The sequence below is a fragment of the Thunnus albacares genome, chromosome 9 (assembly GCF_914725855.1).
Source record: "Thunnus albacares chromosome 9, fThuAlb1.1, whole genome shotgun sequence".
Lineage (NCBI taxonomy): Eukaryota > Metazoa > Chordata > Actinopteri > Scombriformes > Scombridae > Thunnus > Thunnus albacares.
Window position 1 is genome coordinate 11,945,049 of NC_058114.1, and position 216,518 is coordinate 12,161,566.

Consider the following 216,518-nt stretch of genomic DNA (forward strand, 5'->3'; position numbering starts at 1 on the left):
GTGTAGCAACATAGAGTTACCCTTTATTTTAGTATAACAGGTTATTCTATAACAAATAAGCAACACATAAAGGCATGATGACCTGTGAGACATTTGTCCTCAGTTTCCACTGAAATGAACAGCTGTGGTTCAGCAGCAAGTGCCAGGAGGGAACTGAAGTGAACAGAAACGTGCTGTTGACAAACAGAGGAAATGGTCATCACTCCATGACTCACTAGCCATGAATACTGTTTGTGTCTTTGCTTTGCATTTGTTAGATGATTATTCCCTATTATAGGTTTTAGATTTACAATATTTCATGAAATGGTACACAAACAAGATTTTAAGGTATAATTGGTGTTTGTGCTTATTGCCTTCACAACAAGCACAAACAAAAGTTGGTCAAGTGAATGGAGGAGATTTTTCTTTGATCTGAATCACCAGACAAAATGACACATTTGGGTCCATTTGGGCTTCCTACTACCTTTTTACAAACCACAAATTGAAAAGAGAAGTCACATGGCCAGACTTGTGACTCATACATTGGACAGCGTCTGCTGACCGCTGGATTTCTCTGCAACACTGTCATATTTTTTTGGTTTGAGCTTAAATGAAAACTGTTTATTTTGCCGTAGAAGTGCAGCTTTAAGGCATTCGGAGAAATTACAGAAGGAGAGTCACTAGAAACAAAATGACACAACCTATAGGCTCTCAGCCTCAACTCATATACGTTCTTGGAGGTCTTGCTAGAACGACAGATAATGGCACTGATAGTGCTGCACTACGTGCTTGAAACTCAACATGACACCAGTATCTACTTTATCAGGAACTATTTGGTCTCTTTGTATCACTTTCACACATTTTATCAATAACATCAAACTTTTTTTCAAAATGTTTCCTCCCATCAGTTACACTCACATGCAGCTATCCTGCATTTATGATGTTCATATATGTCACTGAGAGTCTAACCATTGACTTCAAGACTTGTGGCTTGGGTTTGCATTCTGTCTCATGCTGTTAGTCACCTTTGACATTTCTATTATTCAACCATGACCACAATCTTCCATGTTTAGGTTAAAGGTTGTGGTTTTGCAATGATCGTTAACTTTCTAACTTTACCAAAGTGACTTTTCCATTTTTCATGACCCTGTGGTGAACATGGGTAGGAAGCTGCTCAGTTTTGGTGACCAATAATGATGATATCTGTTAGGACAAAATCATTTTAGCTCTGAAATGTCATTTAACCACCATTTTGGAGAGAGACAAAAAGAAAGCATGCATGTTTGGTCAAACAAGAAAGGCAGTGTTCCTATGAATAGAGAAGATAGATGAATAGAGGTGTAGAACTGAAACTTAAATTTTACTATGTAAATATGCAGTGTCATTCAGTGTAATTTGATAATTTATCAGTGAAGTGTACAGAACCATACTGCAGATTGGAGTCTGTTCAGAGACCAGCTGTCTCATGTGACTTTAGGGGTTGAACACACGTAGAGTAGATTCATGTCATATGAACCTCTGCTGTATACATAGACCAATCCCCAAATAGAACAAAGTCAAGTAAATTAGTTGTTAGTGAAGAAAGAGAATCACCGAACAAGACAAAGAGTCAACAGATACAGTGAACATACAGATGAATCTTGGGTCGGCAAGTGACGAGTACTGTAAGTGAGTTCTAGGCTGCTCATGTTTGCTCTGTTTCTGATGAGTAAATAGTTTGTTTGCTAACACGTTACCCATTAAAAATAGATAAGTTCAGATAGTATAGAGTATCAAGGCTTGTTACAGCAAGTTTGATTTATAGCCTACTATAGTCATGAATAATTTAATGTAGGTTTAATGCCACTAAATGATGTTAACAATTAGCCAGAGCTAAAACTCGATTAGTCAGTTGACAGAAAACTAATCTGCAACTATAATCAATCAACTATAATCAATTCATTGTTTGCTGGCTTTTCATATCTGAAGATTTGATGTTCTTTTTTGTCATAAATAGTAAATTGAATACTTCTGGTTTTTAGAATATTGATCAGACAAAAGATTTACAGATCCTTTCTTGACATGTTTTAAGACATAAAAAATACTCTGCTTTGAATAATAATGTGTGTCTGATATGGTTTTTCCATAAAAAAAGTTTAATAACCAGGTTAGAAATTCTGTAAATGACATTTACTCATTCTCATCAAAAATCCAGAATCTATGAATATGTAAATAGTTTTCGTTTCAGAAGTTTAATTGCTGGACACAACATGTCTCCTACTTCGTGATAAAGTCTATTTTCAGTGTTTGTACACTGGAGGCTTCAAGTTTCCACATCAACTTGCATAAGTTGCATAATGGACCAGGACTGGCTTCCAAACTAGTCTTGATGTCACAAATCATACTTGTACCTACACGCCTTACACTCAGATTTTCGGTGAGCACAGAGAAACTTTCCACTTTGAGCAGATGAATGTTAGAACATCCTTCTGGTGACTGAAGCTCAAACATCCAAGTGAAGGAACAATAAGCAGAACTCTTTTTTAAGTGGAGGAGGACTTTAACATTGGGTCATGGCAAAATATAACGTGTTTTTTTTCACTATTTTCTGACGATTAAGCGATTAATCAAGAAAATAATCCACAGATCAAAGGATACTGAAAGTAATTGTTAGTTGCAGCCCTACAGTTAACATTTCCATCACAGCGATATCTAGTTACCATACATGGTTATGTTCTACCAAACCCTAACACTCAATAACTATTCAACAGTATCAAATATTCACTGTTCACTGACACAAATGACTTACAGTGAGGTATGTAATACTGTTGTGTATGAATGGAGTATATGTATACAGATGAAATGTACTTTATCTTCACAAAACTAAAACTACAGTATGTTTCTGTTTAATAACTATGAGCAGTATCTGTTGTGAAAACCCATAAAAGCATATAACTATGATTTCAGGATACACCATGTTATACCTTTACAACATACTTTCTTTTCTTATTTAACCTTTATTAACCTAAGTTAGGCTCAGTGAGTGAGCTCCCTGTTTCACATCCATAAGAGAGAAACCTGTGAGGGAAATTAGATGATGTCTTTCCTCCCACATAACAGAACTTCCTTTGTTTGGTAAGACTTCAGGGGGAAATACTTATCTTAGCTTAGATTATGTACATTCCCAATCCTATTATTAGTGTGTGAAGAACTGAAAAGAATCAGTCTAAAAGTAACTGAAAGTTTTTGTTATCAATCAGCTAAATAAATGTCACAAGCAGAAGTAAGAAGTAAGCAGTTTTCATTGATTTCTAGCTACTATGTGATGAAAATTAACATAGATGTTGGTGTTAACAGTAAAACTATCTCTGGCCTCTATTTTAAGCTCTGGATGTTTATGTAGGAGTTGAGGAAGGGGGTGTGGTTTGGATGAGAAACTGTGTCACAGCTTCCCCAATTTCTTTTTTTCCCCTGAATTTCTAAAATCTTTGGTTATGACTCAAAAGTTTTATCTAGCTTCTTCTCTGGTCCCCTTCCCTTGTGTCCTCTCCTTTCCCCTCATAATAATTGTTAATGTCGACAGCCCCTTACAATAGCAATGAGGAGAAATGGAGGAGGGAGTCCACAGACTATTGAATTTGCTGCAGTTAGTTCCTCTGTGCAGTCACAGCTGTGACCACAGGGAGGTGAGATAAAAATGGATTGCAGGCGATGCATGTGTATGTCTGTATGTGCACTACACCCAGATGCACGCAATTTTTTCAACACTCTTTGCAGGCTGCACCTACACTTGCGTGGGTTAAGGGTTTCAAGGCACTATCATGTCTGCACTTCATCATATTCACTATCTGCCTGTTTTCTCAACAGAAGTTTTTCACATCTTAGGGTTTAGGTTTATTGACAAAACTCTAATATATTATAAAATGCAACATATCAGACTTTGTCAGCTATAGGACGATAAGGTCCTGGTCTTATTTTCATTGTTGTCCTTGATGTTTTCACAGTCCATCTTCTTAAACGTTGTTTAAAGGTGCTTTTATGGACATTACAAAGAGAGCAGATATGATGCAAGTGTATGCAAAACATCAACAAAGAATTCATTCAGTGCTGTGAATCATTTATAATACAGTATTTTGTGATCAAACCTTTCTTTAAAAAAAAATAAATTATTACATTTTAAAGTGAACATAAAAAAGAGATTAAATCTTTATTAAAGGTTCCAAAGTCTTCAGAAGATGCAGACAAGAAAAAGCTTATATTTCTCACTTCAGTCATAACTGAATTATCATTATTCTATTTGAAACTGTTTGCTTTAGATAAAGGTAGCATGAAGAAAATATGAGATATGACATTTGGGTGAAGGATGGTGAAAGTGCTGTGTGTTTGTAACACATTTAGCTATAAAAATATAAAGCTGTTTGGATCTGAGAGGCATAACATGTTAAATGTTTTGCACATGATGTATGTGGTTACTCCTCTCAGCAGCAATGTGTATATCCGGCTTTCTTTACCAATTCAAAAAATACGCAGTAACAAACATCAAGATGCACCAGCCCAGTTCAGCCTTAAGGACATGACTGCATGATAAAAACTATAGAGAGGAACTAGTATTGTCAATTCTCACTGTTAGTCAATAATAATCAAAACCATCCACTATAACGGATATAATGCATTCATAAAAACAAAAGACAACATCTACACACACACATCTTTGATTTCGGCTTCTTTCCAGATTTCATTTACAAACGAGTTAAACCAATGAGAGACATACAACTTGTATGTATCAGAAGGGTAGTAAGGAGTGTTAGAGATTATTGCCAGAACAACCTCTTTTACACTTCCCCTTTTTCCTTCCTGTCTGCACTCAGTGTCATTGCACACTGCAAAACTTGCAAGCTTTATTTATGCATCTACTGAGTGTACTGTTTACACCAAGCCATACCTCTCAGCTTCCTTTCAGAAAATACTTCAAGTTTTTAAAACTCCACATTAAACCTGTAGGCTTCATGTCGCTTTACTTAATCAACAAAGGCACCTCCAGAGTTTCACAACACGTCTGTTAGTTAAAATTCGATTGTGGCGGTGAAGCAACTGAAAACCACTGGAGGGCAGTGTGGGTTCATGTTGCAACACAGCACTTCCCCTATTCACCCAAATCTCTCTCCTCACTTGTTCTTGGGTATAGCCAAGTGGCTGAATGCATTTTATACACACACAAACATGTGTACACACACGCTCAGTGTTGCGATTTGGACTCCTTTTGGTTCCTCTCTGCCGATGACTGACAGGTTCTTAACGAGAGCAGCCTAGAGCGTTTGCCCTCCAGGCCTGTACATCAACCATCAACATACAATGCACGCACACACACACACACACACGCACATGCACATGCAACACTCACTCCCATATTTATACCCACACATATCACCCACACACATCTACTCTCTCTCTCTCTCTATCTCTCTCTCTCTCTCTGCAGACATTCTCTGTCCCATTTCCCAGGCTCAATCAGTTTGTCCATTGCTCAGGGAGTGTTTGACAGTCACTGGGAGACGGTTCGAGTTCAGCAGCATTATTATGTTTCTATGAGGCAGCCTTATCCAACACAGACGGAATGTCAGCTGCACCATTGTCCAGTAAGGCTGAATACAAGCACGTTACAGCACCACGTAATGCCACTAAGGGCTATCTGAGGATTGTGTGTTGGTGTGTAGTTATTGTGCGGGCCACAATGATGAGACCGCATAGCTGGGGAGGTAAAGATGGAAACCCAGAGCAGCATATTTTCTCCACCCCTTCATGATTCATCCCTCCTCTCACCTCTGTTCCTTCTCTTTTTCTGTGGAGAGAAAACCCAATTAAAATACTATGTGGATGGATACGATGAAGAAAGACATACCTTCTCCATGACATTCTCTCTACCCCCCGTGTAGTGACAGATCTGGTGCATTCAAACCGGGGTGAAAAAATGTGCAGGATCCCGCCTCCTGCTGCCATTAAATGTTGATGTATAATATCAAAAATATATATATACACCGCATGAAGATGAATGTATAAATCAAGCTCTACCCTGGATTCGTGCCACATACATACATAAGCTATATGTTTGATTCCCATATGCCAAACAAATACCTGATGCAGCAGGAGGTAGAGGATGCATCCATTTTTTACATTTCACACACACACACACACGCAGATGGATTCATGTCTTCCATGTATATCTTTCTCTTCTACCCCTCTTCTCTTCCTCCACTCTTGTTTTCCTCTCTTCCTGACCCAACATCCGGCCCTCCCGGGAGATCCTGCTTTCTGCTGCCAGACTGGGCCTGTATAGCACATACGCATTCACACACACTCACTCACTGGCTCTCTCTCTCTGTGGACACATGATCTGCCAGTCAATCCAGCAGCAGACCTCACTGTATCTCCGTTGTGGAGGTCAGGGGCTGGAGATAAGTGTGGGTGTGTGGAGACAAAAGGTGAAAGGGCTAGAGGAGCGTGAGGACTCGTCTATTCAGGCCTAAACTAAATACTGTCTGTATGCCGTTGATGTTTACCTGCTTCAATATTACAACAAAGCCCCTCAGGAGTGTGTGTGTGCGTGTGTACATCCCCAGCAGAAGGTGAAAAAAAAACTCCGCAGCTCGACTCTAATCTCAAGTCAACAGCGCAGGTATACAAACATCCCTATTAAACATTTCCTCCCTTGTTAGTCTGAAGACACAGTGAAGGGACTTGGTTAACTGCGGTAAACAGTGAGCCTTCGGTGAGAAAGTCCAGAGAGATGGCGGTAACACCACACACACACACACACACACACACGCACGCACACAAAAATCCATTTCTGAGCTTTGAGTGGCCATTTAGAAATCTGGACGGCAGTTCACTGACCCAGCGCTAACAAGGCAGCTAGCCCGGCCTTTGAGGAGTAGCGCCTCTTATCTAGTGACCACACAGCACTGGCTATCTCCTGACCGTGTTTGACCACTGGTTAAACTGATTAGCCTGTCGTCCAGTCAAATTTATGTTACAGTTACAGTAAGCAGAGATACCCTGATGCACATGCAATACTTTTTTTGGCTCAGGATGGAATATATTTGACTAATTGTGGAATGTGAGGTATCTTTTTGTGTATGCTTGCAGCAGGTCAAAAGTGCATGCTTGCTAGTATGATATGATAGCAGTGCAGAAATGTCATACTAGCAAAATAATAGCACAATTGCTCAAATACTATCCGTCCAGTTGAATTGGACGAATAGTCAGTGGTGGAGAGATGGCAGAGTGGACGTGTGATGGCCAAAGTGTCAGGGACAGGGGATTCACCCGTTTAATGAGAATCTATGGCCTGGTCTGATAAAGGGCCTGACTGAGAGGCTGTGACAAGTCCTAATGCTCACATGTATAAATGATGTGGGTGGGTGGAGGGGGGGAGGAGGTGGTGTCGTGGTAGGATGTGGCTGTGTGGAATCAATCCTCAAAGAGCATGGGTGGTGTTTAAGACCAGGCCAGACTGACAAATGGTCAGAGACAGAAAACCACATAATCCACTCTGAGGGAAGTGAAGAAGCTAAAAAAAAAAAAAAAAAAAATCAAAGAAAGGGTAAGAAATGTTGAAATGTAAAAAGAAACATATAATTCCACATTGAAATGAGTCAAACATTAAGTACAGAGTTGATTTCAAGGTGTAAAAATGAAGAGACAAGTGTGTAAAAATGTCATTTATAGTTTTATTTTGATTTGTGTTGATGGAAGTGGCACATTTGTTCTCCCCTGTGTGGCGGCAAAGGGCTACACATCTTGAAACAACAACCTAAAAAGTACACACATACACATACACACACACTCACACACCAGCCTTTGTTATGTTGAGAGCGTTTGTCTCTGTACGGCTCCAGCAGAGAGGGGTTAAAATCCGATTGAGTCGATATCACTGGAGAATAACACATTCAACATGCAGTCTGAGTGTGTGTGCGGCTGTGTGTGTGTGTGTGTGTGTGTGTGTGTGTGCGTGTATGCAAGCGTGTGTGTTTGTGTGTGTGAGCAACATGGAGCCTAGGGACTTCCTCCCTCTCCGTCTACAGCCCTCAGTTGAAATAGAATTGAATAGTCTGAATTCTCAATGGTAAATGTTCACAAAGTCAATACTAACTGTTAAGTCTCCCCTGCATTGGGGTTAAGGGCATTACCATTTCTGAGACTTGAGGAAAAAACACACACACACACACATGCACACATATACACATACAGTAAAGGCATACTCACCAGATGCCCCATGAGATGATAAAATATTTTTGAGTCTTTTGCAAAATGCTTACTATACATTCTGCTTAAAAATTCCCTTGTACTATAACATATTCATTGAAGGCTTATTTCCAGTTTTGTTCACTAATCTCTGAACAATGATCCTGGTAGGCATGCGGCACTTTTAAAGTGACATCAGCGCCTGAGGGGACAGTTGTTTAACTGATCAGTAGCAAATTCAGTTCAATTCAAAAATGTTTATGCACACAAAGACAGAATGGAGATGTATTAATATTAACTGCATAAAATAAATGCTCACAAAAAGGAATTAAGGTTTAATATAAAATACTGAAATCTTTCAAAAGAATAAAACATTTTAATGCATTTTGCAGAATTTTCAGGTTTTGTTAATAATGAAAGTTATGAATAGTTTGGTGAGTTACAGAACAAAATGAATGCTCTGTGACATCTGATATGATACAGTGTTTTGTACTAATAATCCACTTGGTGCTTAAAGGACAAACCTGTAATATTGTATATTTTTCTTATTGTTAACAAAGACCAAAACCTAAGTCCCAAGACAAAACCAACAGTGTTTTAGTCTCTCAATACTTTACTAATTCTGTATCCTGTCTGTGGCTCTCCGGCCCATTCATTCATACTGAAGATGTAAGTCTCCAAAATGGGTCACACATATATACCTTTGTTTTTTAAAAAAAGACCAAACAATTTCCCTAAAACTGCTAGGCACTGTCGTTTTTAGCAAACATTACTCAAATAAAATAAAATTGTATAATTGTAAGGGATTATTTTCAGTCACGGGTTTCATTCTCTTGTGAGAACTTGTCTAGTGCAGCAGGATGGTGTACAGTGAGTGGGATTTATGCAAAATTATCTACAGTGCCCATTTTCATTGTAATGAATGTATGTGTCACCCGGTGTGGTTCATTGATGTGTTCTTAATTGTTCTAGGACAACAATGGAGGTCAATGGCACAGTGGAATAAACTGTATCAGGCTTTGGCTGCATAGGCAATACTTAGGATCAATTCATTGTTGGTTTTGGTCTTTTTGTGGGATTTGTTGACCAAAAGAACAATAGAGAATATTACAGGATTTATATTGATTTAAGTGTTGCAATGAGATATGGAGTTTGGTTGACAGTCATGTACAGTAGTTGTGTTGGACAGACTTGGTAAAAAATGTATGCACACAGATTTTTTCACAGGTTTTAGCAGGCCTTTAGTTGCTCCTCAGCTCAGGTCAGGTTCAGGTTCAGATTAGTACAGTATGTGATAGTGTTCACACGGTGTTGCTGTGTAGAACCATGATAAATTAGTTTGGGCAAATTTGCTACCCAGTGTGGTAGCTAGCTTTACGAGTGGTGTGGCCTCTAATACGTCCTGCTGGTCATTAACAGTAGGGGAACCTGGAAGTTTTACCACGGTGCAGCGTCTCATTTGAACAGCAAGCCATAAAACCCCAGGCTCTGTCACTCAGTGTCATTTAAACCAGGACTGATTGGAACTATCTCTGCCCTTTGCTTTCCCACCTTCCTCCCTGCTTGCGATCTTTCCTGGACGGTCCATGAATAATGAATGAGGATATATGCAGGCTGGAGCTCAGATATTAATGGAGCTGAAAAACAGAAGGAGAACCATCCATTGTGCTGCCAGCCATTTCTTCCCTACCCCGCCGAAGCTGCCCCTGTCCAGTCACCCCCTTTTTACTTTCCCTATTCCCTCCTTATTCTTCCTTTCCTTCCTTCTGCTGCCTGTGGGCTGAGATGAGATAATGCTCAGCCTCTCTCTTTCTCTCTTGCCTAGAGATATTCACTCCTTTCCTGGTTGTCACAGCAGGGGCAAAGGGTGGACAGTGACTTTGAAATGAGAGGGACTAACTTTCAAATTTTAAAAAAGCAGCCAAAACTAGGGAAGATAAATGAAAAGCTGACTTAGCTGGATATCCAAGGTGGCTATTGTCTGCTCTCTGTCATTCAAGGGCACGGCAGTGACCTTCCTCCTTTGTTTGCCCCCTTCCTGTCTTCCTTCCAGCCCTACCATGATCTGTCGACTCTGGCCAGAGAACTCCCTGGCCAAACTGTGGCAGTCAAGGGCGAGAGGTACAGTAGGGTGGAGGGCAGCTGAGTGAACACTGGCCTCAACACACAGTCCCACCTAAATAGTTCATACTTTTAAAACTTTTTTCACATCAATTAATAAAAATTAATCTGAGAAAAAAACAAAATAATTCAATTGTATTGAATTCTATAAGACAGCTTTGTTGAGACCAACCAACAAAGGCTTGATAACACTGTACATGTGGCACGAGGGGGCTGGCAGTCAGTGAAGTCTGGCCCCGGGCTGGCAAATCGCTGCCCATCCTTGGATGACTTGCCCAACTAGGCCAGAGGGCACAGATAATGGGCAGAATCTTCTAACCCTTTACTTGTGCCAGAATGTCTCCACATTCAACATTGTTACATCCACACCTTATATGGGCAGACGGAGACAGACAATCCCTATTCTGTGGTCCAGAGAACTGTGAATTGGCTACGGATGGAGAAGTGCGGTGGACAGGCCAAGCCAGGTCGCCCTCAACCTCTGACCCAAAGCTTTATCATCTCCTATATCTCCTGTGGACCACCTCTAATCACCTTTTTATTTGAGCTTTTTAAATTATAAACTGGCTCATTGTGTTGGTCATCCGCTTCCAAATTCCAATAAACTAAATAATTTTCACGTAATATCTGCATTTTTTTTAGAAAGTGGTGCTTTGCAAAATTACTTAACAGTATAATTCAACCCTTCATGTGGCCCAAACGCTGCACAAATACAGCAGATTTGAACATTTTTTTCCTGCGAAGTCACTGAGCTTCTCTGTCGAACAAACAGTCAAAATAGCACCTAGAGCACACAATCTTAAACTGCGGTCAGTGGCTCCAATTACTCTTGTCTGTCACTCTGTTAATATTACATCAGTATTTATTCATATATTCTTACAGTCATGACTTTTTTCATGCACACACTTTGCACAATTTTAAGTTTGCACAACTTGTTAATGGGGCTTGCAAGTTGGCAGCGCTGTTTTGCTGTCCACTTACTCAAAGATTCAAATGAAATATATTTTCTACCATGAAGCAAGGTTTTGATCTTGGAAGTGAAGCAGAGTGTCAGTGAAATACCGTTAAAAAGGAGTATAGTTCAAAAAGTTTAAAATTTAACTTTTTGTGCTTGCTTGGGTGAGCGTTTCAGCTAATTACGCACAAATCCCTCACGCTCACAGCTCCAATCCACCGGCACCGCTGTCTCGGCAGAGGACAAAGAAAACAAAGGAGACTGACAAACAAACAGTGAGTGAAAAAAAATATAAAAGAGAGGAAGCTTTCTTTCCATATAGCAGCTGAGCTGAGGCGACAGTGGCGTTTAATCAGTTGGTTTTTCCAGAACCGTCAGCGTGAGCAGCCTCGGTGGTGCAGCCCTCTGATCAGTGCTGGGAGAGGAGCTCCCCGCCGAGCTGCTGCCGCCCCTGAACCACAGGTCAGTCCTTGGTGAGTAGGTTTCATTCTGCTGTCGCCTTCATAGTACCATCTCCTTCTCTCATTAAGATACAGCGTGTGTCTATGTATGTGTGTGTGTGTGTGTGTGTGTACGTGCACATTCAATATTTATGGTCTTGTGTTTGTTTCTGCATGTGTGTGGAGTAAATGCACCCCAGGACTAGCCTAAAGGGGTTGTGGATTCCTGGCCTCCGATGAGATCCGGCAGCACTACTAGGATTTCTACCAGTGGGGGGGTTGTGTGGGTGTGTGTGTATGTGTGTGCGTGTAAATGTGTGTTAGAGAGATAGATGCAAGACGCATCAAGTGACTTGGCGCCTCGGGGTCAGACACACACACATGCAGAGAAAGAGCTGGGGCTGCGGCGGGGTAAACAAGAGCAGACTGTTAGATCTCATCAGCCTCATCACACGCTTTATTATGCTGATTTGGGAGTATACTGTAAACTAATCAGGAATCCAGGAGTCACAGGGGGGCATTCGGCTTAAAGGTTATGCGTATAGAGAGAAGAAAACTTGCTCTGACTCTAAGTTCTTAACTTTTTCTCTTCTCTTATTTCCCTGTTTTTGCTTACCAAGGCCCCTCCACTGCCACAATACAGGAAGAATCGGTGGCTAAAAGGTCATAACCTTTCACCCGGGTTTGAAAGATTCATTTCATGTCTGCCTCAGTTCATTTCAGAGGTGTGGGGTGATTGACTGGCACTAGAGAACCCAGTGTGGACCAAGGATTTTGAATGGAAGTCAGGACTCTGCCTGTCTGTCGCTATATGCTAATATTGGCCTTTAAACAAATTCACCAAACACACTTCTAGCCTCATGTTTGTTCACTTGCATAAATGCATATGATTCTTATTCTGCGGGGAACATCTACTCTGCCTTAGACAACAACGCGACAGAGGAATGTTATAAAGTTCACAACGTCTATTAATTTTGAGGCATCTGAATAACATCTCTGTGTTTATTAGACCTGGCGGCACGCTTCATAAATAATGAATAAAACAGTCCCCTCTCGCTTTGTGGACGTGAGTTTTTAAACATTTGTGTTAAAAAGTCAGAGTTTCCTTTATAAAACACCACTATGTTCCACTTTTTCTAAACCAGGTTGTGGAAAGAAATGTACACAGTTTTAATTTGGCTTTCTGTCCGTTCGTGTTCTCGACTCCTCAATGACAGCACATCTAACAAGCACAGAGAACGAACACACACTCGCGCTATGCACTGCGGGTTCCCACAAAAACATGCAGATGTGGCAGATGAGCAAGTTAGAGAACAAGTAGCAAACACGCAGGCAGACTAGAGAGAAAAGACTAGTGAGAAAAAAGATACACACAGGTTTTCCAGTCATGGTGCTGGAGCAGAGACAAGGGTGTTAATAATAGTTTTGGTAAATGCATGTCATGTGGTTTACGATGCAATAGTACACAGGCATGTAAATGCACATTGCACAAAAACACATACATGGACTCCTAACTTCACCTTTGCGTCACCTCTAAATGAACTTCCTGGTCTTTTAATCACCCAGAGAGTGTTTGTGTCAACACATACAGCATGCCTTCACTCTGCTCTGCAAACTCAGTGGTGTTGCACTGATGTGGCCAGATGGAGAGAGCATCAGTTTTCATCTGCACCTGTGTGCATCAGTGTGCCTTGATATAATAAGCTTGTCTTGAATGTGTTCATGGCTGTCATCCTAAGATTGTTTGTGTGTGTGTTAAACCCAAGCAGGGCGACCAGATCCTCCTCTCCCTTCCTCTGACACAGGAGGTTCCAGCGGGGCTGTCTGTCGTTTAGGACTCGTAAACAAGGTGCATGTTGAGAGTCGAAGGGTCCTGCTGCTTTGGTGTCTCCTCTGAGCTGTCAGAGAATACGTAACTGTGCAGCGGAAAAGAGATGAAGAGAAGACTGGAAAAGATGGAAGAGGACAAGACGAGATGGAAGAAGACAAATCAAAAGAGTGAATGACAGGAACAAGGAAACAAAACAAAGTAAAAAAAAAAAAGGAAGAGGAAGACAGAGGAGGAGAAGACTGAGGAGAACGGGACAGGATGACAGAAAAGGATGGAAGAGGATACAATTGGAGAAAAGTTGACAAATCAGAAGAAGACAGGATATTTCAAATGATTTTAAATTAAATAAAAAAGGACAGAAGAGAACAGGACAAGAACAAGGAGACAAAACAGAAGGGGACAGGACAGAAGAAGACAGAAGAGGACAAAATAAGAAAAAAAGGACAGAAGAGAAAAAAATCAAATAGGACATGAAACAGAAAAGGCTAGGACGAAAGAGGACAGAATGGGACAGTTGAAGACAACAGGTGATTGGACAGGATGAGGCAAAAGAAAACAAACTGATAAAAGACAGGTGAAAACAAAACGAAAGCAGATGAGACTGGCACAAGACGACAAAAGAGGACAGAAGAAGACAGAAAAAAGACATGGCAAGAACAAAAAGACAGTGCAGAAAACTGAAAAAAGACAAATTCAAACAGTAAAGGAGAGAGAGACAGTGAGAAAGACAAAGGGAACATGACAGGAACAGGGAGACATAGAAGGACATGACAAAAGATGATAAAAGACAAATAAAATAACAAAAAATTAGGTAGAAGGTGGTAGAAGACAAAAGAAAACAAAATCAATAAAGACATGAGAGGGACAAAGAGTTGAAACAGAACAGGACAGGACAAAACCAAATACAACCAAATCCAAAAAGAACAAGACAGAAGAAAACCAAAGAGAAGTGGACAGGACAAAAGAAGACAAATTTAAAAGGCCATGATAGAGGACAACAAAACTCAAGGGGGTAAGACCAGAAAGAGGAAGACACATCACTAGAGAACAAGACAAAACCAAAAAGGAAAGAAGAGAACTAAACCAAATAAGACAAGACAGTAACAAGGAGGAAATAAGAGTGTGAGACAGTGTGACACGGAGTGAGACAGTGTGAGACAGTGTAAGACACTGTGAGACAGGATGAGACACTATGACAGTGTGAGACAGCGTTAGACTGTGTGAGACAGTGTAAGACAGTGTAAGACAGTCTGAGACAGAGTAAGACAGTGGGAGATAGTGTGAGACAGTGGAGGACAATGTGAGACAGTGGGACATAGTGGAAGACAGTGTGAGACAGAGTAAGACAGTGGGAGACAGGTTGAGATAGTGTGAGACAGTGTGAGACAATGTGAGACAGTGGGACATAGTGGAAGACAGTGTGAGACAGTGTAAAACAGTGGGAGAAAGCATAAGACAGTGTGAGACAGGGTAAGACAGTGGAAGACAGGTTGAGACCATGTAAGACAGTGTGAGACTGGGCAGCAGCACGTGTGATGACCTGCCAGCTGACAATACAACCTTATATCTCCTCGCTCTGTGATTCCTATAAAAAGTGCTTTTGTTTTTGTGAGTGTGTTTGCGAAAAACATTTGGTTAGCCTACACACACACACATTCACGCACTCACACACACACATATACTAGTCACCTGGAGGTGGTGGGTGGGAGTGGGAGGATGGGGTCTGTGTTTAGCTGTGGGCCCTGCAGACAGGGCGATCAAAGGCTCCTCAGTCTTTGTCTGCTAACGTTGAATAGACAATAGTAAAGAGGGCCCGCTTTGATTTCAGCTCACTTTTATTGATCACAGAAGAGCAGGGATTGAAATATGAGAGACAACCCTGAACTGGATTCTTCTTTAGCTATTGATTATATCCAGAACAGACGGCATTTCACGATGATCCAAGTTTTTATTTTATCCTCTTTTTTTTACCATGAAAAAGTGTGTCTGGCTCCTTGCCTGTCTTTCAGGTGCAGCTAGTGATGCACTGACTACCTTTATTTTACCAGACAATGCCTCGTCTTAAGGCTCATTTTTAAGCTGCTTCTTAAAGTTGACGTCCAAAACTTATCTTGGATATGCTGACAGCAACCCTAACTCCCCGTGTGCTCTTTCATCCATCCTCAGCAACCTTTAAAGCTGAGTTTTAGGAGAACATTTTGTTTCATAATTTCAGAGGAGGTACAGTCAGTGTACTCAGGAGACGGGGGATCGGGCACAGGGGGCGGAGGGGTTGGCTGCAGCACAGAAAGGACCGTGGGAACGAGGAAACACAGCGTGGCCAGGTACTACAACCCCCTCTTTCCCCTCTCGCAGCACACACACTCTCATACAAAGCTTTTCTCCCCTGTGTACAGGGCCTCAGCTCATCTCACGAATGTCTTGGCTCCAGCGGCAGCTGTGCTTAAATCACTCCTGAGACGCAAACTGCATGGCCTAAATTTGAGACCAGCAACCAGTTTATTGTCCCGGGGTTTACTGTTATGAGGTGAGATGCAGAACTGCCTATGAGCTCAAGTTGTGTGCAAGTGTGTGATGGTTTAAATTTAACTTGGCCGGTAATAAAAGTCCAGTCAGTTCTAGTGCCATGGTAATTAGAGAGGAACTGCAGTATTACATAATATTGCATGTGTATGATTTAACAACAATTAAAAGATGACAGATTGATTCAGAAAGTGCCTCAAACTAGTAGATTTGCTTAGCTCAAGAACAGTTTGATTTTGAAAAAAAATCCTTAAAAATATTTTTTGTTTTTACCATTAGCAGAATAAGTTTACCCATCTCAAACAGGACTTGAATGTTTCTCATGACATCTACTTTACTTTATTTCATGGCTGAGAAAAGAATTTTGTCTGACTGTCTATGTGTAGCCGGCGAGGTCCCTTCATCTTTAAAAGTGACTCTTTAGGGCCTGTTTAAGTTGAGCTGACAGATGTGGTTATTTGGGGACAGCTCATTGGCAAGTTTATGGCCAGAGTGCTTATTTTACTAGAGCCAAGCACATGTGCTTGTGACAGTGAGGGAAATCCTTTCGGAAGTCTGGCATACGGTTGAAATATAGGAGACTTAGGAGGACATAAAACCCCCTGATGTTTATCACCAAAAAGAAAAAAAAACTCTTGACAGTTTTGTTGAAAAACGCGAGATGATAAAGTTTGACTGCATTTATCTAAAAATAAAGCCCCATTTTAAGAATGCTGTCAGCAGGATCTAAATATTTGATTTGCACTTAAATGATTAGATCCAATTTGCATTGTGCAAATTAACTAACTCCCCTAGCACAGTCAGTATTAATGCATTAATTAATTTAAATATGCAATGGATTTTATTGGATTTTACTGGGAGCTGAGTGCCCTTATCAATGCAGTGATCATTTTTTAGAGAACCAAAGCTAATTTATCAATATGAAGCCACATAAAGTTGTAATTTTAAAGTAAACTGGTATTATCTTTACGGTGTTGTGAGCATGTGTGCTTACATATTTGCATACTGCATACATTAGACAGGAAATAATTATGTTCTGTTAATCTGTTAATATAAATGTTGTGAATGCAAATAAATGCTCTCAAACACTCAGTGCAGACCTGACAACTTTCTCTATTTATGGGCTGCAGTCTGGTCAACATAGTGGGGAGGAGGTGGGTGACTAAAGTCTCACATAGGAAGCAAAAACAAGTAGTGGTGTGTGTGTGTGTGTGTGTGTGTGTGTGTGTGTGTGTGTGTGTGTGTGTGTGTGTGTGTGTGTTGGGGAGGGCTGTCTACATCTGACACACCCCCAGCCACCTGTAAAGCTTCTCTCGGAGGATCACATTTCTTTTGAACACATTTAAGACGGCATTTGTTTCCAATAGTTTACAGTTTGTGAAAACGCCCGTTCCGGAAGGCTGGACCGATGCTTCCGAGTTTAGTTTTGCTGGCTGGCGTTTTATAAACCTCCTGTAGGGCTGCTGGACGGACGAGGGAGAAGCAGTGCGTGCCTTTTAAGAGCCCCTGACCGGTTTAGTGAGCCACTTGGCTTTTTATTTTGGCTCAGCTCACTGCAGGCTGCTTGTACTTTACTGTGCCCCCTCTGCGCTGGCCTGGTGGTTGCAGATTAAGGACATGCAGAGCAAGAGTCACTCATTACACCACTGTATGTGTGTGTACACATGCTTATTATGTGTGGTGTTTAGTGCATGTGTGTGTCTGCCTTCACATATGTTAGTGTGTCAGGAACAGTGCTGACGAGTGACGCCAGTTGTGGCCTGCTGGGTGTAGCTACCGACTGATAAATGACTGCAGGGACAGTCTTTCTTTACCTGAACCTCACAACATTTTCCCTGGGGAGCAGCTGCTGACAAATATTCTAACCTGAAAACCAAGCAAGCCTACAAGACAACTGTTTCATTCTAAATATGAGTTTAACCTGTTTAAAGTTACTCAAGTTCAAACAATAGCAGCTTTCAAATGATGAACAGGACTGCGCTGCTGTTCCCGGTTGTGTTTGGAGACTGTCCCTGGTGATTCTCCTCTCCCAGCAAACTAATATGTTTGAAGCTCAGGCTGCCATTGCCAAGCATGTGCCACAAGCTATTCCAAATGTGCAAAAAATATTGATATTCCAGGCTTCTAAAAACAAAACAAACAAACGAAAAAAAAATCCAAGTCAATGTCCTCTGGAACGGCCCTATTTTTCTGCCTCAGAACACTCAGAGATCACCTGGGACAAATGATGAGCTGAGAGATTATTCTGCTCTTTCTTTCACTTGCTTTCTTTAATCTACACATACACAGACGCATGCAAACCATGCTTAAAAAATACCATAAGACACAAACCCTATTTTTAAAAGGAGTGCAGGCCTTCCTCTTTTTCTGTATTCTTGTTCTAAAGCAGTGTGAGCACCCGCAAATTTACATAGACATACAGGGTATTTCTGCACTTTCTACACTTTAGTTTCACATTTGGACTTTCAAGAATATCAGTTGCTTAGATAAATTATCTGTTCACAGCCTTGAAGATGCATGTTACTATAATATTTTTTAAATAATTCTAATAATTAATATTTTAATACACTTTAATTTTTGCATTGACATATTTAATCACATGGACAAAAGGTTGGATACATTTAAAGAAAGAATAAAGTTTATCTTTTAATTTTAACTTCTTATAAAGCTAAAAGCAGTACATGTGTCTCTTTCTATAATCATATATATTAATTTCCATTTCCATTAGTTTCCTCTAAATATGCATATGCATGAGCACTAGTGGCCAAATGGTTTGAGTGTACATTTAACAAAGTCCAATCTGCTACAGAACATATTTATATATATTAAAAGAACAAAAGTGCAGTGAAGACTTTTCACCACAAGATGGACTTAGGGATGCATGGATTTGGGATGTATTGTATGACAAAAAAACAGAGAAAACTGAATGCTGCCTAACTTTTTATAAAATGTTTTTTATGATTACACCCAAAATGAAGAGCCAGTTTCTGGCAACATATAAATATCTCTATACTTTGAACCAGAGGAGTGCATGAGGGTGGGGCTATAGATGCTGGCAAGCGCCTAACAACTGGTGTATTAATTCCAGTTATTTACTTTTGTTTGTTTTCACTGTGTTCAGGGCTCCATGGGAGCAATTTTTGCTGTGATGAAATTGAAAAGCAGTCCCTGTGGAGTTCATTACAGAGAGAAAGCCAGTGCCCACCCCCACTGCTCCCTGGCCAACAGGGATTTGCAGGCCCAGAGGGATGAGTTAGTTTGGTGGGAGGAGAGGAGGGAACCTAAAGAACGGAGTGAGGGTGTGGCGGGAGGGGGGTACTCAGGGGAAACAAGGAGGAAGGAGACCATAAACACTCAGCTAATGACCTCAAACAAACTAACAACACAGCAGAAATTAATGGCACGGCAAAAATGAAGAAATTCACCTCTGGAGCAAATGGCAGAATGTTTTCTTTCTTTAGACTCAGAGAAAAAATGAGAAAAAGTTTGCGAGAGTGTAATATTTCTAATGTAAACTGAAGAAACTTGGGTTCATCAAATATGATTATGTATTAACTATTGAAGCAAAACTCAGTTAACATTTACATCCAGCATAGTGTGGTGTCTTCTTCTACTAAATCCTACTGTCTAATGAAGACAAAACAAGTGTAGCTTACAGCAAGGAACACTAGTCATTGCTGCCCTCTGGTGGTCGGAAGTATTAATAACTCCTTTACCTATATAACAAACTATGTATCTAGCAACTTCAAACTGTAAAATAGTGCTATAGTTGGCTAATAGTTGGCTTGTCAACCAAAAACATTAACGTGTTCTTTTTTTTAACAGCATAAACAAACATCAAAAAGTATTACATAAAAGTATTACAAGTGCAATACTTTTTTCCCATTTCAATGCACAAGTGTCCATGTTGATTTCAGTTTTTTTTTATATAAAGGATACAGCTCAGTTCTTTTGCTTTAAAGATTCAGCCTGTCAGGTGCTTTGACACTGCGTGTGGATCTTCTCAGCACAGGTGATGAAGGGAGTCTGCTCAGCTGGTGGTTCAGCTGATGCAGTACAGGCTGGATCTTCATTTGCCTGTTCTGCAGTCTCTTGTGTTTTCAGCAAGCTCCTTCGATTCCTCCTCAGGATTTGACCATCCTCTGCTCTGACGGTGTAGGATCTTGGACTTACTTCCCCCGGAACAGTGGCTCACTGTGTCATGTCTTGCCAGTGGCACTAAGCTTCTCAATGACATGTCATAGTTTGCTTTTTGTCTCCTTTGCCGATACTTTTGTTTCTGCTTCACCTCTTTGTGCTCCTCTTTGTGCGTGGTGTGTAACCTACGTCCTATCAGAAGCTCAGCAGGAAACGTGCCATGTTCAAGCGATAAAGCTGCTCCAGTGTGGATCCCCATAGCACAATGTCATCCACATACACATGTACTCCGCCAATGCCTTCTATGATGTACTCCATGGTCCTGTGGAACACTTCGGGAGCAGAAGACTTTCCAAAAGGCATCCTTTGGAAAGAGTAGTGGCCAAACGGTGTATTGACTGTACAGTGCTATCTTGATGCAGTTTCAGCTGCCAAAAGCCCTGGGATGCATCCAACTTGCTGAAGAACTTTGCGCTGGCAATCTCACTTGTTATTTCATCTCTGTGTTTCATCTCTATGTTCCCTCTTTATGTTGGAATTCAGATCTTTTGGATCCATGCACACGCCAGTCTGTTTCTTAACACACACCATTGAATTCACCCATTATGTGGGCTCCTCCACTTTCTTTATGACTCCCAGTGACGTAATTTGGTCGAGTTCTTGCTTCAGCTTGTCTTGTAGCAGCGCTGAAACCCATCTGGAAGCATGGACGACTGGCTGTGCATCATCTTTTAGTTGTATATTGTAGGTAAGGGTAAAACACCAAACCCTTCGAGAATGCCTGTGCATTGGTGTTGATACGGTACACCCTCTTGACTCTGCCTACATTTTGACATGCTTTGTCACGTAGCAGTGAGTCATCTCCTTCTGGAAGTACTACAAACATGAGGTAGTGTTCTTTTCCTTTAACTCTCACTTTGAATCTGAATATGCCTTTGGTATTGATGAGCTGTCCATTGTAGGTTTTGAGTGGAACAGAATTTGGATGAATGCCTTGCTTTACCTTTGTGGCTCTGATGCTGAGCCCATTCATCAAATTGGCCTTTGGTACTGTGTCCAGCTTGAGAAGAAGGACAGCTCCGTTTATATGTAATGTCCACTTGTTCTGCTCAACTCTGTTCACACTTGACTGTGACTGTGCTACCATGCCCACGAACAATGAATCACAGAGAGCAGTTTCTACCACGGTATGCACATGTTCACCTCGGTTTTGTTTCCCTTTGGACAAGCATTGCTTCACGTACTGATTCTGTCCCTTTAAAGTTGTTGCAGACTTTGCCGTAGGCTGGGCATTGTTTTGGTCCATGTCGAGTGCCACATATTTTACAATTAAAAGTTTCTGAGTCTGTATACTGTTTCACCTGCCATGCTCTCTGTTTCTGTGTCTGTCCAGACACTGTGGCTACCACTGCACTGTCACCATCCCTCGTGCCATCACTGAATGTTTTAGCATGCTGCATGGCTAATTCACTGGTGTGGCAAATCTTCACGGCTCCAGCTAAGGTAAGTTCAGTCGCTTGTAGCAACCTCTCTCCCACTTTATTGTTATTATTTCCAAACACAAGTTGATCACGGATCACTGAATCTTGCAGCATTCCAAATTGCACATTCTAGTTTTCAATTTCAAGTCTGTCAAAAAACATCAACGCTCTCAGCATGCTGCTGGGTGCGTGAGCAAAATACATACCTTTCGAACGTTTCGCTTTTCTTCGGTTAACAGTGTTCATCAAACTGTTTGACAACTGAGTCCTTATTGTCTGTGTCGGTGTACACAAACATGTTGAATACCTCCAATGCTTGAGGTCCTGCGACGGTAAGTAGTAGTCTTCCATGCAATGGGTTTGCTATCTGAGGGCTTGCAGGTACAGCATGAATTGCTGTTTGAACATCCACCATTCATGGTCAACATTTCCAGTCCAATTCAAGGAATCAGGCGGCTTAACACTTTCCATGACGTCCATGTCTGCACCACTCCTAGCACCAATATAAACTGAAGAAACTTCAGTTCATCAAATATGATTATTTATTAACTACTCACCGGAATGTGAAAGGTTAAATGAAAGAAGTCCCTTTTGTCAGTACCTATCAGAATTTTGTGCCTCCACAGTTGCTGGAAAGAAAATGCTGCTTTCAGCTCTGTGATTGGTGGTCCAGCTATAATTTTTCAGAGGGCTGAGAAACTAAAACGACAGTAAAATTGACCGATCATAACCATATCTTCCGTTTAAATCGGCAGGCTTTGTTTTCACTATTTTATGACAAGTTTAGCCCGCCGTGCGCTGTGAATGGGTCTGCACCATTACCACGCTGGTACACCAGTAGTGCACCAAGTAGGCAGAGTCTACACACTACTGGACAGTTATCATATCCGGCAGATATGCCAAATCTGCCGCCAAATTTAAGCTGCGAGAGCAATGTTTACGTCACTACGACCACATGGACCATACAAACACAAACAAGTCAAAGAAGATTGATAAGACAGAGAACTGATGAATGTCATTCAGACTTACATAAAATTGTGATACATATTGTGAACGTTACTGTCCATGCTGGCAATTATTTATCAGCTAGGAAAGCTACCATGGCTTTTGCCCTGTAGGCCGACATTGTTGTTTGTTTTGTCAGCTGACAATTAAGTGGTTGCTGCCGCTGGCTGATAGATTACACGCCATTTAAACAGTTTTCCTGGCCTTTGCCGTTACGTTTGTGCACCGGCACACTGAAAGGCAGTAGACACAATCACAAGCTAGCGGGGAAAAAAGCAGATAAACAAGCCAGGAGTAACCATGCCTAGTGGGGCATTATCCATGCCTTGTTCAAGATTAACTTTTTATTTAATTCAATGAAAAGTTGGCGTTAATCTGCAAAGGAAGACTAACACTAGGTCTAATTTGGTGCAGAAAACCAAGGCTTTTTTCAACTCCAGGATTTCATTTTCAAGTAACTTTTGTTAATCCGATCATCAAAACGGTAAGTTTTTAAAATCTAATAACGGCCACCGCACCAGCTGATATATTTCTGGCCATTGCAGCCACTGCTGTGTATGTTACTTTATTTAGAAAAATGGTCATTGATATGCATATGTCGCTAATATAGGCTGTGATGTGTGTGTGTGTGTGTGTGTGTGTGTGTGTGTAGGCTTATTAAATGTTGTTTGTTTTGTGTGGTAGGAGGGTTGGCTGTCATGCACCTTTATTCTGCTGAAGTGCACACAGCTTGTGTGATGATGTGATTATTTGTAAGGAGGATTTGCACTTGGCTCAAGAAATTATCTGTCTGTTTTGGTGATATCTCTCACTCCCTCCGTGCTGTTTGCATTGGTTAGACTAAGTTAGCCTCTTTTTGTTTCAGAGCTGGAGTCGTCATAGGTAACTTTTACAGTACTATAGGGGAGGACACAGTAAGTTGGGCTGGTAGTTTGCTTTTTTTTCGATGAGGGAAGGGGTTCAGAAGTTTTAAGAGTCATGGTTTGCTAGAACACGTAATGGTTGGAAAAGGTCAGCCTTTGCTTTTTATTTTCTCCTATACTACCTACCTTTGGTGTGAATATAATAAAATATGGTTATTTATGGTGGCGGGAGGGTCATGCATTTTCCCCCCAGTCACTCAGGGAGTCTCAATGAAAAATATTTGTAGCTCTGGGGAGGGTCAAGATAAAAAAAAAACAACAAATGAAGTCAGTGAACAGTGCAGTGAGCATGTGTCTAAAAGCCCGATAAACCAAAAGCTACATCTGAAGATGAAGGTACTTCACATTAAGGCTAGTACTGAGGAACAGACAGTGATGGACAGACTTGGTGTCGCTGCAAATGTTTATCGGTTTTTTAGTGAGGTTTTAGGTTTTCACACAGAAGAGATGAGGATGTGGTATTTTGATGAAACAACTTCTTGTTATTTAAGGAGACTTAGGGAGAAGGGAAGTATTACAAAATTTGACTTAGTTTATGTCCTATCATCCTTTAAAACAAGGAAGTATAACTTCTTTATTGACATGTGAATATCTTATCTTGGTAAAGCACCCGTAAAGCACCCAGGAAGCGCACTGGGCCCATAGATTGTGTAAACATAAAGATGTACGTAGCGTAGTGTGACGTCACCCATTGGTTTGTATTGGAGCTGGTTTGAAGCCCAGAGTTGCAGCTTAAGGTTGGCGCCACCTATTCTATTTGGAGCCAGGACCTTCCAAATAAGGAGCACGGCGTGTTTCGCGCTCTGGAAACATGCCCTGCTACATCAGAAACACAGAGCGGCAAACACTTGGGCTAACATTAGCTACTTTAGCTAAATTATGCTAACACAGTAGGTATCGTTATCAAGTAATATTAAACTTACTGAAATATTGTGACTATAGTCCGGCTCAGTGTGATTCCTGGAGCCGGGGAGAGCAGCAGGTGAGCCAACTGTCAATCAACACCCACAGGACAGACATCAAAGCTACTATACATCTTCAGATCTTATAAACGGAACAATAATTTCCAAAAGGTCCACCAGCACACTTATTAGATGGCCAGAATTTAAGGATTGAGACCATCATGACTTGTTGAAAAAAATTATTGACTTAGTATTTCAAGAGAGAGTTGACGCTTTTCGAATGGGAGTCAGCTGTATCCAGCATCTGGTGGTCCTTGGTGGCATTGCAGTTTAAGATACTTCCTCATTGGCTTCAGCGTGAAGTTGTGGTAGTTGATATTTGGCCAGGCTGTGAAGCCAATTTGACATAGCGGCCAAACCATGTAATTGCAACTTCCTGGTCCGTCACATGATGCACATTGGCCCAAAAAGCATTTTTCCCGCACACAATATAAAAGGAGTGTCTGTAAAACGTTAGATAAAATTTTTGAGTGTCTCAAACCCCCGCAAAATGACTTGTTTAACTATCAGAATTTGATTCATTATGTCCAATAACATTTGGTAAGTCTAGAAGAGCCACACAAATCATTTTTTCCCCATTCAAGTGAAAGGAGAGCCAACCGGAAGTTAGCTGGCTCAGCCAGCAGAAGTCTCAAGTGCACATGTTTTATGGACCCAACAATCAGGAAGTGTGAGCAACATCTGGGTAATTTCTGTACAGCAGGAAGCCGATTTTTGGCTTCATGCGCCACTGAGCAACTTTCATAGGACTGAGCAGGTGCCATCTAGTCCAGAATCCAGTGCTTATAATACATCCATGATCTTGAGATGCACGTGCCTGCAGCAACATGGTGGACGACAATCACAATGGTCAACCATGGTGATCAACCGTATGCAGGAAGTCATATGACAACATGTTACCGTGGTCAGCAATAAATTCAAAATAAAGTAAAGCTCAGGGTACAACGTAAACATTATTGAGAGGCTGTGTAATATGTTTGCTGTCGTTTAAGAGAAATAAAGTCTCTGTTCCTAAAACGTGTCAATGGCTCTCCTGCTATTCTTCATTGCAGAGTTCGTCTGGACTATTACAAAGCTAGTTACCAGCTACGAGCCAGGCTAGGCAGGTTTGGAGCTGCATATCTGGAAAGGTCAAAGTTCATGTTTGTTCAAAGTTGTAACATAAGTTAATGAAGAATGTGTCAAAATCTGAATACCAGTTGATTTGTGACCTAATGATGCATGGAAAAAGTGTGTGATTTAATTCCTTGTGTTTTTTAGGTGACAATCAGTGTCCTTGAGGGCTGTGAGGGTTTCAGCAGGTTCTCTGCAGAAAAGGCCATACAATTGGGTATCAGGCCATATTAAAATCTATACTTAAAAGACTTATAAATGAAATGATATGTGGACCTGAGTGACTTTTCAAAAATCTTCGGAATGAAATGGAACACCAATTGCAAGCTTAAGTTGCCTAATATCAGTGGGAGCAAATCATTGCTGTCAGGTTTCAAAATCTGATGGGAAGACTTAAACCAGAGGTGTGGAGGCTGTTATAGCAGCAGATTAATGTCCATGGTATCACAATCATTGGTCACTATCACATGTGGAGAAAATGTTTAGTTGTCCATGTACTTTTGGTCAGGCAGTGTATTCAGAGCTTCTGCCTGGTAAACAGGAGTGCTGTTACTTTAAAAGGAGTAATAAGCAATAAATTTTTTTAGGAGTTATACTGTAGGTCTATATGTTCTTGTATGGTCATTGAAATTATTGCAAATTTGACTTAATATAATGTTAATATAATTTTGTAAAATTTCTTAATTAAAAGAAAACGATGTTTAATGATTTTTTAAAGTAAATCCTAAAAAACATTTAATTTTAGCATTTAAAAGAAATGGAAAAAATGACAAGGATGCAGAAGAAGTACCCCTGGCTTTGTTTGTTCTGGTATTGAAAAGGCGACTTTGCTGTGAGAATTAACTTCCCACAGTTGTAAAGTGAATAATTTTTTTAAATAAATGTGGGAAGATTGTAGTGTCATCTTGAAAGGGGAAATGTTGTCACATGACTTCCTTTGTATAGATGACTATTGTGATTATGTGCAAGTTGCTCAACCAGGTGCTCTTGATGACCTGGGTCCCCCACTCAAACATACATTCACACACTGTAAGTCCTGGATATGGCAGGTCCCTGTAGTATCAAGATCCTGCTCCTCTGTGCTGGGATCATTGGTGTGGCTGACTGTAAGTAACCTTATTTATTATTTCAAATAAAATATAAGGTGCTGAGAGATAGGATAGATAAAGTAGTATTAGTAACAGAACACATGCCTTTTGTATTCTTCTAAGGTGTTGTAAAAGTGTCTCTAAAATTATTCATACACATTAATGCTTTTTATTTAAGTGTGTTTTCTTGTTCTCCCAAATCCACAGTATGAATACATTTTTTCAACAGAGTATCTGTTTTATCATTACATATTTACTATATATAAAGCATATTTATTTTGGTGTTTAGTAATTGGATTTCTCTCACTTTGTAAGAAATGCAATCGATGTAGACCTTGGTAACTGTTGAAGACTCACCAGCCTTTAATAAATGCACTGACCCATTAAATCAGAAGTCATGAGCCTGGACATTAGCCTACACTTAGACTTGAATTTTAAATCCCACATAAAGAAGGTGACCAAAGGAGCTTTCTTTCATTTAAGAAATATTGTAAAGGAATGGCTGTTCCTATCTCAACAAGATGCCAAAGAACTTGTTCATGAGTTTATTTCAAGTAGATTAGACTACTGTAATGCTCTTTTGACCGGTCCTCCAAAACAATCCATTGATAAACTTCAATTAAATCAGAACTCTGCTGCCGGGCTTTTAACTAGAGCAAGAAAGAGAGAACATATCACCCCAGTTTATGCTAACCTGCGCTGGTTCCCAGTGTCTTTTAGGATTGATTTTAAAATTTCTTTTACTTGTTTACAAGACTCTTAATGGTTTGGGATCGGCCTACGTTACTAATTCTTTGTTGTTTTATAATCCTTCAAGGCTTCTTAGATTCTCTGCTGCCATTTTTAAAAAAAATACAAACTATCAAACAGATAAGAAAATCCACAGCTCAGCTTTTTTTTAAACTTTGCACCAAAACTATGTAATTCCCTGCCAAAGGATATAAGAGATGCAAACTCTGTGACATTTTTTAAATGATGATTGAAAACTCCTTAATTTCCTTTGTCTTATTTCTATTGTTCACATATTCTATTGTACTAAGCATACTTGTTCTTGCTATTTGCTGCCTCTTTTGTTTGCTATTCATTTGATTGATTGCTTTTATCGCACAGTATTTACGTTTCTTTATTTTCTTGTTTCTTCACTCTATTGTAAAGCGATTTGAGCTACACCCCTGTACTGTATTATTATTATTATTATTATTATTATTATTATTATTATTATTATTATTATTATTATTATTAACATTTTGTTATTGAACATTGTTATACTTTTAAAAAACATTTTTTATGAAGGAACCAAAAATTACTGCACACTGTTGATCGCATGTTCTCACTTTACTGACAATGTATCGGCCCTCAGACCCTCATCAGGAAATGTTGATGATGGAGTTTTTGGTCACAGTTTATAATCCAATGCACCTGCCCAAAAAAAACTTTTCTCGAGTGCAAGAATTTTGTGTTACCTATAAGTTTGTTTGTTTGTTTTTTAAATCAACAGACATCAGACTAGAACTGCAAAAGTAGCTGGGTTTATGACCATGACTGAAGTCATCTAATTAAGTTGTCGGCCCTGCTTTTTATGCCCAAACTGGTTTAATAAAACATACGTAATATATTACATTTAATTGTTTTCGTGATGTTTATAATTCTACATTCTAATTACTCAATTAATTCGCTCACTTTTTGCTTTATGCTGTTTCATTGTCACAGCAACGCCAAAGCCAGTATGTACCGCAAAATGTCCCCTGTGATCGTATATACACACATAATGTTTCTGCACATTATATTTAGTTATATTGCTTCATTCTGTATTAATTCAAATGGAAAAATAGAAAAAAAACCCTACGGTATGCTTGTTTCTTTGGTGCGAACCTTATCCTCTGTCCTGTACCTCATACACCTCCACTGATATCACTGCAAAGCTACAGCAAGTTTAGATGGAAATGGATGTTTTAATAAAACAAACCCTGTTTGTGATGTGTGTATATTTATGTTATTCTGTATAGTAGTCGTATACACCCCTTCATTACAAGTGTGTAAATATCTTTCTCTTTTGTTATTCCAGGTCAAACTTCATCAGGTGAGTGACTGCAACTAAATTCTCTTAATATATAACATTCAGTTGTAATTCTAATGTTTATAATATCTTGTTCTACCATCAGCTGTGCTTTACCATGTGCCATACCTTCACCTCAGCCTCCTTTTACCTCAAGCTCACTTTTCACTGTCTCATGTCTTCATGTTCATAGTAGCACCAAAGCTATGAGGGGCCATTAGGGACATTATTCAGAATTTCCATGCATACACATGTACTTTTCCTCTCATATACACATATGAAACCAAAATCATTCACATAGTACACTGAAAACAACACACATATACAAGTGAAATGCTTTTACATACACAACTGAAACACTCTCACATAAACAACTGAAAAATTATACGCTTACATACACGACTGAAACGCTCTCATGAAAACTGTTGAAAAGCTTTCACACATACTAGTAAATGTGCTAACCACACACGCATACAAGTGAAATGCTTTAAATACACAACAGTAACACTCTCACACAAACAACTGAAAAATTACATACTTACATACACAACTGAAAAGCTCTCATAAAAACCATTGAAAAGCTTTCACAAATACTAGTAAAATGTGCTCAAATACACAACTGGAAATGTTCCTTTCACATACACATATGAAACCAAATCAATTCACATACTATACTGAAAACCTCACAGACATACAAATAAAATGTTACGTTTTGAATACAGGACTTTCACTTGAATTAAGTTGTCACACATAATGTCACAAACTGAACTGGCTGACAGTACAGTAATCCTCGCTTAACATGATGCTGATGTGTATGTGAGAGGAAAAGTACATGTATATGCATGGTAATTCTGAATAATGTCCCTATCTGCCCCTCATACAAAGCCAGCATCTTGTCCAAAACTATGTGAAATGAACACAGCCTTCAAATGGACATTATGTACCCTTTGCACAGAAAGTGGATACCCAAGTTCTGGGAAACCGTCATAGTTGCCAAAATTAAGGAAGGTTTAACACCAAAAAAACAACAAAAAACCCCCCCAAAACACGTCTAACTCCAACTACACACAAATAAACTGTAGGAGGAAAACATTACTACATGATAAACAGGTCAAAACTATGTTGAATTATTGGCATATACACTAACATGTGGTATTCACATGTATATATATGTATATATATATATATATATATATATATATATATATATATATACATACATACACTATTATATATACTATTATTGCTGATAGCCAAGCTCGTAGCCAAGCCCAACACTATTGTGCATCTTGTTTGCACCTTCATAAATATAATGAGCCTCTGATATCAGTCAAACTGGTGTCCATCTCACATCACCTATTAGGGGAGGGGACAGATGCTACTGTAGATGACAGCAAAAGCAGAAGTTCAACCAGGAGAGACCACCAGTCTTAAATATATTCATGATGCTAAATAATTTAGCCAAAAACCCAGAATAACCTTTAATACTCAAAGTGAAATGGCAGGAAATTATTAACTTCCACCTGCTAGTATTTTTTGGTTTGTTTACTGAGAGTTTGTTGCTCATATTAAACTCTATTGGTCATTATTGGTTGTTTTTTGTTTTTATTTGGGTTTGTTTTTATGCATGTTTTCAAAATACATTTATGAAATGGGTGTTCAGTCTATGGAGAAATAATATGTGTGTGTAAGAAGTTCTTGGGCTGAATTGGCCATCTTGGTTGAACTTCTGCCTAATTATTTTACTATGCAAATAGAAACTGCATTACAGGGTAGGTTTTTTTTCTTCTACATCTAATACAAAACTAAGTGGTAGTTCCACTATTCTAGCTTCATAGTCCTACTTAACTCTGTCTTACCTCCTCTGCTCCTCAAGGCTACTTTTTTTGTTCATTTCTTACCTTTTTAATTTTAAGACAAATGTGCAGTTGACATTAATGAGGAAAGTTAGACAAGAAGCAATAACAAATGAAATAGTTTAACACCATGAGAAGCAAACTGCTACATGAAACATCTTCAGTGATGTAGGAGATGTTATTGTGATATTGCAGATGTTGTTTCAACCCTCTCACCTGCACGCACTACCACAAATTTGAACTCATCTCCAGTAGTCAGCCCAACTTTCACCTCCTCAACTCCACGCACCACGGCAACTCCTGCCGTGGCTTCAGACACGCCTGCAGCTCCCAACACACCTTCACTCACCTTGTCAACTCTTCCCTCAAACACTTCAATTCAGACAACCATTCCAACTAATGCATCTGCTGGTAACGTATTCAGCCTCAGTTTACAGTTTTGTTTGCCACATTAGCGTTGCATTTGGCATGATATTTTCCTGAAATGGAAGTAAGGCATCATGTCAGGTAAGGCTGTTGCAAAATAGAGTATTTCTGCCAGAATGTGACCTCCATGATCTCCGTCCTCCAGCCATTACCAATCCTAGAAACACCTCAAATGAGACCGAACCCACAACCACTTCCACCAGCAACCAAACAGTCTCTCAGGCACTCGGCAATCTAACTCAGACCTCACCTCCAATCACCCAGTCCATCACCACAGTGACTCCTACCACCGAAGGTTGGAATTTTTTCATTTATATAGGATTGTAATAAGATTGTGTTTTGCATACACTCGCACTGTGGATAAAAGGGTTACAAATACTCTATAAGCTAAAGGCACATACTTTACCTTTAGTGTGCTTTGGGAGTATTTGGGAGTAAATTAAATTATTGTTGTTTAACTAAATGTTAATGTATTTTGTATTTTTTATTCCTTTCTAATTTCATTTGAATGTGTCCTCCACGCCCTGCACCAGCCCCGACACCTCCACAGTGTGAGTATCACTTTAAAAGATAATCCATCTAATGTTGTTTTAATGTTTGTATTTCTCTCTTACTTTACAATGAATATGTTGAAAGTGGAGTGTACAGAATGATCCTCGGCATAGACAGGAAGATTTTCAACACCTGTATGAACAAGGTTAAAATAAATGGCAGGTGGTTCATCTTACTAACAGGTTTTACTGTGTATTGTTTGTACAGGTTCTTACACTGTTACACCTATCAAGTTTGGCCTCGAGATCAACTTCATAAACTCTCCCCCTGGCAACTACACCATAAATGTTAAAGAAGAAGGCCAAAATCAGATTGGAGGCAAAGGCATTTTTCTGCACTCCAATCCAAACATAACAACACATAATATCAGACACCTGAAGCCCTGTACTGACTACGAGCATGATGTGACATTTGACCATGCTGGCACAAAAATACTCTGTGACCACAGTGATAGTAAAACTACAGTGAAGACAATGGAAATGAGTGAGTAAAAATAATTCATACTGTTGTATTGTATTTTTCTTTTAACATTAGAAAGGAGTGAAAATGGGAGAGACATTTGTGCATCATTTCTGTATTTCAGCTGAAGGTGACATTAAACTTGACAACTGCATTCCTGGATATCTTTGTTACAAGAGTGACTGGAACATCAGCTCTGTGCAAATAAATAATATTGAAGCCGTGCAATGCCCAAGTGACAATAAAACGTTCTGTATCAAACCTGGTTATCATGACATTTGCACAAATTTGACGACAACCTTCACTCAAGAAAAGTGTGTGAACTCTTCCTTTCACCACATCCAACACATCAGTGCTGGTATGTATAATACAGTCTACCTGTATTTTTAAATGCATGTCATGTAGCCCTCCTTTCATCATGTTTTATATGTGCTTTTTTCTCTTTTTCAGATGAATTTTTAAATCCAAGTGAAATAAATGTGACTCTTCCCACTAAACTTCCTGCAAAAATAGAAGCAAATTTACCTCCAAAATGCACTGATCTCACCATTGATTACATTTGTTCTGGTAAGTGGTCAGACTGAAAGTAGAGAGACTTTGTTTGTCAGCAACATTATAAATAGATTTACATGGATAAAGATGGTGATTCAAATCTGCATTTCCATTGTTTTGTACTCATAGTGTAAAATAGATGAAGATGTAAAGTGGAGTAATTTTTGCAGGAGTAGAAAAACATATTTTTCTAATAACTGTAGTGACATAAATTGTGTCTTCTGGTATGAGAGGGAGGTGGTGGTGAGGTATTGCTTTGTGAGCTCTGTGAATCAGTTTTGAATAGAATATTGATTTTTGCTTTGAATGTCTAAACTGTTTAAAACTGATCTTAAGTTCTGAGGTACAGATATTAGTTGATTGAGAAATGTTGTCACCCTTCTGTCTCCTCAGATTCTGACAATAATCCCAAGAATGTGTCTGAGCTGGAGCCTTTCACAGACTACACCTGTACTGGTCAGATCAAGGAAAATGATGTCACCATAAAAAACAAAACTGATATCCAGTTCAAGATTGACTGTGGTATGTTGTTGCAATGATAGCTTGTAATCTAAAATACTAAAGACCAGACTACTCAGTTCAGTGTTAAAGATGTGTGATGTGTTCTTACAGATCTTAATATAGCAACACAAAGGGACTCAACCAATACCTCCATTGAGTTGAGCTGGACAACAACAAGTCAGAACTGTTCAGAGGTCCCCAAACTCAAGGGGCTTTCATATGACTGCAGTTGTCATCCTGTGAATTCGATATGGGACAAGAAACGTGCAAAACGTAAGTAAAATTTTAAAAACCTTTTCCATTTTAGTTCAATGTACATTTTGGAGTTTTGCAGATTAACTTGCTGGTCAGTTTATATGACAAGTGAGATATACAATGAAGACATTTAAAACTTCCATTGGCCTCAAGTATATCATTTTTTCTTCTGTGCTCACATTTTAGTACATTGAGGGATAATAGGTGTAAATAAGTTGAGATGAAACAACAAGTCACACTTTGGTATTAAAAAAAAAATAAAATCCATTAAATATGATACAGAAACAATATTGAGATGAAAGAGTTTAATTACCTTTTTCCATAGAACAACATGATGAAAAATTGTGATCACAGATAAAATTGTTGCCCTTCATATGATTTGCTGGTTATTTATTTGAAATAGTTTTTAGAAAGTGTGATATTAGTTGATTCTCTGTCTGTCAGCCATGTAGTACATAGTGTATACAAAAGTGTTACCTTGCAGGACCAGTCAGTGATCTACAGTCACAGTGACACATTGATGATTTAGATATCAATGTTCTTGTCAGTTAATGGTAACTCAACAAATGTTTCTTCACTATAGGTTCAGTCTTTTCACATCTCTTTATATGTTCCTGTTGTTATTAAATAGTACACCAAAAGCAGCTAATGAAAACTAAACTGTTACATCTACAGTTAACAAACAGCGACCTGGAGGCACATGTCATTTTTCTGGACTGAAACCATACACCGATTACATCTGTGAAGTCCAACCCATCTACAACAACAAGAATGTTGCCAAATCAACTAAAGTTACAGAGAAAACTGACCCTGGAGGTAAGTAAACAGCAAACTGTCTTTGGAAAATATTACAGTCAACACTTAGTTATGGTTATATTTAGTTCAAAAGGGATTAAAAGGCTATTTATTGTGTAACGTTCATAGTTGAATATTAAGTTAAGATGACCACGAGCCAGTAAAAGTAACAGTTTTAACAACAGCACTGAAACTGAATATTTGGGGAGAAAACTGACATCACGTATTGAACTACAGCTACATTAAATTATGCTTAATATGGTTTCTAAATGAATCATGTCAATTTTTGGCATTGACTCAACACAAGATTTACTGTAATGAATTATTTAGTTATTATTTAAGAAAAGGATAGTAATCATAATTATAAATGCAATTTATCTTACTTTTCATCATAAAAATAATGATAATTAGGAATGATGTACTTTATATCATTACTTGTCCTGTCTCATTTCAATTAAATGGGGATAAATATTGATAATCAAACAACATCTCATTCCCTGATAGCAATACCAATAATAATAATAATAATACCAATATATAGTATACTGTATATCATATAAGAAAATGTATTTTATACATCACACACACATCCAAACCTTCCTCTTCCTCTCTCCATCTTCTCTACTTTTCCTCCGTTTTTGGCTTCTGCCCTCTGACAGGCTCGTATTAAGACTCACCTTCTTCACATTGGACAACCAGTCAGTAGGATAAATGACAACCTGTGACGGTGACAGTCTGACAACCCCACTGAGTTTCAGGCACTCTGATTAGCCAGACTCCTAACACAGCTCCGGCCAACACATAACAGCTGTGTGGGATAAATGGAATAACAAACAGTCAAATTTTGAAAGCTGTTTTAAAATAATTTTGCAAATCCATTTCAAAATTCAGTTATTAATTAATCGTTTAAAGGAAATACTGATGCCCAAGACAATCAACACAGTAACACTAATGAGCTTAATCAGTGTTAAAACTGCTGGTATTTTAAATTCAGCAATCACTTAAACTGTGAATAAGCATAAAGTGTTGCATCTAAAGGAAAATATGTTGTTGTTTTTTCACTCTCTTACAGTACCAGACGATTTTTTCAAGTTTGACATAAGTTATCCAGAGCATAATAGGATTGAAGTAATCTGTGGTGTGAAATTCTTCCATGGGCCTAAGAAGCTATACAATGCAACTCTTAGATATAATGGTGTCATTCAGAAGACGAGGCCACCAAAAACGGACTGTAATTTTTCATTCAAAGATCTAAGCTACTTAACGACCTACGACGTGGAGGTTTGTATAATCCTACTTTTCATTTAACAGTGTTGTTCAGTTTATTCCTCATACTTATATGAGTTCCATAATTCCTAAGTTAAAGGGATGATCTGTCTTTTCAGGTGGTTGCTTTCAACGGACACCTTTACAGTAAAACCAAGACAGAACGTGTTAGCACTTCCTGTATGTGTGGTCTTAATTAATGCCATAAATTGCTCAGATAAAACATTTCATTCAGACTTACCATACATGTCAATTTCTGCACATTTTAATCTTTGATATAAATGCCACCCCTTTGATATTTTTTTTGTCATAACCATCATTTTGCAGACAATGACAAAGCTCTCATTGGCTTTCTGGTCTTCCTCATCATGCTCACATCTGTGGCTGTGCTTTGGGTCATCTACAAGATCTACATGATAAAGTGCAGAAATTCCGAGTAAGGATCATTTTGCATCTTATCTCCTGCATCAGTGTGACTGTAACGTTGCCTCTGGCCAGTTTTACAGTTGTAATGAGTTGTAATTTCCTGTAGAGGAGAGTTATTGTTGTTCCAGCTGAACTCAATTCTTTAATCAAATTGATAAAGACAGAGGTGAAAAATGAAATATATGGTTTACCCATTCTGTATGTAGCAACATGAATATGCACTATATACAGCAGGATACAAAATTATATGCATTTCTCTGAAGCCAAACTTCACTATGTATCTTCTCCTCAGGGATGTGAATGAAGATGTGATGCTTGAGTCAACAGGCAGTGAGTAAACTTTAGCTGTCCTGTTCTTCCTACATCAGTCTAAGAGTAGGTAGCAAACAGCAATTACTTTCAGCAGCTGCAAATGAATGATGTTTTTTTAGCTGTTAGGTTATGGTTAGGTTTGGTTAGGTCACTTGTTAATGGTAGGAAGATCATCAGGAATTCTGTATTGTGTACAGTATTACAATAGCTTTTAATATAACTTGTAGTTTTAAAGTCACTTAGACAAAACCTTTTTATGTAGTAAGTATGAAGTGCACTGCAGTTTGAGTACCCACACTAAGTTGCAGTATTTCCTGTTTTTCTTCTTTTCTGTTGTAGTTTATGCTAATGCACCTGAATCTTAATGACATCACTGAGAAGATCGTTGATGAACGCAGGCCTAACGGAGCAGCCTACCAAACCATCATTTACTCTTACTGAGTTCTTCAGTAAGTCCAATAGTCGGCATTTTAACCTGTGAACAATGGCACTCAGTGCGCTTAGAATTGATAATGGCTTGCTTAACTCTGCTCTATTTGCTTAAACTGATTGTGTTTTTGTTAAATTTGTCTTTGTTAAATTATACAGATATTTTTTTATTGTTTTAATGTGCGTTTTGCAACAACTATAACAGTCCTATTCTCATTGACATTTTATTCCCATCAAATTTGGACAGACTAAGACTAATAAAATCATGTAACATGAAGCATTAGATCCTGACCACACTTAAAGGCATCTTCGATCATTAATGGCTTGTAACAGCTTCAATGTGCTATGCTAAAGTCAAAACTGGATCAAGCATTTGCTATTAACATTACCAGTGTGTGACTGGCAGAATATGCAAGTATTATAAAATCACACTTTTAAATCTACCTGTATAGCATGGCTTTTACATTATTTTAACTTGTACTTTATTTTCTGCTTTATTTCTGTTGTGATCATGTTGCCTGTTAATATTTCAATGAAGAGTTTTACACATGCTAATCAACGTCACCTAAAGAAAAGTAAAGTAAAAGCAGCAGCATGTAGATTTCACCTCCAGACAATTATTGTTACAGGTGGAGTTTGCAGGTGTATGTTGTGGTTTATGCTATGTCTTTTTTTTTTTAACCATGTTTTGTATGTGTGAGCTGTAACATTTTATGTTTGTATGACCCTTATGAACCAATATAATATAAATTGATGAAAATGGACCATGGTATCACACCAGCTTCTGCTGGATACTAAATGATGAAAAATAATTTAGCTTTTATCATTTGTTTCACATCTATAACCTGGGCTCAATGTGCAGTCTTCTCATGCACTTGACCACCAGACAAGTGAGGCCAAGTTTTAATTGTCTGGAGGAATACTGATTTGTTCAGAGTTTACTATTATAACAATAAACAATAAATATGTAGGTTTTCCCCCCAATGACACCCAAGAACACTGTTTATTCTTTTTAGTCATTGGTATCCCCATAATTAACAGTTACGCAGTCATTTGTTTAATGGTGCAGTCAGGCAGTCCTTATTGGCTTGTAAAGTAAGGAAATGTCAGATGACAGTATCATATTTATGAGGTATTTGTGTTCAGATGGACATCTCTGTATGTCAACGAGTGTTCTTGTTATTAGTCTGGATTACGTTCTTGGTAAAAAAAAAAAAAAAAAAGCGTGAACTGGTAGTTTACAGGTTAAGATGCATGCTAGATAACCGCCACATCTGTGGTTTGATTCTGGCAGCAGATTGATGCATGCCACCTCCCCATCTCTCCCCCCCTCATTCCCTGTCTGCTCTTGACTGTTGCTATAATAAAGGCTTAAAAATGCCCTCTAAAATATTTAAAAAGAGAAATGTGTGACAAAAAAATGGAAGTTATATACTTACCATTAAGCTGTACCAAACATTCCACCTTTGCTGAAATTCAAGTTGTGTTAAACTCATTTAACACTGGTATTTACAACTTTGCAAAGAGGCACAAACACAGCCTGGCTTACGAAAGTGGCTTGTTCTTTACAAAAGACACAACTGGTCTGAAGCTGCAGGTCTGAAACTGCTACAATGTCTGTTGTGTGTTTCTTGTGCCTCACACAAATGTTACCACGTGTGTGTTCTTTTGTATTAAAGTATTTCTTGGCAAAGCAAGTGATGCCCTGTAGGATACGTGTACAATAAAAACACGTTGTGTCTCAGATTTGTTTGAATAACTGGATGGGATGTGCATATTACCCATTAAAAGCAGGTAAGAGCTCCAAGCACATGTCAAAAAGAAATTTGAAAGCTTTATTGCATTTAGTTAGCATACAAGGCAAATGGTGATTTTACATGAAATGTTCAGAACAACCAAACTGCCAATACAATAAATACCAATTGCCTATAGTGCCTACTAATTTCACTTTTAGGAAAACCCCTGGACTCTTCAATAACAACTTCAGAGGGCCTTTGGAAAAGTAAACTGAAAGAATTAGACACAGTAGGTCAATAGTTATCAAAGTGGGGTCCAAGGACCCCCAGGGGTCCTTGAGAGGGTTCCAGGGGGTCCCCGGCAAAAAATGGGAATCATTTATTTTCAAAATAATTCCATCCATAAGTAACATAATGACAGAATATATGACTATTTTGGTCATGGGTTTCATACACTTTCTGTAATAAAACATCTAAAAGTAAAAATCTAATCAGATGGGGGTCTGTGGTCTAATTTGTGTCAGTTAAGGGATTCTTGATGTGAAAAGGTTTGAGAACCACTGCAGTAGAGCACTGTGATTTGTTGGATGAAGACAAAGAACAATCATATAAAGGAATGGCCATACTGTATTCCTTAGCAGTGTTTATGTTAAACAACCCCTTAGTGAGGAATTTAAGAACAACCTGGATCAACTACAATGTCTTTTACAATGTAAACATATCTTTAAATTCAGTACAAAAGCATCACTTGCTTTAAGTTATATATTCTTAAAAGTACATTTGAAACTTCAGAGGTTATTTGCCCCTAAACATTGGAGAATCTATTTTTGGTATTTTGCTGTTAAATACTACCAATTTCTTGAGGGACAAAAATAAAGTACCTAAAAAAGTATTAAGTTGTAATAGCTCCAAGAGAAGTCCTACGGTCGAGTTCTTGCTTCAGTTTGTTTTATAGTGGTGCTGGAACCCACCTGGGAGCATGGACGACTGGCTGTACATATTTTAGTTGTATCTTGTACGTGAATGGTAAGACCATGGATGTCTTAAGAGAACTGGATGCGGCGTTGGAGGCGGCGCCCCGTTCTTTCCTATGAAAGTTGCTACAATTTTTTCCGCATTGCTTCTGCATCTGTGGGGCCCATACAGCAAGCGGACCAGTGACTTTCGCCGACTGAACCAGCTACTTCCGCTTTAGCCCTCCAGTTAACTTGAATGGGGATAAAACAATTCATTCGTGTGGATCTTATAGGCTTTCGAAATGTTATCGGACTGAATAGATCAAATTCTGATAGTGAGACAAGTCATTTCGCAGGGGTTGTGACGCTCAAAAAAAATTATCCGCTCATTTACAGACAACTCTATCACAATGTAAGTCTATGGGAAAAAGTCTTTTTGGGCCCAATAGCATCACGTGACGTAATTACACAGTTTGGCCACTATGTCAAATTGGCTTCACATCCCGGTGCTGGATAAGACACCAAACCCTTTGAAGATGCCTGGATACTGATCCACTACTGACTCTACGCTGTTCTATGCATTGGCATTGATGCAGTACACCCTCTTGACTTGGCCTAAATTTTCACAACTTTGTCACGTAGCAGTGAGTCATCTCCCTCTGGAACTACTACAAACATGAGATAGTGTTCTTTTCCTTTTACTCTCACTTTGTGTCTGCGTATGCCTTTGGTGTTGATGAGCCGTCCATTGCAGAATTTGAGCAGAACAGAATTTGGATGAATGCGTGGCTTTACCTTCATGGCTCTGATGTCGAGCTAATTTGTCAAATTGGCCATTGCTCCTGTGTCCAGCTTGAGAAGAAGGAAAGCTCCATTTATATACAATGGAACTGTCCACTTGTCCTGCTCAACTCTGTTCACACTTGTCTTCCTGTGCTACCATGCCCAGGAAGAATAAATCACAGAGAGCAGTTTCTACCACGGTGTACACATGTTCACCTCGGCTTTGTTTCCCCTTGGACAAGCATTGCTTTGCGTACTGATTCTGTCCTTTACAGTTGTTGCAGACTTTGCCGTAGGCTGGGCATTATTTTGGTGCCTCAGAAACACCAAGGGGCGAACACTTGGGCTAACATACTTTACTACTTACTTTAGTGAAATTATGCCAACACAGCCTGTGTCGTTATCAAGTAATATTAAACTTACTGAAATATTGCGACTATAGTCTGACTCATTGCGATTCTCAGAGCTGGGGAGAGCAGCAGGTAAGCCAACTGTCAATCAACACCCACATAACAGACATCAAAGCTAGTGTACGTCTTCAAATCTTGTTAATGGCACAATCATTTCCAAAAGGACCACTAGCACACTTATTAAAGGGCCAGAATTTAGCGATTGAGACCATTAATAAGAGAAGTTGATGCTTTTTAAATGGGAACCGGCTCAGCCAGCAGAAGTCTCAAGTGCACATGCTCTATGGACTTTTTGGCTTCATGCGCCACTTAGCAACTTTCATAGGACTGAGCGGGTGCCATCTAGTCTGGAGTCCAGTGCTCATAATACATCCATGATCTTGAGAGGCACCTGCCTGCAGCAACATGGTGGACGACAATCACAATGGTCAACCATGGTGATCAACCGTATGCAGGAAGTCATATGACAACATGTTACCGTGGTCAGCAATAAAGCTCAAAATAAAGTAAAGCTCAGGGCACAGCGTAAACGTTATTGAGAGACTGTGTAATATGTTTGCTGTCATATAAGGGAAATAAAGTCTCTGTTCCTAAAACATGTCAACAGCTCTTCTGCTATTCTTCATTGCAGAGTTCGTCTGGGCTATTACAAAGCTAGTTACCAGCTACGAGCAAGGCTAGGCAGGTTTGGAGCTTCATATCTGGAAAGGTCAAAGTTCATGTTTGTTCAAAGTTGTAACATAAGTTAATGAAGAATGTGTAAAAATCTGAATATCAGTTGATTTGTGACCTAATGATGCATGGAAAAAGTGTGTGATTTAATTCCTTGTGTTTTTTAGGTGACAATCAGTGTCCTGGAGGGCTGTGAGGGTTTCAGTAGGTTCTCTGCAGAAAAGGCCATATAATTGGGTATCAGGCTGTATTAAAATCTATACTTAAAAGACTTATAAATGAAATGATATGTGGACCTGAGTGACTTTTCAAAAAGACGTACCCCTGGCTTTGTTTGTTCTGGTATTGAAAAGGCGACTTTGCTGTGAGAATTAACTTCCCACAGTTGTAAAGTGAATAATTTTTTTAAATAAATGTGGGAAGATTGTAGTGTCATCTTGAAAGTGGAAATGTTGTCACATGACTTCCTTTATATAGATGACCATTGTGGTTGTGTGCGTGTTGCTCAACCAGGTGCTCTTGATGATCTGGGTCCCCCACTCAAACATACATTCACACACTGTAAGTCCTAGATATGGCAGGTCCCTGTAGTATCAAGATCCTGCTCCTCTGTGCTGGGATCATTGGTGTGGCTGACTGTAAGTAACCTTATCTATTATTTCAAATAAAATATAAGGTGCTGAGAGATAGGATAGATAAAGTAGTATTAGTAACAGAACACATGCCTTTTGTATTCTTCTAAGGTGTTGTAAAAGTGTCTCTAAAATTATTCATACACATTAATGCTTTTTATTTAAGTGTGTTTTCTTGTTCTCCCAAATCCACAGTATGAATACATTTTTTCAACAGAGTATCTGTTTTATCATTACATATTTACTATATATAAAGCATATTTATTTTGGTGTTTAGTAATTGGATTTCTCTCACTTTGTAAGGAATGCAATCGATGTAGACCTTGGAAACTGTTGAAGACTCACCAGCCTTTAATAAATGCACTGACCCATTAAATCAGAAGTCATGAGCCTGGACATTAGCCTACACTTAGACTTGAATTTTAAATCCCACATAGCTTTCTTTCATTTAAGAGATATTATAAAGGAATGGCTGTTCCTATCTCAACAAGATGCTAAAAAACCTGTTTATTTCAAGTAGATTAGACTACTGTAATGCTCTTTTGACTGGTCATTAATCCATTGATAAACTTCAATTAAATCAGGTCTCTGCTGCCGGGCTTTTAACTAGAACAAGAAAGAGAGAACATATCACCCCAGTTTATGCTAACCTGCGCTGGTTCCCAGTGTCTTTTAGGATTGATTTTAAAGTTCTTTTACTTGTTTACAGGGCTCTTAATGGTTTGGGATCGGCCTACGTTACTAATTCTTTGTTGTTTTATAATCCTTCAAGGCTTCTTAGATTCTCTGCTGCCGTTTTTTAAAAAATACAAACGATCACACAAATAAAAAAATCCACAGCTCAGCTTTTTTTTAACTTTGCACCAAAACTATGTAATTCCCTGCCAAAGGATAAATAAATCAAGGTTAAATCAATCAGACTAGAACTGCAAAAGTAGCTGGGTTTATGACCACAACTGAAGTCATCTAATTAAGTTGTCAGTCCTGCTTTTTATGCCCAAACAGGTTTAATAAAACATAACAAATGCAATAATAATTTATACTTTTCTCTTTTGTAATTCCAGGTTAACAATGTTACTTAATATATTACATTTAATTGTTTTCGTGATGTTTATAATTCTACATTCTAATAACTCAATTGATCCGCTCACTTTTTGCTTTATACTGTTTCATTGTCACAGCAACGCCAAAGCCAGTATGTACCACAAAATGTCCCCTGTGATCGCACATACGCACATAATGTTCCTGCACATTATATTTAGTTATATTGCTTCATTCTGTATTCATTCAAATGGAAAAAATAGAAAAAAACCCTACGGTATGCTTGTTTCTTTGGTGCAAACGTTATCCTCTGTCCTGTACCTCATACACCTTCACTGATATCACTGCAAAGCTACAGCAAGTTTAGATGGAAATGGATGTTTTAATAAAACAAACCCTGTTTGTGATGTGTGTATATTTATGTTATTCTTTATAGTAGTCGTATACACCCCATTCATTACAAGTGTGTAAATATCTTTCTCTTATTCCAGGTCAAGGTCCATCAGGTGAGTGACAACAAATACATTTTACTAACATATACATACATATACGTGGTGTTACGTATACAAACATATATCATTCAGTTGTAATTCTAGTGTTTATAATGTCTTGTTCTACCATCAGCTGTGCTTTACCATGTGCCATACCTTCACCTCAGCCTCCTTTTACCTCAAGCTCACTTTTCACTGTCTCATGTCTTCATGTTCATAGTAGCACCAAAGCTATGAGGGGCCATTAGGGACATTATTCAGAATTTCCATGCATACACATGTACTTTTCCTCTCATATACACATATGAAACCAAAATCATTCACATAGTATACTAAAAGAACACACATATACAAGTGAAATGCTTTTACATACACAACTGAAACACTCTCACATAAACAACTGAAAAATTATACGCTTACATACACGACTGAAACGCTCTCATGAAAACTGTTGAAAAGCTTTCACACATACTAGTAAATGTGCTAACCACACACGCATACAAGTGAAATGCTTTAAATACACAACAGAAACACTCTCACACAAACAACTGAAAAATTACATACTTACATACACAACTGAAAAGCTCTCATAAAAACCATTGAAAAGCTTTCACAAATACTAGTAAAATGTGCTCAAATACACATACTATACTGAAAACCTCACAGACATACAAGTAAAATGTTACGTTTTGAATACAGGACTTTCACTTGTATAAAGTTGTCACACATGTTTTCCCATGACACATAATGTCACAAACTGAACTGGCTGACAGTACAGTAATCCTCGCTTAACATGATGCTGATATGTATGTGAGAGGAAAAGTACATGTATATGCATGGTAATTCTGAATAATGTCCCTATCTGCCCCTCATACAAAGCCAGCATCTTGTCCAAAACTATGTGAAATGAACACAGCCTTCAAATGGACATTATGTACCCTTTGCACAGAAAGTGGATACCCAAGTTCTGGGAAACCGTCATAGTTGCCAAAATTAAGGAAGGTTTAACACCAAAAAAACAACAAAAAACCCCCCCAAAACACGTCTAACTCCACCAACTACATGCAAATAAACTGTAGGAGGAAAACATTATTACATGACAAACAGGTCAAAACTATGTTGAATTATTGACATATACACTAACATGTGGTATTCACATGTGCATATATATATATATATATATATATATATATATATACATATATATACCATGATATATATATCAGTCAAACTGGTGTCCATCTCACAATACTTATTCGGGGAGGGGACAGATGCTACTGTAGATTACAGCAAAAGCAGAAGTTCAACCAGGAGAGACAACCAGTCTTAAATATATTCATGATGCTAAATAATTTAGCCAAAAACCCTGAATAACCTTTAATACTCAAAGTGAAATGGTTGGAAATTATTAACTTCCACCTGCTCCTTTTCAGACATGTAGTATTTTTTGGTTTGTTTACTGAGAGTTTGTTTGTTGCTCATATTAAACTCTATTGGTCATTATTGTTTGTTTTTTTGTTTGTTTTTATGCATGTTTCAAAATACATGTATGAAATGGGTGTTCAGTCTATGGAGAAATAATATGTGTGTGTAAGAAGTTCTGGGCTGAATTGGCCATCTTGGTTGAACTTTTGCCTAATTATTTTACTATGCAAATAGATACTGCATTACAGGGTAGGTCCAAAGGTTTTTTTCGTCTACATCTAATACAAAACTAAGTGCTAGTTCCACTATTCTAGCTTCATAGTCCTACTTAACTCTGTCTTACCTCATCTGCTCCTCAGGGCTACTGTTTGTTTGTTTTTTTATCATTTCTTACCTTTTTAATTTTAAGACAAATGTGCAGTTGACATTAATGAGGAAGGTTAGACAAGAAGCAATAACAAATTAAATAGTTTAGCACCATGAGAAGCAAACTGCTACATGAAACATCTTCAGTAATGTAGGAGATGTTATTGTGATATTGTGTCTGTCCTGATTTTTCGTATTCTTGGAATGTAGATGTTGTTTCAACCACCTCACCTGCACGCACTACCACAAATTTGAACTCATCTTCAGTAGTCAGCCCAACTTTCACCTCCTCAACTCCACGCACCACGGCAACTCCTGCCGTGGCTTCAGACACGCCTGCAACTGCCAACACATCTTCAGTCACCTTGTCACCCCTTTCCTCAAACACTTCAATTCAGACCATTCCAACTAATGCATCTGATGGTAACGTATTCAGCCTCAGTTTACAGTTTTGTTTGCCACATTAGCGTTGCATTTAGCATGATATTTTCCTGAAATGGAAGTAAGGCATCATGTTAGGTAAGGCTGTTGCAAAATAGAGTATTTCTGCCAGAATGTGACCTCCATGATCTCCGTCCTCCAGCCAATGTCAATCCTGCAAACACCTCAAATGAGACCACACCCACAACCACTCCCACCACCAACCAAACAGACTCTCAGGCACTCGGCAATCAAACTCAGACCTCACCTCCAACCACCCAGTCCACCACCACAGTGACTCCTACCACCGAAGGTTGGAATTTTCTCATTTATATAGGATTGTAATAAGATTGTGTTGTGCATACACTCGCACTGTGGATAAAAGGGTTACAAATAATCTATAAGCTAAAGGCACATACTTTACCTTTAGTGTGCTTTGGGAGTATTTTAAATCACTTGTGTTGTTTAACTAAATGTTAATGTTTTTTGTATTTTTTATTCCTTTCTAATTTCTTTTGAATGTGTCCTCCACGCCCTGCACCAGCCCCTCCCCAGTGTGAGTATCACTTTAAAAGATAATCCATCTAATGTTGTTTTAATGTTTGTATTTCTCTCTTACTTTACAATGAATATGTTGAAAGTGGAGTGTTCACAATGATCCTCGGCATAGACAGGAAGATTTTCGACACATGTATGAACAAGGTTAAAATAAATGGCAGGTGGTTCATCTTACTAACAGGTTTTACTGTGTATTGTTTGTGCAGGTTCTTACACTGTTACACCTATCAAGTTTGGCCTCGAGATCAAGTTCATAAACTCTCCTCCTGGCAACTACACCATAAATGTTAAAGAAGAAGGCCAAGTCAATGTTCAGCACTTCAATCAAAGCTCACTGTATATCAGACACCTGAAGCCCTGTACTGTCTACGAGCATAATGTGACATTTCACTATGCTGGCAAAGAAATACTCTGTAACCACAGTGATAATAAAACTACAGTGACGACAATGGAAATGAGTGAGTAAAAATAATTCATACTGTTGTATTGTATTTTTCTTTTAACTTTAGAAATTAGTGAAAATGGGAGAGACATTTGTGCATCACTTCTGTATTTCAGCTGAAGATGACATTAAACTTGACAACTGCACCCCTGGACATCTTTGTTACACAAGTGACTGGGACATCAGCTCTGTGCAAATAACAGCAAATAATACTGAAGCCAAGCGATGCCGAAATGACAATGAAACATTCTGCATCACATTTGATTACAATGACATTTGCACAGATTTGAATACAATCGTCACTCCAGAAAAGTGCGCGGTGTTTTCCTTTAAGAAAAACATCAATGTTGGTATGTATAATACAGTCTACCTGTATTTTTAAATGCATGTCATGTAGACCTCCTTTCATCATGTTTTATATGTGCTTTTTTCTCTTTTTCAGCTGAATTTTTAAATCCAATTGAAATAAAAATGACTCTTCCCACTGAACTTCCTGCAAAAATAGAAGCAAATTTACCTCCAAACTGCATTGATCTCACCATTGATTACATCTGTTCTGGTAAGTGGTCAGACTGAAAGTAGAGAGACTTTGTTTGTCAGCAACATTATAAATGGATTTACATGGATAAAGATGGTGATTCAAATCTGCATTTCCATTGTTTTGTACTCATAGTGTAAAAGAGATGAAGATGTAGAGTGGAGTAATTTTTGCAGGAGTAGAAAAACATATTTTTCTAATAACTGTAATGACATAAATTGTGTCTTCTGATATGAGAGGAAGGTGGTGGTGAGGTATTGCTTTGTGAGCTCTGTGAATCAGTTTTGAATAGGATATTGGTTTTTGCTTTGAATGTCTAAATCTAAACTGTTTAAAACTGATCTTAAATTCTGAGGTACAGATATTAGTTGATTGAGAAATGTTGTCACTCTTCTGTCTCCTCAGATCCTTACAATAAGACCATGAATGTGTCTGAGCTGGAGCCTTTCACAAACTACACCTGTACTGGTCAGATCAAGAAAGACAATGCCACCATTAAAAACACAACTGATATCCATGTCAGGATTGACTGTGGTATGTTGTTGCAATGATAGCTTGTAATCTAAGATACTAAAGACCAGATTACTCAGTTCAGTGTTAAAGATGTGTGATGTGTTTCAACAGATCTTAATATAAAAACACAAAACAGCTCAACCAATACCTCCATTGACTTGAGCTGGACAACAACCAGTCAGAACTGTTCAAAGGTCCTTCCCAAACTCAAGGGGCTTTCATACGACTGCAGTTGTCGTTCACAGGATCGGACACATACAAACTGTAAGTAAAACTTTAAAAATCTTTTCCATTTTAGTTCAATGTATATTTTGGAGTTTTGCAGATTAACTTGCTGGTCAGTTTATATGACAAGTGAGATATACAATGAAGACATTTAAAACTTCCATTGGCCTCAAGTATATCATTTTTTCTTCTGTGCTCACATTGTAGCACATTGAGGGATAATAGGTGTAAATAAGCTGAGATGAAACGACAAGTCACACTTTGGTACAAGTTATTAATGAAAAATAAAATCAATTAAATATGATACAGAAATAACATTGAAATGAAAGAGTTTAATTACCTTTTTTCCATAGAACAACATGATGAGAAACTGTGATTACAGCTAAAATTGATACACCTCATATGATTTGCTGGTTATTTATTTGAAATAATTTTTAGAAAGTGTGATATTAGTTGATTCTCTGTCTGTCAGCCATGTAGTACACAGTGTATACAAAAGTGTTACCTCGCAGGACCAGTCAGTGATCTACAGTCGCAGTGACACATTGATGATTTTGATATCTATATTCTTGTCAGTTAATGGTAACTCAACAAATGTTTCTTAACTATAGGTTCAGTCTTTTTACATCTCTTTATATGTTCCTGTTGTTATTAAATCGGACACCAAAAGCAGCTAATGAAAACTAAACTATTACAGCTACAGTTAACAAACAGCAACCTGGAGGCACATGTCATTTTTCTGGACTGAAACCATACACCGATTACACCTGTAAAGTCCAACCCACCTACAACAACAACAGTGTTCTCCTATCAACTAATGTTACAGAGAAAACTAAGCCTGGAGGTAAGTAAACGGCAAACTGTCTTTGGAAAATATTACAGTCAACACTTAGTTATGGTTATATTTAGCTCAAAAGGGATTAAAAGGCTATTTATTGTATAATGTACATAATTGAATATTAAGTTAAGATGACCACGAGCCAGTAAAAGTAACAGTTTTAACAACAGCACTGAAACTGAATATTTGGGGAGAAAACTGACATCACGTATTGAACAACAGCTACAATAAATTATGCTTAATATGGTTTCTAAATGAATCATGTCAATTTTAGACATTGACTCAACACAAGATTTACTGTAATGAATTATTTAGTTATGTAATGATAATTATGAATGCAATCTGTCTTATTTTAATTAAATGGTGTTGGTGAATATTGATAATCAGACAACATCTCATTCCCTGACAGCAATATCAATACTAATAATAATACCAATATATAGTATACTGTATATTATATAAGAAAATGTATTTTATACATCACACACACACATCCAAACCATTATAATTAACTTTATAATGTAGCTCCGATCATAACTGAAATAGGAGCCATGTACAAAACATGTATCATGAATACACAGTAATTATAGACCTCAAATTCCAACAACAAACAACAACAATGGTTATTCTCTGTGTTTTTTCACAATGTCGCAGTGAGCAGAAATCTACAAGCTTTAGTTAGTCCTGAGCTGTTTATAAATGAAGCACAGGTGCTGTGGTGTACAGTAGTAATTATAAACTTTTTTAGTATTAAATTATAATCAAATGATTAATTTAAAAACAAACTCAAAGTAAAATATAAAAATCATGCATTTGCCAAATAATAACAGGTTTCCTTGAATTGTCTTTCAATAGACAATATTTAATTAATTCAATTAATTTAAATGAAGTAATAAATACATTTCAAAATGGAGCCAAAAACTTAACTTAAAGGCTTTTAAAATGTGCTTATTATTCCATTTACTTATGTGTTTATGACACTGCACAGGTAGTTCTGGATATAATATGTTAAATCTAGGTGATTTAAGTACCACTGAGCCTTACGGTTGTACCAACTACTAACAGGCCACAACATATATTGAATACCTTTGGTTTCCAATGAACAAGAAAGGATGCAGGCCTTACCATGCTTCCTGCAGCATCGACTGTCTGGGTGTTTGGAGTCGGGCCTGGTGTCCTCCAACTGTGCCCTGAGCTCAGCGTTGGCTTCATGGCTAACCCAAAATATGTAAATGATGAGGGCTGTCATTCACCGTACATCATGGTTTCAACAATAGAGTTCCTTCCTATCAGCAGTACGCTAACCTTCATGTGTTTATTTCTCCTTCCTCTTCCTCTCTCTGTCTTCTCTACTTTTCCTTACTTTTTGGCCTCTGCCCTCTGACAGGCTCATATTAAGACTCACCTTCTTCACATTCGACAACCAGTCAGTAGGACAAATGACAACCTGTGATTGTGACAGTCTGACAACCCCACTGAGTTTCAGGCACTCTGATTAGCCAGACTCCTAACACAGCTCCGGCCAACACATAACAGCTGTGTGGGATAAATGGAATAACAAAAAGTAAAATTTTGAAAGCTGTTTTAAAATAATTTCGCAATTCCATTTCAAAATTCAGTTATCAATTAATCATTTGAAGGAAATACTGATGCCCAAGACAATCAACACAGTAACACTAATGAGCTTAATCAGTGTTAAAACTGCTGGTATTTTAAACTCAACAATCACTTAAACTGCGAATAAGCTTAAAGTGTTGCATCTAAAGGAAAATATGTTGGGGTTTTTTTCCACTCTCTTACAGTACCAGACGAAGTTCCCAATTTGTCGCTAAGTGTTCCAGAGCATAATGTGATTAAAGTTACCTGTCCTGGTGTGAAGGATTTCCGTGGGCCTAAGAAGTTATACGATGCAACTCTTAGTTATAATAATGATGTCATTGAGGAGAAGAAATCACAAAACAAATGTGAATTTACATTCAAAGATCTACGCTACTTTATGACCTACAAAGTGGAGGTTTGTATAATCCTACTTTTCATTTAACAGTGTTGTTCAGTTTATTCCTCATACTTATATGAGTTCCATAATTCCTAAGTTAAAGGGATGCTCTGTCTTTTCAGGTGTTTGCTTTCAACGGATACCTTTACAGTAGCACCAAGACAGCGCATGTTGACACTCTCTGTACGTGTGATCTTAATTAATGTCACAAGTTGCTCAGATAGAACATTTATTTCAGATTTACCATACATGTCAATTTCTGCACATTTTAATCTTTGATATAAATGCCATCCCTTAGATATTTTTTTTGTCATAACCATCATTTTGTAGACAATGACAAAGCTCTCATTGGCTTTCTGGTCTTCCTCATCATCCTCACATCTGTGGCTGTGCTTTGGGTCGTCTACAAGATCTACATGAAGAAGCTCAGAAATTCCCAGTAAGGATAATTTTGCATCTTATCTCCTGCATCAGTGTGACTGTAACGTTGCCTCTGGCCAGTTTTACAGTTGTAATGAGTTTTAATTTCCTGTAGAGGAGAGTTATTGTTGTTCCAGCTGAACTCAGTTCTTTAATCAAATTGATAAAGAAAGAGGTGAAAAATGAAATATATGGTTTACCCATTCTGTATGTAGCAACATGAATATGCACTATATACAGCAGGATACAAAATTATATGCATTTCTCTGAAGCCAAACTTCATTACGTATTTTCTCCTCAGGGATGTGAATGAAGATGTGATGCTTGAGTCAACAGCCAGTGAGTAAACTTTAGCTGTCCTGTTCTTCCTACATCAGTCTTAGAGTAGGTAGCAAACAGCAATTACTTTCAGCAGCTGCAAATGACTGATGTTTAGCTGTTAGGTTATGGTTTGGTTAGATCTCTTGTTAATGGTAGGAAGATCATCAGGATTTCTGTATTGTGTACAGTATTACAATAGCTTTTAATATAACTTGTAGTTTTAAAGTCACTTAGACAAACCTTTTTATGTAGTAAGTCTGACGTGTACTGCAGTTTGACGAGTACCCACACTAAGTTGCAGTATTTCCTGTTTTTCTTCTTTTCTGTTGTAGTTTATGCTAATGTACCTCAATGGCATCAGAATGAAGGGAGATGAACGCAGGCCTGACGGAGCAGCCTACCAAATCATCATTTACTCTTACTGAGTTCTTCAGTAAGTTCAATAGTCGGCATTTTAACCTGTGAACAATGGCACTCAGTGCATTTAGAATTGATAATGGCTTGCTTAACTTTGTTCTATTTGCTTAAACTGATTGTGTTTTTTGTCCTCACTTTGTTGAATTATACAGATATTTTTTATTGTTTTAATGTGCGTTTTGCAACAACTGGAACAGTCCTATTCTCATTGACATTTTAATCCCATCAAATTTGGACAAGCTAAGACTAATAAAATCATATAACATGAAGCATCAGATCCTGACCATACGTAGGCATCTGCGATTATCTCTTTGATCATTAATGTCTTGTAACAGCTTCAATGTGCTATGCTAAAGTCAAAACTGGATCAAGCATTTGCTATTAACATTACCAGTGTTCAACTGGCAGAATACGCAAGTATTATGAAATCACACTTTTAAATCTACCTGTATAGCATGGCTTTTACATTATTTTAACTTGTACTTTATTTTCTGTTTTATTTCTGTTGTGATCATGTTGCCTGTTAATATTTCAATGAAGAGTTTTACACATGCTAATCAACGCCACCTAAAGAAAAGTAAAGTAAAACCAGCAGCATGTAGATGTCACCTCCAGGCAATGAATGTTACAGGTGGAGTATGTTGTGGTTTATGTTATGTCTTATTATTTTTCACAAACAGATGCCATTTTTCTATGTGTGTTTGTGAGCTACATATAACATTTTATATTTGTATTACCCTTATGAGCCATTATAATAAAAATCGTTGAAAATGGAACATGGTATCACACTAGCCTCTGCTGTGTCTCTGGTATATAATTACTAGTGCATTGCTGTTATTATAATGAACAGTTATTCAGTCATTTCTATAATGATGCATTCAGGCAATCCTTACTGACTTGTAAAGTGAGGAAGTATCAGATGACAATATCATATTTATGATGTATTTGCAGATGTCAGATGGATAGATTTCAGATGGACATCTCTGTATGTCAAAAAGTGTCCTTGATATTAGTCTGGATTATGTTCTTAGTAAAAGTGTTACACCGTTTCCTGGTAACTAACTGATAAAGATACATGCTAGATAAACACAACATTCGTGGTTTGATTCTAACAGCAGAGTGATGCATGTCACCTCCCCATCTCTCTCCCCCTCATTTCCTGTCTGCTCTAAACTGTTGCTACAATAAAGGCTTTTAATATAGAGGCTTTTTATATAGATATACTTACCATTAAGCTGCTACAATTTGCCAGTTTTCCATTAATTGCCAAAGTGAAACATTCCATCCTTTGCTGAAATTCAGGTAGTGTGAAATTCGTTTAACACTGGTATTTAAAACTTTGTCAGTGCAAAAAGGCATCAGGGATCTGGCTACGTGCAACAGAGAAAGGACCCAAAGGAGGCTCACCTGGAGGTGTCACCCTACTGCGAGATGCACCAAAACATCAAGGGGAGAGGTCGGGACAGGATGGACATAAGGAGGGAGAAAGCATCTGAAAGTGACAAAGTTATTGAGTACGAAAAAGAGCCAATACTAGAATGGGTACAAGTAGATTTAAAGTTAATTGTAATATAATTGTATAAAACTGTGACATGGACTTCACTTTATCTAATGCTAACACAGGTGAAAGGAATATGGGAAGGAATTTTTCACACTTATTTGTTGGGTGACATAATGACAAGTTAATGATCCCAGTATCTGGTCATTCCATCAAAGGTATATATTATATACACAGCCTGTCTTTCTAAGGTGGCTTATTCCTTACAAAACACACCAATGGTCTACAGGTCTGAAACTGCCGGCATGGTGTCTCTGTATTGATTGAAGTTGGTTTCTGGTGTCTTTACTGTATTTCTTGGCAAAACAAGTGATGCCCTGTAGGGTACATATACAATAAGTAGTAAGTAAGTAGTAAGTACATCCTAAAAAACATTAAGTTTGAAGATTAAAAATGAATGAAAAAATGACAGGGATGCAGAAAAAGTACTCCTGGCTTTGTTTGTTCTGGTACTGAAAAGGCAACTTTTCCATGAGAACTGACTTTCCACAGTTGTAAGGTTTATTTAAAAATCGTGTTTACATGGGCAGATTGTAATCTTGTTTTGAAAGGAGGAAATGTTGTCACATGACTTCCTTTATATAGATGCCCATTGTGGTTGTGTGTGTGTTGCTCAACCAGGCGCTCTTGATGATCTGGGTCCCCCACTCAAACATACATTCACACACTGTAAGTCCTAGATATGGCAGGTCTATGTGGTATCAAGATCCTGCTCCTCTGTGCTGGGGTCATTGGTGTGGCTGACTGTAAGTAACCTTATTTATTATTTCAAATAAAATGCAAGATGCTGAAGGATAGGACAGATTAAGTTGTATTAGTATCAAAACAGATGCATTTTGTATTCTTCTACGACATTACATTAATGCTTTTTATTTAAGTGCATTTTCTTGTTCTCCCAAATCCACAGTAGGAACTATAGCCAATTTATTCTCTTCAAATAAAGTGACAATAGCTGCTATGTTTCATACCACATATAGAGATTTAAATTTCACATTTCAATTTTTTTGGCTAAGTACATTCAAATATGTTAAAAATAGATTCATTTTGAATAGACTTTTAATAGATATACAGAAAAAGTAAAACATCAGCTCTGGAACATCATAAACAACTTAATCTAAATATCCAGTAAATAAAGGTACATTACAGACACTTTTTTTCTACTCTCAAGTCTACTTCCAGTGATCAGCATCTCACTACAACCCTTGGTATGCGTTACTTTTCCATTATCGACTGTTGAAGACTCATCAGCTTTTAATAAATGTACTGACCCATTAAATCAGAAGTCATGAGCCTGGACATTATCCTATATTCAGACTGAAATTTTAAATCCCACGTAAAGAGGGTGACCAAAGCTGCTTTCTTTCATTTAAGAGATAAAAGATGCCAACAAAATGTTGAAAAAATTGGGTGGGTTTATTTCAAGTAGATTAGACTACTGTAATGCTCTTTTCACCGGTCTTCCAAAACAATCCATTGATAAACTACAATTAATTCAGAACTCTGCTGCCGGGCTTTTAATTAGAACAAGAAAGAGAGCGCATATCACCCCAGTTTTAGGTAATCTGCGCTGGCTCCCAGTGTCTTTTAGGATTGATTTTAAAGTTATTTTACTTGTTTAAAAGGCTCTTAATGGTTTGGGACAGACCCATATTTCTAATTCTTTGTTGATTTATAATCCTTCACAGCAGCTCAACCTTTTTTAACTATGAACCAAAACTATGGAATTCCCTACCAAAGGCTAGAAGAGATGCAAATTCTGTAAACATTTTTAGAACTTATTTATTCAACATTGCTTTTAACTAACTGTCACTGTTCCTTTGTTTTTTCTTATCTTTTACATATTTTATTGTACTTAGAATACCTGTTCTTGCTATTTGTTGCCTCTTTTGTTTGCTATTCCTTTGATTGATTGGTTTATCACGCAGTATTTGCACTTGTCTTAATTGCCTGTTTTTTTTGTTTTTATTTATTCTCTCGTTTCTTCACTTTATGTAAAGCAATTTGAGCTACACCCCCTTTATTATTATTATTATTATTATTATTAACATTCTGTTATTGAACATTGAAAAATTATGAAAGACCCAAAAATGACTGCGCACTGTTGATCACTTGTTCTCATTTTATTGACAATGTATCGGCCCTCAGACATTCATCAGGAAATGTTGATGATTGATTTTTTGGTCACAATTTATGATCCGATGCACCTGCCCACAAAACTTTTTTGAATGCAAGAATTTTGTGTTACCGGCAAGATTTTTTTTTTTTTTTTTAAATCAACAGACATCAGACTAGAACTGAAAAAGTAGCTGGGTTTATGACCATAACTGAAATCATCCAATTAAGTTGTCAGTCCTGTGCTTTATACTCCCAACCATTTAGTGTGTTGTGTTTGGGGGTCTCAATTGTAATGACCTGGATATTCATATGAACAGCTGCCTCACACCAAAAACAGTTCCTATCCTTAACAAGATAAACAAAGAATGGCTACAGAATACACAGGTAAAAAATTATGTTGAATTATTGCCATGAAATGTTAAGTATATTAAGTTAAAATACTCCATTACAAGTAAAAGTCCTATATGAAAAATCCTCCTTAGGTAAAAGTACATAAGTAATAGCAGCTAAATGTACTTAAAGTATTAAAGTAAAAGTACTCATTTCATCTATCTGACTGATATATTTTTTATTTATGACATCACCAGATTATTAATACTGAAGCATCAGTGTGTAAGCAGCATGTTACTGTTGTAGCTACTGGAGCAAGTTTCAACTACTTTAAATACAGTTAGCTAGTTTAGTCCAGTGGTTCCCAACCTAAGGTGGCCTGACCAAATTACTAATGGAAAACAGGTCAAAACTATATTGACTTATAAATATTCAACATGTGATGTGCAATTGAGTCAAGTTCTGGGAAATTGTAGTAGTTACCAAAATTTAGTAAGGTTTAATGCAAAAAAAAACCCAAAAACACATCTAATCCACCAACTACACACAAATAAACTATGTGAGAAAAAAATTACTTCATGATTAACAGGTCAATTCACATATACCTTTTAGGGTGTATATATAGTTTTTGTGTATGAAATATGTAATGTGCAATTTTGTTTGAAAATAAAATGTTTGCTAAGCAGTATGAAACTCAAACCTCTCCCACCACAATCAACCTCTTGCCAAATATTATTCACTATTTAAGACCTACATTTATGCAACTAATTTGTAATAGCTATTTTCATTCTCTAGTGACATTCAGTGCCAATGCATGAAGTAGTGTGATGCTCATATAGTGAAAAGAAAGGAAAGTGATCTTCTTTTAATCATAATATATTTCTTGGAATTTTCCCAATTTCTTCTGTCCTAATTTAACCAGTTAATTAAACTTTAACTTCCAAATTATGGGATGGTTCCAGTGAGGGTAGAGTACATAATATTTCTGCATATTATATTTAGTTATATTGCTTCATGTTGTGTTCATTCACATGGAAAAATAGAGAAAAAAAAACCTACACTATGCTTGTTTATTTGGTGTGAACCACATCCCCTGTCCTGTACCTTGTACACCTCCGCTGATATCGCTGCAAAGCTACAGCCAGTTTAGATGGAAATGGATGTTTTAATAAAACAAACCTGGTTTGTGATGTGTGTATATTTATGTTATTCTGCATAATACTAATATACACCCCTTCATTACAAGTGTGTAAATTTCTTTCTCTTTTGTAATTCCAGGTCAAGATTCATCAGGTGAGTGACTGCAAATAATTTTTCCTAATATATAACATTCAGTTGTAATTCTTATGTTTATTATGTCTTCTTCTACCATCAGCTATGCTTTACCATGTACCATACCTTCACCTCAGCCCCCCTTTACCTCAAGCTCACTTTTCACTGTCTCATCTCTTCATGTTCATAGCAGCACGAAAGCCAACATCTTATCTAAAATTAGATTAAATGAATTCAGCCTTTTAACAGAAATCAATTTCACTAATCTGGATAATACTTTTTGTGATTTTCCCAATAACCCAAAAACCATTGGAACTGGAACAGTCCATTTGCTATATTATAAACTGCAATGTGTCAACTACTGAAACAATGTATTTAAGTGGTTTTATGAAATATGTCCAGGTTGCAAAAATGATTTAAATACTGTCACTCCCAGTGTACAGGGACAGTTGCAACATGTCAAAGATATACATAATTAATCAATCAAATACTCAAAATGAAAAAGATTATTTATCATTCATGTTATTGTGACTGTTAAAAAAAAAAAAGAATACCTTTTTTCACACTACATGACAAAAAAGAGCCATCAAATTATAATGCAAGATAATTATTTAATGGGTAGAACACACATCCTCAAAAAGGTTTAAACATGAAATCAAAATGGATTAGTTTGAGGACAACATTCAGTACAGGGTCACATGGCAAATGCAGTATGATTTGGCCACTGTCCTGACTGATTTACCCTGTTTAATGCCATCTGAAGCCTATCTATCTATCGATATCTATCTATCTATCTATCTATCTATCTATCTATCTATCTATCTATCTATCTATCTATCTATCTATCTATCTATCTATCTAGTTTATGTAGGCCTTTAGGTTTTTAAAATATAAATGAAACTTGGTTCAGGGATGGTTGTAACAAGGTGTTACAACCGTCCCCGTATCACCAGCCATGTTTTCACCTCATGTGAACTAGCTTGACTGTTTGACACATGCTAGTCATTTCTATTTTTAGCTTACAAAACAGTGATTCTAATAATACTTGTTTGGATTACTAGACATTTGATCTCAGGACAGTATCCAAAAAATACATTTGATAAAAAAGTTAAATTTTTATCTCAAAAAAACACTTTTGCTGGTAACTTTCTCTGGGAGTTTCAAATGTGGCTCCTTTTTTGTAAGTAAGAAGACCATCTAACTGAACATTTGCAGAGTTAGTGTAATCACTGTAGCTTGTTTCTGATTTGGAGGAATTCAAGGTGTTACAACAGTCCCATGTTACAACTGTCCCTGGTGTCCCCTACATAATGTGTAAAATAAAACCCACATTATAATATTACTAAATATAAGATAAAATAAAGTGAAAATACAATATATAGAACATGTACTTCACCGTGTTTACACAACCTGTAAATCAGTGCCTAGGTTTCTGAAGCCATAAGCTTAACAGAACCTCCCTCTTCCCAACGGACACAGACTCACCACCAGTCTTGATTAACCAAAATAAGCCTCTTTCAGCTTACCCCAGAAAGTCGTCCTACAGGTTTAATGGCACTGTGGGTCTTATCTGTGTCGGATGCAACCCAAAGCTGCCCTGGAAAGAAATCATCCTTAGTGGCACTGTGGGAGTTAGAAAACACATCACAGTCTTTTTTCTCAAACCTACCAACCATTGACCTCAGTACCCATGTAACATAAGACGGAAAATAAACCCACTTGATAATAACAATAAAAGCAAGATAAAATAAAGTGAAAATACAATGCATAGAATGTATACTTTAGTGGTGGTAATTTGAGACTTAATAAGCGAAAAACTTAGAAAATATTTCACCATGTGTACACAATCTATATATCAGCGCCTAGGTCTCTGGATACCCAAGTTCAGGGAATTGTAGTAATTGCCTAAATTAAGCAAGGTTTAACACAAAAAAACCAAACAAACAAACAAAAAAAAACACCCAAATACATGTCTAACTCCACCAACTACACACAAATGAACTATAGGAGGAAAAAATTAATACATGATAAACAGGTCAATACTATATTCACCGGCCACTTTCTCAGGTACACCTGTGCAATCTGATGCAATCCAATACAGCAGCACTGCTATGAATCTACATTTATGAATCTTAACATTAACTAAATGTTAATATTTTTTGTATTTTTTATTCCTTTCTAATTTCTTTTGAATATGTCCTCCACACTCTGCACCAGCCCCGACACCTCCACAGTGTGAGTATCAGTTTAAAAGATAATCCATCTAATGTTGTTTTAATGTTTGTATTTCTCTCTTACTTTACAATGAATATGTTGAAAGTGGAGTGTACAGAATGAGCCTCGGCATACACAGGAACATTTTCCACATCTATATGAACAAAGTTAAAATAAATGGCAGATGGTTCATCTTACTAACAGGTTTCACTGTGTATTGTTTGTGCAGGTTCTTACACTGTTACACCTATCAAGTTTGGCCTCGAGATCAAGTTCATAAACTCTCCCCCTGGCAACTACACCGTAAATGTTAAAGAAGAAGGCCAAAATCAGATTGGAGGCAAAGCCATTTTTCAGCACTCCAATCCAAACATAACAACACATAATATCACAGCCCTGAAGCCCTGTACTGACTACGAGCATAATGTGACATTTGACCATGCTGGCACAAAAATACTCTGTGACCATAGCGATTATAAAACTACAGTGACGACAATGGAAATGAGTGAGTAAAAATAATTCATACTGTTGTATTGTATTTTTCTTTTAACTTTAGAAATGAGTGAAAATGGGAGAGACATTTGTGCATCACTTCTATATTTCAGCTGAAGATGACATTAAACTTAGCAGCTGCATCCCTGGATATCTTTGTTACAAGAGTGACTGGAACATCAGCTCTGTGCAAATAAATAATCTTACAGCCATGCGATGCCGAAATGACAATAAAATGTTCTGTATTAGACCTGGTTATAATGACATTTGCACAAATTTGATGACAACCTTCACTCAAGAAAAGTGTGTGAACTTTAGTCTCACTCAACACATCAGTGCTGGTATGTATAATACAGTCTACATGCATTTAAAAATACATGTTATGTAGACCTCCTTTCATCATGTTTTATATGTGCTTTTTTCTCTTTTTCAGCTGAATTTTTAAATCCAAGTGAAATAAATCTGATTCCTCCCACTAAACTTCCTGCAAAAATAGAAAGCAAAAATTTACCTCCAAAATGCACTGATCTCACCTTTGATTACATCTGTTCTGGTAAGTGGTCAGACTGAAAATAGAGAGACTTTGTTTGTCAGCAATATTATAAATGGATTTACATGGATACAGATGGTGATTCAAATCTGCATTTCCATTGTTTTGTACTCATAGTGTAAACGAGATGAAGATGTAAAGTGGAGTAATTTTTGCAGGAGTAGAAAACATATTTTTCTAATAACTGTAGTGACATAAATTGTGTCTTCTGGTATGTGAGGAAGGTGGTGGTGAGGTGTTGCTTTGTGATCTCTGTGAATCAGTTTTGAATAGAATATTGGTTTTTGCTTTGAATGTCTAAATCTAAACTGTTTAAAACTGATCTTAAGTTCTGAGGTACAGATATTAGTTGATTGAGAAATGTTGTCACCCTTCTGTCTCCTCAGATTCTTACAATAATCCCAAGAAAGTATCTGAACTGGAGCCTTTCACAGACTACACCTGTACTGGTCAGATCAAGGAAAATGATGTCACCATAAAAAACACACCTGCTATCCAGTTCAAGATTGACTGTGGTATGTTGTTGCAATGATAGCTTGTAATCTAAGATACTAAATACCAGATTACTCAGTTCAGTGTTAAAGATGTGTGATGTGTTTCAACAGATCTTAATATAATAACACAAAGGGACTCAACCAATACCTCCATTGAGTTGAGCTGGACAACAACCAGTCAGAACTGTCAAGAGGTCCCCGAACTTGATGGGCTTTCATATGACTGCAGTTGTCACCCTGTGAATTCGATATGGGACAAGAAACGTGCAAAACGTAAGTAAAATTTTAAAAACCTTTTCCATTTTAGATCAATGTATATTTTGGAGTCTTGCAGATTAATTTGCTGGTCAGTTTATATGACAAGTGAGATATACAATAAAGACATTTAAAACTTCCATTGGCCTCAAGTATATCATTTTTCTTCTGTGCTCACATTTTAGTACATTGAGGGATAATAGGTGTAAATAAGCTGAGATGAAACGACAAGTCACACTTTGGTACAAGTTATTAATGAAAAATAAAATCAATTAAATATGATACAGAAATAATATTGAAAGAGTTTAATTACCTTTTTTCAATAGAACAACATGATGAGAAATTGTGATTACAGATAAAATTGTTGCACTTCATATGATTTGCTGGTTATTTATTTGAAATAGTTTTTAGAAAGTGTGATATTAGTTGATTCTCTGTCTGTCAGCCATGTAGTACACAGTGTACACAAAAGTGTTACCTTGCAGGACCAGTCAGTGATCTACAGTCGCAGTGACACATTGATGATTTAGATATCTATATTCTTGTCAGTTAATGGTAACTCAACAAATATTTCTTAACTATAGGTTCAGTCTTTTTACATCTTTTTATATGTTCCTGTTGTTATTAAATCAGACACCAAAAGCAGCTAATGAAAACTGAAATGTTACATCTACAGTTAACAAACAGAAACCAGGAGGAGCATGTAATTTTTCTGGACTGAAACCATACATCAGTTACACCTGTGAAGTCCAACCCACCTACAACAACAAGAAGGTTGCCAAACCAACTGAAGTTACAGAGAAAACTGAGCCTGAAGGTAAGTAAACGGCAAATTGTCTTTGGAAAATATTACAGTCAACACTTATATAAAGTTATATTTAGTTCAAAAGGCTAAAAAGGCTATTTATTATATAATGTTCATAGTTGAATATTAGGTTAAGATGACCATGAGCCAGTAAAAGTAACAGTTTTAACAACAGCACTGAAACTGTGAATATTTGGGGAGAAAACTGACATCACGTATTGAACTACAGCTACATTAAATTATGCTTAATATGGTTTCTAAATGAATCATATCAATTTTTGGCATTGACTCAACACAAGATTTACTGTAATTAATTATTTAGTTATTATTTAAGAAAGGGATAGTAATCATAATTATAAAATTTATCTTACTTTTTATCATAATAATAATGATAATTAGAGATTATGTATTTTATATCATTAGGCTACATGTCTTATTTAATTAAATGGTGATAAATATTGATAATCAAACAACATTTCATTCCCTGATAGCAATACCAATAATAATAATGATACCAATATATAGTATACTGTATATTATATAAGAAAATGTATTTTATACATCACACACACATCCAAACCTTCCTCTTCCTCTCTACATCTTCTCTACTTTTCCTCCCTTTTTGGCTCGTATTAAGACTCACCTTCTTCACCTTCGACAACCAGTCAGTAGGATAAATGACAACCTGTGACCGTGACAGTCTGACAACCCCACTGAGTTTCAGGCACTCTGATTAGCCAGACTCCTAACACAGCTCCGGCCAACACATAACAGCTGTGTGGGATAAATGGAATAACAAAAAGTAAAATTTTGAAAGCTGTTTTAAAATAATTTCGCAATTCCATTTCAAAATTCAGTTATTAATTAATCGTTTAAAGGAAATACTGATGCCCAAGACAATCAACACAGTAACATTAATGAGCTTAATCAGTGTTAAAACTGCTGGTATTTTAAACTCAACAATCACTTAAACTGTGAATAAGCATAAAGTGTTGCATCTAAAGGAAAATATGTTGTTGTTTTTTTCACTCTCTTACAGTACCAGATGATTTTTCCAAGTTTGACATAAGTGTTCCAGAGCATAATGTGATTGAAGTAATCTGTCATGTGAAAGATTTCCGTGGGCCTAAGAAGCTATACAATGCAACTCTTAGATATAATGGTGTCATTCAGAAGACGACGCCACCAAAAACGGACTGTAATTTTATATTCAAAGATCTAAGCTACTTAACGACCTACGACGTGGAGGTTTGTATAATCCTACTTTTCATTTAACAGTGTTGTTCAGTTTATTCCTCATACTTATATGAGTTCCATAATTCCTAAGTTAAAGGGATGCTCTGTCTTTTCAGGTGGTTGCTTTCAACGGATACCTTTACAGTAAAACCAAGACAGAACGTGTTAGCACTTCCTGTACGTGTGATCTTAATTAATGTCACAAGTTGCTCAGATAGAACATTTAATTCAGACTAACCATACATGTCAATTTCTGCACATTTTAATCTTTGATATAAATGCCACCCCTTAGATATATTTCTGTTATAACCATAATTTTACAGACAGTGACAAATTTGTCATTCGTCTTCTGGTCCACATCATCATCATCCTCATATCTGTGGCCGTGTTTTGTGTCGTCTACAAGATCCACATGAAGAAGCTCAGAAATTCCCAGTAAGGATCATTTTGCATCTTATCTCCTGCATCAGTTTGACTGTAACGTTGCCTCTGGCCAGTTTTACAGTTGTAATGAGTTTTAATTTCCTGTAGAGGAGAGTTATTGTTGTTCCAGCTGAACTCAGTTCTTTAATCAAATTGATAAAAACAGAGGTGAAAAATGAAATATATGGTTTACCCATTCTGTATGTAGCAACATGAATATGCACTATATACAGCAGGATACAAAATTATATGCATTTCTCTGAAGCCAAACTTCATTATGTATCTTCTCCTCAGGGATGTGAATGAAGATGTGATGCTTGAGTCAACAGCCAGTGAGTAAACTTAAGCTGTCCTGTTCTTCCTACATCAGTCTTAGAGTAGGTAGCAAACAGCAATTACTTTCAGCAGCTGCAAATGACTGATATTTAGCTGTTAGGTTATGGTTAGGTTAGGTTAGGTCACTTGTTAATGGTAGGAAGATCATCAGGAATTCTGTATTGTGTACAGTATTACAATAGCTTTTAATATAACTTGTAGTTTTAAAGTCACTTAGACAAAACCTTTTTATGTAGTAAGTATGAAGTGTATTGCAGTTTGAGTACCCACACTAAGTTGCAGTATTTCCTGTTTTTCTTCTTTTCTGTTGTAGTTTATGCTAATGCACCTGAATCTTAATGACATCATTAAGAAGATCGTTGATGAACACAGGCCTAACGGAGCAGCCTACCAAACCATCATTTACTCTTACTGAGTTCTTCAGTAAGTTCAATAGTCGGCATTTTAACCTGTGAACAATGGCACTCAGTGCACTTAGAATTGATACTGGCTTGCTTTACTTCTATTTGCTTAAACTGATTGTGTTTTTGTTAAATTTGTCTTTGTTGAATTTACAGATATTTTTTTATTGTTTTAATGTGCATTTTGCAACAACTGGAACAGTCCTATTCTCATTGACATTTTAATCCCATCAAATTTGGACAGACTAAGACTAATAAAATCATGTAACATGAAGCATTAGATCCTGACCACACAAAGGCATCTTTGATCATTAATGTCTTGTAACAGCTTCAATGTGCTATGCTAAAGTCAAAACTGGATCAAGCATTTGCTATTAACATTACCAGTGTTTGACTAGCAGAATACGCAAGTATTATAAAATCACACTTTTAAATCTACCTGTATAGCATGGCTTTTACATTATTTTAACTTGTCCTTTATTTTCTGTTGTATTTCTGTTGTGATCATGTTGCCTGTTAATATTTCAATGAAGAGTTTTACACATGCTAATCAACGCCACCTAAAGAAAAGTAAAGTAAAAGCAGCAGCATGTAGATTTCACCTCCAGATAATTATTGTTACAGGTGGAGTTTGCAGGTGTATGTTGTGGTTTATGTTACGTCTTTTTTTTTTAACCATGTTTTGTTTGTGTGAGCTATAACATTTTATGTTTGTATGACCCTTATGAACCAATATAATAAAAATTGATGAAAATGGACCATGGTATCACACTAGCCTCTGCTGGATACTAAATGATGAAAAATAATTTAGCTTGTAACTGTAAAACAAAATTTTATCATTTGTTTCACATCTATAACCTGGGCTCAATGTGCAGTCTTCTCATGCACTTGACCATCAGACAAGTGAGGCCAAGTTTTAACTGTCTGGAGGAATACTGATTTGTTCAGAGTTTACTATTATAACAATAAACAATAAATATGTAGGTTTTCCCCCCAATGACACCCAAGAACACTGTTTATTCTTTATAGTCATTGGTATCCCCATAATTAACAGTTACGCAGTCATTTGTTTAATGGTGCAGTCAGGCAGTCCTTATTGGCTTGTAAAGTAAGGAAATGTCAGATGACAATATCATATTTATGAGGTATTTGTGTTCAGATGGACATCTCTGTATGTCAACAAGTGTTCTTGTTATTAGTCTGGATTACGTTCTTGGTAAAAAAAAAAAAAAAAAAAAAGTGAAAGCGTGAACTGGTAGTTTACAGGTTAAGATACATGCTAGATAACCGCAACATCTGTGGTTTGATTCTGGCAGCAGCTTGATGCGTGTCACCTCCCCATCTCTCCCCCCCTCATTCCCTGTCTGCTCTCGACTGTTGCTATAATAAAGGCTTAAAAATGCCCTCTAAAATATTTAAAAAGAGAAATGACAAAAAAATGGAAGTTATATACTTACCATTAACCTGTACCAAACATTCCACCTTTGCTGAAATTCAAGTAGTGTGAAACTCATTTAACACTGGTATTTACAACTTTGCAAAGATGCACAAACACAGCCTGGCTTTCGAAAGTGGCTTGTTCTTTACAAAAGACACAACTGGTCTGAAGCTGCAGGTCTGAAACTGCTGCGGTGTCTCTTGTGTGTTTCTTGTGCCTCACACAAATGTTACCATGTGTGTGTTCTTTTGTATTACTGTATTTCTTGGCAAAGCAAGTGATGCCCTGTAGGATACGTGTACAATAAAAACACGTTGTGTCTCAGATTTGTTTGAATAACTGGATGGGATGTGCATATTACCCATTAAAACCAGGTAAGAGCTCTAAGCACATGTCAAAAAGAAATTTGAAAGCTTTATTGCATTTAGTTAGCATACAAGGCAAATGGTGATTTTACATGAAATGTTCAGAACAACCAAACTGCCAATACAATAAATACCAATTACCTATAGTGCCCTACTAATTTCACTTATAGGAAAACCTCTGGACTCTTCAATAACAACTTCAGAGGGCCTTTGGAAAAGTAAACTGAAAGAAATAGACACAGTAGGTCAATAGTTCTCAAAGTGGGGTCCAAGGACCCCCAGGGGTCCTTGAGAGGGTTCCAGGGGGTCCCCAGCAAAAAATGGGAATCATTTATTTTCAAAATAATTCCATCCATAAGTAACATAATGACAGAATATATGACTATTTTGGTCATGGGTTTCATACACTTTCTGTAATAAAACATCTAAAAGCAAAAATCTAATCAGATGGGGGTCTGTGGTCTAATTTGTGTCAGTTTAGGGGTTATTGATGTGAAAAGGTTTGAGAACCACTGCAGTAGAGCACTGTGATTTGTTGGATGAAGACAAAGAACAATCATATAAAGGAATGGCCATACTGTATTCCTTAGCAGTGTTTATGTTAAACAACCCCTTAGTGAGGAATTTAAGAACAACCTGGTTCAACTACAATGTCTTTTACAATGTAAACGTATCTTTAAATTCAGTACAAAAGCATCACTTGCTTTAGTTATATATTCTTAAAAGTACATTTGAAACTTCAGAGGTTATTTGCCCCTAAACATTGGAGAATCTATTTTTGGTATTTTGCTGTTAAATACTACCAATTTCTTGAGGGACAAAAATAAATTACCGAAAAAAATATTTAATAGTAATAGCTCCAAGTGAAGTCCTACGGTCGAGTTCTTGCTTCAGTTTGTTTTATAGTGGTGCTGGAACCCACCTGGGAGCATGGACGACTGGCTGTACATATTTTAGTTGTATCTTGTACGTGAATGGTAAGACCATGGATGTCTTAAGAGAACTGGATGCGGCGTTGGAGGCGGCGCCCCGTTCTTTCCTATGAAAGTTGCTACAGTTTTTTCCGCATTGCTTCTGCATCTGTGGGGCCCATACAGCAAGCGGACCAGTGACTTTCGCCGGCTGAACCAGCTACTTCCGGTTTAGCCCTCCAGTTAACTTGAATGGGGATAACAATCCACTCGTGTGGATCTTATAGACTTTCGAAATGTTATTGGACTGAATAGATCAAATTCTGATAGTGAGACAAGTCATTTCGCAGGGGTTGTGACGCTCAAAAAAAATTATCCACTCATTTACAGACAACTCTATCACAATGTAAGTCTATGGGAAAAAGTCTTTTTGGGCCCAATAGCATCACGTGACGTAATTACACAGTTTGGCCACTATGTCAAATTGGCTTCACATCCCGGCGCTGGATAAGACACCAAACCCTTTGAAGATGCCTGGATACTGATCCACTACTGACTCTACACTGTTCTATGCATTGGCATTGATGCAGTACACCCTCTTGACTTGGCCTAAATTTTCACAACTTTGTCACGTAGCAGTGAGTCATCTCCCTCTGGAACTACTACAAACATGAGATAGTGTTCTTTTCCTTTAACTCGCACTTTGTGTCTGCATATGCCTATGGTGTTGATGAGCTGTCCATTGCAGAATTTGAGCAGAACAGAATTTGGATGAATGCGTGACTTTACCTTGATGGCTCTGATGTTGAGCGAATTTGTCAAATTGGCCTTTGCTCCTGTGTCCAGCTTGAGAAGAAGGACAGTTCCATTTATATACAATGGAACTGTCCAGTTGTCCTGCTCAACTCTGTTCACACGTGACTTCCTGTGCTACCATGCCCACGAAGAATAAATCAAAGAGAGCAGTTTCTACCACGGTGTACACATGTTCACCTCGGCTTTGTTTCCCCTTGGACAAGCATTGCTTTGCGTACTGCTTCTGTCCTTTACTGTTGTTGCAGACTTTGCCGTAGGCTGGGCATTATTTTGGTGCCTCAGAAACACCGAGCGGCAAACACTTGGGCTAACATACTTTACTACTTACTTTAGTGAAATTATGCCAACACGGCCTGTGTCGTTATCAAGTAATATTAAACTTACTGAAATATTGCGACTATAGTCTGACTCATTGCAATTCTCAGAGCTGGGGAGAGCAGCAGGTAAGCCAACTGTCAATCAACACCCACATAACAGAAGAGAGGTTGATGCTTTTTGAATGGGAACCGGCTCGGCCAGCAGAAGTCTCAAGTGGACATGCTCTATGGACTTTTTGGCTTCATGCGCCACTTAGCAACTTTCATAGGACTGAGCGGGTGCCATTTAGTCTGGAGTCCAGTGCTCATAATACATCCATGATCTTGAGAGGCACCTGCCTGCAGCAACATGGTGGATGATAATCACAATGGTCAACCATGGTGATCAACCGTATGCAGGAAGTCATATAACAACATGTTACCGTGGTCAGCACTAAAGCTCAAAATAAAGTAAAGCTCAGGGCACAGCATAAATGTTATTGAGAGACTGTGTAATATGTTTGCTGTCATATAAGGGAAATAAAGTCTCTGTTCCTAAAATGTGTCAATGGCTCTTCTGCTATTCTTCATTGCAGAGTTCTTCCGGACTATTACAAAGCTAGTTACCAGCTACGAGCAAGGCTAGGCAGGTTTGGAGCTTCATATCTGGAAAGGTCAAAGTTCATGTTTGTTCAAAGTTGTAACATAAGTTAATGAAGAATGTGTCAAAACCTGAATACCAGTTGATTTGTGACCTAATGATGCATGGAAAAAGTGTGTGATTTAATTCCTTGTGTTTTTTAGGTGACAATCAGTGTCCTAGAGGGCTGTGAGGGTTTCAGCAGGTTCTCTGCAGAAAAGGCCATACAATTGGGTATCAGGCTGTATTAAAATCTATACTTAAAAGACTTATAAATGAAATGATATGTGGACCTGAGTGACTTTTCAAAAATCTTCGGAATGAAATGGAACACCAATTGCAAGCTTAAGTTGCCTAATATCAGTAGGAGCAAATCATTGCTGTCAGGTTTCAAAATCTGATGGGAAGACTTAAACCAGAGGTGTGGAGGCTGCTATAGCAGAAGATTAATGTCCATGGTATCACAATCATTGGTCACTATCACATGTGGAGAAAATGTTTAGTTGTCCATGTACTTTTGGTCAGGCAGTGTATTCAGAGCTTCTGCCTGGTAAACAGGAGTACTGTTACTTTAAAAGGAGTAATAAGCAATAAATCTTTTTAAGAGTTATACTGTAGGTCTATATGTTCTTGTATGGTCATTGAAATTATTGCAAATTTGACTTAATATAATGTTAATCCTAAGTAAATCCTAAAAAACATTTAGTTTTAACATTAAAAATAAATGGAAAAAATGACAAGGATGCAGAAGAAGTACCCCTGGCTTTGTTTGTTCTGGTATTGAAAAGGCGACTTTGCTGTGAGAATTAACTTCCCACAGTTGTAAAGTGAATAATTTTTTTAAATAAATGTGGGAAGATTGTAGTGTCATCTTGAAAGGGGAAATGTTGTCACATGACTTCCTTTATCTTTATATAGATGACCATTGTGGTTGTGTGCGTGTTGCTCAACCAGGTGCTCTTGATGATCTGGGTCCCCCACTCAAACATACATTCACACACTGTAAGTCCTGGATATGGCAGGTCCCTGTAGTATCAAGATCCTGCTCCTCTGTGCTGGGATCATTGGTGTAGCTGACTGTAAGTAACCTTATTTATTATTTCAAATAAAATATAAGGCGCTGAAAGATAGGATAGATAAAGTAGTATTAGTAACAGAACACATGCCTTTTGTATTCTTCTAAGGTGGTGTAAAAGTGTCTCTAAAATTATTCATACACATTAATGCTTTTTATTTAAGTGCGTTTTCTTGATCTCCCAAATCCACAATGGGAACATATTTGTTCAACAGTGTATCTGTTTTATCATTACATATTTACAATATATAAAGCATATTTATTTTGGTGTTTAGTATTTGGATTTCTCTCACTTTGTAAGAAATGCAATCGATGTAGACCTTGGTGACTGTTGAAGACTCACCAGCCTTTAATAAATGCACTGACCCATTAAATCAGAAGTCATGAGCCTGGACATTAGCCTACACTTAGACTTGAATTTTAAATCCCACATAAAGAAGGTGACCAAAGGAGCTTTCTTTCATTTAAGAAATATTGTAAAGGTACGGCTGTTCCTATCTCAACAAGATGCCAAAAACCTTGTTCATGGGTTTATTTCAAGTAGATTAGACTACTGTAATGCTCTTTTGACCGGTCCTCCAAAACAATCCATTGATAAACTTCAATTAAATCAGAACTCTGCTGCCGGGCTTTTAACTAGAACAAGAAAGAGAGAACATATCACCCCAGTTTATGCTAACCTGCGCTGGTTCCCAGTGTCTTTTAGGATTGATTTTAAAGTTCTTTTACTTGTTTACAAGGCTCTTAATGGTTTGGGATCAGCCTACGTTACTAATTCTTTGTTGTTTTATAATCCTTCAAGGCTTCTTAGATTCTCTGTTGCCGTTTTCTTAAAAATACAAACGATCACACAAACAAGGAAATCCACAGCTCATCTTTTTTTAACTTTGCACCAAAACTATGTAATTCCCTGCCAAAGGATAAATAAATCAAGGTTAAATCAACAGACATCAGACTAGAACTGCAAAAGTAGCTGGGTTTATGACCATGACTGAAGTCATCTAATTAAGTTGTCAGTCTTACTTTTTATGCCCAAACAGGTTTAATAAAACATAACAAATGCAATAATAATGTATACTTTTCTCTTTTGTAATTCCAGGTTAACAATGTTACTTCATATATTACATTTAATTGTTTTCGTGATGTTCATAATTCTACATTCTAATTACTCAATTAATCTGCTCACTTTTTGCTTTGGCATTGCTTCATTGTCACAGCAACGCCAAAGCCAGTATGTACTGCAAAATGTCCCCTGTGATCGTACATACGCACATAATGTTCCTGCACATTATATTTAGTTATATTGCTCCATTCTGTATTCATTCAAATGGAAAAAATAGAAAAAAACCTACGGTATGCTTGTTTCTTTGGTGCGAACCTTATCCTCTGTCCTGTACCTCATACACCTCCACTGATATCACTGCAAAGCTACAGCAAGTTTAGATGGAAATGGATGTTTTAATAAAACAAACCTTGTTTGTGATATTTGTGTTATTCTGTATAGTATTAATATACACCCTTTCATTACAAGTGTGTAAATTTCTTTTTCTTTTGTTATTCCAGGTCAAGATCCAGCAGGTGAGTGACTACAAATACATTTTCCTAACATATAACATTCAGTTGTAATTCTTATGTTTATAATGTTTACTTCTACCATCAGCTGCGCTTTACCATGTGCCATACCTTCACCTCAGCCTCCTTTTACCTCAAGCTCACTTTTCACTGTCTCATGTCTTCATGTTCATATTAGCACCAAAGCTATGAGGGGCCATTAGGGACATTATTCAGAATTTCCATGCATATACATGTACTTTTCATCTCACATACACATATGAAACCAAAATCATTCACATAGTATACTAAAAACAACACACATATACAAGTGAAATGCTTTTACATACACAACTAAAACACTCTCACATAAACAACTGAAAAATTACACGCTTACATACACGACTGAAACGCTCTCATGAAAACTGTTGAAAAGCTTTCACACATACTAGTAAATGTGCTAACCACACGCATACAAGTGAAATGCTTAACATACACAACAGAAACACTCTCACACAAACAACTGAAAAATTACACGCTTACATACACAACTGAAAAGCTCTCATAAAAACCACTGAAAAGCTTTCACAAATACTAGTAAAATGTGCTCAAATGCACAACTGAAAATGTTCCTTTCACATACACATATGAAACCAAACCAATTCACATACTATACTGAAAACCTCACAGACATACAAGTAAAATGTTACGTTTTGAATACAGGACTTTCACTTGTATAAAGTTGTCACACATGTTTTCCCATGACACATAATGTCACAAACTGAACTGGCTGACAGTACAGTAATCCTCGCTTAACATGATGCTGATGTGTATGTGAGAGGAAAAGCACATGTATATGCATGGTAATTCTGAATAATGTCCCTATCTGCCCCTCATACAAAGCCAGCATCTTGTCCAAAACTATGTGAAATGAACACAGCCTTCAAATGGACATTATGTACTCTTTGCACAAAAAGTGGATACCCAAGTTCTGGGAAACCGTCATAGTTGCCAAAATTAAGGAAGGTTTAACACCAAAAAAACAACAACACCAAAAAAACACATCTAACCTCACCAACTACACACAAATAAACTGTAGGAGGAAAACGTTACTACATGATAAACAGGTCAAAACTATGTTGAATTATTGGCATATACACTAGCATGTGCATATATATACATATACATATATATATATATATATGTGTGTGTGTGTGTGTGTGTGTGTGTGTGTGTGTGTGTGTATGTATACACACACACACACACACACACACACACACATATATACATATATACATATACCATGATATATATATCAGTCAAACTGGTGTCCATCTCACAATACTTATTAGGGGAGGGGACAGATGCTACTGTAGATTACAGCAAAAGCAGAAGTTCAACCAGGAGAGACCACCAGTCTTAAATATATTTATGATGCTAAATAATTTAGCCAAAAATCCAGAATAACCTTTAATACTCAAAGTGAAATGGCAGGAAATTATTAACTTCCACCTGCTCCTTTTCAGAAATGTAGTATTTTTTGGTTTGTTTACTGAGAGTTTGTTGCTCATATTAAACTCTATTGGTCATTATTGTTTGTTTTTATTTGTGTTTGTTTTTATGCATGTTTTCGAAATACATTTATGAAATGGGTGTTCAGTCTATGGAGAAATAATATGTGTGTGTAAGAAGTACTGGGCTGATTTGGCCATCTTGGTTGAACTTCTGCCTAATTATTTTACTATGCAAATAGAAAGTGCATTACAGGGTAGGTCCAAAGGTTTTCTTCTTCTACATCTAATACAAAACTAAGTGCTAGTTCCATTATTCCAGCTTCATAGTCCTACTTAACTCTATCTTACCTCATCTGCTCCTCAGGGCTACTGTTTTTTTTTTTTTTTTTATCATTTCTTACCTTTTTAATTTTAAGACAAATGTGCAGTTGATATCAATGAGGAAAGTTAGACAAGAAGCAATAACAAATTAAATAGTTTACCATCATGAGCAGCAAACTGCTACATGAAACATCTTCCGTGATGTAGGAGATGTTGTGATATTGTGTCTGTCCTGATTTTTCGTATTCTTGGAATGTAGATGTTGTTTCAACCCTCTCACCTGCACGCACTACCACAAATTTGAACTCATCTCCAGTAGTCAGCCCAACTTTCACCTCCTCAACTCCACGCACCACGGCAACTCCTGCCGAGCCTTCAGACACGCCTGCAGCTGCCAACACACCTTCACTCACCTTGTCAACCCTTTCCTCAAACACTTTAATTCAGACAACCATTTCAACTAATGCATCTGATGGTAACGTATTCAGCCTCAGTTTACAGTTTTGTTTGCTACATTAGTGTTGCATTTGGCATGATATTTTCCTGAAATGGAAGTAAGGCATCACGTCAGGTAAGGCTGTTGCAAAATAGAGTATTTCTGCCAGAATGTGACCTCCATGATCTCCATCCTCCAGCCAATGTCAAACCTGCAATCACCTCAAATGAGACCACACCCACAACCACTTCCACCAGCAACCAAACAGTCTCTCAGGCACTCGGCAATCAAACTCAGACCTCACCTCCAATCACCCAGTCCACCACCACAGTGACTCTTACCACCAAAGGTTGGAATTTTCTCATTTATATAGGATTGTAATAAGATTGTGTTGTGCATACACTCGCACTGTGGATGAAAGGGTTACAAATACTCTATAAGCTAAAGGCACATACTTTATCTTTAGTGTGCTTTGCAGTATTTTAAATTACTTGTGTTGTTTAACTAAATGTTAATATTTTTTGTATTTTTTATTCCTTTCTAATTTCATTTGAATGTTTCCTCCACGCCCTGCACCAGCCCCTCCACAGTGTGAGTATCACTTTAAAAGATAATCCATCTAATGTTGTTTTAATGTTTGTATGTCTCTCTTACTTTACAATGAATATGTTGAAAGTGGAGTGTACAGAATGATCCTCGGCATACACAGGAACATTTTCAACACCTATATGAACAAGGTTAAAATAAATGGCAGGTGGTTCATCTTACTAACAGGTTTTACTGTGTATTGTTTGTACAGGTTCTTACACTGTTACACCCCACGAGTCTGGCTTCCAGATCAGGTTCATAAACTCTCCCCCTGGCAACTACACCGTAAATGTTAAAGAAGAAGGCCAAGTTGATGTTCAGCACTTCAATCAAAGCTCACCGTATATCACACACCTGAAGCCCTGTACTGTCTATGAGCATAATGTGACATTTGACCATGCTGGCAAAGAAATAGTCTGTAACCACAGTGATAATAAAACTACAGTGACGACAATGGAAATGAGTGAGTAAAAATAATTCATACCATTGTAATGTATTTTTCTTTTAACTGAAATGAGTGAAAATGGGAGAGACATTTGTGCACTTCTGTATTTCAGCTGAAGGTGACATTAAACGTAGCAGCTGCATCCCTGGATATCTTTGTTACAAGAGTGACTGGAACATCAGCTCTGTGCAAATAAATAATATTGAAGACAAGCGATGCCGAAATGACAATAAAACATTCTGTATCAAACCTGGTTATGATGACATTTGCACAAATTTGACGACAACCTTCACTCAAGAAAAGTGTGTGAACTTTAGTCTCACTCAACACATCAGTGCTGGTATGTATAATACAGTCTACCTGTATTTTTAAATGCATGTCATGTAGACCTCCTTTCATCATGTTTTATATGTGCTTTTTTCTCTTTTTCAGCTGAATTTTTAAATCCAAGTGAAATAAAAGTGACTCTTCCCACTAAACTTCCTGCAAAAATAGAAGCAAATTTACCTCCAAAATGCATCAATCTCACCATTGATTACATCTGTTCTGGTAAGTGGTCAGATTGAAAGTAGAGGGACTTTGTTTGTCAGCAACATTATAAATGGATTTACATGGATAAAGATGGTGATTCAAATCTGCATTTCCATTGTTTTGTACTCATAGTGTAAAAGAGATGAAGATGTAGAGTGGAGTAATTTTTGCAGGAGTAAAAAAACATATTTTTCTAATAACTGTAGTGACATAAATTGTGTCTTCTGGTATGAGAGGGAGGTGTTGGTGAGGTATTGCTTTGTGAGCTCTGTGAATCAGTTTTGAATAGAATATTGGTTTTTGCTTTGAATGTCTAAATCTAAACTGTTTAAAACTGATCTTAAGTTCTGAGATACAGATATTAGTTGATGGAGAAATGTTGTCACCCTTCTGTCTCCTCAGATTCTTACAATAATCCCAAGAATGTGTCTGAGTTGGAGCCTTTCACAGACTACAACTGTACTGGTCAGATCAAGGAAAATGATGTCATCATAAAAAACACACCTGCTATCCAGTTCAAGATTGACTGTGGTATGTTGTTGCAATGATAGCTTGTAATCTAAGATACTAAAGACCAGATTACTCAGTTCAGTGTTAAAGATGTGTGATGTGTTTCAACAGATCTTAATATAATAAATTAACTTCATAACATAGCTCCAATCATAACTGAAATAGGAGCCATGTACAAAACATGTATCATGAATACACAGTAATTATAGACCTCAAATTCCAACAACAACAATGGTTATTCTCTGTGTTTTTTCACAGTGACTCAGTGAGCAGAAATCTAAAAGCTTTAGTTAGTCCTGAGCTGTTTATAAATAAAGCACAGGTGCTGTGTTGTACAGGATCTCGTAGTAATTATAAACTTTTTTAGTGTTAAATTATAATCAAATGATAAATTTGAAAAAAGTCAAAGTAAAATATAAAAATTATGCATTTGCCAAATAGTAATAGGTTTCCTTGTATTGTCTTTCAATAGACAATATCGAATTAATTAAATTAATTTAAATGAAGTAATAAATACATTTCAAAATGGAGCCAAAAACTTAACTGAAAGGCTTTTAAAATGTGCTTATTATTCCATTTACTTATGTGTTTATGACACTGCACAGGTAGTTCTGGACATAATATGTTAAATCTAGGTGATCTAAGTACCACTGAGCCTTACGGTTGTACCAACTACTAACAGGCCACAACATATATTGACTGTCTTTGGTTTCCAATAACCAAGAAAGGATGCAGGCCTTACCATGCTTCCTGCAGCATCGACTCATTGGACTGGGTGTTTGGAGTCGGGCCTGGTGTCCTCCAACTGTGCCCTGAGCTCAGCATTGGCTTCATGGCTAACCCAAAATTTGAAAGCTGTTATAAAATAATTTCTCAATTCCATTTTATTTCAGTTATTAATTAAACATTTAAAGGAAATACTGATGCCCAAGATAATCAACACAGTAACACTAATGAGCTTAATCAGTGTTAAAACTGCTGGTATTTTAAACTCAACAATCACTTAAACTGTGAATAAGCTTAAAGTGTTGCATCTAAAGGAAAATATGTTGTTGTTTTCTTTCACTCTCTTACAGTACCAGACCATATTGTCAAGTTGTCCCCAAGTGTTCCAGAGCATAATGTGATTAAAGCAACCTGTAAACATTTAAAGTTTTCAATGGGCCTAAGAAGCTATACATTGCAACTCTTACGGTGGTGTCATTCAGAAGATGGATAAACAAAACAAAATGTGAATTTAAATTCAAAGATCTAAGCTACTCTACGACCTATAAAGTGGCAGTTAGACTGAATCTGTTAGCATTCTCTGTACGTGTTTTCTCAATTAATGTCACAAGCTGCTCAGATTGAACATTTCTGCTCATTTTAATCTTTGACATAAATGCCAACCCTTTGTTTTTTTTGTCATAACCATCATTTTTCAGACAATTACAAAGTTGTCATTCGTATTGTGGTATCCTTCGTCATATGTTTGGTGCTGGCTGTGGTGGTCTACAAGATCTACATGATGAAGCGCAGAAATTCCCAGTAAGGATCATTTTGCATCTTATCTCCTGCATCAGTTTGACTGTAACGTTGCCTCTGGCCAGTTTTACAGTTGTAATGAGTTTTAATTTCCTGTAGAGGAGAGTTATTGTTGTTCCAGCTGAACTCAATTCTTTAATCAAATTGATAAAGACAGAGGTGAAAAATGAAATATATGGTTTACTCATTCTGTATGTAGCAACATGAATATGCACTATATACAGCAGGATACAAAATTATATGCATTTCTCTGAAGCCAAACTTCATTATGTATCTTCTCCTCAGGGATGTGAATGAAGATGTGATGCTTGAGTCAACAGGCAGTGAGTAAACTTTAGCTGTCCTGTTCTTCCTACATTAGTCTTAGAGTAGGTAGCAAACAGCAATTACTTTCAGCAGCTGCAAATGACTGATGTTTTTTTAGCTGTTAGGTTATGGTTAGGTTAGGTTAGGTCACTTGTTAATGGTAGGAAGATCATCAGGAATTCTGTATTGTGTACAGTATTACAATAGCTTTTAATATAACTTGTAGTTTTAAAGTCACTTAGACAAAACCTTTTTATGTAGTAAGTATGAAGTGCACTGCAGTTTGACGAGTACCTACACTAAGTTGCAGTATTTCCTGTTTTTCTTCTTTTCTGTTGTAGTTTATGCTAATGCACCTGAATCTTAATGACATCACTGAGAAGATCGTTGATGAACGCAGGCCTGACAGAGCTGCCTACCAAACCATCATTTACTCTTACTGAGTTCTTCAGTAAGTTCAATAGTCGGCCTTTTAACCTGTGAACAATGGCACTCAGTGCGCTTAGAATTGATAATGGCTTGCTTAACTCTGCTCTATTTGCTTAAACTGATTGTGTTTTTGTTAAATTTGTCTTTGTTAAATTATACAGATATTTTTTATTGTTTTAATGTGCGTTTTGCAACAACTGGAACAGTCCTATTCTCATTGACATTTTAATCCCATCAAATTTGGACAGACTAAGACTAATAAAATCATATAACACAAAGCATTAGATCCTGACCACACTTAAAGGCATCTTTGATCATTAATGTCTTGTAACAGCTTCAATGTGCTATGCTAAAGTCAAAACTGGATCAAGCATTTGCTATTCACATTACCAGTGTTTGACTGGCAGAATACGCAAGTATTATAAAATAACACTTTTAAATCTACCTGTATATAATGGCTTTTACATTATTTTAACTTCGTACTTTATTTTCTACTTTATTTCTGTTGTGATCATGTTGCCTGTTAATATTTCAATGAAGAGTTTTACACATGCTAATCAACGTCACCTAAAGAAAAGTAAAGTAAAAGCAGCAGCATGTAGATTTCACCTCCAGACAATTATTGTTACAGGTGGAGTTGGCAGGTGTATGGTGTGGTTTATGTTATGTCTTTTTTTTTAAACCATGTTTTGTATGTGTGAGCTGTAACATTTTATGTTTGTATGACCCTTATGAACCAATATAATATAAATTGATGAAAATGGACCATGGTATCACACCAGCTTCTGCTGGATACTAAATGATGAAAAATAATTTAGCTTTTATCATTTGTTTCACATCTATAACCTGGGCTCAATGTGCAGTCTTCTCATGCACTTGACCACCAGACAAGTGAGGCCAAGTTTTAATTGTCTGGAGGAATACTGATTTGTTCAGAGTTTACTATTATAACAATAAACAATAAATATGTAGGTTTTCCCCCCAATGACACCCAAGAACACTGTTTATTCTTTTTAGTCATTGGTATCCCCATAATTAACAGTTACGCAGTCATTTGTTTAATGGTGCAGTCAGGCAGTCCTTATTGGCTTGTAAAGTAAGGAAATGTCAGATGACAGTATCATATTTATGAGGTATTTGTGTTCAGATGGACATCTCTGTATGTCAACGAGTGTTCTTGTTATTAGTCTGGATTACGTTCTTGGTAAAAAAAAAAAAAAAAAAAAGCGTGAACTGGTAGTTTACAGGTTAAGATACATGCTAGATAACCGCAACATCTGTGGTTTGATTCTGGCAGCAGATTGATGCATGTCACCTCCCCATCTCTCCCCCCCTCATTCCCTGTCTGCTCTCGACTGTTGCTATAATAAAGGCTTAAAAATGCCCTCTAAAATATTTAAAAAGAGAAATGTGTGACAAAAAAATGGAAGTTATATACTTACCATTAACCTGTACCAAACATTCCACCTTTGCTGAAATTCAAGTATTGTTAAACTTGTTTAACACTGGTATTTACAACTTTGCAAAGAGGCACAAACACAGCCTGGCTTACGAAAGTGGCTTCTTCTTTACAAAAGACACAACTGGTCTGAAGCTGCAGGTCTGAAACTGCTGCGGTGTCTCTTGTGTGTTTCTTGTGCCTCACACAAATGTTACCACGTGTGTGTTCTTTTGTATTAAAGTATTTCTTGGCAAAGCAAGTGATGCCCTGTAGGATACGTGTACAATAAAAACACGTTGTGTCTCAGATTTGTTTGAATAATTGGATGGGAGATGCAAATTACCCATTAAAAGCAGGTAAGAGCTCTAAGCACATGTCAAAAAGAAATTTGAAAGCTTTATTGCATTTAGTTAGCATACAAGGCAAATGGTGATTTTACATGAAATGTTCAGAACAACCAAACTGCCAATACAATAAATACCAATTGCCTATAGTGCCTACTAATTTCACTTTTAGGAAAACCCCTGGACTCTTCAATAACAACTTCAGAGGGCCTTTGGAAAAGTAAACTGAAAGAAATAGACACAGTAGGTCAATAGTTATCAAAGTGGGGTACAAGGACCCCCAGGGGTCCTTGAGAGGGTTCCAGGGGGTCCCCGGCAAAAAATGGGAATCATTTATTTTCAAAATAATTCCATCCATAAGTAACATAATGACAGAATATATGACTATTTTGGTCATGGGTTTCATACACTTTCTGTAATAAAACATCTAAAAGTAAAAATCTAATCAGATGGGGGTCTGTGGTCTAATTTGTGTCAGTTAAGGGATTCTTGATGTGAAAAGGTTTGAGAACCACTGCAGTAGAGCACTGTGATTTGTTGGATGAAGACAAAGAACAATCATATAAAGGAATGGCCATACTGTATTCCTTAGCAGTGTTTATGTTAAACAACCCCTTAGTGAGGAATTAAAGAACAACCTGGATCAACTACAATGTCTTTTACAATGTAAACGTATCTTTAAATTCAGTACAAAAGCATCACTTGCTTTAGTTATATATTCTTAAAAGTACATTTGAAACTTCAGAGGTTATTTGCCCCTAAACATTGGAGAATCTATTTTTGGTATTTTGCTGTTAAATACTACCAATTTCTTGAGGGACAAAAATAAATTACCGAAAAAAATATTTAATAGTAATAGCTCCAAGTGAAGTCCTACGGTCGAGTTCTTGCTTCAGTTTGTTTTATAGTGGTGCTGGAACCCACCTGGGAGCATGGACGACTGGCTGCACATATTTTAGTTGTATCTTGTACGTGAATGGTAAGACCATGGATGTCTTAAGAGAACTGGATGCGGCGTTGGAGGCGGCGCCCCGTTCTTTCCTATGAAAGTTGCTACAATTTTTTCCGCATTGCTTCTGCATCTGTGGGGCCCATACAGCAAGCGGACCAGTGACTTTCGCCGGCTGAGCCAGCTACTTCCGCTTTAGCCCTCCAGTTAACTTGAATGGGGATAAAACAATCCACTCGTGTGGATCTTATAGGCTTTCGAAATGTTATCGGACTGAATAGATCAAATTCTGATAAAGTCATTTCACAGGGGTTGTGACGCTCAAAAAAAATTATCCACTCATTTACAGACAACTCTATCACAATGTAAGTCTATGGGAAAAAGTCTTTTTGGGCCCAATAGCATCACGTGACGTAATTACACAGTTTGGCCACTATGTCAAATTGGCTTCACATCCCGGCGCTGGATAAGACACCAAACCCTTTGAAGATGCCTGGATACTGATCCACTACTGACTCTACACTGTTCTATGCATTGGCATTGATGCAGTACACCCTCTTGACTTGGCCTAAATTTTCACAACTTTGTCACGTAGCAGTGAGTCATCTCCCTCTGGAACTACTACAAACATGAGATGGTGTTCTTTCCTTTAACTCGCACTTTGTGTCTGCATATGCCTTTGGTGTTGATGAGCTGTCCATTGCAGAATTTGAGCAGAACAGATTTTGGATGAATGCGTGGCTTTACCTTGATGGCTCTGATGTTGAGCGAATTTGTCAAATTGGCCTTTGCTCCTGTGTCCAGCTTGAGAAGAAGGACAGCTCCATTTATATACAATGGAACTGTCCACTTGTCCTGCTCAACTCTGTTCACACTTGTCTTCCTGTGCTACCATGCCCATGAAGAATAAATCACAGAGAGCAGTTTCTACCACGGTGTACACATGTTCACCTCGGCTTTGTCTCCCCTTGGACAAGCATTGCTTTGCGTACTGATTCTGTCCTTTACAGTTGTTGCAGACTTTGCCGTAGGCTGGGCATTATTTTGGTGCCTCAGAAACACCGAGCGGCAAATACTTGGGCTAACATACTTTACTACTTACTTTAGTGAAATTATGCCAACACAGCCTGTGTCGTTATCAAGTAATATTAAACTTACTGAAATATTGCGACTATAGTCTGACTCATTGCAATTCTCAGAGCTGGGGAGAGCAGCAGGTAAGCCAACTGTCAATCAACACCCACATAACAGACATCAAAGCTAGTGTACGTCTTCAAATCTTATTAATGGCACAATAATTTCCAAAAGGACCACTAGCACACTTATTAAAGGGCCAGAATTTAGCGATTGAGACCATTAAGAGAGGTTGATGCTTTTTGAATGGGAACCGGCTCGGCCAGCAGAAGTCTCAAGTGCACATGCTCTATGGACTTTTTGGCTTCATGCGCCACTTAGCAACTTTCATAGGACTGAGTGGGTGCCATTTAGTCTGGAGTCCAGTGCTCATAATACATCCATGATCTTGAGAGGCACCTGCCTGCAGCAACATGGTGGATGACAATCACAATGGTCAACCATGGTGATCAACCGTATGCAGGAAGTCATATGACAACATGTTACCGTGGTCAGCAATAAAGCTCAAAATAAAGTAAAGCTCAGGGCACAGCATAAACGTTATTGAGAGACTGTGTAATATGTTTGCTGTCATATAAGAGAAATAAAGTCTCTGTTCCTAAAATGTGTCAATGGCTCTTCTGCTATTGTTCATTGCAGAGTTCTTCCGGACTATTACAAAGCTAGTTACCAGCTACGAGCAAGGCTAGGCAGGTTTGGAGCTTCATATCTGGAAAGGTCAAAGTTCATGTTTGTTCAAAGTTGTAACATAAGTTAATGAAGAATGTGTCAAAACCTGAATACCAGTTGATTTGTGACCTAATGATGCATGGAAAAAGTGTGTGATTTAATTCCTTGTGTTTTTTAGGTGACAATCAGTGTCCTAGAGGGCTGTGAGGGTTTCAGCAGGTTCTCTGCAGAAAAGGCCATACAATTGGGTATCAGGCTGTATTAAAATCTATACTTAAAAGACTTATAAATGAAATGATATGTGGACCTGAGTGACTTTTCAAAAATCTTCGGAATGAAATGGAACACCAATTGCAAGCTTAAGTTGCCTAATATCAGTGGGAGCAAATCATTGCTGTCAGGTTTCAAAATCTGATGGGAAGACTTAAACCAGAGGTGTGGAGGCTGTTATAGCAGAAGATTAATGTCCATGGTATCACAATCATTGGTCACTATCACATGTGGAGAAAATGTTTAGTTGTCCATGTACTTTTGGTCAGGCAGTGTATTCAGAGCTTCTGCCTGGTAAACAGGAGTACTGTTACTTTAAAAGGAGTAATAAGCAATAAATCTTTTTAAGAGTTATACTGTAGGTCTATATGTTCTTGTATGGTCATTGAAATTATTGCAAATTTGACTTAATATAATGTTAATCCTAAGTAAATCCTAAAAAACATTTAGTTTTAACATTAAAAATAAATGGAAAAAATGACAAGGATGCAGAAGAAGAACCCCTGGCTTTGTTTGTTCTGGTATTGAAAAGGCGACTTTGCTGTGAGAATTAACTTCCCACAGTTGTAAAGTGAATAATTTTTTTAAATAAATGTGGGAAGATTGTAGTGTCATCTTGAAAGGGGAAATGTTGTCACATGACTTCCTTTATCTTTATATAGATGACCATTGTGGTTGTGTGCGTGTTGCTCAACCAGGTGCTCTTGATGATCTGGGTCCCCCACTCAAACATACATTCACACACTGTAAGTCCTGGATATGGCAGGTCCCTGTAGTATCAAGATCCTGCTCCTCTGTGCTGGGATCATTGGTGTAGCTGACTGTAAGTAACCTTATTTATTATTTCAAATAAAATATAAGGCGCTGAAAGATAGGATAGATAAAGTAGTATTAGTAACAGAACACATGCCTTTTGTATTCTTCTAAGGTGGTGTAAAAGTGTCTCTAAAATTATTCATACACATTAATGCTTTTTATTTAAGTGCGTTTTCTTGATCTCCCAAATCCACAATGGGAACATATTTGTTCAACAGTGTATCTGTTTTATCATTACATATTTACAATATATAAAGCATATTTATTTTGGTGTTTAGTATTTGGATTTCTCTCACTTTGTAAGAAATGCAATCGATGTAGACCTTGGTGACTGTTGAAGACTCACCAGCCTTTAATAAATGCACTGACCCATTAAATCAGAAGTCATGAGCCTGGACATTAGCCTACACTTAGACTTGAATTTTAAATCCCACATAAAGAAGGTGACCAAAGGAGCTTTCTTTCATTTAAGAAATATTGTAAAGGTACGGCCGTTCCTGTCCAAACAAGACGCCGAAAAACTTGTTCATGGGTTTATTTCAAGTAGATTAGACTACTGTAACGCTCTTTTGACCGGTCCTCCAAAACAATCCATTGATAAACTCTGCTGCCAGGCTTTTAACTAGAACAAGAAAGAGAGAACATATCACCCCAGTTTATGCTAACCTGCGCTGGTTCCCAGTGTCTTTTAGGATTGATTTTAAAGTTCTTTTACTTGTTTACAAGGCTCTTAATGGTTTGGGATCAGCCTACGTTACTAATTCTTTGTTGTTTTATAATCCTTCAAGGCTTCTTAGATTCTCTGTTGCCGTTTTCTTAAAAATACAAACGATCACACAAACAAGGAAATCCACAGCTCATCTTTTTTTAACTTTGCACCAAAACTATGTAATTCCCTGCCAAAGGATAAATAAATCAAGGTTAAATCAACAGACATCAGACTAGAACTGCAAAAGTAGCTGGGTTTATGACCATGACTGAAGTCATCTAATTAAGTTGTCAGTCCTGCTTTTTATGCCCAAACAGGTTTAATAAAACATAACAAATGCAATAATAATTTATACTTTTCTCTTTTGTAATTCCAGGTTAACAATGTTACTTAATATATTACATTTACATTATTTTCATGATGTTTATAATTCTACATTCTAATAACTCAGTTAATCCGCTCACTTTTTGCTTTATACTGTTTCATTGTCACAGCAACGCCAAAGCCAGTATGTACCACAAAATGTCCCCTGTGATCGTACATACACAAATAATGTTCCTGCACATTATATTTAGTTATATTGCTTCATTCTGTATTCATTCAAATGGAAAAAATTGAAAAAAAACCCTACGGTATGCTTGTTTCTTTGGTGCAAACCTTATCCTCTGTCCTCTGTCCTGTACCTCATACACCTCCACTGATATCAATGCAAAGCTACAGCAAGTTTAGATGGAAATGGATGTTTTAATAAAACAAACCCTGTTTGTGATGTGTGTATATTTATGTTATTCTGTATAGTAGTCGTATACACCCCATTCATTACAAGTGTGTAAATATCTTTCTCTTTTGTTATTCCAGGTCAAGATCCAGCAGGTGAGTGACCACAAATACATTTTACTAACATATAACACTTAGTTGTAATTCTAATGTTTATAATGTCTTGTTCTACCATCAGCTGTGCTTTACCATGTGCCATACCTTCACCTCAGCCTCCTTTTACCTCAAGCTCACTTTTCACTGTCTCATGTCTTCATGTTCATAGTAGCACCAAAGCTATGAGGGGCCATTAGGGACATTATTCAGAATTTCCATGCATATACATGTACTTTTCCTCTCATATACACATATGAAACCAAAATCATTCACATAGTATACTAAAAACAACACACATATACAAGTGAAATGCTTTTACATATACAACTGAAACACTCTCACATAAACTACTGAAAAATTATACGCTTACATACACGACTGAAACGCTCTCATGAAAACTGTTGAAAAGCTTTCACACATACTAGTAAATGTGCTAACCACACACGCATACAAGTGAAATGCTTTAAATACACAACAGAAACACTCTCTCACAAACAACTGAAAAATTACACGCTTACATAAACAACTGAAAAGCTCTCATAAAAACCATTGAAAAGCTTTCACAAATACTAGTAAAATGTGCTCAAATACACATACTATACTGAAAACCTCACAGACATACAAGTAAAATGTTACATTTTGAATACAGGACTTTCACTTGTATAAAGTTGTCACACATGTTTTCCCATGACACATAATGTCACAAACTGAACTGGCTGACAGTACAGTAATCCTCGCTTAACATGATGCTGATGTGTATGTGAGAGGAAAAGTACATGTATATGCATGGTAATTCTGAATAATGTCCCTATCTGCCCCTCATACAAAGCCAGCATCTTGTCCAAAACTATGTGAAATGAACACAGCCTTCAAATGGACCTTATGTACCCTTTGCACAGAAAGTGGATACCCAAGTTCTGGGAAACCGTCATAGTTGCCAAAATTAAGGAAGGTTTAACACCAAAAAAACAACAACCCCCCCCCCCCCCCCAAAACACATCTAACCTCACCAACTACACACAAATAAACTGTAGGAGGAAAACGTTACTACATGATAAACAGGTCAAAACTATGTTGAATTATTGGCATATACACTAGCATGTGCATATATATACATATACATATATATATATATATATGTGTGTGTGTGTGTGTGTGTGTGTGTGTGTGTGTGTGTGTGTGTATGTATACACACACACACACACACACACACACACACACACATATATACATATATACATATACCATGATATATATATCAGTCAAACTGGTGTCCATCTCACAATACTTATTAGGGGAGGGGACAGATGCTACTGTAGATTACAGCAAAAGCAGAAGTTCAACCAGGAGAGACCACCAGTCTTAAATATATTTATGATGCTAAATAATTTAGCCAAAAATCCAGAATAACCTTTAATACTCAAAGTGAAATGGCAGGAAATTATTAACTTCCACCTGCTCCTTTTCAGACATGTAGTATTTTTTGGTTTGTTTACTGAGAGTTTGTTGCTCATATTAAACTCTATTGGTCATTATTGTTTGTTTTTTGTTTTTATTTGTGTTTGTTTTTATGCATGTTTTCGAAATACATTTATGAAATGGGTGTTCAGTCTATGGAGAAATAATATGTGTGTGTAAGAAGTTCTGGGCTGATTTGGCCATCTTGGTTGAACTTCTGCCTAATTATTTTACTATGCAAATAGAAAGTGCATTACAGGGTAGGTCCAAAGGTTTTCTTCTTCTACATCTAATACAAAACTAAGTGCTAGTTCCATTATTCCAGCTTCATAGTCCTACTTAACTCTATCTTACCTCATCTGCTCCTCCTTTTTAATTTTAAGACAAATGTGCAGTTGACATCAATGAGGAAAGTTAGACAAGAAGCAATAACAAATGAAATAGTTTAACACCATGAGCAGCAAACTGCTACATGAAACATCTTCCGTGATGTAGGAGATGTTATTGTGATATTGTGTCTGTCCTGATTTTTCGTATTCTTGGAATGTAGATGTTGTTTCAACCCTCTCACCTGCACGCACTACCACAAATTTGAACTCATCTCCAGTAGTCAGCCCAACTTTCACCTCCTCAACTCCACGCACCACGGCAACTCCTGCCGAGCCTTCAGACACGCCTGCAGCTGCCAACACACCTTCACTCACCTTGTCAACCCTTTCCTCAAACACTTCAATTCAGACAACCATTTCAACTAATGCATCTGATGGTAACGTATTCAGCCTCAGTTTACAGCTTTGTTTGCTACATTAGCATTGCATTTGGCATGATATTTTCCTGAAATGGAAGTAAGGCATCACGTCAGGCAAGGCTGTTGCAAAATAGAGTATTTCTGCCAGAATGTGACCTCCATGATCTCCGTCCTCCAGCCAATGTCAATCCTGCAATCACCTCAAATGAGACCAGACCCACAACCACTCCCACCACCAACCAAACAGTCTCTCAGGCACTCGGCAATCAAACTCAGACCTCACCTCCAATCACCCAGTCCACCACCACAGTGACTCTTACCACCAAAGATTGGAATTTTCTCATTTATATAGGATTGTAATAAGATTGTGTTGTGCATACACTCGCACTGTGGATGAGAGGGTTACAAATACTCTATAAGCTAAAGGCACATACTTTACCTTTAGTGTGCTTTGCAGTATTTTAAATTACTTGTGTTGTTTAACTAAATGTTAATATTTTTTGTATTTTTTATTCCTTTCTAATTTCATTTGAATGTGTCCTCCACGCCCTGCACCAGCCCCTCCACAGTGTGAGTATCACTTTAAAAGATAATCCATCTAATGTTGTTTTAATGTTTGTATTTCTCTCTTACTTTACAATGAATATGTTGAAAGTGGAGTGTACAGAATGATCCTCGGCATAGACAGGAAGATTTTCAACACCTGTATGAACAAGGTTAAAATAAATGGCAGGTGGTTCATCTTACTAACAGGTTTTACTGTGTATTGTTTGTACAGGTTCTTACACTGTTACACCTATCAAGTTTGGCCTCGAGATCAAGTTCATAAACTCTCCCCTTGGCACCTACACCATAAATGTTAAAGAAGAAGGCCAAAATCAGATTGGAGGCAAAGCCATTTTTCAGCACTCCAATCCAAACATAACAACACATAATATCAGACACCTGAAGCCCTGTACTGACTACGAGCATAATGTGACATTTGTCCATGCTGGCACAAAAATGCCCTGTGACCACAGTGATAATAAAACTACAGTGAAGACAATGGAAATGAGTGAGTAAAAATAATTCATACTGTTGTATTGTATTTTTCTTTTTAATTTAGAAAAGAGTGAAATTGGGAGAGACATTTGTGTATCACTTCTGTATTTCAGCTAAAGATGACATTAAACGTAGCAGCTGCCTCCCTGGACATCTTTGTTACAAGAGTGACTGGAACATCAGCTCTGTGCAAATAAATAATCTTACAGCCATGCGATGCCCAAGTGACAATAAAACGTTCTGTATCAAACCTGGTTATAATGACATTTGCACAAATTTGACTACAACCTTCACTCAAGAAAAGTGTGTGAACTCTTCCTTTAACGACATCCAACACATCAGTGCTGGTATGTATAATACAGTCTACATGTATTTTTAAATGCATGTTATGTAGACCTCCTTTCATCATGTTTTATATATGTGCTTTTTTCTCTTTTTCAGCTGAATTTTTAAATTCAAGTGAAATAAATGTGACTCCTCCCACTAAACTTCCTGCAAAAATAGACAGAAAAAATGTACTTCCAAAATGCACTGATCTCATCATTGATTACATTTGTTCTGGTAAGTGGTCAGACTGAAAGTAGAGAGACTTTGTTTGTCAGCAACATTATAAATGGATTTACATGGATACAGATGGTGATTCAAATCTGCATTTCCATTGTTTTGTACTCATAGTGTAAAAGAGATGAAGATGTAGAGTGGAGTAATTTTTGCAGGAGTAGAAAAACATATTTTTCTAATAACTGTAGTGATATAAATTGTGTCTTCTGGTATGAGAGGAAGGTGGTGGTGAGGTATTGCTTTGTGAGCTCTGTGAATCAGTTTTGAATAGAATATTGGTTTTTGCTTTGAATGTCTAAATCTAAACTGTTTAAAACTGATCTTAAATTCTGAGGTACAAATATTAGTTGATTGAGAAATGTTGTCACCCTTCTGTCTCCTCAGATTCTGACAATAAGACCATGAATTTGTCTGAGCTGGAGCCTTTCACAGACTACAACTGTACTGGTCAGATCAAGAGAGACAATTCCACCATTAAAAACACATCTGCTATCTATGTCAGGATTGACTGTGGTATGTTGTTGCAATGATAGCTTGTAATCTAAGATACTAAAGACCAGATTACTCAGTTCAGTGTTAAAGATGTGTGATGTGTTCTTACAGATTTTAAAATTGAAAATAAATCAAGCAACTCAACCGATACCTCCATTGGGTTGAACTGGACAACAACCAGTCAGAACTGTCAAGAGGTCCTTCCCGAACTCAAGGGGCTTTCATACGACTGCAGTTGTCGTTCACAGGATCGGACACATACAAAACGTAAGTAAAATTTTAAAAATCTTTTCCATCTTAGATCAATGTACATTTTGGAGTTTTGCAGATTAACTTGCTGGTCAGTTTATGACAAGTGAGATATACAATGAAGACATTTAAAACTTCCATTTGCCTCAAGTATATCATTTTTTCTTCTGTGCTCACATTTTAGCACGTTGAGGGATAATAGGTGTAAATAAGCTGAGATGAAACGACAAGTCACACTTTGGTACAAGTTATAAAATCAATTAAATATGATACAGAAATAATATTGAGATGAAAGAGTTTAATTACCTTTTTAGAACAACATGATGAGAAACTGATTACAGCTAAAATTGTTGCACTTCATATGATTTCCTGGTTATTTATTTGAAATAGTTTTTAGAAAGTGTGATATTAGTTGATTCTCTGTCTGTCAGCCATGTAGTACACAGTGTATACAAAAGTATTACCTCGCAGGACCAGTCAGTGATCTACAGTCGCAGTGACACATTGATGATTTAGATATCTATATTCTTGTCAGTTAATGGTAACTCAACAAATATTTTTTAACTATAGGTTCAGTCTTTTTACATCTCTTTATATGTTCCTGTTGTTATTAAATCGGACACCAAAAGCAGCTAATGAAAACTAAACTGTTACATCTACAGTTAACAAACAGCGACCTGGAGGCACATGTCATTTTTCTGGACTGAAACCATACATCAGTTACACCTGTGAAGTCCAACCCACCTACAACAACAAGAAGGTTGCCAAACCAACTAGAGATAGACTGGAAACTAAGCCTGGAGGTAAGTAAACGGCAAACTGTCTTTGGAAAATATTACAGTCAACACTTATATAAAGTTATATTTAGTTCAAAAGGCTAAAAAGGCTATTTATTATATAATGTTCATAGTTGAATATTAGGTTAAGATGACCACGAGCCAGTAAAAGTAACAGTTTTAACAACAGCACTGAAACTGTGAATATTTGGGGAGAAAACTGACATCACGTATTGAACTACAGCTACATTAAATTATGCTTAATATGGTTTCTAAATGAATCATGTCAATTTTGGACATTGACTCAACACAAGATTTACTGTAATTAATTATTTAGTTATTATTTAAGAAAGGGATAGTAATCATAATTATAAAATTTATCTTACTTTTTATCATAATAATAATGATAATTAGAGATTATGTACTTTATATCATTAGGCTACATGTCTTATTTAATTAAATGGTGATAAATATTGATAATCAAACAACATTTCATTCCCTGATAGCAATACCAATAATAATAATGGCACCAATATATAGTATACTGTATATTATATAAGAAAATGTATTTTATACATCACACACACACATCCAAACCTTCCTCTTCCTCTCTCCATCTTCTCTACTTTTCCTCCGTTTTTGGCTTCTGCCCTCTGACAGGCTCGTATTAAGACTCACCTTCTTCACATTCGACAACCAGTCAGTAGGATAAATGACAACCTGTGACCGTGACAGTCTGACAACCCCACTGAGTTTCAGGCACTCTGATTAGCCAGACTCCTAACACAGCTCCGGCCAACACATAACAGCTGTGTGGGATAAATGGAATAACAAAAAGCAAAATTTTGAAAGCTGTTTTAAAATAATTTCGCAATTCCATTTCAAAATTCAGTTATTAATTAATCGTTTAAAGGAAATACTGATGCCCAAGATAATCAACACAGTAACACTAATGAGCTTAATCAGTGTTAAAATTGCTGGTATTTTAAACTCAACAATCACTTAAACTGTGAATAAGCATAAAGTGTTGCATCTAAAGGAAAATATGTTGTTGTTTTTTTCACTCTCTTACAGTACCAGACCAGATTTCCAAGTTGTTGCTAAGTGTTCCAGAGCATAATGTGATTAAAGTTACCTGTCCTGTTGTGGAAGATTTCCGTGGGCCGGAGAGGCTATACAATGCAACTCTTCGTTATAATAATGATGTCATTCAGGAGACGGACAAACAAAAGAAATGTAACTTTACATTCAAAGATCTAAGCTACTCTACGACCTACGAAGTGGAGGTTTGTATAATCCTACTTTTCATTTAACAGTGTTGTTCAGTTTATTCCTCATACTTATATGAGTTCCATAATTCCTAAGTTAAAGGGATGCTCTGTCTTTTCAGGTGGTTGCTTTCAACGGATACCTTTACAGTAAAACCAAGACAGAACGTGTTAGCACTCTCTGTACGTGTGGTCTTAATTAATGTCACAAGTTGCTCAGATAGAACATTTAGACTTACCATACATGTCAATTTCTGCACATTTTAATCTTTGACATAAATGCCATCCCTTAGATATATTTCTGTTATAACCATCATTTTACAGACAACGACAAATTTGTCATTCGTCTTCTGGTCCACATCATCATCATCCTCATATCTGTGGCCGTGTTTTGTGTCGTCTACAAGATCCACATGAAGAAACTCAGAAATTCCCAGTAAGGATCATTTTGCATCTTATCTCCTGCATCAGTGTGACTGTAACGTTGCCTCTGGCCAGTTTTACAGTTGTAATGAGTTTTAATTTCCTGTAGAGGAGAGTTATTGTTGTTCCAGCTGAACTCAATTCTTTAATCAAATTGATAAAGACAGAGGTGAAAAATGAAATATATGGTTTACCCATTCTTTATGTAGCAACATGAATATGCACTATATACAGCAGGATACAAAATTATATGCATTTCTCTGAAGCCAAACTTCATTATATATTTTCTCCTCAGGGATGTGAATGAAGATGTGATGCTTGAGTCAACAGGCAGTGAGTAAACTTTAGTTGTCCTGTTCTTCCTACATTAGTCTTAGAGTAGGTAGCAAACAGCAATTACTTTCAGCAGCTGCAAATGACTGATGTTTCTTTAGCTGTTAGGTTATGGTTAGGTTTGGTTAGGTCACTTGTTAATGGTAGGAAGATCATCAGGAATTCTGTATTGTGTACAGTATTACAATAGCTTTTAATATAACTTGTAGTTTTAAAGTCACTTAGACAAAACCTTTTTATGTAGTAAGTATGAAGTGCACTGCAGTTTGAGTACCCACACTAAGTTGCAGTATTTCCTGTTTTTCTTCTTTTCTGTTGTAGTTTATGCTAATGCACCTGAATCTTAATGACATCATTAAGAAGATCGTTGATGAACGCAAGACTGACAGAGCAGCCTACCAAACCATCATTTACTCTTACTGAGTTCTTCAGTAAGTTCAATAGTCGGTATTTTAACCTGTGAACAATGGCACTTAGTACTCAGTTGATACTGGCTTGCTTAACTCTGTTCTATTTGCTTAAACTGATTGTGTTTTTGTTAAATTTGTCTTTGTTAAATTATACAGATATTTTTTTATTGTTTTAATGTGCATTTTGCAACAACTGGAACAGTCCTATTCTCATTGACATTTTAATCCCATCAAATTTGGACAGACTAAGACTAATAAAATCATATAACATGAAGCATTAGATCCTGACCATACGTAGGCATCTTTGATCATCTCTTTGATCATTAATGGCTTGTAACAGCTTCAATGTGCTATGCTAAAGTCAAAACTGGATCAAGTATTTGCTATTAACATTACCAGTGTTCAACTGGCAGAATACACAAGTATTATAAAATCACACTTTTAAATCTACCTGTATAGCATGGCTTTTACATTATTTTAACTTTATTTTCTGTTTTATTTCTGTTGTGATCATGTTGCCTGTTAATATTTCAATGAAGAGTTTTACACATGCTAATCAACGCCACCTAAAGAAAGTAAAGTAGAAGCAGCAGCATGTAGATTTCACCTCCAGACAATGAATGTTACAGGTGGAGTTTGCAGGTGTATGTTGTGGTTTATGTTATGTCTTATTATTTTTTACAAACAGATGCCATTTTTCTATGTGTGTTTGTGAGCTATATATAACATTTTATATTTGTATTACCCTTATGAACCATTATAATAAAAATCGTTGAAAATGGAACATGGTATCACACTAGCCTCTGCTGTGTCTCTGGTATATAATTACTAGTGCATTGCTGTTATCATAATTAACAGCTATTCAGTCATTTCTATAATGGTGCATTCAGGCAATCCTTACTGACTTGTAAAGTGAGGAAGTATCAGATGACAATATCATATTTATGATGTATTTGCAGATGTCAGATGGATAGATTTCAGATGGACATCTCTGTATGTCAACAAGTGTCCTTGATATTAGTCTGGATTATGTTCTTAGTAAAAGTGTTACAGCGTTTCCTGGTAACTAACTGATAAAGATACATGCTAGATAAACGCAACATTTGTGGTTTGATTCTAACAGCAGAGTGATGCATGTCACCTCCCCATCTCTCTCCCCCTCGTTTCCTGTCTGCTCTAAACTGTTGCTACAATAAAGGCTTTTAATATAGAGGCTTTTTATATAGATATACTTACCATTAAGCTGCTACAATTTCCCAGTTTTCCATTAATTGCCAAAGTGAAACATTCCATCCTTTGCTGAAATTCAGGTAGTGTGAAACTCGTTTACCACTGGTATTTAAAACTTTGTCAGTGCAAAAAGGCATCAGGGATCTGGCTACGTGCAACAGAGAAAGGACCCAAAGGAGGCTCACCTGGAGGTGTCACCCTACTGCGAGATGCACCAAAACATCAAGGGGAGAGGTCGGGACAGGATGGACATAAGGAGGGAGAAAGCATCTGAAAGTGACAAAGTTATTGAGTACGAAAAAGAGCCAATACTAGAATGGGTACAAGTAGATTTAAAGTTAATTGTAATATAATTGTACAAAACTGTGACATGGACTTCACTTTATCTAATGCTAACACAGGTGAAAGGAATATGGGAAGGAATTTTTCACACTTATTTGTTGGGTGACATAATGACAAGTTAATGATCCCAGTATCTGGTCATTCCATCAAAGGTATATATTATATACACAGCCTGTCTTTCTAAGGTGGCTTATTCCTTACAAAAGACACCAATGGTCTACAGGTCTGAAACTGCCGGCATGGTGTCTTTGTATTGATTGAAGTTGGTTTCTGGTGTCTTTACTGTATTTCTTGGCAAAACAAGTGAAGCCCTGTAGGGTACATATACAATAAGTAGTAAGTAAGTAGTAAGTACATCCTAAAAAACATTAAGTTTGAAGATTAAAGATGAATGAAAAAATGACAGGGATGCAGAAAAAGTACTCCTGGCTTTGTTTGTTCTGGTACTGAAAAGGCAACTTTTCCATGAGAACTGACTTTCCACAGTTGTAAGGTTTATTTAAAAATCATGTTTACATGGGCAGATTGTAATCTTGTTTTGAAAGGAGGAAATGTTGTCACATGACTTCCTTTATATAGATGCCCATTGTGGTTGTGTGCGTGTTGCTCAACCAGGTGCTCTTGATGATCTGGGTCCCCCACTCAAACATACATTCACACACTGTAAGTCCTGGATATGGCAGGTCTCTGTAGTATCAAGATTCTGCTCCTCTGTGCTGGGATCATTGGTGTGGCTGACTGTAAGTAACCTTATTTATTATTTCAAATAAAATGCAAGATGCTGAAGGATAGGACAGATTAAGTTGTATTAGTATCAAAACAGATGCATTTTGTATTCTTCTACGACATTACATTAATGCTTTTTATTTAAGTGCATTTTCTTGTTCCCCCAAATCCACAGTAGGAACTATAGCCAATTTATTCTCTTTAAATAAAGTGACAAAAGCTGCTATGTTTCATACCACATATAGAGATTTAAATTTCACATTTCAATTTTTTTGGCTAAGTACATTCAAATATGTTAAAAATAGATGCATTTTGAATAAATTTTTAATAGATATACAGAAAAAGTAAAACATCAGCTCTGGAACATTATAAACAACTTAATCTAAATATCCAGTAAATACAGGTACATTACAGACACTTTTTTTCTACTCTCAAGTCTACTTCCAGTGATCAGCATCTCACTACAACCCTTGGTATGCGTTACTTTTCCATTATCGACTGTTGAAGACTCATCAGCTTTTAATAAATGTACTGACCCATTAAATCAGAAGTCATGAGCCTGGACATTATCCTATATTCAGACTGAAATTTTAAATCCCACGTAAAGAGGGTGACCAAAGCTGCTTTCTTTCATTTAAGAGATAAAAGATGCCAACAAAATGTTGAAAAAATTGTTCATGGGTTTATTTCAAGTAGATTAGACTACTGTAATGCTCTTTTCACTGGTCTTCCAAAACAATCCATTGATAAACTACAATTAATTCAGAACACTGCTGCCGGGCTTTTAATTAGAACAAGAAAGAGAGCGCATATCACCCCAGTTTTAGGTAATCTGCGCTGGCTCCCAGTGTCTTTTAGGATTGATTTTAAAGTTATTTTACTTGTTTAAAAGGCTCTTAATGGTTTGGGACCGACCCATATTTCTAATTCTTTGTTGATTTATAATCCTTCACAGCAGCTCAACCTTTTTTAACTATGAACCAAAACTATGGAATTCCCTACCAAAGGCTAGAAGAGATGCAAATTCTGTAAACATTTTTAAAACTTATTTATTCAACATTGCGTTTAACTAACTGTCACTGTTCCTTTGTTTTTTCTTATCTTTTACATATTTTATTGTACTTAGAATACCTGTTCTTGCTATTTGTTGCCTCTTTTGTTTGCTATTCCTTTGATTGATTGGTTTATCACGCAGTATTTGCACTTGTCTTAATTGCCTGTTTTTTTTGTTTTTATTTATTCTCTCATTTCTTCACTTTATGTAAAGCAATTTGAGCTACACCCCCTTTATTATTATTATTATTATTATTAACATTCTGTTATTGAACATTGAAAAATTATGAAAGACCTGCGCACTGTTGATCACTTGTTCTCATTTTATTGACAATGTATCGGCCCTCAGACATTCATCAGGAAATGTTGATGATTGATTTTTTGGTCACAATTTATGATCCGATGCACCTGCCCACAAAACTTTTTTGAATGCAAGAATTTTGTGTTACCGGCAAGATTTTTTTTTTTTTTTTTTAAATCAACAAACATCAGACTAGAACTGAAAAAGTAGCTGGGTTTATGACCATAACTGAAATCATCCAATTAAGTTGTCAGTCCTGTGCTTTATACTCCCAACCATTTAGTGTGTTGTGTTTGGGGGTCTCAATTGTAATGACCTGGATATTCATATGAACAGCTGCCTCACACCAAAAACAGTTCCTATCCTTAACAAGATAAACAAAGAATGGCTACAGAATACACAGGTAAAAAATTATGTTGAATTATTGCCATGAAATGTTAAGTATATTAAGTTAAAATACTCCATTACAAGTAAAAGTCCTATATGAAAAATCCTCCTTAGGTAAAAGTACATAAGTAATAGCAGCTAAATGTACTTAAAGTATTAAAGTAAAAGTACTCATTTCATCTATCTGACTGATATATTTTTTATTTATGACATCACCAGATTATTAATACTGAAGCATCAGTGTGTAAGCAGCATGTTACTGTTGTAGCTACTGGAGCAAGTTTCAACTACTTTAAATACAGTTAGCTAGTTTAGTCCAGTGGTTCCCAACCTAAGGTGGCCTGACCAAATTACTAATGGAAAACAGGTCAAAACTATATTGACTTATAAATATTCAACATGTGATGTGCAATTGAGTCAAGTTCTGGGAAATTGTAGTAGTTACCAAAATTTAGTAAGGTTTAATGCAAAAAAAACCCAAAAACACATCTAATCCACCAACTACACACAAATAAACTATGTGAGAAAAAAATTACTTCATGATTAACAGGTCAATTCACATATACCTTTTAGGGTGTATATATAGTTTTTGTGTATGAAATATGTAATGTGCAATTTTGTTTGAAAATAAAAAATTTGCTAAGCAGTATGAAACTCAAACCTCTCCCACCACAATCAACCTCTTGCCAAATATTATTCACTATTTAAGACCTACATTTATGCAACTAATTTGTAATAGCTATTTTCATTCTCTAGTGACATTCAGTGCCAATACATGAAGTAGTGTGATGCTCATATAGTGAAAAGAAAGGAAAGTGATCTTCTTTTAATCATAATATATTTCTTGGAATTTTCCCAATTTCTTCTGTCCTAATTTAACCAGTTAATTAAACTTTAACTTCCAAATTATGGGATGGTTCCAGTGAGGGTAGAGTACATAATATTTCTGCATATTATATTTAGTTATATTGCTTCATGTTGTGTTCATTCACATGGAAAAATAGAGAAAAAAAACCTACAGTATGCTTGTTTATTTGGTGTGAACCACATCCCCTGTCCTGTACCTTGTACACTTCCGCTGATATCGCTGCAAAGCTACAGCCAGTTTAGATAGAAATGGATGCTTTAATAAAACAAACCCGGTTTGTGATGTGTGTATATTTATGTTATTCTGCATAATACTAATATACACCCCTTCATTACAAGTGTGTAAATTTCTTTCTCTTTTGTAATTCCAGGTCAAGATTCATCAGGTGAGTGACTGCAAATAATTTTTCCTAATATATAACATTCAGTTGTAATTCTTATGTTTATTATGTCTTCTTCTACCATCAGCTGTGCTTTACCATGTACCATACCTTCACCTCAGCCCACTTTTCACTGTCTCATCTCTTCATGTTCATAGCAGCACGAAAGCCAACATCTTATCTAAAATTAGATTAAATGAATTCAGCCTTTTAACAGAAATCAATTTCACTAATCTGGATAATACTTTTTGCGATTTTCCCAATAACCCAAAAACCATTGGAACTGGAACAGTCCATTTGCTATATTATAAACTGCAATGTGTCAACTACTGAAACAATGTATTTAAGTGGTTTTATGAAATATGTCCAGGTTGCAAAAATGATTTAAATACTGTCACTCCCAGTGTACAGGGACAGTTGCAACATGTCAAAGATATACATAATTAATCAATCAAATACTCAAAATGAAAAAGATTATTTATCATTCATGTTATTGTGACTGTTCATTTCTTTTTTTCTTTTTTTTTTTTTAAAAAAGAATACCTTTTTTCACACTACATGACAAAAAAGAGCCATCAAATTATAATGCAAGATAATTATTTAATGGGTAGAACACACATCCTCAAAAAGGTTTAAACATGAAATCAAAATGGATTAGTTTGAGGACAACATTCAGTACAGGGTCACATGGCAAATGCAGTATGATTTGGCCACTGTCCTGACTGATTTACCCTGTTTAATGCCATCTGAAGCCTATCTATCTATCGATATCTATCTATCTATCTATCTATCTATCTATCTATCTATCTATCTATCTAGTTTATGTAGGCCTTTAGGTTTTTAAAATATAAATGAAACTTGGTTCAGGGATGGTTGTAACAAGGTGTTACAAACGTCCCCGTATCACCAGCCATGTTTTCACCTCATGTGAACTAGCTTGACTGTTAGTTTGACACATGTTAGTCATTTCTATTTTTAGCTTACAAAACAGTGATTCTAATAATACTTGTTTGGATTACTAGACATTTGATCTCAGGAATAGTATCCAAAAAATACATTTGATAAAAAAGTTAAATTTTTATCTCAAAAAAACACTTTTGCTGGTAACTTTCTCTGGGAGTTTCAAATGTGGCTCCTTTTTTGTAAGTAAGAAGACCATCTAACTGAACATTTGCAGAGTTAGTGTAATCACTGTAGCTTGTTTCTGATTTGGAGGAATTCAAGGTGTTACAACAGTCCCATGTTACAACTGTCCCTGGTGTCCCCTACATAATGTGTAAAATAAAACCCACATTATAATATTACTAAATATAAAATAAAATAAAGTGAAAATACAATATATAGAACATGTACTTCACCGTGTTTACACAACCTGTAAATCAGTGCCTTGGTTTCTGAAGCCATAAGCATAACAGAACCTCCCTCTTCCCAACGGACACAGACTCACCACCGGTCTTGATTAACCAAAATAAGCCTCTTTCAGCTTACCCCAGAAAGTCGTCCTACAGGTTTAATGGCACTGTGGGTCTTATCTGTGTCGGATGCAACCCAAAGCTGCCCTGGAAAGAAATCATCCTTAGTGGCACTGTGGGAGTTAGAAAACACACCACAGTCTTTTTTCTCAAACCTACCAACCATTGACCTCAGTACCCATGTAACATAAGACGGAAAATAAACCCACTTGATAATAACAATAAAAGCAAGATAAAATAAAGTGAAAATACAATGCATAGAATGTATACTTTAGTGGTGGTAATTTGAGACTTAATAAGCGAAAACTTAGAAAATATTTCACCATGTGTACACAATCTATATATCAGCGCCTAGGTCTCTGGATACCCAAGCTCAGGGCATTGTAGTAATTGCCTAAATTAAGCAAGGTTTAACACAAAAAAACCAAACAAACAAACAAAAAAAACCACCCGAATACATGTCTAACTCCACCAACTACACACAAATGAACTATAGGAGGAAAAAATTAATACATGATAAACAGGTCAATACTATATTCACCGGCCACTTTCTCAGGTACACCTGTGCAATCTGATGCAATCCAATACAGCAGCACTGCTATGAATCTACATTTATGAATCTTAACATTAACTAAATGTTAATATTTTTTGTATTTTTTATTCCTTTCTAATTTCTTTTGAATGTGACCTCCACACTCTGCACCAGCCCCGACACCTCCACAGTGTGAGTATCCGTTTAAAAGATAATCCATCTAATGTTGTTTTAATGTTTGTATTTCTCTCTTACTTTACAATGAATATGTTGAAAGTGGAGTGTACAGAATGATCCTCGGCATACACAGGAACATTTTCCACATCTATATGAACAAAGTTAAAATAAATGGCAGATGGTTCATCTTACTAACAGGTTTCACTGTGTATTGTTTGTGCAGGTTCTTACACTGTTACACCTATCAAGTTTGGCTTCCAGATCAACTTCATAAACTCTTCCCTTGGCACCTACACCGTAAATGTTAAAGAAGAAGGCCAAAATCAGATTGGAGGCAAAGCCATTTTTCAGCACTCCAATCCAAACATAACAACACATAATATCACAGCCCTGAAGCCCTGTACTGACTACGAGCATAATGTGACATTTGACCATGCTGGCACAAAAATACTCTGTGACCATAGCGATTATAAAACTACAGTGACGACAATGGAAATGAGTGAGTAAAAATAATTCATACTGTTGTATTGTATTTTTCTTTTAACTTTAGAAATGAGTGAAAATGGGAGAGACATTTGTGCATCACTTCTATATTTCAGCTGAAGATGACATTAAACTTAGCAGCTGCATCCCTGGATATCTTTGTTACAAGAGTGACTGGAACATCAGCTCTGTGCAAATAAATAATCTTACAGCCATGCAATGCCGAAATGACAATAAAATGTTCTGTATTAGACCTGGTTATAATGACATTTGCACAAATTTGATGACAACCTTCACTCAAGAAAAGTGTGTGAACTTTAGTCTTACTCAACACATCAGTGCTGGTATGTATAATACAGTCTACATGCATTTAAAAATACATGTTATGTAGACCTCCTTTCATCATGTTTTATATGTGCTTTTTTCTCTTTTTCAGCTGAATTTTTAAATCCAAGTGAAATAAATCTGATTCCTCCCACTAAACTTCCTGCAAAAATAGAAAGCAAAAATTTACCTCCAAAATGCACTGATCTCACCTTTGATTACATCTGTTCTGGTAAGTGGTCAGACTGAAAATAGAGAGACTTTGTTTGTCAGCAATATTATAAATGGATTTACATGGATACAGATGGTGATTCAAATCTGCATTTCCATTGTTTTGTACTCATAGTGTAAACGAGATGAAGATGTAAAGTGGAGTAATTTTTGCAGGAGTAGAAAACATATTTTTCTAATAACTGTAGTGACATAAATTGTGTCTTCTGGTATGTGAGGAAGGTGGTGGTGAGGTGTTGCTTTGTGATCTCTGTGAATCAGTTTTGAATAGAATATTGGTTTTTGCTTTGAATGTCTAAATCTAAACTGTTTAAAACTGATCTTAAATTCTGAGGTACAAATATTAGTTGATTGAGAAATGTTGTCACCCTTCTGTCTCCTCAGATTCTTACAATAATCCCAAGAAAGTATCTGAACTGGAGCCTTTCACAGACTACACCTGTACTGGTCAGATCAAGGAAAATGATGTCACCATAAAAAACACAACTGCTATCCGGTTCAAGATTGACTGTGGTATGTTGTTGCAATGATAGCTTGTAATCTAAGATACTAAATACCAGATTACTCAGTTCAGTGTTAAAGATGTGTGATGTGTTTCAACAGATCTTAATATAATAACACAAAGGGACTCAACCAATACCTCCATTGAGTTGAGCTGGACAACAACCAGTCAGAACTGTCAAGAGGTCCCCGAACTTGATGGGCTTTCATATGACTGCAGTTGTCACCCTGTGAATTCGATATGGGACAAGAAACGTGCAAAACGTAAGTAAAATTTTAAAAACCTTTTCCATTTTAGATCAATGTATATTTTGGAGTCTTGCAGATTAATTTGCTGGTCAGTTTATATGACAAGTGAGATATACTATAAAGACATTTAAAACTTCCATTGGCCTCAAGTATATCATTTTTCTTCTGTGCTCACATTTTAGTACATTGAGGGATAATAGGTGTAAATAAGCTGAGATGAAACGACAAGTCACACTTTGGTACAAGTTATTAATGAAAAATAAAATCAATTAAATATGATACAGAAATAATATTGAAAGAGTTTAATTACCTTTTTTCAATAGAACAACATGATGAGAAATTGTGATTACAGATAAAATTGTTGCACTTCATATGATTTGCTGGTTATTTATTTGAAATAGTTTTTAGAAAGTGTGATATTAGTTGATTCTCTGTCTGTCAGCCATGTAGTACACAGTGTACACAAAAGTGTTACCTTGCAGGACCAGTCAGTGATCTACAGTCGCAGTGACACATTGATGATTTAGATATCTATATTCTTGTCAGTTAATGGTAACTCAACAAATATTTCTTAACTTTAGGTTCAGTCTTTTTACATCTCTTTATATGTTCCTGTTGTTATTAAATCAGACACCAAAAGCAGCTAATGAAAACTAAACTGTTACAGCTACAGTTAACAAACAGCGACCTGGAGGAGCATGTCATTTTTCTGGACTGAAACCATACATCAGTTACACCTGTGAAGTCCAACCCACCTACAACAACAAGAATGTTGCCAAACCAACTGAAGTTACAGGGAAAACTGAGCCTGAAGGTAAGTAAACGGCAAATTGTCTTTGGAAAATATTACAGTCAACACTTATATAAAGTTATATTTAGTTCAAAAGGCTAAAAAGGCTATTTATTATATAATGTTCATAGTTGAATATTAGGTTAAGATGACCATGAGCCAGTAAAAGTAACAGTTTTAACAACAGCACTGAAACTGTGAATATTTGGGGAGAAAACTGACATCACATATTGAACTACAGCTACATTAAATTATGCTTAATATGGTTTCTAAATGAATCATATCAATTTTTGGCATTGACTCAACACAAGATTTACTGTAATTAATTATTTAGTTATTATTTAAGAAAGGGATAGTAATCATAATTATAAAATTTATCTTACTTTTTATCATAATAATAATGATAATTAGAGATTATGTATTTTATATCATTAGGCTACATGTCTTATTTAATTAAATGGTGATAAATATTGATAATCAAACAACATTTCATTCCCTGATAGCAATACCAATAATAATAATGATACCAATATATAGTATACTGTATATTATATAAGAAAATGTATTTTATACATCACACACACATCCAAACCTTCCTCTTCCTCTCTACATCTTCTCTACTTTTCCTCCCTTTTTGGCTCGTATTAAGACTCACCTTCTTCACGTTCGACAACCAGTCAGTAGGATAAATGACAACCTGTGACCGTGACAGTCTGACAACCCCACTGAGTTTCAGGCACTCTGATTAGCCAGACTCCTAACACAGCTCCGGCCAACACATAACAGCTGTGTGGGATAAATGGAATAACAAAAAGTAAAATTTTGAAAGCTGTTTTAAAATAATTTCGCAATTCCATTTCAAAATTCAGTTATTAATTAATCGTTTAAAGGAAATACTGATGCCCAAGACAATCAACACAGTAACATTAATGAGCTTAATCAGTGTTAAAACTGCTGGTATTTTAAACTCAACAATCACTTAAACTGTGAATAAGCATAAAGTGTTGCATCTAAAGGAAAATATGTTGTTGTTTTTTTCACTCTCTTACAGTACCAGATGATTTTTCCAAGTTTGACATAAGTGTTCCAGAGCATAATGTGATTGAAGTAATCTGTCATGTGAAAGATTTCCATGGGCCTAAGAAGCTATACAATGCAACTCTTAGATATAATGGTGTCATTCAGAAGACGACGCCACCAAAAACGGACTGTAATTTTATATTCAAAGATCTAAGCTACTCTACGACCTACGACGTGGAGGTTTGTATAATCCTACTTTTCATTTAACAGTGTTGTTCAGTTTATTCCTCATACTTATATGAGTTCCATAATTCCTAAGTTAAAGGGATGCTCTGTCTTTTCAGGTGGTTGCTTTCAACGGACACCTTTACAGTAAAACCAAGACAGAACGTGTTAGCACTTCCTGTACGTGTGATCTTAATTAATGTCACAAGTTGCTCAGATAGAACATTTAATTCAGACTTACCATACATGTCAATTTCTGCACATTTTAATCTTTGATATAAATGCCACCCCTTAGATATATTTCTGTTATAACCATAATTTTACAGACAGTGACAAATTTGTCATTCGTCTTCTGGTCCACATCATCATCATCCTCATATCTGTGGCCGTGTTTTGTGTCGTCTACAAGATCCACATGAAGAAGCTCAGAAATTCCGAGTAAGGATCATTTTGCATCTTATCTCCTGCATCAGTTTGACTGTAACGTTGCCTCTGGCCAGTTTTACAGTTGTAATGAGTTTTAATTTCCTGTAGAGGAGAGTTATTGTTGTTCCAGCTGAACTCAATTCTTTAATCAAATTGATAAAAACAGAGGTGAAAAATGAAATATATGGTTTACCCATTCTGTATGTAGCAACATGAATATGCACTATATACAGCAGGATACAAAATTATATGCATTTCTCTGAAGCCAAACTTCACCACGTATTTTCTCCTCAGGGATGTGTATGACGATGTTATGCTTGAGTCAACAGCCAGTGAGTAAACTTAAGCTGTCCTGTTCTTCCTGTCCTGTCCTGTCTTAGAGTAGGTAGCAAACAGCAATTACTTTCAGCAGCTGCAAATGACTGATGTTTTTTTAGCTGTTAGGTTATGGTTAGGTTAGGTTAGGTCACTTGTTAATGGTAGGAAGATCATCAGGAATTCTGTATTGTGTACAGTATTACAATAGCTTTTAATATAACTTGTAGTTTTAAAGTCACTTAGACAAAACCTTTTTATGTAGTAAGTGTTATGGATATTCCATAACTGACCAGGACAACAGAATGTCAAGCTGTACTCTTCTGTTCTCTCAAACAGAAGATAACACATGTTGTTTAATAAACCAGGAGCCTCACAGGCGAACCAAGGCCAGAATGCGGGTCATCATCAGACGCAACAAGACAAACCAAAGATACAGATTTAGGTCATAGGTTTATGATTCGGAACTGACGAACTAGTTTCTATGATTGGCTTAAAGGCTGGTTTTGGACTGTGAGGGTCAGACGAGTTAGGGGACACCGTACGAACAGGAGGTGTCCCTTGAGTCGCTCTCCCTTGCAAGGTTCTTCATTAAAGTTTTCCCAGAATCATCATACGAAGTTTGGTTTGGTCTTCTCTTCTTCAAACTGACAACTGCCAGTGCATCAGCTCCGAAAATCCACAACAATTTGGCGTCACGAACAGGATTTCAACACAACAAAGACGTGGTAAGTGCATAATTTTATTTTATTATTGTGCCTTACCATGTCTGCGTTTGACGAAATCACAAAGAAACTGTGCATCACTTTCACTTTAAAGGTGGTCACAAAGTGAACAAAAAAAAAAAAAGCAAAAAGCAAAAAGCTGATGGTTAAAGAATCTAAACACATGAAAATGTGTTGAAACTGTGCAGTGATAAGCAGGTGCAAAGCATGTGGTTGTGAAGAGGAAAAAAAAGGCAGAGTTGAGTGAGTCTTAACTCCTGCAGTGCCACAAAAGTGGCTGGGATTTCTGGGCTAGCTTCGGGCTACGTCCGGCACAGAGGGACCCACCTGAGGTTTAAACTATAGAAAAGACGTTTTCGGGGTAGGATTTGGCCTATTTCGTTTAAGCCAAGACCGGGGATCATCCACTCTGTGTCCTGTGAGAAATGTTTTCAGACTTGGGATTCTAAGTCCTAGAGTCGGGCGCCGGTAAAAATTTTTTCAAACAATAAACAGTGTACACAAGACGAAGAGTTGCTTCGTCGGTTTGGCTTCAGATCACTGCTATTGCACCAGGAAGAGAGGTGTAAAAAAAAGAACTTCGGTGATGCTGGGAAAGTTTTGATGTGTCTGTTTTGTGTTTGATGTGTTTGTTTGTGTGATGTTTTTAATGTAAATGTGTTAAAATGGGCAACAACACGTCTAAAGCAGTGAGTAGAACACAATCTACTACAAAATTAATTCATTCACCAAAACACAAGAGAAAGAACAAATCTGTTTCAGTAGGAAACAAACGCACCAATTCAGAAGTAAAAGGTCAATCTGCCATTGATAAGCTTCCCGAAGCAAACCCCCACACACTCACAGATGCACAATATAGAGCGATGTTTTCTCCACAATCTCCGGCGGGAGTTGTTGGTAGATTGAAAGGATGGACTTGTGTGTTTCCATTTTCTTCCCTTATGAATCAGTGGACAGACGGCGAATGGCCATACGAAGGAGCGTTTGATAGAGATAAGCTTCAGATTGCTGAGTACAATGTTAACCCAGATTTTGGAAATCCATCTTGGGATAGTGCGTATATGAAAGATTGTGTAAATGTGTGGTTAACTGTTGCTCGTCAGAGGTGTGGAGTGAGTCTGGATGAAAAAAGAGTTGATCGTTTTTCTGATGAGTTCAGAGCAGCAGTGGAGAACTGTGTTAAATGTGTGACAGCATGTCACTTGCCTATGTTGGAAGCAGAGTTGCAAACCAGAGCTACAGAAATGATGAAAATTAAACAGAGGCATGGTGAGAATGTGAAGGCCATTTCCAAAGCTATCATATACGGTTGGGCAAAACGGCAAACTGATGCTCCCTCTCCACAAACTTTGTTGACCATTGTATCCAAAGCTGGAGTGCCTTTGCAAGAGTCACACACAAACAAAACAATGATTTCAATTTTTCCACAACTTTCACCTTCAAACCCCTTTTCAGCTGCTAACATGACTGATCAAACCATTTCACAACAAGCAAAGACTGACGATGAATTTCTCTTACTAGCCGCAGCTGTTGAGGGACAAAGACTACAGACTGAAGTAGAAAGGGAAAGAGACAGTCAGGCTGCTAGAGAAAGGGAAAGAGTTAAACAGGAAAAGAAAGATAGAGCCGACGAAGAAAAAGCTAGGAAAGCTGCAGAAAAAGAAAAGAAAGCTAATTTGTCATTCAAACAGGAAAAAAGCCAGAAAAGAAAGGAAAAGAAAAGACATTTAGCTGCCGTTGCTGAAGAAACAGAGATAGACACTCAGGACAGCTCAGGAGAAAGTGAGGTAGAACTTGAGTTACAAGGAGCCAGAGGTAAGGGGGAGGAGTCTGACACAGACCATAGTGACGACACAGAACCTGCAGTCAGGCCAAAGATGACACAGAGACGAGGTACAACTAGAATGACACATTCACATCTGGAAAGACATACAAGATCGAAAACTAACATTTTAGAGCCCCCTCTAAACATTGCATCCACCTCAATAAATGCTCCAAAAATCATGGTTGGCAACACAGCTGTCTGCAAACCATGGACTCCTGCTGAGATAGTTGGAATGACACAAAATGCCCCCAATCCGACCACAAACCCAGATGAATACTGGGGATGGTTAAGATATGTATGCTCTGTGTATAACTGTCTGATACCTGATGTTGAACAATTACTTGCTGGCTCATACAGAACGGAGTGGGATTTGTGCAAAGGTGAATTTCTTTTCCCTGCTCGGACAGAGGATGGCCAGTGGCCTCCTCATAGAACCATGATTGACTGGTTAAATGAAGAAGCAAAAACAGCAATAAGAAAATGTGCACGACAGCGCACTGACTTTAATAAAGTAATTCACTGTGTCCAAGATGCATATGAAACGGTACCTGAGTTTGTTAACAGATTTACACGTACTTGGGATAGCAATGCAGGAATAGGACGAGAAGGAAATGAATATTTTGTTGTTACAACCTTTGTGCAAAATCTAAAACCAAATGTTGCAGCTGCATACAAATTGTCTGTCACCGATTGGCAAACCAAAGACTGGAAAGCAACGGTAAACAAAATGATGGCGCTAGATAGGTGTGAAGTTTTTGCTGAAGACAAATCTGCCTCCTTCCCAAAACAAATGTTACAGCATGCGCGACAGGGGGGTGGACAACAGCATTTCAAAAACAATAACAAGCGAAAACCGGGAAAGTGTCACAAATGTGGGAAAGCGGGACATTGGGCTAATGAGTGTAGAAGTGGTCGTCGTCAGAACAAGCAAAATTACCCATTCCAGGATCACCAAACAAGGAATTTCCAACAAACAGCCCCCCTTGCTTTACCACAACAACAACAACAACCACTACCACCTCCTCCACATGTTGATAATGTGAAGCATGGACAATATTACAATCAAGCATAGAGAGGCCATAGAGGGGCAGGATCAGAAAAAACATTTCCCATTCAAGCAGCTGTAATTCGACTTTCAAAAGATCCTTCAGAAGATCCAATAATGCCTGTTGAAGTAAATGGTAGTAGAGTTGACATTATGGTAGATAGTGGGGCCACAATTTCCACTGTTAAAGCTGATGAGCATGTATGTACACCAACACCTAATTTTGTCACCACCGTGGGTGTTTCCGGCGTTCCTGTTGTTGAGCCACTATCACAGAGAGCTAAAATAACTGTTGAAGGTTCAGATGTGCAACATTCTTTCCTGATTTCTGAGAAAAGTCCAATTAATCTCATGGGACGAGATTTACTTTGCAAGCTACATGCCACCATTCAATGCACACCTGATGGATTGTTTTTAAGCCTACCTGATGTGAAGGCTGCTCATGCATTTCAGTTTTTGAAAACTATTGCTGATTGTTTGTATTGTTGGTCATTGACTGATTTTAACATGGCTTCCATTTTCACAGTATCTAGCATTCAAAAAATTGCTCAAATTTCACCAGCATGTGCAACACAGATGTCTGCCATGAGGCCTGTACTACAGTGTCACTGTACAGCAGCATTTAACCCCCCAGAGGTGTACAAACAATTAGCTGATGTGTTTTTGAATACACAAGAGGGGTTGGAGTGTGAACAATGTTTGTTTGTTGGTCCACAGGGATGTGCAATTCCAATTCGGTTATCTGACGCACAGCGCAAATTGGTTAATGATAAAGATTCATTTCCATACATCACTGTAGCTGTCTCTCCTGGCTGTGACCCACAACAGCTTGAAAGCATGGTGGCACAGTGCCAGGCATTGAGAGGAGCTGCGCAGACTCCTCAAACTCAAACAATAACACACTTGGGCCTTGAGCTGTACATGTTATCTTTAACTGAGCACATCCAGCTACCTCAGAGTAGGTTTGTTTTGCAACAACCACCCCTCCCCACACAGTATGGGCCTCCATCAGAGCTTTCAGAGGTTCCATCTATTTTATGGGCTAAACATAAAAACCATGTGGGTTTTGTGAATTCGGCTCCACCTCACGAAGTCACACTCAAACCTGGTGCTAAACTACCAATGGTCAGGCAATACAATTTGCCACACAAGTCAATTGCTGGTATTGAAGGTGTAATTCAGTCTTTACTGGATCAAGGTGTGTTGGTTCAAACAACAAGCCCATGTAACACACCCATTTTACCCATTCCAAAAGCAAACCGCCCAGATGAATGGCGTTTTGTACAAGATTTGCAAGCTATTAATAGCATTGTAGTGCCAACAGCTCCAATTGTGCCAGACACAAATTCGATTTTAGCTTCACTACCATCCAACTCAACACACTACACAGTCATTGATTTGAGTTCAGCTTTTTTCTCAATCCCGTTGCATCCAGATAGCCAGTATCTGTTTGCATTCACATTCAAAGGAAAACAGTACACCTGGCAGCGTTTGCCTCAGGGTTTTGTCGAGAGTCCTACAGTTTACGCAGCAGCAGTGAAACGGGACTTGGATGACCTCCACTTTCCAGGGGGCTCCACTCTCCTACAGTATGCAGATGACCTCCTGATAGCTTCACCATCACAGGAAGCTTGTCGAACGGACTCCATCTTGCTCCTACAGAGACTAGCTGAGTGTGGTCATAGAGCATCACTTACCAAACTGCAATTTTGTCGGTCTGAGGTGACATACTTGGGTCATGTTTTGAAAAATGGACAGCGCCTGTTGTCACCGGAGAGGTTGAAACTGCTGGTTAACATGCCTCCTCCCACAACCAAGAAACAAATGCTCTCGTTCTTGGGGATGGCGAATTATTGCAGACATTGGATCTTTGAGTATGCTGCTATGGACTCTGTTTTGCGAAACGCCACACTGCAATCAGCTCCTCCCAAGGTGCAGTGGACTGAGGACATGAACAAAGCTTTTCAGGACTTGAAACATGCTCTCACCTTGGCTCCGGCATTGGGGCTGCCGGACTATCATCAGCCGTTCCATCTGCATGTACATGAACGAGATGGCTTTGCTACAGGCATTCTCGTGCAAAAACATGGGTCTCATTACCGTCCAGTTGCGTACTACTCCTCTCGACTAACCCCTGTGGTTCTTGGCATGCCAGGTTGCTTAAGAGCGGTGGCCGCCGTTGCCATCATGATTGAGAAATCTTCTCCAATTGTACTGGCTCATGACTGTGTTGTGCACGTTCCACATGCAGTACTTCACATCTTGAACACATCTGCTACCCAACACATGACAGCTGCACGTCGTTCAGGCTATGAAGCAATCATTCTTCATAGTCCACACATCACTTTAAAACGCTCACCTCCATTGAATCCAGCTACTCTCCTTCCATTGATTGACACAGATGATGAGCATGATTGCATCACAACTATTGACCTGTGTACATCCCCAAGGCCAGACTTGTTGCAGACACCAATACCCAATTCTGATTTGATTTTTTACACTGATGGTTCAGCTAGCAGACCATCTGATAGCACACATCTAGCTGGCTATGCAGTAGTTAACGATTGGGGGGTAGTAGAGGCAAAAGCACTGCCTCCAGGTACCTCTGCTCAAGCAGCAGAACTGTATGCTCTAACTAGAGCGTGTATTCTTGCTTCTGGTAAGGTGGCTACTATTTACACTGACTCAAGATATGCATTTGGCGCTGCTCATGATTTTGGCCAGTTATGGAAGATGAGAGGTTTTGTGTCATCTTCTGGAAAACCACTACAGCATCACACTTTGGTTAATGACCTGTTAGATGCTATTTTGCGCCCATCTCAGCTTGCAATCATCAAATGTGCTGCTCACACGAATGGAACTGATCCTGTTTCACGAGGAAATGCAATGGCTGACACTGCAGCCAAACAAGCGGCACTTTCCTCTCCCTCTTTGGTACTTCAATGTGCCTCCACACAACCTACCAATCCAATTCCAGTTCCTTCCGCTAATGATGTCGTGACAATGCAAAATCACGCTGATGACAGGGAGCGAAGTCTTTGGTTGCGTAAAGGTTGTAAAGTTGACGCGGAGTCTGGCTTGTGGCTCCACCCTGATGGTCGACCGGTTTGCCCTCGAGCTCTCCTTCATGTACTGGCACGTGTGACGCATGGTCCAGCGCATGTTGGAAGAGGGGTGATGAATGATGTTATTCGCTCACAGTGGTTTGCTCCAGGCATTACTCAAGTTTCACAAACACTTGTGGATAGTTGTATGATATGTCAACAGACCAGAAAAAAGAATAGCACAGTGAAACATGACCACTTAGAACCCCCATCAGGTCCTTTTGTAAATATGCAAATAGATTTTGTACATATGCCAAGCTCACAAGGCTTCAAATACTTGCTAGTCATAACCGACAGGTTCTTGAAGTGGGTAGAAGCTTTTGCAACGAAAAAAGAAGATGCAAGAACAGTTGCAAAGTGTCTGCTAAAAGAGGTAATCCCTAGGTACGGAGTGCCGCAGGGAATAGATAGCGACAGAGGTCCAGCTTTTGTGTCAAAAATCACTCAGGGACTGTCAGAAATCTTAGGATTTAAGTGGCAGTTACATGTTCCTTATCATCCACAGAGTTCAGGTCAAGTTGAGAGAATGAATGCAACTATCAAAGACAGATTGACCAAAACAGTCCTAGCCACAGGCCTGAAATGGCCTGATGCACTGCCGATTGTGCTGTACTCCATTCGGAGTGCACCAAGTGCAACTACAGGACTGAGTCCTCACGAGGTGCTGATGGGAAGACCAATGTCCACAGGGACAAGTCCCCCACTGACACCACACAAAGCTACTCTGCTTTGGACGGATGAGTTCATGACTGAGTATGTGAAAAGACTAACAGAGATTTTGAGAAAGTATCATTTACAGGTGGCTGACAGACTCCCCAAACCATCGGAAGAACCAATTCATTCCTTTCGAGAAGGTGACCTGGTATTAATCAAATCTCTGGAAAAAGTGTCTTTGTCTCCTAGGTGGAAAGGTCCATACCAGGTGCTGCTGACTACTAGGACGGCCCTGAAGGTCGAAGGCAGAGCAGAATGGATCCACGCCACAAGGTGCAGACTGGCCCCCCCAACCACTGGCGGAGGAGAGCAGAGCCCTGGCAGGTAACCGGATGGTTACTCCTTTTTTCTCTCCTGTTTAGTAGGTTCGGGCAGGGGACAGGTCAAGTCGGTCCAAATGAGAGAGAGACAGGAGTCTCTCTGATTCCAGGCGAAGGAGAGCGGAAAGGCTTTCCTTCTCATGACACAGTCGGTGCCATGAACCCAGTGCCCCATGGACAGGGGCGCCCTTTGCAGAATGATCCAGAAAATGCAGACCAAGAGCCAGATCTTGGACATACGGACAAATCAATGAGCCCATTGGGACTCTACAACACTGTAAGTCCTGACAAAACAGTGAGATACATTGACAATGCTGCAATGAGAGAGTCTGAAGAAAAAGAGTCAGAAAAGACTGATGGACATATTTTACCAGCTCTCTCCCGAGTTAAACGAATTGTGAATTCTATTGTTTTTAAATGTCCTATTGACAGATGTAAAATGAATGATTGTAATATTGCATATCCAGTTACTTTTTCTCGAGGTAGATGGCGGTGGTCTACATATGATAAAACACTGTTTGAGACGAAGCAGAGTTCATCCACGTCGACGAAGGAGGATGGATTCCACATCACCATGCATCGTATGTGCTAGTAACCTCTCCATGGTGATGGCCCTCTACTGTACGCAAAGTGCATGGGTTGAAGACTTCACTTTGTGATTGATTTGTTTTATTGTTATGATGTAATCAAATGTTTGTATGACTCCCCTTTAAGTTGCTAGGATTTCATCTAGTAAGAGGCAGGAAGTGTCTTGTCTTAGGTTGTTTGCGCATGTGACTGGTGACCTCTGTCAATGACCTCCTTTAACGCTTTGGTGTTCTAGGAGATCTTCTTTGAGGATTTGCCTCACTACTGCCCCTGGTGGTTGGAAGACAGAACTCATGGGTCACATGACAGTTGTTTTAAAGGGGTACATAAGAGGGGTTTTTTATCTAATTTACTGATTGTTTGCTTTTATTGTTATTGCATTATGTGTTTAAATGATTATGTGTTTTGATGATTTTACTTTTGATTTTGTTCAATGCAATTGTTGATTCTTGTATTACTTTTGTGTGAGAATTGTTATCTGTTGTGCGGATGTTGTTTCTACTCTGTTTGTGCCCTTACAGTCCACCAGTCCAGTCATAAATTGGTAATTTGTATTGATCTTTTGATCAATAAGAGGGGATTGTTATGGATATTCCATAACTGACCAGGACAACAGAATGTCAAGCTGTACTCTTCTGTTCTCTCAAACAGAAGATAACACATGTTGTTTAATAAACCAGGAGCCTCACAGGCGAACCAAGGCCAGAATGCGGGTCATCATCAGACGCAACAAGACAAACCAAAGATACAGATTTAGGTCATAGGTTTATGATTCGGAACTGACGAACTAGTTTCTATGATTGGCTTAAAGGCTGGTTTTGGACTGTGAGGGTCAGACGAGTTAGGGGACACCGTACGAACAGGAGGTGTCCCTTGAGTCGCTCTCCCTTGCAAGGTTCTTCATTAAAGTTTTCCCAGAATCATCATACGAAGTTTGGTTTGGTCTTCTCTTCTTCAAACTGACAACTGCCAGTGCATCAGCTCCGAAAATCCACAACAGTAAGTATGAAGTGTATTGCAGTTTGAGTACCCACACTAAGTTGCAGTATTTCCTGTTTTTCTTCTTTTCTGTTGTAGTTTATGCTAATGCACCTGAATCTTAATGACATCATTAAGAAGATCGTTGATGAACACAGGCCTAACGGAGCAGCCTACCAAACCATCATTTACTCTTACTGAGTTCTTCAGTAAGTTCAATAGTCGGCATTTTAACCTGTGAACAATGGCACTCAGTGCACTTAGAATTGATACTGGCTTGCTTTACTTCTATTTGCTTAAACTGATTGTGTTTTTGTTAAATTTGTCTTTGTTGAATTATACAGATATTTTTTTTATTGTTTTAATGTGCATTTTGCAACAACTGGAACAGTCCTATTCTCATTGACATTTTAATCCCATCAAATTTGGACAGACTAAGACTAATAAAATCATGTAAAATGAAGCATTAGATCCTGACCACACTTAAAGGCATCTTTGATCATTAATGGCTTGTAACAGCTTCAATGTGCTATGCTAAAGTCAAAACTGGATCAAGCATTTGCTATTAACATTACCAGTGTTTGACTGGCAGAATACGCAAGTATTATAAAATCACACTTTTAAATCTACCTGTATAGCATGGCTTTTACATTATTTTAACTTGTACTTTATTTTCTGTTGTATTTCTGTTGTGATCATGTTGCCTGTTAATATTTCAATGAAGAGTTTTACACATGCTAATCAACGCCACCTAAAGAAAAGTAAAGTAAAAGCAGCAGCATGTAGATTTCACCTCCAGACAATTATTGTTACAGGTGGAGTTTGCAGGTGTATGTTGTGGTTTATGTTACGTCTTTTTTTTTTAACCATGTTTTGTATGTGTGAGCTGTAACATTTTATGTTTGTATGACCCTTATGAACCAATATAATAAAAATTGATGAAAATGGACCATGGTATCACACTAGCCTCTGCTGGATACTAAATGATGAAAAATAATTTAGCTTGTAACTGTAAAACAAAATTTTATCATTTGTTTCACATCTATAACCTGGGCTCAATGTGCAGTCTTCTCATGCACTTGACCACCAGACAAGTGAGGCCAAGTTTTAACTGTCTGGAGGAACACTGATTTGTTCAGAGTTTACTATTATAACAATAAACAATAAATATGTAGGTTTTCCCCCCAATGACACCCAAGAACACTGTTTATTCTTTATAGTCATTGGTATCCCCATAATTAACAGTTATGCAGTCATTTGTTTAATGGTGCAGTCAGGCAGTCCTTATTGGCTTGTAAAGTAAGGAAATATCAGATGACAATATCATATTTATGAGGTATTTGTGTTCAGATGGACATCTCTGTATGTCAACGAGTGTTCTTGTTATTAGTCTGGATTACGTTCTTGGTAAAAAAAAAAAAAAAAAAAAAGTGAAAGCGTGAACTGGTAGTTTACAGGTTAAGATACATGCTAGATGACTGCAACATCTGTGGTTTGATTCTGGCAGCAGCTTCATGCGTGTCACCTCCCCATCTCTCCCCCCCTCACTCCATGTCTGCTCTCGACTGTTGCTATAATAAAGGCTTAAAAATGCCCTCTAAAATATTTAAAAAGAGAAATGTGTGACAAAAAAATGGAAGTTATATACTTACCATTAACCTGTACCAAACATTCCACCTTTGCTGAAATTCAAGTAGTGTTAAACTTGTTTAACACTGGTATTTACAACTTTGCAAAGAGGCACAAACACAGCCTGGCTTACGAAAGTGGCTTCTTCTCTACAAAAGACACAACTGGTCTGAAGCTGCAGGTCTGAAACTGCTATGATGTCTCTTGTGTGTTTCTTGTGCCTCACACAAATGTTACCATGTGTGTGTTCTTTTGTATTACTGTATTTCTTGGCAAAGCAAGTGATGCCCTGTAGGATATGTGTACAATAAAAACACATTGTGTCTCAGATTTGTTTGAATAACTGGATGGGAGATGCAAATTACCCATTAAAAGCAGGTAAGAGCTCCAAGCACATGTCAAAAAGAAATTTGAAAGCTTTATTGTATTTAGTTAGCATACAAGGCAAATGGTGATTTTACATGAAATGTTCAGAACAACCAAACTGCCAATACAATAAATACCAATTGCCTATAGTGCCTACTAATTTTACTTTTAGGAAAACCCCTGGACTCTTCAATAACAACTTCAGAGGGCCTTTGGAAAAGTAAACTGAAAGAATTAGACACAGTAGGTCAGTGGTTCTCAAAGTGGGGTACAAGGACCCCCAGGGGTCCTTGAGAGGGTTCCAGGGGGTCCCCGGCAAAAAATGGGAATCATTTATTTTCAAAATAATTCCATCCATAAGTAACATAATGACAGAATATATGACTATTTTGGTCATGGGTTTCATACACTTTCTGTAATAAAACTAGTAAAAGCAAAAATCTAATCAGATGGGGGTCTGTGGTCTAATTTGTGTCAGTTTAGGGGTTCTTGATGTGAAAAGGTTTGAGAACCACTGCAGTAGAGCACTGTGATTTGTTGGATGAAGACAAAGAACAATCATATAAAGGAATGGCCATACTGTATTCCTTAGCAGTGTATATGTTAAACAACCCCTTAGTGAGGAATTAAAGAACAACCTGGATCGCCTTTTCTGTACATAAACAGAAAACTTAACTATTCATTGTCGTGCTCAATGTACAAATCTATGTTCAGGAAATTCAATCTGACTTTGCACTGCATATTACATGTTTTTAATCAACAAGTTCTTCTGCTTTGCCAATAAGGGACTGGTCACCAATAGCAATATACTTGAAAGAGGAATGGTCAAGAGTAATAAGTATGGGAGTAACCAGTAACAGTTTAAGTACATACAAACTGCATTTTATAAATGCACCAGGTTGTGAATATTGCTGATTTTTGTTTGTTTCTTTGTGTGTTTTTTCTTTTTGTATTTGTGTTTGCTCTTGTGTCGTGGTTTTTGGTATGTCTTGTCTTAATTGTAGGTCTTCGTACAGTATTATGTTGTTATTGTTGAAACTTAATAAAAATAAATAAATAAATTATAATAAAAAAAATAAATACATAAAAAAAGGAGTAATAAGCAATAAATCTTTTTAGGAGTTATACTGTAGGCCTATATGTTCTTATATGGTCATTGGAAATATTGCAAATTTAACAAAATAGAATATTAAAGTAATTTTGTAAAAGTTCCTCATTAAAAGAAAACAATGTTTAATGATTTTTGAGTAAACCCTAAATATATTTAGTTAAAGATTTAAAATGAATGAAACAATGACAGGGATGCAGAAAAAGTACCCCTGGTGTGTTTGTACTGGTACTGAAAAGAAGGCGACTTCGCTGTGAGAATCAGCTTTCGGCAGTTGTAAGGTAAGCAATTTACTTAAGTTTCTGTGCGATGATTGTAGTCTAGTTTTGAAAGGGGGAAACATCACATGATTTCCTGTTTATGGTTTATCATTGCGGCTGTGTGCGTGTTGCTGCAACCAGGTGCACCTAATGATCTGGGTCCCCCACCCAAACAGACATTCACACATTGTAAGTCCTAGATATGGCGGGTCTCTGTAGAATCAAGATCCTGCTCCTCTGGGCTGCGATCATTGGTGCGGCTGACTGTAAGTAACTTTATTTACTATTTCAAATAAAATATAAGGTGCTGAAAGATAGGATAGATAAAGTAGTATTAGTAACAGAACACATGTCTTTTGTATTCTTCTAAGGTGTTGTAAAAGTGTCTCTAAAATTATTCATATACATTAATGCTTTTTATTTACGTGCATTTTCTTGTTCTCCCAAATTCACAGTATGAATACATTTTTTCAACAGAGTATCTGTTTTATCATTACATATTTATAATATGTTAAGCACATTTATATTGGTGTTTAGTATTTAGATTTCTCTCACTTTGTAAGAAATGCAATCGATGTAGACCTTGGTAACTGTTGAAGACTCACCAGCCTTTAATAAATGCACTGACCCATTAAATCAGAAGTCATGAGCCTGGACATTAGCCTACACTTAGACTTGAATTTTAAATCCCACATAAAGAGGGTGACCAAAGGAGCTTTCTTTCATTAAGAAATATTGTAAAGGTACGGCTGTTCCTATCCAAACAAGACGCCGAAAAACTTGTTCATGGGTTTATTTCAAGTAGATTAGACTATTGTAATGCTCTTTTGACCGGTCCTCCAAAACAATCCATTGATAAACTTCAATTAAATCAGAACTCTGCTGCCAGGCTTTTAACTACAACAAGAAAGAGAGAATATCACCCCAGTTTATGCTAAACTGCGCTGGCTCCCAGTGTCTTTCAGGATTGATTTTAAAGGTTCTTTTACTTGTTTACAGGGCTCTTAATGGTTTGGGATCGGCCTACGTTACTAATTCTTTGTCGTTTTATAATCCTTCAAGGCTTCTTAGATTCTCTGCTGCCATTTTTTTAAAAATACAAACGATCACACAAATAAGAAAATTAACAGCCCAACTTTTTTTAACTTTGCACCAAAACTATGTAATTCCCTGCCAAAGGATATAAGAGATGCAAACTCTGTGAATTTTTTAAAATGACGATTGAAAACTTATTTACTCAACACTGCTTTTAACTAACTGTCACTCTTCTATATTTTATTCTTATCTTTTACATATTTTATTGTTCATATGATTTCCTTTGTTTTATTTCTATCGTTCATATATTCTGTTGTACTAAGCATACTTGTTCTTGCTGCCTCTTTTGTTTCCTATTCATTTGATTGATTGGTTTTCTCGCACAGTATTTACATTTCTTTATTTTCTTGTTTCTTCACCCTATTGTAAAGCAATTTGAGCTACAGTACACCCTGTACTGTATTATTATTATTATTATTATTATTATTATTATTATTATTATTATTATTATTATTAACATTCTGTTATTAAACATTGTTAAACTTTAAAAAAAAAAAAAAATCATGAAGGAACCAAGAATTACTGCACACTGTTGATCGCTTGTTCTCACTTTATTGACAATGTATCGGCCCTCAGACCCTCATCAGGAAATGTTGATGATGGAGTTTTTCATCACAGTTTATAATCCAATGCACCTGCCCCCAAAAAAACTTTTCTTGAGTGCAAGAATTTTGTGTTACCTATAAGTTTGTTTGTTTGTTTTTTAAATCAACAGATGTCAGACTAGAGCTGCAAAAGTAGCTGGGTTTATGACCATGACTGAAGTCATCTAATTAAGTTGTCGGCCCTGCTTTTTATGCCCAAACAGGTTTAATAAAACATAACAAATGCAATAATAATTTATACTTTTCTCTTTTGTAATTCCAGGTTAACAATGTTACTTCATATATTACATTTAATTGTTTTCGTGATGTTTATAATTCTACATTCTGATAACTCAATTAATTTGCTCACTTTTTGCTTTATGCTGTTTCATTGTCACAGCAACGCCAAAGCCAGTATGTACCGCAAAATGTCCCCTGTGATCGCACATACGCACATAATGTTTCTGTGCATTATATTTAGTTATATTGCTTCATTCTGTATTCATTCCAATGGAAAAAATAGAAAAAAACCCTACGGTATGCTTGTTTCTTTGGTGCAAACCTTATCCTCTGTCCTGTACCTCATACACCTCCACTGATATCACTGCAAAGCTACAGCAAGTTTAGATGGAAATGGATGTTTTAATAAAACAAACCCTGTTTGTGATGTGTGTATATTTATGTTATTCTGTATAGTAGTCGTATACACCCCATTCATTACAAGTGTGTAAATATCTTTCTCTTTTGTTATTCCAGGTCAAATTCCATCAGGTGAGTGACTGCAACTAAATTCTCTTAATATATATCATTCAGTTGTAATTCTAGTGTTTATAATGTTTACTTCTACCATCAGCTGTGCTTTACCATGTGCCATACCTTCACCTCAGCCTCCCTTTACCTCAAGCACACTTTTCACTGTCTCATGTCTTCATGTTCATGGTAGCACCAAAGCTATGAGGAGCCATTAGGGACATTATTCAGAATTACCATACATACATATACACTTTTCATCTCACATACACATATGAAACCAAAATCATTCACATAGTATACTGAAAACAACACACATATACAAGTGAAATGCTTTACATACACAACTGAAACACTCTCACACAAACAACTGAAAAATTATACACTTACATACACAACTGAAACACTCCATGAAAACTACTGAAAAGTTTTCACACATAATGGTAAAATGTGCTCATATACAGTTAAAATGGTCCCATACAGTATTGTGAAATCCTTTTATATAAACTATTGAGTGTTCACAGTTACTATTGAAAATATATAATTTTGTCAACGGTATTTCAGTATGTTGTGTGAGAGGATTTCAGTTAAAACAAAAGACATTTCATTTGAACCACAAGGTGGCTGAGAAAGAGAGCATATGTTGTTCATTCGTTAGTGACAATGATGTCTGCTCTACAGCCTGCAAGTAGCCTAATAGAAGCAGCTAAAATGTTTTACTGATATGTTTAAAAATATAGTCCGCAATTTGCCTTAGAATTAATTTTCTAATATGCTACTCTATCAATTTATCTACAGTACTGTGCAAAAGTTTTAGGCACCCTAGATGTTTAGATTCTTATCCATTATGCAATACCATCAGGGAGGTGTCTGATCGATCCCAAATTTATTCATGACATGACAATGACCCCAAGCATACAGCTAGAGTCATAAAGAACTATTTTCAGCATCAAGAAAAATGATGCGTCCTGCAACAGATGGTATGGTATGACCCCCACAGAGCCCTGATCTCAACATCATGGAGTCAATCTGGGATTACACGAGGAAGCACCTGAGATGGCCTAAATAATAAATCCATAGAGGAACATTCTTTCTCCAGGATGGTTACAATAACCTACCTGCAAATTACCATGAAAAACTGTGTTAAAGTAGAACTGCTGCTGCTTTAAAGGCAAAGCTGCTTACAGCAAATATTGATTTCATTTAGGTTTCTGCTGTTTACTCAACTTTGTAAGAAGTTAATTGATAAATTAAAACAATTTATAGCAATATTTTTGTAAGCATTCTCACTTAACTTTTAGTTCCTAAAACTTTTGCACAGTACTGTATATCTTACTGCTCTTCTTCTCTTACCAGTTCATCACACTCACTTACGTTACAGTGGTAGAGAATTGAAGATGAAATCTGGAAACTATCATTGGACCAACACAATGTCAATATTTAATTCTGGTTGTTGATTGGTTAGGGAGGACATCCTCCCTTGTAGCGTCATTGTACTTGTCTTGGCCAATCATAGATTAGCATGAAAAAAAATGAAGTACATTAAATTGATGTAAGAGATCCCGCCCTAAGGAGGACAGCAAGAGCCCGTCCTCCTCTGCCCCCCACTGCCCCCCATCACCACTTCACATAGACTACTCTCTCTCTTCTTGCCCTGCAGGTGTCGCTATTGAAGCATTTTAATCAGAATTTCAATAATGGATTTTTTCCAAAGAAGAAAGAAATAAAATGATAGTGAAATTTGGTAATGATTTATTTCAACCAAATATTCTTTTTTATATTTTGATCTCCCTCTTGCCTCTCAAAAAACAGAGGAGGAGCAACCTCCTATACCTCTATGTACCAGCCTCCTCTGATATATATATATATGTATATATAGTTATTTGTATATGAAATATGTAATGTGCAATTTTGTTTGAAAAGAAAATGTTTGCTAAGCAGTATAAAACTCAAACTTCTCCCACCACAATCAACCTCTTGCCAAATATTATCCACGATTTAAGCCCTATATTTATGCAACTAATTAAACTAATGCCGACGCATGAAGTAGTGTGATGTTCATACAGTGCAAAGAAAAGAAATTGATCTTTTTGAATCTTAATTTATTTTGGGGGGATTTTTTTCAATTTCTTTCTGTCCTAATTTAACCAGTTAATTAAACATTGACCTTCAAATTATGGGATGGTCCCAGTGATCATACAGCACATAATGTTTCTGCACGTTTCAGCAAGTAGGTTACTGGTAGTGATAGTAAGGAGGCAGTTTGAACATGACATTGTCTGAGAGGTATTATTTGGTGCTTCTGAGTGCTGATTACCAACAGACTCTCAGGCAATCAGCACTCTAACTCAGACCTCACCTCCAATCACCCAGTCCAACACCACAGTGACTCCTACCACCAAAGGTTGGAATTTTCTCATTTATATAGGATTGTAATAAGATTGTGTTGTGCATACACTCGCACTGTGGATAAAAGGGTTACAAATACTCTATAAGCTAAAGGCACATACTTTACCTTTAGTGTGCTTTGGGAGTATTTTAAATTACTTGTGTTGTTTAACGAAATGTTAATGTTTTTTGTATTTTTTATTCCTTTCTAATTTCATTTGAATGTGTCCTCCACGCCCTGCACCAGGCCCTCCACCAGGCCCGACACCTCCCCAGTGTGAATATCAGTTTAAAAGATAATCCATCTAATGTTGTTTTAATGTTTGTATTTCTCTCTTACTTTACAATGAATATGTTGAAAGTGGAGTGTACAGAATGATCCTCGGCATACACAGGAACGTTTTCAACACCTATATAAACAAGGTTAAAATAAATGGCAGGTGGTTCATCTTACTAACAGGTTTTACTGTGTATTATTTGTACAGGTTCTTACACTGTTACACCTATCAAGTTTGGCTTCCAGATCAACTTCATAAACTCTCCCCTTGGCACCTACACCATAAATGTTAAAGAAGAAGGCCAAAATCAGATTGGAGGCAAAGCCATTTTTCAGCACTCCAATCCAAACATAACAACACATAATATCATACACCTGAAGCCCTGTACTGACTACAAGCATGATGTGACATTTGACCATGCTGGCAAAGAAATAGTCTGTAACCACAGCGATTATAAAACTACAGTGACGACAGAGAAAATGAGTGAGTAAAAATAATTCATACTGTTGTATTGTATTTTTCTTTTAACTTTAGAAATGAGTGAAATTGGGAGAGACATTTGTGCATCACTTCTGTATTTCAGCTGAAGATGACATTAAACGTAGCAGCTGCATCCCTGGATATCTTTGTTACAAGAGTGACTGGAACATCAGCTCTGTGCAAATAACAGCAAATAATATTGAAGCCGTGCAATGCCCAAGTGACAATAAAAAGTTCTGTATCAAACCTGGTTATGATGACATTTGCACAAATTTGACGACAACCTTCACTCAAGAAAAGTGTGTGAAGTCTTCCTTTAACCACATCCAACACATCAGTGCTGGTATGTATAATACAGTCTACCTGTATTTTTAAATGCATGTCATGTAGACCTTCTTTCATCATGTTTTATATGTGCTTTTTTCTCTTTTTCAGCTGAATTTTTAAATTCAAATGAAATAAATCTGATTCCTCCCACTGAACTTCCTGCAAAAATAGAAGCAAATTTACCTCCAAACTGCATCTATCTCACCATTGATTACACCTGTTCTGGTAAGTGGTCAGACTGAAAGTAGAGAGACTTTGTTTGTCAGCAACATTATAAATAGATTTACATGGATAAAGATGGTGATTCAAATCTGCATTTCCATTGTTTTGTACTCATAGTGTAAAAGAGATGAAGATGTAAAGTGGAGTAATTTTTGCAGGGGTAGAAAAACATATTTTTCTAATAACTGTAGTGACATAAATTGTGTCTTCTGGTATGAGAGGGAGGTGTTGGTGAGGTATTGCTTTGTGAGCTCTGTGAATCAGTTTTGAATAGAATATTGGTTTTTGCTTTGAATGTCTAAATCTAAACTGTTTAAAACTGATCTTAAATTCTGAGGTACAGATATTAGTTGATTGAGAAATGTTGTCACCCTTCTGTCTCCTCAGATTCTTACAATAATCCCAAGAAAGTGTCTGAACTGGAGCCTTTCACAGACTACACCTGTACTGGTCAGATCAAGGAAAATGATGTCATCATAAAAAACACACCTGCTATCCGGTTCAAGATTGACTGTGGTATGTTGTTGCAATGATAGCTTGTAATCTAAGATACTAAAGACCAGATTACTCAGTTCAGTGTTAAAGATGTGTGATGTGTTTCAACAGATCTTAATATAGCAACACAAAGGGACTCAACCAATACCTCCATTGAGTTGAGCTGGACAACAACCAGTCAGAAATGTCAAGAGGTCCTTCCCGAACTTGATGGGCTTTCATATGACTGCAGTTGTCATCCTGTGAATTCAGTATGGGACAAGAAACATGCAAAACGTAAGTAAAATTTTAAAAACCTTTTCCATTTTAGTTCAATGTATATTTTGGAGTCTTGCAGATTAACTTGCTGGTCAGTTTATATGACAAGTGAGATATACAATGAAGACATTTAAAACTTCCATTGGCCTCAAGTATATCATTTTTTCTTCTGTGCTCACATTTTAGTACATTGAGGGATAATAGGTGTAAATAAGCTGAGATGAAACAACAAGTCACACTTTGGTACAAGTTATTAATAAAAATAAAATCCATTAAATATGATACAGAAATAATATTGAAATGATAGAGTTTAATTACCTTTTTTCCATAGAAGAACATGATGAAAAATTGTGATTACAGATAAAATTGTTGCACTTCATATGATTTGCTGGTTATTTATTTGAAATAGTTTTTAGAAAGTGTGATATTAGTTGATTCTCTGTCTGTCAGCCATGTAGTACATAGTGTATACAAAAGTGTTACCTTGCAGGACCAGTCAGTGATCTACAGTCGCAGTGACACATTGATGATTTTGATATCTATATTCTTGTCAGTTAATGGTAACTCAACAAATATTTCTTAACTATAGGTTCAGTCTTTTCACATCTCTTTATATGTTCCTGTTGTTATTAAATCGGACACCAAAAGCAGCTAATGAAAACTAAACTGTTACATCTACAGTTAACAAACAGAAACCAGGAAGAGCATGTCATTTTTCTGGACTGAAACCATACACCGATTACATCTGTAAAGTCCAACCCATCTACAACAACAAGAATGTTGCCAAACCAACTGAAGTTAAAGAGAAAACTGAGCCTGGAGGTAAGTAAACAGCAAACTGTCTTTGGAAAATATTACAGTCAACACTTATACATAGTTATATTTAGTTCAAAAGGGTTAAAAAGGCTATTTATTATATAATGTTCATAGTTGAATATTAAGTTAAGATGACCACGAGCCAGTAAAAGTAACAGTTTTAACAACAGCACTGAAACTGTGAATATTTGGGGAGAAAACTGACATCAGGTATTGAACTACAGCTACATTAAATTATGTTTAATATGGTTTCTAAATTAATCATGTCAATTTTGGACATTGACTCAACACAAGATTTACTGTAATGAATTATTTAGTTATTATTTAAGAAAGGGATAGTAATCATAATTATAAAATTTATCTTACTTTTTATCATAATAATAATGATAATTAGAGATTATGTATTTTATATCATTAGGCTACATGTCTTATTTAATTAAATGGTGATAAATATTGATAATCAAACAACATCTCATTCCCTGATTTTCAGGCACTCTGATCAGCCAGACTCCTAACACAGCTCCGGCCAACACATAACAGCTGTGTGGGATAAATGGAATAACAAAAAGTAAAATTTTGAAAGCTGTTTTAAAATAATTTCGCAACTCCATTTCAAAATTCAGTCATAAATTAACCGTTTAAAGGAAATACTGATGCACTGATGCCCAAGACAATCAACACAGTAACACTAATGAGCTTAATCAGTGTTAAAACTGCTGGTATTTTAAACCCAACAATCACTTAAACTGTGAATAAGCATAAAGTGTTGCATCTAAAGGAAAATATGTTGTTGTTTTCACTCTCTTACAGTACCGGATGATATTTCCACATTGGTACCAAGTGTTCCAGAGCATAATGCGATTAAAGTTACCTGTCCTCATGTGAAATTCTTCCGTGGGCCTGAGAAGCTATACAATGCAACTCTTAGTTATAATGGTGTCATTCGGAAGACGAAGCCACCAAAAACGAACTGTGATTTTACATTCAAAGATCTAAGCTACTTAACGACCTACAAAGTGGAGGTTTGTATAATCCTACTTTTCATTTAACAGTGTTGTTCAGTTTATTCCTCATACTTATATGAGTTCCATAATTCCTAAGTTATAGGAATGCTCTGTCTTTTCAGGTGGTTGCTTTCAACGGATACCTTTACAGTAAAACCAAGACAGCGCATGTTGACACTCTCTGTACGTGTGGTCTTAATTAATGCCATAAATTGCTCAGATAAAACATTTCATTCAGACTTACCATACATGTCAATTTCTGCACATTTTAATCTTTGATATAAATGCCATCCCTTTGATTTTTTTTTTTTTTTTTTTTTTTGCCATAACCATCATTTTGCAGACAATGACAAAGTTCTCATTGGCTTTCTGGTCCTCATCTTCATCCTCATCATCCTCACATCTGTGGCTCTGCTTTGGGTCGTCTACAAGATCCACATGATGAAGCCCAGAAATTCCCAGTAAGGATCATTTTGCATCTTATCTCCTGCATCAGTGTGACTGTAACGTTGCCTCTGGCCAGTTTTACAGTTGTAATGAGTTTTAATTTCCTGTAGAGGAGAGTTATTGTTGTTCCAGCTGAACTCAATTCTTTAATCAAATTGATAAAGACAGAGGTGAAAAATGACATATATGGTTTACCCATTCTGTATGTAGCAACACAAATATGCACTATATACAGCAGGATACAAAATTATATGCATTTCTCTGAAGCCAAACTTCACTATGTATCTTCTCCTCAGGGATGTGAATGAAGATGTGATGCTTGAGTCAACAGCCAGTGAGTAAACTTTAGCTGTCCTGTTCTTCCTACATCGGTCTTAGAGTAGGTAGCAAACAGCAATTACTTTCAGCAGCTGCAAATGACTGATGTTTTTTTTAGCTGTTAGGTTATGGTTTGGTTAGGTTAGGTCACTTGTTAATGGTAGGAAGATCATCAGGAATTCTGTATTGTGTACAGTATTACAATAGCTTTTAATATAACTTGTAGTTTTAAAGTCACTTAGACAAAACCTTTTTATGTAGTAAGTATGAAGTGTACTGCAGTTTGACCAGTACCCACACTAAGTTGCAGTATTTCCTGTTTTTCTTATTTTCTGTTGTAGTTTATGCTAATGTACCTCAATGGCATCAGAAAGAAAGAAGATGAACGCAGGCCTGACGGAGCAGCCTACCAAATCATCATTTACTCTTACTGAGTTCTTCAGTAAGTTCAATAGTCGGCCTTTTAACCTGTGAACAATGGCACTCAGTGCGCTTAGAATTGATCCTGGCTTGCTTAACTCTGCTCTATTTGCTTAAACTGATTGTGTTTTTGTTAAATTTGTCTTTGTTAAATTATACAGATATTTTTTATTGTTTTAATGTGCGTTTTGCAACAACTGGAACAGTCCTATTCTCATTGACATTTTAATCCCATCAAATTTGGACAGACTAAGACTAATAAAATCATATAACATGAAGCATTAGATCCTGACCATACGTAGGCATCTGTGATCATCTCTTTGATCATTAATGTCTTGTAACAGCTTCAATGTGCTATGCTAAAGTCAAAACTGGATCAAGCATTTGCTATTAACATTACCAGTGTTTGACTGGCAGAATACGCAAGTATTATAAAATCACACTTTTAAATCTACCTGTATAGCATGGCTTTTACATGATTTTAACTTGTACTTTATTTTCTGCTTTATTTCTGTTGTGATCATGTTGCCTGTTAATATTTCAATGAAGAGTTTTACACATGCTAATCAACGCCACCTAAGAAAAGTAAAGTAAAAGCAGCAGCATGTATATTTCACCTCCAGACAATTATTGTTACAGGTGGAGTTTGCTGGTGTATGTTGCGGTTTTTGTTATGTCTTTTTTTTTAACCATGTTTTGTATGTGTGAGCTATAACATTTTATGTTTGTATGACCCTTATGAACCAATATAATAAAAATTGATGAAAATGGACCATGGTATCACACTAGCCTCTGCTGGATACTAAATGATGAAAAATAATTTAGCTTCTAACTGTAAAACAAAATTTTATCATTTGTTTCACATCTATAACCTGGGCTCAATGAGCAGTCTTCTCATGCACTTACCACCAGACAAGTGAGGCCAAGTTTTAATTGTCTGGAGGAATACTGATTTGTTCAGAGTTTACTATTATAACAATAAACAATAAATATGTAGGATTTCCCCCCAATGACACCCAAGCACACAGTTTATTCTTTTTAGTCATTGGTATCCCCATAATTAACAGTTACGCAGTCATTTGTTTAATGGTGCAGTCAGGCAGTCCTTATTGGCTTGTAAAGTAAGGAAATATCAGATGACAATATCATATTTATGAGGTATTTGTGTTCAGATGGACATCTCTGTATGTCAACGAGTGTTCTTGTTATTAGTCTGGATTACGTTGTTGGTAAAAAAAAAAAAAAAAAAAGTGTGAACTGGTAGTTTACAGGTTAAGATGCATGCTAGATAATCGCAACATCTGCGGTTTGATTCTGGCAGCAGATTGATGTGTGTCACCTCCCCATCCCCCCCCCCCCCCCCCCCCCCCCCCCCCCCCCCCATTCCCTGTCTGCTAATGCTTAAAAAGAGAAATGTGTGACAAAAAAAATGGAAGTTATATACTTACCATTAACCTGTACCAAACATTCCACCTTTGCTGAAATTCAAGTAGTGTTAAACTTGTTTAACACTGGTATTTACAACTTTGCAAAGATGCACAAACACAGCCTGGCTTTCGAAAGTGGCTTGTTCTTTACAAAAGACACAACTGGTCTGAAGCTGCAGGTCTGAAACTGCTGCGGTGTCTCTTGTGTGTTTCTTGTGCCTCACACAAATGTTACCACGTGTGTGTTCTTTTGTATTAAAGTATTTCTTGGCAATGCAAGTGATGCCCTGCAGGATACGTGTACAATAAAAACACATTGTGTCTCAGATTTGTTTGAATAATTGGATGGGATGTGCAAATTACCCATTAAAAGCAGGTAAGAGCTCCAAGCACATGTCAAAAAGAAATTTGAAAGCTTTATTGTATTTAGTTAGCATACAAGGCAAATGGTGATTTTACATGAAATGTTCAGAACAACCAAACTGCCAATACAATAAATACCAATTGCCTATAGTGCCTACTAATTTCACTTTTAGGAAAACCCCTGGACTCTTCAATAACAACTTCAGAGGGCCTTTGGAAAAGTAAACTGAAAGAAATAGACACAGTAGGTCAGTGGTTATCAAAGTGGGGTCCAAGGACCCCCAGGGGTCCTTGAGAGGGTTCCAGGGGGTCCCCGGCAAAAAATAGGAATCATTTATTTTCAAAATAATTCCATGTAAGTAGTAACATAACACAAGTAACATAATGACAGAATATATGACTATTTTGGTCATGGGTTTCATACACTTTCTGTAATAAAACATCTAAAAGCAAAAATCTAATCAGATGGGGGTCTGTGGTCTAATTTGTGTCAGTTTAGGGATTCTTGATGTGAAAAGGTTTGAGAACCACTGCAGTAGAGCACTGTGATTTGTTGGATGAAGACAAAGAACAATCATATAAAGGAATGGCCATACTGTATTCCTTAGCAGTGTTTATGTTAAACAACCCCTTAGTGAGGAATTAAAGAACAACCTGGATCAACTACAATGTCTTTTACAATGTAAACATATCTTTAAATTCAGCATCACTTGCTTTAGTTATATATTCTTAAAAGTACATTTGAAACTTCAGAGGTTATTTGCCCCTAAACATTGGAGAATCTATTTTTGGTATTTTGCTGTTAAATACTACCAATTTCTTGAGGGACAAAAATAAAGTACCTAAAAAAGTATTAAGTTGTAATAGCTCCAAGTGAAGTCCTATGGTTGAGTTCTTGCTTCAGTTTGTTTTGTAGTGGTGCTGGAACCCACCTGGGAGCATGGACGACTGGCTGTACATCATATTTTAGTTGTATCTTGTATGTGAATGGTAAGACCATGGATGTCTTAAGAGAACTGGATGCGGCGTTGGAGGCGGCGCCCCGTTCTTTCTTTTGAAAGTTGCTACAACTTTTTCCGCATTGCTTCTGCATCTGTGGGGCCCATACAGCAAGCGGACCAGTGACTTTCGCCGGCTGAGCCAGCTACTTCCGGTTTAGCCTTCCAGTTAACTTGAATGGGGATAAAACAATTCATTCGTGTGGCTATTATAGACTTTCGAAATGTTATCGGACTGAACGGATCAAATTCTGATAGTGAGACAAGTCATTTCGCAGGGGTTGTGACGCTCAAAAAAAATTATCTGCTCATTTACAGACAACTCTATCACAATGTAAGTCTATGGGAAAAAGTCTTTTTGGGCCCAATAGCATCACGTGACGTTATTACACAGTTTGGCCACTATGTCAAATTGGCTTCCCGGCACTGGGTAAGACACCAAACCCTTTGAAGATGCCTGGATACTGATCCACTACTGACTCTACGCTGTTCTATGCATTGGCATTGATGCAGTACACCCTCTTGACTTGGCCTAAATTTTCACAACTTTGTCACGTAGCAGTGAGTCATCTCCCTCTGGAACTACTACAAACATGAGATAGTGTTCTTTCCTTTAACTCTCACTTTGTGTCTGCGTATGCCTTTGGTATTGATGAGCCGTCCATTGCAGAATTTGAGCAGAACAGATTTTGGATGAATGCGTGGCTTTACCTTCATGGCTCTGGTGTTGAGCTAATTTGTCAAATTGGCCTTTGCTCCTGTGTCCAGCTTGAGAAGAAGGAAAGCTCCATTTATATACAATGGAACTGTCCACTTGTCCTGCTCAACTCTGTTCACACTTGTCTTCCTGAGCTACCATGCCCACGAAGAATAAATCACAGAGAGCAGTTTCTACCACAGTGTACACATGTTCACCTCGGCTTTGTTTCCCCTTGGACAAGCATTGCTTTGCATACTGATTCTGTCCTTTACAGTTGTTGCAGACTTTGCCGTAGGCTGGGCATTATTTTGGTGCCTCAGAAACACCGAGCGGCGAACACTTGGGCTAACATACTTTACTACTTACTTTCGTGAAATTATGCCAACACAGCCTGTGTCGTTATCAAGTAGTATTAAACTTACTGAAATATTGCAACTATAGTCTGACTCATTGCAATTCTCAGAGCTGGGGAGAGCAGCAGGTAAGCCAACTGTCAATCAACACCCACATAACAGACATCAAAGCTAGTGTACGTCTTCAAATCCTATTAATGGAACAATAATTTCCAAAAGGACCACCAGCACACTTATTAAGGGGCCAGAATTTAGCGATTGAGACCATTAAGACGCGTTGAGAAAAATGATTGACTTAGTATTACAAAAGAGAAGTTGATGCTTTTTGAATGGGAACCGGCTAGACCAGCAGAAGTCTGAAGTGCACATGCTCTATGGACTTTTTGGCTTCATGTGCCACTTAGCAACTTTTATAGGACTGAGCGGGTGCCATCTTGTCTGGAGTCCAGTGCTCATAATACATCCATGATCTTGAGAGGCACCTGCCTGCAGCAACATGGTGGATGACAATCACAATGGTCAACCATGGTGATCAACCGTATGCAGGAAGTCATATGACAACATGTTACCGTGGTCAGCAATAAAGCTCAAAATAAGGTAAAGCTCAGGGCACAGCATAAACGTTATTGAGAGACTGTGTAATATGTTTGCTGTCATATAAGAGAATTAAAGTCTCTGTTACTGCAACATGACAACGGCTCTCCTGCTATTCTTCATCTCAGAGTTGGTCCAGACTATTACAAAGTTAGTTACCACCTACAAGCCAGGCTAATGTGAAGGAAATGGGCCTAGAACCACTGGTTTCCTCACTATGGTTTGGAGCCGTGTATCTGGAAAGGTCAAAGTTCATGTTCGTTAAAAGTTGTAACATAAGTTAATGACGGACGTGTCAAAATCTGAATACAAGTTGATTTGTGACCTAATAATGCATGGAAAAAGTGTGTGATTTAATTCCTTGTGTTTTTCAGGTGACAATCAGAGTCCTGGAGGGCTGTGAGGGCTTCAGCAGGTTCTCTGCTGAAAAGACCATACAATTGGGCATCAGAGCATATTAAATATCTGTAATTAAAGGACTTGTTGAAATGATATGTGAACCTGAGAGAATTTTTAAAAATCTTTGGGATGAAATGGGACACCAATTGTGAGCTGGGCTTATCGCCAAACGTCATCGGGAGCAAATCATTGCTGCCAGGTTTCAAACTGATGGGAAGACTTAAACCAGAGGTGTGGACGTCGCTATAAAAGCAGATTAATGTCAATGGTATCACAATAATTGGTCATATGTAGAGAAAATGTTTAGTTGTCCACATTTTGGTCAGGTCGGGTATTTAGAGCTTCTGCCTGGTAAACAGGAAAACTGTTAAAAAGGAGTAATGATGATGATGTGATGTGGCGAAATGTATTAATGAATGTAAAGAAAATTACATGCTCTAACAAGTCATATGAGACCCAATACAAGATAATCTACAGACTACATGTAACCCCAGCGATTTGTTGTAAATATGCTCCCCATTATGTTTGAAATGTAAAAATAGCTTTGGTACATATAGTCATCTTATGTGGTTGTGTCCTAAAATTGCAATTTTTTGGCTCTCAGTCCAAAACGAGATAAAGAAAATATTTGGGATAGAAACCCCTCTAAATCCACATTACTTTATATTGGGGTTAGATACCAATCATGAATGCAAGCACAGGAACTTATAGAATTATTCTGTATACAGCACGACTCACAACATTACAAAAATGGTTGGGCGAAGAGCCCCCTAGTATCCTAACGTGGTATGAAAAACTTATGTCCTTTTTGCCATTGGAAAGACTATCACATGTGTTAAGAGGCACTCTTGAGGAATTCACCAATAGCAATATACTTGAAAGAGGCATGGTCAAGAGTAATAAGTTTGGGAGTAACCAGTATAACAGTTTAAGTACATACAAACTGCATTTTATAAATGCACCAGGTTGTGAATATTGCTGATTTTTGTTTGTTTCTTTGTGTGTTTTTTCTTTCTGTATTTGTGTTTGCTCTTGTGTTGTGGTTTTTGGTATGTATTGTCTTATTTGTAGGTCTTCATACTGTATTATGTTGTTATTGTTGAAAATTAATTTAAAAATAAAAATAATAATAAAATTTTTTTAAAAAGGAGTAATAAGCAATAAATCTTTTTAGGAGTTATACTGTAGGCCTATATGTTCTTATATGGTCATTGGAAATATTGCAAATTTGACAAAATAGAATATTAAAGTCATTTTGTAAAAGTTCCTCATTAAAAGAAAACAATGTTGAATGATTTTCAAGTAAATCCTAAATATATTTAGTTAAAGATTTAAAATGAATGAAACAATGACAGGGATGCAGAAAAAGTACCCCTGGTGTGTTTGTACTGGTACTGAAAAGAAGGCGACTTCGCTGTGAGAATCAACTTTCTGCAGTTGTAAGGTAAGCAATTTACTTAAGTTTCTGTGCGATGATTGTAGCCTAGTTTTGAAAGGGGGAAACATCACATGATTTCCTGTTTATGGTTTATCATTGCGGCTGTGTGCGTGTTGCTGCAACCAAGTGCACCTAATGAGGGTCCCCCACCCAAACAGACATTCACACATTGTAACTCCGAGATATGGCGGGTTTCTGTGGTATCAAGATCTTGCTCCTCTGGGCTGCGATCATTGGTGTGGCTGACTGTAAGTAACTTTATTTATTATTTCAAATAAAATATAAGGTGCTGAAAGATAGGATAGATAAAGTACTATTAGTAACAGAACACATGCCTTTTGTATTTGTAAAAGTGTCTCTTCATATACATTAATGCTTTTTATTTAAGTGCATTTTCTTGTTCTCCCAAATTCACAGTGTGAATACATTTTTTCAACAGAGTATCTGTTTTATCATTACTAAGTACTAAGTACTAAGCATATTTGTTCTTACTATTTGCTGCCTCTTTTGTTTGCTACTCATTTGATTGATTGGTTTTAATCGCACAGTATTTACATTTCTTTATTTTCTTGTTTCTTCACTCTATTGTAAAGCAATTTGAGCTACACCCCCTGTACTATATTATTATCATTATTATTAACATTATGTTATTAAACATTGTTAAACTTTAGAAAAAATTATGAAGGAACCAAAAATTACTGCACACTGTTGATTGTTTGTTCTCACTTTACTGACAATGTATCGGCCCTCAGACCCTCATCAGGAAATGTTGATGATGGAGTTTTTCAACAGACGTCAGACTAGAGCTGCAAAAGTAGCTGGGTTTATGACCATGACTGAAGTCATCTAATTAAGTTGTCGGCCCTGCTTTTTATGCCCAAACAGGTTTAATAAAACATAACAAATGCAATAATAATTTATACTTTTCTCTTTTGTAATTCCAGGTTAACAATGTTACTTCATATATTACATTTCATTGTTTTCGTGATGTTTATAATTCTACATTCTAATAACTCAATTAATCCGCTCACTTTTTGCTTTATGCTGTTTCATTGTCACAGCAACGCCAAAGCCAGTATGTACCGCAAAATGTCCCCTGTGATCGGACATACGCACATAATGTTTCTGTGCATTATATTTAGTTATATTGCTTCATTCTGTATTCATTCCAATGGAAAAAATAGAAAAAAAACCCTACGGTATGCTTGTTTCTTTGGTGCAAACCTTATCCTCTGTCCTGTACCTCATACACCTCCACTGATATCACTGCAAAGCTACAGCAAGTTTAGATGGAAATGGATGTTTTAATAAAACAAACCCTGTTTGTGATGTGTGTATATTTATGTTATTCTGTATAGTAGTCGTATACACCCCATTCATTACAAGTGTGTAAATATCTTTCTCTTTTGTTATTCCAGGTCAAATTCCATCAGGTGAGTGACTGCAACTAAATTCTCTTAATATATATCATTCAGTTGTAATTCTAGTGTTTATAATGTTTACTTCTACCATCAGCTGTGTACATACACAACTGAAACACTCTCACACAAACAACTGAAAAATTATACGCTTACATACACGACTGAAACGCTCTCATGAAAACTACTGAAAAGCTTTCACACATTATGGTAAAATGTGCTCATATACAGTTAAAATGGTCCAATATAGTATTGTGAAATCCTTTTATATAAACTATTGAAAAGTGTTCACAGTTACTTTTGAAAATATATAATTTTGTATAACGGCATTTCAGTATGTTGTGTGAGAGGATTCCAGTTAAAATAAAAGACATTTCATTTGAACCACAAGGTGGCTGAGAAAGAGAGCACATGTTGTTCATTCGTTAGTGACAATGATGTCTGCTCTACAGCCTGCAAGTAGCCTAATAGAAGCAGATAAAATGTTTTACTGATGTGTTTAAAAATATAGTCAGCAATTTGCCTTAGAATTAATTTTCTAATATGCTACTCTATCAATTTATCTACAGTACTGTGCAAAAGTTTCAGGCACCCTAGATGTTTAGATTCTTATCCATTATGCAATACCATCAGGGAGGTGTCTGATCGATCCCAAATTTATTCATGACATGACAATGACCCCAAGCATACAGCTAGAGTCATAAAGAACTATTTTCAGCAGCAAGAAAAATGATGAGTCCTGCAACAGATGGTATGGTATGGCCCCCACAGAGCCCTGATCTCAACATCATGGAGTTAATCTGGGATTACATGAGGAAGCACCTGAGATGGCCTAAATAATAAATCCACAGAAGAACATTCTTTCTCCAGGATGGTTATAACAACCTACCTGCAAGTTACCATGAAAAATTGTGTTAAAGTATACCAAGGAGAACTGATCTCCCTCTTGCCTCTCAAAAAACAGAGGAGGAGCAACCTCCTCTACCTCTATGGACCAGCCTCCTCTGATATATATATATATATATATATATATATATATATAGTTATTTGTATATGAAACATGTAATGTGCAATTTTGTTTGAAAAAAAAAAAGTTTGCTCAGCAGTATGAAACTCAAACTTCTCCCACCACAATCAACCTCTTGCCAAATATTATTCATGATTTAAACCCTATACTTATGCAACTAATTAAACTAATGCCGATGCGAAGTAGTGTGATGTTCATATAGTGCAAAGAAAAGAAATTGATCTTTTTGAATCTTAACTTATTTTGGGGGGATTTTTTTCAGTTTCTTTCTGTCCTGTTTCTTTAACCAGTTAATTAAACATTGACCTTCAAATTATGGGATGGTCCCAGTGATCATACAGCACATAATGTTTCTGCACATTATATTTAGTCATATTGCTTCATTCTGTATTCATTCATGATATTGAAATATATTCATGTTTTTGCTTTCTGTCTAATTTGTCTGAATGCCTACACAGCAAGTTATAAACAAAGTCAGATTTCTGATTTCTGAACTGATGATGAGATTTGCTCTGGTAATCCTCTTTGTCAAGATATACTGTAAGAAAGAAGAAACATTACAACAATAGAATATCTCATTGCATTCTCCGTGTATGGTGACAAAAAAAAATCTTGATCAGTATTCCTTATCATGTTGATGTGTTTTGAATGTTTAGTTTGGATAATTTGAATTACGTGATTCAAGGATCACAGGATTTAGTTGTAACAATATCTACATGTATTTATTTTTGTTTTGGGCAAACCCTCACTCAAACAAAGGTAGTGTGGAGAATTTAAACACAAAATGTATTTTTAAAAAGTTTGGATTTTAAACAGTCACATTTCATAAGGGCTGATAATAGCAGCTTTCTCCCTCACAGGAGCAAGTAGGTTACTGGTAGTGATAGTAAGGAGGCAGTTTGAACATGACATTGTCTGAAAGATATTATTTGGTGCTTCTGAGTGCTGATTGCCAACAGTCTCTCAGGCACCCAGCAATCAAACTCAGACCTCACCTCCAACCACCCAGTCCAACACCACAGTGACTCCTACCACCAAAGGTTGGAATTTTCTCATTTATATAGGATTGTAATAAGATTGTGTTGTGCATACACTCGCACTGTGGATAAAAGGGTTACAAATACTCTATAAGCTAAAGGCACATACTTTATCTTTAGTGTGCTTTGGGAGTATTTTAAACTACTTGTGTTGTGTAACTAAATGTTAATGTTTTTTGTATTTTTTATTCCTTTCTAATTTCATTTGAATGTGTCCTCCACGCCCTGCACCAGCCCCCCCACCTCCACAGTGTGAGTATCACTTTAAAAGATAATCCATCTAATGTTGTTTTAATGTTTGTATTTCTCTCTTACTTTACAATGAATATGTTGAAAGTGGAGTGTACAGAATGATCCTCGGCATAGACAGGTAGATTTTCAACACCTATATGAACAAGGTTAAAATAAATGGCAGGTGGTTCATCTTACTAACAGATTTTACTGTGTATTGTTTGTACAGGTTCTTACACTGTTACACCCCACGAGTCTGGCTTCCAGATCAGGTTCATAAACTCTTCCCTTGACACCTACACCGTGAATGTTAAAGAAGAAGGCCAAGTTGATGTTCAGCACTTCGGTCAAAGCTCACCGTATATCAGACACCTGAAGCCCTGTACTGACTACGAGCATAATGTGACATTTGACCATGCTGGCACAGAAATAGTCTGTAACCACAGTGATAGTAAAACTACAGTGAAGACAAATGAAATGAGTGAGTAAAAATAATTCATACTGTTGTATTGTATTTTTCTTTTAACTTTAGAAATGAGTGAAAATGGGAGAGACATTTGTGCATCACTTCTGTATTTCAGCTGAAGATGACATTAAACTTAGCAGCTGCATCCCTGGATATCTTTGTTACAAGAGTGACTGGAACATCAGCTCTGTGCAAATAACAGCAAATAATATTGAAGCTGTGCAATGCCCAAGTGACAATAAAAAGTTCTGTATCAAACCTGGTTATGATGACATATGCACAAATTTGACGACAACCTTCACTCAAGAAAAGTGTGTGAACTTTAGTCTCACTCAACACATCAGTGCTGGTATGTATAATACAGTCTACCTGTATTTTTAAATGCATGTTATGTAGACCTTCTTCCATCATGTTTTATATGTGCTTTTTTCTCTTTTTCAGCTGAATTTTTAAATCCAAGTGAAATAAAAATGACTCTTCCCACTAAACTTCCTGCAAAAATAGAAGCAAATTTACCTCCAAACTGCGCTGATCTCACCATTGATTACATCTGTTCTGGTAAGTGGTCAGACTGAAAGTAGAGAGACTTTGTTTGTCAGCAACATTATAAATGGATTTACATGGATAAAGATGGTGATTCAAATCTGCATTTCCATTGTTTTGTACTTTTAATGTAAAAGAGCTGAAGATGTAAAGTGGAATAATTTTTGCAGGAACTGTAGTGACATAAATTGTGTCTTCTGATATGAGAGGAAGGTGGTGGTGAGGTATTGCTTTGTGAGCTCTGTGAATCAGTTTTGAATAGAATATTGGTTTTTGCTTTGAATGTCTAAATCTAAACTGTTTAAAACTGATCTTAAATTCTGAGGTACAGATATTAGTTGATTGAGAAATGTTGTCACCCTTCTGTCTCCTCAGATTCTGACAATAATCCCAAGAATGTGTCTGAGCTGGAGCCTTTCACAGACTACACCTGTACTGGTCAGATCAAGGAAAACAATGTCACCATAAAAAACAAAACTGATATCCAGTTCAAGATTGACTGTGGTATGTTGTTGCAATGATAGCTTGTAATCTAAGATACTAAAGACCAGATTACTCAGTTCAGTGTTAAAGATGTGTGATGTGTTTCAACAGATCTTAATATAGCAACACAAAGGGACTCAACCAATACCTCCATTGAGTTGAGCTGGACAACAACCAGTCAGAAATGTCAAGAGGTCCCCAAACTTGATGGGCTTTCATATGACTGCAGTTGTCATCCTGTGAATTCGATATGGGACAAGAAACGTGCAAAACGTAAGTAAAATTTTAAAAACCTTTTCCATTTTAGTTCAATGTATATTTTGAAGTCTTGCAGATTAATTTGCTGGTCAGTTTATATGACAAGTGAGATATACAATGAAGACATTTAAAACTTCCATTGGCCTCAAGTATATCATTTTTTCTTCTGTGCTCACATTTTAGTACATTGAGGGATAATAGGTGTAAATAAGCTGAGATGAAACGACAAGTCACACTTTGGAACAAGTCATTAATTAAAAAATAAAATCCATTAAATATGTTACAGAAATAATATTGAAATGATAGAGTTTAATTACCTTTTTTCCATAGAACAACATGATGAGAAACTGATTACAGCTAAAATTGTTGAACTTCATATGATTTGCTGGTTATTTATTTGAAATAGTTTTTAGAAAGTGTGATATTAGTTGATTCTCTGTCTGTCAGCCATGTAGTACATAGTGTATACAAAAGTGTTACCTTGCAGGACCAGTCAGTGATCTACAGTCGCAGTGACACATTGATGATTTAGATATCTATATTCTTGTCAGTTAATGGTAACTCAACAAATATTTCTTCACTAAAGGTTCAGTCTTTTTACATCTCTTTATATGTTCCTGTTGTTATTAAATCGGACACCAAAAACAGCTAATGAAAACTAAACTGTTACATCTACAGTTAACAAACAGAAACCAGGAAGAGCATGTAATTTTTCTGGACTGAAACCATACACCGATTACACCTGTGAAGTCCAACCCACCTACAACAACAAGAATGTTGCCAAACCAACTGAAGTTAAAGAGAAAACTGAGCCTGGAGGTAAGTAAACGGCAAACTGTCTTTGGAAAATATTGTAGTCAACACTTACATAAAGTCATATTTAGTTCAAAAGGGCTAAAAAGGCTATTTATTATATAATGTTCATAGTTGAATATTAAGTTAAGATGACCACGAGCCAGTAAAAGTAACAGTTTTAACAACAGCACTGAAACTGTGAATATTTGGGGAGAAAACTGACATCAGGTATTGAACAACAGCTACATTAAATTATGCTTAATATGGTTTCTAAATGAATCATGTAAATTTTGGACATTAACTCAACACAAGATTTACTGTAATGAATTATTTAGTTATTTAAGAAAAGGATAGTAATCATAATTATAAATGCAATTTATCTGACTTTTTTATCATAATAATAATGATAATTAGGAATTATGTACTTTATATTATTACTTGTCCTGTCTTATTTTAATCAAATGGTGATAAATATTGATAATCAAACATCTCATTCCCTGATAGCAATACCAATAATAATAATGATACCAATATATAGTATACTGTATATTATGTAAGAAAATGTATTTTATACATCACACACACATCCAAACCATTATAATTAACTTTATAATGTAGCTCCAATCATAACTGAAATAGGAGCCATGTACAAAACATGTATCATAAATACACAGTAATTATAACAACAACAATGGTTATTCTCTGTGTTTTTTCACAGTGACTCAGTGAGCAGAAATCTACAAGCTTTAGTTAGTCCTGAGCTGTTTATAAATGAAGCATACATGCTGTGGTGTACAGTAGTAATTATAAACTTTTTTTAGTGTTAAATTTTAATCAGATGATAGATTTTTGAAAAAAAAAAAAAAACTCAAAGTAAAATACAAAAATCATACATTTGCCAAATAGTATTATGTTCCCTTGTATTGTCTTTCCAATTTAATTTAAATGAAGTAATCAATAAATTTCAAAATGGAGCCAAAAACTTAACTTAAAGGCTTTTAAAATGTGCTTATTATTCCATTTACTTATGTGTGGATGACACTGCACAGGTAGTTCTGGATATAATATGTTAAATCTAGGTGATTTAAATACCACTGAGCCTTACGGTTGTACCAACTACTAACAGGCCACAACATATATTGAATACCTTTGTTTGCCAACGAACAAGAAAAGACGCAGGTCTTACCTTCCTTCCTGCAGCATCGACTCATTGGACTGGGTGTTTGGAGTCGGGCCTGGTGTCCTCCAACTGTGCCCTGAGCTCAGTGTTGGCTTCATGGCTAACCCAAAATATGTAAATGATGAGGGCTGTCATTCACTGTATATCATGGTTTTAACAATAGAGTTCTTTGCTATCGGCAGCACGCTAACCTTCATGTGTTTGTATCTCCTTCCTCCTCCTCTCTCTGTCTTCTGTACTTTTACTCCCTTTTTGGCCTCTGCCCTCTGACAGGCTCGTATTAAGACTCACTTTCGCCACATTTGACAACCAGTCAGTAGGATAAATGACAACCTGTGATCGTGACAGCCTGACAACCCCAGTTTCAGGCACTCTGATTAGCCAGACTCCTAACACAGCTCCGGCCAACACATAACAGCTGTGTGGGATAAATTTTGATTTTTTGAATTTTGTTTTAAAATAATTTCGCAATTCCATTTCAAAATTCAGTCATTAATTAATCGTTTAAAGGAAATACTGATGCCCAAGACAATCAACACAGTAACACTAATGAGCTTAATCAAGTGTTAAAACTGCTGGTATTTTAAACTCAACAATCACTTAAACTGTGAATAAGCATAAAGTGTTGCATCTAAAGGAAAATATGTTGTTTTTTCACTCTCTTACAGTACCGGACGATATTTTCACGTTTGACATAAGTGTTCCAGAGCATAATGTGATTAAAGTTACCTGTCCTCATGTGAACAATTTCCGTGGACCTGAGAAACTATACAATGCAACTCTTAGTTATGATGATGTCATTCAGAAGATGGAGTCACAAGACCAATGTAACTTTATATTCAAAGATCTAAGCTACTTAACGACCTACGACGTGGAGGTTTGTATAATCCTACTTTTCATTTAACAGTGTTGTTCAGTTTATTCCTCATACTTATATGAGTTCCATAATTCCCAAGTTAAAGGGATGCTCTGTCTTTTCAGGTGGTTGCTTTCAACGGACACCTTTACAGTAAAACCATGACAGAACGTGTTCGCACTCTCTGTATGTGTGGTTTTCATTAATGCCATAAATTGCTCAGATAAAACATTTCATTCAGACTTACCATACATGTCAATTTCTGCACATTTTAATCTTTGATATAAATGCCACCCCTTTGATATTTTTTTGTCATAACCCTCATTTTGCAGACAATGACAAAGCTCTCATTGGCTTTCTGGTCTTCCTCATCATCCTCACATCTGTGGCTGTGCTTTGGGTCGTCTACAAAATCTACATGATGAAGCGCAGAAATTCCCAGTAAGGATAATTTTGCATCTTATCTCCTGCATCAGTTTGACTGTAACGTTGCCTCTGGCCAGTTTTACAGTTGTAATGAGTTTTAATTTCCTGTAGGAGAGAGTTATTGTTGTTCCAGCTGAACTCAATTCTTTAATCGAATTGATAAAGACAGAGGTGAAAAATGAAATATATGGTTTACCCATCCTGTATGTAGCAACATGAATATGCACTATATACAGCAGGATACAGGTAGTAGGTAGCAAACAGCAATTACTTTCAGCAGCTGCAAATGACTGATGTTTTTTTAGCTGTTAGGTTATGGTTTGGTTAGGTTAGGTCACTTGTTAATGGTAGGAAGATCATCAGGAATTCTGTATTGTGTACAGTATTACAATAGCTTTTAATATAACTTGTAGTTTTAAAGTCACTTAGACAAAACCTTTTTATGTAGTAAGTATGAAATGTACTGCAGTTTGATGAGTATCCACACTAAGTTGCAGTATTTCCTGTTTTTCTTATTTTCTGTTGTATTTTATGCTAATGTACCTCAATGGCATCATAAAGAAAGAAGATGAACACAGGCCTGACGGAGCTGCCTACCAAATCATCATCTTACTGAGTTCTTCAGTAAGTTCAATAGTCGGCCTTTTAACCTGTGAACAATGGCACTCAGTGCACTTAGAATTGATACTGGCTTGCTTAACTTTGTTCTATTTGCTTAAACTGATTGTGTTTTTGTTAAATTTGTCTTTGTTAAATTATACAGATATTTTTTTATTGTTTTAATGTGCATTTTGCAACAACTGGAACAGTCCTATTCTCATTGACATTTTAATCCCATCAAATTTGGACAAGCTAAGACTAATAAAATCATATTACATGAAGTATTATATCCTGACCATACATAGGCATCTGTGATCATCTCTTTGATCATTAATGTCTTGTAACAGCTTCAATGTGCTATGCTAAAGTCAAAACTGGATCAAGCATTTGCTTTTTTGTTCTTAGTAAAAAAGTGAAAGTAAGACCTGGTAGCTTACTGGTTAAGACACTTGCTAGATAACCACAACATCTGTGGTTTGATTCTGGCAGCAGCTTGATGCATGTCACCTCCCCATCTTTCTCCCCCTCGTTTCCTGTCTGCTCTAAACTGTTGCTATAATAAAGGCTTAAAAATGCCCTCTAAAATATTTTTAAAAAAGAAATGTGACAGAAAAATGGAAGTTATATAGGGATACTTACCAGTAAGCTGCTACAATTTGCCAGTTTTCCATTAAATGCCAAAGTGAAACATCTCACCTTTGCTGAAATGCAAGTATTTACAACTTTGCAAAGAGGCACAAACACAGCCTGGCTTTCGAAAGTGGCTTGTTCTTTACAAAAGACACAAGTGGTCTGAAGCTGCAGGTCTGAAACTGCTGCGGTGTCTCTTGTGTGTTTCTTGTGCCTCACACAAATGTTACCACATGTGTGTTCTTTTGTATTATTGTATTTCTTGGCAAAGCAAGTGATGCCCTGTAGGATATGTGTCCAATAAAAACACGTTGTGTCTCAGATTTGTTTGAATAATTGGATGGGAGATGCAAATTACCCATTAAAACCAGGTAAGAGCTCCAAGCACATGTCAAAAAGAAATTTGAAAGCTTTATTGCATTTAGTTAGCATACAAGGCAAATGGTGATTTTACATGAAATGTTCAGAACAACCAAACTGCCAATACAATAAATACCAATTGCCTATAGTGCCTACTAATTTCACTTTTAGGAAAACCCCTGGACTCTTCAATAACAACTTCAGAGGGCCTTTGGAAAAGTAAACTGAACGAGGTAAAAGAATTAGACACAGCAGGTCAGTGGTTCTCAAAGTGGGGTCCAGGGACCCCCAGGGGTCCATAAGGGGGTTCCAGGGGGTCCCCAGCAAAAGGGGAAAAATTTATTTTCACTATAATTCCATCCATAAGTAACATAATGACAGAGTATGTGACTATTTTGGTCATGGGTTTCATACACTTTCTGTAATAAAACATCTAAAAGCAAAAATCTAATCAGATGGGGTCTGTGGTCTAATTTGTGTCAGTTTAGGGGTTCTTGATGTGAAAAGGTTTGAGAACCACTGCAGTAGAGCACTGTGATTTGTTGGATGAAGACAAAGAACAATCATATAAAGGAATGGCCATACTGTATTCCTTAGCAGTGTATATGTTAAACAACCCCTTAGTGAGGAATTAAAGAACAACCTGGATCGCCTTTTCTGTACATTAACAGAAAATTCACTCAATGTACAAATCTGTATTCAGGAAATTCAATCTGACTTTGCACTGCATGTTATGTTTTTAATCAACAAATTCTTAACCAACAAGGGGAAAAGCTAGATATATGCAAGACAAGACATTCCACTGAACTACAATGTCTTCTGACATCTTCTGATGATAAAAACAAACAAACATGTATTTAACATCTATAACATCTTTGTTGGGAGGTTAGAACTGACAATGGTAATCTGACATTGTGAAAGGGATCAATGTAAACTTATCTTTAAATTCAGTACAAAAGTATCCGTTGTTTCAGTTATATATGCTTAAAAGTACATTTGAAACTTCAGAGGTTATTTGCCCCTAAACATTGGAGAATCTATTTTTGGTATTTTGCTGTTAAATACTACCAATTTGAGGGAGTTCTGTTTTGCATCAAAACTAAAATACCTAAAAAAAAGTGCTTAATAGCAATAGCTCCCTTGTAATTACAACAAAATACTGAAAGTTTTGGTGCAATACAAATGCTTCTGTTTAGAGAGCGTCATAGAAGGTAAACATCACTGTGGGTGAACATGATAAATAATTAAGATGATCAATGAAATGGGAGAAAAAAAAATTACTGTGGTGGGAGAGAAAAGTGATTTGAATGAACAAAATCTAGGACAAGAAGTACAACTGCAAACATAAATTGCAAACACTGTATTTGCAAGTCTCAGACAAATAACTGCTACAAACACACTATCAAAATATTCTGTTAACCATAACAAAATAACTTACATTTTCTTTCACCGTTAAGCTTTGAATTTGTATATAACAAATATTAAAGAGTATTAAATGTTAAAAAAAACATGAAAAACATGGGCATACATGAACAATAACGCCAATGAACGGTTAACAGGCTATTTGATAATGTTAAAAGAGGATTCATAAGACACTGAAATAAAGCATTACCAATCATTGTTTACTTACTATACCTTCCATGCGGTATCATTGTCATTATGTAAACCAGTGGTAGTCAGTGCTGGTCATTTGCGACACACTGGTGTAAACCTATTCACTGTAAAAAATATATATATTACCAAAGAGTCACTAAAACCCTACAGTATTAAAACTATAGGAACTTCTTTGCTATGTACAGTAAAACAAAATGAGTCCCATTAGAGCTTGTTTTTTTGTTTGTTTTTTTCACAACAAGTCATTGATATACTTTACATAAAAGATACCTTAACATATATATAAACTGCTCTGCTCTCTTTTTGTGTGACTTTTCTCTTTGGTATCTCAACTGAGGACAGAAGTTAGGTAGGCACGCTGTGATTTTCACATGACGTGGACGGCAACACAAGGCAAGGATCTGCTATCTCTTCAACATATTTGTTACTTAACAAGACACATACACTGCAAACTTCCACAGCAACATTAACAATCACATGATTTCCTCAAAATAGACTAACTTTCTGGTGGGTCAAATGCATCCACTGGATCAGTGGTTCCCAACCTAGGGGTCAGGACCCCCACAAGGGGTCGCTGGATTAATCAAAGGGGTTGCGAGATACATTTTTGCTTTATTTCTTGTGGATTGCTGTGTTTTACCTCCTCAAGCCTCTAAAAGTTATTCAAATAAAACAAAATAAGTCCTCTGTATAGAGCTGCAAGGTTAGTCGATTTATCTATTAATCCATCGACAGAAGATTAATCAGCAACTATTTTTATAATTGAATAATCGTTTTAGTCATTTGTTAAGCAAAAACAAAATTTTAAAAAAAAGCTGGTTTCAGCTTCTCAAATGTGATGATTTATTGCTTTTCTTTGTTGAACATGATGATAAACTGAATATCTTTGGGTTTTGGACTGTTAATCAGACAAAACTAGACATCTGAAGATGTAAGAGAGCTTTATGGATATTTTTCGCTATTTTCTGACATTATGTGGACAAAATGATAAACAATGAATCAACACAATGATCTGTAACTTAACTGGTAGACAATGTAACATGTGACAAGGGGTCACAGGCCTAAAAGGTTGGGAACCACTGCACCCAACCATGATGGAGAACTAAGTGTTTTGATTTTTTTCATGTCTTCATTGTGATTTACCATCACTAATAATGAAACAAGACAAACCTCACACTCTAATAGAAATATATGTTGTTCAAATTGAACCAAAGAGGAAATAGTTTGGTATCAGTGACTAAGGTAAACAGCAGATTTAAAACTGCTTTTGTTATAGTTTCTACCACTCCTTCTAGGCTGGCAAAAAAGAGGCGTTCTGAAATTTTCAAAGACAATACATAGGTGTCAAAATGACTTACATTCAAAGTGTTGTGGAGACATGTGTCCATGTTCTCCCCCCAGCACGTCTCTAGTCTACCCTCTAAATGATCCTTCCTTTCCTAATACATTCATTAGACATGATCACCCTGCCAGCCTTCCAGTACCAGGGTAAAAAGTGCAACACAACAACACTTCAACCATCAATAACACTCTGTTACGCCTCTCAGTTTTCTGCCACTGAGTGAAAATCTCTACACTCAAATTTTTGCAATTGCTTTCAAGGTTTCCATCATCTTTTTTGCACCATTTGCTGGCTACAGGTCTCATGAGACCCACTAAAAGCCTACAAACAAAAAATTTTTAAGAATATTTGCATTGAACTGTTTTGAGATTTGGAAGTAACACATAACATTTTTTTTTTTTGGCTAATTTTACAGATTTCCAGTACATCTGCTTTAAATAACATCTGCTAGTAGCAGCAGCTGATGAACGGTGAGGAAATGTGTTTCAAAGCTATAGACACTGATTTTCAGTGCTGTACCATTACTGAAGTCTAGGGGATGGGGGGGGGGGGTCCATCTGACAAAAAAAGTGTAATCTCTTTAATCTTTCTCCAAGGGCAGAAAAGATTTTGACTGTCAGTTATGTTATATACTGTACCACCACCTTGGAAAAAAATCTGTTACATGTACAGCACTACTTATCACAAGGAGCTCTGGAGTAAGTTATTACATAAAAGCTGATAGATGTGTATGAGTCCAGCATGAAAAGCGAGGGAGGAGGTGGGGAGGTGTTCTGCAAGCTATAGTGTGTGTAACTCTGGGCTTAGCTGCCCTGTGTCATGTTCTGCATGTGTTTGGCAATGTCGTACACGTAGGTGATGTCCGGCCTCTTCTCCGGGTCGGGGTTGATGCACATATCTACCAGTTTCCTTAGCTGGTGAGGAGGGTTGGGGGGGTGGTGGGGGTGGGGGGGTTGGGAGTAAAGAGAGAAATAATACAATCAATGACACTGTAGTGAGACTGCATATCTGAAATGAGCAGCTCCAGAGAAATAAACAAACCACTGGTAACAGAGACCTGCTCGTCTTTTAATGCCCTCTAAACGGGCTCTTTCCATAATAACGGTAACAAGGCAACAGGTAACCGAGCTGAGACAAAGACTAGGTTAACACACTAATCGCTTTTTGGTCTGCTGAATCCACTTTTACCCAAGCCTACACATGCATAGTCACCCACATGTGTATGTGCATGCACACGAGTGCGCGCACACACACACACACACACACACAAGCACACACACACACACACACTGCTGCCACTCCATTGCCATCCGGAGACAGCACTTACACTTGAAGCCGAGCGAAGCGGCTGATTGGAGCAGATAGATAGACAGGCTCGCAGGCGGAACAGCCACCGCCATCATTAAAAAAAAAGAAGAGAATAAAAGATGGAGAGGAAAGAAAAAAAAAAAAAACATCTACGCAAGGTCGCTATGGTAACCGTCTGCCGACTTCCTGGCCGCTGTTGCGTGGCACCAGCTTGGACGAGTTCTCGTCAGCCGTTGTGTATATGTGTGTATGTGTGTGTCTGAGTGAGAGAGAAAGTGAGAGAAAGATGTAAATTCAGACAGTCTGAGAATTAGTCCCACAGAATGGAGATATTGGGGGGGGGGGGGGTATGCCAAAGAGATGCAGATATGTAAAATATTCATACGCTTCTTTGCATGGGGAGTGGGGTAGGGGAGTGGAGGGGAGTGTCAGGTGGAGGGAGGGGGGAAGCGAGAGCTAGTGAAGGGAGGCGTGGGGGGGAGCATAGACGGAGATGGTTAAATGACACAACAAAGATGAGCAGCTGACAGTTTGCTGCCGATCCTTCAGGAGCATTGTTTACATCCAGACAGGCGCTGCAGGCACCCCCCTCATCTCCATCTCTCCATCACCCTGTCTCTCGCTCTATCATTCCCTCTCTCTTTCGCTTTGTCTTCCTTTCTCCTGGATGGGGGTGACATGTGGGGCAATGCAGCTCAGTGTGGTGTGTGTGTGTGTGTGTGTGTGTGTGTGGAAAGGGATCTCTTGTAACAAATAATATACACTTGCACAATAGCTCATGCAAATACAAAAACACATAGAGGCTTAAAACAGCGAGCAATTAGCCTTTATCAACCTAATGAAGTTAATACCACAGTATAATGAAAGACCCTCTATGCAGGGTTTAGTGTTGGTTTAAGGACACATGAATAAGTAGAGCAACTTAAAACCAACCACTGTGGAGTAGAAGGCATGGAGATTAAAAACATTAGGTGCTTTTTGCTTAATGGACCATTCGATTCATGTTTGTATGGCATTAAAAGCTACATAACAATGTATGTTTGATAAACATTAATACAGAGCTGATGTTCACTATAATGGCTTACACAACTCAAGCAAGTTTTAATAGTCTGCTAACAGGTCGATCAGATATGAAATGACTTCTTGACTATGACTGCTCCTCCCAAAGAAAGAGTTTGGCATAAAACTCCATGTAAAATGGTTAATTGTTATTCTTACGCTTTCATTTTTATATGGGTTAAACAAACAGGGTTTAACATGTTAATTAGTGAGCTTTAGAGGTGCTGGTACGAAGTTTTTGTTACCTTCAGACAGAGGCAGACTAGCCGTTTCCTTCTGTTTACAGTGTTTGTGCTACACCAAGCGGTAAGTAAAAGACAGTAGCCTTATATCTACTGGACAGAGATATGAGAGTGGTATTGATCTTCTTATCTAACTCTCTACCAAAAGGCGAATAAGTGTGTTTCCCAAAATGTCAAACTATTCCTTTCCTTTCTAAAATACAGCACTGTGGTTTTCAAAAAGGCTAGCTGTGATGTTTAATATGTAATTTAGAGTTGAAAAATGTATTGAAAAACATTTTGATAATTGATTAATTGTTTAGTGAAAAATGTCATGTTAGTTGCATCTCTAATGTCATTTCTACAAAGTAAAAGGGCTAAAGCACAGAAACCATTGGTATGGTTGTTTAAATAAACTAGACATGAGGGGACACCTCCAGCATTTTAACGATCTAGCAGTTAGATTTGGGTAATGCAGGGACTCTCTGTAGTAATTGTTAACGATCAAACAAATATGATAACTTACAACACTTTAGAGCACCCATCAACAAAGTACAGTGTCATAGCTAAACAGTACACCTGTAATGCATATATATATGTGCCTATGTTTCAGTTTTTGCGTGTGTGTACACTTGGACTTACTATTTTTTAAGAGAAAAGGACAGAAATGTTGGAAAAAATGCCACCCATACAAAGAGGGCATTGCAGACACAAAGCCATGCGCATTCATACACACGTCACCGGCAATCAGCAGCAAGCCAATCGTTAACCGCAGCCCGACTACATTACATTTTTGTGCACGAATAAGTCTACACAGAATTACAGCAGATGATTTAACATTTAGTTAGGGAAACATGACACTCTAGCCCATTTCGTTTCACCCCACTCTTTAGCATGGCCAGATGCTTTTGATATGTGCATTTAATTTTCAAACGGTTAAAATCATAGCCATTCTTTTGATCACAGAGTAATATCATACCGTACTGTAGCTCAGACAGTTGGCTGGATTTCACTTACATATAAAAAATTAACTATAATAGTCAATGCATGTAAAAATCTGCAATCTGGCACAGAAAAAGAGAAGCTGGCCACCGCTGTTTAAAACAGTAGTTCATTTCAAAAATATTAAGAATTTTCTTTTAAAGGTGTTCAGGAGTCCAGACTATCATGAGTCCTTTTAAAACACTCAGCAGGTCCCTGTCTACTTTGTGCCATAACAGTAAAAGGCAACTGATACAGTACTTACCTCCTCTGAGTAGTGATCTGAGGGAAGAGGGGGGTAGTCGCACTGTTCTATCTTCTTACAAAGGGAGTAAAGGTTCATCTTATCCCCGTAAAACGGACTCTGTAGGGCTGCCATCTGAAATAGAGATATGAAGAAACAGGAAAAGGACATATAGAGAAAAAGGGGGGAAAGACAAGAGGAAAGGGTGTGAGAGAGCAAAATTAAAACTTGAAATAGCCAATTAAATTCTCAAAAGGTGCTACACAGAATACTGCTATCAAAGTATATGACTTACTGATTAAAACAAAGGACTTGGTGTGAGAGACAAATGAAGCAAGACAAGACGTAAATAGGTTTAAAATTTTGTTAAAATATCAGATCAGTACTCGCTTATTTATATTTTTTGGAGTGGACTGGGTGGTGGTCTAAAATTGAAGTGAACCTAAACAGAAAAATCTGTTAAAGCTTCCCTTAGCTTATGTGTTTTCCTGTTAGTTTGCTGGCCCTTTCTGCTACACTGCTTCGAAAACTTAGTGAAGAGAACGAGAGGAAACAAACAGCTGAGAAAGGAAAAGAAGCATGAGAGAGGTGCAGGGATATGAGCAGAGAGAATTTTTCAGTTTGCTGGAGCAGCAAGAAAACTGTATCCTCTAGAAAACAAATGCAAGCAAGCATGGAAGAGGAAAGGCAGGTGGGAATGGTAACAAAGAGTGGAAAGGATAAGGAGACCTTCGCTGGTGGGTGGAAACAGGTGAAGAATCCCTCCAGTCTTTCTAAGAATAGAAAACTATACCATTTTACCTACTCGCTTCCTATAGTTTATATATGCATGCACAAGGTAAAGCCAGGAGCACACTTGCATTACAAACACATCTATATTCCTTTTTTTCTGATTCAGATTTTTTCAAAATACTGTGTTAGGCCAAATTGTATAACTAATAATAAATAAACATGGTTGGCCTAGCTGTCAGTGTTGATGATGATGAGAGCCGCTCAGACTCGAAGATGTTGGAGCTTGTTCACTTGTTTTCCATTTATTTAAATGAGAATATTACATAGGAGGAGGTGTTGTGCAGGAAGTGTATAACATGATATCAATGCTTTTTTTCTTAGGTATTTCTGGGCAGAAAGGGCCTTGTCCAATTTCATGCCTTGCACCTGTTTTAACACAGGGTGTTGCTCACCACAAATGTGGCTGCACATCTCAATAATTTCTGTCTTCTGAAAGTCAGAAACTATCTTCTGGACCAATGTGAAAGCAGGATCCAAGGCCATTTATAGACAGACACCAGTCATTGCTCAAAGCTATGTGTTTTAATGATTTTCTTCACAGGTTCCATCTGCAGTCTGGCGTAACTAGGCTCGCCTTGGTTTATTTCATTATGAAAACTGTGAGGCTAGGATGTAATCTTGATGACTCTTTTTTACATTTTTGATGTGGTAATTGATTGCTGAGGAATAATGAAAAATTGGAACAAAGAGTATGTGTTGTTATACAAAGACAAGATAAAGAAAAGAACAACACACATTTATCACGGTGGGCAAAATTAATTTTTTTTATACATTATAATTTTAACTTTTTTCAGGTGTCCCTGCACTGTACTTGGGGAATGCATGTGTTTGACAGCCTGCTAATTGGTAGTGTGAAAGTAGATGAGAACAACTTCTCCACATATGGATCCAAATGGAATCAGTCCATACAGAATACAGCAGGTTAGTGTGAAATGTGCCTCCTTGCACACTCTCACACACAATAGAGACACATTATGTCTGTGTAAATAGGACCATAACAGAAAAAAAACAGCAGCATAATGGAGAAAGTCTTTTACTTAGAACAGGGACAACCAAACATATGCCATGCACTACTGAGCATATGAACATTTTCACTGCACCAAGTACAACACCAGGTCATTTCTTTGAGAAACAAACTCATTAGAAAATTTAAGGCCACTGCTTGTAAAATACCAAAAAGATGTTGGTCAATTAATTGATCAGTCTATTTGTCATGCTAACCTACAAAGCCACAGGAACTTCTCTAAAATACCAAAAAAAATATTTCCAAGAGCAAACTGTCTCACTTCATTGCATGAGGCCATGAGTGTAACCCACTGACATCGCCCAAAAGGTGGCTAGCATATCACAAACTTGTAGGCGGCTTCTTCATAGTCTTCACTGAAAGATGTGTCAAACACAGATGGTGCAGAGACAGAAAGGTTCTTGTTCCCTATCGGGCAGATTTTGACAGAGTCTCTGTCACAGCTTCCAGTGGGAAATCAAGATGGTAGCAGCAGAATCTCAGTGGGCCATCTCTCCTCTGGACATACAGTACTATTCACTCATTCATTTACTCTCTTCATCAAACATTCACGTCGCAGTATATCATCCCAAAAACACACGTGAACACTAAGGAAAGAGGATCTCCTTCTCTCTCTCTGCCTGGACACCTCTCTCCCTCTGCTCTGACAATTACTACTGAGGCTGGCACAGCAGGCAGTTGACAGTGATGAGATGTGTGTGGAAATGCGTATTCCTGTGTGTGTCAGCAATGATGCACTTCCATTAGTATTGGAGTTTTGTATCTGTAGCATAAGATGCATTGACAAATGCACATACAGCAAAGCTTAAGCACAGGGGAACATCCTCAAATATGCATACTCACTGGAGTTAACACAGATGGCATTTCATGGTGTTCAGAGACAAACTTCAGGCAAAGCAGTCACGGTATGGATCCTCAAATAACTGCTGTGCCATCAAATACGTAACAGCTTTGTAATGAATGAAAAAATAATGTTGTCATGTAAAGTAATCATTTCTAAAACATCATGCTCATGCCTTAGTTAGCAGGGTCTTGGTAAATTGAAGTACAAAATGTACATTTGTGGAAATAACAAAAACTCTTCCCCAGTGGCTTAATTTCTAAAAATAAAAAGCACATCAAGACACAATTACCTAAGCTATCACTGTCCATGATTGACCTTCACACAACATCAACATTACAATTAAAATTCAAATTAAATTAGACTGTCTAATTACGGATCATACTAAATTGAAGCAATTAAATCACCACCTAATTTGCCGTTCGCTGCAGCCTGTAAATACATCATCAGTCCAGAGAGGCCAGAAAACTTCAGATTTTATCATGAGATATTTAGCACTAAAGGTCAAAGGACATCTTAATCGCTTTCGAACAAACAAACTGAGAGCTTCAGAAATGCAGAAACGAGAGGGCAGTGCCAGCCGGACTCAGGGAGTGAGAATGGTATGAGTCTGTTTGGAGTGCCCATGTTTGCAACAAAACATGCTGACTACTCACTGTAAGAGTTCACTTCAATTACTTGGACAGAACCATGCAGGGAAAAAACTCTTAATTGATTCATGACAAACATACGTACTGTACTGCTTTTTGATACTGTATAGGAGGTATGTACGTCTGCGGTGTTTATGTGTAAGGGCTAGTGAGTGTTTCTGAAAAACATAGATTTCACAGTAAGTGAGAAGGGAAAAAAGAGACGGAGAGAGAAAAAAAAAAAGCAAATAGACACCAGGAGGCAAAGGGTTAAACAAGACCCCATCGTATTTTCATGCATCTTCTGCTTTTGACAGATGAAAAATGTCAACTGTCCTGTTTGTATTTGGGAGTTTTTGCACTATTCATCTGCTTCATTAGTGCCTGCTGCTCCTAGCCCCTGACAGCTGCCAGCCCCCTGCTCTCAGCGCACGCACACACACACACACACACACACACACACACACACACACACACACACACACAAAAAGGTGCATGCCCACACACACACACACACACAAACACACACACTTACTCATTTTTTCAGACTGTGTCGTCGCAACGGGTTAGATGATTGACTCACTCTCTGACCTCTGAGGCCCTGGTGTGTGTGTGTGTGTGTGTGAGTGTGTATGGTTCATTGATATTCGAGAGACATACAATGCACACGCATGCCTGCTGTCTGTCTAAGGGGCGTGAGCTGCTGGTGGCAGAACACACGCACACCCTTGCAAATGCACACACACACACACACACACACACACACACACAGACACACACACTCCCTCCTTTGTTCCTCTGCTCTTTTTCAGCTGGCCAGGTTGTGCTCTCCCCAGCCCAGGCATGTAAAGCCAGTATCCCTGTCCGTGTACAAAGTCTGGGTAGGGCCTTCCAGTTTAATTAACACTGATCCTGCTCTCTCTTTCTCTCTCTCTCTCTCCAGCTTCTCTCCCTGTACGCCAATTAAAAGGAGCTGTGAGAGGCTTCCGTCTTCTCCCTCCACCCCCCCCTTTATCCCTCGAGCCTTTACAGCCTGGGACCGAAGGGCTTCTCACACGTTCACACTTACTCATTTATAAAAACACACAAACATACACAATTATATGCACATGCTACATCAAAATAAATACACCTAAATGTTAACACATATGTACATGCTAAATATACATATAAATATGTATTCTCTCTCTCCTTGCCTCGCTCTCTCTGCCTAACACACACACACACACACACATACATACATAGATGTACATGTGAGGAAAGCATGACTTTTTTATGTGCTCATTGGTCCTTCATCCGGCTTTATGATGATATATTAATCAATGCAATAAGTCACAGTGTAGGGACAGTCATTAAAAATATACCTACACCCAGTGGAGTCATCACTCCTCTACTTCAATACACTAAAAAGGAAGGGAGAAGTTAAGACGATGAGAAGAAGAAGAATGGATGGATGAATGAATTAAAAGTGCCAGATTGTTCCATTGGGCTGAACTTTTGAGGAAAACTGATAAAGAATCTGTTTTTATGTCCCCATCTCACTGCAGTCCATACTGAGTGTCGGTATTTGAATTGTGAAATTTAAAAGTAATTGTTCAACATTTTGGGAAATATGCTCATTCGAATTGTTTGTCAAGAATCAAATGTGAAGTTTGATACCGCTCTCATATCTCTCCTTTAAATATGAAGCTACAACCTGGAGACGGTTAGCTTAGCTTAGCATAAAGGCTGGAAACAGGGAGAAACAGCTAGCCTGGCCATGTACAAAGGCAACCAAATCCTCCTACCAGCACCTCTTCAGCTCACTAATTAACATGTTATTTCTCTTTTGTTTAATAAGTACAAAAACCCAAGTGTAAAAATGTGCATTGGTTTTATGGGTCATGGTTATTAAGTTAATATTTAACAGAAAGCTCGTCATGAAAGCAAATAAGATAATTTCCCAAAATGTCAGATTGTTCCTTTAAAAAGCCTACCAATGCTGGTGTTTTAAAACATGGTTGTGAAATGGCTAATAAAGTAAAACTGAGTTGAAAGTTCTGTTCCCAAATATTTTAAGTTAAAAACAGAGGTAGGAAGGACAGCATGGATATTAAGGCAGTTTAGGGATGAACAAATATATATAAAACGATAAACAGGTCTGAGATACTGTGCACAAATGGGTTAAGTAGCTTCTTAGATTTTAGCACAGCCAGATACTGACAAACAATAAAAAGAAACACACAAACTGTATGAAAAGGTTAAAGGATACCCAGGCTTTGTTTGTAAAATCCCCACTTTCAAAAACATATAGAGAGCTAGCCACAGGGCAGTTCATCACATGCAAACGCCAGCTGCTGAGAAACCAAGCATTTTGGGCCTCATAAAACCAACATCAATACAAGAGGGGAGGGAGTGGAATGAGGCAGGAGGCATGAGACATGGGCACAGTCAGAGGTATGGATGGCTGAGCTCCATACAGGAAGGAGACACATTCCATTAAAGCTTTTCAAGATATTCTCCTCCTCTACTAACCTTTATACAAAACACGGCAACCACAACACATCCGTACAAGCGGGAAACCTACAGTGTGTGTGTGTGTGTGTGTGTGTGTGTGTAAAATGCATCTCCTTAACAGAGAACAGACTCAGCGAGCGCGTGAGAGTTACTAATACAAGTATGAGGCGGTTTTGACTGTGAGCAGGAGGAGAGAGAGCGCTAGGAGACTGCGATCTCATCGACTGGCATGTGACCAAACTGCCCTCCTTACCTTTCCGGTCACCCTGGGAGACAACCCTGACGACTGCTGTTACCACAGTGCTGGGGGTTTGGGTGAGGGGCACAGGGCAGGGTCAGGTGATGTAATGAGGTTGGACACGGGGAGAAAGGGATCAAACAGAATGGAAGATGAAGATAGACGCAGATACAATGACCAAGTATTGACGGACGGACCCTTCGGACCCTAGCCCAACCCCCCGGGCACGAGAATGAAAAATACAGGCTCTCTCAAATGAAGCCGTTTCACACATAAGGAATCAAACTCCCTGAGACACACAAACACACACAAACATATACCAGCGCAAGTCTCAGCCCCTACAATGTTCAGAGTGAAATCAATGAGTACCAAAGGGATCAAGCCTGGATTTCTATGTGAATTCCTTATGCCTGAAGGTTAAGTAAGGAAAAGGGAGCCGTACAGAGGGGAACTTAGCAGAGGGGAGGAGAAAAGAGCAGAGAGGAAAGAGGGAGAGAGTTTCCTGACACTGTGAATGCACTGTGGAGCCCTCTTACCAAGAAGAGTGGAAAGCAAGGGCCTGTTCTTCAAAGAGAATATGCATGGTGTGGTGAGCACTGCTCTGGTAACAATAAGGTTGTAAAATCTTTATCTCCACAGGCTCCTTGCATGGCTCACCTTGACCTGTTGGTTTAAGTTCCGTCTCTGCTCTTGTACCTACAGTACTTTCTCTCTGAATGAGCACTCCCCCCCACCCCCCCCCCCCCCATCTTTCTCTTCTCTCCAGCAATCTATAACCCTGCTCTCATAATTTGTTATTTTCTTCATCCACTTCTTCCCCCCTGCTCTTTCTATCTCTCCTCATCTTCTATCTACCCCTTTCTTTTCATTCTCTCTCAGGACTTGTACTGCCTATTCCCTCACCATTCTCTATATTCCTATATTGCTCTTATACACATTACTAAACTTTTTTGACATTACATCTATATCCCCTTCATCTTCACTTCCTCAGGGAGCAACAAGTCGCTCTTTTTTTTTTTTTTTTTTTAACTTTTTCTCTCTAGCTCTCTCCTCATCTCTGGCCCGACTCACCCTGTCTCAGTGCTTAGTCCAGGCTGTGACCCCTAGCTGTTATCCTAAGGGTGAAAAGCATAAAATATCCATAGACTGTGTCCCATCTGAAACGGTGAAACAATCAATGATCAGGCTGCACATGCAATACTACGACTATGAACAGCTTCCTCTAAAAAATATGGAAAAAATTCAGAAAAAGCCACCATGGGCAGAATCTTCAACCTTCAATCACACCGATTTAAGTTTTGTTTTTATACATTCAACTCTTGAGCATGTAGACATTGTGTCAGTGTAAAAACAGTGTCCAAATGCATGCCACTTGATGTCACTATTAGTTTTCAACCAATCCTAAATCAGACCCAGTGAAAACTAAACTCCAACTCATCCTAACAAAACGAACGCATCAAAATTAGCTTAATTAAACAACACTGTGCAGCGCTGGTGTGGTTATGCAATCATGATACCTGCAGAAACTATGCAACAAGAGTAATATAAACCAGCGCAATCTGGTTGTTATTACCAGTAAAAGTAGCATCCATGTAAACACACACATACACATATAAAAAGTACAAAAACAAATGTGACCTACAGCACCCACTGCTTTCAGCCAACCACAGCTCATTGTCGCAGTGCATTGTGGGGAGCAAATTAGCATGAAGGACTGTGGTCTCTGAGCAACTACGACCTGCGAGCTGAGCAGGCAGAGCAGTGAGGGAGGAGAAGAGGAAAATGTGGGTGTTTCCTTGGCTGACAGCGTGTCCCTGGAAAAGTGTTTGTGTGTATGTATTCAGTATATGCTAAGACTGGCAAAGTGAAACATCAGATTGACTGCTATCATCCGTGTCTATCATTGTTCAGCTTCTTTCTCTTCTCCTCTTTGTTCCCTCCGCTGTGCGCTCCTCCCGGGCTTGTCTCCACTCATGTGGTCTACAGCAGAGTCCTGTGGTGTTTTGCTCCTGACTAATCAAACTAGTCAGTGTCACTGGGCGGCCTTATCTAAAACACATGGCCATGTCAGTTCCCCTCATTCCCCAGCTTTTCAACGTTCAACAGGTTCCCGAGCTAAAGAACTTTAGCTCAAAGTGTCTTAAAACTCCAGCTCAGCCAGTACAGCAGAGATACCAGATAAAGACATGGGGCATACCATTTAAATATATTATTAATCTGTTATAAACTGTGTGTATTGTTTTATTTTACACATTATAACATGTAAGAGGGTATAAGTAGTATAAACGTGGGAAAATGCAGGTATTCCATGTTTGTATATTTTTATATAAGTATTCTTGTTATATGTGGTATTGAGGACGGTTTGTTTGTTTATGTGTGTGTCTGAGCCAATGTGTTCTCACGTCACTCTTACAGTCGACTGCGGGGTGACAGTGTGTGCACATGTTCCCATAGTTTACCTCGTAGAGCAGGCATCCTAGCGACCAGATGTCAGATTTGAAGTTGTATCCGTTTTCATGTATCCTCTCCGGTGACATGTAGTAAGGAGTACCCACTGGAACACAGACGGTGGGAGGGAGAGAGAGAGAAAAGATAGAGAGAGAGAGAGACGAGAAAAGGACAGAGAGAGAGAGAGAGAGACAGGCAGAAAAGGAGAACAAGACAAAGAGAGAGCATTACCATTTTGCATTGCAAACACACATGCTTTCCCCAGTTCATCAACATCACTGACACAGCTCACATAGTACAGGGAAGCAGGTGAGGAATGAAGGTGTCATCTCTAACTGTGACAAGTTCAGAGGTTGGAATACTCATCGTTTTAGAGTACAAAAAAAGAAAACTAGAGTGATTCATTAAAGTGTATTGCCTCTATTAATTCTAAGTGAGCTCAAGTAATGTGATATTTAATAAGGTTAGATATCTTCATGCACATCCATAGAGTGCATGCAATTGTAAAAGTACTACAAAGTGAAGCGTGTATATGTACAGCAGACATCCTTGCACACACAAAATATACATAAATCAGTTTTGATTACTGGGGTTTGGTAATGATCTGAAACAGTAGTCAGTGAATACGCCCGGGGAACAGTGGTGGAGCCTTAAAAGTTGGCCCGTATCTGGTTCTGGTTTTGAAACTCAAGAATCCCAAACTGCCTTGGCGACTGGCAGAGCTCCAGAGAATCAGACCTTCACCCAACTGGACACAAAGAGGAACCACAGCTCAACATCACATCCATAACACACTGCAGGACGCTTTGGAGATTTGCTGCATTCTTAGCCGAGTTTGACTGGCTGTTTTTTTTCATTTGCTTTCTGTTTACTGTGATTTCCCATGTAAAAGTCTATCAAGCACAACCAGCAGAAGTTTTATATTAATCACATATGGTTAAAGGATGGAAATTTTACCAGCGTGCTATCCTGTGCTGAGCAGTTTCTCAGCCTGTGCTCATTCCTCATCCTCTCTAGCAAACATGTGAACGGAGGCCTAGTGAAATAAGATGACAGCTACATAGGCTCTGCTGAGCGGGTGAATAATGTACATCAGTACCATCCCTCCACATGATAATGTTTGTAGGCTCCACAATGGATAAGATAGGCTGCTGGTGGACTTCATGTCAAAATAATAATCTTCATTAATCTTACTGATTAATTACCTGAGAAGCATTTGTTACGCAAAATATTTGACTTAGATTACTAAATAAGTTCCTCATATTTGAACTGTTAAAGTGGCACTGCCTGAATTCAACATTGATTACAATATGAGATAGTTGACTTAACATTGCCCTTTTTCATAATTTGTCTTCTGTACTACACCACGGACATGCACGTTTAGTCCCACTAGCTCATTTCGGCTCCTCCCTCCATAGTTGTGGTTGTACACATTTATGAAATTAGCTTGTGTACTAATTGCTGGGATTCTGGATTTAAATCTTAAGTAGTACATGACACCACAGGCTGAAATGGACCACTAGAGGAACCTTTATCATAACTCTGCTGTACATGTGAGGTAAAATAAAAATGAAGCTCAAAAAGCATGACTTGTTCCTTTAATGTTTGTTTTATTATTTCCTTACAGATAGAAAATCTGAGAATTTCTAAAAAGGCAAGATTTTTTTTTTTTTTTTAAAATAACCCAAACGCAGTCTTGCCCCTAGCCTACATCCAAAATGTGCAGTGGGAAACGAGTAGATAGAGCGAGGAGGAAGAGCCAGGGCAACTGGTAGTTGTTGAGTTTATAATACGCACCAACAATTGAAGCGAGCTCGGTAGGTGAGAACAGCTCTCAAGTGGAAAGAACTCAGGAGAAAAGTCTGCTTGCTGGAAAATTGTAAGAAAAAGTCGTAACTGCACTCACTCGCAGTACTCATATGTGTGCACATGCATACACACACACACACACACACACAAAATCTCCAGAGCCATTCTGCACATTAACAGGTCGGAGGAAACTCAACTAATGTAATTGCAATTAATAAAACTATTACAGCGGGGGCTATTAGATTTGAAGTCTATGGGAACTGAAATGAAAGCTAGCACTTTTAATTTTGGTGCCGATCTAATTGGGTTGAGAAAACACGCTTTTATCTTAAATGTGCGGTTTTGAATAATGAAGTGTTACCTGTCATTCCAAAAATAATCAGCATCTGCACAGGCAGAGAAGAAGCAAGAGAGAGCAAGTGGAAGAATAAACAGGGGACTGGGGATTGCTGTTTTAATTGGTCATCAGGTTGGTATTGTGGTTTGTGTGTGTGTGTGTGGGGGTGGGTGGGTATGTGTGTGCGTGTGCGTGTGTGCGTGTGAGCTGTGAGGTCTCATGGTGCGGTCTGAACAAGCTCCCCTAACATTCATTATTAGTTAATTAAAAAGAATCAGCCTCTCTTATGCTAATACTTGCATTAAAAAGGCAGCAGCGCTGGGCTCAGGCTCCTTCAGCATGCTAAATTAAGGGCACATTACTTATTCATGCAAATAAATTGAAAGTCATGTTGGGATTGATTTCCATTATTGTGAATGGCTATGACAACACTGTATCTTTCGCAAAACAGGGTAAGCATTGTTGTATAGGAGGTGAGATGCCATCTAGTATAAAGAATTATTCAAATCCCACACTTCTAAACCCCAGCTGAATGTACTGTTGAATGAAGCGAAACGGGTGAAGTTCTAAATACATTTATTGATTTGATTGCACAGACTTACTGGAATATCTTTAGTAGCACTTTAAACCTAAAGCTTTTACATGCCCATTTAAACACTGTGAAGTATTTCATAGGGAGTTCCCATTAATAGTGCAAGCCTTCTCTAATCTGCATTCTGTTACCAGTTTTACATGACTTTATTTTGAGTAGCAAGTGTGATTCTGCTAGAATCTCAAATGCCATGATTGAATTTCTCATTCAGGCCAAGGGCAGGAGTTTAGAAATCTCCTCTGCTCTATTATGTTTTAACAAATAAGATGTAAAGTTCTACGCAGCAGCACAGCCAGAATGGACTCATAGTAATAAGGCGTTCTGTGAATTCCCTTATGAGATATATACACATATATATATATATATATATATATATATATATTTTATTATCTGATAATCAGAAATTCCCACTCTCCCCTTGTACTATTTAACACTATTTAATACAGTCCTTACCCCTGCTGGTACTGCCTGCCCTGTGCCAACCATAGCCACAAGTAAAATTGATAACATCCATTCTGCTATTTCACATCTTCCCTCCTTGCTCTGCTGTCCCAAGTACGTTTTAGCCTGTGGTCCTTGGTCATATTAAAGACATAGTCTCACACACTAAGCCAACTACTTTGTTGTTCCTACATGCCTGTTGAAGGAAGTGACACTGTAGGTCCTACAATTTCACTCATCCTAAACAGTAGTCTAGCTAATGGTTCTGTTCCCTCTTGCTTTAAACATGCTGACATAGTATATCCCATTATTTAAAAGCCTAACCTTGATGCAACTGTTCTAAATAATTTCTGGCCTATTTCCAAATTGCCTTTTTTTATCTTAAGTCATGGAAAAAAATTGTCTATTCTCAGCTCTTGTCATTTTTAGAAAATAACAATAATATGGAGAAATTTCAGTCAGGCTTCAGGGCACATCACAGCATGGAGTCAGCTCTACTTAAAGTCTTCAACAATCTGTTCAGGAGAATTGTTGAATTCTCCTGGTCTCAGGCACCAGGTCAGTATCCAGGGTAAGGCCCTCCAGTGGTTCGCCTCCTAACTAACAGATAGATGTTTTTCAGTCACAATTGGAAAGCTTTTCTCCTCGTCTGCTCCCATCACCTGTGGAGTACCTCAAGGCTCCATGTTAGGGCCCATATCATTTGCCTCACACATGCTCCCTTTGGGCTGCATCCTTCAAAAGTACAATATCTCCTACCATATCTACGTAGATGACACTCAGCTATACCTCCCATTAGAACCTGGTGATAATAATAACAACACAGTTAGGTCCCTCCTTTACTGCCTCCAGAATGTGAAATACTAGATGGAAAAAAACTGTCTTCAATTAAATTATGGTAAGACTGAAGTTGTCTTATTTGGGTCCTCCAACTCCACTGGGGATTCAGCTAATCACTTAGGGCCCTTGGTGCCTAACCTTCATGCCCATGCCAGAAATCTTGATGTCATCTTCTATCCAGCTTTAACATTTGACAAACAAATTAACACTGTTGTGAAAGGTTGCTTTCTCCAGTTAATAAGTATCGCCAATCTCAAACTGTTCCTGTCATTTAATGACCTGCAGATTATCATAAATGCTTTAATTTCCTCTCGGCTGGCTTACTACAGTGCTCTTTATTTGGGAATTAGCCAGTCATCCTTGTCTCACTTGTGGTAGTGCAGCTGGTGCAAAATGCTGCTGCTAGACTACTAACTGATACCAGGAAGAGAGACAGCATCACAACCTGTACTGGCGTCCCTGCATTGGCTACTGGTCAAGTATAGGACTGAGTTTAAGGTTCTATTATTTGTTGCCTGGTCCCCAGTACATCTCTGAGCTCCTCCACCCCCTTTCCAACCTCAGATCTCTAAGATCCTCAGGCTCCTGGATGCCGCTTGATTGAGGCTAAGGGGTAAGGGCGATTGTGCTTCCGCAGTAGCCGCCCCAAAGCTTTGGAACAGTTTACCATTTTCCGTTAAGTGTTCCCCCTCTGTAGACACTTTTAAGGCTAAACTTAAGACCCACATGTTTTCTCAGGCCTTTGAGTGTCCTTAAGGTTTTATGTTTCACTTTTTACTCTTCTGTGTTTTCCAACTGTTCCTTTACTTATTTATTTGTGTATGCTCATGGGATAGTATTGTTATGTTATCTCTACTGCTTTTTTGCTGTTACCATGTTATGTTATGTTTTTTATTTATGTTATTTCATTGTACAGCACTTGCTGGTTGTTTTTTAAATGCTTTATATAGTGCTTTATAAATAAACTTGATTTAATTTGATTTGTTTTTCTTAGTTTTCTATATGTTCGCCCCCACTTTGGCTCATCGCCTACCCCTCTCTGTTTCTTGACTTGCTTGCTTGCCTTTAAAAGATAACCAGCTCTTTATATATATGTTGAAATCATCAATTATTTCCAACATCAGCCTCCCTGAAGTCTTTCTGCTTCCATCTTCCCTCCTCTCTTTATTTCCTCCTCCCCCAGTTCTCATCGTTAACACCTTTCTCATTACAGGTGTTAATTGCAGGTATATTATACTACTTATTACTGCCAATTGGCTAGTCTCTCATTCCTTTAATGATTGCATCAGTTTTTCTCTTACTACCTTTCTTTTGTTCCTTTTCACTTTCATCCAACACTTGCCATAACCCTACATACCCATCTTCAGTATTGAAAAGCTGAAAACGTGTAGTGGGTCCCAGAGTGTGGATGCGTATATGTCAGTAAGTCTGTTGTGTCTGTCGGTGTACATGTATGTTGCAAATCTATGTGACTGTGCATGATTATCTGCTGTTGCATGTGTGTGCGTGCATGCATTCATGCCCATATACATGTTTATGAGCATGTGCATCTCTATGCATACATACATCTGTATAGGAGACAAAGAGTCTGTGTGTCTCTCAGCATGAGCAAGAGTATGTTAGAGACAAAACAAACTGTGTGTGTGTGTGTGTGTGCGTGCATGTGTGTGTGTGAGAGAGAGAGAGAGAGACTGCGGGCTGCTGAGCGGCTGAGTTGAAAGCCTGGGAGCTGACAGGCTGTATGCCTGGACCTCCATCTCAGCTCCACCACCCTGCTCTACTGTTCAGTTGGGTGGCTGGGCTCATTACAGACCCACGCTGGCACGCGATTGTGCACACACGCACACACACACATACACAGCTCTTCCTCACATTCTTTCTTTCTATCTCTCTCTCTCACTCTTGCTTTCCTTTTTCTCCTCTGTTTTTTTCTGCCACATTGTCATATTCTCCTCTTACTCTGCTCTTTCTAACTTTTTTCTTTCACTCTGCTTTCTTTTTTTCCTCTTTTCTTCTGTCACTCTGTCACATTCTCTTTTCTCGCACCCAGCACATTCCACCTTTCTTTTTCTGTTTCTTTGTCACTTGTTCTTCTATTTCTTATGCTCCTTTCTTTTTCTGACATATTGCTTTCCCCTTTCTGTCTCTCTCTCTCTCTACTCTCTCTCACTTTGCCCTTTCTTCCTTTCTCCAGTTCTAGTTTTCACACACCTTCGTTCTCTCCATCTCTCTTCCCTTCACCCCCACCTTCGTTGTTCTCTCTGACTAAAAGTAAAGGCACCAGAGGGACAGAGGGAAGGAGAAGTGAGGACAAGTAAGATAAAGAAATAGAGTGGGAAAGAAGGAGGGGTGACAAAGAAAGACAAAAAGGAGATCTGCTATTTGAAACAAACTGCAAAATATGTCAAGGGGAAAGTCAGGGACAGAGGGGGAAAGGATGTCCCTTGTGTCAACAGGTCATGCTAACCGGCAGGGCTAGAAGTAACAGATAGCATTTCCTCTAGCTGTTGTAACAAAGTTGTTTTTTACTTACTTTTACTAAAGTATTTTTTATTATTTATTTCAAGTTGCATCCATTAAAGAGCAGGAGAGCACATGAAAAAGTCATGATAAACCACCTGAGAATGTAACAGAAGAAAGGTGCCATATAAGCAGCTGCAGAGAAGAAGCTGCTGGTGAGGCTGTGGGTACAGGAGGGCAGGGCTTAATGTTCAGCGAGGTGCCACTCAGCTGACGTTCTGTTCTAAATGTATACGTTCACCTGCGGAGTGTCGGGGGTGTGAGGGCGGTCGCACCTGGGCCATTTGTGAATTGTACAAAAAATGACAAGGCAATAAAATTACAGATGATGCCATTATGGGTTATGGTTAGCATTATTGTACTTTCGCATAGGTTTTAAAAAAAAGGTTGCATCTACTTTGCTCAATCATCAATTTAATGCTCCACCCAGAAAATACACTAAGTGATGTTGCGTGACCAACAGGTGCATGCTGGGTTTGGTAAAAATGGTTATGGTGGATCCTCCAGCAGTGACTTCTATGTTCACACAGGATCTTATATCTTCAGTGAAATGTGCATGACTGTTTTGCTGTTTTTGACAATGTCACAGTTGTGACTGCTTTGAGAACTATGGGCACAATGGACAAGAGAGGTTGAATGGACTGGTTAAATTATGGATTGAGAATGATGGAGCAAAGAAATTTAACCTTCGCAGTGCACAAGGCTCACAGAATACCCCTCAGACAATAAACTCAGTGATGGTTGCAACACATTCTCCAGAGCACGTCAACAACCACTGCATTGGATGGTAACGTGGCATTGTGTGTGTGTGTGTGTATGTGTATATACAGTGTGCAAACACTGTGCAGGCTCTACTTTCTATCCATCTCTCTCTCTCTCTCTATATTATATATATATATATATATATATATATATATATATATATATATATATATATATATATATATATATATATATATATATATATGTTCAAAATGAGTTTTGTCTTCTCTGGCTGATTCTAGAAAGGCTATACTACTGAGCAAAAGATATGGAAATTATTGTTGTTTTTTAAAAAATGTAACACAGTAACATTTACTCAGAATACACTTTAACTGACTTACTTTTACTTTTATCTAAGTACATTTTACGCAAGTAAATTTACTTTTACTTGAGTAAAATATTCTAGGACTCTTTTCATCTCTGCTTATCATCTTGTGCTGTAGAATCATCTGATTCTTCAATGCAACACTATCAAGTGAACACATCCTCATATGGTTAGGAACAGGCTTATTAATTACTGTGGTCACACACATGAAAATGTATCATTACAAACAACTTATATAGATGCTTATTTATGGTGAGTAAATGTTATGATCTCTGGGCCATTCTAAATCAAATGTATCTATGTAAAAAAAATATGTAAATATAAATATATGACTGGCATTTACTCTGCACTGGAATAAATATTACACTGATATGTGTTGTTTACTGGAAATGACTATGAGAAATTAATCTTTTTGCTTCAGATTAATGATAAGAGTAACCCCTCTACTAGTTTGGCTGCCTATCCTATGTCAGCCTAAAGAGGGTGCTGTGGACTCAACGTTTAATGAGCAATCACAGACGTTTTCACTCCTATCTCCTGGCACTGCAGGCTGCTTAGTTGATAGGGCTTCTGTTGAGTTGATCATGTAATTCACACTTTTGCAAAAGGCTGGGCTGCTGCTGTACAGGGGCTGAGAATAGCACGCTGTTTGTGGTAATAACAGTTTGACGTAGGGAAGTGAGACAGTGCGAATGACAGTCTTTCTTATTTGTCTATGCAACTAGTTTTTCTACATTTTCCAATCTAAGTAGCAGCTGAAATTGCCTATAGGATGTTGTATAGCATCTTCATGTAACTCAATAAGCCAAGTTAAACATAATGTAATCATCTCCACTATGATGATTTGTGCCACATCTTATTGTATAATGTTGGCCATTATTATACATACTGGTGAAACCAAAAGATTTGTTTTTACACTATTTTAACACTATCAACACAAAATAACAAGCAATAAAGACACAAAAAGAGAGACTGACTTCAAATGATCTGAATTTTTACAAAAAGATATACAACTTTGTAGTTTGTAGTTGTTTGTGTGGTTTTTATATTTGTAGTTTGTAGTTTTTGTGTTCGTGCTGTCATTAAAGGAGTTTAAACAAACACACATTGGGGGAATAACTTGTATGATATCAGAAAGTTTTGATTTTTCTTTAACCAATGACAATTACATGATTCTCGTAGGACATGCAATGACTTGTGGTCTTTGTTTACCTTTAATTCAACTGTCTAGAAACATGTTTCTGTTAGACTTGAAATGTGTTCAGTGATTTAAGAGAATACATAAAGTAAATGAAAGAAAATTGCTCTTGTGTGGTGGCATTTTTCACTGTAGAGAGGCTTTAGTGTTTTTACTAAATAAAAATTGGTAGCAATTTCAGTTTTTAAAAATACATCCATCATGTCCTGACTCTTTTACGACTTTGCAGCGTATGCACTGTGACGCTAACAAACAATAAGGTGCAGGAGTAGAGAGACTTTAACAATAGGGCACAGTGATGAAGGCCGGTAGGTACATGCAGTTAACAAATTGTTAAGAGGTAGGCTTGTGTTTTAAACACTAGGACACCTTTGAAGTAAGGTAGGTGTGTTAACGTGTGTCTGTGTGTGTGTGTGTTAAACTCCATGTCTCCTTTAAAGTGAAGCAAGCTACACTGCAAGTTTTCAATGACAGGACTAAGCTTGAAATAGTACAAATGCCTTGGTGTATTCCTTTGGAAATTAATTTTCACTTAAATGTTGTTTCACTCTGAAGTTATGGGCTTGACTCATAAAGATTTACAGTATGTGGCTCACAGTCATTAAACATCCGATGCATTAAAGAGGAATACATTTGAACATGTGGTACCATTCTGTCAGTTTGTCTCAGGTTTAGCACACCTATTTTTTGTGTAAAGTCTTAAACTAAGCCAAATGGACAAGTCCTAATTATTGCGGCAATTCTGGGCTTCAATTCTCACTTCTTTAGAAAAAAAAAAATTGTGTTATATGATTTTATTTCCTACAAGTGACAAACACACCCATCAATGCCAATAATAACCATGATTGTAAAGTTTGCCGGCTTGTTTTATGGCACGCAGTCACAATCAGAGCTGTGTGTCAAATGCCTCTGCCCAGTACTCATCTGTGTAAGGGTGAAAGGTCAAGGCAACAGGAAGTGGCTAAGTGGCCTATGAAGGCGCTAGGCACAGCCCCGGCCAGGCAGCATGACTACATGACACATGGCTCTGGTCTCACCAGGCCTAATGAAACACATCCAACTGCAGGTGATTACTGGGGGCCGCTTTTTGTGACTGTCTGTGTGTGCGTCTGTGTGTTCATAATTGTAGAGTGTGTGTTTCGGTGTACATTTCCAAGTATTTATAGACTACTGTGAATTACCTAGAGAGTGAGCAGCGGTGGTTTTGGAGCTGAAGAATCGTCCCAGTCCCAAGTCTCCTAGTTTCACTACTCCTGTAGCTGTGATGAATACATTGGCTGGCTTGATATCTAAAGAGGAGAAGTGAGGAGAAAAGAGAGGAGAAGGGGAGAGGGGGAGGAGTATATATATCAATCTGTTGCTATAATATTCAAACAGACATTATTAGTGACAGGAAATTTGACTAGTGACATGGCATGTGGTGCAGACATATGATCATTAACAAAAACATTGTATGTCCTTCTTTAATTCAGAGAAAAATTTGTTTTTGGTCTTTGCTCAGAAAACCTGATTACATGCATAAAGTGTATTATCAAAAATATCAATTTCAGTTAATGTGGGTGTTAGCAAACCATTTCTGTTGCCATTTCTAAAGTAATGTTAATGTGACCCGCATCAAGCCTTTGAAATTTACTGCTCCCGTATAATTGTAAGCGGCTTTTGAATAGGCGGTCTCTGTTAAGTGGTCGTTAAAGCTCAGAGCTCAAGGTTCATTAGTGTCCCTGTGCCCTAATCAGAGTCAGTCCAACGGAAGTGCATCACCTGTAGCTCTGTGTGTGTGCGTGCGTGCATGAGTGCGTGTGAGACAGAGAGTGAGAGTGCAGCAGCCGATGCACATGAATCCAGGGTTGATTTGACTGGGTCCTATTGAAAGCATGTGGGGCCATAAACACTGTGTTTTCTGGTCTATGTGTTGTTTAACACCTACAGTTAAGCCTTCTGTCATATTCACATTCACACTCAAGAAAACAGATTAACTGACTTTTATTTTTAGGACTGAAGAGGATCATACTAGAGGTACTGTGTGTTTTATTCTGTTAACTAGGAAATGTGTGTAATCTAAATTACAGCAAAACATTTTCCAAGTATACTGCACTTTCTTAAGATTAATCTCCCATCTTCAAGACATCCATTGGTTTCAGTTCAATTTAGTATACTAGGAAAATGAACTTGCAGAGATTTTAAACTGATTTAGAGACAAATAATCCATCACAGTGAACCACTGATTTGCTATTGTTGCATCGTAATGCAGACACTATTTTGATAAGTCTCATTTCATCAGGAGGCCAAGCACCCACTAGACAATGGGACATGTCCCAGACGAGCTGCAGAAGATTCTCCTTGTCCCTGTGCTCTGAAGATCAATACACACCTTTTCTGGGACATATATAAATATTATCAAACAGGCATGATATTTTCTCGTTGGTGGGAAAGGACAGTGTGCTACCTCAGACCGATGATGCCTCTTTGAGTTTATGTCTTGCTCTGACATACTGAGAAAAATTACTGTCTGTGAATATAATTCTGGCAAAACTTTGTCCACAGCAGACAACTCCAATAAGGTTCTGCTCTTTAGAAGTTATTTCAAAAAAGTAATCACTGGTCTTATACTACTGCATGATTTTCTTGACACGGCATTCATGTCACAAGTTTCTCCAAACAGTGTGTATCATTCATTAATACTCTTGAACTTTTCCAAAACTCCATGATGACTAAATTTACTGGTCCAGAGTAAAGAGAGTAGAGTAGATTATCATACATGTATAATGAATGAATAAGCCAATTTATTCTTCGTATTACTATTTATTTGGGTGTATGTTTATGTAATGTACTGTGTGTGAGTATGTGTGTGTGTGTGTGTGTGTGTGTGTGTGTGTGTGCATGCGTGCGTATGCTACCTCTGTGCATGACTCTCCGGGAGTGCATGTGTTCAAGCGCACTGCAGAGCTGGACAAAGTACTTCCACACTGTTCTCTCTGGGATAAGCCTCCTTTGCTTCTTAAAGTGCTGCAAGGGAAATGCAAGCATGCGCACACACACACACACACACACACACACACACACACACACACACACACACACACACACACACACACACCAAACAAACAAACATTAGCATACCTCAAAAGAGGGATCAAATAAAATATTTTAATAGGAATAGAAAAGGGTCTTGTGCAGCACGCAATACAATGTTAAAATGGTAGCAAAGTGTTTAGGTCTGTGTGTGCTTATACAGCATTCATCCCCAGCCTCGGTCCCCAGCTCTGTGACTCCACTTTTAATGGAACCCAGACCACTCTCCTCTCGTTCTCTCCCTTGCCTAACCGAGCCTCGTCTCATTTTCTCTATGGCCTTCAATGGAAAGCACATGCATTCTCAGGAACAAAGAGAAGAAATTTGTGGTACCTTTCAAAACTCTCCCATCTGGCACACAGCTCTTTTGTTAAGTACAGCTTCCAGTGGCACAACGGTTCCAATTGTTTTTTAGTTTATTTATTTTGGAGGGCTGAGTGAGTTGATCTGGATCATCAAGTCTGTGGTGCTTCACTAGGAAAACCACAGTGATGACAGAGCTTTAGCTTAGACATGAAGGTTTACTGATCCACATTGACGAGAATCAACAGCTGATGATATAGTCGTCCTCAAATAGCAACGAGTAAAAAACTGAGAAGTTGTAAGAAGTTTGGATACCAGTAGGATTTCATGAGATGTCCTCGTGGCTCCATTTGCAAGAAAAGATGACCTATGACTAAAGCCAACATGCATATCCGGCACAAGTGAAGAAAATGTATAGTTTCTTATAGTAAGATATATTCCTAGCTAGAACAATCAGACCTATAAAACCAATACATGCTGCAATATTTATTTACTAAAGGAAGAACATCACTGAGGACAGTTTAAAATGTGTTTATGATATGTCTCGACTGACTACATATGTGTGTACTGTGTGTGTATCTGCATGTATATGAATATACAGGCGATGGACGACACAACAGGCTGACAACCTATTACAACAGGCTGTCTTGACTGTTGGTGCATCAGTCACAAACACTGCAGAAATGTGATAACGTGAGATATTTGCTAGGCAACGCTACAAATGACACCCTCAAACCTTTCTATCATGATGAGTCAAAACCTCTGATGGTCTCAACAAGAAAATTAATGGTAAAAACAAATGATTTAGTATTTCATACACAGTATCTTCATTGTATTGTGAGGGGTTCATATTATTTTGTCTACCGTAGATCGATGTGTCTGTGCAAATGCATTTCTCAAGATTTATTTAGACAACTACTGCTGATACTACTACTGATAAGTACCATTTGGAGAAGGTGTGTTCATGATTGGGAGATGTGCGGGGTCCTCCTGTGGTTGGTTAGGATGCAACCCTGGATTTTATAAGAGGATTCTCCTTTCTACAAGCCTGGTCCAAACTATCCTGCTTCTCTCCAACGTGCACTCTTATGAGGCTGCAATATTTACTGCATTACATCAGGGTTAAGTACATCTAGTAGGTACTATTGTAATGGAAAAACTTTCTATATCCAGTGAGGACAGGGGTCAAGGAGGAGAAAGGACAGGACTTGACTGGTGGATAGGTTTTCTGCACAAAGTGAGAGAGAGAGAGCCGAAGTGAAAGAATGAGAGAAAACAGAGAGAGACGGAGAGAGATAGATGGGGAGACGGAAAAACAGCGCGGGAGTGAAGGGAAGTGATGGAAGAATGCAGTTGACGATAAGAGATAGAGAAAATGGAGAAAAAGTGTGAGAAGAAGAAAGAGTGATAGAGGTAGACGGAGATGGAGAAAGGGAGGGATAGACCTTGGCCTACATCCAAACAAAGCCTCAGTGAGGAGCCATTCTTCCCTTGCCCTCCCATTTCCATATCAGAGGACTGTTTGATGTCAATGGGGGAGCACAAACACCACCACCACCACCACCCTCTTCTCCATGCCTTTAACAGCAAACACTGCACATGCAATATTCTGTAAGTGCATGCAAATCAAGGACCATTTGATTTCATTTGAATTCTGAGATGGTCAGGGAGAGAGTAATAGAGAATGAGGGAGGGAGAGAGAAAAGGAAGAGAGAGCAGTGTGGAGGACGAGAAATCAAAAAGAATAAAAAATGTTAAATTCATGCATCGGGGGTTCTGTTTTACATATGGGCACTGTACCAATGTGTTTACTTCACATTACAGCCCGGAGGGGGATGTAAGGGGGGGGATGGGGGCTATGCCCTAGCACACACCTCTGGACTGCCACTGTTTTATTAGGAAAACAAATCATTTAGATCGGTGTAGGAGACAAATGGTGCAGAGGAGAGGCATGTGCTTGTGTGTATGAATGTGTGTTGTTGTCAGCAGCCATAAGGAGATGACACAGTCTGAATGCTCCCAGCATCCTTGGTAGCTTAGCTTAGCAGTGACGCTCAATGGTTTGTTATCTTACCTCTTCAGGCTGCCATGTTGCGTCTTTGTAAAGTGCATCTCGGAACATTTGCGTGAGTGTGTGTTTCCTGGGTTGTGTCTGCATATTCTTTGCTTACACACTACACCATATGTATGTATTCAGTCTGTGTGTGTGTGTGTGTGTGTGTGTGTGCTGCATATATAACAGTATGTGTATGTGTGTGTGCTCAACCTGCCATGTTCACTCTCTTGTACAGCTAATCCTCGCCTCTCCTAATTTGCTGTGTTGAACTGTACGGATGTGGAGCTGCTGAGTATGACTGCAAACAGCTTGTCGAGCTGTGCTGATACAACGCTGCAGCATCATTTATGCATGGGAGAAGACCAGGCTTTTTACATGCACACCACTAATTTGCTATACTGGCAGGTTTTATAATAACTGAGGGTTTGGTCTAACTCAAAGACGAATAACAGGGTGAGCCTTGGATGTAATTGATTCTACGTTTGAATAACCATGTTCCCTTTTTTTTTTTTGCACCAATTTCAACAACAATGTCCCCGGACTAAAGAGCGAGCAGATCGCGGTTAAGACATGGTCAACTTGACACATTGCTTTATTCTAATGTAGATTTGGTTACATTTTTACTCAGTGTTGACTTTAATAGTTATACCCACAGTAATAAAGAATTCTCTTTTCTGAGAGTGATCTAGCCAAGATGAAAAGCTGACCAGTTTTTTTTTTTATTTTAATTTTTTTTTGACTGGCATGTGGACAGTTTTTCACACAAACAAAATAATAATGTAACATGAGCAAAAAGACAATTAAAAACCTGAAATTCCCCCGCAAACTAACAACTATCTCACATTTATTTACACCCAGATTTATCATGTAAGAGATATGAGGACAACATGATTAAAGATTAAATTTATGAACGTACAGACATCACGTGGAACTTTATGACCATTAATCATCATTTTATTGTTAGCAACTTCCTTTTTTACAGTCAAAGCAGCTGTCAGCACATGCTACTGGGATTAAATAAGGTTGCAGGAGGCCTTATAATATTTGGCTTTTGGTTTCAGTGTGGAATGTGTGATTTAGATTGACTCAGTGTCCAGGTAGTCAAAGCCATGAATCGACCACAAACCACAGACCTCCTGCCTCCACTTCTTCAGTTAAATAAGGCCACATCAGCAGTTTGTTGTTTCCAAACCAGCGTTCCTTTTTACAACCAGTTTGAGATACTGTGTTGGACTGGCTATTATTTACTGGCTATTATTTTTGTCAGATATCATCCCTCAAGGCCTGAGCATCTGTCTGAAAATAGTTATCTATTTATTTGATGTGGTATCAAAATACTTTAAACTGAATAAACTATAGTCCATCCAGAAGTTTATATTTTTTCCATGACTAAATCTGACTGGACATAAAGTTAAGTGGTGTAAAGGGTGAACAATAACAACTACAGGAATTACTTTTTTAAATATATACTACTACTACTACTATTATTTTATGTCATGTTTGCCTTTATTTAATAGTTGACAGTATAGAGATAGACAGGAAACATGAGTGGAGGGAGAGAGAGGTGTGACTGCACCAGATGGAATCGAGCCAGGGATGTTTTGGTTATATGATATGTACCTTAAGTTAACCATTAGGCTACCAGGACTTCCCATAAATTACATCATTCAAATAGGTAATTTCCATCCAGTCAATAACTGGGGTCTTACTGATTTTCTTTTATGCTGATAATTGTAAAAATTTTACAACAGCACACATAGAATAAGTAAAAACTAAAGTAACAAGTATCAAAGGTGATGTCAATCCTTCCATGATAACAAATTAAACCAACAGATATTTTAGGTTATTTGATATCCCAATATATAGTCTCAACTGTGTCTCATGTCCTTTAAAGACAGTTTTGATCCTGTGTCCCTCTTTTTACATGCCAAATATGTGTCAAAAATAAATCATTTTTTGAGTATTTTTATATCAAATTTCTTGTCTTTTGTCTTCCTGTAAAATGTTTTCAAAGATTTGATGACTCATCTTGAACTCAGGGGCATATACATAAATGTATCCAAACAAATGTGATTTTTGGGCGACTAGCTAACAGCAGCCATCATATAAAACTGCACTTGACCACTTGGGGTCGTAGTAGCTAGCAGAGCAATATCATAGGGAGAGGTGTGTGTGTGTGTGTGGCAATCAGTGGGCAAAACTTTGTTTTCATTTCCAAGGAAATGTGGATGAGGTCTGATTCATTCATTTCTCGCTCATCCTTCACTTGCTGATCTGACAACACGGTGAGAGAGGTGTATGTGGAAGCAAACGGTCATCTACAGCTGCTTTAGAACCAATCCAATCTCAAGGATTTGATTTAAATCCCTCTTGATATAGTACACCGTCTACTTATTCTATTTAATACGTCACATTAAAGTAGCTAAAGACTCTAACTTCCGTTTCACTGCAACTTTCAGCCTCTCGTTGTATTTTACGACAACATGGACTGTTCATGAAATGCTCTTCTTCCAGTAGTCTGGGCAAGAGTGTGAGCTAGTAGGGCTGCTGTTGTGTGACGTCCCTTACCTTGATCATACGTGAGAGGTCCCCAGCATCTGCTAGCTCCAGTACAATGTTCAGCTCATTGTCCTCAATAAAAGATGCATGGTACTTTATCACATTGGGGTGGTTCAATTGCTGCGGAAGAAAAAAAAGAAAGGTCAACAGAAGTCTCGTTGGTGACAGTGTTGTCGCATTAAGAGCATCCTTGGTCACACTACCTAATCAGAGTATAAACCATTTCTCGTAAAAGCAACAGACAGTGGTATTTTCCTGCAAACATGTTATACAACTTATATCAAAATAAACCTATCATCTTTGCAGCTGATAAAAAAAAAACTGCGGTTCATGTCATGGGTTGTGCAATGCACTGCACTTTCACCAGCTAATACCAATTAAAGCAAAACAGTTGAATCCATATTTGGAATCCATATTTGGTAAGTGTGGACCTAATGAGACGGTTTTGTCCTCAAGTGTGACAAAGCTGGGTGACATGTCACAACAACCCCTCTGTCTGTGATGACAACAACCCATGTGTGAGACACACACAAACACACACGCGTGCGCCTGACAGGCTGACAGGGCTGGCAGTCAGAAAAACAAGCATCCCGGGCTCATCTCTGGCTGAGATTCCTTCCTGTTGGCTGGTCAATAAGGCAGGAACAGCATTCCCTGTAGTAAACAAAAAGTCTCTATCCATCCAGAGCAAGAGGAGGGAAGGGAAATAGGGTAGGTGCGATGAAGGGAAAGAAACAAATGACACAGTGACACAGACAAGTAAAAGGAATGATGGAGACAGGGCGGGGTGAAAAGGTAGGGAAAGAGAACAAAGGTGAGGAAGGAAAAAAAAAAAGAGCAGGAGAAGCATAAGGTGAGCAGAGTTAGTGTAAGGGGGAGGGAGAAGGGAAGAGAAAAGCAGAGATATGTGGAGAGCTGGAGACATGGAGCTGTGTGGCGTGGCGATGTCAAGGGGGGGGCTGTGATGCGAGCAGACGGAGCGGTGTGACACGCGTCCTCCACTCGGCTCGGCTCTGCTTTCTCTGCTGTGATTAAAGAAATGTTCATGCTCCGGATGATGCCGAGAAGAGGGGAAAGGAGAGCACAGTACAGTACACTACGCTACACTACACTCTCCACTCCATCTCTGCATCCCTCCACAATCCTCTTCCTCACTCGTTCCTCTCTTTCTTTCCTTGTGTCTCCATCTTTCCTTCTCCCTCCCTTGTCCTCTCTCTTGCCAGATGTATTTTTGGCTCAGAGTGGCAGTTCTACACGACTCCGCACTGTAGCACAGCCAGGGAGTGATGACAAGTCCCCCCCCTCTCCAACTCCCCCCCTCCCCCTTCCCCCCAGCCCACTCTTCTTCCACAACTTGAACCTCAGGCGAAGGATATAGAGAAATGTAGAGATATGTTCACATGCAGATGTTTATGTAAATGATGGATGGAACCCGACTGCAATACAACAATCATTCACTGAGAAATATCACATAGAGGTTTGCATGATTATGTAATTACACACACTGGGTGAGACCCACAAGCGTGTGTAATTACTTAATCATGCAAGACTCTACGTGATATATTTGGTGAGCTGGTGATGTGTTTCAAAGAAGAACAAGATACTGACTAATGCAATCTGACAGTGCAAAATTAACCACTGTAATAAATTAGGTTATGGTATATTTATAAATGGAATAACATGCTCATAGGAATACAGTTGGTAGCAAGCTGAACAACAATGGCTGAAAGTATTTCTGCTACGTTCTAGTGTACTTTTGCTGAGGAAGATGAAGTTAAAAAAAAAACCCATCACCAGTAGAAATTACACCTTGTGTTACACAACATATTGATCATTTTTAACTCACTGAATATGACAATGAGTACGATTTTGGGTTGTTTGTCCATTAGAGCAAAAACTAAATATATTCTATACTTATAAAAGATATATATTGCTCATAAAGAGACCTAAAGATTAAAGTGAATTTATTGTGTGTGTGTGTGTGTGTGTATCAGGTTAAATGAAGCTGGTTGCTGCCAGTTCTCTGTCTTGTCAGTAAACCACTGGTATGATCTAATCAGATGCAGAACACAGACACGCATCCAAACACATACACACACACACACACATTTACAGAAACGCACAACACACAAAAAGAAAGCAAACACACAGACATCATTACGGCTTTTCACTGCTGATTAGGGCAGATCATTAGTCTTCAGAATACAATCCAAGCTTGATAGTAACCACAAGCGAGAGGAATACACAGCTGTGGGATTTCAAGAATTGTGAAACTAGCAGACTGGCAGAGAGCAGGCTATTTCTGCAACCAACATTCCTATCGGCGAGGATTTAGACAAAAGGACAGAGTGAGAAATGAGATTCTCAAGTTGAAATCATCATGCCAAAACAGGAAAATACAGATGAATGAGCAGACACAAACACAGACAGACAAACAAACAAATAGGCAGACTGTTGAGAGCCAGTAAGTGAGTGTGCGCACGAGTATGTGTGTCATTCCAGTCGGTCCATGCCAGTGTGCCTCTCATTATTCTGATTTGGCTGTGTCTCCTGTTGGCCTGTCTAGCGGGGGGTAAGGCAGAAGGACTGTCTCTCTCTCACACTCGGCCCTTTATTATCAGGCTGGCTGGGCAGCGTAGGGCCGGGCATAACTTCCATGTTCACTAGCAATCAGCTTACAGGATGAAAAGATGGGAACAAAAAGCTCTGAGGGGGGGGAAGACGAGGCAAGGAGAGAGGAAGGAGGAGTGATGTAGAGAGAGAGAGAGATGGCAACTGTGCAACAGACAGAATATAGACAGAATAGATAGGAACGAGAAGAAGGAAAAAGACAGAAAAGTGGAATGGAGGAAGAGGAGCCATCTAATGAGAGAGAGCGAGCCATAAAAAAATCAGAAAGAGAAATAAAGGAAATGTGAGATGCATAAAGGAAATGAGAAATGTAGTCACCCGGTAGAGTGTGACATTTAACCCTGCCCTGACCCCTCTTATGAGGTCAGAGATACAGATCCAGGCAAACCCTGCTGTCTCGTGCCGTCAAGTCAATGATCTTCGACTCAGATTACAGCTCTCTACAGGGTCTCGCCTGCATCTAAGTATTGTTGTCTTTGATTGGCCCAAAGAGCCTCGGGAGCTTCACTGAAGTGTTTGAGTGGCACAAACTAATTGGTTTTGTTTTCTTGTTCTGCCTAATGTGAATGTGTGAGCATGCGTACGCGCACAAACTGCCTGCAGTGCACACACATGCGGGAAGGCTGCATATAAGAAGGGAAACATTATGAGGGATACATGAATGCACATACACGTGCAAACAAACCACAAACACACATACACAACTTTGACACACATCTAGGGTATTGCAGACAGGGGGAGATATTGAAGATGTCATTAGTTTGTTCATCAGTATTTGAGAGGAGCCTGGCTGACACATGTTTAAGGTAGTTTGATAAATGAAAACACTTTATTGGAAAAGAAAGTGAAGCAAGAATAAGGAGCGGGAGGGGGTAAAACATGAAGAGACACATGAGGGAGGCTGCTAAATTTCCATGCTGGTGCACTATTGCCCAGCTCTAAGCATTACAAAAAGATAAAAAGACAATAGTTTTGGTATTAAAAAAAGAGTCAATGTGAGCCTGGAGGGATGTAACACAGGCACATTCATGTGCGCTCACACACACTCACACACACTCTTGCTCAGAGACATAAGGAGACAGTAATACACATGTACTGTACAGTCACACACACATACTCATTCACATTCTCACTTGTGTGCACAAATACTCAAAACACCCTTCTGCATTCATAACCATGCATGAAGACGCATTGCACACACACGCATGTGCCCACAAACACAACGCACAAATCCGAGCCGTCTGGTGCAGATCAATTGTTTTCCTTTGGTGGAAGGTCTCAGCTGAGGCACCTTAAGAGAACAGAGCGCAGCGCATGACGCCGTCTCCCTCTTCTCTGGTTCTTTACCTTTAGGAGATCTATCTCTTTGATGCAATCTTGCCGAGCTTTGGCATCCATCAAGTCGAATATCTATCAAGAGATCAAAAGGGGAGAGAGGGAGAGAGACAGGACAGAGAGGGGTGTTATGACATATTCAAGAAATGGTAAGATGGAGAGATGGAGAGAAAATAAGAATAAAAAACACTAAACAGAAAACATGGTTGCTGTTATCTAGAGGGTGGCGTTGCAGTGTCTACAGGTGTTTCACATCTGAGTAACACGCACGTATACCTGTGTAAGGTGTGTGTGAGTTGTGGGTATGTGTGTACATGCTCAACCGAAGAAACATATCCTCCTGGTGGTGTGTGTATAACTTCACCAAGAGAACTGCAGAGTCATATTTTAGATAGTAGATTAGATTAGTCATATTGTACTTTTATTACCACACAACAAAAATGATAATAATTCACGTTTAGACGTCTGTATGTAGCAGTGGTTCTTCACTGTTGTAACGATCAACAGCAATGGAAAATGATACAGACTAATAGTCAAAAAATAAGAATCTTCTACTCTTTTCTTACATTTCTTTCTGATTTGCCTGGTTGAGTTTTTCATTTTGTGTTTGTGTATCAGCAGTACCAGGGTGTGGATTCATGACTTTCTGTTTCTGTTCTGAGGCTGTAAAGCTGTAGGTGACACGTTTACTGTGTCTCACCTGGACTTTCTTCAGGGCCACTGATGTGTTGTCTAGCAGGTACGTCGCCCGGTAAACCTCACTGAACTGGCCGCGACCAATCTTCTTCTCAATCTGGAAGTTAGCCAGTGAGTTATGGCCCATATCTGGCTGCAATGGTTTCTGAAAGACAAAAAAATAATCTATTAACGATCGTGCACACAGAAGAGAAAAACAAATAAAAACAAATGGTTTACAGACATTTTGCTTTAACCACGTATTTGCCTCTGAAGTCAAACTATCTCCACATTATTGAAAGAGGAAGAGATGAGGGCTGAAGGATGTTTGGTGAAACTATGGCAAGGCCCAGCGTCTGTAGTTTGTTTTGCTGAGAGGCTGCTCTAGGCTGCTGATGATTTGACTGGCATTAGGCTGATGTGTCATGCTGTGAATGGTCTTGAGGAATGTGCACAGCACACACTTAACAGCAGCATAACATAACCTCACTGAGCCTATAGACCGTTCTGTTATTATTTAAATAACACCTTGTTACTGAGTGGTTGTTACCTGATCTGACTTTTGACAGGAAGCCTGTCAGAAACCTTTTGTTACTACAGTTAGTAATTTCTTTTTTTTTTTGGTATTTGGATTGATAATAGTAATTAGCTAGACCTTGAAATTCTATCTTGCATCTGCTCGGGAGGCCAATGAATCACCCTTGGCTCCACGGGTGCTGTTCTGGAGCTTAACAGCACTCTGACCTCTCTGTAGTGTAAAAGTGAAAAAACTCTGCCTACAGGGGTAAATAAAATATTCTATTACACAAATGCAGGCATCTAATCATTGCATCTAACTTGTTTTTTGAGTTCACTAGAATCCAGAGTACTCTTCCGTCCTTTGTCTGCCAAGTCATATCTCTGACAGTCTGGCACTGTGCCACAGACTACAAGCTTCCTTGTCTCTCCTCGCCACAGGATTGGCTGTGCAGGCTGAGACACTCACCTTCCACAATTAAAAAACACTCAAAAATAAACCAGAATGAGCCCCTTGGATATGATGTGTGAAAAAAAGCAGAGAGCAGGCTGCGTGACCTTTCCAGCTTTTGGTAAACTTGTACAAGGCGTCGGCGGGAGCAAACAGAAGGTGACAGATATCAGAATGCCACATGTCACCAGCGCTTCTGCCAATGTGGCCGTGGGAGAAGCTCAGGGGCAAGCGACTTAGGACAGAGGGAAGGAAGACGGAGAGGGGGAGAAGGTCAAATATTAATCTCCCAAGCACTAAAACACACAAGCAGGGAGTGTTATCACACTTGTTCACTTCACTTGCTTTAAGCAGTTTGACAGAGTTACCATGAGCACAGACCAGAGGCTATACAGGATTACCTTAACTGCCCAGCCACTACCAAGGAAGACTGGGAGCATTTTATTCTGCGGTAACCTCAACTAAAATACAGAAAAAGGGAAAAACTGTGTGGTTTATAAGGCTGTGACTAACAATATTTTTTTTATTATTGACCAATCTGATGATTTTTTTTTCAATTAGTATTCTAAATGTTTAATCTGCGAAATGTTAGAAAGCTGGGAAATTTCCCATCAGAGAGCCCAAGGTAAAATCTTCAAATTGCTTGTTCAACAGGGTTAAATTCAAAAATACTCAATTTATAATGATATAAAACTGAGAAAGCAGAATTTTTTTTTACAATTAAGCAGTTGGAACCAGCAAGTATTTTCTATATTTGCTTTTTGAACAACGTAACATAATCATTAAAAAAAATGACAGAAAATTGATCAACTAATTGTTTCAGCACTAGTGGTGACCTACAAGATCACACCTTATTATATATTTACGACAGTTAGAGCCTATACGTTGCAAGAGAAGCGCTGTCATTGCTTTGTCAATTGTCTGTACACTGACAGGACGAACTACTCAAAGACTGCATAATATATAGAAGAGTTAACCTAAAAATATATCATCAGATACAAACACACACACACACACACATACACACACACACAGAGGGGAGGCACAACTGAAAACAGAATTGTTCACATATGTTTGGAGGGCTGGAGGGGGAAGGGGGAAACCGATTTGAGCATTTCATTGTTTTTTAAAGTTGACAGCCAAAGGAGGAAGCTTGAGCCAATGAGATGCCTTGTCCAATTAACACTGCCGAGGTGTGTGCATTTTTTCCAGCATGACAACGCCATCATCCCGAGCTGTCTGAGAGTCACTCTGACAGCGAGCATGACACACTGCTCCCTACCTTATTGTTCAGCATTACGGCAGCTCTACAAGAAGCTCTGAACTGCTACAGTGTTTCACTAATAGCTAGTACGAAATGCTGTAACTAAAATAACACACTGTTCCACCGGTGACTTTACATAAAAATTAAACTTGCATAGAGGAGAGGCAAAATGTGAAGACCTACAAGGTTTGTCCTTCTGAAAAAGTGGCAATATTGTGCGATGACTTTTCATCATGGTGACAGAAGCATTTGTGCAAAGATGCAGGATGGACAGTTCGAGGTATATAGATTCAGAGAGAGAGAGAGAGGGAGAGAGAGAGACAGAGAGAGAGAGAGAGAGAGAGAGAGAGCTAGAGAGAGCGAGCGGAGAGGACAAGAGGGCATTGCTTTCATTCGCTGCGTGGTAGCTTGACAAATGTTAGCATGAGCCTCTAAAGCGCTGTGACAACCGCCTGCTGAGAGCACAGTCTTGCTAATGTGTCCTGGCATGCCAGCCCCGTAATCACACATTTACATATGCAATGACCTACATTTGCATGTCAGATCGCACACTGTCCGGCATGATTAACAGTGGGCACCTCCCCATGTGGAGTCGCCCTGGGTGGCAGCAGAGGCCGTGCGAGGGCGGAGGAGAGGGCTGGAGGGAGGGCGGCTTTTTTGGCAGCCAAGGGGCCGGGCTGCCAGGCAGGATTATGTCAGCCAGTGGCCCCGGCATTAGACACTTCATTAGAGCTAATCTGTTTAGCAGTGGGCAGTGTATGTAAACTTCACAGGCCATTTGCGGCACCTCTTCGCCCCCTGGCCTGGCCTTCAAAGGGCAGCCAGGCCACAGCTGACTGACAGGCCGTCTCATCTGCCGCACACGGGTGTCACACAATCAGGAGCTCCCAGCTGAAACACAAGGCCCCAACAAACACACTCACACACATAAGGGGAAGTCACAGAGGAGTGACCCTGAATGACGCAGGGGTCAGCGTCTGAACAAAGCTGGGAGGAGAGGGTTACACAGACTACTGCTCATAAGGATCTAAACTTGATTGTGTAGAGGAAGAGTTGCCTAGTGGACTTGAACAGGTCTTGAGTGCCGTGTGTATCTGAATGGGTAAAGCATAGCACAAACTAAGGTTACCTGTATGATACCTTCTTGAGATGTTATGAAAGAAAAAGGAAAGAAAAAATTTTTGGATAAAAGCACCCATTAAAAAATTAATGATGATGCTTTGAAAGACTTTAAAATCAATTTATTACTTGTTTCTTTCATATCTATTCATCACAATCCTCTGCTATATATGTTGAGACAGAAGAATAAAAACTAGTCATGTCATAATTGGCAGATGACTATCAATGCAGGGTCACATGTCAGATGTCAGACATGATCAATGACTCCAGGCTTATACTATAAATATAGGCTGAGACGAAGAATAACCAGCGTTCAGTACTTTGATGATTACCTTTTCTTTCCAAATTTTGATCTTTATAGTACAGATTTTCTTTTTTTTTTTTTTGACTTAGATTTCATGGCTGTACCATGTGGAGTGCCAGCTCTGCTTATTCTTTGCACTCATGTCATACTGGTTGGTGATAGGGACAAGCTGCAGGGGATGGAGATTAAGCGGCAGCCGTGCAAGGCATTATGGGTAACGTTTGTGAGGGACAGCGTGTCTTGGGTATAAAGGTGACACACAACCACCATGGGCAACTCACTAGCAGGGGGATTCAAAAAGAAAGGAAGAGAGAGAGAGAGAGAAGAGGAGAGGAGAGGAGAGGAGAGGAGAGGGAGAGCGAGAGACAGAGACAGAGAGAGAGAGAGAGCAGACTGACAGCTCATCGGAGGAAGTGTGATACGGGCTGCCCAATAATGACACCATTGCCAAACACAACTGACAAGACACATGGAGAGTGGAAGAGGGAATGCGGAAGACAGAGAGAAAGAGGGAGATAGGGTGAGAGAGGGGGGTGGGGGGGAGACAAGCAGCAGAGGGCAGAGGGTGTGATGTGACAGCCCAGCAGTGCCAACGGCTGCCGCAGAAAGTCCAGCGGCGGCGGAGAGGTGCCGTCTCCCGTGGAGAGAGACAGGGAGGGAGGCAGGAACAGAAAGAGAGACACACTCAGTACGTCCAAACTAAGTCGGCTAAATCTGAAAAAGCATCTTTTTCTGTTTTGGCACATCATCCACAATGAAACAGTGTTTTAGTCACTCGAAAATCACATTGTTGGTTTTTTTTTTTTGGTTTTTCTTTTTAAATGGAAAGTGGATCAATCTGGATGAGGAAATTGTAAGCTTTAGAGAAAAAGATGACATAAGCTTGACTAAAAAGACAACCTTTTGTCACAGTAACCCTCTCTTTGAACATTAATTTTAAATGTGAATATAAACAATAAAGGTGTTGTCATGTTGTTGAGCTGCAACAATTAACCAGCAACTATTTTGATAATCAAATATTTTAGTCATTAGTCATGTGATGATTAGATGATTTTCTGTGTCATATATGATAGTAAACTGAATATGGACTGTTGATCAGACAAAGCATTTGAAGACATCACCATGGGCTCTAAAAATTATTATCATTATTATTAAATTTTTTAAATTTTGTGACACTTTATAGAAAAAATGATGAATCGGTTATTTGAGAAAACAATGGGCAGATTAATCAATAATGAAACTAATCGTTAGTTGCAGCCCTGGTTGTCATTAAGCTGTATTTCTATTTATTTTGTCGAACCATACTGGGATAGTGACCAACGTTCAGCGCAGCAGCATATGAAGATTAAATCACTGTTTACAACTTTTTCCAATTGTCAAACAACAGAATAAAATATATACGAATGTGAACAATTAAATCTTGAGCTTTGCTGTATCCAAAACCAAAACAAAGGTTTAACCAGCTGAGACAAAGCAAAAGGAACGGTTTGTCTTTTCCCACTGCTGACCAGATGTTGGCTGCGATGCATAGTTTTGTTGTTTGACAACCAAAATAAGGTGTAGAAGAAGAGAGATTTCAGGTGTTTTGGTGGACGGCAATCTCGAAACATTTAGTGTGGACAAATGTCATTTCACACGTAAGCACTGTGTACAAAATTATACCAATTCGTAGTCTACATACTCTCCAAGAAAGGGAGGGCTACGAGGAGAGACAGACAGAGAGAGACAGCGACTGGCAGGCAGGGAGGCCCACTACTCCCACCCTCACCAGTCACCAGCCCCCTTGAGCATGGCACCATGCAATATTCATCCTCAGCCAGTCAGCCAGTGAGCCAGCCAGGCAGTCAAAGCGCAAGGATTCACCCCAAAGGTGCTTCTCCTTCTTCTCCTCTCAATCTGCTCCACAACCGCACCACCTTGTCTCAGCGCTTACAGACAGATCCATGTCTGTCAAACTCTGCAGTGACGATCAAAATCTGATCTGAGGGGCCTCCTCACCAACCCTCCCACTCACTCAAAGAGCAAATGCGCCATTAAAAATGCACATCTTACCAGCTCATCTCGTTTACCTAATGCATATGCATCATACCTTCGGGACCAAGAAGAAATTATATTGCAAGCGATACAGAATATCCTTCATCGCATATACAATTCAGATTTCTTCAGGAGGCTGGTGGGGTTTTTTTTTTTCCCCTGTGCTGCCAAGCAGACTGAACCTTGGGAAAGTGTGAAACAGATACAGGACTTGTTGAAAGACACCCATCTGGATGCAGGTTAGACAGCAATCTACATACTGTACTCTAACCGACTCGCTCTCTCCATCTCCCAGTAAATGTGAAATCAGTTCAGACGAGCCTCTATGTGAGTGGAAAAAACATGATGCAACGTAGAAAACTCACTGTACTACCCATAACATTGCCACAAAATCCTGGGCCTGGAATTAACACTGATGAAAACTGCTAGAAATAGATTGAAAAACAGTGGGAAAAAAAAATCATTAAGCTTGAACAATAACACATAATCAACTGCTGGGAGATCAGTAGATCTAGTGTTTGTGTGTGGATGTGTAGGGGGTGTTGCTTAAAGTCAAATTAATCATTAGAGCTTTTATCTGACTTTCTTCTGTGTGCAACCCAATTATCCTTAATTTTGCAATTACAAATCTTAGAATAAATTAACTCCCTTGGTAATTCCAGTGTTAATGTTGCAGTGCCCTTGCATACACAAGGAAAACAACAACAGGCCTATTTTTAGTGTTGTTTCTTTTCTCAAAAAAACAAAAAAAAAAATCCACATTTACTCTAGGGCATATGGATGATCCTCCTTGTTTAAAGTTTATTCAATAGTTATGGAGGCAAAAACATCCTTCTGGAAAGAAATCAATGGGCCTGATGTTGGAGGGCGGTATTAAAATCCAACAGTGACCAGATCTGCACAGAGCAAACCTGAGTTGTATCGAACCAAAAGAGGCATGCAGGGAGGCCAGGCTCTGCCAGCCTCCAGAGCTCTGATCAATAGAAACAACTCAACATTCATCCACTGCTGTCTATCTCGCACACAGGCTGCAGTGGTCTGAAGGATGCTTGGACTGAAAGGTGCAACTTGATTGACGAAGAAGAGGGGGAAAAAAAAAGGTAATATAGAATATTTACAGTTCAAAATGTGAAGAAGGAGGGATACAATACTTGAAATGAATGGATGAAACACTTCCTCATTGTAAATGAACCTACAGGGAAACAGTTTGTAAGACCATATTCCTTATTTAATTTAACAACATTATTCACTGTATGATGCGATAAAAACGTGATAGGACTTGAGGATAAAGGATTTTCTGGCATAGAAACCCTTAGCAACAGGGGTGGACAATGTCAGTATTTGTAATTTTATAACACAATATCGATCATGATAAAGTACATCTGCAAAGAATTCAACTGAGAAATTGTTTCTAGCTAAAATAACCTGATTGTATCATTTTTAGGTGCTTCGTTATCATTACTTTAAGATTTTTACAGTTTTTTTAACAGTAAAATCTAATACTACCATAAAGCAGATCACCTCATTGGTTTGCAACTTTCATATGACAAAAACTGTGGCAGAACACAATTTTCAATTATCTAACCACATATGTCATCATATCGCCAATTCCTGTTTGCTGTCTGTGTCTGTGTGTGGAGTCTACCTGGGGTTGAAACACTGGCACGGCTGCTTGCTGTCCTTGTGGCTGGGTGTCCATATCCATGGTGTCAGGAGCTTGATCCTTTACACCTCTGAGAATCAAATCCACAAAACAGAACTTCTGGTTAGCCGTACTCAACGTAGATCATCAGACAAACATTCGGCGGCGATTTCCTTTTAAAATACCACAAAAATGTTGTTCTCCCTGCAGAAAATAATAACCTCAATCAACTGGACAAGCGTTCTCTGTTGTTCAGCACCAAACTATCAAGTGCTGGTTGCTGGTTGGTGTCCAGTTTCAGCAGAACTGGATCCCACGTCATGCCTGCGGATTTGACACTCTTTGTCTGGGTTTGTCTCAAGTTGCGGCATGGAGGAGCTACAGCAGGCAGCGATGTTAATCTGGACAAAGCAGAGATAATGCCACTCTATATTTCCTTGGCATTCCTCCAAGTAACGTCTCATTGGAATTCCTGGATATACCAGCATCTAAGTAGTTCCACTTCATTTTCTTTTTTCTGAGGAAATAGGTCACGCAGAGGTGAGCGTGTTGAATGCGGGTGTATGACACGGTGCTGTATAATTGCATTCTGGCATGTAGCCTAGAAGCAAGCTAATTGCATAAGATACTCCACCACCGGTTGCTTGGCTTATCACCGCACTTAAAACAAACAGTGCCATAATATGAAATGTTACCTGAATGAATAATTTACACAAATCTTTGAGAAAAAGTATGATGCAAAAATTATATTCACTCATGCAATTAGCTTATGATTACAGAGTCTCAACTCAACTCATGTATGTGGGAAGCACTCAAATTTTGACAGATGCTCCAGGATCAATTCCAGTACACACAACATGGTAACATAGTGTAACAATTAACACCAATTTACTCATAATTTACACAGAACGGAGTGCATGAATAACAACAACTATGTGTCATCCACAAGTAAACACATATATAAGGTGTTTGTATGTATTGCACATGCAGAATTAAGCTAAAGAAATGTGAACACACATTTGCTGTGCTGTTTGATTGTGTGCAGACATGCATCTGCACACACACACTATTCTTGTGGGGAACATGGAAATAGCGAATGTTAGAAAGCATTAACGACAGAAGCTATCGACAGAGGCAGAGGAAAATAAACGTCCAGACTTTGCTTATTCAGTACTCAGGAATGGGACAAAGGAAATGGCCAAGACTATAATGGTCGTCTGCAGATCCAGATTCTAGTGCTGGATTTATTATTCTACCACAATCAGTTGTCTATTTGTCTAAAAAAAAAAGAAGTCTTATTTACATGAATACTGTACATGCATGCAAACACAAATGAACACACACACATTAAACTTCCACTGAAAGAGAAATGGAGACAACACACTTCACAGGAGGACATTTGCATGTTTTTCCACCAGAGTGAAGGCAGTCTGTCTGCAGATCTGTCAGTCTGTCATTTGTGTATTACGAACTGTCTCTCGTCTCTGTCCCCTCTGACGAACAGACAGCAAGACCTCAAACCTCCCTGGCCAATTAAAAATCCCCCGGTACATTGAAGAGGAAAATGGCACTGAGGAGCTGTCTCCCCGCTGATGTCGTCAGTCCCATTCACTAAAGGTTAATAATGCTAATTAGACCTCTAGATATCTGCAAGGCACTAAGGGCATGTTTGTGTGTGTGTGTGTGTGTGTCCACATGTATGTAAGAAGGCATGTGTATGTGTGCATGTGAGCTAACGAGAACTTTACCAATTCAGTGGTTGTTTATTTTAGATTAGTTCGGCTTTTCTTTCCTGGGGTTCGCTGGCCTTCATGTGAGCTTTGAAGATCATAAAAATAAGTGTTTGCACAACACTTTTTCTCCTGGGATTGCAATGACTACATTGGGAATATTTTTACTGAAATTTACATTAAAAGGTTGTTTCAAACAAGTTTAAATCAATTCAAAGGTAAAGATGGTTTACAAATTGTAAGGATTTAAAAGCACCCGCTGCTTGAGGCAAAAAAGGCAAAAATAGAAAAGGATTGTTAAATGTTCAATCCTGAATCTTTCGGTTCGTATTTTCGAGTAGAAGGAAAAATAAGACTTTAATGTTTATAATGAAATTCTTCTGACAGACAGATATATTTTTACAAAGCATATCCAGAAAAATGTGCTCATTATATGTGCAGGTACAGTGTGCGCAGACAGAAAAAAGTGGTAGAAAATGTTCAAATGTTACTGTAAGCTGTTTTAATGTCTGAGTGACACGTCTTAATATGTGCAGCAAAATTCCTTATAATCATAGTACAACTTAACCTAGATCGTTCCCATGTGTCAACATGGGAACAATCCCATATGCTCCTTCCCATGAGTCAACCCAAAAAAAGTTAATAATATAGCCACAAGCAGCAATAATCAGGGGGTCCAAGCAGGTTTCGAAAAATCACAAAATTTGACATTTTTAGAGCAGAAGACCAGATACAGATGACTTGAGAAATTGAAATGATGAAAGAATTTTCACTCTAGGCCAAGCCGCTCTCAAGATAATTGCGAAAACGTAAACTTGATTATTACAGCGTCACCTTGAGGTCAGTGTGTGTCATTATATGTGCCTGAATAGTGGATGGAATTTGCAAACCACCTGCCAATTTCTGGTGTTTCTAGGTCTTACGGTTTTTGCTGCACAAACACTTTTAGCAGAGAAGAAGAATAATAAAAAGAAACTATCCTGCCAGATATTTTATGACATGTCTATTTTGGTACAAACATTTATCCGCCAGTGTGGCGGATAGCCTTCCGAGATTTACTCGCCAAACGGAAAATCTACCCGCATTTGGTGCTTGGAAGGTCCCTGCATGGTTTCCACACACTTTCTCACAACTTGAGGCAATGACATCACATGTGCAAAACTGGGGTATTTTGTCTATTTAAACTTAAAACGCTTACAACAGTCAAAATGTTGGTGATAAAATGCTGAATGAAGCCACACACCATTCTGTTGGTTTCGGGTGTTCTGTCAAATATTTTGGTGAAGTTTGATCAAACATTTGGCAAAATAGAAAATGTTGTGCATACAATACTAATTACAGTAAGACACTGAATTTCACTGCAGACTCACCGTTTGACCGATGAGAAGACCATTTGAAACACTTGCTACCTAGTATCCAAAGAATGTCCATGTCAATTTTGGTATAATATGAATGAAGACTTGTGGAGATATATATGTTTTTGCATTTTTTGAAAAATATAGAGTGACGGGCTTCTGAATTGACCATAGGTTGCAGTAAGGAAAAATTTTGTCACAGTGTATGTGCTGAAAATATTTCAGGTCTGTAGGACGTACAGGTGATTTATTTTGAAGTTTGGAGTGTGAAATGTCTAGAAGTTTCGATTGTTGCAATAAGCCACACCCACTTTAATAAATCATTACCAAATTTTATACATTGGCTGAGTCGTGACCCTCGATCATGCAAACTGAATTTTGTAAGAATCCATGTAGCCAATTATGAGATATAAACTTTTCGCATTTGTGGCGCCCCATAGTTGCAGAATATCACAAGACTGTGTAGCGTAGCTTTAACCTAGCATCCGAACATGTGCACCGAGTTTGATTACAAGAGTTTACACCAATTTTGATTTATGAGCATTTATGTGAAATTTAATTTAAAGACACCGGTCTAAAAATGTATCATTTCAAAACGGATAGACATATTGAAATGAGCTCGATAACTTTAGATCAGCAAAGTCTGTATATGATTCTAACAGTTTTGGGACGACTGGCCCAACGGTTTCTGACAAGTTGTCAAAAATAAGATTTTAAGAAAACTGAGAAAAAGTCAAAAAAAAATTGACATTTTTAGAGCAGAAGACCATTGGAGCAAAGATGCAGATGAGTTAAGAGAGTTGTTTGAGATGACTGCAAAATCATAAACTTGATTGTTACAGCACCACCTTGAGGTCAATGAGTGTTATTTTAGGTGCCTGAGTAGTGGGTGGAGTTTGCAACCCAACTTCCAATTTTGGTGACTTTTGGTTTTGGTTATGGTTTTTACTGCACTAACACTTTTAGCGGAGAAAAATAAGAAAGAGGAAGAACGAAAACATAAACAATAGGACTCCAGCAGCGAGCTTCACTCCTTGGACTCCTAAAAATTGGCCTTAAAATGTCATTACTTCAACATGTAAACCTAACCAGAGGTTCCTATCGAACAAAAGAGGATCAGAACTTCAGTATTCTGCTGAATCGACACAATCACTGAAACATTTTAAACATAATCACACTAATGAGGTATTTAGTTCAGCGTTTCCCCCATGTTGACCACTCAGACTACTCAAATCTCAGCAGCCACATATTTCTCTGTTCTTTATTTCTCTGTTTAGCATCTTCAGGTTAGGCAATCCCAACTTTAAAACTAACCCCCCTTCACTTTTCCAGCAGTTGGAGAAACAACAGACGTGACTTTTCTTGGTCTTGACAAGCTGCAGCATTTTTTTAACTGACACACTGTAGCCTTTACTGTACATTTACTGCCAGATTGACAACTTACTGCTAACCTTGTCCTCTGCTCCACTCAAATTCACCGTCACTTCTCTGCTGCTCACTCTCTCACTCACTCACCTGTTACGCACACATATTACGCACTGCCCTATTCCTTAAAAGGAGATACGCTACCAAGAGTTTCCCAGGCAATGACACAGCGGTTAACTCACGTTTCAGAACAGCGCTGCACAGAGGCTCCCAGATGCTATTTATTTCCAAATGAATGGATATTTGGCATTATTTTTGGCATAAAATAATATTTTTTTGGCCTGGCAGTGGCTCTCATTGGCCTGGCGGTCCACCAGGCCTGTACAATTATAGGGTAAAGACTGTAGTTAATAAAAATATTGTCTTTCAGATATTTATATCAGCATATTTATTTTCACATTACATGGGTGGTTGATACTTTAATGCATTAGGGAGGAACAATAATGTTAAGAAGATCCTCATTAATATGCAAATTATGCAAAGTGTTCTACAATTTCATCAATTATTCTGTTAAAGGGAAAATTCTATATTGTGTTTGGCTTGAATTAGACCAACTACCACACACCAAACACCATCAGCCTACCACATACTGACCTACTGTGTACAGTGATGACAGGATAATTTTTAATGATTATGATCTTGTTAATTTTTAAAACCTATTATTAAGATGCCAATGATGATGATCAAATATTTATAATTAATTTGGCTTCAGGCCCTATTGAGACAATCTGGAAAAATCCTGGATCTGCATGGAGGGTTTTAATGCAAGGTGAAAATACAGCTTATTAGACACAGGCTGACTGGAAGGCTGGTTGCCTGACTAGCTTTGGTGTCGTGGCATTTTGATTTCAGTGTCACAAGGGCCTTACAAGTCATCCACCCGGTTGGCCTTCCTGCCTCTCCTTGTGATTCTTTGCACTTCAGCTTTGCGTTTTGTTAGATTGGGGCTGGCACCCTTACTCCTCTCTCTAACCCTCTTGTGTTTCTGACTGTCTACGTGTCAAAATAACCAGGGGGCATCTGAGCTCCCTGACGTTCTTTCGCCTCCCACATCCCACGTTAACAAGATCAATTAAGACTGCCACGTTAGATTAACGCACGCCAGGAAACAGCACAATTAATGAAGCTAACTCAATCAAGAAGAGTTAACGAGGCGAGGTCACACACTTAAGGGCTCCCACTCGCACATAGTTCAAGCAAGGTGCAACCAATCAAAAGCCAAGATCTAGCGACTGGACAAATCAAACATAAGATTAAAGACTCAGATTGACTTAAGCTTTCATCATGTTAACCTTAAATCTACTAAATCCCTCTCTCCACAAAACCCTGCTCCACTGTTTCCACAGTTTCTCTCATAGTTCCACAAAAAGTCCTGCTCTCATCACAGGAAAGAATTTCTGACTTCCAAAACATTTGGTGGTCACAAACAGCAGTGGAAACTCAAGGTACAAGTCCGCCTGCCTTTCTGTCATGTGGCCGAGAAATGGTGGCTGGCTGGCTAGAATTTTGGCAGCAATGGGGCAGCAGCAGCTAAAAGCTAAATCCCTTAACTATTCATAGATGCATGCCAGAGCCCAGTTCAGAGCTCTGGTCTGAGACAGCTGCAAATATACAACAGGATAGAACTTTTGGTGTGCTGTAGGGAGAATCAATACAGGGTAAATATGTGGATATGCTACTAGTGTGTGCCTCAAATCCTAATAAATATATTTAAAGCTTCAAGTTTTACCATCAAGACTTGTGTTTTAGTGCCTTTGGTAGGACAGGATTAAAACATGTGTGTTTTTAATCAATATCCTTCAGTGATATACAAATTCAACACTAGGTTGAGAAGGCAAAAAGACCAGACCCATATTTTTCAGGAAGGGAGGGCTTCACAGGTTACACTTCAAATGTTTCTATAAATTATCCATAACTGTACTGGATGAGGATACAGTGTAAAGGTAAGTGAGCAAGCAAAAACTCTCTATATATATCTCTCTGACAAACTGATGGTTGTTTTTTCTGAGGAAATGGGAAAAAAAAGTTTCCCATCCCATCCAGACCACCAACCACGCTGTGTAAACAACCACTGTTTTCTGACTATTTTCCATCTAAAATGAGACCCGACAAGCCCGACATTCCCACAGCAGGCCCAATCACACATAGCTATATAGATATAAGATAGAAGAAGGGAGAAACATAGTGACGAAGCACGAGAGGAGGAAAGAAAATGATATTAAAACCATTGAGTTATATTTTGTCTTCTCTGTCTTACACTTCCAGCACACACCTGATTTTTTTTAACTGCACAGGAGCCGACAAATCAGGTGTGTGCTGCACAGGACACCTTATTTCTAAATATGGGCAGAAATATGAGCTTTTCACAGGTATTCTCACATCCCACCTTCCATCACTGCCTGTGTTATTTGCTCAACAACACCATTCTCCTCTATGTTGGCACCGATGTGACGCGGTGTGCCTTCAGAAAAGACACAGGAGGGCTGTGACCGAAATTGAGACTGAGTTTCCAGAACAAATATGCACCAATAGACAGATTCTTCCTACATTAGACTCAAAGTATCCATCAAACATTTACCAGGAAATGATGCTGCTAACTGTGCAAATGCAACATTTTATGTTCTGTAGCTTGTTTATTGACCTCTTGAGCAAAATAATTCTTTTACTTTATCATTTCCCCCATCATTTTGACAACCAGCTTCTTGCCCAACTTTAAAAACGTGCTCTATAAAAAGTATGTATAAGTTGGCTTTTGCAACGTGGTGAACAACAAGTCATTCAACCATAATATGAAAGAGCATATCTTCAGTCAACTAGAGCAAAACTGAATGGGGGGACGTAAAAGCCAGCAGGGCACAGCAGGGATGGAGTAGGACAGAGTGGGACAGATGCAGAACTGAGAAAAATGTCAGTATGGAAAAAAAGAAGCTTGTTAGCCCTGATGTGTTCATGGTCCTGTGAGAGACGGTGTGGGGAGCTGTGCACCACAGAAGTTGGCAGTGGCTTTAGGTCCTCTTTAATCCCTATTTCCTCCTCTCTGCATTATTCATTTAAAATAGGAGAAGAGGAAAAACAAAGAGGGGACCGATTATAAAAAGGTGGATCAAGGCAAACTGGCAGGGAGGGGGGATGAATTAGGAAGCGAGGGGGAAGGGTCCTGGAAGTAAGCGGTCCCAAAGAGAAGAGTGCTAAATCAGCTCTCGATCCGAGGACAATAAATATGAACACAGACTGATGAGCTTGGGCCTGAGAAGGAGAGAAAAGAGAAGGGCAAGAAAGGGGGTGAGGAGCAGGGTTGGGGTGGATAGTTAAAAAAAAAAGAGAGAGGAAAAATATAATGTGACACTATCCGGCCCGGGTGTAGGATGTGAAGGAATCAAAGGCACCTTTGAGGAGCCAGAAGACGACAGTGAAAGTGCTGGAAGAGTGGTGTCCATGATTACAAGAAGTGGAGAAACCTTTGAGTCTGTGCTCATGAAAGCCCACCCCAGGCCTCGTCTGAAACCCCTGCTTGACTAACACTGATGATACAGAAAGAGAAAAAGAGGAAAAGAGAGAAAGAGAGCCACTAATGATGGAGGGGTCCGGATACTACAGACGCAGCGTACTCTCCAATTCATTTTAATCACTATTCAGAATCATTAGCCCAAATGTGCGAGCACTCGTGTACGTTGGACCATGAGCGGAGAGAGAGACAGAGAGTAGGAGAGGACCAATTACACCTCAGCATGTGAGCCGGTCTTTGAGGTCTTTGAGTAAGATCGTCCAAGACTTGGTGGAATACAAAATGAAGAGAGGAAACTTTATTGTCTCTCAATCTAAAATGAAAAAAAACAGCATGAAGATAAAGGAGGAACCTTTAGAAATACGCTTTGCAAAGCCTGCCAAAGACACTACAGAGTCAAATCATTTAGACTTTCCAGTTTCCCAAATCTGGCTACAAAAGTATTAAGTTAATCAGGGAGCAGCTCAGCGTGAATCTCAACCAATCACACAGAGGAACCAAACAATAACACTGACATCAAACAGGATTCATTTTTCAGCAGTCACAACATTGGGCTGGATTAATGGCTAAGTCTCTTTCAGACTGTACAAAGTGTGCGCATGTCTCATCTCTTAGTGTGTTGGAGCGTACAGATCAATGTATCTGATCAAACATCGATGTGATTTTTCAGGCTCTTCAAATTCAGTGTGAAGGTGTGTGTTTAATGTGTTTGAAAGTCATGTTTGACACGCAGGTCTGCAGACTGATGTTAAAAAAAAAAACCAAGATAAAAATAAAGTATAACATACACATATATGTGTATGAGTATGTGTGATATCTTTGCACAACTCAGACCTTCAGCCTCTCCCTTGTGGAGGGAGCACAGCGAAATGATGAAAAAGGGAATTAAGACAAAGAAAACTGCTGAGGTCTATAGGGACACTACAAGGCCGGTGATCCATAATGCTGCTTGCTAACTATTTATAGCCTTCTTTACATTTTTCACTTTCAGATTTTTATAGGCTAATGATTATTTCACTGCAGAAGTAAATAGCACAGCACAAACAGCCTGGGCTTCATGTGAGGCCTAAACTGATTTATTCTCTAACTATCCAAACAAACTAGCACAGTGCTCTGCTTCAGAGCGTGTACATTTCACCTACTGCAGCCTCTATGAAACACGTACGCACTATCACCTGACCTTTCATGAGCCAGTAATTCCATTAACAACACTAGACTCTCCTCTGTCTTCATCTGCGTGTGTGTGTGTGTCTGCATGCGCGTGCACACCTGCACATTTGTATTCCCTCCTATCTCAGTTTTCCTTTCGTATCCTCATCCACCATGTATAGTAAAGATGTCCGCCATTGAAAAAAAAGAACTCAAGCACATGCAGGTGTCAGCCACTCTCCTCCCCTTTCTCCTTCTCGCTTGCTCTTGTCCTCGCCACCTCCTCCCCTTTGTGCTCCTCTGTGCTCTGTTGCTCCAGTGTGTTGTTGACATGAGCTGGCACGTGGCTAAAAGCCCGGGCCACCTCTCTGTTCTATTGTCCTGCCCACTCCACAGCAGCAATGACGACTCTCTCATAGCGAGAGGCCCTTTGTTGCCAGCCTGTCACTTCAGCAGGTGCCTTACAGCGAAAGGCAGGAGCCAGCCAGCCAGCCAGCCAGCCGGCCCGCGCCGCTTCGTTAGTGCAGAGCACCGTTTGATGTGCTCATTTCATGAGCCGGCGACGGCAGCCAAGGAGGATGCTAATAATCACTCGAAAAACAAAAACATTCCACTCAAGCTTGTAAAAGATAAACTCCAATTTCAATGATAAAAGAAGAGTGACAGACAGCCATGGTACCGGTTGAAAAAAGACCACCAGCCACACTACCCCTCTCTTTCTTTTCCTCATCACCCCCCCCCCCTTTTCCTAGGTAAAACCAATTCATACTGTCAATCACTGAGAATAGACAAGGTATATTGACAAATTGCTGACTGTGTAAGGAAAACAAAATTGTGTGGGCAAAGTATGCAAAAACAGAGCTGCATTTAAGACAGCTGTGTGATCCCTCAGAAACCAGCTCGGTGTGTGAAGGAGCAGGCTGTGTGAAGGAGAGAACCCCCCCAGGCGTTCAGGAGAGGGGACCCTGGGGGTTTGGGCTATGCTTGCACACCCTCACTACATTCACAGCCCTTCAAAATGCCATATCACCATCACACCTCAGTTAAAATAGAAACTGAATGCATAATATGTGAAAATCAAGAGCACTTAATTTTGGCAGGCTGATCTAACTGCAAGTGATGCCATAACTTTTTAGGATGTTCAAGGGAATGAATAGGCAGGACATCTAATACATTTTGAATGTATCCCCCCCATATCTAAGGCACGTGTTTGAAGCATAGATGTAGTTCCAACTCCTGGCTAAAATTGGTCCGAGAACAGAATTATAACTTCTAGGGTGCCACATAAAGTTAAATGCACTATTATAGAGGAAATCTTTGAGACTATTAACATAATGTCCAGGCTGACACAGAGACATGGAAATACACATGTGAAGTGTCTGATTTAGGGTTGCAATTTTGATTATTAATACGCTAATCGTTTCTTGATAAGGTGATTAATAATTTGGTCTATTAAACATCAGAGAAAAGTGAAAAATGCCCATCATAATACCCTAGCACCCAACATGACATCATCAAATGTCTTGTTTTGTCCAACCAACAATCAGAAACCCCAAAATATTCAATTTATTGTAATGTAAGAAAAGAAAGAGCTATAAAGTCTTGTACTTAAGAACATAAAACTATAGTTGCAACTAATGATTATTTTCATTATCGATTAATCTGTTGATTATTTTCACAATTAATTGGTTAGTTCTTTGGTTTATAAAATGTCCAAAAATTTTGAAAAATGTAGATCAATGTTTCCCATAGACCAAGATGACGTCCACAGATGTCAGTCCACAACCCAAAGATATTTAGTTAGCTTAGAAGCTGGAATCAGAGAATTTGGACATTTCCTCTTGAAAAATGACTCGAAAAAACGATTAATCAACTGTAAAAATAGGTGGCGATTAATTTTCTGTTGATCAACTAATTGATTGATCAACTAACTGTTGCAGCTCTACATAAAATCTTCAAATGATTGCCAGGTCTAGCAGTGCAAAGCAGTGCTGTCATTGTTGAGGCTGTTCAAATGTGGCACTTTAATGTGAAAACCCCCAAATATGTTAGGATATTTGAAATTAATATATTCAGGTTGAGCTCAGTATATTATACGCTATTTAAACCTCTCTACATTGAACAATCTTTACACTGTAAGCCACCAGCAAAACAAAAGCAGCAAAATAAAGCTAAAGTCTATGATAATTTAGTTATTTGGTTATTAAAGCAGCAATTTAGGTATTTTCTTAGGGAGCACACCTCTCAATTTATTTGAACCAAATATCCACACCCAAATTTGCACACCGCAGCATAACGAAGATCCCAAGGCTTTAGGTTGCATTAGTGCCCCGTGGCATTCACGATGCAAAACAGAGCATTGCGCAGCAGAGCAGAGCTTCCAGTGCTGGAGGACCAATAAGGGCTTTGTTTGTTAGCCATGTCACTGACTGACCACCAAATTAGCTTCATCACCTCTGGCACCAGGATATCAGATGTGACATTCTGTACCACAGGGCGGGGGCCCAGTTTGTCTGCAAGGCTAGAGGGCTTATAGTTTAAAAAAAAAAAAAAAGAGAGAGAGAAAGAAAGAAAAATGGGGACAAATGAGGAAATTTAATAAAAAAAAAATAAAATGAGGGAATGCCTCACGCAGTTTTATGTTCTGTTCTAAATAAAGGATTGTTTTACACAGCATTGCGACCAAGGGTCTGGTCTTCATCAAAACAGCTGTGTTTTCTGAAGCCTAACCTCGTGATCATGTTAACAGGAGTCAACACACGAGAGCATCATCTTCCAGGCAGCATTCAGACTCTGAAATTACATTTACCTCTGGTAATTTCGATAAAGGAGGTGATGAAGCAGGAGACAGAGAAGACATGGGCCATTTGAACCAGAAATTGCATAATTCAAACAACCAACTGATAGAGAAACTTGTAGCAGAAGTAGTGCTTTCTGCCCTGTATGCAGGTTCTAGGACAGCAGTGACAAAACAACAACTGCTGATCCATCCCTGTGTTGTTTGGAGACGATGAGGCCTGTCATTTGAGTTTCTCATCTGTGAAACAACCATTAAAAAAAAAAAACATCTGGTGAATGAGAGACCAGCAGTCTCTCATACTCCCTTCAAGCAGGTTTTTTCCCCCTTCTCCCTGGATAGTTTGAAGCAGTTAGCCAGCGTCAGCGTCGAAGTTTGTCTAAGAGGAAATGACAAAAGCAAGATGTCCAAATCATTAGTAATGTGAGAGGAGCAGTTCCCAGGCATGTCTCGTTACATAGCTGAGTGCTAACGTGAGGGCTAAGGGCTCGTGTTGGGGCTTTACTGGGCTCAAGCCTTATATGCTCCGAGGGGGGGACGGGGGAATACGACCACAGCCCTTCAGCATCTTCACCGTCAGTAATGGAAACATCTAAGACCCAAAAGAACCGTACCTCAACTCTGTCACTTTAAAAGGTGGAAAAAGCAATACAAAGTGCGGCCCACATATCAATATAAAACACATAAACATGCACCCGAACAGATGCAGGCTCGCACAGAAATAAATGTCAAACTGGATGCATATACTGAATACATACTAATAGTGGGCCCATGAGAACATGGCTCCACAAAAATCAAGCTTGGTCTGGCTCTGGTTCGGTTTCAGCCTGCTGTGGCTTCTGCGGTGGGCCCTGCTGGCTGCCGCACACACACGCACACACAATCTCCTAACCAGATCCAGAGCACTACTACTCTATCGGAGGTCAAGTACAGTGCTGTCTCTGCATTCGAGTGTCGGTGTCACACTGCCAAGAAAGACAACTCCTTAGTATGAAACAGACAATAACGTGAATCTTTCAGTTGATTCCAGAAGCACAGTTCATCCTGGCTTAGGATCACATCACATTGAAATGATTTGCTTTGACCAAATATGTAAAATCTAGAAAGCAAAGCCAAATCAACAGCTCAAGGTTTCTTCAGGTTTCCTTCAAGATTTTTTTTTCTTTTCCCCCACCCTGCTGAAATTGAAATTTGAAAAACAAAAACAGTACGACGGTTAATAACAGTGATGCAGGCAGGGATGCATTGTTCATTTCTAGACATATGGCTCTGCCTTGAAGGGTAGATGAGCCTTTGAGGAAAACTTGGACTGAAAATAAATCAGGAATAATGTGACTATATAAAAGACAGTCAACATGTTTTGAAATGGGTACTTGAGAAAACAAAATCTGCTGGCTCCTATTTCTTTACTTGCAACGTCTCTATTACACATCAGTATTCTAGGGAAAGAAAATATATGCTTTGTCTATTTTCGGTGCACAATAATGAAGTGAGAAATGAAGCTTATTCTGCTGTTTCTAAACTGCTCTAGCTACCTTAAGCCAAAAGTGCAAGCCAAATACCTCAAAAATGTACATTTGGACTCAAATAATTATCGAAACATAACCCCACATACCTGTGAGCACAACACATGCATAGGCAGACACACAAATGCACGCACACAAGAAGTTCAGCGTTTATTTTTATTCCTCAGGCACTCATCCTTCTTTGCATGAGTGCATCACCCGGCACACCGACAGAGCATCCGAGAATGTGCGCGAGTGTGTGTGTAAGCAGCTGACGATCAGAGAATAACGTTACCCCTAAGGGGTCGCACTTCTCTCCATCCTCGCCCTCCACCCCTATCCCTCCTCTCTACTTTGTGCCTGCAGGGATTTCCCTTTTCAGTTCAGGAGAGATGTCAGACCTGTTCCACCATCCCTCACACAGAGGCTGGACTCTGCCCTCCGTTCACCCAACATCTGTAAAACTCCACAAATCAGCCTCATTTCTAGATATCAGGGCCAACTGGGGCTTAACAAGGCCACAACTCAACATCAAACGCACCATTTGTTTATTTTAAACCTAATTCCCATTGGGATGTTAATCTCTGCTGGACTCATATGAATTCAAAGACATGGAGCAAATGATGAGGAATCCCAAACTCTGTTTGACCGCTTAGCTGAACACTGGGCCCCTTAAAATGTGACTAGCCTGAAATTACAGAGTCCAAGTTCCAAAATCACACAAGACCTCTCACAAATACTCAGAGATGGGAACAGAGCCTGGAAAAGCAGGAAATAATCATGTGTCACAATCTTGTAAATAGATATCCTTGTCCAGCTCATAATAGCAAATAAAGTCTTAACCACTATCTTAATCCTGTCATCAAATCCGTCTCACTCCACTCTAAACATCGTATAATCAATTCCTTCCTTTCTTCTCTCCCATCCATCCCTCTCCAATCACACAACCGCGCTTACACTTTGTCACTCTTGCCACATCTTCACTCTGTCATCAGAAACAGCACAAATAATGAGAACCTCCTCATCTAAACTGTTCATTGGGCACAGAGGAGCAGTCTCTTAGAGGAGCAATCACACAAACTGCTGCCCTCAATTTATACTTGAGAGGAGCAGTTTGCATTTTAAAAAAAGGCGTAGGTTTACTTTTATACCCATCAGAAAATAAATACTCAAATACTAATCCAAAATAATATAAGGAAAGTATGGTCCATGATGCATCATCATCAATATCCCCACACACAACCAAAATTAAATTTCAACATCACCAAAGTCTGACCAAATTCCTGTTGAAATTTAGGTCATTCATATCCCCAAAATGCCACCTAATATTCTGATTTGTGTGTTACAGCTAGAACTATCAATAGATATGTTTGATGATGCTTCACACCAACATTTTACATGTTCATTAAATAGATATTTTCACCCAAAGAATCTTGTAAAAAATACAAGTGTAGGCTTATCTATATCACAAGAGAGATTTTCAGAAAATGAAAATGCCAGTAACTGAAACGGCAGAAAAAGACAGAAGGGAAGAAAGAGAGCAAGAGAGATGGAAAAAGAGAGAGAAAAGCTCCACAACAGGGGATGAAAGCAGCTAAACCAGAGAGGTCTTCCCTGCCTCCTTCACACATTAGAATATTAATATTAATGAGACTTCCTGTTTTTTCCCCCCTCTGTTTTTCCCCTCAGTCGATTTGAACATGAAAAACTTAAAAAGCGCAAATTCCAGTAGTTGCGTATCACAGTTTGACCCGGAGCCACACAGCAGACACCAACCATGACAGACTCGCTGTTCAAAGCAAGCGGGAGCTGCTTTCATCAGGGGATCCTGGTGTTTTTTTTACAGTGTGACACCACCAGCCCATGCCATCTGCCTTTTTCTAAAATCAGAACTTCAAGATGTGTTTCCTGCTTGTGCATTGTTTTTAGGTGGGCTTCACAACCAAGGCCCAGTGTCAGACAGGCCTTTGCTGCTATGCTGCTTGCTGACTGCTGTTTACAGCCAAGCCCCGCAGTGTGGCGCAATGTTAAATATTCACTGTTAAACTGTCAAGCCAGAACTGGTTGGGCGCCCAGCCAAGCATTCACAGTACAGTAGCGTCGGATTCTCCCCCTCTTCAAACGCAATCCAACCAAATGTATCACTTCTAAATCAGTCCAGCCTAGTTCCCTCCTCCCACCACACACCCACTTCCTAAAATGCCTAGACTGCTGAAAACCACTTTATTAAACCCTTTCTCCTCCATGCATTGTTCTTAACTTACATTTTCTTCATCATAAATACTGTGCAAAAATACATTAACACACCATCGTTTGCACTTAAAAAGACACCTCTGCTCTAGGCCTTAGTAAGCCGCTGCTGACTCTTGATGCCTGCCTTCAGACATCTGTAAAATATTTTTATTCGGTGCCCCAATACCGCACTGGCAAAGGTCTCTCATCCTTGGCTTGGCAGGACTTCTGACAGAGCCAGCCGGCAGCGCCATACAGGCCTAACCCCTGCTGCTGCAGCTTCCTGCTGCTCTGAGGGAGTCAGGCTGCCTGCCTCCCATTGACTGTGGGCCAGGCTGGGCAAGGAGGAGGAGGCTGAGAGGAGGCCCCGGGTAGAGAGGACCCCCAGGAGAGGAGGGCAGAGGCAAGAATGGCAGGACAGACTGAGAGTCATAGAGGTTGAGTGTAGGAAGAGGGAAGAAGTGGGGAAATTAAGCAGGGAAGAAGGGGGGGAAGAGAGGCGGTAGAGAGGAAGAGGGGAAAAGATGGGTGGCACGGAAGTAGAGAGGGAGGGAGACAAAGGGCCTCGAGGGCAGACTGGGCAGCAGGAGTTGAGGGGAGCTTCTCATTATGACTCTTCTTCCTTCTTCATGCCCCTAGGCCTTGACCACAACCTCAAAGCCCCAGGCCAAACCGAGAGACCAGGGAGACCATGGAAGACTGCTGTGAGTCAGGGTACAAACACAGAGGGAAGGAGGGGAGGGAGGGAGAGAGATGTCCCCCGCACCCAGACGGACAGCGTGAAACAAAGACAGACTGAAAAGAAAAATATATATATGGATTTCTCAATTAAGGTTTTCTGCCCACGATCAGAGTCATCTAAGACTATCTATAGATTTTACTACATAACACAGAGCCAGACCATTTTCAGAGTATATTCACATTAAAATCAGTAAAGCCAATCCAATTTTGAACGACTGAATAGCTCCACATTAAGAAAACACAGACTGCATGACACTCTTTCTTTTAATAGTTTCCTCGTGGAACTGTGTACGTGGATGGGATTTGGACAGTTTTACATTGCCATCATGAAGAAAACAGTCTTAATACCGTTTTCATCTAATAGCAGCACGTACTAGCATGGTGCATATGAAAAATTGTAGTTCTAACACATTAACCTTTTTTCAAAACCAAGTTTAAAACCAACAGCCAACACGCAAGGACAATGTGAATATCATTAATGTAAACTGTTTGCTGTTTGTTTGTTTTGCAGTTCACTTACTTGCAACATGAGAATAGAACAGAATAATAGAAAGGTTTCAATTGTTTTAACAGAGCTGGTGTACCCAGAATGCAATGGCTTACAAACAACAACGAATAAGGCAGAAATGACATATTTTCAACAGAAAAAAGTGCCGCTCAACACTTTCCTTTATGTCGCGCACCTGGAGAATTTTGTTATGTTGCGAACACCATCATATTTTGTCACGCAGTGTGATTGGGTAGTGCTAACGTCGCCATGGAGATTGTAGTTTTCACTGAACTTCCTTATTGATATTTTGTTCTGTTACCTTAGATAACTTGTAACATCCTTGTTTAATTAGTCCCGGTTGGGATGATATAAGGCTGATGTAACTAAACAAGCCAGCTGGAGGATAGCATCTGGTGACATGGAGACACAACCGAAACCTTTCGCCAAAGCATGAATTGAAAATGTTGCATGACTCTTGAATTTCTGTTGAGCGACACTTGTCAAAAAGTGTCGAGCAACCTACCATAAATAAATAAAGCCTTTAGTGTGCCCCGATCCTTCTCTTGCAAATCAACCTGTGACGTCACAAGAAAGAAAAAAAAATGAAAGTGAGAAAGAAAGACAGTGTGCAAGACAGAAAAAAAAATGTCCCTGGCTTTTCACACTAGAAAGGGGGAGGGTAAAACAGACAGTCTGTCAAAACAAGATGCTCTCATACAAATTTGCTCTCTTCTGCAGCAAATCCCATGTGAAACATTAAGGCTCATTTGTGGTGAGGCTGGAACAAACGCCCATAGCACAGTAAGCAAGCAACACACACAAAAAAAAAAAAAAAAAAAAAATCATCTTCTCTCATTCTGTTCATGAGTGCAAATTCATATTGCTTTTGTCTCATCTCATGACAAATGCATACTGTCACTGTCACTGATGTGGTGTTTACAGTGGCATATAGCATCTTGTAATTATTCTGTGAAAGTGAATTTGTATCCTGAGGGATTCGTATTTTTGCATGTGGATAATCAAAAGAGAAAGAGAGGGAGAAGGGACAATTGGAGAGTGATCTTGAATAAAAAAACAATAGTGCTTGAGAGCCATCTTTCCAGGACAGTTCCCAATATGCCAACATGGCTTTAGTAGCTTTGTTTAGATAACAATATACAGCTGCATATTCCTCAACAGGCGGTAACCTGCAGGCGTATTTCTGATACTAGATATTAGATATCAGATATCTACAATATAATGCATGTGAAGTTAGTCCAGAAATAGCCCGAATAAGTCATTTTTATGCAAGCTGCCACTGTATTAAAAGGTTAAAGTACTGACACACAAATATAAGGCCCACTTAATTAACAAACTGAACACAACAAAAGCATCAGTGTATTTAACAAATAAGCATTTTAGCTATATTACACAGCTATACTGGTCAACTCCCCATTTCCAATTAACTAAAAGAAGCTACAGCACACTACAGCAAAATGACATATATCATAGTCTTCATTGAGATATCTACCTACTTTCCATGTAAATTAACAACATTATTTCTAAGTAGGCCTTGTCTGAACCTTTCCAGCGTGCATTATAGCAAGGCAGGCATTATGAAGCCGTTTATTACTTCCTCTTTGTTGAATACATTTTTTCCGCTAAAAGGCTCTTTACTATAAGTAAAAAAAATGCCTTCTTTGTTATTGTTTTAATGAATCCATTATTTGAATAGGTTCATTACTCCATTACATGTTAATAGAGTTGTTTCATATAGAGGATTTCACAGCTGAAGATGAGAGCATGGCTGTAAAAAAAAAAAAAAAAAAAAAAGCATTTCAAAACAGCCTTTGCGGTGAAATAAATCACTGATATTGTGTGGTCATGGCATAAGCTGACCTGGGGTCACTGAAAGCGTTTCATAAACTTTAAACAGGGTCCTAGGTCAGTCATTTTTGTGTTTGCATGTATTTGTTGTCTGTTTCCCCCCAGAGCACTGTAGAGCCCAGTGAGAGAAAGCATCAATGCCACAGTGAAATTGAGAACTTTCACGTGACGTGAGGAGCCGCGAGGCATCCTCTAAGGATATTTGAATGCTTGAAACATCAGTGACCCTTCATAAGATAGAACGGAGATGGATATGAAAAATATTGACAGGCTGGCTATTTGAGGGGAGTGTAAGAAGCTGCTTAGACAGCCCACTCTCATTGCCAAAGACCTTACTCTAAACTCTACCAAACTAAGCCTGGAAAGGAAAGACTCAATTCGAAATTCTTCTGGGGAAGGCAACAAGCTTGTATTTTCTTTTTCTGTTTTTTTATTATTTCATATTAACAAAAAAAAATTGCAAGGCCGGAGCACCAAAGGAGCCTATATCCTAAGCAGTGATCTGCTACCTTTGCCAGCATCGTTTCTGTACAATTCTTGGCCAAGGTCTTTGACATCATGCAAAAGACAGTGTTTAATGTAGCTCAAAAATGGCCTTAGGAAGCATCTTCCTTCAAATATGCTTTGCGAAAAAGAAAAAAAAAAAAGGCGCTAACATTTTTTTGTTCTTTGTGTAAACCCAAAGGCAAGATGACTGTTAAAGTGGTCAGATGACAAATGTCTCATCTGATCTTTAATCCAGTAAAGGGGCCAGCTCCAGGGTTTAAAACAGGAAACTCTCACAGGATAGAGCGATCTGGTAAATTCCACTGCGCTAAATCACTGCTTTGGGTGCAGCAGATTTATCCACAACAATGAATGAGAATTTAGGTCTAACTCTGAATGTCTCAATAGTAGAAAGCTGCCGTTATGACTACACTGACCTGACATTGGCCAATATTTATGTTGTGAACAAAGACTATGTCAAAACAAGGGAAATGCTGTTGTTTCTTCTCTCTCATGAAATAATGGAATCGTAAGTGCCTCCACCAATAATCAAGTAAAATAAATTGTGCAGGGAAAGGGTCAAGTATTTTGATGACAAAGCTCCTTTTTCTATGCGTCTTTTTTTTTTCAGGGATTGTCAGTCAAAGAGCCTAAACACACTGCTATCACGACTTTCTAGTCTGGCTACCTTTATTTAAATTCAAACAATAGAATAAAGCAAAAATAATTAAGTTTTGCTAATGTCTGTCAAAAACAATCCACCTCTCATCAAGCTGAAATTCAAAGTGGGATAAACTGGCACAAATCCCCAACCACAGACACTGATGCAAACATTTGGCAGCCATTTGCTGATCATCCGGTTCATGACACATTCCTTGATAGTCAACTTCACAGAGCCAGCCGGTGTTCATCTCCATCACCTGATGATGCTGGCAGACTAAAGCCTGTTGTCTTTGACGATGATCGAATGTGGCGACATAGAAGTGAGTAATAATTGGGTCAACAAGGTATGTCGGCTCCAACTAACTCTCGTCTGAATCATCTCTCTGCAGCGTAGCCAAATGTGATAGTGTGACGCCTGAAATATTTGGCTATGATAGGTAGCGACAGCGACATGGCATGAGTTAATGTTTTCAACCTACGTGTGACCCCCCAGAATGGGTCGGCCAGGCTGCCTACATACTTGTATACTTCATCTGTGGGGTTTAATTTTAGATGTATTTTCTCCTTATTTCTTTTTCTATTTTATCTCTTGTCAAGTTTATTATTATTATTATGCTTATTGTAATTATTATGTGTATTGGAATGATTATTGTTACTGTTGTTTTTATTATTATTATCAATATTATTAGAATGTGAAAGATGAGCCATTACAAAGCTGTCCACTCAAGTCTGGACAGAGCTTTGGATGTAATCAGCATTTCGTGGTTTTGCAATAACCATTCTGACTCATAAGAAAAGCAGTGAGTCACACAAGTAACTTTTTTCCCCCCCAAAGAAGACTTCTTGATTTATTTTTCATTCAAATAAACCAACTCTTTACAACAAGCAGTAGCTCTCTTCCAAATAAACCCTGTCTTCCAAGCTATAACTCTTGTAGTGTTAACAGAAACAGAAACAGAAAGCTAGGAGCAACCTTCAAGTCTTTCCAGACAGATATGTTTCAGCATATAATACACACTTTAACTATATGGTTTACAAAAGCATACTGACATCATTTCTGCTGAAAACAACTCAATGGCTTTTAAGTATTTGTTTCAACAACTTGGTTCAGAAGAAATACTTAAGTGGTCTTGTGTTAGAATTTCTGTGTAATACCGTGACTATCATGAACAGAAAGTATGTGTTAACTAGTTTGGTTGAAGTCCAACATATGAGGGTTGTAAATAACAAATGGATAAATTCATATACTTGCTCTTAAGCTTTAACTTGATTTTATTAAAACTTAACTTGATTAAAAGATACCCTGACTTATTAAACTTGTTATTGTTGATTAAACAATTTAAGTAATCTATTGATTAACATTTGCATAAGTGGCAGCATTTATTGTTTAATACTCGCACTGGCTGATGTAGGGCTGGGCTATATATCAATATTGTGATATAAGACTAGATATCGTCTTAGATTTTGGATAACGGCATATCGTGATATGGCAGGAGTGTTGTCTTTTCCTGGTTTTAAAGGCTGCATTACAGGAAAGTGATGTAATTTTCTGAACTTATCAGATGATTCTAGCTGTTCTATTATTTGCCTTTAACCACTTAGTTACTATATCCCTATTACTGATGATTATTTATCAAAAAAAACTGTGTAAATATTTTGTGGAAGTATCAATAGTCATCCCTACAATCAGGGCACAAAATCAGCACCAGCCACCAGCCAACTGCTGGTAAAATATGCAAATAGTAATCTATTGAGTGGCTGGTAAAATTTGAACATTCACTTGCCATTTGGCTAGTAGACAAAAAAGCTAATTTTGCACCCTGCCTACAATATTGTCACAATATCAATATTGAGGTATTTAGTCAAAAATATAATGATATTTCACTTTGTTCATATCACCCAGCCTCAGCCAATGCATCAATCATGCCCACAACAATCTGCTGGACTCTCCATTTGTATGAGGTCTCGCTCTCAAATTGATGTTATCCCCACAAATAACAATTACTTGAATACCACCAGCCTCAATGAGCTAACAAGCAACTTGGTGAAAGACAAAGTCATTTAGCCTATTTCCATGTCATCACTTGCTACTGGCATGTAGCCATTTAAACTATCCCTTCTCTTTGCATGTTTTTATGCTTCTTCCCTACCTACAGTTCATGAATCAAGTTTCAGTGGGTTACCTTTGCCTCATCAGACATCTATCACCTAAATATTACTTCCATTAGCTCTGTTTTTCATTTTTAGCTCCCCCCCTTCATACACATAAACAGGGCCCTATAAATAAATTGTCAATGAGTGTGGCTGGACAGCTGAACGAGCACTGGCATTCAGTGGAAGCTGCCAGCTAAGCTTAACCTAAGCAGATAAAATGAAGCTATGCAGATTGCTCATTTAGCCAGGTATCTACCCTCCACCTGAGAGCATGTAAGGTATGCACATGTAGTCTGCCACCTTTGTGGTGCGTTAAGTTTATAGGATGCACATGAAACATGCAATTTCATGACAAAACAGGCACATGAAAGAGAGCATCTACCTAATAATTCTCTTTGACTTGGAAACACTCACTTTCCCTAAAATACTGAATAGATACACAGAGTAAAATAATCATAAACAACACATAAACATCCCTACACTGCAAACACACACACAAACATAAATCGGCCTTAGTGTAACAATACAGAAAAAAAGACAAACGTGATCTACATTGCCTCAGTCTCATGTTTAAGAGTAGAAGTTTAAGGCCTTATGAGGAAGTAATTGTGCCTCATGTGTACTGTAACATCATTGTAACAGTCACAGTAGCATGGCAATAATAAGTGGCTAATCTATTTGACTACTGTCTTGTTTCCACCACATATTTAGCTAAATGGCTTTGTTACTATGTGTAGAAAGCTAAGTTGTCATTTCGCACTCTGTAATAACACTACAGTGTCATTATTAACTTCAAATGACAGCGGCGACTTTGTAAATTCAAGGTAGTGAAAGTTAGCAATGCAACATGCTAATAGCCTGAAACAGGCTAAGCTAGCTAGCGAACTTCGTAGAAACTTTTTCAAGTGACTGTCAAGGTCGCATCTGAACAACAACTAGTGACTATTATGAGCTTTCTATAACTGTCAATTCCCAAACAAGTCAAAAATAAAGCGAGGAAACAGTTTACAAGTGGCTCATTAGCCGTCCACTGTAGTACAGTTTCATAAATTCACTGTCAGCTGTCTGAGTTCTTACCAGGAAGTGGGACTCTGTTGCTAAGCTGTTCCTTCTTCACGTTGAGAGCTTCTCCTGATGGTTATGGCGGTCGTCTTTGTTTTGACTTTCCCTTTTCTTTCCAAGGGCGCTTCAAAAAGTCGACTCGTCGGGCCCTCTCTTCCTGCGTGGCACTGTTGCTTGAGCGCTGTAAAGTTTTGTTTTTTAAAGAGGGGGAGAGAGAGAGAGAGAGAGAGAGAGAGCCTCTACTGCGGCTGCTGCAGAGCCAGTCGAGATGTGTACGTGTTTTCAGACAGTCTCTCTCCACTAGGCCCCCCTCATCACACCGCACTTCTGACCCGTGTGCCAGTAATGTAAACAACCCAGCATTCCCGGAGCGCAGAGGAGGGGCAAGTGTCAAAGAGTGGAGGGAAGCTGTCAAATACCGCGAGATTCAACAGAGAAACTCCAACTCAAACCCACCCTTCTCATTTTACTCCACGTTTTTTTTTCATTCACATCAAATGTGATTATTTTCCTTGATATTTACTGAGTTATTTTTTTTTTTACCTTTAGAAAAAGTGGGGGGAAAAAAGCAGTCTTAACTCAGGGTTAGAGTTATTGGGTTATTTGAGGGGAGATCTTACTCTTAACTTAAACTAAACTTAGACTCAGTTCTAAATTCTTCTGGGGAAGGAAATAAGCCTTTATTTTCTTTTCCTGGCGTTTTATTACTTGATAATAATTTTTTTAAAAATGCAGAGCCGGAACACCAAAGGAGCCTATATCCTAAGCAGTGATCTGCTACCTTTGCCAGCATCGTTTCTGTACAATTCTTGGCTAAGGTCTTTGACATCATGCAAAAGACAGTGTTTAACGTAGCTCAAAAAATGGCCTTAGGAAGCATCTTCCTTCAAATATGCTTTGTGAAAGATAACAAAAAAAGAGGAGCTAACATTTTTTTTTGTTCTTTGTGAGAACCCAAAGGCAAGATGACTGTTAAAATGGTCAGATGACTTTTCTGTAGCTTTCATTCAGCATCCCAAAGTCTTCCTCAGCGGATATGTTATGAACGATGTGATGGTGAATTTGTAACTATGTGTGTGTATGTGTGTGTGTAGGTAGGTAGGTAGTGGGGGGATGGGGAGTAAGTAACCACAATAATATACAGTAGAGACTTTTAATCCATACTCTACATCACACCATATGATCAAATGTCAATCTGAAACCACATTTTTAGAGCAAATTTTATATCAAATGTAAGCATACAATCTAAACACAGTTTGTACTTACAGTAAGAACAACTGAACCCAAACATTCAGAGTACAAGGTAAAGTGGAGGGAGCCTCTCACCAGATGAAATCAAAACAGGAAAAATAATTTATAATATGTACAGTATGTCTCTCAAACAGCTTGGGGGGAAAAGCTCTGATAACTACTGAAAGGACGTAGATGAGAAATCCTCATTTTATTACAGTGGTTGCACTGTATTGAGTTGGGAAATCCAAAGATGATATTGGATTAATCTTACTGATTAATTGATGTGTACATAGCATTTAAATGTTACGGCTGGTTGAGGTGATGCAAATTTAACTACTGCTTGGTAGTTTAATCTATAAAAATTCATCATATGTTTATAAGACGATCATATGTTTTGAATGGGAAAATCTCGGTCTTCAAATGTAACTAGCTGTCAGTTGTCAGTCCAAATGGGAAGTAGTAAAAAGTACAATATTCCCCCCCTGAAATGTAGTAAAAGTGTAAGTACAAGTACCTCCCAATTGTATTTAAATGTGCTTCTACCAAATTCTCGTAAAGGGGTCACAAAGTTGGTCATTTTAACTTTACTTAGACAAGGCCTGATGATTCGTTGAGCGTGTGTCAGTAAGTGTGTGTGGGTGCAAGAGAGAGACAGCAGAGGCAGCCTAGGCTTAATGGATTCTCCTGAACACATACAGTCATAAGCACACATATCGACACACACTCTTGTTCGTTATCATCACACACTTGCATGCAGAATACCCACACATCCCATCACACACACACACACACACATGCACGTCTGTAATTGGGAATATCATGAGAATTTATTGACAAAAATGGTATTGCAGATTGACTCGCATGGACAGCGAGAGCATCTGGAATTGATCAGCTTACACTGCTTTGATAAAAGCTTCGGTGCTGATTTCAGACTGACAATTCAAACACTGCTGATACACAGGAAACACATCTGTCTTCCCATCCCCATTGTTAATAATCAACAAGTTAGGTGGGGTTGTGTTTTTTCTCCCAACTTCAATAGCCTTTTTTGTTAACCTCACTGCAAATATGGAAAAGGGAGAAGATGCCTGGAGTGTAGGATTTTTTCCCCTTTTTCTTCAACAACAGTTGAAGATTAAAAGAAACGTCTCAGAAATCTGTCAATTCTGTATGTGAATAATGCTGTGTGGAATTTAATGGCATGAGTTATATTGGGTTTCCTCTACACCCACATTTTCTTTCAATAAGATCAATGGCGCTCAGTGACAGATAGGGACGGTCTTTTGTATCTTCAAATTTCAGGTTTCTGAGGGAATAATTAGATGGATGGATGAAAAGTAATGCATCAGTCTGCGAGGGGAGCTGCACCCAGAGATCCTCTAGTTCAACACGCATGCCTCCACGTCTGTTTGGTAGAAAACTGTTTAATAATCGTGTTGGATTTCCATTGTTCTAAAAGTGGCTCTCTGCACTGATCTGCTGCTTTAAACCAATAGCAAACTTTTTGTGTTCTTTTTGCTTATATTGTTTATTTAACAGAGCGGATTTCCTTTTGATTTGGGGATTTCTCCTAGCATGAAGGGAATATTGTCATCTATTCCGCTCTCCTCCCCTTCAAACTTTCTTGGTGTCGCTCGCAGGTAATTTACAAGAATTTGTCCGCTAATGTCTTTTGCTTTTTAATATTAACACCATGAGAGAACATCTAGAAGCACTTTAGGCCAAAATAAATCTCCGTTAAACATAGAGAAAATGGCTTATCTCAGATCATTTGAAAAACAGGGTGTTTCACTGAATATAACCGTTCTATATTGTGAATAAGGCCTGTGAAATTCTCACAACACATTCATACTCGTTCAGTTTTTGTTTTCTTCAACATACACATTCCTGTGGAATTCTACCTGGGTTTTTCATTGCTAAATATGCAGAAATTTTGTACCCAGGGGCTGAAAGCACATTTTAAACACTTAAAAAGAAAAAAATGTTGATGTTTTCACTCATGTCTTTTTTATTTTCCTCTGTGTTGTTGATCTGGCTCAGGGGTTAGGTATGACTGCAGTGTGGTAGAGACAGAAGCTGCAGTCAAAGCTCCTGTGATCGGGTGCAGACTTCATAGAGACCAGCAGATGGAGGGGAGAGGAGCTGCGTGCATCCTGAAGGTTTAGCAAGAACTGAGAGGTTACACTCCACCAGTACAAAGATGACCTGTCACACACTGAAACATGCCGTATCAATGCAGACGAGCTTCCTGTTTATGTACCTCACAGAGCACAGCTATCAGAGGAAGGGATTACAGATGGAAATATGTATGAAATGTTGTCTCTCTCTTCATATACCCAGGCGAACTTGGAGGCAGCCTGCATGTGATGCCTGCATTTCCATTTTATTTGCTAATTAATGTTGTTTTGTCTTCAAAGTGCAATTGCAACCCATAGTTATCAGCCTTGATCGCAGCATTTTCAAGGTTGTCTAGATGTGAGCCGTCACATAACAAATACGTGTAAATATAGAATAACAGCACAACAGAGAAATAAAGGATTTATGCCGCGTGGAGAGCAATGCGCAAATGAGACACAGGAGAGATAGTCTGTGATAATGTGAAGGACAAAACTGGCATATTATTTCTGCCTAGATCACTCTATAAAAATTTCAATGCCGGCTTTTCTGTGTCTGTATGAGTTTTTGGTGAGTGTGCGCACCTACATATGCACAATTGTATCAATGTAATGTTGATGCAGTCCTTCTCTTGGCAAACACCCAATACAGTGGATCTCTCCACCTGCTCTGCATCAATCAGCAGGGCAGGCCTCAGCCTCTCACACACACACACATATAAAGTGAATACACACACACACACATACATAGCAGTTGAGCTGTGTCTCATTCACATCGTCACCCCTCTGACATCTGCCTGTGTGTGTGTGTGTGTGTGTGTGTCGGTGCCGGGTGTGTGTATTTGTGTTAGCAGGGTGGTTGGTGTGCGAGGTGAGGTTAAATAGGCGCCTAGCAATGAGAGGAGGGAACTGAGGCGGAACTGGCAGAATATCACACACGTGCGCACACACATACAGAGCTGTGACAATAGAAACAACACTATCAGGGCAACATGTAAACTGCAGGTGTGGCCCATGCCTCAGTGATCATTCCATACTTTGTTTTGACCCTGTCGCCTGTCACCGTGTATGTATAATGTGGGTAATGTATGTGTGACCATGTATGCTTGCAAACACACACACACACACACACATTCTCCATTTAGTTGTCAATGGTAGTGTGAATTCTAGGTGTTGCCAACTAGTGAGCACAACTTTGATCTGTGGTATCCTGAAAATATCCACACACACTGAGCTTTGTAGAGTTCACTATCCACACCCTCTTGCATTGATACCTACAAAGTGTTGGACACAGCTTGATAAGACTGTGTTGCTGATTTGGTTTCTGTGTTGTCACAGTTACACATATGTCTGTGCAAACTCTCATTAGAGTTCCCCTAGATTAGACTTTTTTGAGTGAACTAAGTTAAGTTTCTCATTTGACCTTTATGAAACAGGCAGAATTGACCAAATGCCAGACTTCAGCTGCATATTTAAGAGGTCTAAGCAGGTATTCAAAATGATGACCCTGGTTAGTTGCATGCATCTGGATCACAAACTTATTAGACTGCACGAGTATCCAAACCTCTGGGAAAATTGTATCCCTGCAGCAATTGGTGGTTGTTCTGTAGCTATAAATATAATGTTTTGTTTTGTTTTTTGGCCTTAAAGGCTAACAAACCATGTTCAGCAATATTTGAACCCTCTTGTGAGTCTAACTTACTTTGCACTTGTAGATATGGTAACACTTTAGTTTGAGTCTCCCTATTTAGTATTTATAAGCAGTATATAAAGATTAAATAAATGTTTTTTTAACACACTATAATGTAGTTATAAGTAGATCATATCT

The 216,518-nt window shown here is 38.2% G+C and overlaps 4 protein-coding genes and 4 long non-coding RNA genes across 10 annotated transcripts; 7 read left to right on the top strand and 1 right to left on the bottom strand.

Moving 5' to 3' along the window:
* The first annotated feature begins 26,692 nt into the window (after positions 1-26,692).
* On the top strand, positions 26,693-128,116 carry LOC122988989 (receptor-type tyrosine-protein phosphatase C-like). The gene is made up of 16 exons (XM_044361675.1): positions 26,693-26,796; positions 28,844-28,858; positions 30,886-31,101; positions 45,759-45,908; positions 59,356-59,373; positions 100,695-100,970; positions 123,376-123,615; positions 123,708-123,824; positions 124,209-124,337; positions 124,428-124,592; positions 125,256-125,396; positions 126,201-126,412; positions 126,517-126,577; positions 126,738-126,855; positions 127,138-127,175; positions 127,501-128,116. Exons 1-16 carry the CDS (start codon positions 26,733-26,735, stop codon positions 127,542-127,544), a joined length of 2,004 nt encoding a protein of 667 aa, XP_044217610.1. The 5' UTR covers positions 26,693-26,732; the 3' UTR covers positions 127,545-128,116.
* On the top strand, positions 63,423-64,476 carry LOC122988996. Its single transcript, XR_006404924.1, has 3 exons — positions 63,423-63,619; positions 63,902-63,939; positions 64,257-64,476. It is a non-coding gene; the product is annotated as an uncharacterized LOC122988996 (long non-coding RNA).
* Positions 77,178-78,480, top strand: LOC122988995. The gene is made up of 3 exons (XR_006404923.1): positions 77,178-77,308; positions 77,591-77,628; positions 77,953-78,480. It is a non-coding gene; the product is annotated as an uncharacterized LOC122988995 (long non-coding RNA).
* LOC122988997 lies at positions 92,169-92,993 on the top strand. Its single transcript, XR_006404925.1, has 3 exons — positions 92,169-92,274; positions 92,557-92,594; positions 92,916-92,993. It is a non-coding gene; the product is annotated as an uncharacterized LOC122988997 (long non-coding RNA).
* LOC122988991 lies at positions 106,726-114,000 on the top strand. Of its 2 annotated transcripts, none has more exons than XM_044361676.1 (2): positions 106,726-113,045; positions 113,255-114,000. In XM_044361676.1, the coding sequence occupies exon 1, from the start codon at positions 106,822-106,824 to the stop codon at positions 108,655-108,657; it is 1,836 nt and encodes a 611-aa protein (XP_044217611.1). In that variant the 5' UTR covers positions 106,726-106,821; the 3' UTR covers positions 108,658-113,045; positions 113,255-114,000. The 2 variants fall into 2 exon arrangements, 1 of the variants encoding a protein (XP_044217611.1); XR_006404921.1 differs by having other exon boundaries at positions 107,415-113,045; positions 113,236-114,000.
* Positions 128,117-137,256: 9,140 nt separating the features above from the next.
* LOC122988994 lies at positions 137,257-137,930 on the top strand. The gene is made up of 3 exons (XR_006404922.1): positions 137,257-137,336; positions 137,568-137,585; positions 137,794-137,930. It is a non-coding gene; the product is annotated as an uncharacterized LOC122988994 (long non-coding RNA).
* A 6-nt stretch (positions 137,931-137,936) lies between these two features.
* Positions 137,937-143,886, top strand: LOC122988992 (receptor-type tyrosine-protein phosphatase C-like). The gene is made up of 10 exons (XM_044361677.1): positions 137,937-138,045; positions 138,146-138,379; positions 138,472-138,588; positions 138,949-139,077; positions 139,168-139,329; positions 139,993-140,133; positions 141,958-142,166; positions 142,271-142,331; positions 142,478-142,586; positions 143,133-143,886. Exons 1-10 carry the CDS (start codon positions 138,042-138,044, stop codon positions 143,185-143,187), a joined length of 1,221 nt encoding a protein of 406 aa, XP_044217612.1. The 5' UTR covers positions 137,937-138,041; the 3' UTR covers positions 143,188-143,886.
* Positions 143,887-146,901: 3,015 nt separating this feature from the next.
* On the bottom strand, positions 146,902-211,718 carry nek7 (NIMA-related kinase 7). Of its 2 annotated transcripts, XM_044361678.1 has the most exons (10): positions 211,359-211,717; positions 188,187-188,274; positions 180,879-181,019; positions 180,191-180,253; positions 176,222-176,332; positions 171,120-171,228; positions 169,404-169,511; positions 159,410-159,504; positions 150,952-151,065; positions 146,902-148,031 (listed from the first exon to the last, which is right to left on the bottom strand). In XM_044361678.1, the coding sequence occupies exons 2-10, from the start codon at positions 188,244-188,246 to the stop codon at positions 147,921-147,923; spliced, it is 912 nt and encodes a 303-aa protein (XP_044217613.1). In that variant the 5' UTR covers positions 188,247-188,274; positions 211,359-211,717; the 3' UTR covers positions 146,902-147,920. The 2 variants fall into 2 exon arrangements, with proteins under 2 accessions (XP_044217613.1, XP_044217614.1); XM_044361679.1 differs by lacking the exon at positions 188,187-188,274 and having other exon boundaries at positions 211,359-211,718.
* Between the last annotated feature and the right edge of the window lie 4,800 nt (positions 211,719-216,518).

Coding starts and splice junctions, on each gene's coding strand:
- LOC122988989 (XM_044361675.1), top strand. CDS start 26,733: ATGGCAGGTCCCTGTAGTATCAAGATCCTGCTCCTCTGTGCTGGGATC. Junction 31,102..45,758: donor TCCAACTAATGCATCTGCTG/GTAACGTATTCA, acceptor TCCGTCCTCCAG/CCAATGTCAATCCTGCAAAC. Junction 126,856..127,137: donor ATGAAGCCCAGAAATTCCCA/GTAAGGATCATT, acceptor TCTTCTCCTCAG/GGATGTGAATGAAGATGTGA.
- LOC122988991 (XM_044361676.1), top strand. CDS start 106,822: ATGAAAGATTGTGTAAATGTGTGGTTAACTGTTGCTCGTCAGAGGTGT.
- LOC122988992 (XM_044361677.1), top strand. Junction 139,330..139,992: donor GGACAAGAAACGTGCAAAAC/GTAAGTAAAATT, acceptor TTACATCTACAG/TTAACAAACAGAAACCAGGA. Junction 142,332..142,477: donor AGAACGTGTTCGCACTCTCT/GTATGTGTGGTT, acceptor CTCATTTTGCAG/ACAATGACAAAGCTCTCATT.
- nek7 (XM_044361678.1), bottom strand. CDS start 188,246: ATGGATATGGACACCCAGCCACAAGGACAGCAAGCAGCCGTGCCAGTG. Junction 159,505..169,403: donor CACCGCTGCTCACTCTCTAG/GTAATTCACAGT, acceptor TCTGTGTTCCAG/TGGGTACTCCTTACTACATG. Junction 151,066..159,409: donor TAGGATGCCTGCTCTACGAG/GTAAACTATGGG, acceptor TCTCTATTTCAG/ATGGCAGCCCTACAGAGTCC.